General features: G+C 43.3%; 5 protein-coding genes and 1 pseudogene across 11 annotated transcripts in view; 2 read left to right on the top strand and 4 right to left on the bottom strand.

The window, feature by feature from the left end:
* Positions 1 to 19480, bottom strand: part of LACTBL1 (lactamase beta like 1) — a gene marked incomplete at its 5' end in the record, with an annotated part of 22416 nt that extends 2936 nt beyond the window's left edge. The window contains 7 exons of the mRNA XM_082378471.1: positions 1 to 833; positions 2594 to 2699; positions 7042 to 7280; positions 8294 to 8451; positions 10501 to 10610; positions 11810 to 11945; positions 19460 to 19480. The exon at positions 1 to 833 is cut by the window's left edge and continues 2936 nt beyond it. Of these exons, the coding sequence (XP_082234597.1) occupies positions 1 to 833; positions 2594 to 2699; positions 7042 to 7280; positions 8294 to 8451; positions 10501 to 10610; positions 11810 to 11945; positions 19460 to 19480 (1603 nt within the window). The remainder of the gene's footprint in view (positions 834 to 2593; positions 2700 to 7041; positions 7281 to 8293; positions 8452 to 10500; positions 10611 to 11809; positions 11946 to 19459) is intronic.
* A 10903-nt stretch (positions 19481 to 30383) lies between these two features.
* TEX46 (testis expressed 46) lies at positions 30384 to 33942 on the bottom strand. Its single transcript, XM_082372904.1, has 2 exons — positions 32075 to 33942; positions 30384 to 30588 (listed from the first exon to the last, which is right to left on the bottom strand). Exons 1-2 carry the CDS (start codon positions 32264 to 32266, stop codon positions 30391 to 30393), a joined length of 390 nt encoding a protein of 129 aa, XP_082229030.1. The 5' UTR covers positions 32267 to 33942; the 3' UTR covers positions 30384 to 30390.
* Positions 33943 to 36551: 2609 nt separating this feature from the next.
* Positions 36552 to 99744, top strand: KDM1A (lysine demethylase 1A). 4 transcript variants are annotated; one of them, XM_082372691.1, is made up of 20 exons: positions 36554 to 37068; positions 44792 to 44957; positions 58340 to 58399; positions 69728 to 69861; positions 72467 to 72545; positions 73161 to 73253; positions 74150 to 74256; positions 75842 to 75923; positions 76978 to 77072; positions 85814 to 85956; positions 86334 to 86424; positions 87630 to 87764; positions 88542 to 88615; positions 89406 to 89517; positions 92997 to 93129; positions 94696 to 94883; positions 95591 to 95705; positions 97415 to 97542; positions 98232 to 98378; positions 99240 to 99744. In XM_082372691.1, exons 1-20 carry the CDS (start codon positions 36715 to 36717, stop codon positions 99423 to 99425), a joined length of 2622 nt encoding a protein of 873 aa, XP_082228817.1. In that variant the 5' UTR covers positions 36554 to 36714; the 3' UTR covers positions 99426 to 99744. The 4 variants fall into 4 exon arrangements, 3 of the variants coding, with proteins under 3 accessions (XP_082228819.1, XP_082228817.1, XP_082228818.1); XR_014238569.1 differs by lacking the exon at positions 97415 to 97542 and having other exon boundaries at positions 36552 to 37068; positions 99240 to 99377; XM_082372692.1 differs by lacking the exon at positions 58340 to 58399 and having other exon boundaries at positions 36555 to 37068.
* A 1521-nt stretch (positions 99745 to 101265) lies between these two features.
* On the bottom strand, positions 101266 to 181195 carry LUZP1 (leucine zipper protein 1). Of its 3 annotated transcripts, XM_082372619.1 has the most exons (5): positions 181077 to 181195; positions 129307 to 129371; positions 128349 to 128454; positions 107195 to 110373; positions 101266 to 105257 (listed from the first exon to the last, which is right to left on the bottom strand). In XM_082372619.1, the coding sequence occupies exons 4-5, from the start codon at positions 110252 to 110254 to the stop codon at positions 105102 to 105104; spliced, it is 3216 nt and encodes a 1071-aa protein (XP_082228745.1). In that variant the 5' UTR covers positions 110255 to 110373; positions 128349 to 128454; positions 129307 to 129371; positions 181077 to 181195; the 3' UTR covers positions 101266 to 105101. The 3 variants fall into 3 exon arrangements, with proteins under 3 accessions (XP_082228745.1, XP_082228746.1, XP_082228747.1); XM_082372620.1 differs by lacking the exon at positions 129307 to 129371 and having other exon boundaries at positions 181077 to 181188; XM_082372621.1 differs by lacking the exons at positions 128349 to 128454; positions 129307 to 129371; positions 181077 to 181195 and adding an exon at positions 124991 to 125164.
* On the top strand, positions 130674 to 135615 carry LOC309618702 (large ribosomal subunit protein eL43 pseudogene; annotated as a pseudogene). The gene has a single exon. The product of its transcript is annotated as a large ribosomal subunit protein eL43 pseudogene (transcript).
* Positions 181196 to 202118: 20923 nt separating the features above from the next.
* Positions 202119 to 221613, bottom strand: HTR1D (5-hydroxytryptamine receptor 1D). Its single transcript, XM_082372749.1, is given in 6 exon segments — positions 202119 to 203567; positions 203569 to 205490; positions 205566 to 205724; positions 217712 to 217818; positions 218111 to 219683; positions 221474 to 221613. Coding segments are annotated over 2 exon segments (1212 nt in total). The 5' UTR covers positions 204171 to 205490; positions 205566 to 205724; positions 217712 to 217818; positions 218111 to 219683; positions 221474 to 221613; the 3' UTR covers positions 202119 to 202957.
* Between the last annotated feature and the right edge of the window lie 45514 nt (positions 221614 to 267127).

The raw sequence follows: 267127 nt of genomic DNA, 5'->3' as shown, positions 1-267127 counted from the left end.
AGTCACCCAGCGGCAGCGCGCACGGAAACTCGCGGGCCACATGCAGCTGGAAGACGCGGCCGCGCAGATGGCGCAGCGCCAACGTGCGGAACGCCGGGGGCACCAGCGCCTCCACGCGGGGCCCGAACTGGCGCAGGCGCAGCTCGCCCGCCGGCCCGGCGTGCACTTCGTAGAAAGTCAAATTGGCAAAGGTGAAGTAGCCGGCGAAGGGTCGCGCGCTGGGCGGCGGAGCTGGGCTGAGCGCGGCCTCCCGAAGGGCCCTCTCCATAGCCGGCAGGAGCACGTCGTAGGCCTGAGCCACCAGGTCAGGCCCTGGCGGCCTCGGCCCAGCCAGGAGCAGCACGAGGCCCAGGCGCAGCGGCAGCACCAGGGAGAAGGTGGCGGCGTAGCCGTCCAGGTCTCCATCTTTGCGCACCACGCGATAGCCCCGCTGCGCGTGGAACTCCCACGGTGTGCCAGTCTCGTTGGCGAAGTAGGCGCCCGGACAGGCCAGCAGCGGCGCCAGTAGTGTCTTAGCCGCGTCAGGCCGCAGAAGCCGCTGGGGCCTGCTGCCCAGGAGCACCATGGCCAGCTTGGCCAGGTCAGCGGTGGTGGAGTACATCTGGCCCGACGGGCGGTACCAGCCCAGGTCATACAGCGGCGCTGGCCGCCCGCTGCCATAAAAGCCAGCTGCCAAGCGGGCACGCACAGGAGGTGTCAGATCGAAGCCTGTGTCTTCCATCCCCAGCGGTTCCAGCACGTTCTCCAAGATCCAGTGCTGGTAGTCACCCTGGGCGGTGTGGGCTGCCAGGACATGGGCCAGAAGCGAGAAGGCCAGCGTGCTGTAATGGCATCTGGAAGAGGAGGGGTGGAAGCTAGGATGCAGCCTAGGAGGGACATCTCCAGGCCCTAAATAAGCCCTTCCCACCTGCTCAGACTGTCTGCAAAGCCATCAGAGTTTCATTGGACTGGGTGGACAGGGAAGGAACCTGCTTCACTGCATTGGAGATGGTCAGACCCAGCAGAGACTTCAGAGATCACTGAATACAACTCACTATTCTACCTCTGGAAAGAGGAAGGCTCAGAGAGGAGCAGAGAATTGCCCAGGGTCACACAGCAGGTTGGAGAAGACCTAGGCTTGGCAATGCACCTGGGAAAGTGGTAAAACAAATCTTCTTGGTCCTTTACACTTTAGTATAATTTACTTTATCAAATGGAAAACTAGAGTCTCAGACTGGTAGGGTGGGGGGGGGATAATGATAGTGATCATTTAGCCCACGGATAACAAATAGGAGGCAGGATTTCACTCCTCCCTTGCCAGACACAAATAATCAATAAGAAGTCTCCTTTCTTTCCCAGAGCAGATGCAGTTTCAGAATCTCTAAAATAGTGACTCAGGGGACTTCCCTGGTGGCTCAATGGTTAAGAATCTGCCTGCCAATGCAGGGGACACGTGTTCCAGCCCTGGTCTGGGGAGATCCCACGTGCCGAGGAGCAGCTAAGCCCGTGCGCCACAACTACTGAGCCTGCGCTCTAGAGCCCGCGAGCCACAACTACTGAGCCCGTGCACCACAACTACTGAAGCCCGCACACCTAGATCCTGTGCTCCACAACAAGAGAAGCCCACCACAATAAGTCCGTGCACCGCAAGGAAGAGTAGCCCCCTCTCGCCACAACTAGAGAAAGCCCTCACGCAGCAACGAAGACCCAACGCAACCAAAAAATAAATAAAATAAAAAATAAAAATAAAATAAAATAGTGCCTCAGGAAGGCACAAGAATGGGTGAAAATGCACAAATCCTTTTAGATATTCCTGAACTCTAGCCCAACCTCCTTTTTTTCACAGATAAGAAAGGTGAGGTTCACAGAGGCAAATGCTTCCTCCAAGGTCACTCAGGAGGTTAGTGACAAAGCTGGAAGGAGGACTCTAGCCTACAGACGCCTAAGTTTTACCTGGATCCTTTCTTCCTTAAGAGAAGTGGAGCCTGAGGTTCAGCATTTGGAGAAACAGAGTGGCAAATTTGGAAAAAGAGTACTGCCCAGGTCCTGGAAGGGGACATCTGAGGCAGGGGAATGCCACTGTCCTCTGTCCAGCTCCACAGCCCCACTGCTCCAGAAGCTGGGCTTCTCTGTTCAGTAGCTGGCTACACCAGCTATCCACTCCCTATCTCATCAGCATCCCATTTATTTCCAGGACTTGGCAAAGTCTGTATTTATCTTGTTTATCTGTTCACTGATAAGAATGTTCACTGTTCACTCAGAAGAATGCAAACTCCACGAGGAGGGACCTGGTTGGATTCGTCTGCTGCTATATCTCAGTTTAACATATTCCAAGCACAGAGTAAGTGTTCAATAAATGTTGAGTTGATTAATGGGAAGAACATGAGATTCAAACAGGACTGGATCTGGGCCCAGCTCCCTGCTGCCTTACTCTGCCATCCCTCTATGGTCCTCAGTCCCCCCAGGTGTGGAACAGGGGGTTGTCATCAGTGATCTGCAAGGTCTTTCCTGGCTCTTACCACCTAGGGTGAGGTGACATAGGTTCTCTCCCAGGAGGGGTATGTCACCTTGTGAGGTTCCTAACATTGGTAGGGCATCAGGGCTCACTCCTCACCTGGTTCCTGGGTCTGCCACCAGCACATCATCCTTGAGCAGGTTCAGGGCCTCCTGGGTGCTGCCCGTCCACAGCAGCGAAGTGGACCGGAGCCTTCGGGGCAGCCCTAGGGAGGAGCAGCGGTCAGACCTGCTGGGTCAGCTGATGGTGGGATGATGGGCCCCTGGCTGTACCCCCTCCCCCACCTTCCATGAGTTGAGAGATAAAAACAAAATCACCTTAAAAAAAAAAGCTCTAGCATGGACTCTAATCCTGCCTGTGTTTCATTGGGTAAGCCATTTAACCTCTCTGAGCCAGTGTCCCCTCATCTGTAACATGAGGGAAATAATTCCTATGTCATATGGCTGGTGTGAGGATTTGGTGAAATCAAATGCTTAGCATGGTTACTGGTCATAGTAATTGCTCAAAAAATAATTGTTATCATCAACCATACATATTTGATTCCATAAAATTCTTGAGGTCACTGCCCAAATAGGTTTTGTGGAACTGGCTCCTCTGGCCACTTGGAATTTTCTGTTTATTGGATGTGACATTAGATGTGACAAGTATTGAAAGGATCACAGGATTAGGATTCTTCCCACCCATTCACTCAACAATAGTGTTCAAGCATCTCTTTCGTGCCAAAGACTGTTCTGGGTACTGGAATTCAGTAGTGAACAAAACAAAGTCCCTGCCCATGTGGAATCTGCATTCTAGCAGAGGAGACAGACAAGAAGCAAATAAATATTCATGCTGTGGAGGGAAATAATTCCATGTATGATAGGAGGGATTGTTATTTTATACAGAGTGGTCAGAGGAAGGCCTCACAGGGTAGGTGACCCTTGAGCAGGTGAGAACTCGAGGAGGTGAGGGAGAGAGCCACACAGCTCTGTGAGGAAAGAATGTCTCAAGCAGAGGAAAGAGCAGGTGCAAAGGCCCTGAGGCAGGAATCTGTTGGCATGTTTGAGGATCAGCAGGAAAGAGCCAGTGTGGTGGCAAGGATTGAGAAAAGGAGAGACTTTGGAGGTGAGAGATATTGGGGTGCAGGCACCAGATCCTGTAGGGTGCTATAGGCTACTGCAAGGACTTGGCCTTTTCTCTGATTGGGATGGGGCCACTGTAGGGCTTTGAGAAGAGGAGTGATGTGATCTGACATATATCAGTTGCTCTGGCTGCTATGTGAAAACAGACTTTGGGGGGCAATGGCAGACACAGGGAAACCTGTAAGGAGACTTGCAAAAATCCATGTCTAAATGCTGGTGGATTGGATGAGTGAGGAGTGGTTGGATTCTGGACATATTTTGATAATGGAGCCAACAGAATTTGCTACTGGAGGGGATGTGGAGGGTGTGGGAGTGAGAGAAATCAGGGATAACTAACTCCAGGCTCTTGGCCTGAGCAGCTGGGGGATGGAGTCCCAAGCCCTGGGTTTAAATTCTGACTCTAACACTTCTTGCTGTGTGGCCCAAACCATATGCTTTACCTCTCTGAGCCTCTACTTGCTCACCTTGAAGTGGGCTGAAGCACCTGCAGTGGTTTCCCTGTGAGGTGTTACAAAACTTAACTAAGAATGGATGAAAAGCTCCAAGAATGGGAGAAAGCTCTAGATTAAGGTGAAGGTCAATCATAAAAGATACTGGGAACGTATAACAGAGTCATTCAGGCAGTTGTATGCTCAACTGGTGGGCTTTGGGACACGTAGGGTGGGCTTTTTTGTTTGTTTTTTGGGGGTTGCATTTTTCTTAATTTATTTATTTATTTTTATTTATTTTTGGCTGCATTGGGTCTTCGTTGCTGCATGCAGGCTTTCTCTAGTTGCAGCGAGCGGGGGCTACTCTTCACTGCGGTTGCGGGCTTCTCATGGCAGTTGCTTCCTCTTGTTGCAGAGCATGGGCTCGCGGTGCACAGGCTCAGTAGTTGTGGCACTTGGGCTCAGTAGTTGTGACTCACGGGCTTAGTTGTTCCGCAGCATGTGGGATCTTCCCGGACCAGGGCTCGAACCTGTGTCCCCGGCATTGGCAAGCGGATTCTTAACCACTGCGCCACCAGGGAAGCCCGTGTAGGGTGTTTTTAAACTGACCACAAACACAGAGCCCTGTGCTGGGTCCCTTGGATACAGATGAAGAAGAATCCACAGTGTACCCCTAGAGGGAGCCCTGGGGTCAGGTTATAAACAGGAGTGTATTTAATAGGAGGCTCATGGAGCAAAAGCCTCAGAGCCCCTCACCTGTATGACCCCTTCCAAGGCCTGTATCCAAGTTTGAATTTATAATATTGTATTTTTAAAGAGGACCCCCAAATTATATCTACATCAGGCCTCCATAAACCTAGGTCTACCCTTGGCTGTAATAACCAGAGCTACATTGACAAGTACCTGCTGTGTGCCAGGTACCCTCCTAAGTGCTTGACATTCATTAGCACATTTAATACAGCAAAATAGCATGAACCAGTCCTTTTACAGAGGAGTAAAACAAGGCTCAGAGAGGTTACGTGACTTACCCAAGATCACACAGCTGGAATTAATTTCAGTGCTCATGCCCTTAGCCACTAGGCCGCCCTCCCCCAAGGCTCTGATCCTGTCCTGCCTGGGCGACTTCAGGAGGTTCCATTATCTGGCAGAGCCTCAGGTTCACCATCTGCTAATGGGAGTGCTAACCAGCCATGTCCATAGACTGAGACCTCAGGCCTGAACGCACTTTGTAAAATAATGAAATAGTAGGCACTTATGATGGATTCCTACCATCTAGAGTTGATCGGTTGGTGACTGCAAATATGAACAATAGAAGGCGTTTTGGGGTGGTGCAGCTGGTGCCTGCCTTCTCCTCCTTGGCTGGGTCAGTCACCATGCAGCACAGCCTCCCTCCCACCCATTCCTGCCCAATTCCTGTTCACTGGCTTTGTCTTCCAGTATCCCAGCCTGCCCTTGCCCTTCCACCATGTAGATTTCATCTTGGCTTGTTAGCACATCTTTTATTATCATCATTATTATTATATAATTTGTTTTTAATAAGTAATTCATTTACATGATTCAAAAGTCCAAAGACACCAAAGGGTATACAATGAAAAATTTTCCTCCCACTCTTCTCCCCAGCCACCAAGTTCCCCTCCTTGGAGGCAGCCCAGTGATTCAATCCCTTTCCCTTCCAAAAATATGTGATACACATTTTTATATATATACCTGTATATATACACACACACATAATATATGTGTATATAAATATATATGTTATATAACAGGTACATTACAAATGGATTATACATATACATTCATATAGATATATACATTATATGTGTATATATTATTTATTCATATGGTAGCTACAATATATGCTGTTATGAGCTTTTTTACCCACTTAAGATTGTATGTGCATCTCAGTACACAAGGAACGTTATTACCCATTTTTTTAGGGCTACAGTAGTATCTGATTACTGTATAACTGTGTCATAGTTTATTTAGTTACTCCCCTATTTATATTTAGGTTGTTTCAATCTTTTTTTTTCACTATCACAAACAGTGCTGTAGTGAATAACTGTGTACATACCTCATACTGCACATGGGTGAATACATCTGTAAGAGAAGTTCCTAAAAGTGTAATTGCTGAGTCAAAGGATGTATACATTTTTGTGATAGGTATTACCAATTGCCCTCCACACAGGTTGCACCAATTTTTTTTCTTTTTTTCGGCCGTGCAGTGCAGTACACGGGATCCTAGTTCCCCTACCAGGGATCAAACCTGTGCCCCCTGCAGTGGAAGCACAGGGTCTTAGCCACTGGACCGCCAGGGAAGTCCCAAGTTGCACCAATTTAAATTTCCACCACTGATGTATAAGAGGGCTTATTTCACCATAACTTCACCAACTCAGTATACTCACTATTATGGCCTTTACCAATCTGATAAGAGGAAAATGTCTCTCAGGAGATTTAATTTGCATTTATTTTGTTATGAATGAGGTTGAGCATCTTTTAATATTTTTTAATATTCTTAAGAGCCATTTATATTCCTTTTCTGTGAACTGTCTGTTCTGTTTCTATCCTTTACCCATTTTTCTGTTGGGTTCTTGGTCTTTGTAATGGTTTATATATTAAGGGAAATTAACATATAATTGTAGAATATATATTATATTCAAATTATATATAAAATATATAATTTGTAGAATTGTCAACACATATTCACTTGTTGACTTGTTCTTGACCTAATAAACAGATCTTGACCTGTCAGCTTGCTTTTGACCTTCCAACAGATCCTCGTTTGTCCACTTGAACCTAAATTCCCAGGTTTCACCTCAGCTTTTATCTCACCAGATCTTTCTACCCCTGGCCCACCACCCAGGAAGGATGAGAGGGAGCTATGGCCAGTTCAGGAAGCAGAGCAGAGAGTGGGCCCAGCCTGGCTGGATGAGAACCTGCTCCTTGGTTCCCCTATCTGAAATGGTTTGGACTGAGCTACATTAAGTTCAGAGCCACTCACCTGAGAGCTGGCTGGCCATCCTTCGGAGGGTGACGGGTGAAGGCCTTGGGGCTGGGCCCACCTGCTCCAGAACATCCATCAGGTTCTTTTGTTTGGGGGCTGATGCCACGCCCAGTGGGTTGTTAATGGTGAAGGTTCTGGCGTACCGCTCCAGAGGGTCATCTAGAGAGGCCACGATGCCCTCCTCCCACAGGCGGTACAGCATCAGCACGGGAAAGATCTTGGAGATGCTGGAGATCCTGGACAATGTGGGGGGCACAAGGGTGCAGAGGGCATCCTGTTGGCTTCACAACACACCTCCACCCTGCACCCCCAGCCTCCAACTTTCTAGTATAATTAGGAAAGCACTGAGTCCACCCTTATTCAGCATCTCAGATAGAAATCCACCAGCCTCTGTAGAATGCCTTTGGGATGCTTGAGAACTTACCAGGGGCAGTGGGGCTGGGCCAGATGGACACTCTCGAGCACCTCCCCCATGCCAGGCCCTTCACCAGGCACTTCCCTCTCTGGGACAGACCTGGGTTGGGATCCTATCTCTGCCTCTCACCAGCTGAGTTGCCTTGGGCAAGTGCTAGTCCTTTCTGAGATTCAGTTTCATTGTCTGTTTTATGGGTTGTAGAAAGGATCGAACAAGATTGTGCTTGCAAAGTGCTTGGCAACACACCTGGAAGGTAGTAAGTGCTCAATAAGTGATAGCAAATATAATTGTTGCCCTGTGCCTGGCACATAGCAGGTGCAGTGTGAATGGAAGCCCTGCAATCCTCACAGTATCTCAGGGAGCAAATGTGTTCACTTGGCACTGTGAGCTTTGAGGATCCTACAGGCAGCACCCAGGAAGGGAGACTCTGGGTGTGTAGCAGATTGTCCCAAGTTGCTTCCATCTGGGCCACCGCTGCCAACTGGCAGAGACCCAGGTCGAGGGCCCAGGAACTGGTTACGGTTCTTTAGTGTCACGTGGAAGGGGTGTGGGGTGGGACATAAGGGAGCCTTTTCTAGTTTGGGAGGCATTAGGATAAGGGCTCTCCAGAAGGGATTCCTTCCTGACTTGTTACCGCTGTGGTGTGATATTAGGCACTCACTGGTCCTCTCTGGATCTCAGTCTCCTCATCTATAAAATTACCAAGACTTAATAAAGGGCCCTGGCAGCTAAGACACCCAGTCATAATTCTCTTGAGTCCCCCTACCTCCTAAGTCCCCCTTGTCCTACCACCCTTCGCCCCCTCCACAAGACCCTGGTGGTGCCCCAGCTGACCGGTACATGGTGTACTCATTGGGGGGCCCAGAAGCCGGGTCTGAACCATTCTTCCTCCCGAAGTTCCCGGTCCAGAGCACAGTGTCGTTGTGGATGACAACTGCAGACATAGCAGCCAGACCTGGGGCAGACAGTGCCTGGCGCAGAATCCCGTCCACCTTGGAAGAGAAGAGCGGGTGGCTCAGAGTACAGGTGCAGAGACAGGCCCCTCTCCCCACCCACAGGCCCCATGTGGTTCTGTACACCGTGCCATTCACATACCACACCCTCTTCCTGGCTCCCCTCCATTCTCTCCCCCTAGTGGCTGGAAGGGAGCCCAGTGAGCCTCCAGACCTCGGGTTCTCAGACCGTGTCCCATGGGGTGGGGACCCCACGTGGGGACCCCACCCAGCTGCAATCAGAGCAGATCCCCTGGAATCTGTTTTGTATGTAAGTTTTCCTCATAAGACCTTTGTTCAAAGAAACATTTCCTTGGAAATACGTAAGAAGAGGGAGGGGTTAAAACCCCTGATCTAATCAAACCTGTGTCTGATGCCCTAAAAAACCTCCAACAGGCTGAGTCTGACCCCCTAGTGTTGGAGAATTCAGTATTTATAGAGGACCCCTAACACTGTCTTTGAACATTTATTGAAAATACCTCATTATTTTCAATTATGTAGTATAATGATGGTGATTAACAGCTAACATTTACTGGACATTTACAACATGCCAGACACAGTATAAAATGATTTTCATACATTGTCTCACTTAATCCTCATAAGTCAGTGCTGATTTCTCCCCATTTTACAGGTGAGAACATTTGAGATATGAAGTGACTTGCCCTGGTGGTTAATGGCTAGTGGAATCAGGATTAGAACCCTATGCTAACTCCAGCACCTCCTTGCCAAGAGATTTTACATTCCCTGAATTGAGCTCAGTCTACCTGTAGTTTCCACCCCTGCACTAACTTGGCCTCTCTGAGCCTCAGTTTCCTCCTCTGTAGCGAGGGATTCAGGAGGTGGTAACACAGAGAAGTTAGCACAGTGCGTGGCATGTACCAGGTACTCACTAGAAGGCTGCTATGGTTATTATTGTTGCTTTATTTTTTTTTAATTACTCTGACCCCTGGGAGCCAAATAGTACGCTTCTGCTCTCTCTCCTTCACAAAAGCTTTTTGTGTATTTGCAGGCAGTGATTGTGTCTCTCTGCACTGGCCCACGCCTGCTCTTATGTGGACACATCACCCTCCTTCCCTTCAGCTGTTCCTCGGATGAAGTTTCAAACCATCTCCCATCACCACCACCAGGCTGCTGCACATACACTTCTGATCTGTGTGTCTCCTAAGGTGAGTGACCCAAGTGGGGTAGGGTCTGAATGGCAGAATGGCACAGACAAGAGCTGGCTGACAGCCCCCTCTAGTGTTAAGCCATTCTGCAATGATGAAAGTTGTGTTGTGGGGTCTTTAATCATATTTCAATGGCCTCTGTGATCCTCTCCCATCTCATCTTTCTCCACCCCCACTATGGCCCCACCAGACTGAATTTCCTTTCTGTATATGCCTCATACGGACTCTGCTGCCTCTGGGCCTTTGCACATGCTGTTCCCTCTATCTAAAGCACACCTTTCACACCCCCAAGCTCCCTCATTATACACACACATATCCTCTGGGTATCTACTCCTTGTTCACCTCTCAGTTTAGACACCACTTCCTCCAGAAGCCTTCCCTGACCCCAAGTCCAGTTCCTTTGTGTCACCATGTACCCTAAACTTTCCCTATCCTCACTCTTACCCCTGTGTTATAAGTGTTTACTATCTTGACTGTTCCCCTCATTCCAAGACTAGTAGCTTCTTGAGAGCAGGATAGTATCTTCTCCTGCCATATCCCTGGTGTGTAGCGCAGAGTAAGTGCTCAAGAATTATATGTTGGGGGGACATGCCTGGTGGTCCAGTGGCTAAGACTCTGCACTCCGAATGCAGGGGGCCTGGGTTCGATCACTGGTCAGGGAACTAGATCCCACATGCTGCAACTAAAGATCCCGCATGCATGCCACAGCGAAGATCCCGTGTGCCACAACCCAGTGCAGCCAAATAAATAAATTAATTTTTTTAAAAAAGAATTATATGTTGAATGAATGAATGAATGCCACTACTAGCGCAGAGGATATGCCCTCCCCTTCATCAACCAGGCCTAGCCCACACAGCCAGTTCTCTCCTGGGTCATCACTGACCTTTTTCAGGGCCTCCTTCAACACGGGGAGGGGGTGGGCCAGGGGCACAGGCTCAGGGTGCTGGGGACACATCCTCATGGGGGCAGAGGTCACCTCTGGTCCCAAGGAACCTGGAGGGCACATCACATGGTGAGCGAAGGACAGAGATCAGGTTAGTGGTCTAGGGGCCATCGCCCACTGGGTCTTCTCCCAGTTCTGGATGATCTCAGGAGGCAGTGGAAGGTTTAGAGAAGAGTGGTTCTTGCACTCTTGGGGGGTTCTCACACCCTTACCACCCCACACTGTCCTCAGAGGATGCAGGGAGGTCTGGAGGCCGTCGTGATGGTCTCACAGCCTGAATCCTGCCCTGCCAAGGTCCACGCCTTCCCCCTGAGGTTCCAAGGAAGCCATACACCTGGACAAAAGTAGGATGGGACTCAAACCCTAATGCCCGGATGCACAGCTCTGGGGATGAAATGAGTTGTTCCTGGCGGTTTAAGCCTGAAGCCTAAGTGGGGCCCCGAGTCCACTTCTCCACCCAAATATATAATCAGAACTGGAGAAAGGGGGACAGGAGAGATGTGGCTGAGCCTGCCCCACAGAGCTGGTACTTGTCTAAGTCTGCTGACCACGTAGAGGGAGGAAGCTCGTCATGCGAGAGAGAAGGGCTACCAACAGGCACCTGTGGCCTGATTGGTGTCTCGAAGGCCAAGCAGCAGGTAGTGAGTGTGGGACTGTGCTGTCTCCTCTTGGGCATGCTCTGCCCTTTGCCCCTGGCTGCCCATGGCTGGTATCTTGTGGTGAGGCTGTGCCAGCTGGGAGGGCTGGCCCTAGGGCATGAGCCTGGCGTTACCAGCAGTGGTGGTTCATTTGCTGAGCCTTGACCAGCCCAGGATGGAGAGACCAAGAAATGGCAGCTGCTGTCCATGGACACATGGACATGTTCCTCCCGGGGTCTTAGATATAGCTGGGGCAGTGCCTTTAAAGGGAGGTAGGGCCTGGAGATCCCACCTTGGGGGCCGATGGAAGAGCAAGAGAAACACTGTTTGCACTTTTGGGGAACCCTGAGTTTTACCCCTGGAGTCGGTGGCTTAAGGAACCCCCAGTGGTATTAGATCCTCAGTTACTACAGAAGGGCATCGAGGCGCAGAGGGATCACATGACTGGCCCGAAGATGCACAGTTAGTGAGAGCTGGAGTCAGAATGGACGCCAGAGCTTCTGAGTCTGAATCTTATGGTCCTCCCTCCTGCCTCAGATCAGGAGTGGCAGCTCCAAGCCCACGGGGACCTCCGGGGATGGGGGGAAACTCAAGGATGTTCCTGCACTCACCGGTCTTCAGCTTGGGGAGGTAATACTGCCACAGGAAGCAGCCAGTCATGAGCACAGAGAGCACGAAGAAGAAGCTGCAGGAAGCCGGGAAGAGCCACTTCTTTTTCACTTTCAGCAGGCTGAGCTGCCGGCCAGCCTGCAAGGGGAAGGACAAGGCACACCCCCAAGGGGGTCAGCAAGAGGGAGGAGAGAGGGACCCCTGCCCTGGCCCCTCCTATGCCTTAGGTTCACCCAGACATCAGGAGAGCCCACAGCTTGGGGTAAGTTTCACACCTGTAAGACCAAGGGCCTTCCCAGTATTGCCCCTTCAACAGCTCTGCCCCATATGTACCTCTGCACCTCTGTGCCTTTGCATAGCCTGTTCCCTCTGCTGGCCATGCCCTCTCTCTCCTATGTATTTAGTGAAACATCTAAGACCAGCTGAAATGCCACCTCCTCCAATAGTCCTTAGAATATTGTCCCTCACATAGATGCTGTCTATGTTTTTTGTCTCAAAACAACTTTGCAAGGTTATTACCTTTCCTACTTTACAAATGAAGAAACTGGGAGTTGCCGAAGGTTTTATGGGTCTTAGGGTGATGTATCCTGCATTTGAATGTGGGTTTTGCTTTGCAAGGGTATCTTCTGTGACTGAACATTTCAGAGGCCCGAGTTTGAGACCCAGCTCTCCAGCAGCTGGCTGTTTCTCGCTCTTCGACGATTTGTACTACTCTCACCCACTCACTCAGCAAATCCTCACCACGCCCTGAGCACAGCAGTGAGATTGTGCAGAGTTGGGCTGGCCAGGAGAGCTAGGCCTTGAACACCAGCATGCCAGCTCCCCAAGGGCAGGAATTCTGATACTAGTTCACTGCTGAGCCCCCAGGGCCTGGAACAGTGCCTCTCACCTAGTAGGTGCTCAATATAGAGTTGCTGAAAGGATGAATAAATGAAACAGAGCCCTCAATCCTGGGACAAGGGTCCTGAATCTTGAATTCCTTCCCAGCTCTCTCATTCTGCAGGCCCTCTAGGAGGGACAGAGAAGGATTAGGGGAGACCAGGGAAGAGTCCTTTCACATCACAGTTTAGGTTACAGCAGCAATGAAGATAGTTCAAAAGAGACATAAGACACATTAAGACATAAAGGTGGAGAGCCAAGCAGATTGGATCTGAATCCCAGCTTCGCCACTGCCTTGCTCTGTGACCTTGAGCAAGTCACCTAACCTCTGTGAGCCTCATTTTATCACCTCTGAAATGAAAGTTCCCAAACCAACTTCATGAACAGACTATGAAATGTGGTAAGATAATAACTGTTAAGTGAATAGCGCAGGGCCAGGCATAAAGCTGGCACTCAACATATGACGTTTATTATTTTTTAGACAAGTCCTTTCCTTCCTGTAACTTCAGTTTGCAGACCTGGAAATGAGAAAGTTCAACAAATGACTGTGAAGGCTCTTCCAGAACTTTGGTTGAACAGGCCAGAGACAGAGATCAAATGCTAGCTCTGCAACTAGCTGTGTGACCCTGGGCAAGTCACTTAACTTCTCTGAGCCTCATCTGTAACATCAGGGCACTAAGGGCGCCTACCTCACAGGGTGCCATGATATGCCTCTTAAAAGGCTTTTAGCACCATGTCTGGGACACTAACTGGAGGTGGTACTGTGTTTCCAGGATTCTAAGTTGGCTGTGAGGGAATACACGGTTCTTCCTGGGGGCCAGGTCGCCACACACACTCTCTCTTTAGATTCCTTGCCACCTCCCCACGCGGCCTCTTCCTCCTCCCCCTCTTGGACTTTAGGCCTTGGTCTCATCGTCTTATGCTCCCTGTTTCCTGCCCTCGCCCACCTCCCAAGCCACACTTGCTCAGCCCCCGCACCTGTCTGAGGGAAAGGGCCCATTTCTCTGAGCTCCACCCTTTCTTGAGCTTTCCAGGCAGGTCCCTTTTCACTGCAACGGTTTTTATACTCACTTGGCAGAGAAACATGGGGGGGCGTGGCGATGAGACCAGCCACAGCTGGGAGACACCAACCACACATTGGGAGCCTTACGCAGGCCCGCTGCAAGAACACACCATTGGTGGACGCTTGGGAAAGCAGGTGTGTGGCGAGGCATGGGGCGAAGCGAGTCTCCTGGGAAACCTTGTCCTATGTTCTCAGGACCCACACATTCCCTCCACAACATGTACCGAGCAACCAGGATAAACCAGAGGCCGTGGAGGACAGAGAGTGAGGAAGGGGCCCCTCCCTTGGAGAACTCACACTCCATGAGGTGGATCAGCTAACAGTTGTAGAACTGTTCTAAGTTCTAAGGACTTTAATGTACATTATGCACATTAAATCATTTAACTCTCATAGTATCCCATGAGATAGTATTATTATTACCACTAGTTTACAAGTGAGGAAGCTGAGTGTCACATATGCTAAGCCATTTACCCAAAATCACACAGTATTATGTGGCAGAACTGGACCTTGAACCCATACAGGGTGGCTCCAGAATCTGGCATCCTTAACCACTAGGCTATCTCTACTGACCCTGGTGAATGAGATGACATATGCTCACACAAAAATGTGTACTTAGGGCTTCCCTGGTGGCGCAGTGGTTGAGAATCTGCCTGCCAATGCAGGGAACACGGGTTCAAGCCCTGGTCTGGGAAGATCCCACATGCCGCGGAGCAACTGGGCCCGTGAGCCACAACTACTGAGCCTGCGCGTCTGGAGCCTGTGCTCCGCAACAAGAGAGGCCGCCACAGTGAGAGGCCCACGCACCACGATGAAGAGTGGCCCCCGCTCGCCACAACTAGAGAAAGCCCTCGCACAGAAACGAAGACCCAACACAGCCAAAATAAATAAATAAATAAATTTATTAAAAAAAAAAAATGTGTACTTAAATGTCCATAGCAACATTATCATAATAGCAAAAAAGTGGAAACAACCCAAATGTCTATCAAATGATGAATAGGTAATCAAAATGTGGTCTATCCAATGGAATATTATTTGGCCATAAGAAGGAATGAAGTAGTACAACATGGACGAACCTTGAAAACATGGTAAATCCAGCCACAAAAGGCCACATGTTATATAACTCCGTTTATATTAAATGTCCAGAATAGGCAAATCCATAGAGACAGAAAGTAGATTAGTGGTTGCCAGTGGCTGGAGGTACAGGGGAATGGGGAGTGAGTGCTAACGGGTAGTTTTCTTTTGGGGGGGTAATGAAAATATTCTAAAATTGACTGTGGTGCTGGTTATACAACATTGTGAATATGCTAGAAACCACAGAATTCTACACAAAATTGTTGAATGTTAATGGTATGTGAATTACATCACAATAATGATTTTTTATAATAGTACCTACTTGTATTCAGTTGTAAGGATTAAATGAGTTAATATTTATAAATCACTTAGAACAGTGCTGGACACATGGTAAACACTATATAATGCATTAGCTATAATTGAATGCCTACTATGTGCTAGGCACTGAGCCAGATATTAGAGATATACTGATAAACAGGGAAAAAAATATTTCTTACCCTATTGGGGATTACAGTTTTCGGAGGAGGTGGGTATTAACCAAATCTTGCATTCACTCTTCTTTCCCCATCTCCCTTTCCAAGGGCTCCTCCTTCACCTCTGTCCTACAAACATAGTGTACCTGGCTTCCCTCCTCCTCTTTCCTCAGTACACACACAATCCCTAGGTGACAAATTACCAAATCAGAAGTGGAAGAGGGCCACCACTACAGATCCTACAGGAAAGTATTGTGAACAATGTTATGCCAATCCATTTGACAATTTAAATGACATGGACAAATTTCTTGAAAGAAGTAATTTCCCCAGGTGATCTCATGCACAAGGATACCAGCCACGTGCTAATGATTACTGATTCTACAGCTTCTGCCCAGCCCTCTCCCCTGAACTTGAGACTACCATTTTCAACTGCCTACCAAATATTTCCACCTGGAAGTCCCCACGCCTCTGAAACCCAACATCAAGGGCAAAACTTGCTTATCTTCCCTCCTCCTCCTTCTCTAATATTTTCAACATCACTTTATGGCGCCTGCTTCCACCAAGTCACACAAGCTAGAAACTTCAGGGTCTTCCCTGGTCTCTCCTTGCCCCTCAATCCCCACCCACAGCCATTCACCAAGCCCTGCTGGCCTGTTAAGGTTATGAAATATTTCAAGCATAGAGAAGAATATATGGAGAATATAATGAACACTTGAGCACCCACCATCCAACTTTGTTAAATCTTAACATTTTACCATATTTTCCTCATATTTAAAAAATACTAGGGACTTCACTGGTGGTCCAATGATTAAGAGTCCGTGCTCCCAATGCAGGGGGCCTGGGTTCGATCCCTGGTCAGGGAACTAGATCCCACATGCCGCAACCAAAGATCCTGCATGCTGCAACCAAAAAAATATATATATATCCTGCGTGCCACAACTAAAGACCTGGTGCAGCCAAATAAATATTTTTTTAAAAAAATAATAAAAAATAAAAAATACTATGTTAGTTACTTATTTAGTCTGTTGTCTATTCATCCCATCCCATTAGAAAACAGGGACTTTTTTGTTTCGTTCACTGTAGTATTCCCAGTGACTAGAACAGTCCCTGGAACATAGCAGTCCCTAATAAATATTTGTTAAATTAATGAATGCATGAAAATAAAACATTCTAGGTAGAGTTGAAGCCCTCTGTCCCCTTTGCAGATTTCAATCTTCTCCCCCTCTCCCCACATGTGACACCCATTCTGATATTGGTGTTTATCATTATCATGCGTGTTTTTATTCCTTCACTATGTGTTTATGGATCCATAAGCAGCACATAGTATTGTTTTTCACATTTTAAAACTTATATAAATGATATCCTACTGTATTATCCTCCTTCAACTTACTTTTTTTCCAATTTGATACATGTAGTTCTGGATTATCCACTTTAACTTCTATTGAGTATGCTGCTGTATGACTATACTTCATAGTGTAATAGTTAGAGCATGGCCTCTGGGGCCAGGCTGCCTTAAAGACGTGAGTATTTTATACATTTGAGTTGGGAGTGAAATATCTGGGTGGTAAGATATGGCCATCTTCAGCTTAACCAGATACTATCCAGTTGCTCTCCAAAGTTGTTCCAATTTATACTTTCACCACCTGTGATTCTCATTGCTACTTTTAATTTGCATTTTCTTGATCACTGATAAGGTGGTGAGTGTCTCCAGCACCAAGATCCTGGCTTTGATGCCTGCAATACCTGGCACTCCACCTGGCTCTGGCAGGTTCTCAGGAAGTATGTTTTGAACTTTATGTTGTCCTGCAAGTTGAAAGACTTGGGTTCAAATCTCAGCCCTACCTCCTGAGTCAGTTATAACTCTGGACAAGTCCCTTCCCCTCTCTGAGCCTCCACTTCTTTAACTGTTGGAGAGGGCTGGGTTATTTACAAAGAGTTTACTTTTACATCTGGAAACCTCATTTGACTTCACAAGTATCTTCCAGCTCTAGAATTTAGGGTTCACATTAAAGCCATTCTTTATTCATAATTTCTAAAGATTGGAAAAGTCCCTCAGCTGGTGAATGAATAGACAAACTATGGTACAGCCACGCAATGGAATACTACTCAGCAGTGTAAAGGAACAAACTATTGATATACGCAATCATGTGGATGAATCTTAAATACATTATGCTAAGTGAAAGAAGCCAGACTCAAAAGGCTACAGACTATAGGGACTTCCCTGGTGTTCCAGTGGCTAAGACTCTGTACTCCCAATGCAGGGGGCTCAGGTCAGGGAACTAGATCCCACTTGCCGCAACTAGGAGTTCTCATACCGAAACTGAAGATCCCACATGCCTCAACTAAAGATGCCACATGCAGCAACAAAGATCTGGCACGCTGCTATGAAGATCTGGCCCGCAACAACGAAGATCCCATGTGCCGGAATTAAGACCCAGTGCAGCCAAATAGATAAACAAATAAATTTTAAAAACATTTTTTTAAAAAGGCTACAGACTATATAATTCCATTTTCATAACACTCTGGACAAGGCAAAACTGCAAGGACAGAAAACAAATCAATGGCCACCTGGGAGTAGGGATGGTGTAGACTACAACAGGGCAGAAGGGAATTTGGAAAGGTGATGAAACCGTTCTCTATCCTGATTGTGACGGTGGTTACAGGGCCATATGTATTTGTCAAAACACATGGAGCTGTACACCTCAAAGAGTGAATTGTAATGCATATAAACTGTACTTCAGGTTTTTTTAAATGAAGCCATTAAAGATCCCAAGAGCATTAGGTTGTCTCCAGCTGGGTGTCAGAGGAGTGACACCAGACACAAGTCTGTGCCTCAGCCACAGGAGTGAATGGGGAGGCTCTCTGGCATTGCCGTGGGTTTGTGTGGGAGGGGAGTCAGAAGGTGCCTCTCTTTGAGCATGAGCAAAGGGCCACTGGGGCAAGCCCTGTGAGGGTGCCCTGGTCGAGGGCAGCCTGATCTCACTTAACAAGTACCCATGGCATGGCATCATCCTCTCATTTTCAGGAGCAGAATGAAATTCACAGATATTCGATGACTCGATGAGGTCATGGGCAGTGGATGATGGAGCTGGGATTCTAGCCCTGTCTATGCATCCCCCCCACCCCAACATGTGACTGGGTTCTCTGCATCCCCAATGTGCAGCCCTCCTCTGGGGCCCAGCCTCATCTCATGTCTGTCTCCAGTCTCAGACTTTATTCCAATAGACACAAAGGTGGGGTCAGTATTGAATGACTAAGGTGCCCACCAGCTGCTCACATTGACACTTGCAGATGTCACTTGGCATCTCTCCCCTCTCTCTTCCCAGCTGGAAAATGCTGGCTGAGGGGTTGCTCAGGGAGATCCAGGCTCTCCCAAACCCCACCCATAACACGGTTCACCCAGCTCCTTCCCCTGGTGGTCTGCAGCCCAGAAACCTTCACCTTTTTTCTCCCGACTGGCCACTCTGGGACAGCACTCCTTGTCCAGTCATTCATTCAGAATACAATCTCCAGGAGCTGGCTGTGTGCTGGGCACAGTGCTACGCCCTTTGGCTAACATCTGTCCCTCATGGAGCCGGCAGGATGGTGAAGAGGTCAAACACAAGGGCTCTGGGGCCTGGGACTTGATTCTGGCTCTGCCCTCACTAGCTGTGGACCAATGACTTCCCCTCTTTGAGTCTCAGTTTCCTTGTCTGTATAATGGGAATGGCCATCATTCCTACACCTCATAGAATTTAGATGAGGGTAAATGAGAAAATGCATGCAAAGTCCTTTGAAACTAGCTACTCACAGACTGGTAGCTAGTGTGGTCGTAATAATTTCTCTGGGAGAGAGATGGAAACAGATCATGCCAGAGGGCTCTGGGGGCTCTGAGGTACCCATGAGCTCAGCCTCGGGGTGGGAGGGGGAGGAAAGCTTCATTGAACAGGTAGTTGGGGATGAGTTGGGGGCACCCCAGTCAGGGTCCTTGAGACAGGAAAAAGAAGAGGATCTGTTTCTGGTTTGTTTTGAGAATTTGATGAGTTAATACACAGCAAACACTTGAAATGGTTCCTGGCTTGCGGTACAAACTCTAGAAACGTTAGTGATGACAATGAAGGTGATATAGGGGTGAGTTATGATTTAGGTCAATGTTTGAAGCAAGCCTTTGTGGGGCTATGCCTCACCTGAGTCTTCATTCTCTCCATGGCGTGGAAGATTCCAGCCCCTTGAGGAGTCAGCTCTACAGCCCAGGAGACCCTGTGAACAGGAAACTGAGTCAGTGGAGTGAAGGCAAAGAGAGGTCCTGGAGGTTGGAAAAGAGAGGAGGGGGCTGGAGAAATGCAAGAAGACAAGGATGGGGGATATGCACCCAGAAGTCCTCGCTGTTTCCCAGGCACTAATGCATCTTCCCATGTTGTTTCCCCATCAGACTATGAGGCTTTCTAGGGTAAGGACCGTGTCTCCATTTCATGAAGCTCCACCTCAAAGGCAAGGGAAACAAACTCAAAAAAAGTGTCCAGGGGCTTCCCTGGTGGCGCAGTGGTTGAGCGTCAGCTTGCCAATGCAGGGGACTCGGGTTCGAGCCCTGCTCTGGGAAGATCCCACATGCCACGGAGCAACTAGGCCCGTGAGCCACAATTACTGAGCCTGCGCGTCTGGAGCCTGTGCTCCGCAACAAGAGAGGCCGCGATAGTGAGAGGCCCGCGCACCGCGACGAAGAGTGGCCCCCGCTTGCCGCAACTAGAGAAAGCCCTTGCACAGAAACAAAGACCCAACGCAGCTAAAAATAAATTAAAAAAAAAAAAAAAAAAGTGTCCAGGTCTGCCCAGTCTGTCCTGATTTCAGCACTGAAAGTCCCAAACCCCTCAGTCCAGGGGAAACTGGGACAATTGGTCACCCTCCCTGTCATTGCCTCTGCTTCCAGCTCCTCCTCCTTCTTCAAGCCTCAGAAACAGTCCTGTCACACCCGTGGGTGCTTGGTCCCAACTCACCCTCTTCTGGAAGGCTCAGGAAGGACGGGGCAATTCAGACCCAGCCATGGTTGGCCAGTGCCTCCGGGAGCCCCCGTGTTCCAGGGGACAGGAATGACATCCCAGGCTCTGAGGCGCAGGCTTCACCCAGGCTCCCCAGGGGCTGGCAGATGTGGCGCCTGATTTCCCAGCGCTAATCCCTCCGTGTGTCTTACGCCATGGGGATTAGTTCCTGGGGTCCCCGAGCAGCCGGGAGGGGGGCACATCTGTCAGGGGGACTGTGCGGCGCCACGTGACCCAAAATGCTCCAGGCTAGCGGGCAAAGGTATGCTCTCTCCAGGAGTGTCTGCCAAGCCCAGTGTGCGGAGGAGAGATGATGGGAACTGCCAGGAAACAGCGTCGGCCCGACCCACAGGACTCCCAGACCCGCCACCCCCCACACCAGCTCCTCAGCTACCTCTGAGGAACCCTGGGCTCCAAAGAACACAGTTTGAAGACCACTGGGGTCAGCCTAGTTGTTACATATTTGGATAACTCGGTCCAAATCCCAGTTCTGTAACTACCTGTGTAGCCTTGGGTAAGTCAGGCCCTCTTTGATTTTTCATCTATAAAATGGGGATGATATCTATGTTATTGTGAGGATTAAACTGCAATGTGTATGCAAAGCAGGTAGCCCAGGACCTGGCACCTAGTAAGGGTTCTGTTAAGGTTAGCTTCTTTTTATTTTATTTATTTATTTATTTATTGACTGCGTTGGGTCTTCGTTGCTGCACGAGCTTTCTCTGGTTGCGGCAAGCGGGGGCTACTCTTCGTTGTAGTGCACGGGCTTCTCATTGCGGTGGCTTCTCTTGTTGCGGAACATGGGCTCTAGGTGTGCGGGCTTCAGTAGCTGCAGCATGCAGGCTCAGTAGTTGTGGCTCGCAGGCTCTAGAGCACAGGCTGAGTAGCTGTGGCACACGGGCTTGGTGGCTCCGCGGCATGTGGGATCTTCCCAGACCAGGGCTCGAACCCGTGTCCCCTGTCTTGGCAGGAAGATTCTTAACCACTGCGCCACCAGGGAAGTCCCAAGGTTAGCTTCTTTTTATAACTTGGTTTTTATGCCACAACTTTAGAAAGTCACTATCCACTGATTTTAGTTGGCACAAAAGAGAAAATATATTTGCCTTCTTGGCACCAGATATGGCTGCACATTGGAATTACCTGGCGAGCTTGTAAAAACCCTAGTCTGGATCCCACCGCCCCAGAGGTCCCCATGGGTGCAGCCGGGGCATCACGATTTTTTGAAAACTCCTCAGTGTGTGGTTAAGGTTGAGAGTCATTGCCCCCAGTCCACTGTGTTTCCATCTCATTCTAAATGCATGTAGGAATAGCCTGGGGATCGAGTTAAACTGCAGGTTCTGAGTCAGTGGGTCGGGGTGGGACCTGAGAGTCCATTTCAAACAAACTCCATTCTGGTCTGTGGACCACACTTTGAGGAGCAAGCCTCCTCTGCAATTCAGGGATTGCACCAGCTTCTGCTTCATTATCTCAATAGAACATCACAACTGCCTCCCAGCCACCCCGTGGCTTGAATTATTCTATTTTGCTGATGCTCAGGGTCAAGTATGTGAATGGTGGAGGCAAGCCTTCTGGATCTTTTTTTTTTTTTTTAATTTTATTTTTGGCTGCATTGGATCTTCGTTGCTGCACGCGGGCTTTTTTTTTTTCTCTAGTTGCGGTGAGCGGGGGCTACTCTTCATTGCGGTGCACAGGCTTCTCATTGTGGTGGCTTCTCTTGCTGCGGAGCACAGGCTCTAGGCACACAGGCTTCAGAAGTTGTGGCACGCGGGCTCAGTAGTTGTGGCTCGCGGGCTCTAGAGCACAGGCTCAGTAGTTGTGGCACACGAGCTTAGTTGCTCCGTGGCATGTGGGATCTTCCCCAACCAGGGCTTGAACCCATGTCCCCTGCATTGGCAGGTGGATTCTTAACCACTGAGCCACCAGGGAAGCCCAGCCTTCTGGATCTTATTCTGTATCCCCCAAGGCCAAAAATCTGGGTTGACCCGGAAAAGGGCGTGATAAATTAGAGAGAGAAGAGATCTGAGTAATCTTGTCCAAGCTCCACATTGTATGGCTGGTGAAACAGACTGTGAGAGGGGAGATGAATTGCCAAGGTCACATAGAAAACTTAGTGACAGCAATGGAGCTGGGCCCCAGGTTTTCTTTCCCATTGAAGCTGGCTGCTTTGTTCATCTTTAGTGAGGCTCTGAGCAGGCTGGGCAGCCTGCCTCTGGGTCACAGATTGCATGCAGACAGTGTGCCCCATATAGATGCTTAGTGCCTTCTGTGTTACCCCCTGTGGTCTTCACAACAATCCCATGAGGCAGGTTTTATTCTGTCCCCATTTGACAGTGAGGAAACTGAAGCTCTGAGAAGTGAAGTCCCCCGGAAGTGGCAGGAGTGGGATTCCAACCCAGGAGTCCTCTCTGCTTCCCAGACACTAATGCATCTCCCATGTTGTTTCCCCATCAGACTATAAGGTTTTCTAGGGTAAAGACCACGTCTTATTCTGGTTTGTGCTGCCAAACCAGGGATAAATATCTGAATCAGTTAATCCACTCCAGGGGTCTGCATCTCTGCTGACAAAGACCCTCACCCCCCGGACACCAGCTCCTCTCTGGGAGTTCCTCCCTTGCCCCTTTCCCCAGCCCTAATGCAGCCATTTCTCTCCACCCAGACCAGCCCCTCCACTACCAGATTTAGCCAGACCAGAATCCATATCATGTCATAGAGGACAATGGCCACACGGTGGCACCAGATGCCTACATGTAAAATCTTCCAGCCTCCTGGAAAGGATCATTTATTTAATCACTGAATGCTTCTCTCTCTCTAGGCATTTGTCCAAGGGCTTTCCATCCATGAACCAAGATAATCCCTGCAACAGCCCCATGCATTCATTCTCTCTATAGATGAGAGATCATATTAGTCATTTGCTTAAATAACCTTCCAAGGCTGCCCACTGCTCTTTGCAAAAATCTAAATTCTTACCTGCATAGTCTAACCCTACCCGCTGGACCCTTGAGTCAGACTGCTGGGGTTCAAAACCAAGCTCCACCACTTATTATTTATGTGACCTTGGTCAGATTTCTTGGCTTCTCTTGGACCTCAATGTGCTGATCTGTAAAATAGGGTAATGAAATAGAACCTACCCCCTTGGGGTGAGAGTGAGGATTACATGAGATAAGACACCTAAAGCACACAGTAAGGGCACACAGTAACCACTCTGATTACCATTAGACTTGGAGGGCTCCCCCTCACAATCCCACAGATCTCTCCTTCTCTCTTCCCTTTTCTCCATCTCTCCTTCTCCCCACTTTTTTTTCTACTTTTACTCTCTCCCCTGCCTCTCCACCTATTCTAGCAGGGGCAGCATATTAAATAGTATATTAGAAAGCGATACATGCTATGGAAAAATAAGTAGAGCCAAGTAAGGGGAGGTAGATTATAGTATTAAACTGGGCGGTCAGGATGGCCTCCTTGAGAAAGAAATGTTTAGCAAATCACCTCAGGGAAGTAAGGGAGTTAGGTATACGGACAACAGAGGAAGAGAGTCCATGGTAGGGCCTTAGGGTGAGAGTGTACGGAAAAGTGAAGAGGCCAGTGGCTGAGCAGATTAAGTGAGGGGCAGAGTAGAGGCGAAGTGGGAAAGGTAGCTGGGGAGCCAGGTCTGGAGAACATCCCAGGCCACAGGAGGGACTATGATTCTCACTATCAGTGAGGTGGGAGCTGCTGCAGAGTCTGGAGCAGAGTGGCATGACCTGACACTTTTTTTTTTTGTTTAATAAATTTATTTATTTATTTATTTTTGACTGCGTTGGGTCTTCGTTGCTGTGCACGGGCTTTCTCTAGTTGCAGCGAGCGGGGGCCACTCTTCGTTGTGGTGTGCAGGCTTCTCATTGCGGTGGCTTCTCGTTGTGGAGCATGGGCTCTGGGCACGTGGGCTTCAGTAGTTGTGGCACACGGGCTCAGTAGTTGTGGCTCGTGGGCTCTAGAGCACAGGCTCAGTAGTTGTGGTGCACGGGCTTAGTTGCTCCATGGCATGTGGGATCTTCCCAGACCAGGGATCAAACCCGTGTCCCCTGCATTGGCAAGCAGATTCTTAACCACTGCACCACCAGGGAAGACATGACACATTTTTTTTAGGATATTCTTTTTTTTTTTTTTTTAATTTATTTATTTATTTTTGGCTGTGTTGGGTCTTTGTTTCTGTGCGAGGGCTTTCTCTAGTTGCGGCAAGTGGGGGCTACTCTTCATTGCGGTGTGCGGGCCTCTCATTATCGCGGCCTCTCTTGTTGTGGAGCACAGGCTCCAGACGCGCAGGCTCAGTAGTTGTGGCTCATGGGCCCAGTTGCTCCGTGGCATGTGGGATCTTCCCGGACCAGGGCTCGAACCCGTGTCCCCTGCATCGGCAGGCAGATTCTCAACCACTGTGCCACCAGGGAAGCCCAGACATGACACATTTTTAAAGGAGCGTTCCGGCTTCAGTGTTGAGAGCAGACTAGAGGGCAAGGGTGGGGGCAGGGAGACCAGGGCCTTGTTCAGCTGAGAGATGGTGGTGGCCTGGTGCACCCAGGCAGGGAGAATATCCAGACTCTGCATATGCTTCAAAGGAAGAGCCAATAGGACTCGCCAATAAATTAGAGCTGGATATGAGAGAAGAAGAGAGGAGTCGGGATCAGCTCCAAACTTTTTGGCCTGAGCAACTGGAAGCTGGGAATTGACTTTTACTATAAGATGGGGAAGTCTGCACGTGGGAGGGGGTTTGAGCAGAGGGACAGAGTTCAGGATTGACTGTATGGATTTTGAGATGTCCGAGTGAAGGTGTGAAAGTAGGCAGTTGCACATTTGAGTCTGGGACTTAGAGGTCTGTAACAAAGACACAATTTAGAAAACCATTGACATGTAACAGTAGATGATATTTAAAGCCATTACCAAGGGAGTGAGAAGGGGTAAAGAAGGGATCTGAGGACTGAGCCCTGAGGTCCAGGAGAGTACTGGGTGAAGTACTGAGTACTGGGTGAAGGTGAATATCACAAAGTCACGGAGCACAGGTGCAAATGGGGCTTTACCGGAAAAACTTGGAAGCAGAGGGTCAGCCATTGAATGAGGCATTGGGTTGTCCGTCCAACCTCTTGTCATCATGTGGAGAGAGATATGGGGGTCAGGGCATAGCTGGAAACATCCTGGAATGTGCTCCAGGAGAGGGACCCCTCATCCCCTTCACTACTTTTTTTTGGCAAGTGTGAGGTCAGTCTTGCAAGTAAAGAAGACGTGTTCTGAGCTCAGGTACCAGGGGAATTGTTTGCAGTGCTGAGGGCCCCTGGAGACCCCAGGGGAAGTAGAGACCATGTGGAATCATTTCTGCTTTGGAAAGGGAGGCCCCTCTGGAGCCCACCTGCTATCTCACTGCTAGGAACCTGGAGTGAGTCCCCAGGGTCTTCCAGTAAAGTCCAAATCATTTTTCCAAGGTCCACCCCCTGACCTGGGGCTCATGAAACATAAGCCTGCCAAACGGGCGTAGAAATCAACAAGGGGAAAAATCACCTGAGCTTATAAGGCACTTCCAATGGTGTTGGCAATGCTGGAGGAGACATTAATGCTAGAGGGAGGCCTGGAGTAATAGTACAAAGCCCATTGTGGAGGCCTGAGCCATCTGGCCATGAAGTCTGTGCCAAGCCTGGGGAGAGAGCCCCAGGTTCAGATGGAGGAGTAGTCTGGAGGCATTGGACTTGCTCCTACAGTAGCTGCATGAGCTTCTTGACTTGTCTGAAGGTGTTAACCCAGAAGCAGCAGGAGATATTGGCCAGTGAGTGTGGTTACTCCCTTGGTTGGCCAGCAAATAGTCCAAAGCTATGTGGTTATATCCTGAGCTAAGGATTCATGATAACCTTGACAGTGAGAACCCTGGCTGTCCCCATAGTAATTTCCTTTCTATGGTTCCACCTATCTAGGGGAGGAAAATCTGCATAAAATAGGGAAACCCATGTACTTAATACCCAGGGGTGTCTTGTCAAAGGTACCAGAGGCTGGTGCTGGGAATGTTGCCTTGCCCACAGATCTTGGGTTATTATGAAGGTTGATATGCAGGTGGCATTATGTCCAAGGAGAAAGCAAGGAAGGACCTATATTTAGAATACAAAACAGTTTGGGGGTTACAAAGCGCACTGCTCAATATTCTTCCAGCTGGCCTCAACATTATCCATGAAGAGGATGAGAACATGATTGTGAAGGCCCAAGGCACAGCAGCTGGGAGCAATGTCCTTGCCTTTGTCAGAGAGTGAGATACCAATAAGGTCTCCCATAGGTGGGCATGGTGGAAGGGGGTAGGAATGGTATATTCAGTACTGTGACAGGTTCATGCCACAGGCCCTGGCCTGAGCAGCTGCTCGAGGCTGTTTAGCATTGCCTGTTCAGATCTGGAAGAAGAGGGGAGAGGTTATTTACCCCTCCACCCCAGTCTATTTCCTGAGATTGCTTGCCTATGTTCTTGCTAGATTTGCTGGGATCTGTCGTGTGCCTGGGATGAGCTAGTTGATCTGTCCTTTCTCAGAACATTTACCTCCATAGGAACCCAGGAGTCACCATACTGCCTGACACATCAGGGGGACTTGTTCCCCTCCTAGGTGCCCACAGAGGATGAGGGAGTGGCTAAGGTAACTGCTCCTTGAGCCAACCATACCAAGGCTCATTTGTACCCACCACCTGCAGGTGGCAAGTGTGGAAGAGCAAGCGAATTCCATGTGGACAGATGGAGGGCAGTGCCGTAAAGATAATTCCATCATCATATTATATCATACCTGGGAATTCCAGCACATGAAAAAGATGCTCATCAGAGCCTTAAGAGTCTAGGTTCTACCTGCTTGGTGGAAGAGAACAGTCACCCCATGTACCTAAACCATGTTCATGGTGGTCAGAATCCATGGCAATTGTGAACTAGTCAGAGCCAAAGGTCATTGTGCCACTTTGAGCCACCTTGAGCCGCAGGCCAACGTTCCTGGCGAGTAATAAACATTCCATGAACACCAGTGACTTCACAGGTCAAATGAGTCCTCACTGGACTCCCTCAAACCGCCGTGGTAGTTTCACTGTTGTGATAGGTCCAGGCGTGCATCTAGTGCACTAAAGTGGATATGATGACCACATAGTCTTAATCAGCTTTTTCATTCCAGATGCTCTCTTCAAGATGCAGTGCCTTACTGTGGGCTCATTCATATGTCACATATAGATCGAGTTTGTGGCTGAATTGTTGTATCCATCTCCACAGCAGGGGTTACCATATGGACATTCTCCTAATGGTCCCGTTTTGGGTGGTCCAAAGGCCTGGCCATACAGCAAGACCATTAGCAATGGCCCATGAAGCTGTGTAACAGGGACTATTTACAAAGGTGTGGGCAGGCTATAGGGAACCCACAAGTGTGGTGCAGTACCCCTGGGCTGGTAACTGGGGGGATGCTACTGCCCTGGGACCAAAAGGGAACTGGAAGAAGGTCTTGTAGCGAGAGCCTCCTCTGTGATGACCCAGCCAGCCTTCAACCAGCCCAAGGCAACCCCACAAGAGGCAATAAGCATCCCAACCTCCTCCTTCCCTCTCATCCTCTGCCAGGGATCCCTGTCGGCCAAACTCAACTGGAAGCCACAGGGTAAAGGAACCTGATGATGCAGGTTGGCCCCCTGGCAGAAAAGGCAGAAGGATGGAGAGTGGGCCTGGAGGGCAAGTAGAAGATACAACACACAAGGGAGGGTTGCGATTTTAGATAGGGCAGTCACAGGAGTCCTCACTAGGAAGGGATCATTTGAGCAAAGACCTGAAGAAGTGTAGTAACTCATCGAATCCTCACAGCAATTGATAAGGCCATTTTTTTAAATTAATTAATTAATTTATTTATTTATGGCTGTGTTGGGTCTTCGTTTCTGTGCGAGGGCTTTCTCTAGTTGCGGCAAGTGGGGGCCACTCTTCATCGCGGTGCGCGGGCCTCTCATTATCGCGGCCTCTCTTGTTGCGGAGCATAGGCTCCAGACGCGCAGGCTCAGTAGTTGTGGCTCACGGGCCTAGTTGCTCCGCGGCATGTGGGATCTTCCCAGACCAGGGCTCGAACCCGTGTCCCCTGCATTGGCAGGCAGATTCTCAACCACTGCGCCACCAGGGAAGCCCCAAGGCCATTTTATAGTTGAGGAAACTGAGGTACAGCACTCAGCTTATTCATCATCCAAGATCACACAGCTAAGAGTTGATAGAATTGGGATCTAAAGCCAGAGAGTTTAGCTCCAGGTATCCTGCTCTAAACAAAATAGGATATAGAAAAATCATCATAAAATGAAAGGGCAGAGAAAATGTCAGGACATATAAGACTGTGATTGACAGTCATAGATGTTATTTATTGAGCACTGACTGTATACGATCCACTGTGTTAGGTGCTATGAGGGGGATATACAGATGAACAAGATGCTGTGCTTGGGTTTCCCTGGTGGCACAGTGGTTAAGAATCCGCCTGCCAATGCAGGGGACACGAGTTCGAGCCCTGGTCTGGGAAGATCCCACATGCCGTGGAGCAACTAACCCCATGCGCCACAGCTACTGAGGCTGTGTGCCACAACTAATGAAGCCCATGCGTGTAGAGCCCGTGCTGCACAACAAGAGAAGCCACCGCAATGAGAAGCACGTGCACTGCAACAAAGAGCAGCCCCCGCTCACCACAACTAGAGAAAGCCTGCGCGCAGCAACAAAGACCCAACGCAGCCAAAAATAAATAAATAAAATAAATAAATTTATTTATTAAAAAAAAAAAGATGCTGTGCTTGCCCTCAAAGACTCTATAATCTAGTTGGAGAGTGGGGAGGGAGTATAGAAACATTTACAAACCAAATCCCAGCAGATCATCATACATTCTATCGTAGAATTACAGATAAAATGCTGGGAGACCACTAAGGAAAGGGACTCATTAGAGCTGGGCTGAGGGAAGCTTTCTGGAGGTGGTGGCTTTGGAAGAAGCAAAGAATTTTAACAGCAGAAAGGGGAAGGTTAGGGATTCCAGGGGAAGAAACCATGTGAGCAAAGATGTGGCTGCATTTGGGGGATGGCTGACCACCTAATTTGATGAGAGCACAGGAGACTTTTGCTAAGAGAGATGATTTTAAGTGAGACACCAATAAGGCATTAAGCCACACTGGATCCCACAGCGAGGCAGAGACTTCCTTCTCAATTCTCCTTAGGAAAGTCTCAGCTGAGTGCTGGCATATCTTGCAAACGCTAACACTCACTAATCTCCCTTTTTAACCCAAATTTTACAGATTCAGGTCTTCAAATGGGCAACCAAGCTCTGGTTGGAACTTCACAACATTGTTTTGTTTTCACTGTCTTTATTTTGACCATTAGGTTCTATTTCAAACAATGATACTGGTCTTTTTTTTAATTTACAGATAAATTATTTATTTTTATTATTATTTTCCTTTACAGATAAATTTATTAAGGAAAATATAGTTGATTTAAAGGGACAATATTTAGTTACACATTCAGGTGGTTCACAGCTATGGCAAAAATCACAAAGGTGGTACACTACTGACTGATGTTTAGGATACTCTGGTATAGGGTAAAAAGCATATGAGGGAGAATAATGGGGGGAAAAGGTTGGGAAGGGGGTCAGATCATGGGGGGCCTGAACACCATGGTGAGGAGTGTGGCTTTTATTCTGTCAATCACAGCAAGGCGTTGACTCCAGAATAGGCAATGATCATGCTCAGAGCTGCGCTTGGCAGGGCTTGCTGTGGCCTCTGAGTGCAGGGGGAGGGGGAGACTGGAGGCTGGGATAGCACTGGGGAGGCTGTTGAAAGACTCAAGGTGAATAGGTAGAGGGCCCTGGACCAGGGTCAAGGTGGTCCAACTGAAAGAGAGGAAGGGCTGGGTTCAAGAGCTCCCATCAGGTTGTGTCATAGTGTGCTATGCGGCTGACCTGTTGAGTACAAACTTCTTTTCAAGAGGCAACAAATTTCAGCCTCTAATCCTCCTCTCCAGTGTGATTTACTAAGAAAATTCAATAGTCTCTGACTGGGCTTTACTGAGGAAAGGTAACAACAGAAGAGGCTAGCCCACCGCAGTCTCTGGGACCTCGTTAGGGGGAATTGGAAGTGCAGTCAGAGATGATGGAGAACATAGACTCCCGTCTCCTCATTCTGTGTTTCCCTGCTGGAAAAGTCTGCTGTCGGCTTGACCGCTTGTGGTGATTCATTCTATTCCATACGATGAACATCTGATTTTCTAAGACCTTCAGCTTCATTTCACTGAACATAAGCCGTTCAAGGATCTTGTCCTGGAGGGCAAAGCAGGTGTGCAGCCTCTCCACCTCTTTTGTGTTCAGGCAGTTGCTCTTGGGTTTGGCTTTGCAAGTCTTTGTCTTCTCTTCCTAAACTCCCCATTACCACGAAAAGAGGACAAGTTGGTTAATAGTGATAATCCTTTCCCATGCCAGCTGAGTTACAATCATCTTAATCAATTTCACGACCAGCATCTAAGGAGAGCCTCTTTGCCACATCCTGTGGGTGAGAGAATGGGGCCCAGTGAGAGAAGGTCCCTTTCTCAGCCTCACCCAGCCTGCATGAAAGCCCCCAAACTCCCAGGATCCAGAGCTGCCTTTGGTTCACAGGAATAAGTGAAATGGCCCACTAATCTGCACCCACCGAGGACTTAAAACCCTTAACCCAGATGTATGTGTCTCCAGAGCTTGTGCTTTTCTCAACATGCCTCTTTGAGAGTTTAGTCAGGCCTCATAAAATCTCCAAGTCTCAGTGGTCTCATGAAATGCTCTTATCTCTGTCATCTTTATCTGCTCCCTCCCCCACCACTGCATGCAGTTGGTAAGGACACAATTTTTTTTTTTAGGATTCAGCTACAAATTCCTAGCCTTTAAAACCATTTAAGAATTAAATATTTCAGACATGCAAAAAAAGTAAATATTACAACAAATACCCATGATCCCTAAAATATCACAACGGTAACTGAAGTCCTCTGTGTATTCTGCTCCTAGATTGTTCCCCTTCCTCCCTGAACCTTATCTCAACTGCAATACTGAATGTGGTATTTATTTTTTCCTTGCATTTCTTTATACCACTTTATACCAGTTCTCAGTGGGAGGCGATTTTGCCCTCCCCTGGGGACATTTGGCAATGTCTGGAGAAATTTTTGGTTGCCACAAGAGGGGTGAGGAGTGCTATTGGCATCTTGTGGGTAGAGGCTAGAGATGCTGCCAAAAATCTAGCATTGCACAGGACAGTCTCTCATCACAAAGACTTATCCAGCCCCAAATGTCAATCGTGCAGAGGCTGAGAAATCCTGCCTTAATGTACTTTCACTATACATAGGCATCCATAAACAAGGCAGGATATTGTTTTGCATGTTTTTTAACTTTACATAAAAGACGTCATAATCTAGGTACATTTCTGCTGTCTTCATTATTCAGTTTTAGAGATTGATCTATGTTATACATGTTTTTAAATTTATCCATTTTAATTTTTCCCACTTTAAAGCAGTTGTTACTGTTGTCAAAGCATGTTGTCATCAAACATGAAGTAGAAGAGTCTGGGATGGGCCCTATTCTTCAGCTGAGACAACTGAAACTTTGTGAAGGAAGTGCTTTGTCCTCTATCACCCAAGAGGGAACTGCAGAGCAAGGTCTTAGACCAGAGTCGGATTCCTTAGTCTTGCCGCATTGTCCTGACACCTTCCCTGTCTTCCCACCCCCCAATCTAGCTGTGACTATCCCATCACCCTCAGCTGAAGCTAAGGTCCCTCTTGCTCACCTGCTGGGGCTCTGGGGGCGTGAGCTTGAGTTCATACTTGACCAGCCAGTTGCTAAGCAACAGCAGAAGGAATAGGAACCCAAGCAAGGCTGGCTTATAGCTGATCAGCCAAGCCATCAACACTCCTATGGTGCCTGAGGAAGCAAGTGTCCCGTGGAGATTCCTAAAAAGAGACATTAGCTCCCCCAGCATTATGGCTTGGAAGCACCCAGGCCCCAAGGCCCTGCCTGTCTCCTATCTAGGACAGTTGCCCTCCATGACAGGAGTCATGGCTGCCCCCTCCTCTGAGTCATAACCGGGCCCCACCCCCAGCTGCCGCATAACAATAATATTAACTACTCCTAGATCTTCAGCAGCCACTATGTGCCAGACTTTGACAGGCAGTTCACAAGCATCATCTCATGACATCCTCACAACAGCCAAGTGATGTAGGCTTTCATGATACCTCAGTCATTCAACAGTACTTCTGGGCCTAGTCGCGGGGGATAAAATGGCCAGCAGTACAGAGCCTCAACCCTTGTAGAGAGGGAGACAGCAAAGAAAAATTATCCAAAACTTGGAAATAAGGCAAAAAGATTTCTGCAAGCTCGTTCACAGTCATATTAGGATATTGTCTAACTGGCCCACTTGTTTGTCACCTGATGCTTTAGGGGAAGGAAATTTTATTGAGTTTAATATTTAATACTGATTAGGGTCCTGACTCTGTAAAGTCAGATGGAAAAGTTGCTCCACCAATTTCACTTGGGTATATCCCCAAAATTGAAAGCAGTGTCTTGAAGAGATATTTGTACACCCACGTTCATAGCAGTATTATTCACAATAGCCAAAAGGTGGAAGCAACCCCAAAATCCATCAACAGATAAATGGATAAGCAAAATGTTGTATATACATACAGTGGGATTAGCCTTAAAAAGGAAGGACATTCTGACACGTTACAACATGGATGAACTTTGACGACATTATGCCAAGTGAAATAAGCAAAAAGCAAAAGCTATTTGATTCACTTATATAAGCTATCTAGTGTGGCCAGATTTGTAGAGACAGAAAGTAGAATGGTGGTTGGCAGGGGCTTGGAGCAGAGGCGAATGATGAGTTGTCGTCTAGTGGGTATAGAGTTTTACAAGATGAAAAGAGTTCTTGAGATTGTTTGCAGAACCATGTGAACGGACTTAACACTAGTGAACTGTACACTTAAAAATGGTTAAGATGGTAAATTTTATGCTATATGTATTTTACTACAATTTAAAAAATTAATTTAAAATGAATTAAATTAAAATTTTTTAATGAATTAGTTATTTCTGGGAAAAAAATGGATAAGTTGCAAATGATTTTTGTTTGCAAATAGATGCAAATGAATTCTGTCTGACAGAAAAGAAAACCTCAAAGTTTACGGTTTTATGGCCTTGTAGGACATTATTTTTTGTCTTATTCAACTTTGCAGTCTTATTCCAGCATTCTGTGTTCCACTGACCAGTGACTATATTATCAGTTTCTCATAGTTTCCTTTGAACCATCTTTATCATCCTGCTGTTCTCTCAAGAACGAGTTAAAGGACTTCCTTGGTGGTGCAGTAGTTAAGAATCCACCTGCCAATGCAGGGGACACGGGTTTGAGCCCTGGTCTGGGAAGATCCCACATGTCGTGGAGCAACTAAACCCGTGCGCCACAACTACTGAGCCTGCTCTCTAGAGCTCACAAGCCACAACTACTGAGCCCACGTGCCACAACTGCTGAAGCCCGGGTGCCTAGAGCCCGTGCTCCGCAACAAGAGAGGCCACCGCAATGAAGAGTAGCCCTTGCGCTGCAACTAGAGAAAGCCCGTGTGCAGCAACAACACTCAACACAGCCAAAAATAAATAAATTAATTTTTTTTTAAAGTTTAAAAAAACAAAGAATGAATTAAATAAATCTTTGACATGTGCTCACTATTTTGTATGGGAGTTCTTTATGTTCAAATGTAAATTTTAATGATTATGTTATTCTAATATATTCAATTAGTTGCCACTTGTTGGGCCTTAGGAACCTGAGATAAATACTTTTATAAAAAATAAATTTATTTATCTATTTATTTATTTATTTTTGGCTGCCTTGGGTCTTCGTCGCTGCATGAGGTCTTTCTTTTTAGTGGTAGCGAGCGGAGGAGGCTACTCTTCGTTGCGGTGCACAGGCCTCTCCTTAAGGTGGCTTCTCTTGTTGCAGAGCACAGGCTCTAGGCGTGCAGGCTTCAGTAGTTGTGGCACATGGGCTCAGTAGTTGTGGCTCGCGAGTTCTAGAGCACAAGCTCGGTAGTTGTGGCACACGGGCTTAGTTGCTCTGCGGCATGTGGGATCTTTCCACACCAGGGCTTGAACCCATGTCCCCTGCATTGGCAGGCGGATTCTTAACCACTGCACCACCAGGGAAGCCCAACACTTTAAAGTTAAATCTTTGTACACATACTTAAACTTTTCACTAGAATGTTTTCCTGAAAGTGGAATTGCTGGGTCAAAGGGTATGCATAGGGCTTCCCTGGTGGCGCAGTGGTTGAGAGTCTGCCTGCTAGTGCAGGGAACGCGGGTTCGAGCCCTGGTCTGGGAAGATCCCACATGCCGCGGAGGAACTAGGCCCGTGAGCCACAATTACTGAGCCTGCGAGTCTGGAGCCTGTGCTCCGCAACAGGAGAGGCCGCAGTAGTGAAAGGCCCGCGCACCCCGCGCACCGCGATGAGGAGTGGCCCCCGCTTGCCGCAACTAGAGAAAGCCCTCACACAGAAACAAAGACCCAATACAGCCATAAATAAATGAATAAATAAATAAATAACAAAAGTGATTGTTTAAAAAAAAAAATTCAGTCTCTATTTAAAAAAAAATAAGGATATGCATATTTTTTAAATCTAATTTTAAATTTTATCAAACTACTAAGCATGCAAGCCAGTCAGCTAGAACTACAGGGTTTAAAACAAACAAGTTTCCATCTCTTATCTCATCCCTTCCTACCCTCACATTCTACAACTCAAACAACCAATTTCAACTCTTTCAGCTATTTCTCCTGGTATTTATCTTGATATATCTGAGTAGTATGCTTATACTGTTATTTCTGAATTTCTCAGTTTTGAAATTATATACTATCTTTTCATGATGGAATCTGGGTATTTAGCTCCGATGAAGAACCGCTTCCATTCCCACTTTGTCCCCTCTTCTGTAAATCCCTCTCACGCCTCTCCTCCACAAACTTTCTCTTTCCTCCATTCTCCCCATATAATTCTAACCCTTTGGTTAAAACAATATTCATTGCTTATGTTATTATAGACATGTCAGTGTAGTTCACAGCTGAACTGTGTGCTGTATTATGATTACACTTTCTTTCTGGCATAGCTTTTAGTTTTCCTGAACTTAATTGTCTCTTTTTTTCTGTTAGCTTAGTTAAAAAAAAAAAAAAATCAACTTCTTTGATGTAAAATCGACATAAAATAAAATACACCTATTTTACGTGTGTAGTTCAATGAGTATTGGCTAATGTATACACGCCCCAGTCAAGATAGAAAACATTTCCATCACCCCCAGCAAGTCCTTTCCAGCTCTTTTGAAGTCAACCCCCACCCTCATCCCAGGCAACCACTGATTGGATTCTATCACTAGAAATTGGTTTTACCAGTTCTTGAACTTCACGTATAAATGGAAGTATTTTTTGAGAATTATACTTTGAAGACACAAACTTGTAAAAAAGCGATTACAGCTCTGTGTCCTAGAGGAAATAAGCTTGAAGAACACAAGGCCTGTTCCAGTGTTGGGTCAGTGAAGGATTCCTGGAGGTATTAAAAGAATGAACCGCCACCACCATCAGCGACATTAGAAAGAATTAACCTGGAGTGGAAAGCTGTCATGTATGTGGGGATGGGAGCATAGGAGTGGGAGGAGGTGCGAGTGAGGAAGTGCAAATGGGGAGGGGGTCCAGACAGAAGGCAGAGCATGAACAAAGCCCCGGAGGCGATGGCAATCCCGTTTGGACTCACATCTGGATTTCCTAACTTTTGTCCATTTTATTACCTCGAAACTCATTTGCTCTCCAAGATTTCCCCAGTCGAAGCAGGACAATTATGAATAGTAAATACGATGATCTACCAGTTACATATCAGTGTTTTCCCCTGTAAACTCTTTGAGAGCAAGAACTTCATAATTAAACCCTTGTCACGTAGTAAGCATTAATAAATATTGGTTGAACTGACGAATGAGTAGGTGAATGAATGAATGAGTGAATGAATGAATGCGTGAATGAACGAATGAATTTATGAATACACGCAAGTCCCTGGAGGAAATGGTTGCTCTCGGAGGTACAGTCTGGCCCAGAAGTCCTAGAATGGGGACCGTGCTGGGACCGACCCCGAAGGCTAAGGAGACGCTCTAGGAAAGCTTCGTGCAATTTGCCATGGCGCCGCTCTAGCCTCGAGGACGCCGCTCTATGGCAGCGGGGAGGGCGGGGCCGTGGGCGTCTCCGGCTTTATTGTTCGGGCGCGGCGGGAGCGCGCGGAGCGCGCTTAGCGCGTGCACACGCGGCGGCGGTTGGCAGCGCGCGGACTGTGTGAAGTGAAGCGAGGCGACTCCGGACTCACGGACCGACAGACCGAGCGGCCCTTACGGCCGTCCGCAGCCAGGCGGCCCGAGATGTTGTCTGGGAAGAAGGCAGCAGCCGCGGCGGCGGCGGCGGCGGCGGCGGCGGCGGCCGGGTCGGAGGCCGGTGCCGGGGCAGCGGGCGGCTCGGAGAACGGCTCTGAGGTGGCCGCGCCGCCCGCGGGCCTGTCCGGCCCTGCCGAAGCCGGGCCGGGGGCGGCCGGGGAGCGCACTCCCCGCAAGAAGGAGCCCCCGCGGGCCTCGCCCCCCGGGGGCCTGACTGAGCCGCCGGGGTCCGCCGGGCCTCAAGCTGGGCCTACCGTCGTGCCTGGGTCTGCGACCCCCATGGAAACGGGAATCGCAGAGACTCCGGAGGGGCGACGGACCAGTCGGCGCAAGCGAGCGAAGGTGAGGCCCGACCCCCGCCCTCGAACTGCAAATCCCGGTGCCAAGCTTCCCCGAGGTTGTCCAGCCCGCATTACCCCCCACCCCCGCGAGCCCCGGTCTTGGACCTTGAGCCCCCTGCCCCCCCGACCTCCCCAGTCACCGACCTCCACCCACCTCCCCACTAGCTGGCTGGGTGAGGTGGGAGAAGGGAAGGTCTTTGCCTGTGGTGAATGCGTCTTCATGCCGTGACCGGGCCGTCCTGGGAAAGGGGGATCTCGGGGAGGGGTATTTTACTCATTTACATCTCGTACACCTTTTCATTTTCTTGACTGGGAAAAATGGCTCCCTGACGTGGAGTTATGGTTGGCCTTGCTGGAGACATATATCATTTGTTTGTCCACAGATGTGTCTGGAAGCTGCTCAGCAATATTTATGTGTTTCGGCCGGGAGCACGTTGAAGCTGTAGGGTGATGCTAAAGAAATTGCCTTAGCCTTGAAGACCGAAAAAAAGGAACTTTTTTTTTTTTTGGAGCCCTTTGCTGTGTGCTAGAGAGTTTTACTCTTTGTCCTTTTATCTTGTCAACGATCTTTTGATGTAGAGTTTTACAAATGAGGAAGCTGATTAAGAGGGTTAATATCAATTAGTCAAGGTGTAAATATACGGCAAGAAAAGGCTTTGTCACAGGACAGTATATACAGACTCACATCTCTGGGTGCCAGATGCTGTGTTCAGAGCATCACCAACTTTTTATTTTTGCTAAACACCAACTGGCAGGTTTTGCTAGCCCCATTTCAGGAATGAGTAAGCTGAGGCACACAGTTTAAGCAACTTGCCCAGAGTCGCAAAGCTAAGTAAGTGGTGGAACTGGAATGTAAGCCCTACACTTACAATGTGATAAGGTGTCATCAGCCTCTGAAACAAAGGACCACATGTGACACCAACAGTGAGCAGGGCACTGGGGCAGTACTAGGGCACAGACTTTAGACTTGGCCCTTTTCTGGAGATTTCATTGTACAGTTGAAAAAGCTGGAAGTATATGTACATATAATTTTAAGTAACTAAATATTTTAAATTATGTAATTTATGCATATTACAAGTTTTCTATCTCTATATAATTTAAGTGGATATACCAAGTCAGTGTGTATGAGGAGCTTCTTGAGTGTTGCCCAGATTGAGAGCCCTCAGATTGAATTGCCCAGTTTTGAGAGATCTCTCTCCAAGAGTACTCTGCTCCAAGTATAAAGCAGGGAAATCTGTGGCGGGCGGGGGGGTTAACCAACGCATAGGTTGGCAACTCCCAACTCTCTGAAATGAAATAGAGGGCAGAAGCCCAGTTGGGTTTTGATTTGACTATTTCAATAGAAAATTTGGCCAGAAACCAGATGGTCAGTTTTTTGTTTTTTTTTTTAAGAGAACGAGGCGTCTGTTATTTATTTATGCATGCATACCTGCCTGCTGGGTCTCTTAGTTGCTGCACACGGGCTCCTTAGTTGTGGCTCGCCAGCTGCTTAGTTGCAGCACACAGGCTCCTTAGTTGTGGCATGCAAACTCTTAGTTGCGGCATGCATGTGGGATCTAATTCCCTGAGCAGGGATCCAACCCAGGTCCCCTGCATTGGGAGCACGGAGTCTTAACCACTGTGCCACCAGGGAAGTCCCTCATATATTTTTTTTAAAAACAGGTTTATTGAGATAATTCACATACCATAAAATTTACCATTTTTGAGTATGTAATTCAGTGATTATTAGCATATTCACAAAGTTGTACAACCAGCACAATATCCTACAGTCAATTGTAGGATATTTTCATCACCCCCAAAAGACACCTATACCATTAGCAGGCACTCTCCATTCGTCCTTGGCTCCAGCCCCTGGCATTCACTAATCTTTCTGTCACTGTGGATTTGCCTTTTTTGGACATTTTATGTAAATGGAACCATATACTATGTGGCCTTTTGTGTCTGGCTTTAGCATGTTGTCAGGGTTCATCCATGTTGTAGTACTTCCATTCAGTACTTGATAGCTCACTGGCCAACTAATATCCCAGTGTACAAATATACCACATTTTGTTTATCCATTCATCATTTTATAGACATCTCCACTTTTTGGCTATTGTGAATAATGCTGCTGTGAACATTTGTGTACAGTTTTTTGTGTGAACATGTTTTTGGTTCTCTTAGGTATGATACCTAGGAGTGGAATTGCTGGGTGGTATGGTATCTCTGTTTAACTTATAGAGGAGCTGCCAAACAGTTTTCCATAGCAGCCACATCATTTTACATTCCCACCAGCAATATTTGAGAGTTCTGATTTCTCCAATCTTATTGACACTTGATAATGTCTTTTTATTATAGCCATCCTAGTGGGTGTGAAGTGGTATCTCATTGTGGTTTTAATATGTAGGCTAAAGATGTTGAATTGAGTATCTTCTCTTGTCCTTATTGGCCATTTGTATATCTTTTTTGGTGAAATGTCTATTCATATCCTTGGCTTATCTTTAAATTGTGTTGTCTTTTTATTGTTGAGTAGTTAGAGTTCTATATATACGGTGATTACAAAAGTTTTAAATTTTGATTTCCAGTTTATTTTTTCTTTTGTCCCTTTTGCTTCTAGTGTTCCATCTAAGAAACCATTACCTAATCCAGTGTCATAAAGATGTACTCCTATGTTTTCTTCTAGGAGTTTTATAGTTTTAGCTCTTGCATTTAGGTCTATGATCATTTTGGAGTTAATTTTTGTACGTGGCATTCTTTTGCATGTGTGTATCCGCTTGTCCCAACACAATTTGTTGAAGACTATTCTCTCCCCTTTGAATGATTGACACCCTTGTTGATTGACCATAAATGTAAGGGTTTATTTTTCCACTCTCAATTCTATCCCATTGATCTATATTTCTGTTCTTATGCCAGTACCACACTGTCCTGATTACTGTAGCTTGGCAATATGTTTTGAAATTGGGAAGTGTGAGTTCTCCAGCTTTTTTCTTTTTCAAGATTGTTTTGGCTATTCTGTATCTCTTGCATTTCCATATAAATTTTAGGATCAGTTTATCAGTTTTTGCAAAAAGGCAGCTGAAATTCTGATTGGGATTGTGTTGAATCTCGATTAATTTGGGGCTTGCTATAAGATTTCTTTGTAATTCTCCTGTGTTTAATTTTCCTTTGTGATTAGCTCTGAAACTCTCAAAAGAAAAATGGGTTATGTGTTTATTTGGTGAGCAACTAGGAAGTAAAGAACTGGGGAAGCTGACCTACGTATTCATAGCTAGTCTTGGGAACCAGAGGAAACAGACCTCAAGGGATAGAGTATCCATAAAGGAGTAAAATGGAAGCTGAGTCCGCTGTAGATAGACCTTGCTTCAAGGCCTTGCCTCAAGAGTTTATGCAGGGGATATATCTATATTTTATAGCCTGGGAGCTTATTCATTTTGGGGGGGGGGGGACACTTTTTTTTTTTTTTTTGGCCACACTGTGCAGCATATGGTATCTTAGTTCCCCGACCAGGGATTGAACCCATGCCCCCTGCAGTGGAAGCAATAAGTCTTAACCACTGGACTGCCAGGGAAGTCCCTGGGGGGGACCCTCTTTTAAAAACAATTTATATATGCATAAACATGTATATAATTATATAAATAAGTAAATATATATAATTATGTAATCAAAATTAGGTTCAGGGTATTGGAAGGAGTCCATGCAATTGAGGGTCCCTGAGGCTTAAGTTTCATTAGTTTCAGAATAAATTCACCTCTGAATGTCTATGCTAACATTATGGCAAACTATTTAAGGTTTGAAATTGTTAAATTGGGCTGAGACTTTGGGAACACCACACAGCTTAAGGAATGGCAGTCTTGAGCTGGGCCTTGAAAAAGGACAGAATTTTTTAAAGTGTTCTGGAAAAGGATGGACTTCTGGCGTTAACTCATCCTCCTGTGATTCCATTTCCTCAGAAAAATAAATCCTACCTTGTAACATTATTAGGTTTAGATATAATGTAAATAAAATGCTTATTGCAGTGTCTGGCATAAGTAAGTAGGTACCCAGTGATTAAGTACTACTAGGGAAGAAAAGAAAGTGAAAAATGCTTGGAATATAATAGAAAGTGGTTTGAGAAGCAACAGGGAGTCCAGAGTGGACAACTGAATGTTGGGAACAATGGGCAAATGAATTTAATTGGAAATGAGGTTCTTCTAGGAGCAAGATAAGTTGGAGGGATCAGTAGTGTTGTAGAGTTGTATCTAGGTTGTAGAGAGCCAAATCCTAGATATGTGCTGTCCTGGATGGTAGCCACTAGCCACCTATGGCTATTGAGCACTTACCATGTGGCTAGTAGATTGAGGGAACTGAATTTTTAATTTTAATTTAATCCTAAATAGCCACATGGTAAGTGCTCAATAGCCACGGGTGGCTAGTGCTACCTTATTGGAAGCACAGATAGAGAACATTTCCATTATCACAGAAAATTCTGTCAGATAGCATTGCACTAGATTATGAAGTATAAGTGCTATGAGAATTTAGAGAAGGGAAAGATATATTTGTAAGTTTGGAAGACTTAGGGAGTAATTTGCAGAGGAGGTGGGCCTTGAATTTTAGGCATTGGATTTACAGAAAAGGTGGGAGTAGCTTTTAGGGAGTTTAGGGATGATTTTGACTAGTGTGTTAGAAAATGATTAGAGGTAAATTTGACTAGTTAGAGCTAGAGAGTTTATATGCTGGTTTGACAGTTTTGGCATTCATTTGGAAAATGAATGTATTTGGAAATACGTACAGTGTATTTGGAAAATTAATCTGGCAGTTGTGCCCTAGGTGAATTACAAGGAAGAACTGTTAAAAGACTGGAGCTTTAAGGTGGTTGGGAAGTGAATGAATCACTGTAGCAAGGGTGTGGAAGAGATAGGAGAGACTAGAGATATAAATTTGAGAGTCACGGGTGTACAGGTGAGAACAAGTACCCTACTGACTCATCTGCCTGTTGGGACACCTTTTTGTACTTGGTTATAAGTAGTTGTAGCACCTCTGAAGTCTCAGAGGATTTTAGTTAGGGATAAAAGATTCCCACTCCTTTATGTTCATAGCATCCATTCTTTTTCTCAGGGGAATAACTTTTATTTTTTATAGTTTGTATGATTCTTTCAGATGGTTTTTAAACTTTTTCATAAGTGGAGAAATCCATTTTTACAAAATATAATTTTATGCATAATCCCAAAATAAAATACTACTTGCCTGTTTTATATCAAGTTTAAATTTATAACATTTATTTTAGTTGTCAGTCTTTGAGACAATGAGGCTATTTTGGTAGAGCCAAATTTGAGAGTGGAGGTTAAGCATAATAGTTGCAGCCTCAATAATTTCTGTATTTTGTTTATGAAGTATTGTACTGATTGACAAGTAGTGGTAGTGCAGAAGGTTGTTTCCTTGTTTTTAGCTTGTCTTTCCATCTCAGGACACTCTCTCAGTTGAACAGAGATGGCAGAAGAAATTTTATTCTTCAGTCTACCCAAAATTGAGTTACCTAAGTAGTACAACTTCATGTGTTGGTGATCTCTAAAGGGTTATGGTTTGGTTTAACACATACGAGTACTCATGTTAAAAATACATTTTAAAATTAATAAATGAAATCCCAAAAAAATCCAAGGGTTCTGTGGAACACAGTTCTTTTTCTGTTGTTGTTAAATACTACTTTAGATATTCTTACTCCTATCTCTAGGTATTTTGCTGATCTCCTTTTTTTCTTGAAAGCTAAGAGCTCTAGACCAGCCTCTTCCAAGTGTATTCCTTGTTAGTAGTTATTACATCAAAACATTGGATTAAAAAATATTAAAAAAGATTGTTTTTGCTGTGAAACTTCTCAGTACTTTTAACATGTATTATGACGCTCCTAGAGGGGGCCTATAAAGAATGCAGTGCTTCCCTAACTTTAATCTTGAATTCATTTTTCCTTCAAAGGGCATGGTGTCTTAGGCAAAAGCTGAACTACTTCAGTAGAGAGGATCGCATATTATTGTTTGTGTTTGTCTCAGAATTTGCACATTGCCCAGTTCCACAGTAGGCACTTGTTAAGTGATTATTGATTGAATGGGTAGGATTGATGGGCAGGGGATTAAAGGGCTGAATCTTTGGGACAGGGAGAGATCAAGCACTGTTGAGGGGTAAAAGGTGAAAGGAAGCTGCATACTGTAAACATGTATTACATTTTCTAACCCAGCTCCCTCTTTGAAACTTTTTTCCCTCCTTGCTGCTTTACCCATTATCCTGAGGTCTGTTCCTAACAGTTTAATCTCAGTCAAGTAGGATAAAGTTTGTTATCTGCATTTTTGGGAGATTTTATTGTAAAGTCTCTGAGATGTTTACCTGATCAGGTTTTTTTGTTTGCAACTAGAGTTTCAGCTTATTAAGGGCAGAGATACTCATTCATAATCATTTTCTCCATTGTGCCATGTTCTCAGTTCAGTATTTGATAGATAAATACAGTTATTCATGTGTTAAATAAAATTCTTAGAGCACAGGTCAAAGCTATTCAATTTATCCATAATTATTTCCATTTTCTAACCCAATCCCTGTTTTCAGTAAAACTCTTAACTCCCCTAGCTACCTACTCCCCCACCACCCAAATCCTGTGGTCATGTCATTAAAAAAAAAAAGAAGACAGATAATAGCAGCCAGCCATCTGGAGCGATTTCAAAGATATTTCGAAAGTTAAAATAGATTACATTCACTGTAATCCACAGGACGATGCATTTCAGAAATCTAATATATTATATTTGGAAGCCATGTTGTCTTTGCCCTGTCTCCACCTCCAATAAATACTTTTTATTTTATTCATTTTATCTTTTCATTGAATCCAGAATAGAGAGCTGTTGTTTCTGGGGCTTCCTTGTTAGGGTGGGGGTCAAAATGATGATTTGACAGTGTTCCAAGGTTGATGACTATTTGTAATACACATTTTAACAAAGAGGTCCATAATAATCTTCCCTATCCTAAGTTGCTTTACCCCCCAATAAAACATTCATTAAGACTGCTTCCTCTTTCTACTTATTACCTGGTTTTCCCCTTTGTAACCTGTGTGAATTAGTAGTAAGGCTTGTAGTCTCCATTTCCACATGACTTATTCCTTAATTTGTTGTAATAAGGATTCTTTGCTCTCGTCATTCAACTCTCTTAGGTCACCAGTGTTTTGTTCTTGTTTTTGTTTTAAGCAAATGTACGTTTTTATTGTTTCAGTTTGACTATTGCCATTTGCAACTTTTATTCCCTGCCCACCCTCCCGACTCCTCAATTTGGTTTCTAGAATTCTTTTGCTATTTACCTGTGGAATAGTAGTTAGAAGTACAGATTGGCATTAGACAGACTTGTTATTCTAGCTAACTGTATTTTTGTCTGACTGAGGGCTAGTTTAGTCTTTTGTTGAAACTTCCAGTATGTGAACGTGATATATATATATACATATAGATGTACACACAAACACACAATTTTTATTTGTAGAGAGCCTCAGAGTCATTGATTTGAATTTCAATACTATGATGTAAAAGTTACAGTTTGGGCTAAATCTGAACTGACACAAGATTATTTCATGAGAGATTTTGTTTTTAATGGTTACCTATTATGAGCTAGCTTGTTCCTTGTTATTCGCTTATTTTCCTTAAAAATTGAAGTTAGAAAACAATTCATATTTACTGATGGTTCCAGACTGAGCTTCTGACTTTAGATGTCCATTGTATTTAGCTTTCCCTGGTATAATCTCCATATAGGTAGAGTACAGAGAGATGGATGAAAGTTTGGCCAACCTCTCAGAAGACGAGTATTATTCAGAAGAAGAGAGAAATGCTAAAGCAGAGAAGGAAAAGAAGCTTCCCCCACCACCCCCTCAAGCCCCACCTGAGGAAGAAAATGAAAGTGAGCCTGAGGAACCATCTGGTGAGTTGTAGTAACTAACCACAGTTTTGTTTTATCTTAGAAATAAGAATAAATGAATTTATTCCTATTCTGCAATGTTCTTTATGTCTTTGGTTTATACTCTTATATTGGCCATGCGTATTTTTGTGTGTGCACATGTACATGTATACACACATAAATATACATGCATATATACATAGTGGTACTGACATTCTTTTTGTGTGTGTCTGTACATATAGGAGGAAAGTAAAGAATGAGGGTAGAAGGATAATGGCTGTGTAAGGCAGCTGGAAAGTTGGAGAAAATGCACAGAAAGCCAAACCCGAAGAACCAAACCTTTCAGTGATAACTCTGATTCAGAATTTAGAGATAGAATGATTCAGAAATTATTCTGGCTAAATTATGCCATTTACTTCATGGTTAGATACTTTCAGATAAAACCTTCGTGGTGTGGATCAGTTTTGAAAAGGGTCTTTTCCTGGTGAACAAAGATAAAAATACATTCTGAAGTCAAAAAGAAAAGACTTAAGTGCCTGTTATTGTTTAGTTATTGAGCCCTCCAGTCAAAAGAATGGTATAAGAAAAGGCTATGAAGAGATTCTAAGGTCACACAATCTTACCTATGACATTGAAAGATTATTGGAGCCTATAGTACTGTTTTCAGAGGTTCAAACATCTTAAAAGAATTCTCACTAACATCCCCTCAGTGAGTCCTACTGAGGATACCCAGACCAATTAGGAATACCCTTTTGTTTTGGAGAGACCAAACAAAAGTAGAATCTTAATTAATATTTCATATCTTCTGCCATTAATGGCTACTCTTTAACTCTTCTTCGAAGAGTTTGAATTTTTACTAAGTTCTTCTCCTTAAAATACTTTCTGTATTTCCAGTAGCTCCAGGCCCATTCACCTCACCAATTCTTTTAGAGAGCATTACAAATCAGGTGTTAATTTAAACTTAGATTTAGAACTTATCAAACAGATTCTGGCTAAAACTCAAAAATAAAAATTTATAATTTACAGTAATTGTAATAAAATATAATAAAAGAATACAGTTTGAGAGCATTTAGAAAAAGATAGATTCTGGGTTTAAATCTTCTCAGGAATCAGATTTCCTAAGAATGGTTTTCCTAAAATTTTCTTAAAATAACTTATCGGACAGTTACTTACTGGGAGTGGTATATTACCTTTGGGAGTAATGTCCCTGAGGCAAACGTACCTCAACAACACCTCCTCTCTTTTTGTTGATTTTTTTTCCTCCTTTTCCTAGTCTTTTACATTTAGCTCTCTCCCCTTCTTTCTGTCCTTACTCCCAACTCTTCCCTTGACTCTCTACTCCTTTCTTCTATATTCTACTTTGATTCTTGCCTTTCTTTTTTTCTACCTTTGCTGTAGATTTGCTAATGAGATACATGGGGATAATCCTTTTGATAGCTGTTATATAGCTCCAGAGGCTGCTGATCTCTTAGTTTAAGGACTCTATTATTCAGTAGATGATCTGATATCTCAGATACTGCCTCACCCTCTTTTTTGTGTAGTTGTCAGTGTCTCCAGTAAGAAACTGATTTACCATAAGGTATCAAGTTGATATACACTTTGTCCTCTGAAAATTTTAAACCAAGTCTTGGTGTTTTCTTTTTTGTGAAAGAGGCTTTTTATTTTGTTTTCCTTCTTCCATAAATGTCAGATATTGTTCCTACAAAGAGTAAATATCTTTTTTAAAATTATTATTTACTTATTTATTTATTTGGTTGTGCTGGGTCTTAGTTGTGGCAGGCAGGCTCCTTAGTTGCAGCTCGCAGGGTCCTTAGTTGTGGCATGCATGTGGGATCTAGTTCCCTGACCAGGAATCAAACCCGGGCCTCCTGCATTGGGAGCATGGAGTCTTATCCACTGCGCCACCAGGGAAGTCCCCAAAAGTAAATATCTTAGCAAAGGGATTTAGGATCTGGGGAACTGTCTTTATGCCATTATGTTCTAATTAATTTTAATCCAGTGGTTTAGTTTAAGTTTTAAACTATTTAATATTCTGGAGAAAATTAAAGTTTTGTTTCTTAAGTTTAGGATATCTTCAGTGCTCAGAGGTGTGCTGATAACAGCCAAAACTTACCAATTATTTGTGATTATGAAAATAAAGTTATTTTTCCTCTAAAACAACTCAAAAACATTTTTTTAAACATTTGTAGGGTGAATTAGGGAATACTTACCCTGGAAAAGTAGTGGTAGCTTACTGGCCTGCAGAATTTAGAAATAGTTTGGGTCCTCATGGTGAATAAATATTATCAGGGAAGTTCAAGTATGTAGAAACTGTCCAGGGTTTCCAAAATCTCTTGTCTTATCCGAACTAGTTTTTTCACTTAAGTTTTCATTCAAAAATTGAATGGAAGCCTTTTGCCATATGCGTATCTTAAAATCTTGAGAGAAGATGTGGGTCTGGTTCTTTACCAAATCTTTTCAGTTATTTTAGGTGATAACTAGACATTAACTTACTCTCTTAAAATATATAAGGTTTGAATACATTTCATTCTTACCGGCTTTTAAACATGTTTAGAAAATTTTGCTTTGCTTTCCACAGTGTTAATCTTAAGAAGAATAAAATATTTTGTTAATTATGAAAGCACGAGGTATTCTGAAGTCAGTGGGTAAAATGATTTGACTGGAGAAGATTCCTCTAGGAGAGTTCTAAGAGGAGGCCAGAAACGAAGGTTGGAGCCTTGGTTACCAGGCTAAGGAATTTGAACTTGATGTCCTTTAAGCACTGGGAGGATCTGGTCATGGGTAACACTGAGGTTTTTTGAGTGAAGGTGCTGTACCAAAATACGTGTTTTGGAAAAATCAGTCTATGTGCTCTATAAGGGCAAAGTAAAGGAGTAAAGAGACTGGGATTGGAGAGATGATTTAGGCTATTTTGGTAATTGAGTTTACTGGATTTTGATCAATGGAAAAATGTTCTCAATATCAAAGTTGAATTTTTTGGGAAACGAGGTTTGGGTTTCAGGAATTCCCTGGTGGTCCAGTGGTTAGGACTCGGCGCTTTCACTGCCTGGGCCCGGGTTCGATCCCTGGTCTGGGAACTAAGATCCTGCAAGCCTGCACGGCGTGGCCAAAAAAAAAGGAGGTTTGGGTTTTTTTCTGTTTGGATTTATTTAATTGGGAAAAAGTTCTCTGTTCTGGGTTAAAACACTGTTTGTAGATTTGTCAGTTTTTAATTATAACAATGTGGCATTTAGTTCTGTGGTAGTCACATGGGTAAATGTATTTTTCATACTAAATATTGCTGCTTATGCTTAAAATTCACCTAATTTGTTTTCTTAAACATTTCCATTTTTATATTTTTATATTTACTATACACTTCTGAATATATTTGTTTTAACAAACGATGGTTTTATTTGGTTTTCCGGTACCTTTTCTATCAAGATAAAAGTGGCAGCTGAGCCTGAACAGGTTGTCTTTGGAATTGAGTGTTTGGTTATTAGTGGTGTCACATAATAGTGGAGCGTCTATAAAATAGAGTAAAATCTCGGTTGGAGTTTACATACTGGTTTAGAATAATTGCCGCTCTGTTAAAGTAGCTTTCTATTGGAGCAAAGCTTTCTTCCCTTCTTGACTCAGTTGTTACCCTGTATACCTTAGATTATTCCTCAGTGAGGTTTTACTAAGTTAACTAATTTGCTAGCACTTCGCTTTTTTATTTTCATACAAAACATAGTTTTTTTCCCTTCACTGCCTTTCAGCAGTTGAAATTTTGCAGAAAAATCTCACTGGTAGTTCCTGGATTTAAATTTTGTATTGGATTACTGTTTAGGAACTCTGGTTTGGGATTCCTGTTTAGGAACTCTAACATTTGGGGTTAGAAATAGCTTAGTTGTGTATAGCTTAAGATTTGTATGGAAACTTACTCTAAAATAAATAAAATGAAATTTGAAATGGGTTTTTAAGATGCCTTTCTTAAGACGTCTTCACGTTAATGGATTTCTCAATAGAGACATCAGAAGTATGGTTGAAATATATGTATGTATGTGCATGTGTCTGTATGCGTACCATTTTTCCAGGCTCAGTGCTGTGCTAATACTCTAATGAAACTCAAAGGCTTCCATTAACCATTGATTAACTCTTCAAATCAATTTTGTTAGATATTGTTAGCTGGTTGGTGACGACTTTATTATATTCCATTTTATTGAATGACTGTGGGAAGAATCACTTTATCTCCTTGTTTAAAATAAGGATTCTAGTGAGAATATAAACAAAGGAAAGTATTTGCTCTCTTCTCTGTTGCGCATGGTAATTTTGGATGTGTTTGGTGTATGTGTTTGAAAGAGATGTAGGCTTTTAAACAAATTACAAAACAATGAGATGTGAGAGATTGCTATGACAAAAAATTCTGTGTGGTTTTAATAATTTGGAGGCCTTGTTCATGTAATAGTCATGCTGTAGATTGAAAGTATTTTAAAAAATTACACAAAAGGAGATGCAACCTGACTTAGTAAAAATACTAAATTTATATAAAATATACAAAATGTACGTGTATGGGTAGAAGAATTTAGCTTAAAATTCAGTGAAATTTGATCATAAATACTGTTGACAAGAGATTGACCTAAAACTTGATGAGTTGCTTTATTTGCTGTAGCAAAAATCTAAAAGGCAGAATCTTTTGGACTATCCTTTAGAACTCAGTGTAATAGAATTTGACCAGAGGAGAGCTGAAGATGGACCTTACTTTAAAAGAAAAAAATGAGTGGTTGGTCCCAATATTTGTACAGTGGTCCTTATATTTTCATATTTCTTTGTTTATAAAGTACCCTGATCATCTCTCCTATGAGGCAGTCATACTGATTGCAGTCAGTAAAAGTGCTGGATTTGGCAGCGTGGATAGTTATGGTCAGAGTTCAGGTGAATACTTTCGTTTATCAGGCTGTAAGTACTCTCAAGTGGCACATCCCAGCCTTTTCTCTCTCCATGCCTACAAGTGCACAGCCCCCATACCCAGCAGGAGACCCTCTTTTGTAGGTTTAGTAGAAGTTGCTAGGAAATTGATCCCTGAAGAGTTGTTTATGTTGCCATTTTGGCCTGCTAGTGTCAACTAAGTGCCTGAAATCATTTGATTTTCTCATCATATGAAGTATGATGTATACATTTAAAAAACAGACCTAGGATTAATTTTCTTGCTTTTTTTAAAAAAAAAATAAATTTATTTATTTATTTATTTTTGGCTGTGTTGGGTCTTCATTGCTGCACGCGGGCTTTCTCTAGTTGCGGCAAGCGGGGGCCGCTCTTCATTGCAGTGTGCTTGCTTCTCATTGCAGTGTGCTTGCTTCTCATTGCAGTGGCTTCTCATTGTGGGGCACGAGCTCTAGGCGTGAGGGCTTCAGTAGTTGTGGCACGCGGGCTCAGTAGTTGTGGCTCGCAGCCTCTAGAGCACAGGCTCAGTAGTTGTGGCGCATGGGCTTAGTTGCTCCGCGGCATGTGGGATCTTCCCGGACCAGGACTTGAACCTGTGTCCCCTGCATTGGCAAGCAGATTCTTAACCACTGCACCACCAGGGAAGTTCCAATCTTTTTTTTTTTTTTTTTTTTTTTGGTATAGCATCATTTCAGTGTTCTGATTTGGGACTATGCTCCAGAATAACTTACTAGAGAGCTGGGGGAAAATGTCACAGGCCGAAAAGGTAACCTAGATCAATTCAACAAAATTTTTGTATTTTGAGAGATTACTAAAAATGGACCAAGGTGTATATTACTATCCAACACATGGTCCCCACTCTCAGATAATTTATAGCCTAGTATGAGATACAGATGTATACATAAATGTATAATAGAAGGCAAAATACTCGTAGATGTTACATTTCAGGGTAAAAATGTGGAGAGACTTAGAGGCAGAAAGGGTGGAAAGGAAGGAAGTCTTCAGATCCTTCTTTACTTACAGGAAGAGTTAAAAAAAAAAAAAAAAGAAACCCAACAAGGTAGGGGTTTGGTGGTGTGGAGGGGAAAATTTTTATACAGACATTTTCTACACAAAATAAGATTTTCTCAAATGTGCAGCTCCTCATTCACTTTATTCTACATACATTAATTGTAAAACTATAGTGCTTTGTTCCAGGCATGGTGTTGGATTCTGAGGGTTCAAGGCTGAAGACTAAGTCCTCCTGCAAAGAATTCACAGTCCAGTTTAGGGTTACAGATACTAATTGACAACAACAAAGAAACAATACAATAAAAGTATATACAAAGTATGGTGAGACTGCAGAAATTGTTTTTCCCAAAATTGGATTTTGGAAGTTTTACTTTAAACATGAAGGAATGAAGGTAGGCTTTTATGAAGCAGTTTGAGAGCCCTGATTTTTAACTGTTCATGCTTTTGGCTGATAAGAACCATTGAATCAGATGCTACCAAGTTATGTTTGGTCTTTAGAGATTGACCTGCTTTTCTTAATGATTTTATTTTATTGATTATTTTGCTTTATTTTTTATTAAGGCAAAATAGTAATTTGTTTAGCTGAGCAACTTTATTTTTGTAATCTCCTCGTATTCTTTTGCTACCATCCTTTATTTGGTGTGATCATGGATAATAGAAGAACAGGATACTTTGAGGATTTTCTCATCTGAAAAATGGGGCTTGATATGAGGATCATATGAGAAGATATGGGCTCCACTTTTGTGTACAGATGTCTTGCATTATTAAACACAGTTGAACCAGGAATACAGTGGGTTGGTGTTGTTTTTTTTAATTTATTTTATTGAAGTGTAGGTGATTTACAGTGTTGTGTTAATTACTGCTCCACAGCAAAGTGATTCAGTTATACGTATATATACACACACACACACACACACATTCTTTTTTAAAATATTCTTTTCCATTATGGTTTATCATAGGATTTTGAATATAGTTCTCTGTGCTGTACAGTAGGACCTTGTTTATCCATTCTGTATATAAAAGCTTACATCTGCTAACCCCAACCTCCCGCTCCATCCTTCCCCCAACCCCGTTTCCCTTGGCAACCACCAGTCTGTTCTCTATGTCCATGATTCTGTTTCTTAGATAGGTTCATTTGTGTCATATTTTAGATTCCACGTATAAGTGATATCATATGGTATTTGTCTTTCTCTTTCTGACTTCACTTAGTATGGTAATCTCTAGTTGCATCAGATCAGTGTTCTAGTCAGGAAAAAAATCAGGTAATGGACTAGGTTGACATACATACTCTGTCACTTTTGGAAACTGGGAAGTGTATGTGGTAGCCCATTTTCAATAATGTGAATAGATCATTTTTTACAAAACAGATAATTCTTTAAGCTTTTATATGTTAAATCATAGGAGGAGTGGCAAATCTTGGTACTTTATAATAAAGACTTTCTCTCCTCAGAGAATAACAGTGTAAATCCATATATCAACTATCAAGATATAACATTAAATTTTGCCATATTTGCTGATCACAGAGGTTTTAAACATTTGAAAATAGGATTATTTTTGCTTTTGCTGTTTTTTAGCATCTTCTGATATTTGAAGATAGACGAATACATATGATTAATTAAAGCCTAAGAAGTTGTATGTTTTTCATAGCATTGTAGACTCAAATCATGTTTAAGGTGGAAGGAGCCTCTAATCATAGCCCAGGAAGATATAGATAGCCAGTTCTGAAAAACTGTTACATAAGCAGGAAAAGGGGACTCTCTTGTTGGGAAATACATTCATGGTTATCAGTTGTGAAAAGTTATAATGGTTCTTTTAATAGCAGCTCCAGAATAAAGTTCCATATTGGCCTTTTTAAAAACAGGTAAATAACTAGAAAAATAAGCTTTGTTTTTAAAAAACTACCTGTACTCAAACACAGCTTAAGCTTGGCAGTTGAGCAACATAACATAGCATCTGTGGGCTTTCTTTGCAACATTTTGAAAAGTGAACTACAAACCAAGATTTTGCAACAAAATAAGTAAGGAAAGTCTATGGAATGTGGAGGGAAATAGCATGTGAAAAAGTCAGTTCATTCAGTTGGCTTACAAAACCTTTGCTTTCTTCCCTAGCTTGTAGGGCTTTTACTTTCTTTTATATAGGATCCCTGCTACTGAGCTTCTCAGTTCTGCCCCAGTGTTAAGTTCAGGAGCAAAGCAGTGCTACAGCTCCTCCAGTGGTACAGAGAGAAAATTCCAGGCAGGCTCCTACCTCAGGAAGCATTGTTTTCCTGCTTTCTAGACTTTAAGGCTATCTATTTTAGTTCTTTATTTTATTTTATTTTATTTTATTTTATTTTATTTTATTTGCTGTGTTAGGTCTTTGTTGCTGCGCATGGGCTTCTCATTGCGGTGGCTTCTTTTGTTGCAAAGCACGGGCTCTAGGCGTGCAGGCTTCAGTAGTTGTGGCACACGGGCTCAGTAGTTGTGGCTCGTGGGCTCTAGAACGCAGGCTCAGTGGTTATGGCGCACAGGCTTAGTTGCTCCGCGGCATGTAGGGTCTTCCCGGACCAGGGCTTGAACCCGTGTCCCCTGCATTGGCAGGCGGATTCTTAAACACTGCGCCACCAGGGAAGTCCCAGTTCATTATTTTAAACGACAGTGTAACCCTAGAATTGCTGCTCTAATTGGAGGTTTCGTTTTGGTTAATTTTGTTGGGGAGTATTGATCGGTGTTAGGTGTTTTAAAATGCCTCTAATGTGCTTCAGAGGAACCCCCGAGGCTCTTCCTTCAGGCTAGTTTAGTCTGCCTCTCTGAGCCCAGTTTACTTTGCTTTGCGTTTCTTTGAGCTGCTGTAGATCATTTATTCTTCTGCCAAAAATCATAGTCAAAAAGTTAGCAGGAAAGAGATGTATCAAGCAAGAGTGGTATACTTGAAGGTGTTTTTAAGCCACCTCTCACTACAGCAGGGACAGGAAGGCAGCACGACTTGGTGATGGTCACCAATAATTCATTTTTCTCCATTTTTTTTCTTATTTTTTACCTTTTTAATCATTTATGTTGACCAATTCCTCTTTGAAACTGTGACTTTCCTTATGAGATTAATCATACAGCTGCTTCAAAATTTTTTTACCTCCATGTTGATTTAAAATTTCTTATACCCATTCTCACTTGTGAGTTCTAGTCTTTAATTTCCAACCATCTTTAGAGTATTTCCATTTAATTTTACTAATCTGTCTCCCAGATTTCCCATTTTTTCCATTGTATTAGTATTCTCCTGAACTTTGGAAGCTTGGAGTCATCTTGAAAGTCCCTTATCTCTTTCATCAAATCTCTTGTAAAGTCATGTGTCTTCCTGTGCACAGCCTCTTAACCTTGTCCATTTTTACTGTCACCTTTTTATTCTGCTGGATTTCACTTCACATCTAAATTATTTCAGTAGTCTTTCGACCGGATCTCCTTTATCTAGATCACCTTTCTCCTCTAATCCATCTAGTACAAACTGATTAAAATATAACTTGTTTTGTTGCTTTCCTGGTAAAAATACTATTCTCCTGCATTACTATTAAGATCAAGTTTAAATTTTGGCCCTGAAAGTGGCCCATTTTTGCTTATCCTTTGTGTCTCCCACTGCTCTTTGAGATCATCTCCTTCATTAAGCAGGGTGCTGTGTGCGATTCTTCGTACATACCATGTCTGTGGTTTTTCTCCTTGCTTTTGTAAATGTTCTGAACCATGCTGTGGTTTCACCGTCCCCCGCACCCCCCACCCCAGTCTATCCAAATTTCTGGATTTGTTCGGAAAAGCTTCCCTGATTCCCCCAAGTGTGTGTTTCTTGTTTCCTTTAAAAAAAATTAAAAAAAAAAAAAGTTTCTTTCTGGATATTTTTCATCTTTCCCCAATTAGATTATAAGCCCTTTGAAAATAGGGACTCAGCCTTTTCTACTTTTGATTTTGTGCTTGGCAGTTTGGATGGGTGTTCAGTAAACATTAAATTTGTGAGATGATTAAGTAAGAAACTCAACTAGTGTGTTAATATAGTGCAAACTGTGTGTTCAAAGATGGTTTTAACTTTTGAGATGTTTTTTTCCTTTGCTAGTGTGTTAGGTTCGATTGAAGTCAATCCTTGGCAGTTATTTTTATTCTGTAAATTTGGTAAATTTTTGATTAAATAAATTTTGATGAATTGATTTTCTGTCTAAAGAGCATTGCTTCCTGGAAGATTTAGTAATTCCTCAAAATGTTTACAAAGTTATCAGTTAATGTGATTCCAAGAAACTAAATAGTCAAAATGTGATGAATGTGTTGTTCCGTATGTTCCTGGGAACAACACACCAATGATTCTCACCTCTGTGCCTGCCAGATAAAAGTATTTGAACATAATAGACTTCCTCTTAAGATGCTGAAAGAGTGGTCTCTTGAGAGTTTGAATCAAGATGAAAAAACAATTCAGTAGTGTGACTATAACTAAAATACCTAACTGTTCTTCAAGAATAACTTAACAGATCTGTAGAAGATTTATTAGAGGACAACTGAAAGGCTGCTATGTAAGATAAACCAAAAAGATTTTATTTTCAACTTGGAGAAGATATGCACAAATAAACTGTATTAGGGTCTCTACTTCAAACTTGAGGATTTTGTGTGTGTGTTGTCGGCGGGGGGGTGTGAAAACAAAAGGAAGTCTGCTCGCTCAGTAGTGCCAAAATCAAGGTGATAATAAAAAGTTGCTTGTGTATATTTTCATCTTCTGTTTTGAATTTGAGCTCATGGAAGATAACAACCACATTTGCCTGCTGTTCCATGTCTTTGTGCCACTGTCAGAAGCAGAGTTCTAGGCCCGAAAGACCCGAAGAGCAAATGAATATGGCATTTTATATGTTCTAATCAGAGACATTACCTGGATGGAAAGTTAGCTGCAAACATTTGTATGTGTGCTGTTCTTAATAAAATGAGTATTCTGTTAAAGAATAAAGGAAATTAATATGTAATTATAAGACTTTCTTATGCCAATTGTATTGCATGATTCTGTGCTTTAAACATTATAGCATGCTGGCAAAATAAAGAATCTGAGAGCTGGTAAAGCAAAAAAAAAAAGAGGAAGAATTGGTCTAGAATACCACTAATAAAAATGGTGCTGTTTTCCGCTGTCTTTGGAGAAGTAGGCACCCTCAAAATACTCATGAGTATATTGCGATTAGAGAGAAAATAGCAACTTTACTTTCAAGCAGATTATAAATATTCATCAATTCAAGAGACAAATATATTGTTCATTTACTTAATTGTAAGCACTTTTTGTTTTCCATCATTTCTTTCATGTTTATATCATCTTCTGCTTGGTTTTCTCCTGTTTCTCTGCTTAAGTAGTATTTTAGAGTTTCATTTCTTTTTTGACTTTCTGTTGCTATGAGAGATACCTTTTAAAAATCTTTCCAGAGTATTGAATATTTTCCATGTTTCTCCTACGTATTTTCATCAAAGGACAGTGTCTTTCTAAGAATTTTGTTAGTACCTCTTTTCAAAAGCAGACAGCAAAAAAGACTGCCTTACCTTGTTGTAAAAGAGTAGCCTGTTGACCTTTTGAGCACATAAATCAGGGGTAAGAAATCCATATTTCTATTAAGAAAAACATTGACAGGAAAAAAAATAAGTACAGTAAATAGCATATTGTATGACATGTAGTGGGAGAAGAAGGAAAATGATAGAAGTAGAAAGGGTAAAATAATTCAGTCTTAATGGCAAGCTTGAAAGTGTTTTTTGGTTTTGTTTTTACTTATTAAGAAGTGGTGAGATGCCATCATTAGAAGAGACTGTTGTTTTCATTCTTTCTTAAAGAAGCCAGAAACATAATTTGAGAAAGAAGAGCTATATTATTCCTAATGCCTAAACGTTCTTCTTGGAAACTCTTTCATTGTTTTCAGCCCCTTTCCCCCCTTCTAAAATAATAGCTTAATCTTCTGGTCTAGTTTGGTTCTATTTGGAACCAAAGAAAATAATGACAATTTTTAACTCTGAAACTTTTTAACTCTGAAAGACTTTTAAATGAATAAATCCATAAGTTATTAAGAATGAACATTTTTTAATTTAAACTTCAAAAGTAAAATTTTAAATGTACAGCCTGCATTTTCAAGATAAGTTTGCAGATTGGATTTCATAATTGGAGTTATCTCTTCATAATTATATGCCCTTTCCAAAGGCTGTAAACAACAAATCATATACCTTGTACCTTGTCTGAGAAGCATAACCTTCTAGAACCTAAAGTACCGTTTATACAGGAGCAATGTGAAATAATTTTAAGATGGGATTCTATTCTACTTTCAGCAGACCATATACCATCTAGCAACACATTATAATATTGTCAGAAATCATTTATGTATGAATACCTTCATATACTTAAAGATGAAAATGTCATTTTAAGTCTCACAGACCAGGGATCATTCTTACAGTAAGGGGGCTATGTTAGTTTTACTTTCCTGCTGCCTTTTAACTCAAATGGTGGAATAATCAATCTGCTTTCTAGTTGAGATTCTTTTAGAATAAACTGTTTAATGAAGAGTGTCCAGTTTTAGATCTTTGGGGGATGGTGTTTCATATCTTCCAAAGATCACACTGTAGTTTTCCCATAGTATATCAGGAGGTGAGAGGCTTAAGAGGATCATTGCATCTGTCTTGGTGATTGATTTTTGGAAGTCTGGAAGATGATCTATCCTAACTTTCTCAGGTTGAACTTTCAGGCTGTGATACTTTTCTTAAAGTTATTTCTGTACATTAATCAATGAGGAAAATTTCTTAGCAGGCTTATTGTGAAGCTTGAGGTAGAAGCTCCCCCACCATCTTGCCTGCTCCAGCCTTCCCCCTTGTGTTATGTCTATCTACAGTACTTGGCATATGACTGTGAGGTGTTTTATGGTGGTTTAATTAAAGTGTTACTGAGGAAGCACTGGCATGTTCAGGTCTGGCACTGTCTAGTATGTATAGTGAATGAAACTTCTTTTGGAACTGAATCTCTTAGTTATCATCCCTTCTTTGAAGTCAAGGGGAGAATTTTTCATTAAAATTATGTCTTTTGCTTGTTGTCTTATATATATTCTTTTTAGATAGAAAGGTAAAGTTTAAGAGACATTGAGCAGATGCTGAATTGTTGCAACTCCCGATCCTAGAGCCCATGTCACACCCACTCTCAGCCTAGCAACAAGTAGTAAAAGACATTTGGAATCCCTTTTCCCCCATCCAACCTTGACTATTAAGACTGACAGCAAGGATTTAGCAATTAGAAATACTACATACTTTGTTCTCCTACCTTTCAACAAGAATCAGCATGTAAAGTTGAAGTTTCCTGACCAGAATTTGGAAGACTATAATGTGATTCCCTGGGCCTTGATTCCAGAAGAAGGAGCTCTCTGAATATGCGTTTACTAGTTGGTGGTGAATTCGTGAGTCGCCAACTATTAGGCCTTTATGTCCAGATATTATCTCAATTTATGGAGTAAGGTCCCTGAGTTCTCCTCTTTCCTTCCACAGGGCAAGCAGGAGGACTTCAAGACGACAGTTCTGGAGGGTATGGAGACGGCCAAGCATCAGGTGAGGGTGGCATTAGATGCTTGCCACTTAGCAAGAGCCGCCAAGTCAGGGATTGATGCTTGCAAGTGTTTTTGGCTGTAGTACCCACATTTTAGCCAGAAGCGCAGGGGAACTTTAACCCACAGGACAGAGTAGTATAATAGGAGAAAGTGTAGCCAGAACAAAGGCAAGCAAAACCTTTTGAAGTCCTCAGGCCGATCTCAGCCCTCCACTCTTCTTCATGTTTTTGAGGAGATGGCGGGTACTTTTCTCCCCAGCAGCCTTTATAGTAAAAGTAAACATGATATAAAACATAGACTTAGAAATCATGGGACCTTTACAAAGAAAAATAACTTTATACACAGAGGGGAAGCCATAGGCTGAAAAACAGGATGGAAAGGCATTCTAGGATTAGTCAGAGGAACTATGTGGGCAAGAGAAATGGTTGTTAAGTGGTATTGGATACAGTTTTTTCAGTTAACATTACATAGTTAATCATTTTGCAGTTTAAACATTTTGTTTCTCACATGAAAATTAATCTTTGTTAAAAAGTCTGCTTGAAGTGCTGTTTCTTTTCAGACCAAACTATGAGATTTTAACTTTTGGAAAAAGTAAAGGGTTAAATGATTTATAGGGGCCCATCTGGAACAGTTAACGTTTGTTCCAAGAATCCAAAGTAGAATATCTGGATTTCATCCTTTACCTCGTAAAGGATGTTATTGTGTGCCAGTGCTCAAAACTAGTTTATATATACATTTGATAGACTTGGAATAGGTATCACTTTTGGAGTTTGTCACTTTTGAACTCTTAAGTCTACTTTTAAATTATTTGTTTATTATAGTTTGTGTACAGCAGGTCCAGGGAATATTTGTATTTTACCCTCTTGGATCAAAAATAGTTCAATGTTAATACAGAAATTAGTACTTAGGGGATCCAGAATGTTAGAAGTAGACTTCTTTAAATGCTATTCAAAGGATTGGAGGTTGATAATCAGTACATGGTTGTCTTAGAGGAGTTAAAATTCTCATTCAGAGTCTATATCTGGCAGATCAATCTTCAAGAATGCTTTTCATCAAATGATGCACAATTGGATCTTCCATGGAACTGTTGAGGGTCAGGGATAGCCTTTAGAGCTTTAATCTTGAAGAAATAAATTGAGTTTTCTTGTTTCTTTTTGTTTTGTTTTTACATGAGTAATAAATAAGTTTACTCTTTTGCTTAAGTAAACAACATGTTGTACTGCTGAAAGTAAAAGCAGACTTTCATATAGAACTGTGGTGCTACTGACTTAATATTAGTAGAACATGAGTTTTAAGTGTTTCCAGGAATGGTGGTGACTATTCTGAACCCTTCAAGATCTCTTCTTTAGATTTTCACCTTGTTCAGAAGCATGCATTTGTGAGATGATCAGTCAGAGTTAGAAACGTATGCTTGTAAGTGATCAACGTTATTCTCTTAACAAAACCAAATGACCGTCATGAGTATCTTGGGACCAGGATCACATCTTGACTTTTAAAAAATCATACCAAGTTGGTATTTACATCCTAAATCTTAAAAGTTAGAAGGGAACTTGAGGTCATCTTGCCTAGCTTTCTGCCTTCAAACAGGTGGTATTTGTATCACCCCTGTTTTATCAGGTCCTGAAACACAAAGTTAAATGACTCGACCAGGAATATACCCAACTGTGGAGGAGTGAGAACCCAGAGGTCTCGTTTATTATGCGTAGACTATTCCTTACACCCTCCCTCATAGAATCATTTAAAGTGTGCGTTTGCGCTAAAAATAAAAAAATCTAAAGCATAAGAAATCATAGGATCCTCCTCTTTTTCCTTTTTCTCTCTTCTCCCCCTATTCTTTATTCTTTTATTTTTAAACTATTATAGGACTGGATATGGTGCATCTAAACTTACTAATTTTAGTTTATATGTACGTCCTATCAGGCTCTTTAGCTAGAAATCTAATTGTAGTTAATTTTATCTACGTTAATAAAGGGGGGAAAAAGGCAAGAAACTCATGGAAGCCTTCTTTTCTGTTATATCTCTCTTACTTCATTCAAGATGCTACCTGTGTCATATCAGAATCAGGGGGGAAATGATTTCATGGAATAGCGGTCCTATATCCTCACTTCCCCCCTTCTTTTTTCTGCCTAATTGATATATCCGGAAAGGTCTAAATTAGTCCCTTAAATATTTAACTACTTTTACTGTGTTTAGAGAGAAAGCATGAGCCAATCAGACCATTAGAAAAGGCAATTATGCTTTAGCATGACTGCATTTTGAAAGGTGATGCTGGAAATTTCCTGTGTGAAGTGGTGAGAAAGAGGAATTGAACAGAGGGCAAGATTGGTATGTAGGCAGCCTTGGGGCTTTTAAAAAATTAAGGTAGCATCTTTAAAACATTCTAGATTTCCAGAATACCAGACTCTGTTAAGTACACACAAACACCAAAGTATAAAACTGTATTCCAGAGCCAAGTGTAAATACTTCTGAATTATATGTACTACTGCTACTTTTTTTTTTTTTTTTTTTTACTGCTACTTTTAATCAGGATATTATACTGAAGACAGTTGTATTCTGTAAGGTTCTTCCCTCTAAAGGAGATACTTGAGTTAGATTATCCAGAGTGGTTTGTTAGTTCATTTTGAAATATTTTATAGAAAGAATGTTTTGATTTAGCTTCTGAGCAGTTTAGGTTCCAAATTAACATTTTTTGTTTCCTTGGAAAAAAGTTAGATTTTTTAATCTTGCACACTTGTCACCTTGATTTTGATAATGGTTTCCTTCTTTGAAATAGTAATTTTCATCCCTAAAAACCAGAAGGAAGGCAATAATTACTGAGTTTTTAGGGACCATTTTTCATTTTTTTTTTTTTTATTCTTTTTATTTTATGTATGTATGTATGTATGGCTTTGTTGGGTCTTCGTTTCTGTGCCAGGGCTTTCTCTAGTTGTGGCAAGCGGGGGCCACTCTTCATCGCGGTGCGCGGGCCTCTCACTATCGCGGCCTCTCGTTGCCAAGCACAGGCTCCAGACGCGCAGGCTCAGCAATTGTGGCTCACGGGCCGAGTTGCTCCGCGGCATGTGGGATCTTCCCAGACCAGGGCTCGAACCCGTGTGCCCTGCACCGGCAGGCAGATTCTCAACCACTGCGCCACCAGGGAAGCCCCATTTTTCATTTTTTTAAAATTTATTTTTAAGAATAATTGGGGGTTTTTTTTAGATGTTATATAGAAGATAGAGATGGAGAACAGTTATTCCACATATACATTAATGTTACAACTTTTGGCTTCTTTAATTCCTTTTGTTAAACTTTTGATGTTTGATTCAAAGATAATTTAAAACTGTCATATGACTGATATAAAATTTCTTAATTGTTACCTATTTCCCAAATTAGCCAACTATATTGGAGTGATTTCTGTTGATAAGAACACTTGGAATGAGGAACCAAATATAATGTAAAATTTAGTGCTATTTCCCCACATGGTGTTTCTGGCTGTCATTGACAATAGTATTTTGCAGTAGGATTGATGTCCATTGACCACTTATTAAACATATATATAGAAGATAATATAGCTAAGAAAGAAAACTACCCTATTTTTGGGAGGGAGAAGTAGAGTTTACAGAGTTCATTGGTTGTCTTATTAATAGTATACACATGAAATATACCAAGAAGTAACCTATTAAGAGGTATTTGGTCCAAATACTCAGGATTATTGGGTAGATAATGCTTCTTATAAATGTGACATGTTTTGGGACTTGGCTTTGTTTTTTGTTTATTTATTTTGATTTGGGGGTACAGGACTGGGGACATCAAAGCTGTATAGTTGAGGCTTCCCTGGTGGCGCAGTGGTTAAGAATCTGCCTGCCAACGCAGGGGACATGGGTTTGATCCCTGGTCCGGGAAGATCCCACATGCCACGGAGCAAGCCCGCGTGCAGCAACAAAGATCCAACACAGCCAAAAAAAAAAAAAAGCTGTATAGTTTTCGAAACTTTCAAATTACTGAAATAACCTATACGTCTGATAGTCAGCATTTCTTCTTTTCATGCCTTAATTTCATGCTTCACCCCCCACAGTATGGCTGTTACTGATTATCTTTTTCCTTAAGGAGTAATTAATTCTCCTGACAGTCTTTAATTTTAGGTTGAGATTCATTAAATGTGAGGATTATTGATTTGATCTACTGTTGTGAATACAGTATTTGTGCCCTCATAATCTCCTGTGAATGGATGAATTTTTCTTCTTGTCTCCAACAACAGTATTTCTTAATGTACAGCCCACAGTAGCATTAGACATTTTTGCTTAACCTCTTGTTAACCATTATTTTTTCCTAGATAGTGTTTGGATGTCTTTGTGGAAACAACACCTCAATAGCTTAGCTATAATTTTCTAAGTTAGATCTTTACCTGCCTTGTTCGTCTTCTTTTTTTTTTTAAACATCTTTATTGGAGTATAATTGCTTTACAATGGTGTGTTAGTTTCTGCTTATAACAAAGTGAATCAGCTATACAGATACATATATCCCCATATCTCCTCCCTCTTGCATCTCCCTCCCACCCTCCCTATCCCACCCCCCCATCCCACCCCTCTAGGTGGTCACAAAGCACGGAGCTGATCTCCCTGTGCTATGTGGCTGCTTCCCACTAGCTATCTGTTTTCCATTTGATAGTATATATAAGTCCATGCCACTCTCTCACTTCGTCCCAGCTTACCCTTCCCCCTCCCCGTGTCCTCAAGTCCATTCTCTACGTCTGTGTCTTTATTCCTGTCCTGCCCTTAGGTTCTTCATAACCTTTTTTTTTTCTTTTTTAGATTCCATATATATTAGCATACAGTATTTATTTTTCTCTTTCTGACTTACTTCACTCTGTATGACAATCTCTAGGTCCATCCACCTCACTACAAATAACTCAATTTTGTTTCTTTTTATGGCTGAGTAATATTCCATTGTATATATGTGCCACATCTTCTTTATCCATTCATCTGTTGATGGACACTTGTTGCTTCCATGACCTGGCTATTGTAAATAGAGCTGCAGTGAACATTGTGGTACATGACTCTTTTTGAATTATGGTTTTCTCAGGGTATATGCCCAGTAGTGGGATTGCTGGGTCATATGGTAGTTCCATTTTTAGTTTTTTAAGGAACCTCCATCCTGTTCTCCATAGTGGCTATATCAATTTACATGCCCACCAACAGTGCAAGAGGGTTCCCTTTTCTCCACACCCTCTCCAGCATTTGTTGTTTGTATATTTTTTTGATGATGGCCATTCTGACTGGTGTGACGTGATACCTCATTGTAGTTTTGATTTGCATTTCTCTAATGATTAGTGATGTTGAGCATCCTTTCATGTGTTTGTTGGCAATCTGTATATCTTCTTTGGAGAAATGTCTATTTAGGTCTTCTCCCCATTTTTGGATTGGGTTGTTTGTTTTTTTGATATTGAGCTGCATGAGCTGCTTGTAAATTTTGGAGGTTAATCCTTTGTCGGTTGCTTCATTTGCAAATATTTTCTCCCATTCTGAGGGTTGTCTTTTCGTCTTGTTTATGGTTTCCTTTGCTGTGCAAAAGCTTTTAAGTTTCATTAGGTCCCATTTGTTTATTTTTGTTTTTATTTCCATTTCTCTAGGAGGTGGGTCAAAAAGGATCTTGCTGTGATTTATGTCATAGAGTGTTCTGCCTAGGTTTTCCTCTAAGCGTTTTATAGTGTCTGCCCTTACATTTAGGTCTTTAATCCATTTTGAGTTTATTTTTTTGTATGGTGTTAGAGGGTGTTCTAATTTCATTATTTTACATATAGCTGTCCAGTTTTCCCAGCACCACTTATTGAAGAGGCTGTCTTTTCTCCACTGTATATTCTTGCCTCCTTTATCAAAAATAAGGTAACCATATGTGCGTGGGTTTACCTCTGGGCTTTCTATCCTGTTCCATTGATCTATATTTCTGTTTTTGTGCCAGTACCATACTGTCCTGATTGCTGTAGCTTTGTAGTATAGTCTGAAGTCAGGGAGCCTGATTCCTCCAGCTCCGTTTTTCTTTCTCAAGATTGCTTTTGCTATTTGGGGTCTTTTGTGTTTCCATACAAATTGTGAAATTTTTTGTTCTAGTTCTGTGAAAAATGCCATTGGTAGTTTGATAGGGATTGCATTGAATCTGTAGATTGCTTTGGGTAGTATAGTCATTTTCACAATGTTGGTTCTTCCAATCCAAGAACATGGTATATCTCTCCATCTGTTTGTATCATCTTTAATTTCTTTCATCAGTGTCTTATAGTTTTCTGCATATAGGTCTTTTGTCTCCTTAGGTAGGTTTATTCCTCGGTATTTTATTCTTTTTGTTGCAGTGGTAAATGGGAGTGTTTCCTTAATTTCTCTTTCAGATTTTTCATCATTAGTGTATAGGAATGCAAGAGATTTCTGTGCATTAATTTTGTATCCTGCTACTTTACCACATTCATTGATTAGCTCTAGTAGTTTTCTGGTAGCATCTTTAGGATTCTCTATGTATAGTATCATGTCATCTGCAAACAGTGACAGCTTTACTTCTTCTTTTCCGATTTGGATTCCTTTTATTTCTTTTTCTTCTCTGATTGCTGTGGCTAAAACTTCCAAAACTATGTTGAATAATAGTGGTGAGAGTGGACAACCTTGTCTTGTTCCTGATCTTAGAGGAAATGGTTTCAGTTTTTCACCACTGGGAATGATGTTGGCTGTGGGTTTGTCATATATGGCCTTTATTATGTTGAGGTAAGTTCCCTCTATGCCTACTTTCTGGAGGGTTTTTATCATAAATGGGTGTTGAATTTTGTCAAAAGCTTTTTCTGCATCTATTGAGATGATCATATGGTTTTTCTCCTTCAGTTTGTTAATATGGTTTATCACATTGATTGATTTGCATATACTGAAGAATCCCTGCATTCCTGGGATAAACCCCACTTGATCATGGTGTATGATTCTTTTAATGTGTTGTTGGATTCTGTTTGCTATTATTTTGTTGAGGATTTTTGCATCGATGTTCATCAGTGATATTGGCCTGTAGTTTTCTTTCTTTGTGACATCTTTGTCTGGTTTTGGTATCAGGGTGATGGTGGCCTCGTAGAATGAGTTTGGGAGTGTTCCTCCCTCTGCTGTATTTTGGAAGAGTTTGAGAAGGATAGATGTTAGCTCTTCTCTAAATGTTTGATAGAATTCGCCTGTGAAGCCATCTGGTCCTGGGCTTTTGTTTGTTGGAAGATTTTTAATCACAGTTTCAATTTCACTGCTTACGATTGGTCTGTTTATATTTTCTATTTCTTCCTGGTTCAGTCTCAGAAGGTTGTGCTTTTCTAACAATTTGTCCATTTCTTCCAGGGTGTCCATTTTATTGGCATATAGTTGCTTGTAGTAATCTCTCATGATCCTTTGTATTTCTGCAGTGTCAGTTGTTACTTCTTTTTCATTTCTTATTCTATTGATTTGAGTCTTCTGCCTTTTTTTCTTGATGAGTCTGGCTAATGGTTTATCGATTTTGTTTATCTTCTGAAAGAACCAGCTTTTAGTTTTATTGATCTTTGCTATCATTTCCTTCATTTCTTTTTCATTTATTTCTGATCTGATCTTTATGATTTCTTTCCTTCTGCTAACTTTGGGGTTTTTTTGTTCTTCTTTCTCTAATTGCTTTAGGTGTAAGGTTAGGTTGTTTATTTGAGATGTTTCTTGTTTCTTGAAGTGGGATTGTATTGCTATACACTTCCCTCTTAGAACTGCTTTTGCTGCATCCCATAGGTTTTGGGTCATCATGTTTTCATTGTCATTTGTTTCTAGGTATTTTTTGATTTCCCATTTGATTTCTTCAGTGATCTCTTGGTTATTAAGTAGTGTATTGTTCAGCCTCCGTGTGTTTGTATTTTTTACAGATTTTCCCCTGTAATGATATCTAGTCTCATAGCACTGTGGTCGGAAAAGATACGTGATATGATTTCAATTTTCTTAAATTTACTAAGGCTTGATTTGTGACCCAAGATATGATCTTTCCTGGAGAATGTTCCATGAGCACTTGAGAAGAAAGTGTATTCTGTTGTTTTTGGATGGAATGTCCTATAAATATCAATTAAGTCCATCTTGTTTAATGTATCATTTAAAGCTTGTGTTTCCTTATTTCATTTTGGATGATCTGTCTGTTGGTGAAAATGGGGTGGTAAAGTCCCCTACTATGATTGTGTTACTGTCGATTTCCCCTTTTATGGCTGTTAGCATTTGCCTTATGTATTGAGGTGATCCTATGTTGGGTGCATAAATATTTACAATTGTTATACCTTCTTCTTGTATTGATCCCTTTATCCTTATGTAGTGTCCTTCTTTGTCTCTTGTAATAGTCTTTATTTTAAAGTCTGTTTTGTCTGATGTGAGAATAGCTACTCCAGCTTTCTTTTGATTTCCATTTGCATGGAATATCTTTTTCCATCCCCTCACTTTCAGTGTGTATGTGTCCCTAGGTGTGAAGTGGGTCTCTTGTAGACAGCATATATACGGGTCTTGTTTTTGTATCTATTCAGCCAGTCTGTGTCTTTTGGTGGGAGCATTTAATCCATTTACATTTAAGGTAATTATCGATATGTATGTTCCTATTACCATTTTCTTAATTGTTTTTGGTTTGTTATTGTAGGTCTTTTCCTCCTCTTGTGTTTCCTGCCTAGAGAAGTTCCTTTAGCATTTGTTGTAAAGCTGTTTGGTGGTGCTGAATTCTCTTAACTTTTGCTTGTCTGTAAAGGTTTTAATTTCTCCATCAAATCTGAATGAGATCCTTGCTGGGTAGAGTAATCTTGATTGTAGGTTTTTCCCTTTCATCACTTTAAATATGTCTTGCCACTCCCTTCTGGCTTGCAGAGTTTCTGCTGAAAGATCAGCTGTTAACTTTATGGGAATTCCCTTGTATGTTATTTGTTGTTTTTCCCTTGCTGCTTTTAATATTTTTTCTTTGTATTTAATTTTTGACAGTTTGATTAATATGTGTCTTGGCATGTTTCTCCTTGGATTTATCCTTTATGGGGCTCTCTGTGCTTCCTGGACTTGATTGACTATTTCCTTTCCCATATTAGGGAAGTTTTCAACTATAATCTTGTCAAATATTTTCTCAGTCCGTTTCTTTTTCTCTCCTTCTTCTGGGACCCCTATAATTTGAATGTTGGTGCGTTTAATGTTGTCCCAGAGGTCTCTAAGACTGTCCTCAATTCTTTTCATTCTTTTTTCTTTATTCTGCTCTGCAGTAGTTATTTCCACTATTTTATCTTCCAGGTCACTTATCTGTTCTTCTACCTTAGTTATTCTGCTATTGATTCATTGTAGAGAATTTTTAATTTCATTTATTGTGTTGTTTCATCATTGTTTGTTTGCTCTTTAGTTCTTCTAGGTCTTTGTGAAACGATTCTTGTATTTTCTCCATTGTATTTCCAAGATTTTGGATCATCTTTATTATCATTACTCTGAATTCTTTTTCAGGTAGACTGCCTGTTTCCTCTTCATTTGTTTGGTCTGGTGCGTTTTTACCTTGCTCCTTCATCTGCTGTGTGTTTCTCTGTCTTCTCATTTTGCTTAACTTACTGTGTTTGGGGTCTCCTTTTTGCAGGCTGCAGGTTCATAGTTCCCATTGTTTTTGGTGTCTGCCCCTAGTGGCTAAGGTTGGTTCAGTGGGTTGTGTAGGCTTCCTGGTGGATGGGACTGGTGCCTGTATTCTGGTGGATGAGGCTGGATCTTGTCTTTCTGGTTGGCAGGACCACATCCGGTGGTGTGTTTTGGGGTGTCTGTGACCTTATTATGATTTTAGGCAGCCTCTCTGCTAATGGGTGGGGTTGTGTTCCTGTCTTGCTAGTTGTTTGGCATAAGGTGTCCAGTACTGTAGATTGCTGGTTGTTGAGTGGAGCTGTGTCTTAGCGTTGAGATGGAGATCTCTGGGAGAGCTCTCGCCGTTTGATATTATGTGGAGCTGGGAGGTCTCTGGTGGACCAATGTCCTGAACTCGGCTCTCCCACCTCAGAGACACAGGCCTGACATCTGGCTGGAGCACCAAGACCCTGTCAGCCGCATGGCCAGGTACGTGGGGAGTTTCTTGCCTTTTGGGATGTCTGAGGTTTTCTGCCATCATTCAGTAGGTGTTCTGTAGGAGTTGTTCCACATGTAGATGTATTTCTGATGTATTTGTGGGGAGGAAGGTGATCTCCACGTCTCACTCCTCCGCCATATTGAAGGTCTCTGCCGTGTTCTTTTTATTCTCCAAATCTTACTAATGCCTTTCCTTTAATGTTGCTTCCATTATCAGTGTTTCCAACTTCTTGTTTTATGTGCTTTAAAATGATTGAATATAGATATCTGGTGCCTATCTTGTTACTTATATAATTACTTCAGTGGTATTGAATTTTGAAACTCTTTAAATTGTGTCTTGATATGTTCAGAAGCTGATGGTTAAGTATATATTTGTAAGATCATCTTAGATAGAGAGCGCCAAATCCTAACCACTAGACTACCAGGGACAGATCATCTTAGAAATAAAAGTAAAATATATGTGAATGTTTCTAAGGACATCTTATAAAAATGTACTTAACCATCAGCTTATACAAATATCAATTTAATACCCAATTTTAAGAATTATACTTATTATATAAGTTATATATATACTATGTATATATATTACTATATAGTATATGCAGTAAAATATTTTACTTGCAATATGTAGTAAAGCATTTCTAATGTTTCTGCCAGAAAAGGCGAATTCCTTGCTTTCTTTTCTCTCTTCATTGTAGTCTACTTAGTTTCTCTCACTGCTTGCCAGCACTGAATTATGAGAATTGATGGATGGTGCCATTGATGAGATCATGTGTTGGTTATTAAACCTTAGAGTCCTCTTCATGTTCCCTGCTGTAGTCCTAAAAGAAGGCATGTGATTGTGTTTTTCACTCCATAGCCTCTTTTGCTTTCTTGTTAGTGTATTTTCCTTTACTCTGGTTCTTTAGTTTTAAAATTTATTGTATATTATCAATAATGCTAATTTTAATTAGAGTATCCTCCAATATTTTAAAGTTTTTTTGTGGATGAAGAAAACATTCTAAATGCCTTGTGCTTTATAAGGTATATTGTTTCACTCATTAGTAAACTGATTTTTGGAATGTTAAGCTCAAAAGAATGACTAAATCCTAAGGCTGTTTCAGCTTTTGAGCAAATTGAAAGTTTTTTTAAAAAAGGAAGTGAGATCAGTCTGCAAGTAAGGCAAAGCTTTACAGAGGTTCTTCAGGCGAGAAAGGAGTTTGAGGCATAATCATTATCCCTAGTTTTGTATTCACTTGCACTTTTCCCAGAAGTCCTTTGCTTTTCTTTGTTAGGTGTGGAGGGTGCAGCTTTCCAGAGTAGACTTCCTCATGACCGGATGACTTCTCAAGAAGCAGCCTGTTTTCCAGATATCATCAGTGGACCACAGCAGACCCAGAAGGTTTTTCTGTTCATTAGAAACCGCACAGTAAGTTTCCAATCAGCTTTTTTCCACCTGAATTGTAAAAGGTACATATTACTTTTATATAGAATATGGGGGGAAAAATAGAAAGAGAGGAAAGAATTTTTAAGTTATCTGTAATACTATTATTCCGAGATAACCACTGTTAAAAATTAGGTTTTTTTTCCTCCAGGTATTTTTTTAAATGTATATTTAATTTTTGTTTTTACAAAATTGCGATCCTACTTCCATGCATTCTTTGGATCCTTTTCATTCCTCATAACCTCATAAACACACAATAAGAATCTTTATAAACTTTTTTTAAAAAATATACATTAAAAATAATCACTTTGTCTTTCCTTCCCAGGTTAAGAGAAACCCTTATTCTGTTCTACTCATCTGGTTCATCTTCCTCCTCTGGCTAAATGATTGATTTTAATGTTGGCAAAATATTTTTTTGTCTGACAGTTGGGTCATACTTTAACTGTTGGGCATTGAAATGTCCATTTTTGCTTATTATAATGAAGCTCTGAACAGCTTTATACATTCTTGACTCTTATCTCTGGTTATTTCCTTAGGATAGAGTTCTAGAAGGAAAACTACCTGGTCAAAAAGTATGAACGCTTTTAAAGATTTGATACATGTTGTCAGATTGCTTCCCAGAGAGGCTGACCCAGTTGACACCCTCATTACCCTGCCCTGTTTTTGTGATTAATATGATGATAATCTGTGCTGCTGTAGTAGACCAAAATCATTTCATTTATTTTCCATTTCTTTGATTACTTAGACTGATTGCTTTTTCACATTTATTAGTCATTTGTATTTCTTCTGTGAATTTTTCTTTAATGTCCTTTATTCATCAGAAATTCTTTATATACTGTTCAGAACATATTCATTGTACTCGGGAGTGATACAAAGTAGAAGAAATTCATGTTGTAATTTCAGTTATTTTGGATATAGCTCAGAGATGTCTTTTTAGCCACCACTAACGTCTTTATTTTGACCATTACATTGCAAAACTACTGCTAAATTTGGATTGTTAAATGCCATTCATCTAGAGTGATTGGTAGGTTTTTGTAGTACAGAATAAAAGTTCTTTTTTGTGAAGGAAAATAGGGTGATTTTTTTAAAGTGAATGGAAAATTCTTAATGTGCATTTCTGAGGCTGATTTATAATTGAATCAGCTTCTGTGTGTAGCATGTCAACATTTGTTCTAAGTGGATTTCAGACAAAATTGTCATTTTTTTGTTTCATCCTGAGGGGAGTTTTTACTTTTTACTTGAATTTGAGTGATGGATTTATAGAGATCTCTATTTTCTCTGATTCATTACCTGTGACCAGAAATCCAGATTTGGGGAAGGACTAGCCCAGGTTAGAGTTGTGGTCTCTGGCTATAAAACAGAACTTAAGTCATTCTTTCCTGTAAGAATTGTGTCAGTTCTCTTGTGTTAAACTGCATCTTTTGCTTCCAGATTTTAAAACCACAACTTTAGGATTATTCAACTAGAACCTATGACCTGACCTTTATATTATAAGATGGAAGGAGGAAGAAGGCTTGTGTTGAGGGGTGGTGGACTTGGGCCCACTGTGTGCTTGAGGAATTCCATTTTCCTTTGACAGTGGCCACAGAGAAAAGCAGAGGGTCCATATGGATTTGGTCATATCTCTTTGTAATTGAATTTATTTACACTTTAATTCCTTCTTTGAAACTTGTTTATGGAGCAGTCTTTATTAACTTTTAGCTAAGACGTAAATATGATGGTATTCAGCTGGTCTTGCATTTTGCAGATATATATTCAGTTTGAAAAGAATTCATGTTAGAGCCCGTTGATTGTACCATAATATTTTTTATTCCTCATCTTACTGCTTTTTCAGCAGTATTCAAAATAATTGACTTCTCCTTTCCTAAATACACAGCTCCCTTAGCTTAACACATTATTCTAGTTTTTCTCCTGCCTCCCTCGTTGTCTTCTCTGAATGCTTTATAGCCTTATCCTTAACAACAGGCCACTATGTGAACTGGTTAGAGTTCCTTAAGGTCCTCTCCTCTCTCCCCTGTTCTTTCCCACTAGGAGCCCTCTTCTACACACTTGGCCTCAGTTATCACCCATAAGCAAGTGGCTCTAAACCTTAACTCTCCTCTGAACCCCAGCTATGTGTCTAGATGCCAGTCTTTCACCTCCTCTTGTTGTCTTGAAACTTAACTCATTATCTCTTATTTCAGTGTCCCTCATTCAGTGAATGGCATACCAACTCATTTAGTTGTGCAAGCCCAAAACTGAGGAGTTATCCTTTGCACACACACCTCCCCACATATCTGATTGATCATTTGATTTTGTATCTACTCAGGATCTCTGGAGTTATCTAACCCAGGTTTAAATTCTTGTTGCTCCACAGCTGTATGATCTTGGCAAGTTACTAGGCAGGCTAAATATCTCCTAGCTTCTTTAATAATTCACTCATTTGACATAGTTTTGTGTTTCATTAGTTTCTTTGTCAGGAATATAACCCTTACTGTTTCACTGAAAGGAAAACCTATATTTGAGGCCTTAAAGTTAAAAAGATATTTTAAAGTGATCAAATGGTATATGTCTATTTGATTGTAATACAGTTTCTATCATTTAAATACAGTTGCAGTTGTGGTTGGATAATCCAAAGATTCAGCTGACCTTTGAGGCTACTCTCCAACAATTAGAAGCGCCTTACAACAGTAAGTAGTGTGTTCAGTAGGACTGGTTTTGAACTGGATTTGAAAATGGATACTTCCTCCCAGAAGCTCATGGTTGCTTGATAATGAATTTTCATCTTCTTGTGCTATGCAGAAATGAGCCTTGCAGCAAAACTATTTTGTGTGTTTGTAATTGTTTTTCTAACTTTTTAATTGTGTTGACAGGTGAGTGAGTTCACAGATTGCTAATAATTTCTCCAGACCTATGTTCCAGCTTTAATCCACAGAGTACTTTGGTGGCATTCAGTTGGCTGTCTGTATGGCTTTCTCATTTCCCACTTGCCACCAGCAGTCTTGTAAAGTTTTTGCCAAAGTAAATGAGCATAATACTACTTTTAAAAGGGTTGGTTTTGTCCTTCATCTCATCTGTAATGGGATGTCATTTTTAAAAATTGGAAATTATGTGATATGCATTTTGGACTACCACACAGATTAATAGTTCTAAGAATCACTTTTCTAAAGGAGTCACATGACTTGAAGCTTATAGAAAAGATGAATAGAATGACTTCATGATGGAGAAGTAGAAGAAGAGTTAAAAGAGTTTTCCATTTAAAGTGCTAAAAAGATAAACATGTTTTTAAATTCATTTTTCTGTAGGTGATACTGTGCTTGTCCACCGAGTTCACAGTTATTTAGAGCGTCATGGTCTTATCAACTTCGGCATCTATAAGAGGATAAAGCCCCTCCCAAGTAAGGACCTGGCCAATGAATTTTATGGTTTTAAATTAGGTTCCAGGAGGCTTTTTAGCATTTTATTTTGATTTCTAAATCCATATTTAGAGTCAAAATATTCCCAAGTTTATCTTCTTATAAGTCAAATTTAAAGTAAAATCTCTTTGTAAATGTGAATTTCCTATAATTTCTGGTTTGATAAATACTTGGTAAAAGATACTGAATTTCCAATTTAAGAAAAAACAATTAAAAATAAAATTTATTAAAAATGAAAAAAATCAGTTATAAAGTAGGAAGTTTGTTTTCTCTCATTAACCAGTTCTTTAATGCAATGCTAAAGGTTGCATTTTTATTTTTTAAATGCTTTTTACCCCTTTCATGGTGTCTGGATAATGTCTGCCAGGAATCAGAAGATAGGGATATTTTGAGAATTAATGCATCTATCTATCTATTTATTTATAATACATTTATATTTATGCTTTAATAATTTTTCAAAAAAGGAAACTAAAGACTGCAGAAGTAGAGCTTAAAGAAAATAGCTTTAAGGATCGATTGGTTGACTGCTCAGATTGTCCTAAGTATAATTGTGAGGTAAATGTGGGAGATTATTCATAATAAATTAACCGAGGGTCACAGATGCTGAAGCACATGGCTGAGGTAATGAGAAAGTAAATCTTAAGATAAAGGATTTCATTTATGAATTTTCAACATTGAATTAAAGTTTATAAGTTTCAGATATTTGCTAATTTGTATTCATATAGTTTTCATATTTTGAAAATAACTCTGAATTGTTTACTTTGTGAGACGTCATAACATGTTAAGAACCTAGAAATTTTCTTGATAAAAAAATGACAAATAAAAGCTCTTAAACCTACAACAAAGTATTTTAATTTTTGTTCATTTTTTAATTTTAGCTAAAAAGACGGGAAAGGTAATCATTATAGGCTCTGGGGTCTCGGGCTTGGCAGCAGCTCGTCAGTTACAAAGTTTTGGAATGGATGTCACACTTCTGGAAGCCAGGGTAAGAATTTTATTTTGGGTTTAGAAGCCCAGCCTAATGGAAATATGGTAAGGAAATTATCTGTTGCAAATTAAGGAATCATACAAATTGAACTAAACCAAACTGATTTAAATAATACTCAAGGTATTTTGATAGTGTTAACTACATTGGATAAAACATTTTTGACAGTAAAACTTTGAAAAGTGCTCAGTGAGTATTTAGAGTTTATAAATAATCCATATAGCCCTTTTATGTATATTTTCAGGTCATTGTTTCTTGCAGCTAACTTTCAATTAGGGGGCTTTCTCAGACATACCCTTTACAGGGTGCAGTTATTTTTAGTGGTGGGACAGAGTGAATTGTATTCTGTTTGATTGTAAACAGAAAGGAGTTGCTTCTCAGACAGCAGCCATCTTTTACAGCCTGGTGAAGCCAAGATACTGGCTCCTTATCATTAGTCCTAGAGAGAGAAATGGAAACTGAAAGAGGATGGGGATGATGGCACAGAGTGGAAAAAAAGAACATCCTATTAGGATGTTACTATTCAAATCATTTTCATGAGTAATTTTTGAGATTTAATTATCTTTCAGTGGCTTAAAGACCTCCCTTGACTCCTACCATTTAAAAAAAACAAAAACCAAACAACAACAAAACACTTCTCACATAACCTAAACAATCTAAAATTTTATAAAAGCTTTCAAAATGTTTTGTGCAGGGCAATCTAAATTGCTTTTTACAAATTCCTAATTTTTTAAAATGTTCTTTTCAAATAGAGTATGGGGAGATCAAAATTAAATAATTCCTGATACAGTCTTACTTTAATATTTTATTAATTAATTCAGAAAACATTTGTGTGCCCTCTGTCTCCTATGTACAAAGAATACAGCAAGGAATAAAGGGATCATTATGATTCCTACCCATGTGTGCAGGTTTTTGTTTTGTTTTGCTTTTTTTCATTTGTTTGGAGTTTACAGAGTACTCTCATGTAATCCATGACTGAAGTATCACTGCAGCTCAGTAAGATTTCCCCATACTTGAAAATCTGCAGTCAGCAAAGATAACACTTGGGCCTGTATAGAAATGAGAGGTATTGTCAACAGTTCATGCTCAGTAGACACTCTGCCCTTGGGCATGGGGCTGCACTGGAGAGGCATTTGTCAGAGAAGTCATCTATCAAATCATTCACAGCTGACTTTGACACTGTGGGGCAAGAGTCAGAACATGATGGTAGAAAAATGGCCTTTAGTGTTGAAATTTGTGAACAGATATTTTCTATGTGAGTGGCCCTTGCTCAGCCTGTACAACTGGTGTTAGAGACATTGGAGTAGGTGGCTAATAGTAGCAGTAACTAAGTATGTCTTCTGGGTGTCAAAATTGTTTCCTACCTCACATCACTTAATTCTGTTCCTTTTATATGTCATTCATTACCTACCACTCTCTCAAATAGTTAAACTTCATTTGCTCTTTGTGCTCACATCGTACTCCATGTAAACTCTAACTACACCTTTCTTTTTAAGTTATCAAGGAGCCCTGAGATGGTACCTTGCCAGGTTATTATGGTTAAACTAGAATTTATGATTTTAGCCATTTAATTTCTGAAAAACAGGATCGTGTGGGTGGACGAGTTGCTACATTTCGCAAAGGAAACTATGTAGCTGATCTTGGAGCCATGGTAGTAACAGGTCTTGGTAAGTAGTTCTTAGTTTTGTGCTGTAATACAAGGTCTGAGACTCATAAAATTGTTTAATCTTACATATATATATATATATATGTATGTATTTTTTTTTTGGCTGCGTTGGGTCTTTGTTGCTGCGCGCGGGCTTTCTCTAGTTGCTGCGAGCGGGGGCTACTCTTTGCTGCGGTGCGCGGGCTTCTCATTGCAGTGGCATCTCTTGCTGTGGAGCACGGGCTCTAGGTGCACCGGCTTCGGTAGTTGTGGCACACGGGCTCCGTAGTTGTGGCTCACGGGCTCTAGAGCGCAGGTTCAGTAGTGTGGCACACGGGCTTAGTTGCTTCGCGGCATGTGGGATCTTCCCGGACCAGGGATCAAACCCTTGTTGCTTGCATTGGCCGGCAGATTCTTAACTGCTGCGCCACCAGGGAAGTCCCTGTTTAATCTTATATTTTAAAGCCATAGATACAATTTTAAAATATATTGGTTAGGATACTGTTCTCAGTATTAGTGAGAGGTAAATTGACAAATAGTCTTCCTGAAAAGATACATCAATATGAGCATAATTTAAAATGTACATAGATTTTGACCTAGTGGATCCAGTTCTAGGAAATTATCCTAAGAAAATAGACAACTGGACAGTGACGTAGCAGAATGTTAGAAACTACAGATTAGAAGATTAAATTATTATACAATGAGACCTATACAGCCACTAAAAATTATGTAGCTCCATATTAACATGAAATTATGTCCACATTTGTTGCTAAGTTGAAAAAAGATCACAAAACAGTGCATGTGTTATGATCCTTTTGTATGTATATGTCTGTAATTTTATGCACATAAAATCTAGAAGGGTCTGTAATGTTAACTAATTTTTGGTAATAGGTAATGTTTCGCTTTCTTCTTTATGCTTAACTTAAATATTTATTTTACTTTGGGCATTTTGTTGATATATAATTCATGTACCCTAAGCTTTGATATTTTAAATTTTGAGTAAAAATATTTTTGCATTGAGGTTTTTGTTCTCTCTTCATAGGTATGTTGAATTTAATTGTTGGAGTTTTTTCTAGGAGGGAATCCCATGGCTGTGGTTAGCAAGCAAGTAAATATGGAACTGGCCAAGATCAAGCAAAAATGCCCACTTTATGAAGCTAATGGACAAGCTGTAAGTTGACAACAAACTACTTTTCACAGTTTCTTTGGTTCAGTCGAAAACAATTTTGGGGAAACATGTGAATGAATATACACACATATAAATATGAACTGAGAGTAGAAATGATGCAACATTATTGTGATTGTTTCTTAACTCTGAGCTATATAGGAAGGGGTTATACATGCCTGTTGAGGCATTTATCTTTAAATACTTAATGAAGATTAGGCTAGCTAGGCTGTTACGTTTTTTAGTTTTTGATGGGCTAATAGCGAAGTGGTGGTACTAACCTGATGCTTAGGTAGGTTAAAGTATTTGTTGATCAGAGGCATAGGAGCTTCCTATGGTTGGTATGGTAGTAGCATGGAAGTGATATTCAGTGTGGGAGAGTGAGAGTGTTTTAACAGCTGTATGATAGGTTATGTAAGTCAGTCCTAATTTTTAGGGGTCTGTGAAACTCAAAAGTTTGTATTCAGCAGAATTTTTGCCAACTCCCCTGTTAGGAGTGAGGGAGTCTACAATTCTCAGGCTATAAACACACTATCATCTTTATATTTGAAGGAAGGGAAAGTTTGCTATGTATATGGCAGTTTAGCCTACTGTTATTAAAAGTGGTAAGATTCCAACTCTAGAATTTTGTGTGATAGGTCCCATGGGACATCCTCACCTTTTCCTGTCTACCTTTAGGATTTATGCAGTTCGTATCAGAGAAGTACAAACTTTTAGGAAATGTTTTGGTTCCCATCCCCACCATTCTGGATCCATATTTCCTCCCAGGGCTTTTTTGGGGGTGAGGGGAAAGGGCGGGCAGCCTTCTGGCAAAATAAACAAAGTAGAAAGGAAAAGGATGAAGTAGAGGTTAATTCAACAATTCTGTAAACTTCTGTTTACCCTGCAAAGACCTGTAAAAGATAAAGAGATAAGACAGTCCCTGCCATGTAAGACCCCACAGTCTGGTGGTACTTGTACACAAATAATTATCTTTTCCCACCTTTTTATTATAGAAATTTTCAAACATATACAAAAGTAGAAGGAGTACTATAATGGACTCACATTTTTCCAGTCTTGTTGAGAGCAGGGGAAGTGACATGACCAGATAGGTGTTTTAGGTAGATAGACAGTAATTTAGAGAATTGCACTGAGGAAGCAGGGTCTCTGAAGTAGATATTACATTAGTCCTCAAGAAGTAATGGAATCCAAACCAAAGATTATCACTGATCTTTGAGACACTATCTTTTTCTTTAGACTTTCCTGAATGTAGAGCAGGTTCATTTAGTCTTTCTAACAGTAAAAAGTGAGGGTTTTTTTCCTAGTAGAGATATCCAAAGAAATTGTCTGCTTTCTTGGTATTAGATAAGCTGTAAAACATTTTTTAAAACACTTGTTTCTAAATAACATACCAATATTCGCTCAAGTGTGGCCTACAGCCAGCTGCCAATCCATGAACTAACTGTTGGTTACTAGTATGGGATGAGATTAATATCTTGTGCCAGAATGTAAATAAACCACATCATTTAACCACGATGTTTGTTCAGATGATGACTTTTTTTTTTTGGTAGCAAGACTTTGTCAATGGAAGAAGTGGTGCATTTAGTTTATGTTCTGGCATAAGCTCCTTATCTCACCAGGACCAGCCCTTTGAGTAACATTTTGGTACACAGTTGTTAAGCTGGTGTGTGGTTTTCAGCATTTTGTTGTCATTCAACTCTGATCTTTATAGGATTTTTCTAGGTTTGTTTGTTTGTATTTGGTGAAGCAGCCAAATGGTAAGGAGGATTCTTTAAGCATTCTCAAATTTGGGAAAAAATTCTTTGCAGCTTTGAGTTCTGCTTGCCTTAAGTTAGTTAATCAAACATAAGAAGACATATTAATATTTCTTAATCATGCTGTTCCCAGTAATCTAGCTCAGAGTAGGAATGGACAACTGGTGACCAGTAGACTGGCTTTTGGCTTATATGACAAGTACTAAGAGCTTATAGCCTGGTTAATTTATGCTTATAATCACAGATATGTGTCATGGCTTTAGAAATCTAAGGAATAACTCAGTCAGTTGCTTCATTCTCCCATTTTGCAGGGGAAGAATCTAAAGCACATGCATATGTTTCCCTGAGGTCATTATAGTCAATAAGTTGTAGAGCCAAGGTCTGTTGTCTGGTGTTCCAGCTTTAATGCCCACACTTGTTCTGTTCTGCCTGGCTGATAGTTCAGGGAAGGTGGGGGCAGGGGTGAGTGTGCAGTTCTAACTGCCAGTGTGACTGCATCAGCTGAGTCTCCTTCTCAGACAACTTTCTTTTAATAGTTATTCTAAGGAGGCCCACGTAGAGTGATGATACTCACTCAGCCATTGATTTTTCTTCAGTGAACTGTTGAACGAAATGGGATGTGTTCCTCCATTCTCTGTGGATAGCCTCAGTGGAAAAGAGGGTGATTGATTTGATGGTTCTGTTGTTAGTACATAGAAATTAATTATTTCATCCTATACAAGGCCAGCAGTTAACTCAGAGTTATTAATATCATTTGTAATATTGTCTTAAGAACATATCACCATACTCAGCCATTTTGCTGCTATAGAAAAAAAATCATGTAGTAAGTGGTTTTTGTTTTGTTACCTTATTATTGTTTTAATAACAGTCACAAGAATCCCTGAAAGAGTTTGCCTCTCTCTTCTCTCTGGTCCTGGACTGACAGCTAGGATGTTGAGCTTGTATGTTTGTTTTTGACAAAGGAAGCTTATTTTATGACTTTGGTTGACTAGAACAGGGCTTTCTAATCTGGTTCTACTATAGGATATTCTTATACATAGAAGTATCTTCCAAGCCTATAAAAATAATCAGAGCTAATAAAGCAGGTGCCCTCGGATTAACTGATGATGGAGTTATCCTCTGAATTATTCAGTTTTAAATAGATATGGGTAAGGTTGGGAAATAGGGTAATTCATATTTTAGGAGCATTTTGGGAGTCACCAGTGAGAGGACTGAAAACATGGATTGGTGGGGGAGACTGGAGAAATGACTGTCAGTGTTTTCTGCATCTCCTATACAGCTAGTAACTTGGGGGCTTTAGATTCTAGTTTTGTGTTTGACTTTTTTTGAGTAATGAAGAGGTATCTTAAGTGAGTGAGTGAGTATGTGAGAGAGAGAGACTGTGTGTGTGTGTGTGTGTGTGTGTGTGTGTGCATGCGTGCGTGCGTGCATGTGTGATTATTAAGTGAGATCCAAAGACTCAGTAACTACTTAGAGAAACAGAACCTGAGTTTTACTTGGGAATTGCTCAACGGTTATGAGGAAGAAAGATAACACTTGAAAAGTAACGCATGCCAGTTTTCTTACAAATACCATTGGTTGGATACACTTAGTACCTATCATAACTTAGCAAGTTTCCACTTTTATTCATAGAGAGTGGTGCTTAGGTGGTTATACTTTTGACAGAGGCATCTTGGCCATTTCAGTTTTCATCTTCCTTTTTGGAAACATCTTTGGTATCTTTAAGGCAGTCTTTCTCTACCCTTTAAAATCATGACTGCCGATCCCTGCTTTTTATAAATGTAGAAATCTCATGCCTTCCTTTAATGTTTTTGAGGTTGCAAAATAGATCTTTCCCTTCAAATATAGTTATAATACTGAATTTTCTTTTCCAACCTATATTAATTTATTTAACAAGAATTTACTGAGCACCTCTGCTACATGCTAGAAGTTGCTGGAGTGCACTCCTTAGACATGCCATGTGTGCCTTCTCCACATGGCTTAGTCCCTGCTCTAGGAAAGTCAGTTATTTACATCCCCTAAAAGATTCCTTATGAGGTAAAAGAAGGAGAGGGAGGCAACAGTCTCCATTTATAGAATCACGTTGAATTTTATTTAAATTAAGGATATACCTGTTGTCCTTATTCTCCCTTCAGGGTTAATAACAATATCTCATTTCCCTTAGCTATTTGGGAATCTGGGTTAGAAACTCCTCAGATGTAAATTTCTTTTTCCACGATTTACCAAAGGAGCTAATCTTTCGTCTTACTGTAATTGTAGAAGTGCATGGGGATGGGAGAGGTGCAGGTTGACTCTGGCCTCTGTTGGCCAGATTTGGCCATTACAACTTTCTTCAATGTGTAATTCTTCCTGAGGATTTCTCTGGCTAAATCTCAGAACTTTGAGTACCTGGAACCTAGGTACACTTAACTCCATTTTTGCTCTGCTGCCCGAGAACTTATGCAGACTGGAAGTATGACAGATGGGCAATGTTTTTGAAGACCTACCAAGCTTGTGATGATAGAATGCAACCAGAGGTAGAACTAAGGAGAGCTGTACTTCCTTTGAGATGACTTCTTACAGAATCAGGGACCCTGTCCAGAAAGTTGCTTGGCTCTCCCAAAATTTATTCTGCATGAGCCAGTCACACAGGCTTCCCCACCGCGACCATGTTCAGGGATGCTCCATATAATCCGTCCTCCATATACGGGTGCTCCATATAATAGGATGAAAACAGTCAGGATTATACCCCATTTAGAGGAGTGAGGCTCACCAAATGTGTAGTCTTGAAGGAACCATTTATTTGGAGCCTTTCATTGAGAAATAAATGGTTTTGAAAAATCATAAAATCTGTTTCAAGCAATAGCCTTTTTGTTTGATTCTTTGCTAGGAAACTGTATCAAAGGTCCTTTCCCGAAAGACTGCTTCTTCGTTTGTTGTTATGTTTTGTCATATGTCATATGTTTTGTTTGTCATTTGTCATATGTTTGTCATATGTCATATGTCATATGTTTTATGTGTTGTAATATAGAAATCCAGCTGCCTAAAATGTGGTGCTTAAGCCTTGGTAATCATTTGCTGAGTTCCTTTCTGAGGATGCAATTTAAGAATATAGAATAGAACAGTCAGGTTAGGGCTTCCCTGGTGGCACAGTGGTTAAGAATCCGCCTGCCAATGCAGGGGACACAGGTTCAATCCCTGGTCCAGGAAGATCCCACATGCCGCGGAGCAACTAAGCCCATGTGTCACAACTACTGAGCCTGTGCTCTAGGACCTGTGAGCCACAACTACTGAGCCCGCATGCCACAACTACTGAAGCCCACGCACCTAGAGCCCGTGCTCCACAAGAGAAGCCACCACAATGAGAAGCCTGCGCACCACAACAAAGAGTAACCCCCGCTCGCAGCAACTAGAAAAAGCCCATGCAGCAACGAAGACCCAACGCAGCCAAAAATAAAAATAAATAAATAAATTTATTTTGAAAAAAAAAGAATGAATGGTCAGGTTAAACTAAAATTATTGTGACATGTTTAGAGATTGCCAATATTTCAACATCCTTTCATAATTATTTGTGGAACTAACAGAGTCCAAGGGTTCTCACCAAAGGGAAAGAAATGACCTGAAACAGGTATGTAGTGGGTGCTTAAGGTAGTCAGCTGCTAAAGTTCTTGTCATTGTCTGAGTGTGTCAAGTAGAGTATATCTAATAGATTAATTTTAGAAACAGATTCAAGGTTTAAATACATCAAAAACACATTTTGGTTTTCTCCCAGTCAGTATTGGTGTCCTAATGGACAAGTGTTTTATTTACTATTTTCCAAATGTTTCTTTAATTTTAAAGTGGAATTTTAAAATTAATGGGAAAAAATCCAGGTTTCAAAGCTATCCCTGGTGTCACTGACAACATTTCTATAACTGCTTAGCAGACAATGGATGGGACCTGACTGCTGACTGGAGCCCCGAGTTAGAGGGGGTGTCCTGGAGATGCAGTCACGTCATTCTGGTATCGGTCAGATTCGGCAGTGGTCTTTTGGTTTGGTGTTTGTTTGTTTGGTTTGATTGTTGTTCTTTTTCTCCTGTATTGAATTTTGCTTATTCCTCTCTGCTTTCTGCACCGTCTCCCTTTACCACCCCCACCCCCACCCCCATCCAAAGTGCCTTTCTTTTGCCCATTTCTGTGCCTTGACTCTCTCATTTTAGTCTCTGTACAGTCTGTTCCTTATTTCTGTGGTAGTTGCAGCTTCTGAGCTCACAATGCTTCTGTCATGCTGTGTGTTTAAAGCCTTGATTTTACTGCCGTCTTACAAAACTAAACTTGGCTTGGCTGTTGGGCTGTTATTTACAGTTTATTTCTCTCTCTGCTGCACTGGTTAAAAGGACACTGTCAAGGTATTTTTCTTTCATAAGTTTTCAAATCATTTTCCTCACTGTTTACGGTAACCCATTAAAAGCTTGCAACTTAAATCTTTCCCTTCCAAAGATCCTGTCCATCATACATTCACACTGGTTTGTTGTTGTAGAGTTGCACCTGTATGTTGGGCTGGTGCCATTTGAGTATTTGTCATTGAAAGCGCATGTAAAAAGTCAAGTTTTTTGTGGGGGGTGTGGGTGGACTAAAGGGGAAAGTGTAACGAATCAAGTGGGCTGCTCAGCAAACAGAGGGAAGAAACAAAAGGTCAAATTTGGTCCCTCTAACCTTGACAGTGTCCCTTTAAATATTTCTGTACCACACACCCTGGACCCCAGATACTGAGCCTTTGAGTGCTGTGTACTTTTTCAATATGAACTTCCCTATGTGACTGTCACTCTAGCTGTAAAGATTAGAGCTTGTCTAAAGCAAGCCATCCAGTTGACACTGGAAGAGCTTTAATCTGTACCATTTGCAAACTTGGTGAATTGGCACTTTCTGTCCTACTGTAGAGGCATATGTGATCTGGTCCCTCTTGCTGCTACAGCATCCTCCTGCTAGGCATTTTAGAAGCCACATGTAGAAATATCACCATTTGTACTCCAGGAAAAGCAGTCATTCACATTGCATCTGTGATAGTGAAGATCTCATAGATTTCATATTGGAAATGTGATTGTTTCCTTTTTAAAGGAGCACCAAATTTAGAACCATCTTTTGTAACATCACTGCGGGAATTAACACCAAGTAAAATTTCAGCATTGCTTTGAGCTATTCTGTATGTGACTATCATATATAGAGTACATGTAACTGACGGGAAAGTAAATGAAATTCCTGACAAGAAGGTCACTTCCATCAGCTCTGATAGCTGTGTAATCAGAACAAGTAGCGATGTCACCAAGACCTCCTTCCTTTGGCCCTGGACTTGAATGGGTAGGTCAGATGTGTTTGATCCACCAAGTCCTAGGTACCACCCTGATATATAAATGGCACCAAGCATCCAAAGCCTGATTCACTGCCTTATTTCTCAACATAAACCAAAAGATTCTCAGGGGTTTCTATTTCTAAGGCTAAGGGGGATTCTCTAATTCATAAAGATTTCCTGATCTCTTCCATGTGTGATCTTTTAGAACTTGATGCTTTAAAATATTATTTTGATTGAATTAGTTATAGTGTCTTGTCATAATTTACAGTTCCAAAGGAGAGTTGCAGTCCTTTTGCCTTTGTTTTGGTGCAGATTATACTTCTCACCATATTCTTTTTTGCTATACCATGGCTCATCTGATAAGAGTTACTTGTGTGACTCATCAGTGAAGGGGCAGAGGCTAGTGCTCTGAAAGCATCCATTTAATTGGGAAGGGCAAAACTGAAGGAGTTGCAGACGAGGAGCAGAGTTTTACTGTGATGATCTTGTCCATAATAGTTACCTCTAATTGTAGATCATTCTTCCTTAGCCTTAGTGATTATTAGGACTTACTTTCATGTTTTGTTTTCTTGTTACCAATTTTAGGTTGATGGTAAAGTGAAAATCCAAATTTTGAATCCCGTTTCCCAGTTGATGCCTAGCTTTTTTTTTTTTAATGTATTTATTTGGCTGTGCCGGCTCTTAGTTGTGGCACGCGGGATCCTCGTTGCCGCGTGTGGGATCTAGTTCCCTGAACAGGGATTGAACCCAGGCCCCCTGCATTGGGAGCATGGAGTCTTAACCACTGGACCACCAGGGAAGTCCCGATGCTTAGCTTTTTATGGCAAGAGATGCTTGCCTTAGACATGCTTTTTCCTTCTCGCTATTCCCATGAATTCAGCAATAGGATTGTAGATACAGTTTACTTTGGGGCTGAATTAAGCAGTAGCAGAGGAATTTGTGTCAGCTAACTGATGGTATCACTAGGTAGGGGCACAGCAGGGATTAGGAGCATGGTCTTGCAGCTTGATGATCTGCTTTGCAATCTGTTCTCTTACTCCACAGTAGTGAGCCATACCTGGTACCTCAGTCACTCATAGTCTAAGAGCATTGGATATTCAACTCTGAACTTAATTGGTGCCATAAAACACTATTACTCTGAGAAAGAATTAAGATGCTGTTGTGTTCTTATTAATAGCCATGAATTTCACTTCTCTCTTCCCTACTCCTACCTGAAATTGTCGTCTTTGAGGGGAAGCAGATACCTTGGGCTTCTTATTTTTTCATCCTGTCCTTATTCTGGAAGGTGCTCAGGTGTGTTGACATAGTCTTTGTTCTCTGGGACTTCTCCAGTGTGTTGTCTGCATGTCAGCCCAGCTTATCTCAGTGCATGTCAACTCCAGGGCGCCTTGTGCTCCACATGACTTCACTCAGCACCAATGTGAATCCTGTGGCTGTTAATAGAGGTAGAGTCCCAGCTCTGAGGGCAAAATCATGAGAATAGGAAAATATCCGGGCTGAAACATTTCATATCTCATTTAATGGAATTGACCACTTCATGGAAAAGACAGTTTGAATCATTGTCCTCAAAGGTTTCCCCTTTGAGATACATATTTTGACCTTTTAAACTGTAGAGCATTTGTGTTTTCATGGATGGTTATGTTTAGTCGTGTAAGGACCAACTCTGCCATACTTCAAATTTTCAGGTTCCTAAAGAGAAAGATGAAATGGTAGAGCAAGAGTTTAACCGGTTGCTAGAAGCTACATCTTACCTGAGTCATCAACTAGACTTCAATGTCCTCAATAATAAGCCTGTGTCCCTTGGCCAGGCATTGGAAGTTGTCATTCAGTAAGTACTTTGATACTGCTTGTTGTATTATGGATTCCGTTTATAGATTTGCTATTTAATGTTTAAAGTTTTCATCAAATCTTATTTGAGCTAGTTTTCACTTATTTTCTTGTGAAATAGTTAAATCCAAAAGTAAAGCTATTTAAAATAATTACATGATCCATAAGGCTCTCTCCATTGTAAAATTCATGTCTTTTATGGTATTGAATTAACTGTATTTAACGTAGCCTAGAAAATAATTTGCCACCAGCCAACTTTCTTATTCCAAAGTATTAGAAATTTTAGAGGGCCTTGATGCCATCAAATGTTTCTGATGGGCACCTGTCTTATGCAGCAAGGCTGGCTGTGTGGCCAGAGCATATATATTGTCTCTTCAGGTTACAAGAAAAGCATGTCAAAGATGAGCAGATTGAACATTGGAAGAAGATAGTGAAAACTCAGGAGGAACTGAAAGAACTTCTTAATAAGGTGAAATTTTATATTTTTTTCATAGCTGAAGATGCATCAGTAGGGGGAAAAGGCCTTTAATTTAGAAAATTTAAAAGCATTTCTGATTTTTTTTCTCCATGGGAGAGAAAGTCTGCACAGCTCATTATTGTTAAGAAAATAATGACTAGCAAAAGGCTCTGTTTTATCTGTCAGTCTTTCAGTATGGCATTATTGGTAAATTGTTGCTGGGGGAAATAGATCTTTCCTGTGTCAGGTTGCTGTTGACTGTTGCAAAGCTGGCCTAATGCCCTCTGCTGAAGTCTAGGATGAGAGGGAGATCAGCTGTGCTGGGGTTAAGTTCCCACTGATGAAGACAACATGTCAGCAGCCAGTACCATAATTCATTGGCATAATTATTTCACTTGAGGTGCCAATATGGGGATATTCCCCAATGGTACCTATAAGGGGGCCCTTGTTTATGCCACCTTCCAGAGCCCTAGCTCCAGACTGGGAAACCATTTGTTTCTCCTCATCCTGCCAGCTGCAAACTTGGGGGCTTTATGATGCAAAATCTGGGTGCATCTTGTGACTGGATTCTTGCCTCATTCTCTCATTGTACCTCATTTCTTCATCTTGTCAAATGAAGAGGTCTCTGGCACACCTTCATGGATTGTGGTACGGATGAAGTGAGAAGAGTGGCTAGAATATGGCCAGCTGGTGTGAAGCTCCCAGTTTCAAGCTTTAACCTTCACCCTAGTCTTGTGTAGCACCACCAGAAATCCGAAAAAACTAACATGGGGAATGGTTCTTTAAGGTTCTTTGTGTGATGATTTGACCTTTTACATATTTAAAAAACAAATCATGACAATTTGTTTCCCAAAGCAATAAGTTTAATTGGAGACAATTTGTTTTTCCTGGTAGTTAATTTTTAATTAATTATATATTTTTATTAATGGGACATTCCTAGTTCTCCCATTTGTTTTGGAAGACAGAGCCAATCCTACTTATCTGATAGTGATGTGATACCTCTGTGTTGAGCCATATAGGATTTTTTCCTGTTTTAAAATGTCATTAAAACAATTTTTTTTTTTAATGTCATGATTTGGAAGACGTATTTAAGAATTCCATAGACCTTGCAGTATAACCCTGTTTTGGTGTAATAGCAGTTTAGGGGAGGAACCAAAGTACATGCTTTGGCAATGAATTACTGTCTGGAATGGTAAATTTGTATTTTTCCCTCTTAGATGGTAAATTTAAAAGAGAAAATTAAAGAACTCCATCAGCAATACAAAGAAGCATCTGAAGTCAAGCCACCCAGAGATATCACTGCTGAGTTCTTAGTGAAAAGCAAACACAGGGATCTAACTGCCTTATGCAAGGTATGGTATACATACATGCCTCATTGATTTTTACTTGGAATCCTAAGAAATAGTATAGATCCAGGAAACTTTGGAAAAGAGAGAGCTACTAGCCAATCACAGGTGCCTGTAGTAGGAAGAAGAGGGTTTGGTACACAGGAGCTGTGAGAACTTAATGGGTTAATTTTGTCTGCTTTTTCTGCAGAATTCCTGCCTTGTTTTCACAGTGTCATCCTTTAGCTTACCTACATCTCAGTTTAGCCCTCTGTCATAGTTTATCTCTGACAATTTAAAATAATGATAATGAACATGGATTTCAGAGTTATTGAATGGAGTCAAACTGTCTGGTTGAAATCCCTAACTTACTATCTCCTAGCCATGTGACCTTAGACTCCTTAGTCACCTCATCTGTGACATGGTGTTAGTACTACCTCACTTGTAGGGGGTCTGAAGTGCTTATTCCGTGCTAGGGACACAGTAAACGCACCGGAAGTGGTAGTCACTATTCTTTTTCATCCTTACTGTGTAGCATACTAGTATGTTTCTTTATTTCCTCCTTCTGCATCCTCCCCCACCTCCCCGCCCCCACCCCCCTCAGTCTTAATTCTAGGCTAACATTGTAACTTGTCTCCAAGAACAACCATCCCTGAGCCCTGACCCAACCTCCAGCCTTCAGCTAAGGCACACTTGTAGATTGACCTGAACAGGAATATGGTCCAGGCCTTACACTTTGTGGTATAAATAACTAGGTGGGTCTCTGACCCATCAAGATCAACCCAGTTCTCTTAATTTTATCAGGAATATGATGAATTAGCTGAAACACAAGGAAAGCTAGAAGAAAAACTTCAAGAATTAGAAGCCAATCCCCCAAGGTAAGGAAAACACAAACTCTCAGAAAGATAGCTTTTACTGTTCCTTCTGTTAGATTTAAAAGAAAAATTACAAAACACCCTGGGCTTTTATTTATGTTCAGTGAATGTATTGTAAATTGTTTAATGAATGGACGGTATCTGTGCACATAGGACTATTTGTCAGGTTCCTTAATCCTCTGCTCTTATATTTTAATGTGTAATGGTGTCCTAGATACTTGAATCTAGGTATCTTTTTTTAAAAGATAGCCTTTTCCCATAAGATTTGGTACATGAATGAAAATTGTCTTTGAGTGGCGTAGAAGGTGGTATTGCTTTAAACTCTCATAATTCTGGGGACTAGGAAAGTGTTACACTTTATTTCCATTGGGTTTTTGATAGTGAACTCTTACATGGTGACAGTGTGCTGCATGTTGCATCTGGCCTCCACATACATCTACTCTTTTCTGTAGTCAGGGATGCTACCCATTCTTGCTTAAAAAAAAAGTCCATGCTTTATTCAAAATATTAAAAAAAAAAAATTTTTAAGTAAGCTTTTATAATGCAAGGTAACAGTATAAAGAAGACTTTTTTTTTTCCCCGGAATTACAGTCAGGCCTTTGCTTTATGCAGTAAGCTTGGCCTGCTCTAGGCAGCAGGAATAAAGGGCTTAATAAGACAGATACGGTCCTGCTTTTTGACTTAGAATTTCTTCACATAAGGCATAGTCCCACTGAGATCATCCACATCAGCCCATTGAGAATCGTAGTAATGTCCTTTAATAACCTTGTGTTCCTTTGTTCTCATTCTGCAGTGATGTGTATCTCTCGTCAAGAGACAGACAAATACTTGACTGGCATTTTGCAAATCTTGAATTTGCTAATGCCACACCTCTCTCTACACTTTCCCTTAAACATTGGGATCAGGTAAAATTCCCTTACCATGTATTTTGTTGCACATGTCTTTGAGAGGGCTCCTAAGAGAAACTGTTAATTTGTTTGTATGTGTGTTTTTAAACAGCTTTATTAAGATATAATTTATATTCAATAACACTCACCTATTTTAAGTGAGCAATGTGATGTTTTGCCAGACTTACATAGTCATGAACCACCACGCCCACAATTAAGATACAGAACATTTCTGTCACCCTGAAAAGTTCTCTTGTCGCTTTGCAGTCAGGCCCCAGCCCTCCTGCTCCTGGCCCTACGCAACCACTGATTTGCTTTCTGTCACTATAGTTTTGCTTTTTCTAGAATTGCATGTAAATTGGACCATACAGTATATAATTGTACAGTATACAGCCTTTTGTGTGTGCCTTTTTTGATTTTGAGATTCATTGTTGTTGTGTATATCAATAGTTTGTTTCTTTTTGTTGTTTAGTAATATTCATATCCATTGTATGGATACGGCCACAGAATGTACCCATTCACTGATACATGGACAGACATTTAGGTTGTTTCGTTTTTGGCTATAAATGATTGAAGCTACTGTGAACGTTCATGTCTTTCTCTTGGGTAAATATCTAGAAGTAAAATTCTTGGGTCTGCGGGAAGTAGATTTTTAACTTTATAAGAAACTTCCAAACGGTTTTCCACATCTCATGCTCATCAGCAGTAGTGTACGCCAGCCCCAGTTGCTCCATAACCTCACCAACACCTGGTATCGCCAGTTTTTAACATTTTAACCATTTTAATGGTTGTATAGTAGTTTTTCATTGTGGTTTTAATTTGCATTCCTGTGATGACTAGTAACGTGAAGCATCTTTTCATGTGCTTATTGGCCATTCATATGTCAATTATTTGGTGAAAAGTCTGTTCAGAGCTTTTGCCTATTTAAAAAGGTCTACCGTCACAACATTGTTAATCAACTATACTCCAATATAAAATAAAAAGTTAAAAAAATTAAAAAACTAAATTTAAAAAAACAGTTGTTTGTCCTCTTGTAAGAGTTCATTATGGTCTGTAAATTCTGGATACAGTTCCTTTGTCAGATTTTGTTTTGAAAATACTTTCTTCCAGTCTACAACTGGCGTTTTCATTTTCTAAATGGTATCTTTCAAAGAGCAAAAGTTTTTAATTTTATGAAGTCCTGTTTATCAACTCTTTCTTTTAGGCTTTGTGCTTTTTGTGTCCTGAAAAATCTTTGTCTAAACTGGGACTGCAAAGATTATCTCCTGTTTTCTTCCTGAAGTTTTGTGAGTTTAGCTCTTATGTTAGGTCTATGACCTATTTTGAGTTAAATTTTTGTGTATAGTGAGAGGTGAGGTAGGGTTCATATTTTTCCATATGGTTATCTAGTTAACTATTCTAGCACCATCTTTTTTCTTTATTTGTTTTGGCACCTTTGTTGAAAATCAGTTCTTCCATTCAATGTCTGTCTATCCATATGCCACTGTCACACTGTCTTGATTACTGTTGCTTTATAGTACATCTTGAAATCAGGAAGTGTAAGTTCTTCATCTTTGTTCTTTTTTGAAAGTGTTTTGACTATTTTAGATCTTCTATAAAGTTTTAGAATCAGCTTATCAGTCTCTACAAAAAAAATACCTTCTGGGATTGTCATCTTAATAGTGAGTCTTGGGCTTCCCTGGTGGCGCAGTGGTTGAGAGTCTGCCTGCCAATGCAGGGCACACGGGTTCGAGCCCTGGTCTGGGAAGATCCCACATGCCGCGGAGCAACTGGGCCCGTGAGCCACAACTACTGAGCCTGCGCGTCTGGAGCCTGTGCTCCGCAACAGGAGAGGCCGCGATGGTGAGAGGCCCGCGCACCGCGATGAAGAGTGGCCCCCACTTGCCACAACTAGAGAAAGCCCTCACACAGAAACGAAGACCCAACACAGCCATAAATAAATAAATAAATAAATAAATAAATAAATAAATAAATAAATAAATAAATAAATAAATAAATAAATAAATAAATAAATAAATAAATAAATAAATAAATAAATAAATAAATAAATAAATAAATAAATAAATAAATAAATAAATAAATAAATAAATAAATAAATAAATAAATAAATAAATAAATAAATAAATAAATAAATAAATAAATAAATAAATAAATAAAAAAAAAACGACCGTGAATAATAGTGAGTCTTCTAATCCTTGAACATGGTATATCTCTCCATTTATTTAGGTTTCCTTTAATTTATCTCAGCAATACTTTATAGTTCTCAGTGTACCAGTCTTACACATCTTTTGTTAAATTATTCTTAAGTGTTTCAGTGTGATTTACTTTTGAACTGGTGAGAAATTACCAGGTTTCTTAGATGCTAAATGGACCAATCTCTAAATCTGAGACTTTGGCCAGACTTAAGATTGTATAGAAGTAAATATTATATTTTACTTACATATTTTCATTTTCATTATACATTTTCCTAGTAAAATTATTTTTACTTCTTCATCTTCAGATTATGTCCTGGTATTCTTTAGAATTTGAATTATGGGAAGGATTGCACTTGCTCGTGGTACAAATCTTGTAGAATTTCCAGTTTCTTTATGGTTTTTCATGTAAATACTAAATTACCTCTAGTCACTAATCTATCATTTGATGTTGCAATATGTATTCATTTGTAATCGTATTAAATTTTGAATGTAGGTGATGTGAACTGATCCATATGGGGAACAAATGAGTCAGTCACTAAGTAGTGAGAGTTGTGCTACCAACCCAGTATATTTTTATCTAATTCCTAAGAATCGTGGTATGTTTTCCCCAGGAGTTTCACGAAATTAGAAATATCAACTAGCCTTCAAAAGTTTCTCTATTTGGAAAATTTTTCAGTAAATTCAAAGACATGAAATCATTTTGGGAATTCTTCCAGGCCAAATCTTGACTTCTTTATGGATTATCTTGGGCGAGTCTTTATAATCCTAGATTACCTTCGTCTGGTTTGACCAACTTTAGTTTTGGAAGTCTTCCTCAACTTTAAAACCTGTAAGTTTAAGCCATAAAAACTGATTTTGCTGTTATGTAGAAGAAAATGTAATTAGGATGGTGAATCTGATATGCTACCACATCTACAGTGCATACAAAAGCCAAACAAACATTTATGGTATCATCTGAATTTACTGAATAAGCTTCCTTCCCTCTCCTGCCCGCCATGGGTAGTCTGGACTTGGTGGTGTAGGACTGTGATGATAAAAAGTCTATCACAGAAAAAAAGAAACTGCCCTAATCTCACTGCCCAGAGATAGTCATTAGCGACATTCTGGCGTTTTTTCCGTTTTCCCTTTAGTTTCCTGGGGCAGCTGTAGTGGAAGACTGCGTGATTATTCTTTAATTTCTGTCTTAGAATATTGACTTTCCACAAGCTGGTGTTTTTTCAGTGTTATTTTATAGGACTCAACATAAATGGCATAAGTTAGATTAAGAAAGTGTGAAAATATGTCCTTTTCTGTCTTCTTTAGGATGATGACTTTGAGTTCACTGGCAGCCACCTGACAGTGAGGAATGGCTACTCATGTGTGCCTGTGGCTTTAGCAGAAGGCCTGGACATTAAACTGAATACAGCAGTTCGGCAGGTTCGCTACACAGCTTCAGGTACGTCTTTACTGGTAAGATAAATCTCTTACTTTGAAACATGGTACTGATCTTTTGTTGAGTTTGACCTACAGAAAAAATTTTAGGTACATTTCCTGATAGAATGTCTCATAAACTATGATTCCTGAATTTAAAATTTTGCATTTACAAAAGTACTGAGGCTGTAGAGCCTTTAGAGGCTCTGACCCCATCATAGTATAAACCAGAAAATTGGGGCAATTTTTAGAGTCTCCAGTTTGTGCATATTAGTTTGGTATTATAGTAAACAGCCAGGGAGTTTGGATTTAATTTTGCTAAGTATGCTCTTAAATACCAGGATTTGGGCCCCTAGGACTCCAGTGGGACCCGCCCCTTGTATTTCACCATCTGCATCTTGGTCTTTGGCTTTTCCTATTCAGGTGGGCTAACTGCTTAGGCTGGTTTCTCGTTCTGGGAGCAGTTTTGCTGATAGGTTGACTTCAGAGATGGAATTGCCCTGTGATTCCTATGGCAGTAGGCTCTGTGCTGATTATTGCTGCTTTCAGGGTACATTTCATGTGGAGTGCAGAGAGCCCATCATCCACCCACCTTTGGAATTAATAGTCTTGAACTCCTTAAGGAAGCTAGTCACCCCTCCTCTCTGAGGGCTCTCATGACTAGTGGAGATGTGGCCACCAGTCTTGCCCTCCATGGCCCCTTTTCTAGAGTTGCTGAGATCACCACAGATAATTTTTTTAACAACCAGTGAAAGAGTTTTTGATTTTAGCTTTCCCTTCAGAGGCAGCTTCTAGCTGCTGGTGTTGAGAAGATCTACAGCCTTAAATAGCCATTTGCAGGCAGGTGGAGAACAGTGAGACTAGCTTTTGTGTCATTTTCCCTAGTTCTGTGGCCACAGAAAATGGGCATGTATGGAGCTCTCATACTTATTTTGAGCTTTCTCTGTATTTTTCAGAAATTATGTAAAGAGGCATTTATTGAAGAAAAAATTGAACACAAATGAGGGAAAAGTACATTAACTTACTTTCAGTACCTTTTCTGTGGTCAGCTTTGAGCTCATTCACATCCTGGCAAGCTAAGCATCACCGCGTATTCTCAAGGATAGCATGCTCTGTGGTTTTAGGCTGCATCCCTTAGATCGGCACCACAGTCTTCTGATATCATTCTTCTTTTGGTCCTTAGTGAGCGCCTAACCACAGTGGAGAGGTATTGGTTCTATCGGGATAGGCATTTTACTCTTAATTTTGGTCTAAATTTACTTAACTTTGGTAAATGATAAGGTCCTATTATTAGTCCAAAAGATCCCCAGTGTATCAGTCGGGAAGGTAGGGTAGTATGGTGGTAGAGATCGAGGACTCTGAAGTTGACTGTTGGGTTTAAATCCTGGCACTTGTTACATGTGTGGCCTTACACAGTTACTTCACCTCTGCCTCGGTTTTCTTTTGTAGAAAATGAACAGAACTGACTTCACAGACTTGTAGTAAGAACTAACTGAGATAGCGTGTAGATTCTACTGTGCGCTAAATGTTCAGTACCCTTGTCAGTATCATCCTTATCACCAATAAAGCCTTTTTCCTCTAACCTCTCTAGGATGTGAAGTGATAGCGGTGAATACCCGCTCCACGAGCCAGACGTTTATTTATAAGTGTGATGCAGTCCTCTGTACCCTTCCCTTGGGTGTGTTGAAGCAGCAGCCACCAGCTGTTCAGTTTGTGCCGCCTCTTCCTGAGTGGAAAACATCTGCAGTCCAAAGGATGGGATTTGGCAACCTTAACAAGGTAACTTGCCCTAGGTACCTCTCTACATACCCAGTGTACAAATACCAGTCTGATTGCCCTCCACTTAGAGAGGAGAGAGGTTTGCGTTTTTGAACATTTTGCTGTGCTCTCAACTCTGTGATATCAGGGTGAGGCCTGTCAGTTCATTCACTTTAGTACCTAATTATGTATAAAGTATCCATGAGGACTGTCTTCGGGGGTCACTTCTCAAACCCAAGCCTATAAAAAGAGAGTGCTAAATGTCTTCCTAAGTAGTACATTTATTTATTTATTTATTTTAGTTGTGTTGGGTCTTCGTTTCTGTGCAAGGGCTTTCTCTAGTTGTGGCAAGCGGGGGCCACTCTTCATCGCGATGCACGGGTCTCTCACCATCGCGGCCTCTCTTGTTGCGGAGCACAGGCTCCAGACGCGCAGGCTCAGCAGTTGTGGCTCACGGGCCCACTTGCTCCGTGTCATGTGGGATCTTCCCAGACCAGGGCTCGAGCCCGCGTCCCCTGCATTGGCAGGCAGACTCTCAACCACTGCGCCACCAGGGAAGCCCCTAGTACATTTATAATAGGGATTTCTAGGCTTATACTGAGAGTAGATTAGAAGGAACTTATTTAGTAAGGTCTGAGGAAGAAGTACTTCCTGTTGAGGCACAGCTGTGCTTAAAGCCATGTTCTCTGAGCGCTGTCACCAGCTTATGTGCTCCTTTTTTACAATAGGTCGTGTTGTGTTTTGACCGGGTATTCTGGGATCCAAGTGTCAATTTGTTCGGACATGTTGGCAGTACGACTGCCAGCAGGGGTGAGCTGTTCCTCTTCTGGAACCTCTATAAAGGTAACGGCTTTCTAGTTTTAATCTTTTTACATCCTTATAGGAATAGAGAGTTCGGAATATTATACCTGCCTTCAAGGAGCTAACAACCTAGTGGGGGATACAGTAAGGAGGTTGGCAGCCTCAGAACGGGGCAGGAAGTGGAGGAGTGAGAGTGAAAGCCCAGGGTGAAAGCCCAGGGCACTGCAAGAGAAAATATAGAAGAAGAAATCAACTGAGCCATGGGGTCAGGCCCAGGGAAGCTTCCTGGAAAGGGAAACTTGTATTCCTCATTCTCAGGCTTTTGTATCTGACTTGCCCCTGAATCTTTGATCACTTTCCCTAGAATGTATTTATCAAACTCCTACCTCCTGTTTTACATTCTTCTGTAATTAAGTTGCTCTTAGTTCTATATAGAGCTTTTTTTTAAAAAAGAAGTATATTTAGATCTTACCTCATTCCAAGAAAAGGATGTAAGACATTCTCCTTTGCAGCAGTATTAGGAGGCCTGGCCTTGACAATGCAGACACATCAGTTAACCAGTTTGACTGACACGTGGTTCTTTCCATCACTCCTCACTGCCTGGTACTGAACAGCCTTCACATGGCCAGGGCCACTAACTCCACAGAGGAGCCATTTGCTCCCTGAGCACATTGTTTCCAACAACTGCTGAGTGTCCTTTCTCTTTCCTGATCTAGGCCATCAAGTCCTGTCAGGGCCTCACTCTCTCTCTCAGACCTGTTTACTTCTTCCCACTGCCTACCTCCCAGTCCAGGCCACTCTTACCTCATACCTGTTCAATTGCCAGTAGCCACTGACTGCTATCCCCGCTTCTTTCTTTTGATGGCTTTCATTATCGTGGCCATCGTGAAGGCTGAATAATCTAACCCGTCTTTTCTACTCAGCTTCTTCATTGTCCATGCCCTCCCCAGCCTCCAGGCACACTTGTCTGCCCTCCTGGAATCCTAAAATGTACCATGCTGTCTTCTACTTTGGGTCCTCTGCATTGCACTGTGCCCTGGGCCTGGGGCGCTTTTATTTTTCTCCTTCTCTTCCTTCCCAACGTGGCATACTCTATGCAGCTTCAGGGCTTGGCCCAAATGTCACTATTTCAAAGAGACTTTCCAGGACACATGTATTCCCACTGCCTCAAATGAAATTATGTCCTTGTATTCTTTTCTCTATATTCTGTGTTTTCATAGCTTTTATCCCAGTTTGTAATTATCTCTATGATTATTTTTGTTGTTGTTGATCTCTGGAGTATATAGTCTAGTTTATAGTTTTTATATCCCTAGCATCTAGTACTGTGGCTATCACATAAGCCTGTTGCACACAGAGTCACGAAATGGGTGAGTAAGGGTGATGATGAGTATGGAAGGGCCTGGGATGACAGCCGAGAGGATGCAGCCCTGGTCATGGAGTTGTCTAAGAATTTGTGCCTAAATATAGGGACACTTGATAGCAAGATCTGAAGTTATATCTTCAGGACTTCTGTATTCTGCCAGGTTATAAGCAGTGAAGTACATGAGTCACACTTCACTATGGTTTGCCAGCACCCTTCTGGGGATAGGATTCAAGTTGCTGGCTCAGAAACATGTGTCTAGCATGAGTGGTGCATGTCTGTCTGTTGGTCATCAGATTTCAAACAGCCAAGAATAATGTGAGACCTGATAAGGAGGTACTTGAGAAAAGTCTGTAGGAAAACCCTGGAATTGTCCTTTCTGTTTCTCTAGCTCCAATACTATTGGCACTAGTGGCAGGAGAAGCTGCTGGCATCATGGAAAACATAAGTGATGATGTGATTGTTGGCCGATGCCTGGCCATTCTCAAAGGGATTTTTGGTAGCAGTGCAGTGCCCCAGGTAAGTAAGTAAGGGGCAGGGGCAGGCGAGGATCTGGGGTTTAGACTAAAGCAGGGTTTGATGTGTCTCGAGTTGCAGCATAGATTCTTCGTCAGGACAGTTTCAGCCAGAATTGTGTGCTGGGTTTACATTAATGCTAATGTTTAGAGTTCATGCCCTAAGTATGGGATTGAGGAAAGCCCCCAGTACATGGGCCAGGGGATTGAGAAGGCTATTTGCCGCATTTCTTTGCTTGTGTTGTCTGTTGTCTCTACGTGTGGAATCATCCCCACCCCCATTCCCCAACCACCTTTCAGACGAAGTGGCCAACTCCCCAAGGGAAGTCTCAAGAGAATCTCTTGGTACTTTTTTCTGTTATTCTTTCTTTAGGTCCATTGAACACTTTTAGTCCCTTATGATTCCTTTGAGAGAAGGCATATTAATGCTTCATGTGAATTTTAAAAGGGAATAGAGATCAATCCCTGGTAGATCTCTGGATTCATAGCTGAGAAGGCAATCTGGAGGCTTCCTTGCAGCCTGAAGGCATTTTTTTTATTTTATAGCAGCAGCATTCATCACTTGGCTAACTCTTGTGTCTGTTGCCTTTCTCTCACTTGTATCCCCACCCATCACAGCTTTTCTACCTTTCAGAAATGACCGATTTGTCCTTGGTGTCCAGTAATAACTTCCACTCATGGTTTCTCCTTTAGCCCAAGGAAACTGTGGTGTCTCGCTGGCGTGCTGATCCCTGGGCCCGGGGCTCCTATTCCTATGTAGCCGCAGGATCATCTGGAAATGACTATGACTTAATGGCTCAGCCAATCACTCCTGGCCCCTCAATTCCAGGTGCCCCACAGGTGAGAAACTGACAAACTGTACCTGGGCTTATTTGGAAACAGGCCAGTATCCCAGGATTTCAGGGTAAAAATAGTGCCACTGGTTTTCTTTTTAGATTTTAGTCAGTCTTGGACTCTTGGACCCTTTCAGATAACCAAGAGCAGAGGGAAAGGGAGGAGCAATATTATTTGTGTCTAATTTGTTACATGTTGGCCTTGTCAGTCTAGACAGTTTGTGTTCAGAATGCAAGAGTCCAGAGTAAAAACCAATTACTTTTTCCTTATTCAGATTTTTGTTCCTAAAAAACAAAAACAAAACCATCTTTAATTGTGCCCCATTTTGTACTGGCTCATAGGATTGTTGCAGGATCCCAATTACTTAGGGGCCTCCAGGACATGCCCCTGAGAAATAACCTAACGTCTTTATGAGTAAGTAGTCAGGGTTTCTCAGGACCCTGTGGTAAGTAAGGCCTGCTCTAAGCTGAGAGGCAGAAGCGTTCCAGAAGGAGAACAAGTGCTGTGTTCTCTCTGGTTCAGAGTAGTCGGGAACACCACACCTCTAGTAGGGGATACATTAGGCAAAGGAAGCTCTACAACTGGGTATCCCCCAGAATTAAACCGATAAATAAGCACAGATGCAGTTAAGCATCACCCTAGAACTAAGGCTGGGCTGAGTATTATTGCCCCATTTCTACTTTTGTTTGTTCTAGGAGAATGCCTGCTGATAAGGGAGACCCTTTTTGGGAGAATGATGGACCATTAATGGGGTGGGGAGGGCAGGTAGTGAGCCTTCAAAGGGCAATAGGAATTTGGCAGTTCAAACACAACAATAAGCCGTATTTGCAGCCTGCTGATTTTCTCTAATTTTTTTTCCTGCAATAGCCTATTCCACGACTCTTCTTTGCTGGAGAACATACAATCCGTAACTACCCAGCCACGGTCCATGGTGCTCTGCTGAGTGGGCTGAGAGAAGCAGGAAGGATTGCAGACCAGTTCTTGGGGGCCATGTATACCCTGCCTCGCCAGGCCACACCAGGCGTCCCTGCACAGCAGTCCCCGAGCATGTGAGATGGATGTGTTCTAAGGGAAGAGGCCGATGTGTTTGTGTCTTTTGCTGCATAAGCAAAGCTCTTCTAGCAATATTAGATTCCACTGAGAAACTCACCTGGCATCTGGGCTCCAGATCAACTGCTAGAGCTCCTGGTGGTCAGGTGGCCAAGGAGGTTGCCTCCTTTAAGTGACTTAGAGCTAGGGAGGCACTTGTCCATTAGTGTGGGAGTCTGTTCTTCATTAGGACTGAGGCAAGCAAGTGCTGCGAGAGAACATCTTAGTCTCTTTGTGTGTGGTGGTTTTTTATATTTTGAGAATAAAACTTCATAGAAAATTAGTCTTATCTTTTTGTTTCCCCTTAGGGTTCGAGTTATATATAAGGCAGGGTGTTACTCCTTTGAAAATGCCAGTTTTATCCATGTTTAAATAAAGAGGATGTTTATATTAAAGGAGAAAATGGTTTGGTCTGGTCAGAAGACAGGATTGAGGGGGGTTCCCATAGAAGCAAAGGGCTTCCTGGTCTGTGGGGCTAGACTTCCCCATTGGGATTGTGGGGTGACCGTGTGCCAGGGGTAGGAAGCTGCAGGTCAAGCATGTGGATATTAGGAAACAATGAATTTTCAAGATAAGACACAAGCCTTGACACAAAGTTTGGGTGGGCCTCTGGCAGACCATCCTGGCTTTATTCCCCTAGATTCCCTCCATGGGTATGTGCTAACTAACTTTCCACTTCTGTCCAAGATATTGATATAAAAGTTTAAGGAGATCAAGGGTTTAGGTAACATAGTGGAAATTTCCTGTTGCTGCTGTAACAAATTATCATAGCAGACTCTGAAGGAAGATTCCATTTCCTTGCCTCTTTCAGCTTCTAGTGACTGTATTCCTGGGCTTGTGGCCCCTTCCTCCATCTTAAAAGCACATTACTCCAATCCCTGCTTCCATTATCACCTTCTCTTGTTCTGTAGTCAGATCTTATCTTTCTCTTATAAGGATACTAGTGATTTCATTTAAGGCCCACCCAGATCTCTCTCCCACCTCAAAATCCTTAATCACATTTGCAAAGTCCTTTCTGCCATGTAAGGTTAAAACATTTTTACAAAAAGGGAACAGTGCCTGTTTCTTCCAAAGGGTTCCTAACAGACTATGTTACTGTAAGTATATGTACATAATCTGCTTCTGGAAGTTGGATTTTACTCCTGTTAGTCAATTCTTCCCTATAATTAGTTTAAATGAGGTTTTATTCTTAGTAAGATTTAAGGAACATTACATTGGTGTTCTGACTGGAAGATGAAGATGGAGAGGGCTTTTTCCCTCGTCCTGGAATGAGTGACAACCATGGGAAAACTTTGCACACCAGGATCAGGGCAAGTGGTGTAACTATGATGTAAAGGTGAGAAGAGCATGTAGGAGAAAGTATACTGACTTTGGACCACAACCTATATTTGAATCCTAGCTTTGCCATGAATATTGTTACCTCAGGAGGTTAGGGTGTCTGATCCCGTGGTCTGTGGTCTTTGAAGAGTTTTTGTTTTTTAAATAAACGACATAGGCAGCTTGGGAGATGACACAGATGATTGATTGTTTTGTGTGTGTGTGTGTGTGTGATGATAGAAGAGCCTAAAAGTAAAATGTAGCAATGAAATAACTGCTATATGATTCTAAGTCCAGTTACATGAGTCCGAGGAAATGTCCTTTCCCAAGCCTCAGCTATGTTTCCAGTCCTGAGGGCAATCAGTAATTGGCTGAGTATTTTCAGTAAATGTAAATGAAATATACTAGCTGCACCAGTGCATAGCAACAGCTGTACACAGAGATAACATCAAGAAAAATAGCATCACTGATTCACATTCACACAAAGCACATGGAAACTAGGGAGCTTTATTGGTTACATATTGTGCTGCAGAGCCAACAGACAGCATTAGAGCCAGAGGATACATGCAGACAGGCAGCTTCAACTATACACATGCACCCAAGGAGCCCTGAGTCACTGCTCATGGCTTCGCCCTGGTTTCCAGCGACAGGGTCTGGCCTCCTTGGTCCCATGCTTGGAGCAGGAATGTAGGAGAAGCTGCTGCACCTAGACTCCAAGGAGCAGGGGAGAGACCAGAGCACCTGCCTGAGCAAGTAGGTGTGGACCAACAGATACTGATGTGTCCCCTAGCAAGGGGGCCTATAATGTAATAAGAGTTTATTTGGGGGCTACTTCCCTAGCCCTCCCAATCTTTAAAATACAAAAAAAAAAATAGACTTTATTCTCTTAAAAATACATTCCATTCAGTACATGTTCTGAGCTGTGAAGCAGCAGGAAAGTAGGGCCCCTTTCCTATGATCTTGGTTGCGAGGCTTTGAGGAGAACCCTGTTGTTCCCCACCCTGGGGTGTTTAAAAGGTAATCCCTAAAAGCAGCTCTTCCAAATCAGTCTTGTCAGAGTAACGATCACCCCACACCAACAAAGGCAGCTGGGGACCCAGGGGCTGGGTCCCTGTTCCTTTACTGGGAAGTGATAGCACATGGCACTAACCCACTAAATATAAAGAACTAAAACTGCCCCAGGATGGCAAGTCCAAGACCAACACAGACGCTCCCACACCCCACGAGGGTGATGGCGTCACGTGCAGGCCTGCCTGTGGCCGAGGCTGGAATCCTTGGCCCCACTGCAAATCCCTGTGGCCCACCCGGGAACTGTTTCCTTGCTACGCAAAAGCAGAAACAGCCACAACTTCTCTGCCCACCGTCCCTGCAGCTTTCTCTGGTTGTTTCTAGTACCAGAGTGGTGAGAGACAGGCGGCGGCAGGTGGAGGAGACCAGCTCCTAGCACTGAGCCAGCTCTACTTCCTCCAAGCAAGGAGCTCTGGAGTGCCAGCTTCCCAGACCTTGCTAGGAACCCTCCCACACACCATACACCTGCCAGTAAAATTCCGAGTTAGAGCCAAGCTGCAGAAGAGGCTGGTCATAAAAGTGGGTTTGTTGGCTGGGACAGAGGGAATATTTGGCTTGATTAGACAACTATTCAACTACCAGGTCTCCCATTTGGAAGTTTCCTCCAGGACCCCTGATGGTGAGGCCTGGGTCCAGACGGTCACACCTAGATTGCTTTTCAGAAACAGGCCTTCCAACTTTGGAATTTGACAGCCAGCCTTGCCAGCCATTTGAAGCCCAGAGGAACTGAGCCTCTAGCGTTCACTTGCTATTACAAATATATTTTCTGCAATGCTGAGGACATTTAAAAATAAAATCTATTTTACAGCGGCTCTAGAAAGTGTGCAGATTAAGGAAACAAAATATTTATCCTGAAATAACTGTTACAATCAAACCCTATTGCACTCAGATTTTAAGACAGCAGCCCCAGCAAAAGGGCACCATAGCTGTCCCTCTTCCACAGAGCATTCTGGGTGGTGGCAGATGTTGGTGCTGCTAAAATGTGGAAAGATCCAGACTTTGGCACCAGAAGCTACAGCACCAGAATCCAGGGCTCCAACGCCCAAAAAGACAAGAATTACTGGCGAGATCTTTGTAGGCATCGTTTGGCGCCCTTCTGTTTCCACCAGCAACGAACCACAGACCTAATTTCCTATAGCCTCAGTTGACCGCCACAGGGGTCTGTTTCCTTTGGACTCTCAGGGTTGACAACCAGTTAAGAAGAATGGCAGGGAGGCTACAAGTGAGAGGTTGCAGCCTTGAGCCAATGACCCAGGAAAAGCAGCAGGAAAAGATTTTGAAAACAGCATCTTGAGTATCTGAGGCAGCAATGTGAAGAAAAGGCAAGCCACATGACAAATACCCTTAGATTGGCAAAACTCCAGAAAATGGAAGTATAAGCAAAACACTCCTGTCCGTGAAAGTCAGGTAGGTGCTCCCCAAGCCTCCTCCAGGATCGCCAAATCTGATGCAGACAAGGGAGGGGCGAACGCTGGTTCCCACCCTGAGCGGAGGCAGAGAAGATTCAAGAAGCACTGGAACAGGAGATACACACCTTGTGCTGTGGAAAGCACGTGGCCTGCTGTGTGGCACTGGGCAAGGTTGGTGTTGAAAAGGGCCGCAGAGACCATCTAACCTCACCCTTTCATTTTATAAACTGGAAAAGTGAGGCCAAGGGAACTTCTCCGAGTTCATCCTCATGACATTAAAACATGGGGAACTGGAAACAATAAGGCCCAGAAAAACAAAGGTGATGGGAAGGACACATGTAAACCCATTTGGACAATACCTTCCACAAGTGAGAATCACCCCCACAGGGAGGAAACAGAAAAATCTTAGAATGCCAGATTTAGGATCCTTAGAGACCATCCATTTCAAAGAATTCATTTTACAGATAAGGAAACTGAGGCCCCAAGGTCACATAGCAAGGAAGTACAAAGCCATGAAGAAAATTCAGCTTTCCTGATTTCCACTCTAATGCTCTTTCACTATGAAGGAACAGTGTCTGCTTCATAAAGGTAGCCTTTGAAAGGGGATCCCTTCTTTGAACTGAGAGAATGCTATAGAAAAAGCAGTGCCAAGAATGTACAGTTCTTTCCCCATGTGATTGGTATAAGGAATCTAATCAATTTTTCTTTATGTGGCTTCCTGAAAGGTTTGCTGCATTTTGAATTGTGTGAATCTAGGGCCCTTGATGGGCACGTATTACCTTTCCTCCAATGAAGTCATCATAATGATAGTTGGTTTGCAGAAATCATGGGCCCACTTCTGTAGGAATGCATCAGCTTGGTAAAGTGCGATACCTCCTCCACGGGGGATGAGGAGGAGGAACAAAGTCCATGCCTTTCATGGAGCCATTGCTTTGTGGAGTGACTAAGGGGAAATCGCTTCTTCCTGTCTACTTTCCCCGTGCTGGCGCTTCCTAGAAGGCAGAGTATGCTGGGTCAGGCCCAGGTTAGTCTGGGAGTATTCCAAGGGAGAAAACAACGGAGTCAGCCTGAAGTCTCCAGCCACAGGAGAGGAGCAGGCAAGGCCAGCAGCATGTTGGTGCCCAGGGAAGGAGATGCATGAGGCTCGTGCACTTCCAGGTGCCTTTGGAAGGTGAACAGAGAGCCGGGGTTGTGGGGGGGTGGGGGGGCGGCGGTGGGGGGGTGATGTCATTCCAGTAGGTGGGTACCCGTGTGCTCTGCCCCCAGGAAACAATGGTCAGCCGGGGGCCAAGTCAGAGAAACTTCAACCTAAAGGTTGAAGTTTAAACCCCTGTAAAAGTCTGAGGAACTCCACAGGGGAAGAAATGGAACCCCCTAGATGGAGCTGATGGCTGGTGGGTGCATAGGCCCCTGGGGCAAATGAGGAATGAACTGGATGTGGTGAGGAGACTAAGAAATCAGAACATTAACCACAGAAGGGGTTGCCCTATGACACAGAACCCACCAAGGAGCAGAGAAGAGATTTGGCTGCTGCTGTGTGGTGGGGATACAAGGGGTTTCTATGTCTTTCCTCATTTGGGGGCCAGAGTGGCCCATCCTACCTGGGGGATGGGGACAAGGACAAGGAGAGAAGACTCATGCATCAGGGAAGGCTGGCCCTGGGTGACCGTGTCCAGCTTGTAGTTTCTGATTCCCTCTGGCCAACTGGCAAAAAATGAGCCACAGCCTGGCTCTCTGCCAGTCTCCCAGCCAAGGCCTGGTTTCTGGCCTGGTTCCTTCACAGGGCAGGAAGGCGGAAGAGCTGAGAAGCAGGAGCAGAGGAGACGGCAGACCTCACCCAGCTGGCTCAGTCTTCCTCAGCACAGGGCCTGTTTGGCCGTAACCGTTCCTCAGCCCGGGATCGCCCAGGCTCTGGCAGCCCCGGCTTTGCAGACAGTTCAGACCTTTCGAGGGAGTTGTGCAGTCGCCTGTAGACACTGAGTGTGCAGTCGTCACCTTCCTCCTGTGCCAACAGATGACAAAAGTCAGCTGCAGAGAACAATACAGTGGATAATAAGACACCCTCACCCCCACCCCAATGGCCCTCTCTAACAGACGGAGATGGAGTGCAGACCGACCACAGCAGAACTGCAAAGGACTGGCCAATATGAAAGTTCCACCTACCAACTCCAAGCTGCTGAGAGCTCCTAGGGTAGACTGGGAGGCTCACAGCTGAACAGGAGCCCTAAAAAGGGACAGGACCGGGAACAGGGCCACTGGAGTGGGACCTCCAAGTAGGGGCCAGCATTACTGGAGTGTTGCACGTGCAGGCTGCACGCCTCTCAGGGTGAGAGCCATTTGCTCGCTGGAGAGGCAGGGAAGTATGAAAAGGAAGCTGGACAGCTCTTATCCTACTTCCCACCTACAGACTACCAAAAAGCTCACGTATACCTTTCCTACCATATCTCATCTCATGTGCCCCTCACCCTATATTTCTCAGACATCCACAGTTTCAGCTTCATCCAACTCTCTGCACTCATCTTCTACCAGAATTCTGCCTTTTTAATGTTCTTGTTGCTCCTCCCCAGCTAATGCAGATCAAAGAATATGAGTGAGAAAGTCTGGTTGGCAAGGTAAAAGAGCATTGGATTTAGAGACAAGAATCTTGGATTCAAATCTTAGCTCTTCCAGTAATTCACCTGGGTGGCCTTGGTGAAGAGACCCTTTGTGTCGCTGACCCTCAGTTACATCTAAAAAATAGGGATAATATCCCCCCACACACACCAGGGCTGTTGGAGAGACTGAATAAGAAAGCAGGTGGGGAAGTGCTTTATTTAAAGTACCCTGTAAAGACTCAGGGCTTTTCAACTTAACACACATTCACCACCTGCCTTTTAAAAGAAAGGAACAGGGACTTCCCTGGTAGTCCAGTGGTTAAGAATCCGCCTTCCAATGCAGGGGGCGCAGGTTCGATCCCTGGTTGGGGAACTAAGATCCCACATGCCACGGGGCAACTAAGCCTGCATGCTCTAGAGCCCGCGCGCCTCAACTAGAGAGAAGCCCACACGCTGCAACGAAAGATCCCGCATGCCGCAACTAAGACCCGACACAGCCAAAAATAAATATTTAAACAAATAATAAAAGAAGGGAACAATCTCTAGGTCAAAAATATCTTTCTTCATCACAGGACTCACATCTAAAAGACACTCCTGGGGGCTTCCCCTTCATATGTTGTTCTGGAACTCTGACCCTCATATAAGGAAAGATTCTAGATTTGTCTATCCAGTAACAAGCCACACTGAACCAGCCCTGCCCTCAGACTGATGACATAATGGCCTAGATAGGTGTCTGGGACAAAAAGTGATGCTCGGGCATAAAGCTTATCCAAGTAGGCCCAGTATAAGCCCCAGCTCTCCTCAGCCCCTACATGCCAGCAGCTGGCAAAGATCTGTCTAAACTGAGGCAGCCAAAGAACTCATTTCCTTGGCTCCATCTCTGCTCTACAGAAAGTCACTGTGCTTCCTCCTTTTACCCGGAACCTCCCAACAGCTGCAGCTGATTCTTGTGCTTCTAGGTACTGCTCTGTGGGGCTATAAGGGGAGCGAGCTCCTTTGGCGACCCTGGCAAACCAAGAGAACAGAGGCCACATCTCTCTCCTTTTTTGTAGCCTTCATATATGAAGGCAAAATGAAGGGGACAAATCGGGGAAAAGATTTTGGAAATTCATGCTGCTCTCTGCCAAATACCTTCTTCAAGGTACTTCATTCTTCTTTAAGGCCAAATCCACCTTATTTTCAACAGTTCTCTGAACTACCCAGTTCTATTCAGTGTTTCCCAGCCCCACAGTCTCCAATAATCCTGAGTCACACAGGCCAGGGCAGAGGGGAACAAAAAAGAAAGTAAAGGAGAAAAGGGGAAAGTGGAAGGAGAACAGGAGAGAGGGAAAGAAGTGGGACTTACCATGCCTGCCAAGTGGTTCCAGGCTTCAGCTGTGACAGCATCTCCTACCCGATTCCGACGAGTGAGCACCTCTGACACGGTGAGGCTGCTTTGGGTCCTTCTGGAGGAGAGCTCGGGGGCATCCCCTGAGTTGCCTACCCTTCGAGTGCCCTGCTCAGAAAGGTAGGAGCTGGGCTGTTCAAGGTCTGAATAGTCTGTGGAAGATCTCTGGATGTAGGTGTTGGTAGATTCCACATTTTTACCTATTCGAGTTGGGGGGTCTTCTAAAGAGTTCAAGTCTCGCCTACTCTTCCAGGCATTTCTCACAGTAACGTGTCTGGCATCTGAAGAGCCCACTTCTAAAGGGCCACTATGGCTTTTCCACCTGATTGTCTCCGCCGTGGGTGCATGGCTATTCCTCTCCACAGGATCTGATGGCTTGATTATAATGCTGCTCCGAGAGACCACCGTTTCCGGCCTGTTCTTCGGGGCCCCATCTCCCATTCTTTCAGCTTCTGTGAACTGCAGGGTGATGTCATGTTTGTGAATGGAGAGCTCAAAGGGGGAGCTGACATGGTTACTAACCGACGTGAGCTCTGGTGGCCCAACCTGGATGTTGCTGGTGGATGTGTGCCTCTCCCGCTGGGTCTCGCCTAGAGCGGCTCTCGGGCTGCTGCTGTCAGAGGGGTAGATAGTTATACTGCTTGTCACTTTGTTTGGCCCTGGTTTGGAAGGAGACTTCTGTTTTTCCAATGTGGCCTCGGTTCCAGATCCTCCCATGACTTTTTTCACATCCTTATCAATGATGACAGGTTTGATGATGGCTCTAGATCGCAAGGCCTCTCTGGGGCTAAAGGGCCGCTGGCTTTTTACCCCGGCACCATTGGCCTCTGGGAGCTCCACGGCATTGGTGGAGGCTCTGACAGGCTTCCCAGATTCATTTTCTGTTCCCACATCTTTATCATTCTCAAAGAGGGAGGTTCTAAGTCCCCCTCGGGATTTGGCCTTTTCTCTAGAGTTGGGCTGTTGCTTGGGCTCTGGAGTAATGGTTGTGTTTACCAATTTGGCAGTAACAAGAGACACCATGTCCATATCATCATCTGAGTCTGGCTTCTCTCTGCCACTGGATTTGATGACTCGACACCTCAGGGCCTCATGCTGACTACTGTCTTCCATCACAACTGCTATGGGTTGATCAACTCCTTCTTTATTTGGGGTTGAAAAGCCCTGAAGGATGTTCTCTTGGCTTCTGGAGCTATAAGGATACTTTGATAAAGGTGGAGCCTTGGAATTTGGGAAACTGGTATCAGCCTCTGAGCCGTTGGCAGCCTTTTTCCCCTTAGAGAGCCCTTCTGAGGAAGATCTTCTAGATGTTGCCAGAGCTCCCATGGCCTTAGAACTGCCAGAGTCTGCAGCCTGAGTTAATTGACTTCCATTGCCAGGCACCTGCCCCCTCTTGCCAAAGAGGGCCTCGGTGGAGGTGTCAGAAGCCTTGTCACCTCTCCCTGATGTGTCACTGGGAGCAGATCCATGGGTGGTATCACTAAATGTTCGTGTTGTCTTCTCTATTTTCCCCTTCAGCCCACTCTCAGTACCTGGCTTGGGAGTGCCCTTCCAAACTTTATTGTGCTCCTGAGCAGCTGGCGGGTAGCGGCTAAGCACTGACGGCTGCTCCCTGGACTTCTTCCCTTCACTCTGAGAGGAGCCAGATGCAAATCGATCTTCAGTTCTCTTTGTCTCCTGAGTCCCACTGTCTGCACCTGCCCCTGTGTTGGCAGCTTTGGCTGCCCTCCTGTTGGTAAAGCTGGGAGAGGAAACCTGCCTGTTGCTCAGAGGATAGTTTTCATTGTTGAGAACAAATTCCCTGTTTCGGTGCCTTTCCCGCTTATGCTGAGGGGACAGTTCCCGGGGTGTGTGCTTGGACACAGGTGCCTCATTCCCATGCCCTCTAAACTTAGTCCTCTCGTGCCTGCCTTTGCTGGACAGGAAAGCATCTTCCCCTTCTACCTCTCCATTCTCTAATTCTTTCTGTTTCTTGATTTGTAGCTTTATCTCCTCCAGCTGGCTGGCTAAGAGTTTGTTTTTATTTTGTTCACTTAGGTAATTATCCTGAAGGTCATTATTTTTGGCTCTCATTTTCTTAAGCTCTTCCTCCAAAGATTCAAAATGTTTGATTTGTGTCTTAAGTTTCTCAATCTCTTGGTTAAGGTCTTTTACTTTGTTGTCTTCCTGATTTCGGTTCTTTTCATTTTCTGATTTGTTTCTTGTTTCATTCTCTACCTGCTTTAGATAGTCCAGAGTGCCCTTCCTTCTTGATTCTTTGGATGGCAGTGTGGAAGAGATACCATCCTCAATTCGTAGGTCATTCCTTTCCAGAAGATTAGAAGCATTCCTTGTATAATCTCGGTTCATTTTTTTGTTCTGCTCCAATTTTTGAGTGAGCTCTTTTATCAGTTTCTCGTTTTCTTTCTCCTTTTCATTCAAGTATTTTCTCTCACTTACAAAGGTCAGAGTTAATGATTTCAGCTTTTCTAACTCTGACACTAAACTCTGCTCAGTTTTATCCAGCCTGTCCTCAGAAGATTCTAGTTCTTTCACTTTGACCCTGAGCATTTCCAGCTCAGAGGAGATTTTCTTTGTCAGGTTTCTCTCCTCATTCAGGCTCAAACACAGTTGGGTACAGTCATTCTTACTCCTGCTAAAGGCCTCCTCTAGCTTCTCCAGTTCAGCCATTCGTTTCTGAAGCCGCTCAATCTCAGATTTTAGCTCCCGGGTGAGGTTTTCCTCCTCTTCAAGTTTCTCCTTCATCTGCTGACAGAGATCCTCTGCTCTCTTAATTTCCTCATCTTTGCCTTCAATTCTCAGCACTCGCTGACGCAGCACTTCAATCTCAGCCAACATGCTGGAGTTGCTGCCTTCCGCCTGAATCACCTTGTCCTGGAGATCCAGGAGCTCATCCTCTGCTTTCTGGAGGTTTTTTGTGGCTTCCTCCAACTCATCAAGACGGCGGCTTAGACTCTGTAACTTAAACCGCAGGTGGCGGCTGGAAGCAGTATCCTTGTAGCTTGTAAATTCAGCCATGTCTACTGCCAGCCAATGTGGGCTCCTAGAGGCACCCAATTCCACTCGAGGGGATGAGAAACGGTTACCTTTCTCTTGGCATCCACAACCTTCTTTGGCAGCTGGAGACCATTATCAGTCTACAGAAGAAAAGCAGAAAGCATGTCAGGCAGCAAATCTAAAATCTCCACTTCAGCTCCCAGTTGTAAAGAGTTCCCATATGTAATTCTTGTGCCTAGAACATGGCAGGTGTTGAAATTTGTTGAATGACTGAATTTGACTAAACCTGCAGGAAAACACTGGTTCTTTATGGCTGATGCCTAGTTTCACCCTAATGAAGAATGCCACCAATGGCAGCATGGCAAAAAGACACAGAAAAATGCCTCATTTACATGACCAACTGTTCGATATTCAGGAAGCAAAGCCCAACCCAAGAAGGATAAAAATAAAATCTGCACCTAGAAGCATCATAAGGATACAGCAGAATACCACAAGATATTTTAAAAGCAATAAGGGTGGGGGGGAGCAAATATTCTATGAAGAAATAACAACTGAACTGGATTCTCAGCAGAAACTTTCAAGTGGATGTCAAGAAGATAAAAGACATGATAACATCTTTCAAAGTTCTAAGAGAAAATAACTGTAACCTAGAAGTAAATCTCCTATAAGTAAATACCAAGAGAAACTATGAAAGAAAGATATAATTAGTCAGAAACACTTTGAGAACAAATAAAAGGAAAATAAAAACTTAAGTGTTTATGACTGAAAAAACTATTGATAGACATACTTCAGAATACAGAAACTGATCATTTAAAGAAGGCATTAGATGCAAGAAGGAAAAGAAATTACCCAAACAAGCACTGATTCAGTTAAACAACAAAAATCAATTAGGGATTGGTTTTATCCTGCTCCTTCTCCCCAAAGTGGAACTGAAACACTAAACAATAACATGTAAATCATAAAGAGAGAAATCAGAATTCAAGTGTTCTTAGAATGTTACATTCTTTGCGAAGAGGATAGTGTTATTATAACTAACTTTAGACCTTGTTAAGAATAGATATTAATCATATATCTGATAAGGCATTAATAAGCAGAATATATAAAGAACTCCTACAACTTAACAACGAAAAAGAACCTGATTTAAAAATGGGAAAAGGACTTGAATAGACATTTCTCCAAAGATGATATCCAAGGACAACTACTATCAAAAAACAAAAAGTGTACAGATGTGGAGAACTGGAACCCTTGTACACTGTTGGTGGGAAAATGCTATAGCTACTATGGAAAAACATGATGGTGGTTCCTCAAAAAATTAAAAACCAATTACCATATGATCCAGCAATTCCACTTCTGGATATATATCCAAAAAATGAAAGAATGATCTCAGAGGGATGTTTGCACACCTGTTTTTTTTAATTTTTCTTTTGGCCACACCGTGCAACTTGCGGGATCTTACTTCCCCAACCAGGGATCAAACCCAGGCCCCTTGCAGTGGAAGCGCAGAGTCCTAACCACTGGACTGCCAGGGAAGTCCCCATACCTATGTTCATAGCAGCATTTTTCACAAGAGCCAAAAGGTGGAAGCAACCTAAATGTCCATCAGTGGATGAATGGATACACAAAATGTGGTTTATACATACAATGAAATGTTATTCAATCTTAAAAAGGAAGGAAATTCTGACGCTTCAACATGGATGCACCTTGAGGACGTTGTACTAAGTGAAATAATCCAGTCACAAAAGACAAATACTGTATGATTTCACGTATATGAGGTATCTGGAATAGTCAAATTCATAGAAACAAAGTAGAATGGTGATGGCCAGAGGCTGAGGGAAAGAGGAAATAGGGACTTGTTGTTCAATGGGTATAGAGTTTCAGTTCTGCAAGATAAAAAATGTTCCAGAGATTGGTTGGACAACAGTGTGTATATATACTTAACACTACTAAAAAAGTGTACATTTAAAAATGGTTAAGATGATACATTTTATGTTAATGCATTTTTTGCCAAAATGAAAAATAATTTTTAAAAACGTTAAGGCACAAAAGAAGTAAAATACATAGAGATGGTAGGGTAGACTTTCAGTTTCTGGTCCAGCATGTAAGGAGCTTCTAAAGTCATCACTTCTTCCTAACAAGTAAAAAGCTGAACAAACAAAGTCAACAACTCTTCTTAGATCCATCAGAGAACTGAGGTTACAGAGAAAACTGCTTCCCCCAAAGTTAAACAGACAAGTGGATACAGAGAACGCAATTTACCAGAGCAGAAATGCAGGAGTAGAAACCTCCACGGGAACTAATACCAGGGTAGGAAAACCTAAACTGCAACTGACAAACTTCTCGAGGCTCAGGGTGGACAACTCTGGGAGTCAAAAACAACAGGGGGTGTCTCAGTCTTAGGTGGGGGATGCACCACACTTTGTGAGCTTTACCTCCAGGAGCTGTACCAGGTTCCCACAGTGAAGATGGGGAAAAATCCCCTCATGTTTCCAGCTGGAGGAGGGTAAATTAACCATTTTGAAACCAGGGTCTAACCTATTAGAGTCTTATCCGAGCCTAACTAACCTGGGGGAAGGAAAATACCCAACTCCAGCTACCTCTAACTTTCTACATGGTGGAAGGAATATGCCCAACTCCAGCCATCCTGTACCACCTAGGGGATGGGGTAGGGAGAGGGGTGGCACGTAGGACCTGACACTGAGAAGCACTTGTGAAATTCATAGCCCAGGGGCCCAGGATTATTAAAAAACTGAGACCTAATCATGGGACAACAGGATACTTCCCCTTCCCCAACAGTGTACCACAACATCACTAAAGGCCTACTTACCTAAGTTATTTTTACCCAGGACATCATGTCCAGCTTTCAGCAAAAAATTAAAAGGCATACTAAAAGACAAAAACACAGTTTAAAGAAACAGAGCAAGCATCAGAACCAGACTCAGATATGGAAGACCTGTTAGAATTACCAGACAGAAATTCAAAACGACTATGATTAATATGCTAAAGGCTCTAATGGCAAAATTAGACAACATGCAACAACATATGGGTAATGTAAGAAAAGAAATAGAAATTATAGAAAAGAATCAAAAAGAAACGTTAGAGATCAAAAACACCAACAGAAATGAAAAATGCCTTTGTCTCATTAGTAAACTAGACACAGCTGGTAAAGAATCTCTGAGCTTGAGGATATGTCAGTAGCAACTTCTAAACCTGAAAAGCAAAGAGAAAGAAAGACTGCAAAAAAAATGGAACAGAATATCCAAGAAGTGTGGGATAACTACAAGAAGTGTAACACATGCGTAACAGGAATACTAGAAGAAGAAAGGAAGAGAAGAAAAATTTGAAGCAATAATGACAGAATTTCCCCAAATTAATGTCAGCACCAAACCACAGATTCAGGAAGCTCAGAACACCAAGCAGGATAAATGCTAAAAAGAAAAACAAAAACAAAAACACCGAGGCATATCATATTCACACTACAGAAAATCAAAGATAAAGGAAAAATCCTGAAAGAACCCAGAGGAAAAAACACCTTAAAAAAAAAAAAAAAAAAAAAAAAAAAAAAAAAAAAAACACCTTACCTACAGAGGAACAAAGATAAGAATTAACATCTGACTTCTCAGAAATCATGCAAGTGACAAGACAGTCGAGTGAAATATTTTAAATGTTGAGAGAAAAACACCACCAATCTAGACTGCTATACCCTACAAAATTATCCTTCAAAAGTAAAGGAGAGGGACTTCCCTGGTGGTCCAGTGGTAAAGAATCCACCTTCCAGCGCAGGACAACAACAACAACAAAATAAACACTCTTCTCAAGTTCACATGGAACATTCACCAAGACAGACTACATTCTGGGTCATAAAACACACCCAAACAAATTTAAAAGAAACTATACAGTGTCTACTCCCAGACCACAATGGAATGGAACTAGAAATCAGTACCAGAAAGATAGCTGGAATGCCAAAATATGTGGAGATTAAACAACACACTTCTAAATAACACATGGGTCAAAGAAGAAATCTCAAGAGAAATGTTTTAAGTATTTTGAAACAAATGAAAACGAAATACAACTTTATCAAAAGTTGTGGGGTGTAGCAAACGCAATGCTTAGAGGCAAATTTATAGCACTGAATGAATATATTAGTAAAGAATGAAGATCTACAATCAATAAACTCCTATTTTAGGGAACTAGAAAAAAGAAGAACAAATTAAAACCAAAGTAAGCTGAAGAAAAGAAATAATAAAAATTAGAGTAGAAATCAATAAAACCGAAAAAAGAAAATCAATAGAGAAAAAAAATCAATGAAACCAAAAGCTGGTTCTTTGAAAATATCAATAAAATCAATCAGCCTCTTGCCAGGCTAACTAAGAAAAAAAAGAGAGAAAACACAAATTACTAATAACCCAATGCAGGGGGCCCAGGTTTGATCCCTGGTCAGGGAACTACATCCCACATGCATGCCGCAACTAAGGAGCCCACCTGCCACAACTAAGGAGCCCACCTGCCGCAACTAAGACCTGGCACAACCAAATAAAGAAATAAATATTTTTTTTTAAAAAAGAAATGAAATAGGGACATCACTACAGATCCCATGGACCCTAAAAGGATAATAAAGGAATATTATGAATAACTCCATGCACACAAACTTGATAGCTTAGATGAAATCAATTTCTTGAAAGACACAATCTACCAAAACTCACACAAGAAGAAAAAGACAATCTTAACAGACCTGTATCTATTAAATAAATTGAATCAATATTTAATAACCTTGCAAAACAGAAAGCACCAGGCCCATCATTTCACTGATGAAATTATACCAATAAATTATACCAAGTATCTACAACCTCTTCCAAAAATAGAAGCAAAGGGAATACTTCCTAACTTGTCCTTTGATGCCAGCATTACATTAACAACAAAAGCAAAAACATTACAAGAAAAGAAAACTACAGCCCAATATCTCTCATGAACACAGATGCAAAAATCCTTAATGAAATATTAGTAAATGAAATCCAACACTGTATAAAAATAATTATACACCACAACTAAGCGTGATTTGTCCCAGGTATGCAGGGCTGGTTCAGTATTCAAAAATCAATAAATGAAATCCACCACACTGACAGGTTAAAGAAGAAAAATCACATGATCATATTAATAGATGCAAAAAAGCACTTGACAAAATTCAATACCCATTCATAATAAAAACTCTCAGCAAGCTAGGAACAGAGGGGGACTTCCTCAACTTGATAAAGAACATCTACAAAAAACCCTACAGATAACATCATACCTAATTGTGGGAAGTCCAAAGCTTTCTCGCTAAGATCAAGAACAAGGCAAGGATGTCCCCTCCTATCAGAGCTTCTCAAAATTTACTTAAGTCCTAGCTAACACAGTAAGACAAGAAAAGAGAAGAAAAGGTATACTGATCGGGAAAGAAGAAATAAAACTGTCTTTGTTCACAGATGACATGACTGTCTTATGTAGAAAATCTAAATGAATCAAAAAAAAAACTCCTGGAACTAATAAGCAATTATAACTATAGCAAGGTTGCAGGATATAAGGTTAACATACAAAAGTCAATCAATTTCCTGTATATACCAGCAATGAACACGTGGAATTCAAAATTAAAAACACAATACCCTTTGTATTAGCAGCTCCTAAAATGAAATACACAGGTATAAATCTCACAAAATATGTACAAGATCTATATGAAGAAAACCACAAAACTCTGATGAAGAATTTCATGAAATTCATGAAATCCATGTTCGTGGATTCTAACACTCAATATTATCCAAATTCAGTTCTTCCCAATTTGACCTCTAGATTCAATGCAATCTCAATCAAAATCCCAGCAAGTTATTTTGTGGATATAGACAAATGGATTCTAAAATTTACATGGAGAGGCAAAAGACCCAGTACAGCCAATGCTATATTGAAGGAGAACAACAGAGTTGGAGAACTGATGCTACCCAACTTCAAGACTCACTATAAAAGCTACAATATTCAAGACTGTGTGATACTGGTGAGAGAAAAGACAAATAGATTAATGGAACAGAACAGAGAGCCCAGAAATAGACCCACAGAAATATGGTCACCTGATCTTTGACAAAGAAGCAAGGGCAATACAACAGAAAGACAGTCTTTTCAACAAATGGTGCTAGAACAAATTAGACATTCACGTGCAAAACTATCAATATAGACACAGACCTTACACCCTTCACAAACACTAACTTGAAATGGGTCACAGCCCTAAATGTAATACATAAAACTATAAAACACCTGGAAGGTATCATAAGGAGAATACCTAGTGACCCTGGGTTTGGCTATGACTTCTTAGATACAACACCAAAGGTACAATTCATGAAAGGAGTAATTGATAAAATGAACTTCATTAAAATTAAAAACTGCTCTGTAAGACAATGTCAAGAGAATGAGAAGACAAGCCACAGACTGAAGGAAAAAAAACTTGCAAAGGACACATCTGATAACAATAAGAAAATCTGATTTTAAAATGGGCCAAAGACCTTAACAGACACTTCACTAAAGAAGATCTACAGGTGGCAAATAAGCATATGAAAAGATGCTCCAACATCACCTGTCATCAGGGAAATGCAAATTTAAAGTTACCACTACACCAAATGCTAGTAAGGATGTGAACAACAGGAACTCTCCTTGCTAGTGAAGATGCAAAATGGTACAGCCACTTTTAGAGGACAGTTTGGTGGTTTCTTACAAAACTAAACATACTCAGCCATATGATGCAGCAATAGCAGCACAGATAAGATGCAGAATATTATATACAGAATGGATAAACAACAAGGTCCGACTGTATAGCACAGGGAACTATATTCAATATCCTGTAGTAAACCATATATATATGTAACTGAATCACTTTGCTGTACATCAGAAACTAACACAACATTGTAAATCAACTATACTTTAATAAGACAAATTTTTAAAAATAATATTACAAAAACAACAAAAAAAGCACAGATAGTTCATCTATGGTAAGAGGCAGGAAGGCAGAGTATATGGGTACAAGTGTTAGTGGGTAGGTAGGAATTCCGGAAGGTGTGGTGGTAGTAGTCTAATAAAGTTCTCTTCTGACTGTTTTTGCTTTTTCACTGAAGTAGAAAGCAAGATCATCATCTTAAAATGATGACAAGGGCAGGGGGTAGAGTAGTACAGGTTTCAGAAATGGTCATCTAGGTGAATGGAAAACAGAATGATTGCCAGGCAACATTAAGGGCCCACTTGAAATTCATGGTTATGATTTAAAGTGAAACCAATCAGCAAGGTTGTATTTTTATATTCAGTCTTGTTCTGCTGACCACATGAAGGCACAGAGGAGAGAGAGAATTGGACTGAAAATAGGGTTGGAAGTTTGCAAATGTAACAAAGCAAGAAAAGAGTGAGGAAATTATAGGTGTGCACAAGGGAGCTTCAGTAAAGAGAAACACGAACATCAAGAACATGTGAAGAACAGTGAAAATGTAATAGGACCAATGAATTGAAGGTACCAATGAGGATTGAAGGATTGTTGGAGTCAGGGTACTAGGAGGAATGAGCTTGAAAGACAGGAGACAGTAATCAGAGAGGGATCTCAGGGAATTGAAATTATCAAGGAGTTGCAGTAATTGATAATGTCAAGAACTAAGGTATGAATAGGCAGAGCACAGAGGATTTTCAGGGCAGTAAAGCTACTCTGTATGATACTATAATGGTGGATACATGTCATTATACATTTGTCCAAACTCACAGGATGTACAACACCAAGAGTGAACCCGAATGCAAACTATGGACTTTGGGTGAACATGATGTGTGTGGAGGTTCATCAACTGTAACAAATGTACGTACATGGGAGATGTTGATAATGGGGGGGGAACCTGAGGAGGGAAGTGGACAGAGGGTATATGGGAGATTGCTGTACCTTCCCCTCAATTTTGCTGTGAATCGAAAACTGCTCCAAAAAAGTAGTCTTAACTTTTTGAAAGTTAAAAAACTAAAGCATGATTCTGGGAATGCCAGGTACAGAGAGGGGTGAGATCACTGGAAGAGAGAAATACTGAGAGGCAAAGGTGTTGCAAGGATTCCTGAATTGTACATTGAAAGCCCACAAATTAACAGGACTAGTGCTGCAAATAGTGACATTAAACAAGAAACTACATTCATCGAGAAATGAGAGGTGGTGACCCTGGGGTTCAATATGACAGCAACAATAAGGGCACTGGGTGATGTAGTCTGATATTAGATTTAAACCTAGGAGAAAGGATGGAGGGAACAAGGTCTGAGCCATAAGAGAAAAACAGCCTCCATTTGAGAGAAAAATGGACTCAACAATGATCCCATGAGAAAGCCCAGGGCAAAAGAGAAACAACCTTAAGCAGGATTTGAGGAGATGCTAAATGCCACTGCTCTCCAACCCCAAGATCTCCTCCATCAATTGCACTTAAAGCCTAGAGCCACCAGGTGGAGCCCATGCTCAGCTTTTAAAAAACACCAAGGCCGGGCTTCCCTGGTGGTGCAGTGGTTGAGAATCTGCCTGCCAATGCAGGAGACACGGGTTCGAGCCCTGGTCTGGGAAGATCCCACATGCCACGGAGCAACTAAGCCCGTGCGCCACAACTACTGAGCCTGTGCTCCGCAGCAAGAGAGGCCGCGATAGTGAGAGGCCCGCACACCGCGATGAAGAGTGGCCCCTGCTCGCCGCAACTAGAGAAAGCCCTCACACAGAAACGAAGACCCAACACAGCCATAAATAAATAAATAAATAAACAAATTTATTAAAAAAAAAAAAAAAAAAAACACCAAGGCCTCTGCGGTGTTGGAAATAACAGGGCCTGCCTCCCTCCTTCAGCCTCTCCATCGCCCAGCTCCCTGACTATTCTTCCCTCTCCACCACTCAGCTTCCCTGGGTATTGTCTTTCTCTGTCTTCTCACCTGTGCTTCCTTTGGTCTCCCCTTCTCCTCCTTTTTCCAGCTTACAGGCTTCCTCATTCCCAAAAATGGAGAAGAAAAAAAACACCTACATTTATATATTTTTTATGAGAAAGAAACCTTTTCCCTTATTCCCATCTACTTTTCCTACATACAGAAAAAAACTTGTTTTTGGCCTTTTGCCTAGTGGTACAGTAAAACAAAAAAAAATTCTTAACTACCAATTTTATACACAGGGTGGAGGGGATGGGGGATTGAACTAAGCAGGAGCCATAAACCACTTTTAAATGAGTAGATAACAAAAGATCTGTACTGGCATAGCAGTTACTGGAGGACAAATGATATATGATGCTTCTATAATACAAAGAGCTTTAAAACAGCTTATCCTCATAAGTATGCTAGACAGTCATTAAATTGTATACTTTAAAGAGAGGAACTTTATGATACATAAATTATATCTTAAGCTGTTTAAAAAAAACCCAAAAAAACAGCTTACCCCAAACTGAAACATTCTCCTCAGCAAGTCTATTTATACTACGTAAACAAATCTCTTTTTTAGAGAGGAAAATGTTAAACTTAAGTGCAGCCCCATCTATAAATTATATTTCTGAATTAGTAGAGTCCAGGAATTACACTGCTTTTTTATTCATTTGGCTCTTAGTGCCAATTTTATATGTTCTGTTCAAGACTCTGATATGAATCAACCAGGGTAGCACAAGGAATGAAAAAGCAAAACTCACTGAATATACAGCAAATACTTACTGAAACATATAGAGAAGAGAGTTATCACACGCCACTACTCAAAATCCTTTAAAGGGCCTTATTGCTCAGGACAAAGCCCGCACTCCCCACACGGCATGTGAAGTCCTCACGATCCGCCCTGGCTACCTCTTCAGCCTCGTCTTCAAACTCCGCGTAGCTCTTCACTCTCAACATTCCACAAACCTTGCACTCTCTCTCACCTCCAGGCCTTCACTAGCTTGATAATACTTCCTTCTCATTTTTTCAAATCCCACCTTAGGCAATACCTCCTCCTGGAAGCTCCTGGAGCACCTCCTTCCTGAAACCCTAGGCTAGATCAGGGAGCCTCTCTCTTGCGCTTTAGTCTGCTGTATCGGTCCCATTACAGCACTTATCACAATGTATTCAAGTTTTATTTATTCATTTTATCTCTCCAACTTGTTTTTTTTTCACCACTGTATTCTCAGCACCCAGCAGGAAGCCTAGCACATAAATTAATGCTTAAAATTTGATGAATGAATAGGGCTGAATGAGCCCCCTAATTATTAAATGGCTGGTCAGCCCTTTGGCACTAACCATGAACAGAAAATAATAAAAATGATGTCAAGGAGCTACTTACTCATGGATTACAATGGAGAAAACAACTGACAATAACAGATACAGCCAGCACAGACATCAGGTCCCGTGGTAATGCTCTGAAAGGTCTCGTCCCAAGCCCCAAGCCACTTGCACAGTGCTTCTCCCAGTTGGACAATGACCCATCTGGCTTTCAGGTCTATGCCATGGAAATATGACATAAATACCAGAAAACCACACCACTCATAGAGGTTCTAATTATTGGAGCAAGTAAGTGTTGAAGCAGAAAATATTTCTGGATCTTCTTCCACTCCTTAGAATGGGATTTCAGAGCCAAAACACAGCTAAAAGATCATTTAGTCCACTGACTTTCAAACCAGACTGAGCAAACCCCTTCCAGAGTCACCTGGGAAAAGAGAGCAGGGGCGAAGGTCTGAGCAGGCTGAGTCAGGCTCCCTCGCTCACTCAGTCAACCAAAGCAACTGATTTTAGCTTCTTAACATATTGGTCTTGCCCCAAATGACTGTCACGAAAGAGTTCTACCGCTTTTATTTAAAATAAAACTGCCTGTTTGGCCCAATCCCCTTATTTTAAAAATGAAGGAACTGAGACTCAAGATTTCTCCAGCAACTTAGCAAAGCCAAGGACTTTAGTCTCCAGACTACCCAGGACTCTTCCCATTGTGTAAAAGCACTTCCCTGCAAATTCTTGAGCATTTTTACGAAGTGAGTCATTCTGATTATACATTGACCAATAAAAACAGAAAGGTATAAAGGGAACAAATAAAGGACAACCCCAAATTGAGCATGACTATACTACAGACAATATCGTAAGGACTTCCTATACATGCTTTCTCTAGGAATCCCAGATCTATCTACTTGAACAAATTATTTCTCTGAGGTTTTCTCATCCATACAAAGACAATATGTAATCCCCTGGCACGTAAAGCACTTAGCAGAATGCCTTGCACATAAGTCACAACAAACAGTCGCTATTACTATTATTCTACTCAGCCTTCACAATAACCTTATGGGATCGGTACCCTCAAACTTGCCCAAGGTCACACAGCTAGTAAGGACAGCCAGATGGTGAACCCAAGTCTAGTTCCAAAGACCATATTCCTTTAAGAATGCTACCTGTTTGGCCAAGTCCATTGATCTTCTCCATGTCTCAGACCCTTCCTCTGAAAAAATAAAAGAATATCAACCCCACCTACCTCACAGCAAAAGTTAAAGTCAGCAAAAGCTCTTTGAAAAGTCCTATGCATACCTAAGGTAAGTTTCACTAGGCAGAATCCTCCTAAAAAGAGAGACTCACTAAAATCAGCCCTTCTACCCAGGGTAAATAAGGAAATGGATCGAAAATGAAGTTGGAGTTTCACTTATCTCTGACCTTTTGGCCCTAAGCACAGCCAGAGAAAGAAATGCTTTGCTACCTCCAGGACCATCCACAAAGGGAAGAGACAGATGCCTCTCTTTCCAGTCTTCCTGCATTCCCCATCAAGTATGTTTATCCAGGTAAAATGCATTTATTTAGTAGACATCTATAGAACATCTATAATGCACCCAGCATTTTGCCAAGTGCTAGAGAGAGATCATTAAGACCCAACCCTTGCCTTCAAGGAAACAGAAAGCTAGAACCAATTATAAAATAAGAATAAAGAGGCCTCCCTGACTTCCCTGGTGGCACAATGGTTACGAATCCGCCTGCCAATGCAGGGGACATGAGTTCGAGCCCTGGTCCGGGAGGATCCCACATGCCGCGGAGGAAATAGGCCCGTGCGCCACAACTACTGAGCCTGCGCTCTAGAGCCCGCAAGCCACAACTACTGAAGCCCGTGCACCTAGAGCCCGTGCTCCACAACAAGAGAAGCCACCACAATGAGAAGCCCGTGCACCGCAACGAAGAGCAGCCCCTGCTCACCGCAACTAGAGAAAGCCCACGCGCAGCAACGAAGACCCAATGCAGCCAAAAATAAATAAATAAAAACAAATAAATAAATACATTTATTTTAAAAATAAATAAGTGCACCTGAAAAAAAAAAAACCATTAACTATATTAGATGACATTGCTAAAATCACTTACCATTTCTAGTAACTGTTGCAGATTCCTTTCGATTTTCTACATATATGGTATGTCTTCTGCAAATAATGACTATTTAGTCTTTTCCTTTCCAAATTGTGAGACATTTATTTTCCCCAAATACAATGTTGAAGTAAAATGATGAGAGTGGACATACTGCTTTGCTATTGACCTTGGGTGGGGGAAGGATTCAGTATTTCAATGTTACTTATAATGTTTACTAGAGGTTTTCTGGTAAATGTCATTCATCAGATTGAGGACATACCTTTCCATTTCTAATTAGCTGATTTTTTTTTCTTTTTAATCATGTAGGGTGTGGAATTTTATCCAATGGTTTTCTTTTGCATCAACTTAAATGATCATGTTGATTTTCTCCTTTATTCAATTAATATTGTGAATTAAGGTGATTTTTTGAAATGTTAAACCAACCTTGCATTCACAGGATAAACCAAACTTGATTATGTGTTATTTTGTTTTTATATGTCGCTGGATTTATTTCCTAATATTTTTATTATATATGTTTTGTAACAGCTTTATTGAGGTATAAGTGAGAAATAAAAATTATATATATATATTAAAAAAAAAGAGGCCTCCCTGACCATGTCACAAAACAGCACCCACTCTTCTGCTCCCTGCCCTCTTACCCTGCTTCTTTTCACTTAGTACATTTCACCACCTGATGTATGTGCACTAGAAGCTCAGAAGAAGTGATTAATTGTGCCCAAGAGTGGGGTCTGGGAAGGAAATTGTTTATATTAAGCCTCAGAAATCATGGGAAAGTGAAGAAAGGGACGAGTAGTCCATTCTTTAATGCCAACTTCCTCCCCCCGCCCAACACACACACCAGTGTCTAACTCAGTTCCAACTCATACTAGAAAGATACACCACTGACTGTCTCTCATTCAGACCTCCTTTCTGCCAAAGGTCTTGAACTCAGTTCCAAGTGGCCCTATCCAGCATTTTGGAGGCTGGCTCTTTTTCCTGTCCTAGTGGGCCAGGAAGGTCTGAAATAGTACAGAATCAAACTTGCCCTGCCCTTTCCCCCAACACAGCTGCCATGATTCACCTTCCTGTTCCCAACAGTCATTTAAAGTAGGGGATTAGCAAACTTTTTCTGTAAAGTTTGATAGTATCCATATAAGTATACAACTTAGTTTGACAGCAAATATTTTAGGCTTTGTAAGGCCTAAGGTCTCTGTCCCAACTACTCAACTCTGCCATTGTAATGTGAAGCAGCCATACACAATACATAAGCAAATGACATGGCTGTGTTTCAACTAAACTTTATTTACAAAAATAGGCAATGGGCCTGTGGACCACAGTTTGCCAGTCCCTGACCTAAAGGAAAATGGGGAAACTATTTTAAAGCAGCTTCCTCCTGACAATTTCTAGTTACCTGTCTTAAAACCTTCAGCTGTCCACATCTCACCAGCACTTCTTGAGTGTTTCTATTTAATTTCTGGACTTAAATGATTTTTCCCAGAATCACAAATTCATGTATTTTAGATATGCAAACCTCAGGGTTAGGAGCCCAACTAGTATGTAGAGATTCTCCAGGTTGGAAAGGATTTAGAGATCATCTGATCCAACCTCCCACTCAATGAAGAAATTATCTAGCAAGTAGTCATTCAGCTCCTATTCAATGACGGGAAGGGTACTCATTTCCTCCCAAGGCAGCTCATTTCATCTTCGGACAGCTCTAAGGTAAGATATTCTACTTGTTTCTTCTTAGCACATTTTACCACTTAATTGCTTGAGAATTTATTTACCGTGTGACTCTTTTTACTAGATTGTAAGATCTATGAGATCAGAGACATGTTTTTTTGTATTTGCAGCTGTTTTTTGCTGCTGTCTCTCCAGCACTTTGAACAGTGGTACATAAAGGGTATAAAGTAATTGTTTACAGGGAGGAAGGAAGGGAGGGCAGGCAAACAAAACAATGCTGCATTTGGGGAACTTTAAGTAACTCAGCAGTACTGACATGACAGGCACAAGGGGAGGAGCAGAGCAGGTAACTGATATGGTTGAGTGCAACATAGAAGCCCTTGAAATCTCACAGCAAGTGCAGAGGCTGAGGTGGTAATGTTTGAGGACCAAGTTTAGAATTCCCCCTTTCTCCCTTTTCCTCTTCCTTCCAAGCCTCCCCTGCACCATTCTGATGGTGATCATCTGTCACTGCAATTTTCTGAAGCCTTTTCAAACAGGCCCTCCCCCAACAAAAAGTGCACAGCCCTAAAACCTCTAGATAGAGTATCCCCCCTTACCCACGGGGGATATGTTTCAAGACCCCTGGTAGATGCCTGAAAGCACACACAGTACAGAACCCTATATGTATTATGTTTTTTCCTATACAGTTAACCCTTGAACAATGTGAGGGTTAGGGGCAACGACCTTCCGAGCACTCAAAATCCATGTATAACTTACACTTGGCCCTTCATATAGGCAGTTCCTCCATACATGCAGTTCCTCTGTATCCTGAGTTCTGCATCCGTAGATTCAACCAACTGCAGATCATGTTGTACTGTAGTACTTACTATTGAAAAACATCCGCATATAAATGGACCCGCACAGTTCAAACCCGCGTTGTTCAAGGGTCAACTGGACAAAAGGACGGAGCAAGATTTCATCACGCTACTCAGAATAGCATGCAATTCAAAACTTATAAATTGTTTATTTCTGAAATTTTTTGTTTAATATTTTTGGTTGATTGGTCCATCTTAAGCTTACATTATTTACCTTTTTTTTTTTCATTTCAACTTGAAAGTTAGTTTCAATCAATAGTTTCAATTGTCTAAATATTTTCTACAACTTCCAGTTTATAAGCATTCACTCACTATTTATTAATCTAACAGGCATGTCTCTTCTGTATCTTCATCCAAATTGATTTTCAAATTGTTAAACAAAATATAACCAAGAACAGCCCTCCAGAATGCTACTAAAAACAACCCCTCTAGATAAACATCAATCCATTAATCAGTACTTGTATATCACTTGCATGCAAGCCAGCCCCAAATTTTCTTTGTCTTGGGATCACATGAGAAAATGTTAAACACCTAATTTTAACACTTAAGACATATTACCTTTGTAGCATATTCCTGATCCCCCAGCCTAGGAACCTTTTCAAAAATGAATTGCCCTAATATACACCAAAGTGCTATATATATAGTAATTACCCCTGGATGGTATGATTTTTTTTCTTTATTTTCTAATATTTCAAAAACAAACTTGTACTGATTTTACAGTTTAAGTAAAATCACGGCAAAACTTAAAGAAAAAAAAATTATCAGTTAGCTTGAGTTACTCTTAGTGACTTCTATGGTCATCCCTGTGTTCTTATCCTTTGCTCAATCAGGTTTAGAATTTTACCAGAGATCACTGTCAAGTTTCCAATGATACCCTCAGGCCTATGTGAGCTAGAGGTTAACTCCAGATAAATCAAACATCTCTACAGAGAGAATTAGAATTTGACTCTGCCTTCAAAAAAAATATGTCCAGAAACCATTCCTTTCTGGCTACACAGCACTGCCACCCTAGTCTGAGCCACCATCATCCCTGCCCTAACTACTGACAGAAGGCAAAAGCTTCCTACCTGGTCTCCCTGCTTCCACCGATGCCCACTTTTCCCCACCTTCCACAGTCTATTCCCCAAGAGCAAACAGAGTAAGCCTTTTAAAACATAAGTCAAATCATGTCTCTCCTCTGCTGTCCCCTCCCCAGTGGCTCCCATCTCGCTCAGAATAAAATGCACTCCAGGGACTTCCCTGGTGGTCCAGTGGTTAAGAATCCGTCTTGCAATACAGGGGATGCTGGTTCGATCCCTGGTCAGGGAATTAAGATCCCACATGTCGCGGGGCAACTAAGTCCACACACCACAACTACAGAGCCCATGAGCTCTGGAGCCAGCGTGTCACAACTAGAGAGAAGCCCATGCGCCACAACTGAAGAGAAGCCCGCGCACTGCAACAAAAGATCCTGTGTGCTGGAACTGAGACCCAGGGAAGGAAGGGAAAGAGGGGAAGGAAGGAAGGAAGGAAGGAAGGGAGGAAGGGAGGAAGGGAGGAAGGGAGGAAGGGAGGAAGGAAATAAATAAATAAATAAATATTTTTTTAAATAAATAAAATCCACTCCAAAGGTCTTACCCCCGCTCTCAGGCCCTAGGTGATCTGAGTCCCATTACTTCTCCGCTCTCATCCCCTACTGCTCTTTCCCGACTACTCCACTCCAGCACACTGGCGGCCCTGTCGGTCCTTGGACAGAACAAGTCACACTCATACCTCAGGGCTTTTACATTTGCTGTTCCCTCTGCCTGGGATGCTTTTCTCCCAGGTATCTCCCTGGGTGTGTTCCTCACTTCTTTCAGATCTTGGCTTAAAATATCACCTCATCAGAGGCCTTCCCTGATGACCTTATATAAAGTAACAATCTCTCAGCTCCCCATCACTCCCTATTTACCACCTTACCTTGCTTTTGTTCTTCTGAGCAACTATCACCTATGGGTGCTGTTTATTTATCTACTTATTTATTTATATCTAGCTATTCATTTTTTAAAATATTTCTACCCATTAGAATATAATCCTTGAGAACAAGGATTTTTTTCCTGTTTTGTTTAAGGCTGGACACTTAGCTCCAAGAACCGTGCTAGACACGTGGTAAATGGTACCATCAGAACATAAGTCCCAGTATATAGCAAAACACTCTATGTATAAGATGTATGTGTAATAAATTTTGTTGATGAAAATGATTACTGCCCCCTCCCTAATTCACCAAGTATATTGAAAAAACATTGGTGCTCCAATAAAGAGAGACTAAAGTACCCTCAGAAAGATCAATGAACAAATGAATACAGGCTGCCACTCCACCCAACCAAAAATGAATTTCATTACTTACCCAGTTCCCTGGGGTAGGAAAAATGCTCCAGGGAAAGGAACAGAACCAGAATCCTGAACCAATTAACAGGGCAAGAATTTGCCTCGAAGTTTCCCACTCCCTCAAGAAGAGTCTGTCCCAAACTATGCCTGTTTCCAGGAGGGGTTCCCATGAGAGTGAGAGGTCTTGCTAAGATTCCTTTCCTATGTCCAATCACTCCTATGCCTAGAACCCATTTCCCAGACTCATTCTCTGGTTGCCCCATTGCTCTTCCTTCCCAGGGAACCTTGTTCTAATTATTATACAGCTACCGCTGATGACCAAGACCACTAGGTCCTCTGGCCACTCACTGCTCCAGTTTCTTCTATTTCATTAGTACTCTCCACTGCCTCAGTCAACAACACCTATAAGATACTGGCATACACAATCCGGAAAGGGCTAGGAAAAGGAACTAGTTGTCAGTCACTGCCTCAACCAAAAAGTAACTTTCACAAAAGAGAAACATTATAGTGCAATGAAAATAACCCAGGTTTGAAATCTAGTCCTACCATCTACTACTTGTATGAACTTGGAGAAGTCATTTAACCTCTCTAAGCTCAATTCCTTGTGGTGAAAATAACAGCACTTACCTCATAGGGCTGGTGTAAATACTAAGGGAGATAATGTCTGTCGAACAGGACTATGCCTAGCATATAGTAAGTATTCAGTAAATGGTAGCTAGGCCTATTTCTGAAGGTTGGCTGGGCGGATTGAATGAGAAAACATGTGAGGTATTTAGCACAGTATTTGGTTCAGAATAGGTCATCAACAAATACTGACTTTCCTCCCTCTCTTGTAATGGTGGTAAAATTGTAGAGACTTCAGAAACCACCCAATCCTGTCAGTGTGGCTCTACAACACTGTACAACATACTTACCATTTAGGTAATTTAAGCTTTCTGTCAATGCTTCTGGCTGCTCCCCTGATGCTTGTTGTCTTGGCAACAGTCACTCACTATCTTTTAAAGGCAGTTGCCTCTTGACCTGGAGAGAATATAAACAGAAGGGAAAAGATAGGTAAAACATGAATTGCACCAAGACTGGGCTGACCCAAAGGCCTATCCCAAAGAACCTTCACATACACTGCAGTGTCAGAAAGAGATAAGGGAGAATCTGGGTGCAGATCCTGAGTCTGAAGGAAGCTGGCTAACTCTCTCCTCAGGGGAGAGAGGGAGTTTGGCTCTAGGACACTTCCCCTTTCCTACTGGATGATATGGTCCCAGGACAGACTACATTGTCGTTCCTAAAATCAACAGACCTATACATTCCCCAACAGTCTAAAAATTCATATGACAGCTTACATTCAGGAAGGATCTCAGAAATCAACTAGTTAAATGCCCTCATTTTAAGGAAGGAAACTAAAGCTTGGAAAGGGTGAGTCACACAATTGCTTAGGGCTAAAGCTGGGGTTCTACTAAAAATAAGATGTTCTGGAATATGCGTAAGGAAAAATAATAATAAAACCAAACATCTGTGAAGTATCCACCACACCCTGGGCAATATGTTTTATGTTTTACACCAGACAATAACACAATAACGTTACCCCCTTATAGATGAAGAATCTAAATTTTAACAAGTCAAGTGACTTGTCCAAGATCTCACAGCTTGTGAGTAAGTGACAGTCAGGGTTTAAACCCAAGTCTGTCCAACTACAAAAAGCCAAGTCATCATGCTGACTCTCACTTGGGTGCCTTCTAGACTTGGTCCTCAAAACAGCCCTGAACCACTCAATATCAATTAGAACAAAAACAGAGCCTGTCTGCAAACTTTACCCCTGGTTTTGTAATAAGCCTTCTCCAGGAGGGCTGAAAAGCCTCCTAACCCATTGAATCTTACCCCTAATATTAGAGAAGAGTAAATGAAGCTGGAAGATCTGGGTCAAACTTCTGTCCATCCCAGTCCTGAGGAAGAACAGAAAAATGGCTTCTAAGCTAGTGGCAAAACTAAAGCTTTTGTACATCGGCTTACACTCACACTATCCCCCTCCTTTCATCACAACTGCCCATCCCTCCCTTACATATCCCACAGACCACTCTGTGACCTCCTTCCAAGGCTGTTGGTCCCTTTAATCCAATTTCCGCACCAACCCCGTAACATACATACAGATACAGAATCTACCCCTACCTCCAGCCTCCTAGGGAGCTAGAAGGCTAGAATTAAGATGAAGTAGTAATAAAATGATAGCTTTTTAAAACTGGCTTTAAAAAAGACAAGGGCTTGAAGTCTGAAGCCAGTTAAGACCTAAGAGAGAAGAATTATTGATAAGCAATGAAAACAGCTAGAAGAGAAGTAGAAAAAAGGATCTGTACCAGGGGCAGCATCCGAGGGATGGCTTGGGTGGGCGTGGCAGAAGCTTTAGCTCTCTCTCCCCCCTACCACACACTTCAGAAAAAGAATCAGTCTAGGCAGATTAAGTGTGGTTGCTATTCAAACAGCATCAGGACTGGCCCACAGACCTTCTGTCCTGCCCCTCCACCCACCTTACACACACACACACACACACACACACACACACACCTTCCTTTGCACAGCCTAGAACCTTTCCTACGTAAAAATTCTAAACTCCTAACAGTGACAGCAGCATCTCTACTGAAAGCTGCTGCCCCATCCACCAACTGCCAAATCTGCTGGCATAGTAATAAAGCCCAGAAGCCTATTCTCTTCAAAACAGGATAGAATACATTGCCAAAAACCAAACAAACAGGAACTCCAGATGATCCTGATTTGTTTTCAACTATCATACAGCCTTTCCTTATTTCTAAGGGCAAATGATTTCTTTCCTTCGCTTCTGTCATTTACTTCTTGCATCCTCAGTGTACTGGTCCTCTGTCCCCAGAAACAAAGGATGACTGTAAACATCCTCAAACTCTGTAGTGCTGCCCCTTCAGAGCCTTTCACCCCAGTGGATCCAGCCACATCACTTCCCCAGGCATCTCCTCTGGTGCTTCTGGCTATTACTGTTGGCGGTGATAGTGAGGGTTCTGTGTGCATGTGCTCTCTGTCTAGAAGAAGAGATAATAGGACCCTTACAGATCATGGAAGAGCCCAACTGCCTCATCTTCCAGAGGAGAAAATGAGTCCCAGCAAGGAGAAGAGACTGGCCCAAGGCTGCAAAGCTGGTTGAAGTGAACCCAGTTGAGTCCACCTGAGATAGTTCACAAGCCACATTAAGGAAATGCATCAGTCCATCCTCATTTGATTGAAGATTAAAGCTCTCTTACTCTCTGGGCTCGGACCTAGGTTGCGGCGACATGGCTAAACGCACCAAGAAGTTCAGAATCGTGGGTAAATATGGGACCCATTATGGTGCCTCCCTCAGGAAAATGGTGAAGACAATTGAAATCAGCCAGCACGCCAAGTACACTTGCTCCTTCTGCGGCAAAGCCAAGATGAAGAGACGAGCTGTGGGCATTTGGCACTGTGGCTCCTGCATGAAAACAGTAGCTGGTGGTGCCTGGACCTACAACACCATTTCTGCCGCCACAGTAAAGTCTGCCATCAGAAGAGTGAAGGAATTGAAGGACCAGCAGAAGCACCACCATTTGAAACACTGCTAACCTAAATGGGTTAATTTATGTAACCAAAAAAAAAAAAAAAACTCTCTTAAATCTATGTCACTTTTGTTCCCAAAACACTTTGATAACAGATAAAAATGCTAGTGGGGAGTTCTGCTTCCAGTACACTCCTCCCACAGATAAACAACTAAACACTCTGAATAAAATATAAAACACAACTATCTGAAGTGAACAATGGCTGGCAGATTTTAGAAAAGTTAAAAACTGGAAGAACGGACTGGCAGGGAAAGAATTCCCCATTTTTGGAGCTTTGACCTGAGGGTTGTCCAGCTGAAGTTCCAATTAAAAATTAAACCCTAGGCTTTCTGTCCAGAAGACAGAGAGACCAGAGAAGCCACAGACAATAAGAAGAAAGAAGAGAGCCTGAGATGGAGAGCCTAGGTTCTGTGTGACACTCTGCCCAATCTCCAGCTGACCCCTGAACCATGTCCACACGGGGCAGAGTCCAAGGACCTCAGCTAAGGACAAAAGAATTGGACTGAGATTTGAACTGCCACCCACCACAGGTGAGACAGAACGTGCAATTTTGAGTCTAACCAACTTAACGACCTGCTAAAACAAAAACATCAACAGAAACCAGAGTCTCCACAACATAACATTCACATGCATCCATGTCCAGGACACAATCCCAAATTACACAAAGAACTAAAAGAACTAAACCCATTTGCAAGAGAAAAGACAATCAGGAGAGGGCAACTCTAAGATGACCCAGATGTTGGAATTATCAGACAAGGATGTTAAAGCAGCTATTATAACATCTATTAAAAGCAGAGAAATTGAAAAAAATTTAAGTGTAAATTTTAGAACAGAAATGCAGCATCTGAAATTTAAAAATTCTCTGAATGGGCAGGCTTAAGAACGGAATGGAGATGACAGAGAAAAGAGTCAATGAAACTTGCAGATCAAACTGAAATAACTGGGTCATCCGCAGTCTCTAGAAAAACCACCCTCAGGCCTTTCACCTAAGTGAACGCAATGATTACTTTCTGTTTTCAGAAAAATAGGTATCAGAGAGAACCAGAATGACTAGGGATCACAGAGAAACCATTACCTGCAATTCTTTTGGACCAGGCCACCCCTCATCTACTAATTAACTCTTTCAAACATAAGCAAAGAAGAAAGTATAAAGGTAGAAAATGAGAGGGCAGGATAAAAACGTACACCTGAGATAACCATAATATCCAAAGTGCTAAGAGTCAAATCTAGTGCCCCACTGTGTGTACTGAGAAGCAAGGAGATCGTCATGTTTTCCCCTATAATTGCTGAGGTAGCATTCTCAGGATTGTTGGCGAAAAAAGCCAGGAGGGATTCTAACATTTTTTTCTGCCCTATGTGGTCTCTTCAACAAAATTCCAACCTGGTAAACAGGCTGCTAGCAGGATGGGGTGGGACCAGTCGGTGGTTTGCAGCTGAAGAGTACCAGCAGCTTGGTGAGAGTCAACCTAGTGCCACCTGGATTGGCGAAAGCAGCTAACCTGGCACCACCACTGACCAGCGTCCCACACTCAGGTTACCATATTGGAGTTCAGCTGCAAAAGACACGTCCATTTCTGTAAACCCTGCCTTTTTCTCACGCCCTTCCTCCCCACCCACACACCTGCCCACAGGGAAGAGAATCCAGTGCAAGTGCTCTTTTCTCAAGTCCTGTCATTAATCCTTAAATTGTGTTAATAATAGAGGTTTCAACACTTATCTATGATGGAGGGCTACTAAAATAATGTCTTTCTTTTTTTAATTCTCCCAGGATAACTTTTTACCCCTGTACCTCTTAAGATGAGAAGAAGATACTCTTATCCCCCATATGACAGATGAGCAAACAGACTGAGAGACTTGTGACCCTTTTAGGAAAGCTAGAAACAGAGGCAGGACTGGCATCCAGTAATCCCATCTCTGAGCTTCAGGGTTTCTTCACCTCACTAAAGAAGCCTTACCCAACATAGACCCAAAAATATAAACAAAATTGCAATTGGAAAGAAAGGACTTAAGAACTTAGTATTAATAAACAATTGATAAGACTCGTTTGTGATCAGCATATCTATGTAAATGCAGGCTCTCAAGGAGGCCACCTGGCTCTGCTGTTTCCTTTCCTAACTAGTAGTTTATAATTGAGACCAGGCTTCCTTGCAATTAGCCCATGTTTGTGGGGTTTAGCAACAGAACCACATGCCTGAAATTGTTGGTTATTCACCTGCTTTAACAAAGTTGACTGAATCAGAAGAACATGCTGGCTGCCTTTAACCTCTAGAAGTCTATAATTAGGGTATCAAGGGGCCACAAGGATTACAGCAAGTAATGGCAAATGTAGTTAAACAGCAAGTCACAGAAATCACCCTAAGGAGAAAGGAACCAAAGGGCTTTTATTACCTAATTTAATCTTCATGGTAACCTATCAGGAAAATACCATCATGTTTAGTTTATAAATGAGGAAAATTTAAAGGTTCGAAGTCACATATCTGATAAGTGATTACTGATAAGTGGATTCTCACCTACGTATTTCTGCCCTGAATTTTGCTTTCTCCTCTCCATTATACCTCCTCTCTAAGGAATCGTCTCTCAGATCTCACCCTCAAAAAAGTCAGTCCTGATCCACAGTCCAAACATCACAAACCTACATGAGGTCGATGGGTAGTTTGTTCACTTTTTCTTTCATTCATTCATTCGTTCTAATATTGACTGACAGTGCATCAAGCTCTGGAACAAGCACTGGGGATAAAACAGTGAGTAGAAACAGACTGTCTTCGAGGCATTTTGTATAGTACAACAGAAAAGCACTGACTGAAGAATCATATTAAATATAAAATCTGTGAAGTACAATTAATAGAAAGTGACCCACTGGGGAAGGTCTAGGAAGGCTCCAATTCGCGGTAAGAATGTTCCAAGTAGAAGAGGGAGTACAGTGGGCTTGAAGAACTACAGTAAATCTGTGTAACCAAAGAAGGGAGAACCAATAGACACAAGAGATGAGACTGGAGAGGGCCATACCATGCAGGCCTTTGGAGCCCAAATTATTAAACTACCCAAATAATTTAAGTCATTTAAGTGTTAAAAAGATGTAACGTGTGTACATTTCAAAAAGATTACTTTGGCTTTAGTGTGGACAAGAGATGGAAGGAGGTAAGGATGATGCCAAGAGATCAGTAAGGAGGCTAGTTCTGTGGTCCAGGAGAGATAATAGCTAACAATACTGGGTGCATACAGGGCACTTACTATGCACCAGGCACTGTTCTAGGTAATTTATATGAATTAATTTAATCCTTGTAACAACTCTGTGAAACAGATACTATTATCAGTACTGAACAGATACTACTATAAGGTTAAGTAATTTAACGGAATTCCATGCCCCCACTTGGTGTCCTCACTTCCCTCATAATCAGTCCCTTGCAAACAACTTTAATTCATTTCTTCACATGCAACTAGTAAAACTTCAATCCTTGTTAAACCAAACTAACAACCTCTCCAGGTCTACACCAAAGCAGCAAAGTTATAAACTACGTTGTATCTCTAGAGAAAATATAACTACGTTGACTGGTATCATTTTAATTTACCACCACAAATTTCAAACGGGCCCCCTCAATGCTGCCAGCAATCCCGCTACATTTCCCTTAGTAGGTTCACTTTTCTATTCCCCCAAAATGACTCTTTCACATCTTTTTCCCTTTCAGTAAGCCTCCAGCTCCCATCAGCTAATGACTTTGCCACCAAGAAGCAACATCAAACCGTCATCTTCCACTCCAAATCTAACAACACACGAGCACTCTGCTTTCCCTACTGTTACAATGAAGACTCTTTGCTGGTATATGAAGTACAACCTTTCATATCTACTATGGATCCAATTCCCTCTTATCTTCATATGCAGTTATCCCCACTCTCTCTTACATCATCATTTTTCTCTTTACAGACTCATACCCATCAGCATACAAACATGCTTGAGAATGGCACTACTCTTAAGAGTGGTCCACAAACTGGCACTGGCTCACAAGCTGTTACCATTATAGGTACAGAAATTGAGAGTAAGCATATAGACATCTGTGTAGCAAGGTGACATTGCTGCAACATCCAAGCATATGATCAGTGGGCTTCTCAAATGGTAGACCAGTAAGTTGGTGAACCCAAATAGTGAGTCATGTGTGAAGTAAGCTATGTACAAATCGTACACAGTACTAGCACATGTAGATCCCGAACAGATTAGATCCAGAGGCCACATTTGAGAAGCAAGATTCTAGAATTACCCATCTTAAAAAACAAGACAGGGGCTTCCCTGGTGGCACAGTGGTTGAGAATCTGCCTGCCAATGCAGAGGACACGGGTTCGAGCCCTGGTCTGGGAAGATCCCACATGCCGCGAAGCAACTAGGCCCGTGAGCCACAATTACTGAGCCTGCGCATTTGGAGCCTGTGCTCCGCAACAAGAGAGGCCGCGATAGTGAGAGGCCCGCGCACCGCGATGAATAGTGGCCCCCGCTTGCCGCAACTAGAGAAAGCCCTCGCACAGAAACGAAGACCCAACACAGCCATAAATAAATAAATAAATAATTTTAAAAAAAAAAGACAAAAAAAAAAACTGAAATAAACTCTCTTTTGAGCTCACTTCCTCCAGCTGCTGCAGCCCCAATGTCTCTGCTTCTCTTCAAAGCAATACCTCTGGAAGAGTTGTCTACACTCTTCATTTCCTCCCCTTTCATACTCTCAGTTCACTCCAACCAGGCTTCTATCCTCAACATTTCACTAGAACTGTTCATCAGGGTCAAAGCCCTCAATATCGCCAAATTCTAAGGTCACCTCTTTGACCTCTAAATAGCATTAACACAAATAAACATTCTTTCTCCGTCAAAACACCTTCTTCCTTGCTTCCAGGATAACATACTTTCCTGATCTTCTTCCTACTCCACTGGCTCACCCTTATTCATGTTTGCTGGCTCCTTCTCCTCTTCTCGACAAGGGACAGTCCTGGACCTCTTTTCTTTATCTGTACCCTTCCTTTCTTTGGGTAATCTCATCCAGTCCCATGACTTAATATCAATGACTTCCAAAGCTTTTACCTCCAGAACTGACCCCCCTGAACTCCAAAAGCATATCCAACAAGCTACCTAACATCTCTACTTAGACGTCTAATCAACATCACAAATCCATGTATTCTCATATGCTTGATGGCCTTCACCTTTTACTCTTCTCTCCCCAAACCCATTCTCTTCAAATCTTCCCCCATCTCAGTCCACAGCCACAACATTCACCCAACTGTCCAGGCCGAACACCTGGAATCATCCTGGATTCTTCTTTCCCTCACATCTCACATGCAAATCCATCAGCAAGTCCTATCAACTCTACTTCCAAATTTTCTCGAATCTGTCCCTCTGCCCTCTACACTGCTATTAAGCACCCTAGTCCAAGCTCCTGGGCTCTCACCCTACCAATTACAATAGCCTCTCCTTAAGCCTCCCTACTACCAACTGTCCCCATTCTCCAAATAATGGCGAATTAATTTCTAAAAATTTAATCAGAACAAGACTCTATCCTGCTTAAAAACAACAAAATCTCTAATGGCTTTCCCTTTCACTTAGAATAACCCAAAGTCCTCACCATAGCCTACAAGGCCCTACATGATCTGACCCCTATCTACTTCTCCGGCCTCATTTCCTACCAGGTCCCCTCCTCACTTCCTGTTCCTTGCACACACACTGTTCATTCTTGCCTTAGGGCCTTTGCACTGTTCCCTTTTCCCTTCATACAGCTGGCTCCTTTTGTTCATTGAAGAGTCAGCTTAAATTTTACCACCTCTATAAAGACTTGACCAGCTGATATAAAGTAGCTCTCACCCTCTAACATATCACCCTGGCTTATGCTCACCTTAGCACTCAACCTTATCTGACAGTTTGTCTATTTGTTTATTGCTTGTCTCTTCCTCCACACTCCCTGTCTAGCTCATCACTATATCCCCAGGGCCTAGAACAGTGCCTGACTGACAATAAATAGATGAGTCTACAGCACAGGGGAGTGATCTAGGCTGGAGACATGCATTTATGAGTCATGTGCACAGAGGTGTGGCTACTAAAGCCAATGGGGTGGATGAGATCACCCAGGGTGAGTGTCCACTATGAGGAGAGGGGAGAGCCAGGGAGAGAAGAACACTTAATAGCTGAAGAATAGAGGGGAGCCTGCACAAACAACAGAGAACTATGAGGAAGAACAAGAGAGTGTTATGTCACTGGAGCCAAGAGAAGAGAGTGCTTCCAGAAAAAAAGGGCGGCCAACAGTGTCAACTTCACTGAGAAAATTAAAGACGAAAAATATCTGCTGAATTCAGCTTCATGGAGGACATTAGTTACCTTAGCAAGAGGTGTTGCAGTGAAATGATAAGGGCAGAAGCCAGACTAGAGCAGGCTGAGTGAGCAGAGTGAGGCAGTGAGTATAAACAGCTTTTTAGAAAAGTTTGGCTATTTGAAAGTGAAGGTGATGGATTAAGGAGAATGCAGGGCTGAGGAAGCAGAGTTGTTCTGTTTCTGTTTAATGGGGGCACTCATCCGAGTACTGCTGCACTCAAAGCTGCAAGTCCCCCAAAGGTTTCACACTCTCACACCCAACTTAGGATGCCATTTCCCTTGGACTGATTCCTAAATGCCCAGAGTATCTAGAAGTTTTTGTTTACATGTACATCTCATCTCCCTTACTACATACAATGGAAGGTAAAAACACCCTTCTATATTCGTTCACTTGGTGCTGTCAAGACAGAACACTGGGCTTTCTTACTAAAGGGCCTGAGTTTAAAAGGTTTTCTGCTGCCATTTTAACTTCAAGGCATATTTGGGGATCACTGTTATTTCTACCCCAACAAGAAGCTTTTTTTCCATTTTATAGCCCCTAGAGCACTTCCCTTTGTCTCCATTCCACACGCCCTGTCCACCCTGCCTGCTTCCCAGGCAACACAGTATAATGGCAACGGTTTTAGGAGTGAGAGAATCTGGGTTCCCACTATAATTCAGTCACATATCAGGTTAGGTGACTAAACTTCACAATCTCAGTGTTTTCAAGTGGATATAGAGATTATAATATCTAAACTTCATGGGGGTGTTGTAAGGGCTATATGAAAATATACATTAAGTGCCTAAGCACATAAGACCTAGCATAAAACACATCCTATAAATGTTAATTCAATTCTCTTCTCATTACCGTTCTGATTAAGCCTTACATCCTCTGCCAAGTTTATTTAGTTTCTTTTTTCCCTCTGTCTATGTTGTACCAGGAAAAGGAGAGGAACCTTGAGAAATTAACTTGCCCAGTTCCAACCGAAAGAGTTTTAAAGAAGTACTAAGAGAGGTGGATGGGTGGGGCCAGAGGTGTAACCAAGCAGCATCTGAAAGGGCAGGGAGGATTCCAGAAACAGTCAGGCTCCCTGCCAGGTTCTCCTGGGTCCCCCTCCAAGTTCCTTCTTGCAGCTAAGGCTGTGTCTCTGTATCATGCTCTTTTAGTAAGTCATGCTTGCCAACAAGTCTCAAGTCAATGTCTTCAGTATTAAAAAAAGCAAAACAGCACTCATACTCACACACATACTGGGCTGTACAAAGGGCAATGGAATCCTGAGTTCTAGTCTTGACTCTCCAATTTATTAGTTCTGGACCCTTGTAGGATTATTGTAATTCTCTTACTCAGAGAAACTCTTACTCAAAGTTTCCTCATTTGTAAGACAAAAATAACAATCTGTCTTCACTACAAGACTGAAAGGATCAAATGAAATAATGTATGTGAAAGTACTCTGCACACCATAAAACATGGTTATTGTTATATTATAGGTACACAAAGCAGTTACAGAGTCTACGTTTGGCCAGTTTAGGTGTAAGTTTGACTGAAAAAGTCCCCAGCTCTGGAGTACTCTATTCTATGACCCAAGGCTACCTATTTCCAACCCAAGTCCCTCTGTCCCTGGCAGCTGAAAAATTTATATTCTAATTCCACTTGATTCCCTTATCTTAGCAAGGTTTCTTGAACTTCTCTGGCTAAATGGCTCCATGTCCCCAAAATGGTAAAGACCATGACACCTGATGATCTCTAAGGGCCCTTTTGGCTTGGACATTCTAAGCCTCTCTATCCTATACTCTCAAAGCACTTCGTCTCCCTACTTGAGCAATTTCCACTCTACTTTGCATTATAGCTTTATCTTATATCATCTCCTAAGGAGAGAGCAGAAGGTTGTCTTAACTGAGTTTTATATTCCCCACAGCACTTAACATGGAGCTTTGTACACAGAAAGTACTCAAAAAGTATTGGCTGAATTGATTTATTGCTGATTTCTCATTTTTTGCACTTATTGTCCATACCACACAATAATTATAGACTATCTTCTTATCCTTTTATATTCCTTTTGTAGCTCCATAGGCCTGGCAAAATGTGAAACACATAGTCTATATTTTTTTAAGGACTGGTGACTGGTTCATTTCTTGATCAAGTGAAAAAAGCTCAGAGCCAATCAACCTATCCTACCTACGATTTTTAACAACTGCCTCTGGTTACTGACATATATAAACATGACATTTATCAGACCGTCATAGAAGGAAACGGTATAACAGTTATTACATGGATAGAGGCAAATGGAATGCAGGAGTTAAAGGCCCTTTTCTCCCCAGTGGCAGCAATAATGTGGTAAAAAGGCAAATATGTTGACAGCTAGCAGACCTGGACTCTTTAAGTTCATCTCGGGGCGGGGGGATCTTCTAAAACGGCTCCCAGTGATGTCCACCTCCTAGTATCCATGTTCTATGGGGGCTCCTCCCTTGAGTGTGGGCTGGACCTAATGACTTGCTTCTAATGAAGAGAATATGGCAAGAGTTATGAGATGTCACTTCTGAGATTAGGTATAGGAGACTGAATTTTTTCTTGTTGCCTCTCTCTTGCTCTCACCACCTCTTGCTTGCTCTGATGAAGCTAGCTGCTATGCTGGAGAGGTCCATGTGGCAAGAACTGAAGGTGGCCTCCACCCACCAACTGGCAAGGAACTGAGGGCCTCAGTCCCATGCCCTGGAGGAACTGAATCTTACCAATGACCACTGAGAGAACTCTGAAGCTGGTCCTTCCCCAGGCACACCTTGAGGTGATTGCAGCCCTGGCTGACACCCTGATTGCAGCCCTGAAACAGGGGACCCAGCTAAGCCCTGCCCAGGCTCCTAACCCACAGAAACTGTGATATAATAAATGTATATTGTTTTATGCTGCTAAATTTTGTTATGCGGCAACATATAACTAAGACACCCTGTATATTAAAAAAAGCAGGGTGGGTGGAAGGAGAGACCCTATGGGTTAAAAGATTCTTAAAAGACATATCATTCAATCACAATGTATGGACCAGATTCAAACAAACTGTAAAAAACAAAACAGAATCATTACATTGATAAAACAACTGGAATTTGAATGACTAGATATCTGATGACATTAAAGAATTCTTGTTAAATTTTTTAAAAATATTTATTTATTTGGCTGCATTGGGTCTTAGTTGTGGCACACGGGACCTTCGCTGCGGCATGCGGGATCTTTTGTTGCTGCACGCGGACTCTTTGTTACAGCAGGCAGGCTTCTCTCTAGTTGTGGCATGCGGATTCCAGAGCGCACAGGTTTAGCTGCCCCACAGCGCACAGGTTTAGCTGCCCCACAGCATGTGGGATCTTAGTTCCCCGAACAGGGATCAAACCCGTGTCCCTTGCATTGGAAGACGGATTCTTAACCACTGGACCACCAGGCAAGTCCCTCTTGTGAAATTTTTGATGTGATGTTGTGGGGTTTTTTTAATTTAAAAAGCTGTTAACTCTTAAAGATACATACCGAAATGCTTACAGATGATACGTCTGGAATTTGCTTCAAAATAATACAGGATGGGGTTAAGTGAATGAGGGTATAGATGAAACAACATCAGTCATAGTTTATAACTGCTGCAATTGTGTGTGGGTACATGGGAGTTCGTTATGAAGTTTCCTTTTGTTTAAATTTGAAATTCTCTATAACAAAAAGCCTTCTTGCGGGGAGGGATGGGTAAAATCCAAGAACCCAAGGGCCCTTCTAAGTTCCGACGATCTACGATCCCACAACACCTCAAATCCTATGCTCTGACCTTCCCTAGGTTTCCTGAACTGAATATACCATTTCAATCCATGCCAGTGACCTACATTATCACTTTCCCACAAAAACTCTGTTGAGCACCCACATCTGATAGGTTAGTTAAAATAAGATTACTTGGACAATTTGGCCCTAGTAGGTGAAGAGAATCGAGTGATATGATGGCTAATTGCTAGAAGGTACTTGGCACAAAGTAGGAGGAACCACCCTAGGGCTTCCTCATGTAGGAAACCATCACCTGTTGTACTTTATTGTGGCCACCCTTAGGACACACCAGCCTTTGGCCAGTATAGGTATTTTAACATTTCCTCCCTATGCTGTGTACAAACTTGATTTTTTAATCCCTTACAGTTTTCTTTCATTACGACTCAAGTATCTCAATAGGTATGAATGACCTATTTTCTAATTTCCAATTTTGTTCAGCTAATTAAAAAAGAAAATCTCATGGTCTACAGTTCCACAAGAAAAGAATTTCAACAGGGAAGAAATCATATCTGCTTTTTCTTGTCAGAGTCTCTGATTCTTAGGTTAGAGAATCAATCTTTGAAGTTCCTACTAAACAAGAAGATTCACACAATAAAGTAAAATGAGGATAGACAAATGCGAACTCAGTAACTAGTTCCCACACTCTTCCTTGAGGTACATCACCATTGCTACTGCCACATCCCACTTCCATTGTATAAGATGTTCATGCTCTAATCTGTCATGATAACTTCAATCACCCACACAATATTTATATTCTACCCCCTACCCTTCACCCTCTCTTTATGAATAGTCCTGAGATAATACTCTATCTGAGGGGTTTTCAACTCCAGCTAAATATTAGAAGAACCTGGGGACCTTTCAAAACTATCACTACTGTCTGATAACTGACTCAATTTCTATAAGAGGTCAATGATTCGAAAAAGGCAGGGGATGGGGGAGCAGGGGAAGAGGGACCACTCTAGATGTAAAGAAACTTAAGAAACATAACTTAATGTGTGGACTCTGGGTGGATCCTTATTCTAACAAACTAACTGCAAAGACATTTTTGAGACAATCAAGGAAATTTGATTATGACCTAGGACTTAGATATTAAGGATTTGTTAACATCATTAAATTTCATAATGGCACGGTTATGTGAGAAAATGTCCATATTTAAAGATGCATATTGAAGTATGTAGGGGTAAAATTACATGATATATGGGATTTGCTTTAAAATTCTTCAACAAATGAAAAAAAAAAGGAATGAAGCAAATGTAGCAAAATCTTGAAAATTACTGAATCTAGATAGATACATACAGGTTCACTGTATTAGCCTCTCCAGCTTTGCAAATGTTTGAAATTTTCATAATAAAAAAAATACTTTTTTTAATGCTGACACCTAGGTACAACTATAAAGCTCTTTATCAGCATCTACCAAAGCTGAGCATATGATCCAGCAATCCTATTCCTAGGTATACATCCAACAGAAATGAGTGCCTGTCTACCAGAAAGACATGTACAAGACTAAGAATGTTCATGGCAGCTTTGTCATATAGACAAAACTGTCCCAAAAGTCCCGTAACAGTAGAATAAATAAATAATTGTGGTACATCCAAACAATGAGCTATTACATACTAGATGAATGAATGCAACATGGATGAATATCCAGATATGATACTGAGCAAAAAAATCCAGACCCAAAAAGAGTGCATGCTATCTGATTCTACTTATATGAAACTCAAGAATAGACAAAACTAATCAATGGAAATAGAAGTCAGAATAAGTGATTATTTGGGCAGCCAGTAACTGATGAGGAAGAAGCATGAGGGAGGCTTCTGGAGTTTTGGAAATGTTCTATATTTTGATCCAGAGCATATCTTGATGTGAGTGGTCTTCTGGTTTTTTTGTTTTTTTTTTTTGGCTGCGTTGGGTCTTCACTGCTGTGCACAGGCTTTCTCTAGTTGTGGTGAGCGGGGGCTACTCTTTGTTGCGGTGCACAGACTTCTCATTGTGGCGGCTTCTCTTGTTGCAGAGCACGGGCTCTAGGTGCAAGGGCTTCAGTAGCTGCGGCACGTGAGCTCAGTAGTTGCCGCACGCAGGCCCTAGAGCACGCGGGCTTCAGCAGTTGAGGGACATGGGCTCAGTAGATGCGGCACATGGGCTCTAGGGCATGCAGGCTTCAGTAGTTGTGGCTCGCAGGCTCTAAAATGCAGGCTCAGTAGTTGCGGCACACAGGCTTAGTTGCTCCATGGCATGTGGGATCTTCCCGGACCTTCTCCCCTGCATTGGCAGGTGTATTCTTAACCACTGTGCCACCAGGTAAATCCCTGTGAGTAGTCATCACATGACTATTTACACATATAAAAATTCACTGAGTATTTTACTGAAAATTTTGTGTACTTTAGATATATTCAATAACAAACAAACAAATATTAGAGTAAAAATCAGAATCTTAGGTACCAGTGTTTTATAAAAGCTCTGTAAGCAATCCTAACATACAGCCAATGCTAAGAACCGTTCTTCTACCTCAACAAGCTTCTTCCTACCAAGACTCCCAGGTCTTGGACTTCCCTGGTGGGCCAGTGGCTAAGACTCCACACTCCCAATGCAGGGGACCCACGTTCCATCCCTGGTCAGGGAACCAGATCCCACATGTTGCAACTAAGGGTTCGCATGCCGCAACTAAAGACCTCACATGCCGCAACTAAAGACCCTGCCTGCCACAACCAAAAGATTCCTCATGCCGCAACTAAAGATCCCGCATGCCACAACTAAAGACCCTGCACATGGCAACGAAGATCCCGCACGGGGCAACGAAGATCCCGCATGGGGCAACTAAGACCCAGTACAGCCGAATAAATAAATAAATATTTAAAAAAAAAAAAAAAGACTCCCAGGTCTTCCTCCCTCCACTGCAATAGTAACTGTGAAACAAGGTAATAAAAACAGAAGCTTGGAAAGATGGTGGTGTGGGGAGTAAGGCGAGAGGCACCTCTTAGAAGAGTAAGAATTCAGGACAAGGGAGGAAAAATTGAGGTCAGGGCTGATGGAGCTAAGAACATAGCTGAAAGAGACAGTGAGTATGACAACTCAGATTCTAGTTCTAGCTTATTACTGGCTGGCTATGGGCTTGGCCTTAGGCAAACTGCTTCTTTTCTCCAGGCCCCACTAAGATCTATTACAGTTTTTAAACAGTCTGGAGAGGAAAGTGAGAGGAATCAAGTAAGAACAAGCCCTTTTAAAGGACCCTAGGTTTATCTCTAGCATAGCACTTATCATTCTGTACTATAATTATGTACTGGTTTATCTCTTCCCACCAAACCTAGAGCTCTTAAAAGGCCAGGATTATGTATATCATCTCTGAATCCAAGCACATGCATAGCACTTGGCACATAATAATAACTCAGTAAATGTTCAATAGCTAAATAGCTGAAAACTATGAGCGCCTATACTTATGTTCTTGTAAGTACAGATATACTTATATAGACTTATAAGAAAGAATGATTCATTTCCCACATATACCACCCCTTTCAAATAACACTGAATAATATTATTTTCCTTATTTTTTTTAATTTTATTTATTTATTTATTTATTTATGGCTGTGTTGGGTCTTCGTTTCTGTGCAAGGGCTTTCTCTAACTGCGGCAAGTGGGGACCACTCTTCATCGCGCTGCGCAGGCCTTTCCCTATCGCGGCCTCTCTTGTTGCGGAGCACAGGCTCCAGACGTGCAGGCTCAGTAATTGTGGCTCACGGGCCTAGTTGCTCCGCGGCATGTGGGGTCTTCCCAGACCAGGGCTCGAACCCGTGTCCCATGCATTGGCAGGCAGATTCTCAACCACTGCGCCACCAGGGAAGCCCTATTTTCCTTACTGATACCAACTAAAGGGAGTCCAGATTCTAAAATACCCAGAATCATCAGAAAGGCTCCCTAGTGATGTCCTACCAGAAGGCCTCAAAAGTCTATGCCTCCTCCTCCCCAAATAATATACCTCCTAATAATACCTAATGCTTATACATTATTTCATAGTTCAAAGTACTTTCAATCCCATAATCTCAATTAATCCTCATAACAAGTCTATAAGGAGGTATTATCAAATCCATTTTATATAATGAGCAAACTGAGGCTCATATTTTAAATAATTTGCCAACCTAAGGTAAACTGAAATCAACTAAAGGAGGGCTTTCAATATGTACCCTCTTTCTTCGGAGCCCAGAAGGAGGAGACACAGGAACATCACTACCTCTGCTCCCCTGGCCTCCCCAAGTGAGATGGATCAGTCCACTAGCTGCTTTTGCTTTATTGAGCTGACTACCTCTTAAATTTTCCTTGTCTCTATGAGAATCAGTTATATGATTTTTATGTTAAGCAAAAAATAAGTCCAGCCCAAGGAGAAAAATCCCAAGTCTACAAACAGCCACACTCAAAAGCTTCTAGCTGACATCCTTGTGTATAAAGCTAAAGAAATAAGAGCAAAACTTGCTCCGGCAGGGAGGTATAAACCCTACTAACCAAAGGGCCCTGCAATACTCAGGCAGTTATGCACAACTGATTTAGTTTGTACTTGTTTTTATATTTTCTTCAATAATTTGTACTGTCTATTGTTTTCTCCTCATCATTGCAAATTCTTCAAGGGCAAAGGTCACATCTTCCAGTTAAGACGGTCCATCTCCTATATAAACGAGCATACTGTACCCAAACTAAAACTGGGCCATGTTTTTCTGACCCTGTAATTTATATAAACTGTCTTTCCCAAAATTAAAAATTTAAATACTTTTTTAATTTAAGTACTTAAGGTATTAAATACTTTAAGTAATTAACAAGCTGACATTCTTCTAAAGAATAACATATAAAATCTAGAGTCTCTAAGAAACAAACACCAAAGAACACAGCATCTACAATAATGGCAGGCACACATTTGAGTGGGAACTCAACAAAGGTGAACTGAGTGAATGATAACTGAGAGCTCAAAATCCATTAAAAATCACTTAAAGCAGAATGAAATAACCAGGAACCAAGAGAAATGGATAGAGAATGCCAAATTAATTGGAAAAACAGCAAGTCAGACTCTAAGGCAGTACCACCCAAAGTCATGCTTGGGGTCCCACAAGGGAACACTGGATTTAAGCACTGCATTACACCCACAGCAGAGATCTATAGCCCAAGTGCAAGCATTAGGGTAATTACTCCCCACTACCACTGCCCTGAGGTCCAGGCACAGGACTGCAGGAGTTAAACCAGGCAATACTAAAAGTGAGGAGGAAATTAGCGTGCCACCTGACACTTTTCTGGCACAGCCTAAGCCGATTAGTTTAGGTTACAAACACAACTGCAAGATTCCACTACACTGATGAAACTACTCTTTTTCTGCAAACTAAAAATAACCTATTTATCAAATCCGGAGCATTCCTCAAGTATTTTTGCCCTGTCAGCTACCCGAAGTTCCATTTCCTCAAATCCTTCATTTAATCTACAGTGTTTTATTGGATCCAAGTCTCCCGATGTCCCCCAGCTTCCCCCTTCATCCTAATCCTGTGACTACTGCAAGAGACAAAAACCCTTTCCTAACTCAAGCTTTTTAAGTTTCTTTTCTAATAATAAGCATGTACAAAGCTTGTGGCTCCTGCCTTGTGTAGAGCCGCAAATGGACGATGGGCTGAGCTGCAGCAAAGAATAATGAAAAGCAAAGAAAAAATGAAGGACAAGACAGGGCATGATCAGGAAGTTGGCTAAATGCTTTTCATTCAGGCAGGAATAGAAGGAACCCCACCCACTTAGAAGAATAAAGCATAAGGGTGAATGGTTTCCAGTACAGAGCAGACTGTATTTTACCACCTTACAACATAACAATCAAGCCTGCTCTGGGGACAGATAAATACCCAAAGAGCTCTGAGTATCCCACAAGAATCACTAGTCTGTCCTAGGGTTGAAGTGACATTTTCAGGGGAAACAAGCTTCCATAATTTAAGCCAAACAAGTCAGGCTTAAACTGCAGATTTTCTAGTCATAAAGTGCTGAGACAGGTGCTCAAATCATCAGCAGCTCTCCTCCTCTCAGGCCCTGGGGTAAACCAACACTCCTTTTCCAAAGGTGGAAACTAACATGGACTTTGAACTTCCTTATGGCTCCTTGTTCCCTGCAATAGCCTCAGGAGAATGCCACAATACTCTGCCACCCTATATGGATGTAACAAAACATTTGCTATTGTAAAAGTTACTTGGGATATACATAAAGTACTTCCCACAGATCCAACTTTCAAGTCTTCTCTCACTCCTATTTTTATCCTTTTATCTCTTTAAAACAAAACAAAACAAAACAAAACAAAAACTGGCTTATCTATAAAATCCACACTCTCAGAAACATTCCTCCTGAAAAAAGAAAACTTTAGCCTGCGACCACCCAAGGTGCACTGTGGTAAAGTTCCAGTGCAGAATCTATGCTGTGTGTCAAAGCAAACTGCAAGTTGTGGTCCTTCCAGGATTCATGAAATCAAAGAATATCAAAGCTGGAAAAATCCTTGGGGGTCAGTTATCCAGTCCTAATTTTCATTTTATTTTTTATTTTTTTGGCCACACCACGCAGCTTATGGGATCTTAGTTCCCCGACCAGGAATCGAACCCATGCCCCCTGCAGTGGAAGTGCAGAGTCCTAACCACTGGACTGCCAGGGAATTTCCTGATTTTCATTTTAATGATGGGGAAAATATGACCAGAAGAGAGGAAATGGAAGCTTGGAGCAAAACTGAACCTAAGACCTATGTATCCAGACTCCCAACTCAGGCCTCTTATGCCACACCATACCTCTGCAGAAGACTGAGTTTATGGGAGTCAAGTAGCTAAGGAAAAGGGAGGAAAAAGAAAGGAAAAAAAGGTACCAAGCAAAGAGACCAATTCTTTGTGAATTCTCCTCCTCTGTTACTGGAGGAGGAGAATTCAGGGGACCAGTTACTGCTCCTCCAAATGCCTTAACTTTAAGAGTTTGTCTCTTAGGGACTTCCCTGGTGGCGCGGTGGCTGGGAATCAGCCTGCTAATGTCAGGGACACAGGTTCAAGCCCTGGTCCAGGAAGATCCCACATGCCGTGGAGCAACTGAGCCCGTGCACCACAACTGCCGAGCCTGCGCGCCAGAGCCCGTGAGCCACAACTACTGAGCCCACGAGCCACAACTATGAAGCCCACGTGCCTAGAGCCCATGCTCCACAACAAGAGAAGCCACTGCAATGAAAAGCCTGCACACTGCAACGAAGAGTAGCCCCTGCTCGCCGCAACTAGAGAAAGCTCGCGCGCAGCAACGAAGACCCAATGCAGCCAAAAATAAATAAATTAAATTAAATTAATTAAAGAGCTTGTTTCTTAAACATTACATAATTTTTACTAAAAGCAAGATACAAGTTGCCACTCACACCCTAATGGGGCCTCCCAATCACTGGACAGGCAAAATCAAAATCAACCAAATACTAGGATGGAACGACTACAAGAACCCCTAAATAGAAAGATGGCATCCTTTGGGGGAAGAGGGCACATTTTTAAAAGACGACTCAATTGTATGACACCACTGAAAGAAACCACATTATCAGATCATATTCTGTATCTAGGCCTTAGAGAAATTTTCAGTTCTCTGAATCTTTTTCTTTAACAGTAAAATGAAAAGTATAGACTTTCATTCATTCAAAGACCCTTTTCAAGTTCTAAAAGGCTCAACCTCTTTCCAAGAGGTCCCTACTAAAGGAAGACATTAGCCATAACAGTACCCAAAAGGCAAGGTACAAAAGTCTTAAGCCTGACCACCGGCCTGGAGATGGGTCCTGACAGATGGGCTTCCCAGCTACCAGTCTTCCCACAACCTGACAATGAACATCAGTGGTATCACTAAAATTAAACATGGGGGAAACAGTGCACACTTTCTTCTACACTGTGCCCACTAGAATGTTGGCTGTGATGCCTCTTTAGGAACTGGTTTGACCATCTACAGATGATTTAAATTTGCCATTGTTGATTGTTTCCATCCCCTCCCTTGAAATCAAACTGAATATTTACTGAGTGTCTACTATTAAACATATTAAATACTTTCTCAATATCCTCATTCTGTTTGTTTTTTCTTTCATTTAGCATCTTGCATGTTAGAGATTTAAAGACCTATGGAAGAAATAAAAAACTTTAATCACAAAAAACTAGAATTTTCAATTAACAGAAAATGAAAACACTATTGAGCGTAAGCAAGCTTTGTTCTAAATCATATCAGTCTACATAACCAGCACAGTGTTCTTGTTCAGTGGTTGCTCCTTCCCAGGGATGTGGCTGATGGTGAAAATGCAAAATAATGTAAGCAAAGAGGACAAGAGTTTCATTTTCTGCTGTCACATCAACACACCTTAATAAGGAAGCTATAGTATATCAGAGATTAAAGCCAAGAACTAAATCAGGGCAAAAGGAAATGTAAGCTCCAGCATAAATTATGAAAAGTAATGAATCTTAAAAAAGCAGGGACTTGCCTGCCCACCCACTAAGCCTGAAATGAAGATGATTTCTATCAGCAAGATAACAAACAGTAATTTTCAAACCTCAGTATGGATATGGAATTACTTGTTAAAATCACAAATTCCCAGTTACCATACACAAATATTCTGGTTAACTGGACCTGTTGTGCACATCAGTTTGCATTTGTATTCTGATACAGATGGCCCAAACACCATACTTTTAAAAATACTATAAGGGGAAAAAAATTGTTAGGTCTCCTAGACACCTAAATGTACATTTTCTGGAGCGGTGTAATCTACAGTATGTATTCCAAAGATGGCATGCAGGCTGATTTTCAACAGAACTAGACCTACTCCTTTCCCTTCAATAGACAGTTGAGAATTAATATGGGCTGATTTCAATCACTTAACAAGGTAATCCTCCCTTCCACCTTCTAAAGCAACTTCTCAAGTCAGAGCTATCTCCACTCCTTATACCAAAGAGCCTTGCTCCTTATCTTAGAGGGTCACTCGCTGGCTTCATTCTGAAACCTCTCAGATAAGTCTTCTGTGTCATCCTACCTAAAGAGAGAGCCTATCTAAAAATAGGCACCCCTTCTCTAACTTGCTACTTGTTTCTCCTGCTTTATTTCTCTTCATGGTACTTAGCATTACCTGAGATTCATTATATTTTATATTTATTAACCCTCTCCCTCACTGGAATGTAAGTTCTATTAGAAAATTGGGGGGGGGGGGTCGTGAGGAAGACTTCCCTGGTGATCCAGTAGTTAAGAGTTCACCTTCCAATGCAGGGGGTGTGGGTTCAATCCCTGGTCGGGGAGCTAAGATCCCACATGCCTGGTGGCCAAAAAACCGAAACGCAACACAGAAGCAATACTGTAACAAATTCAAAAAAGACTTTAAAAAAAATGGTCCACATCAAAAAAAAATTTTTTTTTAAAGAAAAGGGGGTCCTGAACCCTGCTACCATTGTATTCCTAGCACCATAACAGTGCCTAGCATACAGTAGGTACTCGATAAATGTTTATAAATGAATAAAGCACCATTTCAGAAAACAAAGCAGGAGCTTCCCTGGTGGCGCAGGGGCTTCCCTGGTGGCACAGTGGTTAAGGATCCGCCTGCCAATGCAAGGGACATGGGTTCGAACCCTGGTCCGGGAAGATCCCACATGCCGCGGAGCAACTAAGCCCGTGCACAACTACTGACCCTGCGCTCTAGAGCCCGCGAGCCACAACTACTGAAGCCTGTGCTCCACAACAAAAGAAGCCACTGCAATGAGAAGCCCGCGCACCGCAACGAAGAGTAGTCCCCCCTCTCTGCAAGTAGGGAAAGCCCGCGCGCAGCAACAAAGACCCAACATAGCCAAAAACATAAATAAATAAATAAATAAAATTAAAAAAAAAAAAAGAAAACGAAGCAGGCTCTTGGTCTTTCATCCTATTCAGTTTACCAGCTATACTTACTGTCATAGGACTTTACACCCTGGTTGGTAATTCTTCTTCCTTTTGATGGTTACATCATTCAGAAAATTAAATCTAGGCGTCAGCCCAGGGAGGCTCCCCGCCACGTGACTTTCACTACCCTATGGTAACGTGAGATTTTTTTCCAACTAAACTACAACAGAATTTTAAAGGTCTAGCCTACAGATGTTTCCAAATGACTTACCCTCCTTGGGAATGACTTGGCTTCTATTATATGAGAAGTCAAATGCAACGTTGGCAAACACCAATGTGAGAGCTGCAAGTTTCAACAAAAGCAGAACATAGTATGTTGGCAGCCAAAATCACCTCACTCTATTCTACATTAGGTCAGCCAAACACTTTCTGTCAAAACTCAGCTCTCACCACACACACTTGTCTATTCATTCGTTATGGGAAATAATATCCTATAAAGCACGTACTTTACATGCTTTATAAACATCACCCTAATCCTCAAAACAATCCTACAAAATAAGTATTATTATCCTCATTTTATAGATTAGGAAATTGAAACCCTGAGAAGTTAAGCAATTGCAACTAATAAATAAGCAGCAGGCTGGGATTTGAATGCAGGTCTACTTGACTTTAAATTCTTGCTTTTTTCATGATAACACTTTCATTCTTAAGGCTCCCCCCTCCGCCCCGCCCCACCCCAAACATCTCCCTCCCCCTGCACTAAGCCTGACACATAAAAGACATTTGATAAATGTTTGCTGAATCCATGAGAGTTAAATGGGATATTTTAATTCAAACTCAAGAAACCACCTAATATCAAATTCTTCAGTCCTTCAGTTTTTAAAAACAAAAAATCAAGTTCATTCTTGATTTTATTCATTTATTCATTTTATTCATTCTTATGAATAATAAAAAGTAATGGAAAATATAGCTTTTTCAGTTTAAAAAATATTGGGTTTATTCCAAAATGGAACTTATCAAAACATAATTCATTACTATGGAGACCTAAATACAAAGCAAGTGAAATCACAGAAGCAGTGTTGTTTAGCACGCTAAGAGGTGGATATGAAGGAAAATCTGAGTTCAAGTTTCAACTACAAAGTAGTGACAAATGCTCTCGTCCCTGCACCTAACAATGGTGCCCTAAAATTCAAACGTGTTAATGCCTATAGAAACACTTCAAAAACTGTAAAGTGCTATACAAAGATAATTATTAGTATAATTTGAACCTTGATGACAGAATAAACACCTAATATAAGTAAGACTCTTAATCTCTAAGGCCAGCATTATTAAAAGTCCCACTATATCTCAAGCTTGGAAAGAGGTAAATGTCCTAAACTCTAACTAATTTATCCTTAATAAAGAAAGGTTGTAGCTTACCCATTATCAATCTTTTTATGTCTAAGTCCTATCTCTCCAACTGCAATATTAAGTCTCTTGATGACAGAGAACTAGGATATAAACATCAATATCTTGCTTTGTTTGAGGACCAACCACAATGCATTGGGGTGTGGGGAGAGACAGGTCCCTTTATATCCAAATAATAATTCCCTCCTTCAGGCTAAGGAACAGCAGTTGTCAGATCTATAAAATGGGGTGAAAAAAAAGAGTGCAGATGATTTCTTCCAGTTATAAAAGCTGTAATTCTTAGGGACAGCTGATAAACACTATCAGCGTAAGCCTATATATTGGCTTCCTCCATAAGCTAAAGAGAAAATAAGCGAGTAAAGACTTTCAGTAATCTTAAATAAAAGACTACAGCAGTGGTCCTAATTAATGCCATAAAGTACATTTATCCGTGACATTGCTGAGATTGGTATGCTGAGATTGGTCAGGAATGGTAAAAATCTTTTTAAAGCCAGTGGGGCTTGGGTAGGTGATAGGGGGAGAGGGAGAAAAAGAGGGAGAGGGAGGGAGGGAGAAAGAGAGAGGGAATGAATTAGTTAAGGAGCTACTGGGATTGTGTGTATGTGTATGTGGTTGTATTTTTTTTTAAACAATCTTTATTTCCAACAATCCATTTCTTTTTTAAAATTATTTATTTATTTATTTGGTTGCCCTGGGTCTTAGTTGTGGCACGCAGGATCTTCGTTGTGGCATGTGGGATCTTCGTTGTGGCATGTGGGATCTTTAGTTGCAGCATGTGGGCTCTTAGTTGTGGCATGTGGGATCTACTTCCCTGACCAGGGATCCAACCCGGGCCACCTGCACTGGGAGCACAGAGTCTTAACCACTGGACCACCAGGGAAGTCCCCTGTAGTTGTATTTTAAATAACGAACAAGATAGGAAAATCTCATCATTAGGCTCACCATTCTCTTATTTGCAGCCCTCAGACATAAATGACCATTGCTCTATCAAGATCCAGAATATCAATATGACAATGAGACTTGGAATCTTGTAACACATTTTAACATCAGCATAGCCTTCCTACAGTTTCAACATTTCCCCCAACCCGTCTCTCAACAAAATCCTCCAACTATTCACCACCTACTAGTGATACAAATCCCACCCCGTCAAACTTGCCTAAGGAAATAAGATCACTTACAAGAATCTTTTTTCCCAGTTCATTCATTTTCTGCATGTTTTTATATCTATGTACAAGCCATGTACCAGAATCACAACTCAATTTTACATCTGCAAGTGATCAAGGCTGTTAGAATTTCAAAGAATACAAGTGCACACAGTAGACAATAAATATTAGTTGGATAAACAGTTAGCATACAAGTGACTAATGCACAAATCAGATTTGTGAGGAGCGCCCACTACAACTACAGACTACAGTCTAAATTCCTTAGTCTGTTACTCAAGGCATGCCAGCCATTACCTTTTTCCTTCCCTGGACAGACCTACTCATTATTTCCTGAGGACAAATTCCTTCACGTTTTACCTTTACTCAGATATTTCCCCTGCCTGGAATGATCTCTATCTCATCAAATCTATTCAAGAAACAAATCAATGCCATCTCCTCTTCAGTGCAGGTCTTCCACACCCACTGCATGTTAACTCCTCCCTTCTGGGGCACCTTCTGCTGTTTAGCATATACTCATATACTATATGACAGATGTATTGTCCTCTTTTTTTTTTTAATTTATTTTATTTATTTATTTATTTATTTTTGGCTGCATTGGGTCTTCATTGCTGCACCTGGGCTTTTCTCTAGTTGCAGCGAGCAGGGGCTACTCTTCGTTGTGGTGTGCAGGCTTCTCATTGCGGTTGCTTCTCTTGTTGCGGAGCACAGGCTCTAGGGCACGTGGGCTTCAGTAGTTGTGGCACGTGGGCTCAGTAGTTGTGGCTCGCAGGCTCTAGAGTGCAGGCTCAGTAGTTGTGGCGCACGGGCTTAGTTGTTCGACAGCATGTGGGATCTTCCCGGACCAGGGATTGAACCCGTGTTCCGTGCATTGGCAGGTGGATTCTTAACCACTGCGCCACCAGGGAAGTCCCGTATTGTCCTCTTATACAATGCACTCATAGACATATTTTTTGCATTTACACCATATCACTCCAACTACAATGCAAAATTCTTCAAAGATGTAGTGTGGACTTACTGTTTCTTTGTATTTCCACTAGGACAATGTTATGAATATAACAGTTTTTGAATAAAAATCTGTTTAAGGAAAACAGCAAAAAAAGGAAAGGAGAGGGCAGTATCCTCAGGATATATCAAGTTAATATTAAAATCAAGTCGTTATCAATGACCTGAATCCTTCAATTGTTTTATATAGTACAATTTGTATTTCTCAATGGTTGCCCATCACTTAAAATAAAAAGCCTGGGACTTCCCTGGTGGTACAGTGGTTAAGAATCCGCCTGCTAATGCAGGGGACACGGGTTCGATCCCTCGTCCAGGAAGATCCCACATGCCGCGGAGCAACTAAGCCCGCACACCACAACTACTGAGCCTGCGCTCTAGAGCCCACGAGCCACAACTACTGAGCCCACGCACCGCAAATACTGAAGCCCGTGCACCTAGAGCCCATGCTCTGCAACAAGAGAAGCCACCGCAATGAGAAGCCTGCGCACCACAACGAAGAGTAGCCCCCACTCACTGCAACTAGAGAAAGGCCACACGGAGCAACGAAGACCCAACGCAACCAAAAAATAAATAAATAAATAATTAAAAAAATAAAAACCTTACAAAATCTGGTCACTGCCTTCCTCTCCTACTTCATCTCCTATCATATTCTCTTACCACTCTCTCTGATCCCTCTCTTTGCTCCATACACACTGGCCTCCTTGAGTTGTCACAAAGGCCAGCTCAATCACAACCTTAGGATCTTTGTACCTGCAGCTTCCTCTGCCTTCTCCCAGATCTTCCCATGGCTGCTGCCTCCTCGTAATTCTAGTCACAGTTCAAATGTCACTTCCTCAGGATGCCTTCCTGACAATCCCAGCTAAAGGTATACTCCTCTCCTCCCATTACTCCCTACTGTATCAAACTGTTTTATTTTCCTTTATAGCTATCTGAAATTATTTTGTTGATATAGGTCTACTGCTTATTTCTTCCAACTAGTCTGTAAGCTCCATGAAGGCAAGAATTTTGTTCACCACTGTATCCCAGTGCCTAAAACACTACCTGGCATGTAGGAAACAGTCAATAAATATTTATCAGGACAGCAATGGGGACTTCCCTGGTGGTCTAGTGGGTAAGACTCCACACTCCCAATACAAGGGGCCCGGGTTCAATCCCTGGTTGGGGAACTAGATCCTGCATGCATGCTGCAACCAAGAGTCCACATGCTACAACTAAGAAGTCCGCATGCCACAACTAAAGATCCCACATGCCGCAACTAAGACCTGGTGCAGCCAAATAATAAATAAATAAATAAATATATTTTTTTAATGAGTTTGTTTCCTCTCAGCTAATGCTGTAGGTTCTCCTCAAGAGCATAAATACTGTTTTCTACCTCTTTACCTCCTGCAGCACCTAGCAGACTAAATGCACTAAATCACTCAATAAATCCTCAAGTATAGTCTTTTCTGGCACACCCTTCCAGTTACATCTTTAATTAAGTCAACAAATATTAAGTACCTATTATGAGCGAGGCACTAGACTAGGCATCATTCTAATTTCTTACTTTTTTTATTTATCATGTTCATCATTGATATTCTGAAAGGTCCAACACTTGATCATAAGCTAAGGAAGGCCTGAACCCCCTCTGCATAGTCAGGTGACCTCATTTTATTGACCAATGAAATGCAACTAATTGCAGCTACCTGCAGGGCACCATACAAACTTAGTACAGTCATTCCAAGACCATCACCCACCCTGTGGATACCAAAATCTGCCGGTGCTCAAGTCTCTTATATAAAAGGCATAGTATTTGCATATAATCTACACACATCCTCCCATATACTTTTTTTTTTAATTTATTTATTTGGCTGCGCCAGGTCTTAGTTGCAGCATGCAGGATCTTTCATTGCAGGGCGCGGGCTTCTCTCTAGCTGTGGTGCTCAGGCTCCAAGAGCGCGCGGGCTCAGTAGTTGTGGCCTGTGGGCTTAGTTGCCCCGAGGCATGTGGGATCTTAGTTCCCCGACCTGGGATCAAACCCATGTCCCCTGCATTGAAAGATGGATTCTTAACCACTGGACCACCAGAGAAGTCTCCCATATACTTTAAATCATCTCTAGATCACTTATAATCCCTAATACAGTGTAAATGCTATGTAAACACAATGTAAATGCTATGTAGATAGTTGCCTCATGCATGGCAAATTCAAGTTTTGTTTTTTGGAACTTTCTGGAATTTTTTTCCCCAAATATTTTCCACTTGTGGTTGATTGAATCTGCAGATGCAGAAGGCCAATTGTAGTTATTTTTTATGTCAGAGACCACATATTATTCAATTATATATCAATCTCTCATCTATTACTGTTCTTCAAGACAATATCTCTCAAAAAACAACTGTACTGGGACTTCCCTGGTGGTCCATGGGTTAAAACTCCATGCTTCCAAGGCAGGGAGTGTGGGTTAGATCTCTGGCTGGAGAACTAAGATCCCACATGCCGCATGGCACAGCCAAACAAACAAACAAACAAACAAAAAAAAAAAACTATACTGTTGGAGAGGATGTAGAGAAAAGGGAACCCTTGTACACTGTTGATGGGAATGTAAATTGGTGCAACCACTATGGAAAACAGTATGGAGGTTCCTTTAAAAATAAAAATAGAACTACCACATGATCCAGCAATTCCACTTCTGGGTGTGTATCTGGAAAAAACAAAAATACTGAAAGGATACATGCACCCCAATGTTTTTGTTTGTTTGTTTTGTAATTAGTGGTTTAGTATTTTTTTTTAATAAATTTATTTATTTATTTATTTCTGGCTGCGTTGGGTCTTCGTTGCTGCGCGCGGGCTTTTCTCTAGTTGCGGCGAGTGGGGGCTACACTTTGTTGCGGTGGGCGGGCTTCTCATTGCAGTGGCTTCTCATTGCGGTGGCTTCTCTTATTGCGAAGCACGGGCTCTAGGCGTGCAGGCTTCAGTAGTTGTGGCACACGGGCTCAGTAGTTGTGGCTCATGGGCTCTAGAGCGCAGGCTCAGCAGTTGTGGTGCACGGGCTTAGTTGCTCCGCGGCATGTGGGATCTTCCTGGACCAGAGCTCAAACCCGTGTCCCCTGCATTGGCAGACAGATTCTTAACCTCTGTGCCACCAGGGAAGCCCCCTATCTTGCACTTTGAATGGATCTTTTACCCAAGCATGATCTTATAAAACCATGCATTGGTCATTTGGAAAATACTGGTTCACTAAGTTGACAGATGTGCAGATCTTTTAAATGCTGACACATTTCATTGTACAATATCAAAAAATCACTTTTGTTAATATCATCATCAATCTCATCAAAAAAGACTAAGTATTGGGAAGCTGCCAAGCTCACAGTGGCAAATAAAATTATGCAAATTCTAATTTTTGCTTGAAAGTTCTAATCGTATCATTGGCAACAGATACTGTCAGTTGTTCTCCCTGAAGTAACAAGCTTCATTTCATTCATTTCCAAGAAAATGTCTGCCAAATACCCAAATCCGCATAACCAGTTTATCTGTCGTTCATTATTTCAAGTAAAAAATGATGATTCATGAAAAGAGAGGTTAGCTTAGCTTGCAACTCAAACACTCATACTAGTGTTTTTCCTCAAATAACCACTCTACCTTGATATGCAAAGAAGTACTTCATAGAACTTCCTATTTCATCACACAGAATATTGAAAGATGTGTACTCAAGATTCAAGATTTAATAAAATTAATAATTTTTACTGCTTTATCAAGGACATTCTTAAGTAAAACTGGCATTTCTGTTTTACTGCAAGTGTGTTGCAAACACAATTATTACTAATGCAATTTGATACCGTTACGTTGATTTGTGCTAATACACCAGCAGCTTTATCCACCATTGATTGCTTTTATACCATCAGCACAAATGTCACCACAGTGAAAAAGGCAAATGATGTCTTAGTATTATTATGAAAATAGTTTCACTTTGCAAATCCCCTTAAAGGGTCTTGGGTACCCCTGGAAATCTGTTAATAACCCTTTGAGAACCACTGATGTAGGTGAAAGATATATGAGTACTCATAATACTATTTACTCAACTGTTCAGTAGGTTTAGAATTTCAAAAAAATAATAACTCAAGAAGAAAAAAAGAAACCATAAAAATTCTCAACTATTTTAAAGAGCAAAAGAAAATACCTACCCCAATAATAATGAATACTCGGCACTGCAGTGTTCCTTTGAAAAACAAAGAACGGTAGTGGAAATTAGCTGTCAGGCTTTATTAACAAATGAAGGCCCAATATAAAATTTCGACTTCCTGGGTTTATTTCAAAAGAATCCATGTAACAAGGAACTATCACCGACAAAACAAATACAGATCCATGTTTTGGGCTAAATATATTTTGGAATTCAGAATTTTTTAGATTTTGGAAAGATAATACAATAGGGACCAGGGCAGCACCCAGTAGGTAGACACACTAATATTTTTACAGTTAAATAGTCATACTAAGTAGGATAAATAAAATTATAAATAGCCTCACTTTAGTTCAGGTCAGGTTTTGCCATGAAGTGGATTATGTTTTTCATTTTTAGTTACTTTTTGGTTTTTGAAATTGCATATTTCAAAGGAACTGTGGGCTCCTTGGGAATATGCTACACTTCTATTCAAATAATTTCATCAGCCTATCCTCATACCCATTTATTGGAGAGGGGCGTTAGGTAGAGACTTTTGAGATTTTCAAGAAAGTTTTATTTGTGATTCTAATGTAGCTGCATATTCCATTGAAGATCTGGAAAAATCACATTAACAGGAACAGGTGGTCAGGAAGAGGCACACTGCCAATATAAAATCATTTTCATCAGGAGTGAAAGTAACCAGAAAGAACATAGCTTTGGAAATTGTAACCAGTGGTCTTGGATTGGAATTGTTATAATAAATCACAGGTAGCCACTTCAAGACCTCAGAGCCATAAGTTACTCTCTAAGGCTGAAAACAGGCCCTTGAAGGAAGGAAAGATGATTAAAAATTAAAACTATGCATCAATTTACACCTAAAGTATGTAACAAATATGCTAGTTCTACTTGATGCTACACATTAATTAGGAATCAGAATTTGGAGACAAATTATTGTTGGCCTTAGTTGAAACACTAGCAAATTCCTGATACTACACCTCAATTCTCATCTCAATTCTGCCACTAACTAGTTACACAGCCTGAGCCAGGATCATAGTAAATACCCAGCAAATGGGATGTTAAATCCATGAACCTAACTTTTTTGAACCTCTAATTCATCTGTTATAGAGAACACTGGATTAAAAGATCTCTGACAGTCTCTTTTAAGCTATAAATTCTTTAACAAAACCCAGGTTTATTAATATGACTGGAGGTGGTCAGAATTAATTATGACTAGTTTTAAAAAAAGAGAGGGTCCTTGATCAAAGAGAAAAAAAAAACACAAAGTTTCCCCCAAAGGTAAGAGCATGCAGAAGGGTTCTGTGTTAACAAATAAGATAGAGGGGAGATCAAGATGGTGGAGTAGGAGGCTCACCTCCCCCAGTGAAAACATCAAAAATACACCCACATGTGGAGCAAGTCTCACTGAAAACAAACTGGAAACTGGCAGGAAGCAACTATTACCACAATAAACAGTGAAGGGATAAACATGAAGATATAAAATATGATGGCAAAAACACAAAACATGGGGACTTCCCTGGCGGTTCAGTGGTTAAGACCTGCACTTCCAACACAGAGGGCACAGGTTCGATCCCTGGTTGGGGAATTAAGATCCCACATGCCGTGTGGTGCAGCCAAAAGACAAATTAAAAAAAACAAAACAAAAAACACACAAACCACGTGGGAAGGGAGTAAAAAAATGTAGATCTTTTTAAGAACAAGTGAGATGGAGTATAATCTGACTTATAATGCACGTGCCCCCAACAAGGTCCTAATGTAGAGCACAGGGAACTATACTCAATATCTTGTGATAAACCATAATGGAAATGAATGTAAAAAAAGAATGTCTGTGTATAACTGAGTCACTTCGCTGTACAGCAGAGATTGGCACAGCACTGTAAATCAACTATACTTCAATAAAAATAAAAATAGGTAACCAACAAGGACATACTGTATAGCACAGGGAACTCTACTCAGTATTATGTAACAACCTAAATAGGGAAAGAATTTGAAAAACAATAGATACATGTATATGTATAACTGAAACACTTTGCTGTACACCTGAAACTACACAACACTGCTAATCAACTATTCTCCAATATAAAATAAAAATAAGAATAAAAAAAATACATGTGGGGCTTCCCTGGTGGCGCAGTGGTTGAGAATCTGCCTGCTAATGCAGGGGACATGGGTTCGAGCTCTGGTCTGGGAAGATCCCACATGCCGCGGAGTAACTAGGCCCGTGAGCCACAATTGCTGGGCCTGCGCGTCTGGAGCTTGTGCTCCGCAACAAGAGAGGCCACGATAAGTGAGAGGCCCGCGCACCGCGATGAAGAGTGGCCCCTGCTTGCCACAACTAGAGAAAGCCCTCGCACAGAAACGAAGACCCAACACAGCCAAAAATAAAATAAATAAATAAATTAAAAAAAAAAAAAAAACATGTGCCCCCAAGGAACTTACCAACTCAAACAACTTTAGTGGTGACCTTAAAGACTATCCAGTCCAAATCACTTTACAGAAGAGAAAACTGAGACCCTGAAAAATTACATGATATGCTCAAGGTCATACTACCTGGGTGTGGCAATGCTAGGACTAAAACCCAAAATTCCCCAGTTCCCAGTCAAATGTTTGCTACCTTTCCTGTAACCCAAGGCTTCTAGAACTGCCTAACTGCAGTGCTACCTGTAGTCTAGCAATCACTTCAATCAATATATGCCCTTTCAGGACCTCTAGTTCTACTATATCATATATATGTATTGAGGTGGGCAACGAATTCTAGGCAAATAGGTCCAAAAACTCACAGAAAATATTTGCAAATCATACATCTGATAAGAGACTAGTATCCAAAATATAGAGAGAACTCTTATAATTCAACAATTGAAAGACAACCTATTGGAATTCCCTGGCAGTCCAGTGGTTAGGACTCGGCGCTCTCACTGCCAAGAGCCCGGGTTCAATCCCTGGTTCAGGAACTAAAATCCCACAAGCCGTGTGGGGTGGCCAAAAAAAAAGAAAAAAGAAAAAAAGGACAACCTATTAAAAAATTGGCAAAGGATTTGCACAGGCATTGCTCCAAAGAAGATATACAAAATGGCCAATAAGTACATGAAACGATGCTCCAACATCATTAGTCCTTAGGGAAATGCAAATCAAAACCATGAGCTACCACTTCACACCCACCCTTATAGCTATAATCAAAAAGAAGCACAATAACAAGTCTTGTGAGAATGTGGAGAAACTGGAGCCCTTGTACATTTTGCATTCCCCTTCTTTGTGGGAATGCAAAATGGTGCAGGTGCCATGAAAAACAATTTGGTAGCTCTGCAAAAAGTTAACCACATTTATCATATGATCCAGCAATTCTACTCTAGGTATATACTGAAGAGAAAAGAAAACTTATATCCATACAAAAACTTGTACAGCAATCTTTATTCATAATAGCCAAAAATTAAAACAACGCAAATGTCTATTAACTGATGAAAAGATAAACAAAATATGGTATATTCATACAATGGGATACTATTCAGCTCTAAAAATGAATGAAGCACTGATACATGCCATAATACGGATGAACCTTGAAAACACTGTGGCAAGTGAGAGAAGCCAGACAAAAAAGTCTACATATTGTATGATTTCATTTGTATGAAATGTCCAGAAGAGATAAATCCATAGAGATATAAAGCAGATCATGGGCGCCAGAGACTGCAGGCAGGGGAGAATGGACAGTGGCTGCTAATGGGCATGGGGTTTCTTTCTGGGGTGATGAAAATGCTCTGAAATTAGATAGTGATGATGATTGCACAAACCCTGTAAATATACTTTTTAAAAAAGTGAACTGCACACCTTCAAACTGTGAATCTTATAGTATGTGAATTACATAATACATATTTTTGTTTGTGTTGTTTTAAAACACACAGAGAGACACCAAAGTGAACTTCCCACTCATTCCCTCTCGGGTTGGAAAAAGAAAAATACCAACACAAGGTTAATGCATCAGTCTCAATATTTATTGAGCAAGGCATACGCTACAAAGTGGGAATTCAGAGATACTCTGTTCTTATGATATTCATAAGATTATAAGTATACAAAGGTAAACAAACAATTATAACACAATGTGATACATCCATAACAAAAGGTGTACAAAGTACAGAAGATGATTTATTATGGAGTCAGGAAAGGTTTCATAGAAGATGTCTAAACTAGATTATCTCCAGGCAGATAATGGGAGCAAAAATGCTATACATATCGGTCCAACCTGTGTCATAATGGCATTTAGAAGTGGGACAAATCATTTCTCTGGAGTGATCTAAAAGAGCTTCACGGTGAAACTTAAGCTTATCTTTGAGAATGAGTAGAATATGATTATGTATAAAAAAGAAGGGACTGGACTCTGAGATAAACTGAGAAAACAATGAATCAAGGGCAAAATACAATTAGAAATGCACATATTTAGCTCAGCACAGCAAAAGTAACCTAGATAGACCGCCAAAGTAGCACTGTCTAGGTGCTGGTGTTGGTATGACCTGGGCAGCATTTTAATTTGTTTCTTCCAAAGAAATACTGCCTGTAGTATTTCAGTTGCCTCAGATGTTTCTTGCACATGTAAAATTTATGTGCCAGATATCTATCTTTCTATCCTCATTTAATCTTTACAACATACCTGAGCTAAGTACTAATACCAATTTTAACAAGGAACTCAATTTCAGAAAGGTTAGTAACAGCTCACAGGACTATACCTATGCATTCTATTCAGTATCATAAATTCATTCTCTCAATTAATCCTTAAAACAACCCTAAGAACCAGGTATTATTAGTACATCTATTCTGTAGATGGGAAAACAGAGATTCGGGGAATTTAAGCAATTTGCCCAGGATCACACTGGCAATAAAAGGCAGAACTGGGAATTAAGCCCAGGCCTGCCTGATCCTAAAGTTTTCTACTACTAGACATATTGCTTCATCTATCCTTAATCATTATTCAGTCTAATTCAATATCCTTCAATGTTCATACTCTGCATTTCCTGTGACTAGGAATAGTGGTCTCTTACGTGAACAGGCACAATATACATCTGCTGAAGACACTGTTTCTATGTATTAGACCTAAGGGAAGGCTAACAGGAGAAATCCTAGCCAAGAGACAACCCCAAACAAGGTGACTTCTCAAAAATTCTTTTGTCTTCCGATTTTTCCAAGGGGTAGGGAAGAGCCTCCAAAGCTACAGCACACTACAGCAGACCCCTGAGGGAGAGATGCAAAGAAATCTTTTCATCAAAAAGATGGAAAGGGCAAGTCTGACCACGATCTGGTTACAGCAATGCAGAGATCATGCAGTACATACTGCAGCAAAATCAGGTGCTGACAGCTAAGAGATAACAAGCTGTGCAAGGAAAGAAAACACACACACACACACACACACACACACACAGAGAAGCACTTAGATCTAAACAAGTGCAGGAAACTGACACAGGACAAAAGAGTGGGATGTGGTATTAAGCTGAAGCAGTTCAAGAGTTAAATCCATGAAAACTACTCACATGACAGCAACAGCTCACACTGGTAACTCACGTCTCCCACTCATTTTACCTTGTTTTCCAACATAGAAAGGGTAAGCTCTTTTCTCAGTTCACAGCAAACCCGATACCCTTCAAATGCTCTCAGCTCGCTAGGTGGCTAGACTAGGACACAGGAATGACGCAGCAACATCCTCCCCAGCTCCCTTCTAACAGCAGGAAGAGAATCAGGGACCAGAAGAAAAGAGTAGCTGGGTATGATTTTCCTTCTCATTCCAAACACCTCAGGTTTGTCCTCCTTCTGTAAGAGAGGTGACTCTTATGACACTCATCCCAAACCATTTTTTTTCTCTTTCAGATTGGGGTTAGATAATCTTTTAAATTTTATTCCATTTAATTTTGTTCTGGTATCCTTACACAAGTTTCTTCATGGATTTCTTCTTGGTAAAATGGGACTAAATACGCTAACTCTAGACCTTACCTTCCTCATAGGAATGTTACTTGAAGGAAATGTTATTTAAAGTACTTGGAAAAGTTAAAAGCGTAATATAATAACAATAGCTAGCACTGATTATATGTTTACTTCGTGTCAGTCTAAATCCTTCGTGTGAACTCCTTTATTTCTCACAACGCCATGAGGCAGATACAATTAACCTCATTTTTCAGATGAGTAAACTGAGGCACAAAGAGATAGAGTTTCTTTCCAAGTTTACACAAATATCACATGGTAGAGCTGAAATTCAAACCCAGGCATATTGGTTAATAATTGTGAGTATGTATTTCTATACTAATGTAATGTGTAATGAAAATTATGTTAGGATATTAATAGCACATGGCTTAAGGAAACAACACAATAAATAACCTAGTCAAACATTCAACAAATATTTGAATTCTACTTTGTTCCCACCACCATATGCCATCATTTGTACGCATTCTGAGATTAACATGTAACAGATACACTTATGTGGGACAGAAGAGCTGGAGTCACAGACAATACGTCACTTTTAATAGGAGCACAGACAAGTTACTTAACTGTGCCTCAGTGTCCTCATGTGTAAAACAGTGACAATACCTACCACAAAGAATACAAGCTACATTGTATTTCTTACATGTCAAATGACACATTGCAAAACCCCTCAAATTAAAATGGTAGTGTCTTCTTAGAAATTAATTACTCCACCTTCTCATTTGACAAATCTGAAGTCCAAACTGTAAAGTAATTTGCTCAAGTTTGTATAGCTAGGTAATGACAAAGACTCAACCAGAACCTCCAGACCCAGTCCAAAGCTCTTTATCATCTCTCTAGGCTGAATAATTCCATTTCCTGACAGGGCAATGTGACAAATATCAGAGGACAGAGAATGACTCAAAACCTCTAAGGATTAAAAAAAAATTCAGGATGCAAGGCTTCAATGTTCGTTTAACACAGCACAAGACTGTGTTACAACAAAAAAAGTGGCATTACTCAGTACTGTTTCCTTCTCAAAAAATCATGTCATTTCAAAAATTTGCTCTACTGCATTTGTATTAGGCTAACCCACATTTGCTCACGCTATGCCTTCCCAGCTATCTCTGCAACTTTCTGAAACTGTCTTGGCAAACTCAGGTCAAAATCCTAATAAACTCCTGGCAACTGTCACAGCGCAGCGTTATTATAACAAATACTCCTGAAGGTAAGTAGGGCTTAGAAATTCTATTATATTGAGATTCTCAGTCTAGTTATTTTTGCTGTGATAGAAGCCGATCTGTTTTTTCAGAAATAACTTTCCATGCAAATCATACTGAAAGAAGAGAGAAGACATAAAATTTTTCTCATTAAGGTCACTAATTGATATTCATTAAACTTTCCCAAATTTTTTGGAGCATTTCAAATCTCACATGAGTTTACCAAAGAACTCAATTCATATCACTCTTTCCACAAGTCTGCTCTAAAAAGGACATGTTTGTTTTTAGGTGTTATAAGTATTTAACCAGAGTCAAGACTAGAATCCATTTTACACACAAGCCACAGAAGGATCAGGGAGAGAGAAAGAGAAAGAAAAGGAAGACTTGCAAGTCAAATCAATTATTTCTTATAAGTCCACAGGGGTACAGAGCCCTATAAAATGCACAGGGCCAATCTGCTCCACCCCTTCTCTGCTAGTCAGTACAGGCTACAAGATGAACACCAGAGTCCAACAACAAGCCAAGTTCCAGGCAAAATGGCCTTACTAGGCTAGATGGAGCCAAACACACACATTTTTAACCCCTAATCAAAGAACAGAGCTTCAAGGAGGAAGATGATCAATAGCTTAAACATTGCAGAGAGATTAGGGATTAAGAGATTAAGGCTATGAAAATGCCTGAATATAAGGACAATGGATCTTCTGAAAGGGCCTTTACAGTAAAGTGTTAGGGACAGAAACAAGACAGGAAAGGTATTAAAGCGTGAACAAGTGAGCATAAAAGAAAAGGCTGCATACAAAATGCCCTTTTTTAAAGATGTTTCAGAGTGAAAGAAAAAAAAATAGAAATAACTCTGAGATATAGAAAGGCAGAGGGATTTTATTTCTTTGTTTTAGGATGGAAAAGACCTCAGTGTATTTATAATCTGAAAGGAAAGACTCAATAAAGAGTGAAGCTAAAAATACAAGAGAAAGATAATAACTGGTAAGAGGGAGGTACTAAACAAAGGGGATACTAGGGAATGGGATGGAGAGGAATAGTGATCCATGTAGATCCTAAAAGTCACCAGACAAATGCAATGGAAATGGAGAGAGCAGATGGTAGGGGCTTTGAAAAATCAAAAGCCACACAAAAACAGCAAAACAGTGGTCTGCAAGCGACAGTGAAGAATCAGAAAAACGTACACTGATTGATTCCCGCTGCCCAAGGAGTTTAAGAGTATTCAACCAGCAAAAACAGGAATAACAGTATTCATTAGAGAGAAGAGTTGTTTTCAGTTATAGGTTAAGAGATGGAGGAAATATTGGGAGAAAAGATTAAAAACCTAGGACTTGACTCACATTTGTGCACAGGTTCTATCAGACCCAGTAGAAGCAGCTGGTAAAGGATCATGAATGAGGCGGAAAGGGATGGGGCTTAGATTTATAATGTTGAGGAGATAGTAAAAATAGAACTTTGAAGTAATTATCAATGGCAAACATGAAGAGTAAGCTAAAGAATTTTATGGCTGCAGATGATAGAGGAATGAAGAGAGAGGAACAGTCCAAAAAATTGCTAAGTATCACTGACAGTGAGTCTCCAGTACTAACTACAGTTTCAAGTAGAATGATCTTCAGTCCCACTTTCCCAGAAGCTGGACTCTGAAACTTCCTTTAATTTCATTTGCCAAGATTAGCAATTTGCTGAACTGTGTCAAAATTGGGGATTTTTTTTGTTTTCTGAATCAAACATTTGTTTTTAATAAGGATTTGTTGAGAGCTCTACAAAAGGATAAGAGAGACATTATCCAAAACATAAGTGAATGTAATTGACTAGAACTAGGGCTACAGATCCTATTTGGTCTTTTAAGCTGACTCCACCCCACCCCCACCTACACAGACAGGATGGAAAAGGATAGATAACACCAGTTAAATTTGGGTAGCACTTCACTGATTTGAATTACTGCCTAATCAATTATCTCAACTGACCCACACTTCATTCCTATTCTTACAAGGTCTAACCCAAAAACAGAGTAGTATAAAGAACACAGGTTTTGTGTCACGGTAATCTAGAGTCCTAACGCTACCAGTCCCCCAGGGATATTTCTTAAGCCCCTATGAGCTTCAGTTTCCTCATCTATAAAGTAGGAATAATAGTACCTATTTAATGAGGTAGTTGTAAAGATTAAAGAGTTAACAGACATCAGGTATCTGATACAGAGCAGATGCTAAAGAAATGGCAGGTAATATATTCTACTAAAACATGCTGCAATAACAGAAATTGGAAGACTATTTTACCTAATATCATTACAAACTAAGCCATCCAAGGTGAACCAGTTTATTGCTACACTGCTGTTAATTTATCTAGGACAAATTCTGTTTTAAAAAATCCTGAAGTAAAAAAAGCATTCCAAAAATTCTGTTGCACTTGATAATCTAACTAATGATGATGTTTTTTATTGGGGTATAATTTCCATAACTAAGAACTTAGTGGTTTGAAACATACTTTTTTTTTTCCAAATAAGCACTACTTCCAAAATAGAGGAAATCTTTTAACTTCCAATTAAATCCCAGGGCAATATTAGAGACTCTCAACATATCTCAAATAAATGGAATTGTAAAAACACATGGATGTAAAGTAGTTAGCAGAGAATTCAAGGCAAAAGGCTATGTCTTTCTCCTTTTCCCAACTTCAGTTAACTAATATCACAAATGCTCCTCAGTTTTACCAATCCTATAATCTTAGAGTTATCATTTCTTTCTTTCTCTACGTCATTATTAAATCCTATCTCTTCCTTATTCAAATCTTCTCTCCAACATATCCCTCTTTTTTTTTTTTTTACTCCCTAAATTCAGGTCTCAATAGTGTTCACACCTGAATTTCTACTATTCTTTTTTTTTTTTTTTTTTTGGCTGCATTGCGTCTTTCATTGCTACACGTGGGCTTTCTCTAGTTGCAGCGAGCGGGTGCTATGCTTCGTTGTGTTGCGCAGGCTTCTCATTGCGGTGGCTTCTCTTGTTGCAGAGCACAGGCTCTAGGCGCGCAGGCTTCAGTAGCTGCAGCACGCGGGCCCAGTCATTGTGGCTCACGGGCTCTAGAGCACAGGCTCTGTAGTTGTGGCGCACGGGCTTAGCTGCTCCGCGACATATGAGATCTTCCCGGACCAGGGCTCAAACTCATGTCCACTGCATTGGCAGGCAGATTCTTAACCACTGTGCCACCAAGGAAGCCCCCCTCTACAACAATTGTTAACTGGCCTCCTTTCTAATAACCTACATAATATCTCCTGATTAATCACTCTACAATTCCAAGTTTATCAAGTCATGTCCCTATTTATAATCCTTCAATGATTGCCAAATGTTGGCAAGATCAAGTCCAAATTCCTCCGTATAACTTTCAAGACTGTTCATAATCTGACCGAGCATTACCTCACTAATCTTATCTCCTCCTAGTCCATAATCTAAACTCTATTATAGGATCAGACAAGTATTCTCAGGTCCAATCAATAATACAAGTTTGCTCCAATCTCAGTGTCTTTTCTCTTGCTCTGCCCAGGTCTGGAAAACTATCCCCTTCCTTTCCACCCATTCAAATCCTAACCATCCATCACTGTAAACTCTAGTCTAACTGCCTCCATGAAGCCCTCACAGATCACTTCAGCCCAGACTAATCTCAGTAAACTATGATCTGTCATTTTGACATAAATTAGCAGCATAACAACAGACCTCCTAGAGCAGTCACCATTATACCATAGATTCAATGGCATTTTCACACACACACACAAAAACTTAAGTAAACTTTTCATAAGGCTGAATTATTCAGTATAAAAAACTCCTTCCATCTGAGATGATGCCCTTTCATTTCTCTGTTTTAAAATGTTCCATCTTTAACCCTCTTGCACTGTTGGTGGGAATGTAAATTGATAGAGCCACTATGGAGAACAGTATGGAGGTTCCTTAAAAAACTAAAAATAGAATTACCATATGACCCAGCAATCCCACTGCTGGGCATATACCCTGAGAAAACCATAATTCAAAAAGACACATGCACCCCAATGTTCATTGCAGCACTATTTACAATAGCCAGGTCATGGAAGCAACCTAAGTGTCCATCAACAGACGAATGGATAAAGAAGACGTGGTACGTATAAACAACAGAATATTACTCAGCCATAAAAAGGAACGAAACTGGGTCATTTGTAGAGACATGGATGGACCTAGAGACTGTCATACAGAGCGAAGTAAGTCAGAAAGAGAAAAACAAGTATCGTATATTAACACATATATGTGGAATCTAGGAAAATGGTACAGACGAACCTGTTGCAAGGCAGAAATAGAGACAAAGACGTAGAGAACAAATGTATGGACACCAAGGGGGGAAAGGGGGGGTGGGATGAACTAGGAGATTAGGATTGACATATATACACTAATTAATATGTATAAAATAGATAACTCTTGAGAACCTGCTGTATAGCACAGGGAACTCCACTCTTCTGTACAGTAGAAACTAACACAACATTGTGAAACAAATATACCCCAATTAAAAAAAAATAAAAATAAATGTTACATCTTTTACAAAATGGTGGTATTAGATGAAAAGACTGCTTTTCGTTTTCATGTCCTTACTTGGAAAACAAAAATCTCTTTTTAAATATGACTGGTTTTATGAAACCCAAGCTCTGGAACCACAAGTCTACATCCCCCATTTTGGCATTTATATATGGCCCAAGACTGTTACGGAACTATTTTAAAAACTAGGTACTGTCTCCCCAATGAGAATTTTAAATTCCTTAAGAACAAGGGCTATATACTGCACTTCTTTTGCCTTTTTCTTTTCTCCACATTAATTAGGCCTGGATCAAATATATAACAAGTACTGTAAACTGAATAAAATTAACAAAGTTCCTGCTTTTTTTTTTTTTAGAGGGTTTTTTTTTAATATAAATTTATTTGTTTTATTTATTTATTTTTGGCTGCATTGGGTCTTCATTTCTACGCTCGGGCTTTCTCTAGCTGCAGCGAGCGGGGGCTACTCTTCATTGCAGTGCAGGCTTCTTATTGTGGTGGCTTCTCTTGTTGCGGAGCACGGGCTCTAGGTGCGCAGGCTTCAGTAGTTGTGGCTCACGGGCTCTACAGAGCAGGCTCAGCAGTTGTGGCACACACAGGCTTAGTTGCTCCGCGGCATGTGGGATCTCCCCAGACCAGGGATTGAACCCGTGTCCCCTGCATTGGCAGGAGGATTCTTAACCACTGCGCCACTGGGGAAGCCCTACAGGGTTTTTTTAATTTTATTTATTTTTGGCTGCATTGGGTCTTTGTTGCTGCGTGCAGGCTTTCTCTAGTTGCAGCAAGTAGGGGCTACTCTTCATTGTGGTGCGCAGGGTTCTCTCATTGCAGTGGCTTCTCTTGTTGTGGAGCAAGGGCTCTAGGCGCCTGGGCTCAGTAGTTGCGGCACACAGGCTCTAGGGCACGCGGGCTTCAGTAGTTTTGGCACATGGGCTCAGTAGTTGTCGCGTGCAGGCTCAGTAGTTGTGGTGCATGGGCTTAGTCGCCCCGCGGCATGTGGGATCTTCCCCGACCAGGGATCAAACCTGTGTCCCTTACATTAGCAGGCGGATTCTTAACCACTAGGCCACCAGGGAAGTCCCAAAATTCCTGGCTTTTACATTTGATGTGAAACTGACCAAAAATGTAACTAAAACCTGTGTTTGCCTCCTCTCCACTCCTCTTCCCTAAAGATTCTCTGCATCTCTGTGGATTGTACCTATTTAGTGAACAACCACTACCTTCTAATATTTCTGCTCAAATCCCACTCCTCTTGCCTCTCTTTATGATCTGAAATTTTATACCTCAGTTACCTTATTATTTCTCCCTGTTCCATTAACTGCCTCACTACCCACCCACCTAGTTTTCCATCATACTACTTTAAGATCCTGATAGTCTCTTTCAAACTGTCTTGGGATCTAGTCTTAAAACAAAAGTCTAACATAATCACCAGTCCTCAAGGTTCCTACCGAAAAAAAATTTAGCTTATGTTGGGAAGTATATAATTTTATCAAATTATATTAAGACTATCTCATATTGCACTCCAGTACAGCTGTGGCAAAAAGCATTAAAACTGGTATTCCTGATATAAACCTACCAGGGACCATTACTTTGTTACACAAACAGCGTAACTACATTTGTAATATCGTCTATGCTCAACCAGCTTCTGTGTATTCTGTAACAGTATTCCATTTTAAAGACATTTACTATATCTTCAAGTTTATCATGACCTAAAAATGGTATTCTTTCTATCCTAAGAAACATAAGCCAACGTTGACTTCATTTACTCAAGGAATAATGACCTTAAATGCACACAGTTCATAAAATCATTTTGTGTTCTGGTTTGAGCAATGTAATTTTCAAGAACAAGCTCAGAGTCAAATCCTAGCTTGGCATCCACCAATTGTGTTGACTGTGGGCAAACTGAACTCATATCTTAAGGATTTTTCATCTGTTAAATGGGGATAATTAACAGTATCTACCCCAAAAGGTTAAGAGAAAGATTAAATAAAGACATGAAAAGCACTGTGGCTGGCACACAGTCAATAAATGTTAGGTTTTATTATTAGTCCTCAATAAGAAAGAATCCTTAGAAAAAGTTTCAAGTACTGATATAAGACTTAAATGAGCTGTTTATTCACTGATATTAGATATAAATCACTCAGATGGCCTAAACCAGATAAATTACCCCAGGTAATTAGAAAGACAGCACATTTATGATAAAGCTGTTTCAGGATTTAAAGAGCCAAAAAATTACTTCTATTATCTTGTTCGGCATTTAACTTTTCCAGTTAAATGCTTGAAACTGGATAAAAGCAGAGTTTTACACTTAGAAACAGGAAAATACTGTCATTTTTCTATCTAAACTCTTTAGCCTCTGCAGAAAACCTATACAAATAATGTCTTGGTAAGTGGGAAAGGAAAATACCTTTTAACTGTAATTAACTTCAAATCTGTTCCCATACAGATGTGCCTCTCAGCAAACTAAAAATGTTCCTTTCTCCCCCCCCCTTTTTTTTTTTATTATTTTTTTTTTATTTTATTTTTTTTTAAATTTATGGCTGTGTTGGGTCTTCGTTTCTGTGCGAAGGCTTTCTCTAGTTGTGGCAAGTGGGGGCCACTCTTCATCGCGGTGCGCAGGCCCCTCACTATCGCGGCCTCTCTTGTTGCGGAGCACAGGCTGCAGACGCGCAGGCTCAGTAATTGTGGCTCACGGGCCCAGCCGCTCCGCGGCATGTGGGATCTTCCCAGACCAGGGCCCGAACCCGTGTCCCCTGCATTGGCAGGCAGATTCCCAACCACTGCGCCACCAGGGAAGCCCCTCTCCCCCTTTTTAAAAACATCTTTTTTAGACAAAAAAAGGACTAATTTTTAAAAGGCTACAAATAAAACCATGTTGATATTAATACAAGATAATGCTTTATTAGAGAGAATTTCAGTTCAATCATAATACAAGTTAAACAAGTTATAGTCAAGCAATTATTTTTATTTATAGAGGTTCAAAATGAGTGCTGTTATTCAAGCCATCTTGGGAAGCAAGACTCGTTTTCAACAATGCCACCAAGGCTCAAAACCTTTTTGAAACTCCATTTGTAAGAGTCTCAAAGACAAGCCTCATACACAAAAAAAATCCTAGTCTCCACCTTTTAGAATTACATCTCATTTATGACCAAAAACAATGTTGATTACTCACTTCATTCACCAGACTTATCTCCAAAAGTTAAATATAACTCCCCCCAAATGAACACTTATCAGCATTAAGAACATGAAATACGCTCTACAGACAAGTTCAAAAGAAGTATACCAAATATTTCAGTTTGGAAATCTCACTAAAATAAATATATAACTACTCATTTTGTAAACTTCTAATATTTGTTTTTAAAAAGCAGTCATGGAACTTCCCCGGTGGTCCAGTGGTAAAGAATCCACCTTCCAATGCAGGGGATGCGGGTGTGATCCCTGGTCAGGGAACTAAGATCCCATAATCCACATGGCCAAAAAACAAAGAAACTTAAAATACACAGTAGGGGGCTTCCCTGGTGGCGCAGTGGTTGAGAATCTGCCTGCCAATGCAGGGCACACGGGTTCGAGCCCTGGTCTGGGAAGATCCCACATGCCACGGAGCAGCTGGGCCCATGAGCCACAACTACTGAGCATGCGCGTCTGGAGCCTGTGCCCCGCAACGGGAGGGGCCGCGATAGTGAAAGGCCCGCGCACCGCGATGAAGAGCGGTCCCCGCACCGCGATGAAGAGTGGTCCCCACTTGCCGCAACTAGAGAAAGCCCTCGCACGAACCGAAGACCCAACACAGCCAAAAATAAATAAATAAATAAATAAATAAAGTAGCTATTAAAAAAAAAAAAAAAATACACAGTAGGCATCTCTTAAAAAATAGGTTTACATTTATCACTCAATTGTGTTACACGTATATTAAGTTAAACCATCCCAGTTACTACTAATTCAAATTTGCACTTAAATTGGCTCAAAGTACATAAGAAATTAGTACATACATTCTTCTACCATTAATCAAAGAGAAAAAATAACTACTGAGAGAGCTTATTGGCAAGTCAGAGAAGGTAGCTTGAAGCAGATTTAACTGGCTTAAATTTTTCATTGTTGATATCAAAATAAAATGTTACTCAACAGAGTAATTCAAATGAGGTAGTACCTAGTATCTCATTTCAGTTAATAGCTCCAATCTGAGAGCATTAGACAAACATTTGATTAAGCATCATTCCAAGAAGAAACTGTGCATAGTTCTTTTCCAGTGACAGATTCCAGAGAGGTATCTGCAGCAGGACTAGACTCCTGTACTTTCACACCCTAAGCACCTAAAGCAGTTGGGGCACTCTCAGCCTTTTGATTAGAGAAAACACTAAGCAGAATTCTAATTAAAATGTTAATAAGCCTGAGAAATTAAATTATTACTTATACATAAGCATCGTTATGATCAATCATCTAAAACTGTACCGAGGGCCTACTATGTGCAAAGTTCAGTGAAAGGAACTGAGGGGGGTACCAGCTAAGACAAACTTAGCTTCTAATCAAAACGCTTCTGATAAAATTAGGTAATTAAGATACAAGCTAATAAAGTTAATCAAGAACATGAGGGGTACTAGCGTAACAAGCCGCAAGATTTTTGAGAAAGTGAGAAGCTTCTGACCCAACTAAGGACATAAGATACATGCTAGTGTGACTTAACCAAGAACATGAGGCGTATCGGCAATAAATGTCACAAAATTTTAGAGAAGAGAGACTTACTATTGCAAAGTCAGGACAGACTTCAAAGATGGGGAATTGAGCTGAGTCTTAAAAGGATGGAAAAAATGAAATAATTAAACAGCATAAGAGAAGAAAAGGACAGAAGATAATGGAAATAAAGGTGCTGAATTGGGAATGTGGTCATTAAATATTTATTAAATACCTACTACATGTCACTCACTGTGTTAGGTACTAGGTATACACTGGTGAACAAAGCAGATGAGTTTCCTGTTCCCATGAAGTCTAGTTGCGAAGACAGATAATAATCAGGCAAGCAGATACATCATTATAATTGTAATAGGTGTTATAAAGGGAGGCAACAGATGCCAGTAATAGGGAATAACAGGAAAGGATTAGCAAGATAAAATTATGAGGGAAAGGGACTTCCCTGGTGGCGCAGTGGTTAAGAATCCACCTGCCAATGCAGGGGACACGGGTTCGATCCCTGGTCTGGGAAGATTCCACATGCCACTAGAGCAACTAAGCCCGTAAGCCACAACTACTGAGCCTGAGCTCTAGAGCCTGTGAGCCACAACTACTGAGCCCGCGTGCCGCAACTACTGAAGCCTGAGCACCTAGAGCCCGTGCTCCACAACAAGAGAAGCCACCGCAATGAGAAGCCCACGTGCCACAACAAAGAGTAGCAACCAGAGAAAGCCCACGCTCAGCAACGAAGACCCAACGCGGCCAAAAATAAATAAATAAATCTATTTTTTTAAAAAGAAAAGTGATGAGGGAAAGTATCTCTGCATCATAAGCTGAAGCTTGAAGGAGGAAGCCAAAGAGCAGGGGAGAGAGTATTCAAGAAAGAGAGAGCCACATGTACAAAGGCCCTGAGGTAGGAAAGAACTTGTGTTTAAAAATAAATAAGCAGCTAGGGTGACTGAAGCATAATGGACCGTGAAACTAACATAAGATGACGTTGGTACATAGGGGCCAGGTTATACAAGGCATTACAGGCCAAGATAGAGTTTGAATTTTATTCCAAGCCCCAAAGAAAACCATTAAAAGTTTCTGCATACTCACATACTGTTGAATAAAAGAAGCCAGACCCAAGAGTATATGCTGCATGATTCCATTTTTACAAAAGTACAAAAACTGTTTGTAAAAACATTGTTTTTACAATGTTTTGTACTTTTGTAAAAATGTTTTACAAACATTTTTACAAAAGTACAAAAACTGATCTATGCTGTTAGAAGTCAGGATGGTGATTACCCTGGGTGGGTGGAAAGGCAGCAAGAACCCGAAGGGAACTCAACAGGGGCTTCTAGGTCCTGGCAATGCTGTTTCTTGATCTGGGTGCTGGTTACATGAGTATATTCAGTTTGTGAAAAAAGTCATCAAGTTGTACACTTATGTGTACTTTTCTACATATAAATATTATATACTTCAATTAAAAGTTGTAAAAATTTTTTAAATTTTTTGCAAGTTTTTAGTAACATATGGTTTAAAAATATTACTCTGTCCAGATAAAATGGGAACAGAGGAGCACATGCAAATATGGAAGGACCTGATTCACATATTAACCTGGTGGAAGCTTTCAGATCCATATAAAACAGGAGGAGCTTTTTCATAAAATAAGTCAAGCAGCCAGTGAATACAAAGTACCATGTTTATAAAGAATAAATGCTGGGTCTAGAAAGGGAGTTATACAATAAAGGATGAGCTATAAATTCCTTTGAATGTGAGAAGGTATCTCTAGAAATTAAAAAAGGAATAGATGAAAACAGCAATGCCTAAAAAGGTGAGCCATGCTCGTTATCTTTTAGCTTATATTTTAATATGGTATTTAAGGTGAGCCATGCTCATTATCTTTTAGCTTATATTTTAATATGGTATTTTCAAGCTCTTCCCTTGACACCCTAACTCCAATACAACAGTGTAATGAAACAGAAAGATCCTAAGCTTGAGCATCAATCACATCTGAGCTGAAACCAATGGTCTGACCCTCACAGCTCCGACAGTAACTGCTCTGAGCCCAGCTCCCTCATGTATAAAGAAGATAATGACTACCTCATAGCTGTTATTTTCTCTCTATCACCACCCAAAATGTTGAATTGGTAGACTGGTATTTTAATTTAATTATCATTTCCTAATGGTATATGGAGGGCCGATGGTTGATGGGTTTCCGTTCTCAAGATTCATAGGTGGGACAAGAGGATTATGTAAGAGTCAACATATAGATATAGAATGAATAAAGAAAAACGAGAAAGGGACTTCCCTGGCAGTGCAGTGGTTAAGACTCTGAGCTTCTATTGCAGGGGGCACAGGTTTTGGTCCCTGATCGGGGAACTAAGATCCTGCATGCCACATGGCACGGCCAAAAAAAAGAAAAATGAGGAGTCAAAGATAAAACTGGGGCTTCTTCTAGCAGGTCAGATACAGCAATTTCAAGCATTTTCTAAGACAGGGACTTGAGCTGAAGCAGATTGGGACAGGTTCAGTGACTTCAGAAATTATGAGAAGGAAAAAATAATCTCTGTTTTCCCAGCAAGACACAATTCCTACCTAATGTATTCCCTTTGTGGAATATTAGCTAAAACAAGTTAGAGATTAACACTAAGGATATTCTGTCATAGGTGGAAGGGCAAGCCTTTAATCATTTTATAGCATCCCCACCCTAAAGAATTATTTGAACAACCATATTGTGTAAAGCACTTAAGTATAGCCAAAGATGTTAAGTTTTATATTTCAAGAGCTACTATTTCAAAAAAGAAACAAAAATAGAAATTCAAGTTGTTAATAAATCTTCGGGTAATTTTTATTTTCCCCACAGTGTATCCCCTATCCTAAAAAGTAATGAAAACCCGGTTCCTCACGAATTTATCTTTCTGCTGATCTGACAAGTGTCCTCATCTCTACCTCTCTTACTCTTCTCATGCACCTCACCATTAGATACCTAAGGTTTCCCTGTTTCCTACAAAGTTGGCACACTGACTCTCTAGTATTCACTCTGATCTCACCAGTATTGATTCCGAACATAGAAAACTTCACAACATTCCCAACGATCACTCTGCTAACCAACACCTAAGAGATAACACACAGTTTAAACAAATGAGGGCAGTTGTGGTGATCACACAACTGTATGCATTTGTCAAAACTCATTAAACTGTACACTTCAGGTTGGTGAATCTTATCGTATGTAAATTATACCTCAATAAAGCTGATTTTTTTAAAGAGAATGAATGCATTCATTCATCCAGCAATATTTACTGAGCATCTATTATGCGCATCAAAGTTTATACCAAATCTTTCAGCTTGACTACTTGGGTCCTACCTGTATTAAATGTGTGTGCTCTACTCATAAACTAACACTGTCCCAAAAAGCCATGTTCCATGAAAAATGGTTCCATTTCTGATTATGAATGTCTCCTTAATGATGCCCTCTACAGCAGAAGGACCATTAGCTATCCATCATCTTCCATTACATAAATGAAATCTATGCTCTTTATTGTAATACAAATGCTTCCATCATAAGAAAAAAATTAAGCACCTAAGCATATAGAACATACCTCTACCACAGCCTTATATGTTTGTCTTTCTATCAAAAAAATTAGAATATCTCAAAAGCTTACTGATAACATTGCTGGAAGAAAAGGTAATATTATTGGGGAACAGACTTAATTGACTCATTTTAGCATCCATAGTGACCCAGTGGCTGAGTCAAAGGCCTGGAAACTAGGCCTCCTGGCTCCCAACCCAATATGCAGAGTGGACCTTAGAAACAGACTTGGGTTTGAATTCCAGCTCCACTTCTTACTAGTTGTATGCATACACTTAGGAAAGTCACCCTCAGTTTGCTCATCTGTGAAACAGGGATGCCAACCACCACCTCACAACATTGTTGTGAAGACTACATGAGAACTATACCATGTAGCACAATTACTGGGCACAGAGTAGGCAACTCAACAATATTAGTTCCCTTTCTTGGTCTTAAATATTTAAGAGTAAGAAAATATCTATTAATCAAGGCTAATTCACAATCCCTATTAGTAATCACAGGACAACAATGAACCTGTATTTGCTCCTTGTTCATACTCTAGATCAACTCCCTTCCCATCCCACCGTTTCCAGTTTTTCAAACTTCAGTTACTATGTTTAGAAGTGATTTAATTTTAGAAACCTGGAAAATTCTTCTGAGTAAATTGAGCAAAACCTTCATCTGCCCCAAGGGGAATTCTGAGCAAAATAATTATTTCTAACAAGAAAAGAATTTTTTTCTATGGGAGTTATTCAATTTAACCACATGAATGCCGCCAAAGCTGCACGCAAAGTAACAGAAAGCCGTCTGGAACACACCGTATAGATTCTCCGAATGGAAACGTCCCCCTAAAATCCAAACACCTCCCTCCCTAATCTTAGGTAGTAAAATCTTAATAGGTGATCTGAATTCCCCCGCCTCTGACACCAGTCCAACTCCTTAGGCCAGAACTGCAGCAGTCCGTAAAACGCCCTGAACAAACCCCACCTCTCAAAATACCCGCAAAAGGCAGGCAGGTCCAGATAGTATTTTCTCCTTAATGGACAGATTAAACACTAGAAGCACAATTCCCTTCCCAAGGTCATCCAAGTCAGTGAAGGTGCGACGGAGAATTTGCAGGCAGTCTCTTGGGCTTTCTGGAGATCATACTGCAGGGATTTTCTTTTTTTTTTTTTTTTTTTTTGAAGTGGGGGCTGCCTATTCTCTTCCCCTCTCCCACCCTCAAGTGTGAGCACTGGTCTCGGCATTTCCGAAACAAGCCACAACAAGCTCTGCAGTGTTAGGAAAGGGGCTGACGCGATGAAGAAACAGATGCTCCAAAGCAAGATGGTCTTTCTCGGCTCGCAAAGCCTCCTCCAAGGTTATTAACAGAAACCGCAGGCACCCCAGGGAGCTCTACAGCGGGTTCCGAACCCCCAGCCCGGTCGCTCCGGGACGCCAGGTTCCCCTCAGCAGCCCTCGCAGCCCGAGGCCACCGGCCCCAGAAACCGCACTTCATTCCAGCGCTCCGGGAAGCCATGGCTCTTTCCCCGCCCGGGCAGGGGTGGGGGCGCGCAGGGAGGCGGGCCGCTCGCGCTGCGGAAAGTTCACCGCGGCTGCGGGCGGGGGCGGCCCCGACCCGGCTCGTCCGCGTCCCCCAGCAGATTCCACCATTAATTAGTCCTAAGGACTGTCTACTGGCAACTTAAACAAAGCGAATGCCTCGAATTCCTTCCCGGCCCAGCGGTCTGGCTGCGAGACCAGCATCGGCCGGGACGCGGGCTGGCGCTGCGGGCGGACAGCTGCGGCGGCCGCGGCGGGACCCCCTCCTCGCCCATCCCGCGTCCTCGCCGCCGGGCCCCGCAGCCCGGCCCGCACGCCAGCCTGAGCGCTCCCAAACCTCCCTCCTCCTCCTCCTTCTCCACCTCTCCTCCTCCTCCTCCTCGGGAGCTCCCGGGCTCTTCCTGTAAGATCACTTCCTTCCTCCCCGGGTGCCCACGGGCCCCGCGCAGCCCCCTCCCCGGCGGTCCCGGCCCCCCGCCCGGCCGCACCGCTCCCCGCCCCCACCGGGCCCCGCGCGCCTCCCCACCCCCCAACTCCCAAACTCGACCCTAAAACTCTCCTCCGCTCAGCTCTTGGCCCCAAACATTTCTCCTCAGATTCTCGCTCCCACCAAGAAGTCTCTCAGAACCTTCCCTCCCCCTTCAAAGGAAAAATCTCCAACTCCAAAAGAATTCTCAAGGTCTCTCTCCAAAGATCTCCCTTTCCGAGCTCCTTCTCCGAAATTCCGCTCAAACTCTACCCCCACCTCAACTCCACACCCCTCCAGCCCTCGCCGGGGTGCGCCCTCCGGTTCTGCCCGGTCACCCCTGGGTGCCCCGACCCCCTGGCGGGGCAGGCCGCCTCCTCCGGGCGCCCTCCTCTCTCCGCCCGCCCGCCCGGCCTCCCGCGCCGCGCTCCCGCCACCTCCCCGCAGACTCCTCACCTCGGCGGCTACGGCCCGCGCTCCCGCCCGCCAAGGGCTCCGGCGCTCGGCTCCCAGCGGCCGGCGCCTCCTCCGGCTCCCAAGACTGACAATGAGGGGCGGAGCCAGAATGTGACGTCAGCGGCATGGGAGGCGGGGTCTTTGTGGGGGCGGAGCTGATAGACGGTCCCGCCCCCTTTGTCTTCTCCCCCTTCCCGGGACTTGGACTTTTCCAAGTTTTTATCGCCTATCTAGCTAGGTGCCCAGGTCCTGTGCTACGCGCGGTGGAAAATCGAAATGGAAGACAAGACGTCCTGCTTTCAAAAGAGGCACTCTCAGGGGATTGTGGGATTAAATGAGATAATCCATGTAAAGGTATTTAGCCCAAGGCCTAGTATGGAGTAATCTCTCAAAAAATACTATTTCTATTACTCAGCAAAGTGTGGAAAAGGAACTCAGCTTGAACTCAGGAGGCATGAGTTCCAGTCCCCAGCTCTGCTATTAATTCCATGTGTGATCCTAGATAAGTCCTTTGCCATCTATGTTCCCTCCTTTTGCCTTCTTTAAAATGGGAAGCGGCGGGCCTCCCTGGTGGCACAGTGGTTGGGAATCTGCCTGCCAATGCAGGGGACACGGGTTCGATCCCTGGTCCTGGAAGATCCCACATGCCGCGGAGCAGCTAAGCCCGTGCGCCACAACTGCTGAGCCTGCGGTCTAGAGCCCGTGCTCTGCAGCAAGAGTAGCCACCGCAGTGAAGAGTAGACCCTGCTCACCGCAATTGGAGAGAGCCCGCGCGCAGCAACGAAGACCCAACGCAGCCAAAAATAAATAAATGAAATAAATAAATTTATTAAAATGGGAAGGGGCAATGACCAGATGATCTCAAAGGGCCCGCCAATAACTCTGTGGACCTACTATGTGCAAGGTACCTAGAGCCCAGAGAAGGGAGAGGGGGGCCTTTGAAGAGAGCCCAAGACCCAGATCCAGCATGGTACAGAACACAGCTCTAGACACTCTCCCCTCAGATGCCCTCCCACATACTGACACAGGGTTGCATTCACAAGCCCGGACACAGATGCTCTGAGGGCTGCTTCCTCTTTGACTGCAGCAGCATAGCTGGTCTCTTGAGACATCTCTTGTGTAAGCTCCTTATTGCCTATGGAATAAAGGCCAAATGCCTGGCCTGGTGTGATCTCTTCCTACCTTTACACACACACACACACACACACACAAAGTTTATCCAAACTTCCCCTAGCACACCCACTGCTTTCCCACATCTGCGCATTGCTCATGCTCTTCCCTTGCTGTCTCTTCTCAGTTTACAACTCTTCCTAGTTTCCCCCAGCCAGAAGCTGACTCTCCCTGCTCTGAATACCCATGGCATTGTGTTAACTCTCATGTGGGCATGAACACATTTTAACTTGTGTCAAACTGACCTCCCCTTTGTTTCTTAGCACTTCCTCACTTCCTTGAGGTCAGAGCCCACACATGTTTGTGGAGCTCAGGTTCTGATGCCAGAAAACCCTGGGATTATATACCCGTGTTCTGGCCTGTACTAGCTCTCTTTGAGCCTCATTCTCCTCATCTGTAAAATGGGCATATTAATACAGTCCTTGTGGTGTTCGGTTTAAAATTACATAAGACACTGTGTAGAAAGCACCAGGCACAGTTTTCCACAAACGATGTAGCTGTCATTCTTCTTTTCATTCTTTTTTTTTTAATTTTTTTTATTTATTTATTTTTGGCTGCGTTGGGTCTTCATTGCTGGGTGCAGGCTTTCTCTAGTTGTGGCGAGCGGGGGCTACTCTTCCTTGCGGTGCGCAGGCTTCTCACTGCGGTGGCTCCTCTTGTTGCGGAGCACAGACTCTAGGCATGCGGGCTTCAGTAGTTGTGGCATGTGGGCTCAGTAGTTGTGGCTCACGGGCTCTAGAGCACAGGCTCAGTAGTTGTGGAGCACAGGCTTAGTTGCTCCGCGGCATGTGGGAACTTCCCGGACCAGGGCTTGAACCCATGTCCCCTCCATTGGCAGGCGGATTCTTAACCACTGAGCCACCAGGGAAGCCCTTCATTCTTCTTATTGTTATTATCATCAATATTATTTCTAGTTCCTAACACCAGATAGCATCCCTAGTGATAATCCACCTAATCATTTCATAGTGGAAGACTTTGAGGTGCTGAGAGAGGAAGAGGCTCACTGAAAGGGGCCCTGCAGAGCATTGCCATTGGAATAGAAACTGCAGTTTCTAGACCCCAGGTGGATTCTGCAGAGTCACAGCTGATACCCCAGAGTGTCTCTGTCACTCAGCACCCCTCCAGGTTGGGGATGCCTTTGAGTTCTCATCCTTTTCAGCAGAGCTGACCCGGTTCTCCCTTGTGCCTCTCTCCTCTCGTTTTCCTTACAGAGAGATGGATCTGTGTTAAACTGCCCTTGGCAACTCCGCAGTCTTCTAGCAGAACTGCAGCAAGGCACTGGGCGTTTCCAGAGTGCTGGCCTGTGGGGAGAGGGAAAGGGCTTTGGGGTTCTGATTAATTTCCTGCGAGGGGGGACAGGCAAATGGCTGTTCTGAATTGCCTGGGCTGGTCCTCAAGAACCCCTAACAAATCGCAGCTTATTTCTAGAATAAGAGATTCAAAAATTCAACTTCCCATGAAAGGAAGGCATGGCCACAGGATTGCTGCAGGCAAAGAAAGGGCCTTTACTGAGTCCCTGCTATATGCTGATTCCAAGCATTGCAGACACTTGGAAGAGAGAACCCAGGACATACAGGGGAGGTTCTGAAGACAGAAGCTTCTCTCTGGGACCCATGAACCGATCAGCCACTTATTCATTCATTCAGAGCAAAAGCTTTGGCACAGGACAGATCAGGATTCAAATCTCAGCTCCATTACTTACCAGCTGTGCGACCTTGGGCTTTCAAGTCTCTGCACCTCAGTTTCTCATCTGAAAAATGTGAATAACAATAGTACTTATTTCATTCAGGGGCTGTGAGGATCAAATGAAATAACATGTGAAAGAGCTTAGTTCAGAGCCTGGCACCTAGTTCATGCCAGGATATGGTGGCTGCTGTTACTATTCCAACATGGACTCCCAGTAAGGCCTCTCATGTGCTGGCCTCTGGACTGGAGGTAATAGTCCCAACCATAAGAAGCTCATTTGGTAAAAGGAATGGAATAGATTTTCATGAATAGGCAAGAAAAGGTGTCTACTGGGTACTGTTAAATTAAAAAAAGAGTAAGAGTAAGTTGCAGAATTACAGAAGTAGTAGGATCCCATAATTATAACTTATATGCTTAATATATGCATTACAAAATGGAGAATATAGGAAACTAAATACGATGCCTTCACCTTTATTCCTTTCTTTTTGTTTTGCTTTTCTTTGTGTGTGTGTATAGCAGGAATTTTCAAAAAAGACTCTACTGAATGCTAAGAGGGAGAAAGAGGATGAAGACACAGCTACAAGGTGTATCAGCAATGGGCATCTGAACCAACTGTTCATACGCCATGGAAAATTCTACAGGTTCCATCTCATTCTTCATGGCATTCCAGGGAAAGCCCCAGCCCAGACAATTCTCATCTTCTCCCGCCTCCCCAGCCCTTAGCTGCACTTGAACTTTCAATGGTATAGCCAGAGGCAAGACTCTGAACAGAACTCCCAGGAACCATAGCAAGGCCAGTAGGAGAGACCTTTAAACAGGAAGAATCTTTTTTTGCTCCCTGTCCTGTGCCCCATCCCCACCTCCCAAGGAGTAACAATCTGAGAGCATCTTGTGGCTACAGTGCCTAAAACTGCCTGCACTTTCATTTCTCCTCATTATATCTTTCTGCAATTTAAATTTTTTTACAAGGAGGATGTATTACTTGGTCATCAGAAAAAAGGCAGTAAAGATGTAAATAATAAGAAAGCTAACCAAGCCCGCGTTGGTTCACTTTTGTTGGTTTCCAAACAATAAATTAGAACAATGTGGTTGAGGCCAATGCTTAAGTCTCACAGGAATCATAGAAAGTAAGAGTGGGAAGGGATAGAATCACCCTCAATTTCTCCTACCACCCCCCAAATGGCCTAATTTTAAGTCCTCTCACATTTCAGACCACCCACCAACACATGTATTTCATTCATTCATTCAACAAACACTTATGGATCCTTTACTATAAACCAAGCATCATATAGGTTATGAAGGTCATTATTCCTATCTTGCAGATTAGAAAAACAAGGCTCAAGGAGGTAAAGTAAACTGCCCAAAGTCTCACATCTATTGGGATCTAAACCAAGACCTTCACAGCATCAAAACTCAATTCCTAAAGGGTGAGGGCTAAATTCCAAAGTGAGTGTGCTGTGCACTTAGGACGCCATGATTGCTGGGTGGCCTCGGGCAAGTCACTGAACTCTTCCCAGCAGCAGTTTCCCCATCTCTGTGGAGTAAGGACATACCTGGATATTTTACGTAAGTTAAGCACTTTGTAAGTTGTAACACATAATTCAAAGGGAAGTCATTATATTAGCTCTTCTGAGACTGATTCTCACTCATCTTTGGATCTCTTGGTGCTTTCCCCATTACTGTTTATCCCCATTAATGTTTATCCCCCATTAACACATTTAGGACAGTCTTCCTTGCACAAACTCATATTATACCCCCCACTAGCCTCGGACCTCCTCGAGGAGTGGAACAATGCTTATTCATTTCTAATGCCTTTCCGCCCCTAGTGCAGTGAATGGCAGTCCCTCCATTCCTTCACTCTTTTTTTTATTTCATAACAAATGACTGAGAGCCTACCATGTGTAAGACAGCAAAGGTCCCTGCCTTCTTAGACCTTAAGACTGGTGGGGTGGAGAGACAAGAAAATATTAAGCACAGTTAATTACTTCATTAATTAACTGCATTAACTCTCACAAAGTGGGACTTCCCTGGTGGCGCAGTGGTTAAGAATCGGCTTGCCAATGCAGGGGTCACGGGTTCAAACCCTGGTCCGGGAAGATCCCACATGCCATGGAGCAGCTAAGCCCGTGCGCCACAGCTACTGAGCCTGCGCTCTGGAGCCCGCGAGCCACAACTACTGAGCCCGCGAGCCACAACTACTGAAGCCCGGCGCCTAGAGCCCGTGCTCTGCAACAAGAGAAGCCACCGCAATGAGAAGCCTGCACACCGCCACGAAGAGTAGCTCCCACTCACCGCAAGTAGAGAAACCCCACACACAGCAACGAAGACCCAACGCAGCCAAAAATAAATTTAAAAAAAAAATAAAAATCTCACAAAGTATCAGCCCAGGTGCAATGAGAGCTTGGGGGATGTGTTGTGGGGACCTAAGTGAATCCAGGATATAGGGAAGGCTTCCTAGAGGAGGTGGCCTTGAGGCTCAGAGACGTTAAGAAATTTGTTTAATGTCACACAGCTGTTGAGTGGAAAAGCTGGGATTTTAACCCAGAACACCTGACTCCACACCCATATTCTTCTACTAGACAACACTGTCTTTTATCTCCTCCCTCCTATTCTTCCCTGGCTCTTATTGGTGAAAGGGAGCAAGGTCTGTCTAACACGGGATGCTCAAAAGCAATGTTTTTCCCAGATTGGGGGATCAGGGCCCCCTTTGAGAATCTGGTGAAATCCATGAAACATCTCCCATGTATACATGTATACAGACAGACCCACAAAGTTTTGCCTGCAATTTCAGGGTTCATAGGCATCCTGAGGCCCAGGTTTAGAACTCACACCATGCGGACCATAGGACTTTATAGTGAGATGCTCAGAGCCTCAGAAAGAGATACCAGGGCCCCATGGGGACCTCAAATTCAGAGACAGACCCCAGGATTCTATAAAAAGATTCTCAAGATCCAGGTGAAAGATCCTGGGATCCTGTAGAGAACCCAAGTCCTTCCCCTGCAGAGACTTTAAGATGCCACATAGATTGCAGAGGAGGCTCAGGCCTGGACAAAGCTGGTGTCCCCACAGGGGAACCCATGGGCCTTGGAAAGCTATGGTAAGACCTTTTTTGGGTCACTGACACCTTTGAAACTGAGGAAAAATGCAACACACAAGATGCTGTACACAAAATCAAGGCGTTCACAGACCCCTAGGAGGCCATCAGTAACCCCCAGAATCCGGCCTCCTGTTCTTGGGCCTCCGCAAGAACCTGAAGCCCCTCAAGAACCTGGACCAGGACCACAGACTCAAGGCACAAACTCTAGAGTCAAACAGACCACGGGTCGAATTCTGGCCCTGCTGTTTACTAGCCATGACCTTGGGCCACTCACCTACAAACCCTCAGGCCTCAGCGTCTCACCTCCCAAAAGAAAGGGTCGGACACCTCTCCCTCCCCAGTCCAGGCCCCGCGGCGTGGGCTCCGGGCCCGGTGGGGCGTAGGCGCCTGCGGGACCCAGCCTCTCCGCTCCGGCGCCCGGGAGGGACCGGGGCTGCAGCACTTTCCTGCAATGCTAATGGGCCGACTGCAGCGGGAGTGCGGGCGGCGCGGGAGGCGGCGCGCTTGCCGCAGTGACAGCGCCGCGCCGCGCCCCCGCGGGCCTGGGAAGCCGGCGGAGCCGTTCCCACCCGCCGGGCAGGGCGTTCCCGCCGGCCGGCTTCCTGCAGTCGGGGGCAGCGGAGGGGGGAGGCGCGGAGGGGCCGCGGGGCCCGGCAGGCCTGGTTCCTGGCTTTCTCTCCACGTTTCCTGAGCAGGACCGGCCGGGGGATGGGACCCAGCACAAACGTCCTTCCTGGGAGCGCAGCCAGGAAATCGCGTCCTGGTTCGCTCAGGTTCCTCCTCTGTCCGGGACGGTGCCGATTGCGGTCCGTAATCTTCTCGTACTTACCCACGGGGTGTGATGCGACCCGCTTACCGCTTCGGGAAGCTGAGAGATGAAAAGGCAGACCCCAGACCCTACAACACAGCAAGATTCCAACCCCGTGATGGAAGTTAATTCCATCCTACGGATGAGAAAACTGAGGCTTGAAAAATTGAAGTGACTTACCCAAGGCCTTCATAAAAACATTACTGTAGGGGCTTCCCTGGTGGCGCAGTGGTTGAGAATCTGCCTGCCAATACAGGGGACACGGGTTCGAGCCCTGGTCTGGGAGGATCCCACATGCTGCAGAGCAACTGGGCCCGTGAGCCACAACTACTGAGCCTGCGCGTCTGGAGCCTGTGCTCCGCAACAAGAGAGGCCGCGATAGTGGGAGGCCCGCGCACCGCGATGAAGAGTGGCCCCCGCTCGCCGCAACTAGAGAAAGCCCTGGCACAGAAACGAAGACCCAACGCAGCCAAAAATTAATTAATTAATTAATTAAAAAACAAAAACATTACTGTAAATAAAATAAAGTGTTCACTACCTACCAGGCGCTGTGCTACAAATGCTCTAAATGTAATTGTACCATTGAGTCCTCAGAACCTATGAGGATAACTATTGTCCCTATTTTATAAATGAGGAGACTGAGAACCAGAGAAGCCAAGTGGCTTCTCCGATGTCTCACAGCTAGGAATTAAACGCGAATCTCCTGTTTCCAGAGCTCAGGCCATTCCACTATCCTGCGTCCCAGATGTCCTATTTCAACTCATTACAGTGAGTAACCTGAGAATCAGAACCCTGTCTCCTTTGTCTTTGGGTCCCCCAAACCCCACTTGGAACTTGACACAAAATAGGCACTCGGAGATGACTCTGGAGCCTAGCACAGAAGCTCAAAATTAGAAGGACTAGTAGGAGGCATCTAGCCTGACTCCTTCTAGAGCCTTCAGCCAAGTGAGAATTCAGCTTCTGCTTCAATACTTCCTGTCATGATGAACTCTCTCTCTCCCATCATAATCCATTCCCCTGTTGGACAAATACGTTTGGTCTAAAATGTAAATACTTCATTTTGCTCGTGGTTCCTTGTAAACAGAGGAAGAACATTTCCCTCCTCTTGGGCATAATACACACCGCATGGTATCCTTAGCCATTTTATAAGGGTTCAATAATTTTAAGTCCTTGTGAACTGGAACAATGCCAGCTATTTACCAGAGCTGTTCCCCTTTCATGTGTAGAGTTGTTTCAGAGCAAAGCAGCCAGCCCAGACTACATTTTCCAGCACCTCTTGCAACTAAGCACGTGACAGTGGGATATGGGCAGAGACAATGTGTGCCGTGTCCAGGGCAAATCCAAGTTAAGAACTATGTATGCTTTCTCAAAGCTCTCTCATTTCTCTCCCATCTGCCAACTGGATGCCAACACCACGTGAACCTGGGAAACCACATGTTGAACACAGCAGAGCCTTGGTCAGGCTGGGTTTCACTCAAGTCGCTTGGCTGAATGGTACCCACATTGAACCAACTTCTATTTAGTGTTTAGGCATTGAGATCTCAGGATTTCTCTATTACGACAGTTAGCATAACTTAACTAACACTGGGACCAACTTGGGTTCATTGTTATGTCCTCCACCTCACAAAGCATGATGTTGGTCACAGAAAAGTTGCTCAAAAGACATCCATCGGGCTTCCCTGGTGGCGCAGTGGTTGAGAATCTGCCTGCCAATGCAGGGGACGTGGGTTCGAGCCCTGGTCTGGGAAGATCCCACATGCTGTGGAGTAACTGAGCCCGTGAGCCACAACTACTGAGCCTGCGTGTCTGGAGCCTGTGCTCCGCAACAAGAGAGGCCGCGATAGTGAGAGGCCCGCGCACCGCGATGAAGAGTGGCCCCCGCTCACCACAACTAGAGAAAGCCCTCGCACAGAAACGAAGACACAAAACAGCCAAAAATAAATAACTAAATAAATAAATTAAAAAAAAAAAAGACATCCATCTAGCACCGACTGTGTCCACTTGGTTCAGCTAGGCAGAAATAGTCTGTTCATCTCACTGATGCATTATGTCCTGTCTATTCCAAAAAGGGTTTTGCGTTGCAGCTGCAAGCCTATTTGATGGATAATTAAAGAGCAAGAATCAGGGAGTAATGAAAGCCTGGACCGAAGGACAGTGGAGAAGGAGGGAAGAAAGGTGAAAAATTGACCAATAATAGCAGAAATGCTAGGTCAAGTTTTCTAAGGACAGCAACTGTGACAGAACAAAAACCATGGCTCTGAGTTTCCTGGCAGTCAAAGCAAAGAGGGAAACCGGATGAGTTACAAATTATATGGGAAGTAGTAAGCATGTGATTAAGCACACAAACCCCAGAGCCAGACTGTGCTGTTCTGAAGCCCAACTCTACCACTTACGTAGGCAGTTATTTAACTTCTCTGTGCTTCTGTTTTTCATCTGAAAAATGGGGATGATATAATAATAATACCCCTCTCTTAGGGTCATTGGGAGGATTAAATGAGCCAAGGCATATTCAGTTCTTATAACAGGCCTGTCACGTGGTGAATTCTATATAAGAATTAGCTATTGCTACAGTCTGATTGGAAGAATCAGGCCAGTGATTTGGAAGAGACAATTTTTTCCCTGTACTAAACTCTCAGAGGTATGTATTATATAAGGGACCCCAACTAATACAATGGACTGTGCCTCAATCAAACTTATGACGACTGCTGGGCCCTGTATCCCATGGTCATTTCTCTTATTGGCTTTTGGTCCAGACAAGTCTTGGCATTCTACTCACTAGGTAACTCTGGGGGCAGATTGTTCGGGTGCCCTAAGTGCCTTTCTGATGACCTGTGCACAAGGCAGGTAAGTGTCGTGGGGACAAGCAAAGGGGCTGGTGTCAGACCCAGGTACATTTGTTAACCTCTTCAAGCCTCAGTTTCTTCATCCATACAGTGAAGACAATAACAAATAGTACCTACCTAAGAGAGTTGCTATAAAGATTACATGAAAGAATAGATACAAAACCCTTACCACAATGACCGGAACTATGGGAAGATTGTACTACACCAGCACTCACAAAATAAGGGAGAAACTGACAAAATTAAAATAAGGAATCTCACCTGAGACCCCTGGAGTACGGAGAATCATTTTTAATGCTTTAAAAATTGGAACAGATAAGACTCCGTGCTTCCACTGCAGGGGGCATGGGTTTGATCCCTGGTCAGGGAACTAAGATCCTGCATGCTGCGTGACTAAAATAAATAAATAAATAAAGATAAAATTTTTTCAAAAAGTGGAACAGAAATGGTAATTTCCCCCAGAATGTGGCCCTGGGCTGACCAAAGCATCATTTCTTTGCTTCTGGCTAGAATTCCCTTGGCTTAATTCAGTGTGGTGTGCAGCCCAGGCTGGCCTGTTTTTGGAGCCACCCTGGCCTGATGAGGTGCTGCAGAGCCAAAATGACCACCGTGCCACAGCAAAAGACTGTTTTTGAGGGGAGTTGAGAACCGGAAGCTCCCCCTTGGGCTTCCATGTGTTGGGTGCTTCCTCGGTACCCAGCACTGCACTGAGCTTCACATATTACCTTGCCCTGACAACAGCTTCAAGGGGTGAGCCCTACTGGCAATCACATTTTATGGATGAGTAAACTGAATATCAGAGAAGCAAAGTGACCTGTCTAGGGTCACACAGCTAAGAACTGGCAAGGCTGGGACACGAGAGAGATGTATGTTTCTAACCATTAGACCACACTGCATCTCCTCTGCACCCTGGCCCAGGATCTTGTCTCTCTCATTAGCCTAGGCTGTCTGTTTTCCTCAAGGATCTTCTAGGAAACGCCCACTGTAGGGACCACCTTCTCCTCCTGTCTGGGCAGCCCCTTACCCTCTGAGAACTATCTCCTGGACAAGACAGACAAGTGTTAATGGTGTGCCTTAAGCTGGTCAGAAGCTCTGAGTGGATGGAAAACCCGCCACCATCGCCATCACCGAGTCCAGTCTCAGCTCTCATTTGCTCAGCCTCCTGGTTGGTCTCTCTCTCTGCCTCCAGGCTCCCCCACCTCCATTCCTCCCTTCACCTGCAGTCAGGGTGATGGCTCTCAACACTTACCTAACCAAGTCATCCCCCTTCTGAGTAACCTTCAGTAGCTCCCTATTGCTCCCAGGATAAAGTTCAAAGTCAATCGTTTGGTATAGCCCTCAAGGCCCAGCCTACTTCTCCAACCCTCTCTTTGCTCTCAGGCATCCTTGGCCCCCATGGCCCCAAACATTCATAGTTCCCAGCCCCAGAGCCTTTGCACATGTGGTTCCTGTGTGATGTGAGGTGAACGAGCTGCCAGGCCTAAGCTGTGCTGTGAGACTGTCAGATTCCATTAACCTCATCTTCTCCCTGCCCTCTAACTGAGACGTCTCTGCCAGCAGGAATTGCCCACCATCCACCTGGAAAAGGGACCAGTCAGGAAGAGGTCATAAGCAACTCGGGCTCTGTGTAGAGCCCTGGGAAATGAGGACCTTATCTTGCATCCACTCTATGTGTTGGAAGCTAGGTGTCAAGAGGTGACATGATAAAGCAGCAATGGGGAGCTAGATTTCCTATCAAGTCTGCATGACGCCTGTATCCAAGTTTTTAACAATTCCCCAAGGCAATCTCCTTATTTGAGGCAGAATTCACCTCTGTATATGTATACAATGTATACAGTTGCCTGAGTGCTGTCCCAGAGCAGGCAGTCTTCCCACCTCATTATTCCCACTTGCTAGGAATAATTGCTCTGAATGAGGAAGGCACCCACTCATCGTTGATTCCTGTGCCTTTCTCTGGTGCCCCTGTGCCACCTGGTGGGCATACCTGGAATAGACCAGGATTTCTGCCGACAGCTCTGAGGAAGGAGGCCTAGGGTAGGTGCCCTTAGCCAAATTCTCCAGGGTGGCATTTTCATCTCAGTCTACATTCCCCTCTGAGACCCCAGGGCTCACCTGTGCCTGAGGTCCTGAAAAAGGCAGAAGCTGATTCTGTCTCACTGTGGAATCTTGGGTCTGTCACGGCCCCTCTCTGGGCTCAGGTTCCTCATCTATAAAAAAGGACCTGAAGAAATTGGGCCCTACCAGCTCTGACATTCTAGGATCTGTGTCTAAAGTTCATTAAGTGGGAACTTCCCTGGTGGTACAGTGGATAAGAATCCGCCTTCCAATGCAGGGGACGCGGGTTCAATCCCTGGTCAGGGAACTAAGATCCCACATGCCGCAGGGCAACTAAGCCCACGCACAACTACTGAGCTCGCACGCCTCAACAAGAGAGCCGGCGTGCAGCAAACTACAGAGCCCACGTGCTCTGGAGCCCGCATGCCACAACTAGAGAGAGGAAAAAAAAAAAAAAAAACCCACGCGCCGCAACTAGAGAGAAGCCTGTGCACAGCAATGAAGACCTGACGCAGCCAAAAAACTGAAAAAGAAAAAGAAAATAAAATTTAAAATAATAATAATAATAAATAAAGTTCACTTAAGTGACCTGTGGCTCTGCCTCCTTCCTTAGCTCAACGGGAAGGATGTAAATTCTAGGAGAACAGGGAAGTTGCTAGCTTATTCACTCTCTATCACAAGTGTATGGGGCAGTGCTTCAAACATAGATGCTTTACTGGGTTTGAGGCTGTATTAATAGAAGCACTGTATGTACAATGAAGGAGGTGATACTCCTGTCCATGTCTGGAGTTCCAAGTTCCATTTGGGGTCAGAACTTTGAAAGGGACATGGAGAAAGTGTAACTCATTCATAGAAGGATGAAGAAAATAATAGCTGAAAGGGGGACCACAAAACTACACAGTATGGGGGAACAGTTGAAGGAGCCAGAATATTGAGTCTGGTATAAAAAAGACTCAGGGGGTACATGCATCTTCCTTCAAATATCTGAAGAGGGCATCTGGGGAAAAGAAACGGGAGAACTAGGAATTAGGGTTGTTACTTTAAGGGAACAGATATTTCTTTCCCCAAAACCAAAAGAAGTTTTCAGTCTGAGCTACATAACGAACCGACCTGAATTTGAATCCCAGTCTGTCCCTAACTAGTTTTGTAACCTTGGGCAAGTTTCTTTATCACGTTAAGCCTTGGTTCTCTCATCTGTAAAATGGGTATAACGTGGAGCACACAGGACTGTTGCGAGGATAGAATGATACAAAACATTTTTAAAGTGCCTAGTGTGAGGTCTAGTGCCTGGTTAGTGCTGGAGGAGTGTTGCTGTGGTTAAAAATATAGAGAGGGAGTGAGTACCCTGCCACTGGAAGTGTAAGCAGAGGCTCGAGGATAACTTGGTAGGAATGGGAAGGAGTCAAGCAGCTAGTGGGACTGTGGCTCAGGGAAGTGGTGCAGGCTGGTAGCTAGTAGTACTGGCTTTTGGTCACAATGATTAGATGTTTATCTTGGCTTTGCAATTTAATTGCTGTGCAAATTACTTAACCATTCTGAGCCTCAGTCTCCCCAGCTGCAAAATGGGGATAAGTGGTTCCCACCTCACTGAGTTGCTGGGGGATGAAGCAATCAAAATGTGAGCTGCTTCTCTGATGTTAGTGATCTGATTGGGATTGTCCTGGATGACCTTGAAGGTCCCCTCCCATCTGATATTCTCCAGGTCTGGAATCCTGGCTCTTGCCCTTGGGAGCAGACTGCAGAAGGCCCTGGGGAAGCAGGTAAATGCACTGTCCTAAGACTCCCAGATGCAGAGGACTTCTTGCATCTGCTCCTTGCCAGGAGCAGTGTAAACAGGGCACTGTCCCTTTCCCTCCCCCACAAGCCAGCCCTTCCTGTGACAGGAAGGTGGCTAGGATGGCATCTGAGGAAGTTGAGGGGGTAGGACACAGGATGGGGTACGGGACAGGACAGTGGTGGACAGGCTGTCTGGTTTTCTAATCTGCTTATGCACTTTGGTCCCCAGATAAACTGTGAGCTCTGTGAGGGATTCAACTGCAGTACAGGGTACAGAAATTAGCCAATAGCCTGGGGAGGATCAGAAGTTGCCAAATGGCAGCCCAGGGGCCAGATTTGGCTCACAGGTTTGTTTTGTTGTCTGCATAGTTGCACAGTGGTTTGTTTTTCAAATTAGTTGTCAACATTTAAAAATAAGGGTATTGCATTAAAAATCCCAATTCCTTACTCTCTTCAAAGTCAGCAGAGTTGACACATTTCTGTATGGCACGAGTTAGTGAGAGATGAGTAGTAGCTGCCGCCTTTAGTTAGGGCGTATGAGCTCCAGTCACCAGAGTCCCCACACCTCCCAGTTGTATCACACCAGTCAGCTTCACTCACTTATGAATGTGCAAATTACTTAACCATTCTGAGCCTTAGTCCCTTGAGTTTATGATCCCTGGGATAGAGGGATATCTAAGCAATATTTAAGGACAATGGGACAAATCCCAGCCTGGTTATGTGATTCATGAGTGCTCTGAACTCCATTTCCGCATCTGTAAAAGGGGGATAAGGACACAGATCCCTCCCAGAGCTGATATGAAGATTACTTAAGAAAATGTCTGTAAAGCACCTGGAATATAGTAGGTGCTCAACAAAAATTCCCTGTGAGTATACCACGGCCCAGGCTCATTCAATACTCTCCCTGGTTTTGAATGCTACAGTCCTGGGCACAGTGCCAGGTCCCAATCACCCTATGAGGCTAGTGTTATTGTTATACACACCATACAGAAGAGCAAACTGAGGCACAGAGAGATATTAAGCAAGTAAATGGAAGAGCTGGCATGCATAGCCCAGTTTGTCTGATTCCCAAACTTGTGCTTTTCCCTCACAGCCCCATGTCATTTTGGCCCTGACCACATCCACTGGGGTTGAGTGTGAATTCTGAGGTATAACTAACTATAGGGCTAGAATTCTAGCTCTACTAGCATTTACTAGCAGTGTGACACTGGGCAAATTATCTAATTTCTTGGGACTTCCAGTATTTTATCTGGAGGATAGGAAAAGGACCATCTTCATGTGGGTTAAATGAGTTAAATGCTCATAAAATACTTAGGGCAGTACCTGGGCTCACAGTAAGAGCTCAATAAATGCTAGTTATTGTTATCATTAATTGAGCACTGGCTGCGTGCCAGGTACTAAGAGTACGAAGATCAGTGAGCATCCCTGTGGGGCTCAAGATGAGAGATCATAGGCCAGAGGGATGTACTGTCAGGGAGCCTGGCTGTGGAAGCAAGAGGGGGGTGGTGGTTAACTTTGTCAGTTTGTCAGGACCACAGTGCCCAGACATTTGGTCAAAAATTATTCTGAATGTTTCTGTGAGGGTGTTTTTGAATAAGATGGACATTTAAGCCAGTGGACTTTGAGTAAAGCAGATTGCTCTCCATAATGTGGGTGGGCCTCATCCAATCAGTTGAAGGCCTGCATAGAACAAAATGGCTGATGTCCCCTAAGCAAGAGAGACTTCTCCCAGAAGATGGCCTTTGGGCTTCACCAGCAACATTGGCTCTTCTGCACCAGACTGCTTTTGGACTCAAGGTGGAACCCTTTTGTCTGAGTCTCCAGTCTGTCATCCTCCCCGTCAGATTTTGGACTCATCAAGCCTCCACAATTGTGTAAGTCAATTCCTTGAAATAATTCTCTTTCTATATAAATGCACATCCTATTTGTTCTATGTCTCTGGAGAACCCTGACTAAAAGAGGGCGGGTAGTACCAATACCTTTGGCAGTGCTAGCCTGGAGAAGGTTGTCCAAGGGCCCTGACCCTCTCCCTTATAGATGTAACTGTCTTTAATATTTGGGATGCATTTACTACGAGGATCCCACAAAGCTGGGAGAGACAGCACATATAGAGGCTGACAGAATCAGGATTCAAAACCCACTTAATCTTCAGAATGATGTGTAGGAAACTACAAGAAGAAATGTAACATGGATCAATGAAAAGTCCTCCCTTTGGGCTCAACTGTGCAGAGATAGAATCAAGGACCAGGGGGCGGGAGAATGTAGCCAGCTGAAAAGCACTAGGTGTGTATAAGACTTGGCACTTTAACTTGACAACAAGTGCAATATGGGCCAATTCCTTCCTGGGTTACGTTAAGTTCTGATGAGGCATGAGGCTGATCAGCCTGAGGAGACACAGCCCTGGCCTCCAGGTTTCAAAAAGGCAGGATAGGGACGGGCAGATGGAAGTTACTGGAAATCAGATTTGGGCCCAGTGGGAAGAACAGTCAGTGCTGACCAAGATGGCCTGGGTGTCTCATGGGCACTGATCTCCCTGTCACCAAGAATGTTCTAGGAGTTATCCCTTCTTCACGATGTAACAAAGACAGTGCTGTGAAGAGAAAGAGCATGCACTTTGGATGGGATGGACCTAGATTCAAACTAGTTAGTGTGAGTGTGACCTCAGATGAGTCACCCTGAACCCATGGACCTCAGGGAGTACGCGTGCTGCACTGGAAATCCCTGGGTTGCCTCTTAAAGCAGCCAATGAATATAACCTGTTTACCACACTGGCTGGCTCACACTGAGAAACATCCTCTGGCTGTCCTCACTTCCCTGCCCAAGGCGCCAAGCCCGTGCCAACCCGAGAGTGCCTCGTGCTGCCCAGACTTGCTGCCATCCAACCCATGAGAGGACCGGGTAGCAAGAGAGACGTGTGTCCTCCTGGTACCTGTCTCGATGCATTCAGTAGCAAGTAACAGAAAAATCCAGCGAACAGCGTTTAAATCATAAGGATGGTTACTGCTCACTTAACAAGTAATCTGAGACAGGCAGTCCCAGGGAAGCTTTGGTGCCTCAGTGATGCAGTCAAGGAAGTGGGCTTGCTTTTTCTCCTCTGCCATCCTCAGGGCATCCACAATGTTTTCCTGCAGGATCACAGGATGGCTGCCCAAGCTTCCCATCCTCACCGGACAGCTCCCAAGAAGGAAGAACTTTTTTTTCCTCGCATGTCTCCCTTTTCCTGCAAGGAGTATCTTTCTAAAGGCCCTAGCAACTTTCCCTTATATCTTTTTATTTTATTTATTTATTTTTTAAAATTGAAGTATAGTTGATTTACAGTGTTGTGTTTCCCCTTATATCTTGAATAACCAGCTTCTCCGGGTTGGCAAGGTACTTCTCCATTTTGTACCTAAATTCGCAGATCCTGAGAACCCCCTTGGTCCCTGGCAGATCTGACCAGTTGGTTTCCCTACTTATATCCCATTGGCCAAAACTGGGTCACATAGCCATCCCTTGACCAATCACTAGTAAAGGGAATGGAAGTATTCCAACTGGTTTAAACCAATCAGGATTCACCTCCTGGGGGAACTGGCATGTTGCCGTTTGACCTGATTGATGGCAGGAAGCAGGATTGGCTGCTAGACGGGAATCCTGCAGTGTCTGCCACACTTGCGTAAGTCAGAAATTAGCAAATTCCTGTCCTAGACAAGGCTCTGATCTCCTCCAGCATCATCACCATCATGCTGTGCGTGTGTTTGTGACTAATTGTGAAAGAATTAGGAGCATGACAAGGATGTTGGCAGAGGGGGAAGGAGTAAAGCCCCAAATACCGGCTTCCTCTGTGGTCATGGGAAATAAGTTTATTTTTAATCTGATCTTCATGTGGCCTAATTAGTGTGCGGTTCTCCAGGCATGGGCAGCTTTCAGGTAATAATAAGAAAGAGCAGAAAACAGCTGATCTTTCTCCTAAGCTGGCCTATCCTTTGACGGTCCCTGGGTAGAAACTGTGGAGGAGGGGGCATCTGAACAGAAGGACAGAGGGCCTGGGCTGAGTGCAGGCTAAGGGGTCAGCCCAGCCCTGGCTCCTTGGGGACACTGGGGTCACCCAGCCTCCTCATTCACCTCTTGCCTCAGCTATACTCAGGACAGAACTGTCCTGAGTCTGACCTAGGTCTACCTGACACCAAATCTCATGACATGTGAGGTTCCAGCCACAGGAACAAGTCACCTTCTCTTAAAACTTTAAAGACAAAGACATTGAGAATAAGTCATTTATAAACCTGGAAATGGTGTTTCATTCATTCATTCAAACAAATACTTATTGAGTATCTACCATGTCTAGGCACTGAAGTGTGTTGGAGATCAAACAATGATACACGATAAGTAAGATCCCCACCCTTAAGAAGCTGACACCCTAGAGGTGGCAGACAGACAATAAGCAAGAACTAATATATATCATCATCAGTAATAAATATAATAAAGTCAGAGAAGGGGATAGAGATGGCTGGGTAGATGGAGGGGAGGGGTGCCTGCTCTTCTGGATCAGAGGTCTTCGACTACAGCCTGTGAGCTGCCACCTAGTCCAGTAAATAACATTCTATTGGAATAGAGCCAAGCTCATTGATTTATGTATTGTCTATGGCTGCTTTCATGCTACAGTGGCAGAGCTGAATAATTATAACACAGATTCTATGACCTGTGAAGCTGAAAATATTTACTATCTGGCCCTTAAAAAAAAAGTTTGCCATCACAAGGAGATACCATTTCACACCCACTAGAATGGCTATAATCAAAGACAGACAATAACAAGTAAGAGTGAGGATGTGAACAAACTGGAACCCTCACGCACTGATAATGGGAATGTAAAATGGTGCAGCCACTTTGGAAAAGTCTGGCAGTTCCTCAACAGGGTAGACATAGAGTTACCATAGGACCCAGCAACTCCACTCCTAGTTATATACCTAAGAGAAATGAAAGCATATGTCCACACAAAAACTTATACCACAAAATTCAGAGCAGCAGTATCCATAGTAGCCAAAAAGTGGAAACAACCCAAATGTCCATCAATAGATACATGAATAAATAAAATGTGGTCTAGTCATACAATGGAATATTATCTGACAATAAAAGGAAATGTAGGGACTTCCCTGGTGGTCCAGTGGGTAAGACTCCACGCTCCCAATGCAGGGGGTCCGGGTTCGCTCCCTGGTCAGGGAACTAGGTCCCGCATGCATGCTGCAACTGAGAAGCCCACGTGCCACAACTAAGACCTGGCGCAACCTAAATAAATAAACAAATATTAAAGAAAAATAAAAGAAATGTAATAGTGATATATGCTTCAATATGGATCAACTGTAAAAAGAAAGAAGCCAGTCACAAAGTACCACGTATTGTATGATTCCATTTGTATGAAATATCCACAAGAGTCCATCTACAGTGACAGAAAATAGATTACTGATTGCCTAGGGAGAGAGAGGTTGGGCAATGATGGCTAAAGGGTGCACGGTTTCTTTTTGGGGTGATGAAAACTGATTGTGGTGATGGTTCCACAACTCTGTGAAAATACTAAAAGGCATGGAATTGTACCGTTTAAATGGGTGAATTTATGGTATATGAATTATATCCCAATAAAGCTGTTTTTAAAAGGTTTACCAACCTTTGTTCTAGACAGTTAGGGAAGGCCTCGAGGTGGTGGCCTTTGAGCCTCTTTTGTAATTGGCTCAAAGTTCTCAAATAGTAACAGGTGGCATTTTACTGAGCACTTACGTGCCAGGCACTGTGTGAAGCATTTTGCAAATCACTGCCTCATTTAATCCTCACAAAGATCCTATGGCTTAAATACTGACAACTCCATGTAACAGATGAAGAAACCGGAGCGCAGAGAGATTAGGGGACTTGCCCCAGGTCACACAGTTGATAAATGGCAGAACCGGGATCCAACCCCATGTATTTCTGACCTCAAAGCCTGTGCCTTTAACCACTAGACACACTGTATGTACATAGTTCCCTGTCCCGTCTCTGGATTCCTGATCTTTCCCAGATCAGATCAGGCAGATGGCCCAAAGCGAGATGGAGGAGGTGGGGAAGAGCACAGCCTTAAAGGAAAGTAGGGAAGGGCACGCGGGGAGCACAGGGGAGCAGTGAGTGTGCTGAGACGTGTCTCTGGGCTCAGGGAGGCCCCCACGGGGTGAGCAAGTCACTAACACTGTGGTTTTAGAAATTTTGGAGATTTGGGAACAATCTAGTGCCTAGAAATCACCTAGTGCAAGAAGTGGAGAGAGGTTTATTTAAAAGATTCCTGGGGGCTTCCCTGGTGGCACAGTGGTTAAGAATCCGCCTGCCAATGCAGGGGACGCGGGTTCGAGCCCTGGTCCGGGAAGATCCCACATGCCGCGGAGCAACTAAGCCCGTGCGTCACAACCACTGAGCCTGCGCTCTAGAGCCCGCGAGCCACGACTACTGAGCCTGCGTGCCACAACTACTGGAGCCCACGCACCTAAAGCCCGCGCTCCACAAGAGAAGCCGCCACAGTGAGAATCCCACGCACCAAAACGAAGAGTAGCCCCCGCTCTCTGCAACTAGAGAAAAGCCCGCGTGCAGCAACAAAGACCCAACACAGCCAAAAATAAATAAATAAATAATTAAATTAATTAATTAATTAAAAAAAAAAAAGATTCCTGGGTTTCACTGCCAGAGATTCTGATGTAGTGGGTCTGAGTTGGGGACCAGAAATTCAATGTTGACAATGTCTCCCTGGGGGATTCTGATGCAGATGGTCCAGGGACCACACGGTGAGATGTCCAGCAGAAACTTCAAGGTCAGCACAAGACTCCTCTGGGTGCTCCCCTACCCTTATCTTGGCATCCCTCCTTTCCTCTCCCTTCCTGATAGTCCATATTCCTGACTCTCCTTCTCCCTGTGCCCAGAGACCCCACGGAGCGTTACAGGCCTCCCAGGCTCTGTTCCTGCTCTTTTCTCCACCTGGCGTGACCTTCCCTACCTTCCTTTGCTCTGCCCCATCTCCCCCACGAGGCTTCATCACACCTCCCCTTCCTTAGTCTCCCATCCCAAAAAGGCTCATCTTTTGGGAGTCTGCTGAGGTGTCACCTCTTTATGAAATCTCCCCTAACCATAGGCAAGTTTCTCTATTGCAAAATGAGGATGAAAAGCAAACCAGAAATTGTACGTAAGGAGCATTGCAGGCACTCAATACACAGCAGCTGTTATTTTTATATTGCTTGACCTCGGGCAGGTGAGTTTCTGTATCTCTAAAATGATAAGAGCTCTTAGGCCAAGCACTGTATTAAAATATACAATAATATACCTATTATTTTCCTCATTTTACATTTGAGGAAAGTGAGGCAAAGAGGGATTAAGAAACCTGTCCAAGGTCACCCAGCTAGAAATTGGTAGTACTTGGATTTGAACTGAGGCATTAGGTCCTCAGCTCTAATCATCATGTTACATTGACTTCCATTGTTATGAGGCTCCAATGAAATAATAACTACCAGGACTCTGGCACAGGGCCTGGCATGTGGTAGGTGCTCAATAAATGCTAGAGACTGAATTGAATTGAAAGGTTTCTATGTCCAGGGAGAGGGGGAAAAATTACCCCTTTGAGGCTTTGCTGATCATGATGTCTCATGCTTTTTATTTGACAATACGCAACAGCTTAAGATCTCTAAAGAGAATGGGATATAAAAAAATAATTCAGGAAAAAAATTCAGAATGGTATTCCAAGCTTGGTAGGTGCAAATGCTGTCAATCTACTTCAATGGGGCTAACTGTGGGTTTTAACTTCAGAACATTAAGATGGTGCAGAGAAACTGGGGAAGGAGGATAGGCACAGGGTAGCTATCTGGTTCCAACCATCCCACTCCCCTGCCCCTGGCTTCTGATTCTCTGTCACTCTGTATCATTGGCACCTTCAATGCTGAATCTCTCCCCAGGAACAACTAAGGAAGATTCAATCTAAGAAGGACTCAGTGGAAGAAATATTGATACTTGGGTGTCAATTTCCAATTAAGGTGCCACATGGAATGGAAACCCATCCACCTGACTCCAAATTCTCTTTCAACTCAGGTCATTAATCTCATCTACCCTCTTTTAAGCTCCATACAAAACTTACGTAGACCAGAAAACCTCCCCCTTTGAGCCTGGGTTCTTCCTACAGAGTCAGGCAGCTTTCTGCCTGAATTGCATCAATGGGGAAACCTGTGGTCACATTCTTTCCAACATGGATGAACTGTGAAAATATTATACTAAGTGAAGTCTTGTCCCATTTTACACAGCTGCCCAGATTTTGGTGGCTCAGAGGTCAAGAAAACAACAGCAAAAAAGAACGCTGAACAATTCTATTGATTGAACCAAAACCCAAGATATCAGGACTAACCCAACTCTCAGGAAAAATAAAAGACAATTCCAGTTGGGTTACAGGACATAAAAGATAACGAGTCGCCACCAAACAAGACTAAGAGGCTTTCCTGAAATGGACGACTTTCTGAAATGCTTGCCGAAACTCTTCGTTAAACACAGTATAGATTATTGGATTGATGAGGGAGTTTAGATAGCCTAGCCAGGTGAAAAAATCAAAAAGGGCCGGGTGGATCCAGCACGAGTCCCGGCAGATGGGGAGGACCACAGATGCAACAAAGAAGGGCAGCCAGCAGATGATAAAGGCCCCCAGAATGATCCCTAGGGTTTTAGTGGCTTTCCTCTCTCGGGCAGCAGAAATCCTCTTGCGCTCCAGGACACTATCTGCAAGCTTGATCTTCACGTGGTTAAAAAAGAGAGGGGAACCGGCGGAATGAGAGTGTCCCTCGTGAAGGCTGGGAATGAGCGAGCAGAGCGAGGACCCCGCAGAGCCTGTGACGAGACGGGCTGTGGTAAAGCGCTTCCCGTAGAGGGATGGCGGATTCAGGATGCGGTTCCGGGCGGCCGTGTAGATCCGGCCATAGAGGATGACGAGCAACACAGACGGGATGTAGAAGGCCCCACAGGTGGAGGAGATGGTGTAGGAGATCTGAGAAGTGTTCACCAGGCAGTCCGACATCTCTTCATGAGCTTTGGCCTGCCGCCAAGAGTGGTGGGATGGAGATGCAGATGGAGATGGCCCAGACGATGGCAATCATGGCGGCCACATGGCCTGCTGTCCGGCGTTTACTATACTCCAGGGCATCAGTGATGGCCCAGTACCTGTCCAGAGCAATGACACAGAGATGCAGGATGGAGGCTGTGCAGCACGTGATGTCAGAAGACAGCCAGATGTCACACAGGAGTTGGCCAAAGCTCCAGGTGTGGGTGGTGGTATATGCGATGCTGATAGGCATGACCAAGATGGAAACTAAGAGGTCAGTCATGGCCAGGGAGCCAATGAGATAGTTGGCCGGGGTGTGGAGCTTCCTGGTCAGGAAGATGGTGGTAAGCACAAAGGCGCTGGAAAGGACTGTGGCCAGTGTGATGATGGAAAGGACCACAGCAAGAGAAATCTTGAGGGCTTGGAGGGTCCCTGGATCCCAAGCCCCTGGAGTTTCTGTGGCATTCAGGGATCTGTTGGGAGCTCCCTGCAGAAGGCCTTCCACTGACTGGTTTGGTGGGGACATTGTAGGTGGCTCTCTCTTCCCACAGACTTTCACACACACAGCTCCTTCCTTCACAGTTGTCCTCTCACAGAATAAGGTCATCCTTCTGTTTCACACTAGTGGGAGGCAGCCACCAGAACAGACCCCAGTGAAGAGACCTCCAAACTTGACTTTTTTTTTTTAAGTAGAGGGAAGGATTATTTATTTATTTATTTATTTATTTATTTATTTATTTATTTTTGGCTGTGTTGGGTCTTCGTTTCGTGCGAGGGCTTTCTCTAGTTGCGGCAAGTGGGGGCCACTCTTCATCGTGGTGTGCGGGCCTCTCACTATCGCGGCCTCTCTTGTTGCAGAGCACAGGCTCCAGACGCGCAGGCTCAGTAAATTGTGGCTCATGGGCCTAGTTGCTCCACGGCATGTGGGATCTTCCCAGACCAAGGCTCGAACCCGTGTCCCCTGCATTGGCAGGCAGATTCTCAACCACTGCGCCACCAGGGAAGCCCCAAACTTGACTATTTAAAGAACATTGAGGTGACTACCACCTGGTAGTTAAAGGTCTTTCCTAAACCAGATGAATCCCAAGATGTCTCACTGTTCTGGAACTTTGCCCAGCAACTGGTCAGGCCTAGAGGACACATGCTGGATTTGTTAGACATTTATCAGGATATCAAAACAGTGTAGGCAGTGCTCTGGAATTCTTGCCTTTGGCATTTTGGCTCCTTCCAAAGCTTGAGAGATAAATGTGTTTAATGAGAACTTCAGAATAATTTCCTCCATCCTACTCTGAGAAGATTCTGGATTTCAGGTCGCCTCTGGGGAGCTTTTTTTTTTTTTAACTAATTAATTAATTAATTAATTTTTGGCTGTGTTTGGGTCTTCGTTGCTGCACCTGGGCTTTCTCTAGTTGTGCGAGCGGGGGCTACTCTTCGTTGCGGTGTGTGGGCTTCTCATTGCGGTGGCTTCTCTTGTTGCGGAGCACGGGCTCTAGGCGCGCAGGCTTCAGTACTTGTGGCTCGTGGGCTCCAGAGCGCAGGCTCAGTAGTTGTGGCACACGGGCTTAGTTGCTCCACTGCATGTGGGATCTTCCCAGACCAGGGATCGAACTTGTATCCCCTGCATTGGCAGGTGGATTCTTAACCACTGTGCCACCAGGGAAGTCCCCTCTGGGGAGCTTTTAAAACTAGAGACAAAAAGGAGTACCAGCTGATTCAGAGAGGCAGTGCAGTCAACAGCTCACAATTTTCTCAGGTTCGTCTGGACTTGTCATGAGGTACTTAACTTTGGTTCCTGTCCCACTGAATGTTTGGAGCCCAAACAGACAAAACATTCTGGTTACCAAGACTCGAAGAATGCATGAGCTGGGAGAAGGCAAAACAAAAAGATCACTGTGGGTTCATCGAGAAGGGCATGTGTTCAGAAGTTCTGCGGGTTAAGGAAAAAAAAAAGTAGAGTTAGGTTCTAGAAGGACAATTTAGACACTTGAGATTAAAAGTATACTGTTTAGTGCTGGCAGCGGTGCAGCGTAACTGGCGCTCTCACAAGTGTCAGGAGAATACAGGGGAGGGCCACGTGCCCACCCCCACAATCCCCAGAGGGGGCAAAGTGTCACAGCTGTTGGAAGCATCACAGGCTTGCTACAAGGACATGAAACCACCTCTGTAAATTGTGAATCAGAAATCATACTATTTATTCAGCAACAATGGAAACTAAACAAAATTACACACACACACACACACACACACACACACAGAGGCCACTTGGAAAGATACCAAATTGTTACAATTTATTTCTCTATGAATTGGGGAGGGGGCAGTGAACTTTCTTCTATTCATATGAATTTTCCAAATTTCCTAGAGTGAGCATGCATGACTCAAAACAAAATAAAACAAAACCACCTTTTCGTTAAGCAAAGAAATTAACTGCCAAAATAAAAACCCCAGAGCATTTTTCATGGTGAAAGTCCAAATCCAGAAAATACATTTGGCTTTCCAAATGAAAACCGGAAATTTAGTCACAAAAAAAATCTTAAAGAATCATTTTCTTTTCTCCTCTGTGTCTCGGGACTTGAATCTGGGTTTCAGTATTTGGGACAGGGGCAAGTCCTGGGGTCTGAAGTCCATGGGGCCTGGCAGGCAGCCCCTGGGTATATGGGGTTGGCAAGAAGAATGCCAAGACCCCTTAGCCTCGTCCACAGCCCCACTGTGTCTCCCCCTGCCTTGTGTGGAATGCTACAACTCCACCAGGAATCCCTATGATTCATTTTATCTCTTCCAGGTCAGCTTAGCAAACAGGTCTTGCCCTAAAAGCATTCACAGCCCAGCAAGGGAAGCAGACATGTAGCTTCAAGGACCCTGGGATGGAGCTGGCAAGGTAGAATATATATATACACACGCACTTTTTAAAAATGTGATCATAATTATTATGTAAGAATTTGTTTCATAGTTTGTATGTTTTTTGATTGATTGATTCATTCATTATTATTATTTATTAGGCCACACTGTGGGGCATGCGGGATCTTAGTTCCCCAACCAGGGATCGAATCCATGCTCCTGCACTGGGAGCGCGGAATCTTAACCACTGGACCGCCAGGGAAGTCCCCTGTTTTTCTTTTTTTAAATAATTTTATTCATTTTTATTTATTTATTTATTGACTGTGTTGGGTCTTTGTTGCTGCGTGTGGGCTTTCTCTAGTTGCGGCGAGCGGGGGCTACTCTCCATTGGGGTGTGCAGGCTTCTCATTGCAGTGGCTTCTCTTGTTGTGGAGTGTGGGCTCTGGGCACACGGGCTTCAGTAGTTGTGGCTCGCAGGCTCAGTAGTTGTGGCTCGCAGGCTCTAGAGCGCAGGCTCAGTATTTGTGGCGCGTGGGCTTAGTTGCTCTGCAGCATGTGGGATCTTCCCAGACCAGGAATCGAACCCATGTCCCCTGCATTGGCAGGCGGATTCTTAACCACTGTGCCAGCAGGGAAGTCCCCACAATATCATTCTTAAGGCCTGTGTATTGTTCTACTGGTTGCCTACATTAAGGAGAAGGGTTTTAGTAGTCAAGGTCGGGAGGGATGGCATTCCTGGTGGCTGGAAAGGCAAGAGTAAAGGCCCAGAGGCTGGAGTGCAGAGAGCAGAGGTGGGTAGGGGACAGTGCTCAGGAGGTGGCTGGCACCGGGCATGGGAGGCAGCAGGGCACAGGGGAGGGTTTGGCTTGGACTGGGGCAATCTGGGCTCTAATCCTTATTCTACCCCAGCCTTCCTGTATGACCTTGGGCAAGTCCTTAGGTCTCAGATTCTTCCCCAAACAGGAGCCACCCCATATGCCACCCAGGGCTGCTGTGGAGCTTTCATTGCTCTGGGCAAGGTCGGCCTTTGAAACCCACTAAAAGGCTGAGAAGTGTCAAGAATCATTATCATCCTACTTCCTTCATTCTGCTTGGCTCAGGGCTTTGTTGGGAAGGTTCAGTCTATGTCTATTGATTGACTGATTTTAAAACATTAAAAAGCTAAATGTGGAACGTGGTAGTTTCCCTCCAACTTCCCAAAATCATGCTTCATCTTTAAAAAATATCTGCCTAGAGGAGGGGAAACAGCTTCAGTTTAAGAAAACTCATCTTAAGCCACCTGCTCTAAAACATTCCCAAAGTTTGAGGAATACTATCATACTATCTTTCATGGGGCTCTTGGTATGTTCCAGGCACTGAGTTAGCCCTGGGGCCAACTCCACCTAGGACCCCTAACCTAAAAATAAACCAATCAGTGCTCAGAAAGGTGAAGTCACCTGCCCAAGGTTGTCCATGTGCAAGTGGAAAAACCAGGTCCAGGGCCAGCTCTGAAATTTCCACTCTTCTCCACACTGCCTCAATTCAGGAAGCAAAGCCTTAAGGCACGTTTGCTTCTAGGAGAGAAGCTGGTTTAGGATCTCATGGTGATAAGTGAAAACGGTGATTCCCTCCTGCCACCCCAGCCCTCTCCTTGCCCCGTGCTCCTCCCCAAAGGCCTCTGGCTGAAGATTTCCTCCCACTTCGGTTCACAGGGAAAATGTGAAGTCGGGCTGGACTGCTTGGAATTTTCTTCCCTCCAGACGGTCTGGGTGAGCGAGGTGCCGTCATTTCTCACGGAAGGCTGGTGTGCTTGCCCCACAAACCCTGGCGGTCACTCCTTGGGTTCCAGGGATTCCAATGACCTCATTCCAGTGAAAGGCGTGGGCTCAGAAAGGCCTGAGAGGCTGGTGGGTGACATCTTGGGAAGAACGACAGGGTGGATTGCCTCGGTCAGGAATGCTGGGCTGGAGCTTTGCAGGAATTCACATGATTCTGAGGCTATCTCCTGACTGCCATCTTTCTCCAACTGGAACAAATTTGGGGGGAATTTCCCACAATCCAGCTACCTTTGGAGATACAGACTATGGCTCTAGAGTCAACCACCTCTTTCCCATCACACTTCAAATAATAAGATAAAAAATAAAAATTCAAACAACAATGAGATACTATCTTCATCCAGCAGATAAGTAAAAAATTTTAATCCGATCACGTCATGTCAGTTTGGTAAAGATGTGGAGCAACAGGAATTGTCACCTCCCACTAGCAGAGTATAAATTAGAGGACCCTTGTTAGCAAACAATTTGGCCTTATGTCGTAAATCTAAAAATGTAATGACTACCTCATGACCCAGTAATTTCACTCCCAGGTATATAAGACAGAGAAACTCTTTGATGTGTTCCCCAGCAGAGAGGAACGAGAATAGTTACGGTGGTACTGACTGTAACAGCAAACAACTGGAAACCACTCAATCGTCCATCAGCAGCAGAATGGCAGAATGTGGCATATTCCTATGACGGGTGCTACAGAGAAGCAAGACTGAGCAAACCAAAGCACACGCATCAAAGTGGATGATTCTCTCAAACATAACAGTGCCAACGTCAAAAACATGCCAGAAGAAACAAACTGTTTAAGGATATAAACATATGTGGCAAAGCCATAAGGAAAAGCAAGGAAATGTTAAATATAAAATTCAGGGGTATTCCTTGGTGGTCCAGTGGTTAAGACTCAGAGCTTTCACTGCAGGGGGCCCGAGTTTGATCCCTGGTCGGGGAACTAAGATCCTGCAAGCCGCGTGGTGCGGCCAAAAATAAATAAATAAATAAAAAATAAAGGGACTTCCCTGGTGGCGCAGTGGTTAAGAATCTGTCTGCCAATGCAAGGGACACAGGTTTAATCCCTGGTCCTGGAAGATCTCACATACCACGGAGCAACTAAGCCCGTGTGCCACAACTACTGAGCCTGTGTGCTGCAACCACTGAAGCCCGCATGCCTAGAGTCCGTGCTCTGCAACAAGAGAAGCCACCACGATGAGAAGCCTGCGCAACGCAATGAAGAGTAGCCCCCACTTCCTGCAACTAGAGAAAGCCTGCGTGCAGCAAAGAAGACCCAACGTAGCCAAAAATAAATAAAATAATTAAAAATAATAATAATAAAATAAAATTCAGGATAGTGGTTACCACTAGAGGGGAAAGGAAGAGGGGATGTAATCATCGTGGAAGGGTTCTAAAGGTATCAATGATGTTCTCGTTTTTAAGGTGGTGGTGAGTACATGGATGTTTATTGTTAGTCTTTAATCTGTAAGTATGTTTTATATAGATTTATATACACTCTTTTGTAGGGAATGAAATATTTGTAATTTTTCTTAATTTTGTACATTATAAAAAAAGAGAACCACACTACCAGCATTGGTAGTATTGGAACCACACTACCAGCACTGATACATTGATTTTGATACATTAATACCTATCCATACATCCTGGTCCCAAAGATCTGGGTTCTGATCCCATCTCTGCCACTGACCAGCAGGGTAATCATGGGCAAGACATGATTTCTCTTTGACCCTCAGTTTCTTCGTTGGTAAAATGGGAACATTAGCATGGCTATGCTGCCCCAAAGGGGTGTTTAGTAGTTCCAGTAAGATCATGTATGTGATGTGCTGTAACTGTAGCATCCTGAACAAATGTAACCATGGTAACAGAGCTGGAGGGGAGTGGCTAAAAGCATACATTTTAGGTCAGGCAGGCTCAGATCCCAATCCCCGTTTCTCCACTTCCTCGCTGTGGCCATTGGGTAAGTCACTTAAGCACTCCGAGCCTCAGTGATGGAGGTGATACTTCACACCTCACCGGAGTTTGGGGAGAACTGGTAAGAACATGGATCCAAATGCCCAACATAGGAAATGATGACTTCTCTGGTTTCTCTACGATGTATCCAACCATGTTCAGGTCTCCAGGCAACAAGGTCTCTTCCCTCACTAGAAACAAGGCATCACTGTCCATTTTAGTGAGTGACGTCTGCCATTGTCAGAACTACCAGCCATACCAGGGAGCTTCTCCCCTGCCCACCACACTTCTGAGAGCCATCACAGCAGCAGCAAGGACCCTCCTCAGCCTCTCCAGAGCCCAGCAGCATCTTCCCTGGAATCCGGATCACACAGATTCTAGCCATACCATGCATCCTCCAGCTCCAGCATCTCTGCAGAGGGGTGGAGGGGAAAAAGCAGGCAGACAGACCTGGGTCCCAGTCCCAACTTGGTCCACAGACCACCTCTGACCACAGCTGACTGGACCACGGTGGACATGTGAGTCAAAACAAGCCAGCAGATTCTCTCTGGGGAATTTAGATTGGAGATTGTAAGCAGCTGGGTGGATAGATGATGGAGGGGAAGCAACTTGAAAGCTAAGGATGCTGGGGCGAGAGTCGGGTCACAGCCATGACCAAAGCCAGGGCAAGCGGCGGTGGGGAGCAGAAAAGCCGTAAGTAAACAAACCAAACCAAACCAAACAAAAACAGGTCTGCAGAGAGAGGCAGGAGAACAGAGCAGACAGAGAAAGGAGCAGAGAGAGGGGAGCCACCTGCCCTAGGAGAGGAGGAAGAAGCCTTCCATGCCCAGTGATACTCCTTATCCTTAGATGTCCCTGAGCAGCCCCTAGACCCAGGAAACTTCATTTGTAGCAACTTGCACTTTTCCTAGTTGAGCCAGTTCAAATGGACACACCAGGCCCTGAGAAAGAAATCAGAGGATTTTCAGCGCCTTCCCACCAAACAATCCCTACCGTGGGATGGAGGCAAGTCGTTTCACCTCCTGTGCTTTTCTTCCCATCTGTAAATGGGGGTCCCAGAACCTTTTTCCCAGAACTGCTATGTGGATTCCAGGAAGGCACAGTGGCTGCCATACCACAGGTGTCCTTTTTATCACTCTTAACTAAGGCTTCCTCCAGCCTACAGGGAGATCAGTCACCTCCCCTTTCGGAAGGATCTTTATTTTAACTAAGCGAGTCATAAAACCTTGCCAGAAACAAACAGGATGTATGGGTTTCATGTATTCTCAGAAGCCAGTCCCATCCTTTTGGAGGAAAAAACAAAAAAAACAAGGCTGTGATAAAGATTTGTTGCAGTAGAATCAATCTCCCACAGAGGAATTCATGCCTGTTCTTTCTCTGGAAGCTGTGTGGTACGGATGAGTGAGTCCTGGACGGGCAAATCATTCTCCACAAATCTGAGAATGATTTCCACAAAGTACATCCACAGCAGCTGTTATTTCATCTCATTCTCTCTATCTCATGGGACCTCCCACAGTCTGGGTCTTCTCTGTAAAATCAGGGTATCAAGTCTATCTCCCGGGAGTGTCATGCAGGTGAAATAAATAAGAGAGGAAGACTGAGAAGTTTTCATGTGAGTGTGTGTCTATCAATCAATCAGTCTATCTATCTGTAAATGAATGCAAGTTTTGAAATTTAATCAGTTTCTTGAGCAAGTCAACCTTTCACCTCAGTTTCTCCAATTATAAAATCTGGGAAATGTCAAAAAATAAAAAGTAGCCAAGGGACTTCCCTGGCAGTCCAGTGGTTGGGACTCCATGCTTCCAGTGCAGGGGGAACGGGTTCAATCTCTGGTCGGGGAACTAGGATCCCACATGCCTCATGGTTAAAAAAAAACAAACAAACAAGTAGCCAAACCTCTGGCCCAGAACTTCTACTCCCAGTTATATACCCAATAAAAACATGTACAGCTGTTCACCAAAAGCCATATGCAAGAATTGTTCATAACAGGAACTTCCCTGGTGGCGCAGTGGTTAAGAATCCGCCTGCCAGAAAGAGAAAAACAAATATCGTATATTAACGCATGTATGTGGAACCTAGAAAAATGGTACAGATGAGCCGGTTTGCAGGGCAGAAGTTGAGACACAGATGTAGAGAACAGACATATGGACACCAAGGGGGGAAAACTGCAGTGGGGTGGGGATGGTGGTGTGCTGAATTGGGCGATTGGGATTGACATGTATACACTGATGTGTATGAAATTGATGACTAATAAGAACCTGCAGTATAAAAAAACAAACAAACAAAACAACTAACACTAAACTTTCATTGGGTTATTTGTATGGAAATATGTTAATATAAATGTTTCAGACATTAAAAAAAAAAAAAAAATAGAATCCGCCTGCCAATGCAGGGGACACGGGCTCGATTCCTGGTCTAGGAAGATCCCACGTGCCGCGGAGCAACTGAGCCTGTGCGCCACAACTACTGAGCCTGTGCGCCACAACTACTGAAGCCCACGTGCCTAGAGCCTGTGCTCCACAACTGGAGAAGCCACCGCAATGAGAAGCCCGCGCACCGCAGGGAAGAGTAGCCCCCTCTTGCCGCAACTAGAGAAAGCCCATGTGCAGCAACGAAGACCCAACACAGCCAAAAATTAAAAATAATTAATTAATTAATTAATTAATTTTAAAAAATGATATAATCCAATCTAATCAGCTGAGATTGCTAAGGCCTAGAGAGGTGGGTGTCTTGCCCAAGATCACAAAGTTCCACCTTCCTCCCAGCTCAGCTCAATGCTTCCACTACCCCATGCTGCCTCCATCTTACCCTGTCAAGACGAGGTGTGTATTTCCTTGCTCCTGGATTCTGGGCTCAGCATGGACTTGCTATGGCCAACAGAGTGAGGCAGAGGTGACAGTGAACCGATTCGAAATCTAGTCAAGACACTGTGCATGTTTCCGCTTGCACTCTGCCATCTCCATGAGAAGAAAGTGTGTGGGCTAGCCACCAGTCCCAAGAGGAGGAGACAAACATGTGGAGCAGAGCTGCTCACACTAAAGGCCCCAGCAAATCCCCACAGAGAACAGAGCTCCTCAGCTGATGGGTAGATGCATGTGTGAGCCCAGCTAAAATAGCAAAAATGCCCAGCCCATTTCAGATTAAGTCAGTCAATCTCCAGATGCATGAGTTGTAGTAATAAATGTTATTGTTTTAATCCACTGAGTTTGAGGGTGGCTTGTTACACAGCCATAGCTGACTGATATAGTCCCCTCTTTCACTGAATTACTAAACTCTTCCCCTCTTTCACTGAATTACTAAACTCTATCAGTTCCACTGCTGAAAGCTAACTCTGCCTTGGCTCTTTTCCTTCTTCTCTATCCCTGTTGCCACTGTCTTGTTTCAGGCCAAAATTTTCTCTGGCTTAAATGGTCTCCCTGCCTCAACTCCTTTCCATTCTGTTACCACATCACACCCAGAATCCTCCTTTTAACTAAAACTCTGACCATGTCACTCCCTTAAAATCCTCCAGTGGCTCCCACTGCACCCGGGATTAAGTCTCAGCTCCATGGCTTGGTTTAAGAGACCCTTCATGAACTGGTCTTTAATTACATTTCCAGCATCACCTCTGAACCTAGCTGGCTGTGACCTTCACACCCTAGCAGCACAGATCTGCTTGTTTTTCTGCCAGCATCCTGCTGCCATACCCATGTCCCAGTGCTATTTCCTGCTCTACACCTTTGTCTCTGTCTGGAAATTAAGTCACCCTTCAGGACTAAGCTCTGGCATCTCCCCATGAAGCCTTATTGAAGCTTTCCCCAGGACAGCTTCCCCAGGGTTAGATACCCCTCTTCTGGATGCCCACAGCCGCACAGGACTGTCTCCATCCCTGGACATCGAGTGCCGGGACCATATCTTATTTAGCTCCTATAGTCCTGACAGCTGGCCCAGAGCAAGAGGTCAATAAGTGTTTATAAAAGGCTCCATGAACTGGTGAGGAATGGGCCCTGAGACATGGACTGAGAGACGGGAGTCCTGGGCTTTAGCTTGGTTCTGCCACTAATTCTCTGTGACCTTACAAAAGACAGTTCCTCGTCTGGGCCTCAGTTTCTCTATCTTGAAAATGAGAGGGTTGGACCAGATCAGGGAGTCTCTTGCTGTGCATCAGAATCACCTGGGGGAACTTTAAAAAAATACAAATGCTGTTAAACAAACAAACAAACAAACAGATGTCCAGGCTTCAACCCCTGAGGGGTAGAGCCCAGACACTGTAATTATTCAAAGCTCCCCACATGTTTCTAGGGTGTAGCCAGGTTTGGAAGCCACTGGTCTGGATGATCTCTGGTTATCTTCATCACTGGCAAGCTTGTTATCTTTAAAAAGTCAAAGACAGGTAAAGCTTGTTTCCAAAGCCTTGCACTGGGTCAATTACCAGCCTTCAACAGGGAAGGGACCACCTTGAATGACTAAATGCATTGTACAAAGGCTCTCACTGAATTCTCCCATGCTTGTGAGAAAGAGGTCAAAGAAGTTTTAAACTCTCACCATCTGCCCCTAAGACTACTCCTTGGGGCAGAGTTGTTTTCCCCACTTTACAGATGAAGAAACTGAGATCCACAGAGGTGAAATGACTAGCCCAAGGCCACACAGGCAATACGTGGCACAGCTGGGATTCAGAGCCAGCACTGAGAAACTCTAGAATAGTCACTATTGGCCACATGTGGGCATTGAGAGCTTGAAATGTGGCCACTGAGATGTGCTGCTTTAAGTGTAAAACACCCTGGGTTTCAAAGACTTAGTTCAAAAAAGAATGTAAAATATCTCATTAATAATTTTTATATCAGTTACATGATAATACTTTGGATATATTGAGTAAGTAAAATATACAATTGAAATTAATTTCACTTTTTTTTAAACGCAGCTACCTCTAAATTTTCTAGATCTAAAATTACATTTGTGGCCTGAATTGTATTTCTATTGGATAGCACCGGTCTAGAACCGGTCTTTACAACATGGGTGATATCGCCCCCTAGGGGTCATTTTGGGACTCTGTTCTCATGAAACTTAATGCAATCCCAGGAAGGGGTTGGGACAGTACCCGGTGCTGTGTGGGCAAGGGCTGGAATAGCAGTAGTAGTAAATTAATGGCCAACATTATTAAGAGCTTACTATGTGCCAGGCAGGGTTTTAAAAAAATATTTATTTATTTATTTGGCTGTGCTGGGTATTAGTTGCAGTGTGTGGGATCTTTTTAGTTGTGGCATGTGGGCTCTTAGTTGTGGCATGCAGGATCTAGTTCCCTGATCAGGGATCTAACCCGGGCCCCCTGCGTTGGGAGCGCGGAGTCTTAGCCGCTGGACCACCAGGGAAGTCCCAGGCACTGTTCTAAGCACTTCCCCTATGTCAACTCATTTAAGTCCGACCACAGCCCTCTGAAGTTGGTGCTATTATAGTAATTTCCCAGGGAAGGAATCTGAAGCTCAGAGAAATGGCTTGCCTAAGACCCCAAAGCTAGGACACTATAGATCTAGAATTGGAACCTGGCTTGCTCAATTCCGAGCTCCATCACTCATAAAAGGTGCCGAGTCAAATCAGTTCCACTCCCTTCTGCATTCACAAATATTTAACCATATGTGCCGGCACACATTCAAAAAATCTCTGCTGGGTCCCTGTTATGAGCTGGGCTCCATCACTCTCACCTGAATGGGGTCTCTCTCTGCCAGGTCCAGTGATGGGAGGGTGCACAGACACCTTCATCCCGCACTCAGCACGCAATCCTCTGCCTGCTTTTCCAGCACGGCCCAAAGAGAAGGGTGGGAAGGTGGTTAAGAATGTGCACATGCATTACCTAAGATCTTATTTAAAATGCAGATTCTGGGCTTTCCTTGGTGGCGCAGTGGTTAAGAATCCGCCTGCAGGGGACACGGGTTTAAGCCCTGGTCCGGGAAGATCCCACATGCCACGGAGCAACTAAGCCCGTGTGCCACAACTACCGAGCCTGCGCTCTGGAGCCCGCGATCCACAACTACTGAAGCCCACGTGCCACAACTACTGAAGCCCGCGTGCCTAGAGCCCGTGCTCCACAAGAGAAGCCATCGCAATGAGAAACCCGCGCACCGCAACGAAGAGTAGCCCCCGCTCGCCGCAACTAGAGAAAGCCTGCGCGCAGCAACAAAGACCCAACGCAGCCAAAAATAAAAATAAATAAATTTATAAAATGCAGATCCTGATTCTGGGGGTCTGGAGCAGGACCTGAGACTCTGCATTTCAGAGAGGCTCCCAGGTGATGCTGCCGCTCCACTGGCCACACTGAGTTATGTGAGGGGTGATAGTAATGTCAGCCCTGGGATTCAAGAAGGATCTGAGTGTCACAGCAGGAAGGGCTCTTAGGAATCATCCACTCCAACTCCCTGATGGTGCTGATAGGGAGAGAAAGGGTAAGACACTTGCCCAAGGTCACACCGTGAATTACAGGCAGAGACCAAGTCTTCAGACTCCCATCCATGCTCCTTTCCATCCACTGTCTCCCGTTTGCAGCAGCATCCAGGACAGGAGTATCCAGACGCTCTCATGCCCATTTCACACCGTACGCTTTTGGCATTTTCAAATCCTCTCCCCGCCTCCCATCTGAGTTTCCATCCTAGGGGAATAATCCTGGGAGCAGAGTGGCAGGACAGACCACACTCTGCAAGAAACTTTTAGGGCTGCATCCCCTGGTCCTGGAGCTCAACCTGCCCCTCCCTGCCAGATGCTACACATCTGGGTCCCCAGAAAGCACTTGAGCCGATGGAGTGAAACTGTTTTTAGGACGGAGGAGAGGCTGTCTTCTACAGACTGGATGAGCTGGGTACTAACAACAGGAATTCATTTCCTAGAAATTAAACACTGAATTTGTTGGTGTTTACAGGATTCACCATCTGCTTTCCCTGCTGGGGGGCACAATACAGCCGTGATTAGAACATACGCTTTGGAGTCAGGTAGTGCTTTGGAGTTAGGTAGACTGAATTTGTTTCCCAGCTCTGTCATTTATTAGCTCTGTGACCTTGGGCAAGTTACTCAACCTGTCTGACCCTGTTTCCTCATCCGTTCAATAGCTAATTACTTAAAGCCTTTCACAGGAATTCCCTGGTTGTCCAGTGATTAGGACTCCGCGCTTCCATTGCAGGAGGCATGGGTTCATCAATCCCTGATTGGGGAAGTAAGATCCCACAAGCTGCGCTGTGCGGCCAAAAAAAAAAAAAGGCTTATCACATGTTGCCAAGAGCAACACAGATGTGGACCCTGCTCTTAGGGAGACACCATGGCCCTGGGGAAACCCTCCTGGGACCTGGGACCACAGAGGATGACAGTGGTGCATGCAGGGAACCACGGTAAAATAGGGGGGGACACGTAACCTGCGGCAACCCTAAGATCCCCAGGTGAAAGTGGCTTTGAAGCTGAGCACTAGAGGACAAATAGAATTAGCAAGTGAAGAGGACCTGGGGCCAATGACACCTATCCACAGGACTGCAGCTTGGGAAAACCTTCCCTGCCATGCACCCCAAATCCTTTTTCTTCATTTCCTATTGCTTACCTGTCCAGAGGTTGCACAGGCCAGGCCTCTCCTCTCATCCTCCTGTTGACCTGCGCTCAGCAAGAGACCCCACCTCCAGTTTGACTGAGACCTCCTCCTGCAAAACACTGTGCTTCTCTCACTCCTCTGAGCCTTTGCACGGGCTATTCCCTCTATTTGCAATGCCCTTCCTCTTGTCTCCTCCACCCTCTCTGGAGGTTCCTCTGGACCCCAGCGATGGAATTGACCATCCCTCCTCCCTGTCCCACTGGTCTCATTACACATCACACTGGACTGCCCTAGACTGGGCTCACTTGCTGACTGCCTGTCTCCCTGTTGGACTTGAGTTCCGGAAAAGAGGGGGGCACGTGTGTCACGAAGCCCAGGGACCTGTGTGGGGTACCCTTCCGCCTCATTCACCCATCCAACTCTGATATCACCCTCGGGATCAAATTCAACTGTCTTCTCTTTGCGGAAACGTGTCCACTCCTTCCACTGAAGTGGGGTTGGCCTCTCTCCTCTGTGCCAGCCGGTGCCTCATGACATTGTTCATACTGTACAATTCTCATCATCCTGTAATCAGTGCTTGTGGGTCTCTCTCCCCACAAGATGGTAACTTCCTGGAGCAGAGTCCGGTTTTGTTCACAGCTGTATGTTTTGGTCTCAATACTTATAGTGGTTCTGTAGTGATTTACTCAAAGAATGAATGAAAGAAGCACACTGACAATTTTACCTTTGTTCCCCAACCCCGTGCTTTGTGCCTCTGGCCACAAATGTCCTTTGTTCATCCCTCCTGGATGTCTCATAGGGAACCCAAACTCAGCTGAGCCACTATCTTCCCCCCTACCCCAGCCCCTCCCGACTGTTTTCTTCCTTTGTAGGCATTATCCTCGTCTTACTCACCCATCCCCAACACTTGGAATCCTCCCTCCTTCCCTCTCTCCCCCAGCATTTAACCATTTATTTCCCTTTTAGGAATGAGGAAGCTGAGGCTCAGAAATGTAATGCAACTGGCTCAAGGTCACACAGCAAATAAATGGCCAGGTCCAGGGCCTTGCTCTGAAGAGCACGGACTCCCTACTTACCTAGCCGGACTCTCACTCCCCCCACGGGTTCTGTCTCCTTTCCCCTGACTTCTCTACACACATTTGGGGCATTTGTGTCTTGGTTCAGGCTGTTCCTCTGCCTGGAAGAGCAATGTTTCCCATTCCCCTTCCTACATATCTATTATAATCTGCTCTCTGAGGCCCTTCTCAAAGCTACTTCCTCCAGGAAGCCTTCCTTGGTCAACTGGATGCAAAATCTCCATCCTTTGAACCCTCTCCTGACTCCAGGTTTGTTTGTGCCTCTTATGCCTGTGCCTGGAAGCTCCTTGAAGACCTACCTATTTCCTCCCCACTCCAGTGACCAGAGCACAATAGGCTCACAATCAATATAGAGTAACTCTTCATGTAAGGCTCAAATGAGCCGAGGAGAAATAACAGCATTCCCTCTCTTCTGTTTAAAACTCTCCAGTGGCTCCCATCTCAGAATATAATCCAAAATCCTCACCATGGCCTGTAAGGCCCTACATGATTCACCCACTGCCCCCTCCAGCTACCTCTCTGACCTCATCTTTTACCAGCCCTCCCCTTAAATATCACCTCCTTGGCAAAGCTTTGACCAGACAACATAAAGTATCTCATCCTTTACTATATCACCCTGCTTCATGCTCATTTTAGCACTTTACCATATCTGATATTTTCTGCTTGTTTGTTTATTGCTTGTTTCCCCTGCCCCTCCCCACCCAAGCACCTTCTGTCAGCTCATCACTATAACCCCAGGGCCTAGAACAGTGCCTGGCTGACAACAAACATGCATTTATGAGCCATGTGCACAGAGGGGGGAACTAGAGCCAATGCGGTAGATGAGATCATCCAGGAAGAGCATCTACTATGAGAGAGGAGGGCCTGGGAGAGCAGAGCAGCTAATGGCTGTAGAAAGGAGGCTGAATCTGCAAAAACAACAGAGACCAAGAAGAAAAATATGACAGTGTTAAGTCACAGGAGCCAGGAGAAGAGAGTGTTTCGAGGGAAAGGAGTGATCAGCAGATAAAGTCAAAGACTGAACAGTGTCTGCTGAATTCAGCTTCCTGGTGGACACTGATGACCTTGGCAAGCCCCTGACCCTCTGTGGGCCTCAGATGGGAGCCATCTGTGCAAAGAGAGGGACCTCTCAGGTCCTGGGAACTCCCAGCTTTGAGAATCTGTATTTCTGCTCACATTCATATCACTCTTGCCAAAAAGAACAATCATCTACCTGCGGTCTAGGAGGGAAGGGATGACCCGGGGTATCCACCCTCATTATTTATCCATCAGGTAACTGACCAACTGAGGAGGCATCTCTGTATTTCTGGGCCTGTCCTAGGCACCATTAGGAGGGGAAGAGGCCCTAGGGCCTGCCAGTCACGTCCAGGTAGCCAGCCCCCTCCCTCCCATGCCATCCTCTAGTTCCTGGCTTCCCGATGCCTCCATGACAAAGGCCACCCACTTCTCCCCACCAGCTGGACAGACCAAAGGCTGTAGAAGGCCCAGCTGCCCAAATGGTTTTGCTGGCTGCTATTGGTGAAGAGTTCCTTGATGTCCTTGTGAGGAAGGCTTAGACCCTGGCTGTGGCTGCGCCACCCAGAGGACAGCAAAGACCCACGCGGTGTGGCCGATTAGAAAACCCTGGAAGCTGACTCCAAGGAAGAGAGTGAGAGGTTGCTCCTACCAACCAGAGCCATGATGGCCACCAATGCCAGGTGCTGTGCTGAGCAATGACCCTATTTGATTTGCACAGCAACCCTGTGAGGTGGCCATTCTAATCCCTATTTCACATGGGAGGAAACCAAGGCTCAGAAGAGGTTAAGGGCTTTCCCAAGGTCACATGGCTAGTAAACAGCCAAGCCCTGTTTGCTAATGCAGCCAGTCTGACTGAGAGCCCCTGCTCTTAATCCTTGAATCTCACCAGAGCTAGTGAGGCAAGGGGCTTTAGTCTTATATTCTTTTACAAGCAGTTTGACCTTGGGCAAGATTTATTTCCCACTCTCTGCATCTGCAATAAAGCAGATTTCTTAGTGCCCTTCCATTTCTGACATTATGTAATTAACTGGGATTTGTACAGAACTCTACAGTTTATAAAAAGGCATTCATAAGGCATCTCATTTTTTACCACAGATCCTGCAGTGGGGGACAATTATCCTCTCCATATTATAGATGTGCAAACTGAGGCTCGAAGAGACGCAGTGACCCGCCCAAGGTCACAAAGCAAGTCAGGGCCGCCGGGCTCCGGGTCTGGAAGCCGAGGCTCCACACTAGACGCTCCTCCAACTCCGCTCCAGAAAGGGGCGACCCTGCGGCGTCCGGACCTGGCCGGCAGGGGGCGGCGCCCGGCTTCCCTCGGCCGCCCGGGGCCACGTGGAGGAGTCGCAGCCCCCCGCCCGAGGGCCGCCTCCCGCCCAGCCAGATCCCCCAGAACGCGCGCCAGGGATCCCGCAGCCGACCCCGGGTGCTGCCTCGGCCTGGGGCTCCGGGACGCGCGCCCCGACGCGCCCTTTCGGCTGGGCAGGTCCTCCGGGACCCCCTTACGGCGAGTGCCCCCACCCCGTCTGAAGGCGCCGAGAGGCGGGACGCCCGGGCCAGCGGGGCGCCGACGAGGGCGCCGCCTCCCCTCCCAGCTCCACCGGGACGGCCGGACTACGAGCAGCCGGGGCCCCGGCGCCCCCCACCCCCCACCGGGAGGCGCCGGGCTCCGAGCGCTTACCCCCTCCCGGACACGCAGGTGCGGACCGCGGGCTCGCCCTCCCGGGTCCTCTTCCTCGCGCAGCGCCTCGTCTCCCCGCCGGCGACTGCCTCATCTCCGCCGTGACCCCCAGCCCAGCTCCGGGCGCCGCCCGCCCCGCCGCCCCGCCGCCCCGCCGCCCCGCCGCCCCGCCGCCCCGCCGCCCCGGGGACTCTTCCCTGGCCCGCGCCCTCTCGAGCCCCACCTCCCTGCGCCCTGCGGCTCCTGCTCCCCGCTCCCCTTCCCGCGCCCGCCGCTCCTCCTCGCTCCCCTCCTCCAGCTCCTCCCCACACCGCGAGGCTCCCTCCCTACTCTGCCCCCCGCCCGCCAGGAGGGAGGCTCGGCCCCTTCCTGTCCCTGCGGGGCGGCCGGGAGCTCCGAACCCCCGCCTCCGCCGTCGCCGCAGGCCCAGGCCCAGGGGTGGGTAGGCGCTGAGGAAGGGAGGCGAGGAAGTTCGCAGCTCGGTGCTCCCCGGTTCCCACCTGCAGGAGAGAGGCTGTGTCCGGAGTAGGGGGTGGTGAGAGGTGGGCCCTGCCCAGATACCCTTGCTGAAAGCCTAGCCTCCCCCATCTATCCCTGTCCCCTGTGTTTATCCCTAGTTAGGTTTTTTTCCCTTCATTTAACAAATATTTATTGATCTGTGGGTCAGGCATGCTCTAGGCACTGGGGACATAACAGTGAACAAAACGGATGTGGACCCGATGGAGCTTACATGAATGTTGTAAGTAAAACATACGAAGTGTTTATAGAGGTAAATAGTGTGGAGGAAAATGAAGCCGGGAAAGGAGATAGTGAGGTGCAGGCTTTGAACAGGGAGGTCAGGGGAGGCCTCCCTGGGAAAGTGGCATCTGAGCAAAGACAGGAAGTGAGGGAGTGAGCCCTGCAGAAATACGGGGAAACCACACTCCAAGTGAGGGCAGCGAGGCAAGGGCAGTGAGTAGCAGGAGTTGCGGTCAGAGAGGCAGGGGAAGGGGCAGCTGCCTCCCTCATTCAAACAGCAGATCCTGAGCAGGGGACCCAACCCCCAGGTTGCAGCAGGTGATGGGGGTGTGGAGAAGAGTCTGCCTGCTTCTAAGAACCAGGGTTGAGAGAAGACTTGAGCACAAAGAGGAACAACGGAGGAGAAAGGTTCAGGAAGAGGCTCAGGGCTGGGCATGGCCAAGTTTCATGTCCTCAGGGGGAGCTGGCCTTCTGTCTCCTTATGGGCTTTTTTTAAAAAAAATAAATTTATTTATTTTGTTTTTGGCTGTGTTGGGTCTTCGTTGCTGTATGCGGGCTTTTCTCTAGTTGTGGCGAGCGGGGGCTACTCTTCGTTGCGGTGCGCAGGCTTCTCATTGCGGTGGCTTCTCTTGTTGTGGAGCACGGGCTCTAGGCGCGAGGGCTTCAGTAGTTGTGGCACATGGGCTCAGTAGTTGTGGCTCACGGGCTCTAGAACGCAGGCTCAGTAGTTGTGGCGCACGGGCTTAGTTGCCCCACGGCATGTGGTATCCTCCCGGACCAGGGCTTGAACCCGTGTCCCGTGCATTGGCAGGCGGACTCTTAACCACTGTGCCACCAGAGAAGCCCTCCTTATGGGCTTTTTGTCTCCTTGTTCTTCATGTATTTCCAAGCCTTGTTATTAGGTGCATCCGCTGCTAGGATTGTTATATCATCTTCATGAACTGACTCTTCTATCATTATGAAGTGACCCTCTGTCCCTGGCAACAGCTCTTGTCGTGAAGTCTCCTTAACTGGGTGTAGGGAGAGGCCAGCAGCAGCCCCTGCTGCTGGTTTATTTCCAGCCCACACAGCTGTTTGACATCTGGTACACCCCAAACTCAGCAGCTTCTCCAGACTTTCTTTCCAGTGTCTTTCTGTGTCCTTCTGTTCCATGAGTTCTCTACCCACCTGGACCTCCCCTCCTTTCTCCACTCCTCACCCTCCTGGTTTACCATTTGATGATTGGCCTAGAACCTTCATCTCTCTCTCAATCTCTCTCTTTTTTGGAAGGCTCTGATCAATGATCATCAATAATGCAAAAGTTCTTTTTGTCTTAGCGCAAATCCCAGGCAAATAAACCACTGGCAAAAAGACAGGAGTTATTGGCAGCCACACCTCGGCCTTCTCCCCTCTACTCAGGCCCTGGGCTCTTCTCCCAAAAAGGAAGTAGGAAGATTGACCAATGCCAAATGTAGGCATTGCCCAAAATAGGTACTGCTGCTGATGCCCCAAGTTGAAGCTTCATAGAGGAGGAAGGGGCCCTGTCTACACAGCCCAAGCATCTGTAGCTGCTGCCAAGGTACCAGCCTGAGATCTGCTGTCAGAAATCACATGGCAGAGAAAATATAGACATGCCCGGGCTGTGTGTCCTCACTGAAAAGACCCTGATAGCCCCAGAGGCTGCCTTGACCAGTGATGAGAAACAGAAGGGACAAGGACGTGCAGCATCTCAGCACACTCTAACAGCTGACATCATTTAACAATGAAAGCAGCCGGAGATGCACAGTGCCACTGGACAGCTGGTTTAAGGAAAAGGCTGAGTCTGCAGGAGAGGGTTCGCTTCAGCTTCTCAGACCTCACCCTGGGCCAGCGGATGTGCTAAGTACAGTCCCTACTCTCGGGAAGCTCAGAGTCCAGGAGAGAAAACCCACATGCCCTTAAGCACAGCGCAGTGTGGGGGAAGGGAGAGAGGTGGGGGCGGGTAAGGAACAGAGGCAAAGGACAGCATGCCCTCCCTGGGAGGTGAACAAGGGCCACCCCTGTGCTGAGCCTTGAAGGGCGAGTAAGAGGCATCTGAGCAAAGAAGGGGGAAGGAAAGCAGAGAAGTTCCCCGGTAGAAGGAACAGCATGTGCAAAGGCACAGGGGCTAAAAGAGGGAATTTGGTTAGGGAAACTGCAAGTCTGTAGATATTGCTAGTGTGGGGAGAAGCAGTCAAGATGCAGCTGGAGAGGCAGGAAGGGGCCAGCTTATGAAGAGCCTTGAATGCCAGGTAAAGGAGCCTGTGCTTTATCCTGAGAGCCATGGGAGCCAGGGAAGGGCTTTGAGCAAGGGAGTGGCATGATTGGACAGGGTAGGTTGGCAATCCATGGTACCCTGAACTGTGAAACTCACATGGAAATCATCACAATCCCTACTGCTGCCATGATGAAAAAACCTGGGGCAATTCCTGATCAGCTTCCTGACCCCTCCAAACCATCCTCCATGCTTCATGAGAGCAGGTTTCCTAAAACACATGGATCCCTTGCCCAGACAGCTCCAGGCCCTCCCCATTCTCTCCTGAAGAGGTTCTGACTCCCTTGTTCTGGCATTCCAGGCTCTTCCCAGTCTGTTCCCACTCTGTACCCTGCCTTCTCAAAGCTGGCTCATGCTTTTCCTCCCACGTGGAAAGTTCTGACCTTCATTTCCATTGATCAGAATCCTCCCTCATTTCCAGAATCTCCTGCCTCCTTGGCTTACCATGACTCATCCCTCAAGGCCCAACTCCAAAACCCCTTCTCTGCAGCGTCCCTCTCCTTCCCCCTGAACAGAAATGGTGGTTCCCTCTGTGGAGGTCCAAGGGCCGAGTGGGGGGTAAAAGTGTTGACTCAGTGATCAGACTGAGTTTGAATCTTGATTTCGCTGCTCAGTAGCTGTGCAACCCTGGGCAGGTTATGGCAAGTCCCCTACATACGAACGAGTTCAGTTCCAAGAGCCCGTTCATAAGTCCAATTTATTGGGAAGTCCAACAAAGTTAGCCTAGGTACCCAACTAACACAACCAGCTATATAGTACTGTACTGTAATAGGTTTATAATACTTTTCACACAAAAAATACATACAAAACAAACACAAGAAATAAATAAAACATTTTTAATCTTGCAGTACAGTACCTTGAAGAGTACAGTAGTACCAGCTACCTCACCGCTGCTTTTACACTGGCTTCAGGACATCCTGGGCTTGAAATAAAGATACTGTACTACTGTACCCTATACAGTACTTATGTGGTTGGACATGTGAATGCACGTTCCCATCTTTGAAAGTTTGCAACTCGAAGGTTCGTATGTAGGGGACCTACTGTATATAAATTCTGTGAGCCTGTTTGCTCATGTGTAAAATGATCACAATAACAGTACCTACTTCGTGGGGTTATGATGGCCAACTTAAAATTGTGCATCTAAGTACATAGCCCAGTGCCTGGCACACAGTAAGCCCTCCATGAGTGTTCCCTATCACTGTAATTGTAATTGGAATGCCACACCTTTCACAATTATTTTACATCCATCTCCCCCAACATCATGGGTTTCTGAAGGGTAGAGGTTATTCACCTAGCCATGCCCCATGCACAGCACTGACTCTGGCACACTGTAGGCATTCAACCATCGATGGATGGATGAATGGATAGATGCATGAAAGAAGCCACCCAGACACTCCTGCTCCCATAGAGTCCACCTTGCTTGGGTGGTGGGAGCCAGGCTTGCCGTCTACTGAGGAGGGTTGAACGAATTGTGTGTCAGGGGACTACTGTCTGGGGCAAGCTTTGTCATCAGACAGTCTGCGGTTTGCAATTTCTTCAGGGGAGAGCAGTCTAGACAGAGGTGACAGCTGCACCAGGGAGGAGCAGGCACTGCATGGGAATCAGAATCCAGGGGAGGGCTTTTCAGGAAACCGGAAGCCCAGCCTTCTCCCTGTTTTCTTCCCTCCTCACCACTCAGGAGCTGGCTAAGCAAGTTTGCTACCAGTCTCCAGCAGTGGAAATTCGTTCTCAGCTTCGACCAGGGGACAACAAAGAGGGGTGCAGCATGGCCCCTTGCCAGCTGGTGTGAAGGGTAAAGGGAAGGATGGAGAATCTGTCAAGGAAAGGAACCAATATTTATTGAACCGTTCTTATGTGCCAAGCACGACGCTAAGTGCTTAACGTGCATTCCCCGCTCCGTAACCCTGCCAGGAAGGTACCATTGTGGATTGCTGCTGGATGAAGAACCAGACACGGAAGTTAGGGGACTTTCTCTTGCAAGGGTAGTAACAGAATGGGACCTCGATTATATCTAAGTCGCGAAGCCCGTGCTCCCCCCATGAATCATGCATCTAATCAACAAATATTTCGAGCACCTTTGCTCTGCACAGTGCTAAGGTAAATGGTGCAGGGCAGCAAGGATAATTCAGATGTGATTTCTACTCTCAAGGTGTTTATAACCTGAGGACAGAGGTTAAGCCTCACTAATCTTTGTATTCTCAGCCCAGAGAATTCCCAGTGAATGTTGAATACAGCACACAGATTGTCAGAGCTGAAAGGGTCTTTGCAGTGCAAGTACACCAATCCCGTTAATTTACAGATGGGGAAACTGAGACCTAGAATGAGGAACTAACTAGAGGATGTGGTCAGGAGCTTGAGCTCTGGAGACAGACTATTTGGTTTGAATCTCTGCTCTACCACTTACCAGCTGTGTGACTTTGGGTTGGTCACTTAACCTTTCTGAGACTCAGTTTCTTTGAAAAAAAAAAAGGGGGGGTGGCTAAAATTATAAGAATGAAGTAAGATCATCCATGCATGGGATTTAGCATAACACTTAAGTAATCCCACAACACATTGTGCTTTGATTACGATTAACCAGTCACACAGTGAGTTAGTAACAGATCTGGACTAGACCCCAGGCTCCCTGACTCACAATCCAGTGCTCTTTCCAGCTCTCCATGGTTCCTTGTGTCCATTCGAGTAGTGGTCGGAGGAGAATGGAGGTCACCTAGGGAGGGGGGATGCGTGTGCTCAGGTATCTGCTGTCCTTGGGGAGAAGTGCCCAGATGTCCCTGAGTCCCTGTCTCAGTGTTTCCTGCCACTGCCCCTCCCCATCTTTGAAACCTTCCCACCCCCACCCTCCCCGCTTGACTGCAGTCCAGAGACTCACTCCTAACTGGAACATGCAGGAGACTCTTGATAACATCCCACACCTCCCATTGCAATTTCCTCTGGGCCAGATGGGGTGGGGCTGCGCGGGGGAAGGAGCCAACAGGAAATGCCCCGGGAGCAGTGAGGGATGGCTGTCCAGAGAGCAGTCAGAGATAGTATCTCCAGCATCAAACCTCTGTGCAAGGAGGAGACAGGTCCCACAGGAGAGGTTTTTCTGTTTGTTTTCCTCCGGATTGACTTCGAACCAGAGAATTTAATTAAGAGCTTGATTGCTTTGCCCAGGGAATAGAAATCTGAGGGGACAGCGAGGCTGAGGCTCGTGGTGGCCAGGAAGGGAGGGAGGGCCTCTCTTGACTCAGATCAACCCGTGATGGGTTTAAGTTGCAGCAGAGAAGTTCAGCTCAAGGAGGACATTTGGTGTGACCCCTAAGACAAGAATCTTTCCCTACAGGATCTTGGGAAATTTTAGATTCTGTGATACAATTTGTAAGAAGTTTAAACCAGCCAAAGAAATAGGCAAAGTTTGATATTTCCCATTGTCCCCATTCATATCACTCTGATTGTCTTCCCTGGGGCTGTTGGCGTATAGTGGAAAGCCAGTGGGCCTGGGTTCAAATTCTGATACTTTAGCTCCCTGAGCTTCAGTATCCTCATCTGTAAAATGGGGACAACTCCAGCAACCCATTCACCTGATCTACCTATAAAATGAGAATAATAACATCTTTCTTGCAGAGTTGGGGGCAAGGAATAAACAAGACAGAACCTGGTAAATAGAAGGGAGGTAAGTGTCAGAGAGAAAAGAGAATGGACTTGAAAGTTAGGCCTGGGAGAAAATTCCAGCTCTGCTACTCTCTTATTGAATGAACTTGGGCAGGTACAGTACTTCTCTGAGCCACAGTTTTCTCACCTGTAAAATGGGGATGTTAGTGCCTACTTCCCTGGGTCATTGTGAGAATTAACTGAAACAGGATATGGAAATACCTACCACTTGGCCTGGCCCATAGTAGGCACTCATTTAGTGTTTGTTAAATTTGAACACCCCTCACCCCCTCTATCACCACCAGCTCCCCAGGATTTTTCATGGAGGGAAGGAATTTCTGAGGAAGGATTGTTTGTGGTTTGGGATAACTTCCTACCTCTCTGCTCTCTGAATCTTCTCCAGGCTGGGTTGGAGAGTTAGTAATTTGCAAAGAAGAAGACACATTTTCCTGACTTCCAGCAGGGCCGACTTGGGGCTGGGGCCAGATTAGTCATTTTAACAAAATTCACTGATCAATTCTGTTTAAAAAAGAAAAAAAGCAACATTCAACTTAGTCTAACGGGTCAATTATTTGTGGATGGAGGTATGTCCCCCAAGAGGAGCAGATTTTCTGGTATCTTGGTTTAATTCATGACAAAGCCATGTGAGAAGGGCTTTGATGCTTCTGCCCCCCAAATGGTCAAGAAGAAGCTTCTACCTCGATGTCCCAGCTTCAGGCAGTCTTAGGGATGTCTTAGGAGGAAAAGAGGCAGCGAGAAGCAGAGAAAAGCACAGGGACCTGTTTTTGAGTCCCATTCACTTGACCGTTAGTTCTTGCCAGGTGACCTGGGCAGGACCCATCATCTTTCCAAGGCCCCATTTCCTCTCTCCTCCACCTTCTTTCCGGTTTTCTCTCCTCCTGGAGGAGGTCTCCCCAGCACCCCCTCTCAATCATGCTCTTTCCCCTTACCCTGTTGCAGTATGTTTTTTTCTTAGCACTTACCTGACGTTATATTTTCATTGTTTACCGTCCATCTCTTCCACTACTGTCTATCCTGTTTGTCAATCTACCCAAGGCCCTAGATTAATGCCTGCACATGCTAGATGCACAGTACGTATTTCCCAAATGAATAAAATAATGCAAAAGGGCTATTACTTACCTTACAGGACTGTGGTGAGGATTTTAGTGTGTTTTCACCTCACTCCTCCACTTACCAGCTATGTGACCTTAGATGAGTTACTTCCCTGCTCATCTGTTAAATGGGCATAGTAAAAGCATCGCCCTGTATTGTGAGCGGCACATGAAATGATGCCTATAAAGTATTTAGCACATTGCTGGGTACATAGTAAGTGCTCAGTGAAAGTCAGGTATTTGAACAGACAATAGTTGAATTGAAAGGTTTACTACAAATGTAATGGAGCAGGACCCTATAGGGCCTTCCTGGGACAGGACCCACCCCTCCCCTACCCCGCAAGTGCCCTCCACCTGCCTCTTATTTGTAGAGAAACTTTAGCCTCCTAGGCCTTCCCCGAGTTCCAAAGAATAAATTTAATCAGAGAAGTGAGAAAAAGTCAAGCAAGACAAAATAATAATAGTTTAGCCATTAAACAAAGTCAAGGACATTCAGTTCCTTCTCAAGGGCTATAGATAATATTCTGAGCCACGTCCTTTGAGCTGCTTTGCAGATACTGAAACCCCCACCATGTGGAAGAAGTTAAGTGCATGCTGCCCACAAGCACGTAGACCCCAGAAGCTTGGAACCAGAAGGTTGATGATGTTGACTCTCGATTACCTCACCACCAACCAATCAGAAGAATGTCCACGAGCTGATCATACACCCCACAACCTCCCTCCCTCACCCTGTCTTTAAAAACCTTTCCCTGAAAGCCATCAGGGGGTTCAGGTCTTTTGAGCATCAGCTGCCTGGACTCCTTGCTTGGTGCCCTGCAATAAATGCTGCACTTTCCTTCACTACAACCCAGTGTCACTAAATTGGCTTTACTGCGTGGGCGAGTGGACTGGAGTTTGGTTTGGTAATCCAAACTTGGTATGTGATATGGAGAAAACTCCAGAACTAGGGTAAAGGATGCGTGAAGACTAGGGTCTGCAATGGGGAATACCAGGCAGAAGGAAGTATGGGGCCTGACTCCAGCAGTGGCTGTGGGGAAGATGAGGGGAGAAAAATTAGGACCATTTTTGAGAAGCCCAGTAGGTTGTCACAGACCAATTTCAGACTCAGGGAGAGACACAGAGAGCACCCTCAGTCAACCCTGCCGCCCTCCACGATCTTGTAGTTCCCAGAGGATTCCAGGACGGCACCCCTCCGAACATGTCAATCAATGAGAGAAAGGCCTGAGGCCAAGAGGGTGACAAGGCACTGGGCAGAGGATGCAAATAATTCCTTAATTAATCTTCACAACAGCCTTTGAGGAGGGGATTATCCTCCTCATTTTATGGATGAACTATCTGAGGCTCAGAGGGCTGAAATAACTCCCCAGGCCTCCTTAGGGAGAGCTGGAAAAAACAGGAGCCATCTGCTGAAAGTTCACTGAATGCCAGGCACTGCCTTGAGGAACACTTTTTTTTTTTTTGGCTGCGCTGCCCTCTGGCAGGATCTTAGTTCCCCCCACCAGGGATCGAACCCATGCCCCCTGAAGTGGAAGGGCGGAGTCTTAATCACTGGCCCGCCAGGGAAGTCCCAAGGAACACTTTCCATACAGTAGCTCCCAACTGATCATGAGGTCTGTGCTTTATTATCCCCATTTTACAGATGAGGAAACTGCACAGAGTGGGTTGTAATTTGCCTAAGGACTCACAGCTAGTAAATGTCTGCACCAGGATTCCAATGCAGGCAACTGGCTCTGGGGCCCATGCCACTCAGCCTGAGTCTATTTCTCCAACTATGAACTAGGATTCATACCATCTACTCTTAAAGGACTGGGGGGGACAAAGGAGATCCTAATGCACAGGGGAGCATTATGAAAAGTATAAAGTATGAGGTGAGGGATTGCTATTCTGGAACCGAGATTAAAGGAGATTAGGGAGAGTAGCCAGCACTGTGCCTGCCCCCGCGGACAGCTCCGCAAAGCTGCTTCCCTGCCTCTCTCCCCCTTGTATCCCTAAAGCTCACGAGCCCCTGGTTCCTGGAGTGTTCTTTCACCCTGTGGCTGTGTGCATGTTACAGAGAGGAATCCAGTAAGTATTGGGTTCTTTCTCAAAGATGAATTGAGCAGAGAGAAATAGGGCTGATGCTGTAAACCCACACATCTACCAGTCTCATTACTTTATAATCCCATCATACCACGCCCGCCAGGGTCCAGCCAAGCTGAAAGGCAGAATTTAATTCTAAAACATGGCTTGGAAAAAAAAACCAAAAACGTGGATGCTTCCAAATTTAACCCTCAAGTATCGTGGAAAGATCAGCTCTCATCGCTCCAAAAAAAGTTTGACAGTTTCTGAAATTCAAGGGAAACTCCTGGCATGGAAAATTAATTGACAGATACATTTGAGATTCCTAAGCATCTTTTTAAAATCTCATGTGTTCCCTTCAAAACATAAAAAACCTCTGAATTCCATGTAGATATAAACATTCATTTGAAACGCAATTTTGAAAAATTAGAGCTGATTTTTCACCCATCAGAGAATAAATTTTAAAAGATTGGTAATACCCAGCATTGGCTAGGATGTGAGGAAATGGGACCCTCATTCACTACTGGGAGAAGTGCATATGAGGATGGTCTTTTTGGAAGAAAATTTAGCATCAGCTGTCAAAAGTTCGAGTAAGCATACTTTTGACAATTCCATTGCTAAATATCATCCTAAAAATATACTCTCCCACACGCATACAGATGTATGTTTATCACTGTAAAAAAAAATGAAGATGACTTCTATGCCTTTGTATTCTTTTTAGTTAAATAAATGATATTATACCTACATTATGAGGTACCATAAAGCAATTAAAAATAGTTTGGCAGATCTCCGTGTATTGGTGTGATAAGCTCTCTGAGTGAAAAAAGCTGAAGTGAAAAAAGCAAGTTACAGAACAGCGTATGCTGTGATCCCATTCAGGTACCAAAGCTACATTTGTGTATATGTACAACTATAAAAATGCACATAAATGCTAGAAAAGTGACCTGGAAGGAATCACACCAAGCTGTTAACAGTGGTCAGCTGAGGCGGGAGGGCGATAGGGTGAGTGCAAGGGACTTTCACCTTTTACTCTCTTATACGTTGGCATTTTCCTCTTATTGTTGGCATTTTTTCAAGCATATAACTTATGTGACTTCAAAATACATATATATATATGAGAAAAATTAATTATGAAGCTTCTGAGCAAGCTACATTACATCAGCAAAATTCATGCTCCACACGATGTAAGAGGAGCTACTAAGGTAACTTCTGGCTAAAATTCTACAAATACTAAAAAATAAAATAAAATAAAAGCATTTTTAAAAAAGATTTAATTTTATTTATTTTTGGCTGCGTTGGGTCTTTGTTGCTGTGCGCGGACTTTCTCTAGTTTCAGAGAGCGGGGGCTAATCTTTGTTGCGGTGCGCTGGCTTCTTGCAGTGGCTTCTCGTTGCAGAACATGCGCTCTAGGCGCGCGGGCTTCAGTAGTTGTGGCGCAGGCTCAGTAGACGTGGCTCGCAGGCTCTAGAGCACAGGCTCAGTAGTTGTGGCGCATGGGCTTAGTTGCTCTGCTGCATGTGAGATCTTCCCGGACCAGGGGTCGAACCCATGTCCCCTGCATTGGCAGAGCGGATTCTTATCCACTGTGCCACCAGGGAAGTCCCTAAAAGCATTTTCAATAAAGCAAAGAATACAGTTGGCTCTTCATATCTGGCGGGTTCCACATCCACAGATAATGCAGGGCCAACTGTAAGGAACTTGAGCATCCATGGATTTTGGTATCCACGGGGTTGGGGGTTCCTGTAACCAATCCCCCAAGGATACTGTACTTCTAAACCAAAGGTTTCCCTGCCTGGCTTGAGTCAGGATCACTTGTGAAACTTGTTAAGTATCTCCAGGGATTCTGAATCAGTAAGGCTACTCTCAGAACTATTGCTGAGGGTTTTTTTGTTTGTTTGTTTGTTTTTACCTTATTAAAAAAACAAATGTGGTAACAGGCTCAGAAAAGGAAAGAGGTCTTCTCAAACTCACACAGCAAGTTCCATGCCCCCTCCCCTACGCTCGTGTCCCCTCCCCTCGTGCCCCAGGCCCTAGGCAAAAGAATGCTCCTCCCTCCGCCCCTCTAGATTGCACCAGCTGTGAGCACCACAGAATTAATCCTCAAACATTTTAACGCAGCTCCAAAGACATTTCCTCCCATGTGAGGAAGAGTATCCTTTGAGGAAGATGCTAAATTGCCTTAATTATGTTTCTTTCGAAGGCACAGAGTGCCCATCTGCTTTCATGGTGGGGGGGTGTGGATACGTGCTGAGCACAAATACAAATCAACCCCAATACAAGCACAATTAGCAGGTTCATGCAGCTCTGTAATCTAAAGACAGGGGGACAGTGGTGCCTGTGGAGTGGGCAGCAGGTCAGCTCAGCTCCAGGGCTCCCCTTGAATCTGGGTTCCGGTTGGAGCATGCAGGGACTGCAGCCGGCACCAGCTCTTGACACTGGGGTGCAGGGTGGAGGGCACAGTGCTGTACAAGGGAGAGGCTGCAGGATTGGGGGCCCCCAACAGGGGCAGTGCTGACCCCATGCAACAGCACGACTGTAAAGTCACAGTGTCATTGGAACTCGGTAAACATGAGAAGCAGAAGAGGCTTTGGAATGTCATCAGGGGAAGAGCACAGGTGCTGCATCAGACAGCTCAGGATTCAAACCCTGGCCCTGCCACTTACTAGCTATGTGACCTTGGACAAGATACATAGCCCTCTCTGGGGTTTCCTCTTCTGTAAGATGGCGATAGTAATACCTGCTTCCTAGGTTGGAGTGAGGAGGTGTGAGGGGATGTCTGTCCAGCTCTTAACACAAGGCCAGGCATGATTAAGTGCTTGAGAGTTAGCTCTTTTATTATTTCTCATTGTTATTCACCTACACTTTCCTGAAAGGCCTAGGGTTGACCCTCCTTGTTCTCTTTCTCAGGGAGGAAGGATGCAGAGAAAAGATGAAACAATTTTTAGAAAGGACAGCAACTTAATCTATGTTCCTGAAAGAAATCTGCACAACCTTGAGTAAGTCTCCTTACCCTCCTGTGACTCAGGTTCCCCATTTATAGCACAAGGTCCAGAGGACATTTCAGCTCTGACTACCTAGTATTTTATGCATGAGGACAGCACCAGCCTGCCTCCAGAGCTATCCTGAGGCGGTGACTGGGGGAAAAGCTAAATCAGGGAAGAGAAATTCCCATATACTTACTCACCACTTGGAAGAGTGTGACTGGGACCGTTAAGGGGTGAGCTGAGGATGAGGATGGTTCTCTGGCAAAGCAAGGACGACTTGGGAATGTGCTAGGCGGTGTCCAGCTTTTTTTTCGGACAGGAACTGATGGGACTGTTGGTGATGAGAGCAGCTTCTAGTTTTTGGAATCTCCTCTGCTCCAGGCACTATGCAGGGCATTTTACAGATGTAAAAGCTTTCATGCTTGTAACACGGCCGGGGAAAAATGGCCCGATTCAAAGATGAGGAAACAGCTTTAGGGAGCTAAGATCGCACAGCTAATAAAACAGCAGAAGTGGGACTTGAACCCGGGAAGCTCTGGCGTCAATTCCCTGTGCCTTATGCTGCTTCACCAGTTGGGAACTGCTTGAAATGAAGAAAGGGAAATAAACATGCCCAGATTTCCTCGTATATATTAAGCAGTGGGCTAGATACTATGTTTATGTCATTTAAGCATTACAGTAGTCTTGCAATATAGGTATTAATGTTCCCGTTTATAGATAGGTCCATTGAGGTCCACTGAGGCTAAGAACTGGATTCAGGGTATAACAATACAAAAGGACTAGTTCTGGGACTCTTAGCCTGTTTTTGTGCTTCAGACCTCTTTGACAATCTGGCAAAACCTATGGACTCCTCCTCAGAACATGTTTTTAAATGCCTAAAATAAAATACATAGAATTGCAAAGAAAACAAATGATAATGAAATACAGTTGTCAAAATGCTTTTTAAAAACCCCATTATAGGCTTCCCTGGTGGCACAGTGGTTAAGAATCCTCCTGCCTAATGCAGGGGACACAGGTTCGAGCCCTGGCCCGGGAAGATCCCACATGCCGCGGAGCAACTAAGCCCGTGTGCCACGACTACTGAGCCTGCACTCTAGAGCTCACGTGCCACAACTACTGAAGCCCGCACGCCTAGAGCCCGTGCTCCGCAACAAGAGAAGCCACTGCAATGAGAAGCCTGAGCACTGCAACGAAGAGTAGCCCCTGTTCGCTGCAACCAGAGAAAGCCCGCGCACACCAATAAAGACCCAACACAGCCAAAAATAAATAAATAATTTTTAAAAAATGTTTTCAATTAAAAAAACAAACAAACAAACCCCATTACAGGGACTTCCCTGGTGGCTCAGTGGTTAAGAATCTGCCTGCCAGTGGAGGGGACACGGGTTCGCTCCCTGGTCCAGGAAGATCCTACACCACAACAGAGAGTAGCCCATGCTCTCTACAACTAGAGAAAGCCCACGCACAGCAATGAAGACCCAGTGCAGCCAAAAAATAAATGAATAAAAAATTTTTAAAAAACACATGATATAATAATGAATGCTTTTTTTCTTTTTTTTTTTGGTTGCCTTGGGTCTTCGTTGCTGCACACGGGCTTTCTCTAGCTGTGTCGAGCGGGGGCTACTCTCCGTTGTGGTGCATGGGCTTCTCATTGCAGTGTCTTCTCTTGTCATGGAGCATGGGCTCTAGGCACGCAGGCTTCAGTAGTTGTGGCACGTGGGCTCAGTAGTTGTGGCTTGCGGGCTCTAGAGCGCAGGCTCAGTAGTCGTGGTGCATGGGCTTATTTGCTCCGTGGCATGTGGGATCTTCCCGGACTAGGGATCGAACCCGTGTCCCCAGCATTGGCAGGCAGATTCTTAACCACTGCACCACCAGGGAAGTCCCAAGAGTGCTTTTTTATTAACACATTAAATAACAAGATCTAGCAGCTGGTGTAATAACTATGTACTCTAATTTCAAAGTCATGGTGACCATAAACAATATTTCAAGATATCTGCAATAACCATAATGTGATGCCAAAATATCTATGATTTTTAGGAACCAGAGCCACAGGAATTGCTAATAATATGTAGTTTATTGCCTCGATCCATTCTAACTTTGGGTTAAAAGATAGTAAAAACGCAGATATAATTTTCCACTATCCAAGTCCATGTCCTGCCTGAATTCTGTCCATGGACCCTGGTTAACATCCCCTGCATATACTGTAACTATGGTCACTGGATTGAGCTATACTAGAATAAGACATAGTTGTGCTTTGGTAACCTGTCAATGGCTTGTTTCATGGAAGACCTAATATTTGGCCAAGTATATGATGCTCTCCAACCCCATTATAAACACCTGGGGAAAAAAGCCTTTTGTTTGGATGACCCATCCAAGGGAACAGGACCACCAAGAGATGCATGCATGATACTGACACAGGGAGTTCCTCCCAGGCAGACCAGCCCTTTCTGGTTCTTGGCGGCTTCAGCGGGTGGCCTGAGTACATGAAAATACACAGCCCCGAAAATTTCACACCATCTTAGATTTCTTATCTTAGTCCTTGCTCTGTTTCCAACAGATAAGGTTTCTTCTCTCTTAAATGGGTGATTTCATTTGATACAGATTAAGACCTACCATATGCCAAGGAGTGTAGCAAGCACTGAGAATGCATTTATTCATTCAATTTATATTTATGGAGTGTATTTTTAGTCACAACTTTTGAGGTAAGCAAAAAAGAAAGGGGGGAGGGTACTTATTAACTCACATAACTGAGAATATCTAAGAACAGCACCACCTCAGGTATAGCTGGATCCAGGCTATATTTTCCACTATAACAGCTTCATTCTCAGACAGGCTCCCCATGAGCGCAATAAAGCAGCCACCAATAACTTCTGTTGATTATCTTACTTGATTAACCACCTCAGAAGAAAGAAAGTGCCTCTTTCTCAACAGTTCCAGAAAAAGTCCTGGAATTGACTCTCAGTATATCAAGCTGGGTCATGTGTCTGTCTTTGAACCAATCACTGTGGCAAAATGGATGTAATATGTTAATGAGCCAGTCCTACCTGAACCACAAGGTCTGAGTGGCAGGTGGGGTGGGGGGGACGTCCGCAAGGGAAAATCAGATCGCTGACACCAGAAAAATTATTCAGGGAAAGGGCGGTGGATACCTCTGTTCCGATTGCTTCCTATTCATCTGGTTGGTGAGGGAGGAACCCCGCCCTGAATAGTACAGATAGCCAAACACATGACACTTGACAATGGACAGATGAACTCAAAGAGAAGGTAATATTAATCAAACATACGCACAGCCCCAGAAGCGTACATGGCCTGCCACACAGGGCCACATGGGGGTTGCACTCAGGAACAAAGTGAGCCAGCAGGGGCTTTGGGAGGGTGGGCTTTGTAGTAAACGAGAGGATGGGGTGACCCCTGTTTTCCTCAGGAGGAGGTGATTGGCTTGTTTGAATAATTTCTCAGGCTGGCAGGGAGTTGAAATAGGTTAGGTTAAGGACCAGGTTGGGCAGCTGGTCTGGCCAATAGGGGAACTAGCAGGGTGGAGAGCCTTTCCTGATGGGTGGGGGAATACCCGGAGCAGGGGAACTGGCCTTTGGGGCCCTGTGAGGCTCATAGATGCCAGGGCAGCACGTGACACTTTAGACCTTACAATACACCTTCTGAAGGGCCTGCTGTATGCCAGGTGTGCTCTTAGACATGGGAGCTGAGATGGGAGATGTCTCATAGGTCTGGTGCTCCTGACTTTGAACTGGAGTCTCGGCTCCAGTAGGTCTATTCTGGACCCAACCCTTTAAAACTGTTTCTACTTTCCTGGCCTCTGCTTGAATACCTCCCTGGAATCTTGACCCACTTTTGGGCATTTAGAAATTTCTTTGTCATATGGAGTTATCCTTGGTTTGCTCTAAATTCTGTGAAAAGAATACTTACTTACTGAGTGACTCACAAAGTCTGAAATATTTACGATCTGGCTCTTTAAAGAAAAAGTTTGCTGATCCCTGGTCTAGAATAGTGGATCTCAGTTAGGAAGATGCCATCCCAGGCAATGGAGCTTAGGTTCAAATCCAGACCCAGCTGTGTGGTCTTGGCCAAGTTACATCACCTCTGTGAGCTTGTTTCCTCATCTGTAAAGTGGAGATGAGAACAGTTTACCATGGGTATTTTTGTGGTGTTGGGGGATGATTAAAATGTTCTAGATTTAGATAGTGGTGATGGTTACCCCACTTGTGAATAGACTAAAAATCGCTGAATTGTACACTTTAAAGGGGTGAATGTTATGATCTGTGAATTCTATTTCAAGAGAAAAAAAAAACCTACCTCCAAAAGCTGTTTTAAGGATTAAATGAGATAGTGCAGAGTAGAGCATAAGGAAGAGTGTAGCATAGCACCTGACACAGAGTAGGTGCTTTGTCATCAGCATCTTCAGCAGCAGCAGCATCTTCATCATCTGGAGGGGGGGAATTATCTAGAACAAAGCAGAGCAAAAAGACTTGTTGTATCCAATGACCTCTATTGTTTTCTCTTTCACAATACCTAGAATAGTAAAGCATCTGGCAATCAAGCCAAATCAGCATTCACGCTGAAATTACACTATCTAAATTAAAAACGTTTATCTTTTAAGATAAAAATAAATTTATTTTCCTTAAAATATTATCATGCTTGACAGATTTGACAACAAACAAAAATAAACTTTTCTCTTTGGCACATGACACTACACACAAAGTCAAAATAACAAATTAGGGGGAAATATTTCCACATAAAACAAAGGGTTAATACAAAAATGGTCCTCCCAGGACCAGATGGCTTCACAGGTGAATTCTATCAAACATTTAGAGAAGAGCTAACACCTATCCTTCTCAAACTCTTCCAAAATATAGCAGAGGGAGGAACACTCCCAAACTCATTCTACGAGGCCACCATCACCCTGATACCAAAACCAGACAAAGATGTCACAAAGAAAGAAAACTACAGGCCAATATCACTGATGAACATAGATACAAAAATCCTCAACAAAATACTAGCAAACAGAATCCAATAACACATTAAAAGGATCATACACCATGATCAAGTGGGGTTTATCCCAGGAATGCAAGGATTCTTCAACATATGCAAATAAATCAATGTGATAAACCATATTAACAAATTGAAGGAGAAAAACCATATGATCATCTCAATAGATGCAGAAAAAGCTTTTGACAAAATTCAACACCCATTTATGATAAAAACCCTCCAGAAAGTAGGCATAGAGGGAACTTACCTCAACATAATAAAGGCCATATATGACAAACCCACAGCCAACATCGTTCCCAGTGGTGAAAAACTGAAACCATTTCCTCTAAGATCAGGAACAAGACAAGGTTGTCCACTCTCACCACTGTTATTCAACATAGTTTTGGAAGTTCTAGCCACAGCAATCAGAGAAGAAAAAGAAATAAAAGGAATCCAAATTGGAAAAGAAGAAGTAAAGCTGTCACTGTTTGCAGATGACATGATACTATACATAGAGAATCCTAAAGATGCTACCAGAAAACTACTAGAGCTAATCAATGAATTTGGTAAAGTAGCAGGATACAAAATTAATGCACAGAAATCTCTTGCATTCCTATACACTAATGATGAAAAATCTGAAAGAGAAATTAAGGAAACACTCCCATTTACCACTGCAACAAAAAGAATAAAATACCTAGGAATACACCTACCTAAGGAGACAAAAGACCTATATGCAGAAAACTATAAGACACTGATGAAAGAAATTAAAGATGATACAAACAGATGGAGAGATATACCATGTTCCTGGATTGGAAGAATCAACATTGTGAAAATGACTCTACTACCCAAAGCAATCTACAGATTCAATGCAATCCCTATCAAACTACCAATGGCATTTTTCACAGAACTAGAACAAAAAATTTGACAATTTGTATGGAAACACAAAAGACCCTGAATAGCTAAAGCAATCTTCAGAAAGAAAAACGGAGCTGGAGGAATCAGGCTCCTGGACTTCAGACTATACTACAAAGCTACAGTAATCAAGACAATATGGTACTGACACAAAAACAGAAATATAGATCAATGGAACAGGATAGAAAGCCCAGAGATAAACCCACGCAAAGATGGTCACCTTATTTTTGATAAAGGAGGCAAGAACATACAATAGAGAAAAGACAGCCTCTTCAATAAGTGGTGCTGGGAAAACTGGACAGCTACATGTAAAAGAATGAAATTAGAACATGCCCTAACATCATAAACAAAAATAAACTCAAAATGGATTAAAGACCTAAATGTAAGGCCAGACACTATAAAACGCTTAGAGGAAAACCTAGGCAAAACACTCTATGATATAAATCACAGCAAGATTCTTTTTGACCCACCTCCTAGAGAAATGGAAATAAAAACAAAAATAAACAAATGGGACCTAATGAAACTTAAAAGCTTTTGCACAGCAAAGGAAAACATAAACAAGACAAAAAGACAACCCTCAGAATGGGAGAAAATATTTTGCAAATGAAGCAACTGACAAAGGATTAATCTCCAAAATTTACAAGAAGCTCTTGCAGCTCAATATCAAAAAAACAAACAACCCAATCCAGAAATGGGCAGAAGACCTAAATACACATTTCTCCAAAGAAGATATACAGATTGCCAACAAACACATGAAAGGATGCTCAACCTCACTAATCATTAGAGAAATGCAAATCAAAACTACAATGAGGTATCACCTCACACCAGTCAGAATGGCCAGCATCAAAAAATCTACAAACAATAAATGTTGGAGAGGGTGTGGAGAAAAGGGAACCCTCTTGCACTGTTGGTGGGAATGTAAACTGATACAGCCATTATGGAGAAGAGTATGGAGGTTCCTTAAAAAACTAAACATAGAACTACCATATGACCCAGCAGTCCCACTACTGGGCATATACCCTGAGAAAACCGTAATTCAAAAAGAGTCATGTCCCACAGTGTTCACTGCAGCTCTATTTACGATAGACAGGACATGGAAGCAACCTAAGTGTCCATCAACAGATGAATGGACAAAGAAGATGTGATATATATACAATGGAATATTACTCAGCCATAAAAAGAAATGAAATTGAGTTATTTGTAGTCAGGTGGATGGACTTAGAGTCTGTCATTCAGAGTGAAGTAAGTCAGAAAGAGAAAAACAAATACCGTATGCTAACACATATATATGGAATCTAAAAAAAAAAAAAAATGGTTCTGAAGAACCTAGGGGCAGGACAGGCATAAAGACGCAGACATAGAGAATGGACCTGAGGACACAGGGAGGGGGAAGGGTAAGCTGGGACTAAGTGAGAGAGTGGCATGGACATATACACACTACCAAATGTAAAATAGATAGCTAGTGGGAAGCAACCACGTAGTACAGGGAGATCAGCTTGGTGCTTTGTGACCACCTAGAGGGGTGGGATAGGGAGGGTGGGAGAGAGACGCAAGAGGCAGGAGATATGGGGATACATGTATATGTATAGCTGATTCACTTTGTTATAAAGCAGAAACTAACACACCATTGTAATACTCTAATAAAGATGTTTAAAAAAAAAATAGTCCTAAGAAGTAAATAGGAAGAAGACAAAGAACTCACTAGAAAAATGGGCTAAGGACATGGACAATCATAGAAATTGACTGCAAATAGCCAAAATGCTTATGAAAAGATGCTCATCCCCACAGAGAAGTCAGGGAAATGTACATTATGAATCAGGAGATGCTATTTTCTCTCATCAGATTGGCAAAAATGTAAACAACTAATAAAATATGGAGAAATGTTTGTGAGCTCACAAATTGCTACAACCTTTGGGAAAATAATCTGGCACTATTTACTAAAATTTAAAGCCTGCATACTTTTTGACCCAGCAATTCCACTTCTAGGAATCTGTCAGGTAGAAATAAAAGCATGACCACATAGGGATAGGCGTACAGGAGATTCACTGAAGCACTCTGCATAATAGCAAAAAGCAAGAAACGGGAAGCAACCTAAAGGTCCATCAGTGGAAGGACTGAGTAAATTAGTCTACCTACCTCCCATGGAATGTTATTAACTACCAAAAAGAATGAAATGTTGCATATGGATATGACCGACTTCTAGACATGGTATTAATTTAAAAAGGCAAGGGGCAGAACAGAATACATTATATGTGCAATATATATTGATATGTAAACTGGTAGGGACAATGGATGTACACATTTGCTTGTCCATGCTTAACAGATCTGGAAGGATACACAAGAAAGGTAATGCTCATTGCTTCTAGGGAGCTAGCCAGGCGCCTGAAGGGGAGGGGTGGGGGGAAGCTCATCTTTGAATACTGTTGTGTACCTTTGGAATTTTGAACCACGTGAATGTATTACTTATTAAAATTTTAGATTAATTAAAAGAATACACAGATCTAAAAATATTGGAAAGATGTCCACAGTATATTGTTAAATGAAAAATGTATGTTCTAGTATAATAAAAAATGATTTTTTTGTTGGTAGAAAAATAAAGCAAAAGAAACAAACAAGAAGCCCTAACACTATACACCCAAACACACACATATATTTGTTTAGGCATTAAAAAAAGAAATTTTTTCTTTACACATGAGCATGCATAACATTTCTACTTAAAAAAAAAAAAACTGCCATTGCTTTGATTTGTTCTTTTTTTTTTTTTTTGTCACGATGCTTAATTAATTTTGAGCAGAGGACTCTGGTCTGGAAGATCTTCATGCAAACCTTTGGTGCCTCAGAAGTGGTACAAAGAGCTTCTCTTGGCTTCCTGAGCCTATTCTGGCAGGATGTATGTTGCTTTCCTTGTCCTCAGAAGTTTCAGGTTCTGTGTTTTTAACCCAACAGCCTTGGCCCTCCAAGTACCTCCTTTGCCCCGCACAAGAGAAACATGCAGACTCTCCAGTATGTTAGTGGGATTTGAGGGGCACATTTCAGGCACAGAATAGGGAGACACAAACAGAGTGAGGAGCAGGGGCTCCTGGGACCCAGTGCCAGCCTCTGCCCTCAAGGAGGCTGAATGGGCTGGTCTCTTCCAGCTGCCCAGGGCTGCCGGGGTGTATGGTCCCTAGAGAGCTGCTTGGACCCCTAAGAGTTGCACTTTTATTATTTTTGGAAGGAGATAGTTGGTTGCTTTGTTCCCCAGTGACACCCCTGAGACACTTTGCTCAAATGGTCAGTCCCTGTGAGATTTCCATCCAGCCTGGTTTCCACTGACCTGCTGGCTCTCCCAGATTAATTTACTGGTTAAGAGCTCCAGGGTCCAACAGATCGGGTCTTCCAATCCACCTCTGCCATATACTACCCATGGGATTCTGGGTGGGTGACTTACCCTCTCTAAGCCTCAGTTTCCCCAACTGGAAAATGGAGGTGAGGGTGATAAAACTCCTCTCCAGGAAGATGTCGTAAGAGGAAATGTTGCTGCTAGAGAGCCTGGCACATGGGAGATGTGACATCTAAGCCACTGGCCTTCAGCACAGTGGGGTTACAGCATGCCTCTGGCTCTCACTGTACTGTGACCCTCGGTGTGACCTCAGGGGTGTGGCTGGTGGGGACAGTGCACAAGTGCTTGTGTGTGGAGCTGCGTGGGCCTGAGTGTGAGGAAAGCGTGTCTAGAGTTGTCTCCGGGTGGGCGGGGTTTCGGCCAGAACATCTGCCATCTTGAAGCAGCCGAGCAGGGAAGGAGGGGCTGTCACAGCAAAGGCTCTGAGGTCCAATTTACAAAAATAACCCTCCAAGTCCCTCGTGGGGCAGAAGCAGCGGCCCCCCCTTTCCCTGCTCCTGACACCTGAAGTGAGATTAGACAAGCACAGTCATTAATTATTTCAGAAAGAACCCAGGCAGCAATTGCTACCCCAAAAGCCGAGGCTGCAAATGTCCAGTGGGTTTTAATTATTTATCAGGAAAATGGTTGTATCCATCAGTCACAGACCCATTGCACTGAGTGCTCAGTGGTGGGTCGGGCTGGGTGAAGGGCTGTACATCACTGGGCTCTCAGGGAGCTCTTGGGGTGGCAGGAGGGGGAGGGAGAAGGTGGTGTGCGATGGGACTGATTTAGGGAAACCACCTGAAAGCAAACTGGTCCTCTGCTTCGGCGGGCTGACTCAGTGCGGGAACTGGGCCTCTGAGTGTGGGAAGGACTGTGACGGGTGGGGAGGAGAGCTGGGTCTGCATCCAGGCTCCTCATTTCTTAGCCTTGACCTTGAGTAAGGTCACACACCTTGCCTCTATTTCCTCATTCTAGGCTATCAGTCAGGAATTTGGAAACATTATACTGTGGAAGCAGTGGGAATAGTGGGAAGAAGAAACCAAGGCCCAGGGAGGTATAATGGCTGCCCAAGGCCACCCAGTGGTCATTGGTGAGTGGGACCCTCAAGGGTCCCAACCCAGGCTTGTCACCTCCATGCCTCTCAGGGCCTCCCGTGGTTCCCTCCTTTTCCAGGTCCATTTCCAGGGGACACACGTGCTTGATGGCTTCTCTCTTCCGGCGATCCTAGGAACAGGCCTGGCGCATGCCCAGCTAATCCGGGTGTCCCATGACCCTCTTTCCTCTCCAGCTTTTGTTAAATACTCTCTGCTTTTCAGCATTCTCAGAGCAGGACCAGGTGGTGCCTTGCCCGAAAAGTGAGGAGGAAGGAGCAGATGCGCTCCAACACTGGGGAATGGAAGGGAGTCTCTTTTTACCCAGGAGCCCCTCTGAATCCTGGGGATTTCTGTCCTGACCTCTGGCTATTCCCACCATTTCCACTGTATGACTTTTCCAAATTCCTGACTAATATCCTCTGTCCAAAATAGGTTCAAATAGCTGCTCACATAACGTGATTAGCAGCAGACAGTGGCCAGGCAGCTAAGTCCTGGAAACCCAGTGCCTGGGTTCAAATTCCCACTCCAACACTTCCTAGTTGTGTGACCTTGAGCAAGTTGCTTCACCACCCTGTGACTCAGTTTCCCCATATGAAAAATGAGGATAATAATAGCACCGACATGACGATGTTGTTGTGAAGACTAAATGAGATAACACACGTCAGCACTTAGCCTCATGCCAGGCCCATAACAAGGGCTCAAGAACAGTGTGCTAATAGCAGAACTACAATAGGTAATTTTCACATATCTGTCTCCCCACGTACAGTGCAAGCTCGTGGAGGACAAGGATCACGTCTGTTTTATACCTTGTACATAATGGATACTAAAAAAAAAAAATTAAATTTGCTGAATCCAGAAAGCACATGAGTAGGATTCTAGCTCTTGGCGTTCATGCTTGAGAGTTCTGGAGGTCATGTTCTGCATGAGTGACGTTTTAGTACTTAATTTTAGGCTCATACTTCCCATATTCTGCTGGCACAAAACTGCACATCTTCAGACTTGTCCTGCAACTATAAGGCAATTCTGTAATTTTTCTTGAATTTTACCTCCCTTCCTAGGCTATAAAATCTATGAGGGAAGTGACCCTGCTTACTTTGATTACCTCCGAATGTACCCATAGGCCTAGCTCAGGGTCTGGCAAACATTAGACACTCAGTAAATATTTGTCAACTGGCTGATCACTCAGACGTTTAGCAGAAGGAGTGGTTAGTGAATAGAGAAAACTTGCTTTTTAAAAAGACCAATGAAACACTAGCAAAATGTTAATGTTCTATATAATAATATATTGTATTAAAATATATGCAATTAGAACAAGAATTAGATTAAAACAAGTAGCCAGGTATCACTAATTCTTAACTATTATTTATTACTGTTAGGTTTAACACTGACTTAGGGCTCTGGCTAGAACAGAAGATATCTTTAATTTACTCTTCATCTCTTAACAGTCTAAAACTTCCTGTGATATATATCTAAATATCTCTGTGGGGCTTGAAAACTCCTTAACTACAAAAGGCTGTACATGTGGCTTTTCTTACTTGCCAGTGGTGTTCTCATAGCTGTAAAGACTACACACTTTTAGTTGGGAGTGCTATTTAACTTTACTGTTTTCCCTTCTTTCTCTATTCCTATTTCTGCCCCTGTATCTCAATCCATAGACAGAAGGAAACACAAGAAAGCCAGCTCCATGTGGCCTCTGCCCTCACCAGAAGCATGAACATTTTAACTACATTTTCCCTGAGCAGAAAAGGATTACTCTGCACCCATCAGCCTTTTCCTAGTTATTATTTCTCTTCTTTTTTGGAGGACATTGCTTCTAGCTTCTCCCCTCCTCTTCCATTCCCGACCAATTACTTAGATGGGCGTGCTGTAAAATAAAGTTTACATTAAATTGTTTCCATGGCAACCTCACACATGGGCTCTCTGGTTCTAAAGCAATCATATCCCTTTTCTAGTTACAAATTCAAGCTTGCCAAAAAGTAACTTGTCTTTAAAATACACAGAACCTAACAATGTTTGTAAGGAGAGATAAAGTGGTTGCACAAGATAGGAGTCCCTTGATAGAAAGCATGAGATGAATTCCTGAAAAAATCCTCTGTAAATCATGGTTATTTACACTGTGCTAAAGCCATTTTAAGTCTGCATAAGAAAGTTTGTTGAATTATAAATATTAGGGAGACCTCTCATTTCTGGAGCACCACCTGCTACGTGCTAGACGTTGGACAAAGCACTCTGCATACATGAATTGTTTCGTTTAATTTTTAGGCTTGTTTAAGTTTCAGGCTTCGTTTAATTTTTAGACTTTGCATCCTGCAGAGATTTTTTTTTTTTTCCCTGCAGAGACTTTTGCCCATAGATTGTCATTAGAGCCAGTGGGCATCTGCTCCATGGAAAATGTTTCCGCCCCTGAAATTAACTAGTTGGAATTGAAGCAGTCATCCATGCACCTCCTAAGAAGAATAACAGCTGCTGTTTACTGTGCCAGGGCGGTGCCAGGAGGTTTGGCCACATCCTCTTGGTTTTTCATTATTAGAACAGGCTGCAGGGTGTTAGCCCCCTATCATAGGTGGGGAAACAGAGGCTCAGGGAGGGAGAGCTACTTGCTCACAGCTAGGAAGTTACCAGGTTGGGATTTGAACCAAGGTGGGTTTAGTCCCAAACATGTGCTCTTGTCACTCTACCTCCTAGAAATGCTTCCAGCCAGAGAGGTAAGGGAGAGACCAATATCGCTGCTAAGAAGACACAGGCTTCCAGGTGGGTATGAATATCCTGGGCAGGTTCTGTACTGGGGTAGGTAACTCTGGGGCATGGGAGGTGGAGAGGGAGTAAAAGGAAGCACTCACCCTCCCCGTTCCTTGAAATTGCTGAGCTTTAGTTGGTTCCTACCAACTGAAATGCTGTCTTCCTCTCCCACCCCTCTCAACTTTTCCTCCTGGCCATCTCCTACTCCCCCTCCAAGTCTCATTAAAAGCTGCCTCCTCTGTGAAGCCTCCCTGACTTCTCAGGCAGATTTGAGTCTGACAGATCTGACTCAAGCACTTATGAGCTGTGGGACCTTTCAGATTGCTTTACCTCTCTGAGCCTTGATTTGTTCATCTGTAAAATGAGCGTCTCACAGGATCATCATGAAGTCCCAATGTGATAAGTTGTAATGGAAGCACATAGCAGAGCTCCAGACCATAGTAAGCGCTCAGTAAATGTCAGCTCCTATTATTGGCCTCCTTTAGTACTTTGTTCCCATTTCCAATATTGCAATGATCTTATTTGTAATTTGCATGTCTCCCCAATAATTGGTGAGGCCTTGAGGGCAGGATCCTTATTTTCTTCACTGTATCCCAGGTCCTGGCACAAGTGAATGTTTGTTGATTGAATGTACAAAAGGTGATCTGGGACCATCTCCCAGAACCCTGGCTCCTGGGAACTGTGGCCGGAAGAAGCAGGCTGCTGGGGCTTCCCGTGCTTCTCAAATGCAAATACCCCAGAGAAAGGTCATTGACCAGTCAAGCTTCAGCTGGGCTTGGGTGACATGCAGCTGGGAAGGACCACAATATTGGGACCTGGTGTAGGAAAGTGCATGTCCTGGGGGCAAGAAGAGGGAAACACGACTTTGCTCAGTGCCAGCCCAGGCTAGGTCACTCTGAACGACCTCATGGTCCTTCAAATCTATTTTTGGGAGAAAACAGAGTATACAAAATAAACCTTATAGGCCACCCAAGTTATGGGTTCTTCATCCATTGATGTCATAAGTTCCAAAACTGGTCCATCATGGCGAGAGAAAAAAAAAAAAGGTGACAGCCTGTGGGCAAATGTGTGCGTGTGGTGGGGGGGGCAGGATGGTGGGGAACTGCTCCCTCACAGCTGACTCAAGGCCTCCCTGCAAAGTTGCAGGTGCTTTCTGGCCCAGCCTCCTCCTCCCGTGTTACTCAGCGCTGTGGTCACCTGAGGACATTGAGGAACAGGACTCTTCCGGGCTGGTCAGCCAATGACCTGCTCAGCTCATGACAGCTTTCAGACAAGTGGTTCCTCAGAGAGCATCCACAGGGCCGGCTGAGACTGAAAAGAGAAACAGAAGAGGCTGAATCCTGTCTGGGAAGGACTGGGATCACAGATGAAATGCTCGGCTGAACTTCCCCCAGACTCCGCGCCTGGATGTGCCCAAGTCACGGTGCATTTTTCACTGTGGCTCCTCCTTGGCCTCTCCTGCTCCAGCTTGTCACTGACACAAAGTTGGAAAATAGGGAGAACCGGAGAGGACTTGGAAAACACCTGGTTCCACTCAACACTTCCAGGATTGCCCACTGTGTGTCAGAGCCTGAGGCTACAGAGACTGCTAAGGACGGTAATCAGCAGTGAATGTGTGCCGACCTCACGCCAGGCTCTGCACTTGACAGATAATAGCTCACTGAATTATCACAATCATGCTAGATGATAGACGCTGTTATTATTATTCCCATTTTACAAATGGGGAAACTGGAGGCACAGCAATGGTAAGTAACCTGCTCGAGGCTGCAGAGACAGTAAATGGCAGAGCCTGGATTTGACGCCAGGAAGTCAGGCTCCAGGCTCTTGGTCACCCTGGTGTTCCTTGCAGTGGCCACAGTCTGGTGCGTTTGTGTGAACGATAGACAAGAAAACGGGCCATTTCAGGGGTACAGAGGAGGGGGCTGCTAGCCCCATCCTGGGAGCTAAGAAAAGGGTTTCTGGAAGAGGTATTTAAGCTGATATTTGAGATAGGGGAGAGAGGGTGGAAAAGAGATCTGAGCAGAGAGAATAGCATGAGAAAGGCACTTAGGCAGAGTGAGGCTCATGGGCAGCGTCTCGCTCAAAGTCCTGCAGAGAGCCACGCAGCGCAGCCGACCTAGAACCAGGGCCCAGGCCCCAGACCTACAGCACACCATCTATTAGGATTCCCGGCAGCAGGAGGCCAAACCAGGAAGAATTGTAACACTGCTGCTGCGCCCTGTGGGGCCTGAGAAGGACAGAATCTGGACACTTCACCTGGGAGTGTCGTACAAATCTGTACAGACTCACTAAGGAACCAGACAGGGCAGTCGAGGGCAATTATTAGGCATTTTGGCACAGACGAGGGGCTTGAAAATCACCGCTTGTGGACACCCCTCCCCATCTTCATTTGTTCCTCCACTCCTCTTACCCTGGTTGAAAATGGTCCCCAAAGGTAGGTTCATATCCTAATTCCCAGAACCTGTGAATGTTACCTTATTTTGAAAAAGGGTTGTTACAGATATAATTAAATTTAGGATTTTGAGATTGAGAAGATTATCCTGGATTATCCCGGTGAGCCCTAAATACAATCACAAGTGACCTTGTCGCGGAGCGTTACTCACAATAGCTAAAGTATGGAAGCAACCCAAGTGTCCTTCAAAGGATGAATGGATAAGCAAAATGCGGTATAAACATGCAATGGAATATTTTTCAGGCTTAAAAAGGAAGGAAGTTCTGACATATGCTACAACATGGAGAAAACTTTGAGGACATTATGTTAAGTGAAACAAGCCAGTCACAAAAAGACAAATACTCTGTTTCCACTTACATGAGGTACGTAGAATAGTCAGATACATAGGGTGGAAAGTAGAATGGTGGTTGCCAGGGGCTAGGGGGAGGGGGGATTGAGGAGTCATTGTTTAATGGGTACAGTTTTTGTTTTACAAGATGAAAAGATTTATGGAAAAAAAAAGAAAAGAGTTATGGAGATGGATAGTGGCGATGATTGCATGACACCATGAATATTTAATGCTACTGAACTTAAAATGGCTAAGATATGAGACTTCCCTGGTCCCAGATCCTGGGGTCCTGGTCCAGTAGTTAAGACTCTGTGCTCCCAATGCAGGGGGCCTGCATTCGATCCCTGGTCAGGGAAGTAGATCCCACATGGTGCAACTAAGAGTCCACATGGCACACTAAGAATCCGCATGACGCAACTAAAAAAAGATCTGGTGTGCTGCAACTAAGACCCAGGACAGCCTAAATAAATAAATATATTTTTTAAAAAATGGCTAAGATAGTGAATTTTGTTTTATGTGTATTGTATCACAATAAAAAAATGGGGAAAATGTATCCATACGCAAAATGTATAGCAATAGAATTAATAATAAAGTCACAAGTCACCTGTTTAAAAAATGTATATATATATATATAGAGAGAGAGAGAGAGAAAGGCAGAGGGAGATTAGACACACACACAGAGGAGAAGGCGATGTGAAAATGCAGCAGAGAGAGATGCAGCCACAAGCCAAGGGATGCTGAAAGCCACCAAAGCTGGAGGAGACAAGGAACTATTCTTCCCTGGAGCCTCCTGAAGGAGTACTACCCTGCTGACACCATGATTTAGGATTTCTGGCCTCTGGAATCGTGAGAGAATAAATTTCTCGCATCACGTTTGTGGTAATCTGTTACAGCAGTGACAGGAAACTCATGCACATGCCTCCCTTTCCCATCATTCCTTTTCCTGGTCTTTCTCCTCTGGGAAGAAATGAGGAGACTGGGATAAGGGGCTTCTCTGACTTAAGCCGTGGGGCATCTCCACCCTGGAGTCTTCTGTCCTCCTTGGGAGTCTGAGCAACTGAATCATCTCCTTCTTTGCTCCTTGTCAGGCCCTCATATCCTTCTCCCACATCACTGGACATGTCCTGGCCACAACTGGGAGAACACGCAACCTTTCATTTACAGATGGGACTCAGGGGCCCAGAGAGGGGCCTTGACTTGCCTGAGGCCACACAGTGAATTAGTGACAGTTCCAGAGCAAAGACAGGTGTGTCCCGCCTGACAGCACTTCCACAACTTCTCTCTCTTACTTTGTGTCTCCCCAGCTGCTCCTAGCACACAGCTGGGCACACAGAGGCCCCTTGGTAACTTACCTAGAGAGGTAATACGGGGTGATGGTGAACAACGTGGGCTTTGAAAACACATCAACCCGGGATTGAATCCTGGTTCTGTCACTTAAATGCTATGCAGCCTTAGGTAATTGACCTCTCTGAGCCTCAGTTTCATCATCCATAAAATGGAAATAATAATAGCACCTCCTTCAGAACAATCCTGAAAGACAGCAGAGTGCAGAAGTGAAGGGTATAGCAGTTAACTTAGCTGAAAAACGGGTTTAATCATAACATTTACCTTACAGTGTGATTGTAAGGATTCATGATAATGCACATAAACTATTTAGAATGGTAGGTAGCATGTAAGCACTCAAAAACGTTAGCTGTCATTATTATTTTACCTTTACAATTACATTGTTTGTGTCCTCTTGTGAAGTAAGAATTTGCTATCTCTTTAGAATCAGTTATTTTAGGATAAAGTGAATCTGTAATAATTGCTATCAAAACTGTCTGTGTTGGGAATTCCCTGGTGGTCCAGTGGTTAGGATTCCAGGCTTTCACTGCCACGGCCCGGGTTGAATCCCTGGTCGGGGAACTGAGATCCTGCAAGCTGCACAGCGTGGACCCCAAAAAAGTTAAAGGTATAGAAGTTAAGATCAAGAGCATGGATTCCGGAGCCAGACTACTCGTTTCAGGTCCTAGCTCCATTTACATTTGACTTGGGCAACTGTGCCTAAGTTTCTCCATTTGTAATTTGGGGATAATAATAGTATCTACCTCTTAGAGGTGTGAGGACATAGATTGTTTACAACAAATGCTCAGGATGGAGCCTGGCACAACTACATTCTCAATAAATGATATTCGTCATTAGACCATAGGGTTGTCAGGAGCAGCACATGAGATAATGCACAAAGGCAGTTGGTGCAGTAGGGGGCACAGCAAGTGTCCTCTAAGTGGCACATGTTGTCTCTGTTGTCACTTCTCGCTGACAGGCTGTGGAGGACTTGGCTGCCATTCTCAGGGCCCACAGTTTCCCGAGCCAGGCTGACATTCTCTCCATTGCCCGTAGGCCCCCTACTTCACTCTCTGAAAGCCCAACTTTCTAGAGCAGCATCTGATGCCCATTATAGATTGAGTTCTCCTAATCCACCCCAAACGCATTTACCAGTTGTCAGCCATTTATTAGCAATTAAGCTTCCATTTTAGATGTCAAGACAGAAATACATTTTGCTGCTGAGCGGGGAGGTGTTCAGACAGGCTGTCAGACTCAAGTTCTTAATGTTCTTTTCCATTTGGCAAAGAGTTTCATAGACTTATATACACAGTTAAAACCAGAAGGGAGTCCAGAGAGCCCATTTTACATGAGTGGAAACTGAGGCCCAGGAGATTATGGTGAACCAGGGGCAGAGGCAAGGGAGAACCATGCTGCATATATTTGGTTCTCAAGCTTAAATAAAAGTGCAAAACACACCATATGAACAAAAGAAGTGTATATAATGTATCTTACTGTGTAAAGAATCATAACAGGGAATTCCCTGGTGGCCCAGTGGTTAGGACTCGCGCTTTCACTGCCGTGGCCCTGGGTTCAATCCCTGGTTGGGGAACTAGGATCCTGAAAAAAAAAAAAAAAAGAATCATAATAAATCCCTGAACCCACCATCCAGTTTCAGAAATAGAATTAATACCAATACCTATCAAGGCCCTGCGTTGGGTCTTCGTTGCTGCGTGCGGGCTTTCTCTAGTTGCAGCGAGTGGGGGCTTCTCATTGCAGTGGCTTCTCTTGTTGCAGACCATGGCTCTAGGCATGCGGCTTCAGTAGTTGTGGCTCGCAGGCTCTAGAGCGCAGGCTCAGTAGTTGTGGCGCACGGGCTTAGTTGCTCTGTGGCATGTGGGATCTTCCCAGACCAGGGCTTAAACCCATGTCCCCTGCATTGGCAGGCAGATTCTTAACCACTGAGCCACCAGTGAAGTCCCTGCTGCATCTATTTAAACAGGGGGTCTGCAGAGAGTCAATTGCCCACAGAACACTGAGGGGATCCATCCAAAGAGAAGCTCCTCCTAATAAGATGCCCGCGAAGGTAGTTCTGGGTCCTCTGTTCTCTGTAATTCTCTGTGGTGGAGACCAGACTATAAGCTTGAATACCCCATCATTGTTTTGAAAACCAGACATTTTCCCTGGTGACGTTCTAGCCAAAGATTTTAGCCCCTCAGTGTCATCTTGGTCTCCCACCTTCGGGAAGCTGGTGGTCCTTCCCCCAAGTCAAGTGGTCCATTTGATTTCCACCCGTAGAGAAAACATCACTGCCCCCTTCATAATAGTCACCATTTTTTGAGTGCTTGGTTGTCCTGTGCAGGGGGCTAAGCAGTTTACATGAATTCCCTCACTTAGTTTTCACAGGAATCTTAAGAGGAGTCACCATGGAGAATTCCCTGGCAGTCCAGTGGTTAGGAGTCCGCGCTTTCACTGCTGGGGGCCCAGGTTTGATCCCTGGTCAGGGAACTAAGATCCTGCAAGCCAAGCAGCACGACCCAAAAAAAAGGAGTCACCATCAATAAACCCCCATTTTTCTAATGCAGAAACTGAGACTCAAAGAGATTTTAAAATCTTGAATAAGTTAGGGTCGGGTAGAGCCAAGATTTGAACCCAAGGTTGTCCAACTCCAGGGTCAGATAGATCTGGGTTTTATGGGACCTGAAGCTTAGGCTATTTTGGGAGTGTGTGGAGGGGGAAAATGTTTCCTCAACCCTTTTAGAATCCCTGGCTGGGTCTAAAAATTAAGCTGACAAAGACAGATTAACAGAAGAAAAGCATACGAGTTTATTGAATGTAAGTTTACGTGATATGAGGGAGTCTTCATAAGGAAAGAAGGATGCGAGGAAAGGATGCTCAGTGCCGGGTACAGAGAGGGCACCTCTTACTTGAGGGCTTTGCGGGAAGAATGTTTCAGGGAAGAAGGCCAAGGGAAGGAGGTCAGAATGACCTTCCTGATTCTGTGTTTTCTCAAATCCTTCAGCTTAAAATACTCAATATGCCAAGGTGCCATATTTTGGAGTAGTGTGTCCTGAACCCCATCCGGGGACCATTTTTAAGAGAAGGATGAAATAAATAAGCAACACAGGGACAGCACAGAGAAATATAGCCACATTCTGTAATAACTTATTTATTTATTTATGGCCGCACCACGTGGATTGTGGGATTTTAGTTCCCTGACCAGGGATTGAACCCTGGTCATTGGCAGTGAGAGTGTGGAGTCCTAACCACTGGACCGCCAGGGAATTCCCTGTAATAACTTTATAAATTTATTTACTTTTTATGTATTTACTTTTGGCTGCTTTGGGTCTTCATTGCTACGCAGGGGATTTCTCTAGTTACAGGGAGCGGGGGCTACTCTTCGTTGTGGTGCGCGGGCTTCTCATTGCGGTGGCTTCTCTTGTTGTGGAGCACAGGCTCTAGGCGCGTGGGCTTCAGTAGTTGTGGCTCGTGGGCTCAGTAGTTGTGGTGCACAGGCTTAGTTGCTCTGTGGCATGTGGGATCTTCCCGGACCAGGACTCAAACCTGTGTCCCCTGGTTTGGCAGGAGATTCTTGACCAGGGAAGCCCCTAAATGGAGTATAAATCTATAAAAATATTGAACCCACATACCTATGATCATTTAATCTATGACAAATGAGGCAAGAATATACAATGGAGAAAAGACAGTCTCTTCAACAAGTGGTGCTGGGAAAACTGGACAGCCACTTGTTAAACAATGAGATGAGAACATTTCCTTGCAGTGTATACAAAAAACCTCGAAGTGGGTTTAAAGACCTAAATGTAAGGCCTGAAACCCTAAAACTCCTAGAAGAGAATATAGATGGAACACTCTTTGACATAAATTGTAGCAATATTATCTTGGATCAGTCTCCAAAGGCAAAAGAAATAAAAGCAAATGTAAACAAACAGGACCTAATTAAACTTAAAAAGCTCTTGCATAGCAAAAGAAACCATCAACAAAATGAAAAGACAACCTACGGAATGGGAGAAAGTATTTGCAAATGATGTGACTGACAAGCAGTTAATATCCAAAATGTTACAAACAACCCATACAACTCAGTATCAAAAACAGAACCCAATCAAAAAATGGGCACAAGACCTGAATAAACATTCTCCCAAAGAAGACATACAGATGGTGGGACTTCCCTGGTGGTGCAATGGTTAAGAATTCGCCTGCCACAGTGGTTAAGAATCCGCCTGCCAATCCAGGGGACACAGGTTTGAGCCCTGGTCTGGGAAGATTCCACATGCGGCAGAGCAACTAAGCCCGCGAGCCACAACTACTGAGCCCGCGTGCCACAACTACTGAAGCCCGTGCGCCTAGAGCCAGCCTGTGCTCTGCAACAAAAGAAGCCACCGCAATGAGAAGGACGTGCACCACAACAGAGAGTAACCCCTTTTGCTACAACTAGAGAAAGACCACACGTGGCAACGAAGACCCAACACAGCCAAAAGTTTAAAAAAAAGAAGACATACAGATGCCTAACTGGCACATGAAAAGATGTTCAACACTGCTAATTATTAGAGAAATGCAAATCGAAACCACAATGAGGTATCACCTCACACCTGTCAAAATGGCTATCATCAAAAAGAACACAGATAACAAACGTTGGTGAGGATGTGGAGAACCTCATACACTGTTGGTGGGAATGTAAATTGGTACAGTCACTATGGAAAACAGTATGGAGGTTCCTTAAAAAACTAAAAATAGAACTACCATATGATCCAGCAATTCCACTCCTAGGTATATATCCTTAAAAAATGAAAACACTAATTCGAAAAGATACATGCACCCCAATGTTCATAGCAGCAATATTTACAACAGCCAAGACATGGAAACAACCCAGGTGCCCATCAACAGACAATTGGATTAAGAAGATGTATTGTACATTTACATACATACAATAGAATATTACTCAGGCATAAAATAGAATGAAATACTGCCATTTGCAACATGGATGGACCTAGAGAATATTATGCTTAGTGAAATAAGTTAGAGAAAGAAAAGTACTGTAAGATATCACTTATATGTAGAATCTAAAAAATAATACAAATGGATGTATATGCCAAACAGAAACAGACTCACAGGTGTAGAAAACAAGCTTGTGGTTACCAGAGGGGAGAGGGAAAGAGGGAGAGACAAATTAAGGGTATGGGATTAACAGATACAAACTACTGTATATAAAATAGATAAGCAACAAGGATATACCGTATAGCAAGGGTCCCCAACACCCCCGTCCGTGGCCTGTTAGGAGCCAGGCCGCATAGCAGGAGGTGAGCGGCGGGGCGGGGCAGGGTGGGAGGTGTGAGCGAGTGAAGCTTCATCTGACGCTCCCCATCGCTCGCATTACTGCCTGAACCATCCCCCCCTCTGTCGCCCCCATCCGTGGAAAAATTGTCTTCCATGAAACCTGTCCCTGGTGCCAAAAATGTTGGGGACCGCTGCTGTATAGCACAGGGAATTATACTTATTTTCTTGTGATAACCTATAATGGAGTATAATCTGCAAAAATACTGAATCACTATTTTGTACACCTCCAACTAATATAATATTGTAAATCAACTATACTTCAATTTTTTAAAAAAGGATAAAACCTTAGAAGCATAAATTTTGGTATGAAAGTGTCGGAGTAAAAGGAGGAGTGAGTGGTCTCAAGTCATTGCAAGTAAAACTATCTTGTGTTTGCAAATTTTGCAAAAATGTTTACTCTCTGAACTCATTGTTAGGGCCTCTCCTAGGACTTTGGAAGGTGCTGGTGCAAATGAAGGGCTCTGAGACCACAGCTTCACTAGCAACCCAATAAATCCACCTGTGCCTCTACCAGAGCAGTGGTTTTCAGGAAGGAATTTTGCAGCCCAAAATGTCAGTAGTGCCTCAGCTGAGAAAACTTGTGCTGGAGAGAGGAAACCTGGAGAAAGAGGTTGGCAGACTCTTCTTGGGTGGTCATGGATGACACCTGAAGAGCATTTTGTACCCGACTTTCACATCAGTTATCTCTCTTGCCCCTGGGAAGATGGTAGAAAGGGGGAATGGATTGTTCAGCTTTTAGCATTACAAATGTTACCTGGGAGGTGAAGAGAGGATGTCCTGCACAGACACTCCTGTGCTCCCAGACTCTCTTCTCTCATTTTCAGTTCTCTTTAGGCCATCCTTGTCCAGGGCAAGGGGTGAGCCCTTGTTCCACGGATGGGGAAGAGAGCGGTGGGTGCTTCCACTCCAGGCTGAATCTCTAGTTTGATAAATATCTGAGAGCAAACACCCCTCCACTAAGAACTGATTTCCCCCTGGAGATCATACCTTTCTAATCTGAATGAGAAATTGGTATTCTCCTATCACCATTGTTTTCATCCTGTTTGCTGTGAAACAATAACTCCATTCTTGCTCTCCTTGTGCCAAAGGAGCCTTTCCCCCTCCTTGCCTGGATTTGCATTACAAAACTTCCTCGAATTAGGAAACACAGATGGAGCCCTGCCCCAAGCTTCCCGCCTCACCTTAAAGAGGGAAGAGGGAGATGGTTCAGTTCACCTTAAGGCTGCCTTATTCCTTACCTTGTCTCCCCAGCACAACACTATGATGGAGCTTTTATTTAGTCTTTGCCGCACTTAGGATGAATGAAGCATGGAGCCCCCAAAGACCGATCTGGAGAGAAGCTATACTAGGCCAGTTTCGAGGATGGATCCTGCCTCAACCTATGTCCTTCTGCAGGAGGTGGCTGAGGAACGCCAGAAACACTGAAAGTCACACCCATTTCTCCCTTGAGTGAAGCTTACAGACAAATTAGGGAAGAAGAACGCGTGAAAGATTTGGTAACACCTCTCAGACTTCTACCAACATGTGCAAATTAACCTAATTCCCAAGCCACCACCAAAGCCACAATCAAAGTAGCAATGATGTACTTGACATAGTTAAGTGGCAATGGTGATACCTCCTTAATCTGTGTGTTTATAGAGTTGCCCAGATGGGGAATTATCCAGATAACTCAATCTTTTTTTTCTCTCCAGTTAGAAAAATTATAGTAAAATACACATAACAGGGCTTCCCTGGGGGTGCAGTGGTTAAGAATCCGCCTGCCAATGGAGGGGACACAGGTTCGAGCCCTGGTCCCGGAAGATCCCACATGCTGCGGAGCAACTAAGCCTGTGCGCCACAACTACTGAGCCTGCACCACAACTACTGAAGCCTGCGTGCCTAGAGCCCGTGCTCCGCAACAAGAGAAGCCACCACAATGAGAAGCCCGCGCACCACAACGAAGAGTAGTCCCTGCTCGCCGCAACTAGAGAAAGCCTGTGCGCAGCAACGAAGACCCAGTGCAGCCAAAAATAAATAAAATAAAATAAATAAATTTATTTTAAAAATACACATATAAAATTTACCATCTTAATCACTTTTACGTGTACATTCATAATGTTGGTATTAAATACATTCACTATGTTGTACAACCATCACCACCATCCATTTCCATAGCTCTTTCATCTTGTAAAACTGAAACTCTGTACCCATTAAACAAGATGTAACTCCCCATTCCCTCTCTCCTCCTAGTCCCTGGCAACCACCATTCTACTCTCTCTATGATATTGACGACTCTACCTCATATAAGTGGAATCATAGAGTATTTGTCTTTTTGTGACTGGCTTATTTCATTTAGCATAATGTCCTTAAGTTTCCTCCATGTGGTAGCATATGTCAGAATTTCCTTCCTTTTTAAGGATTCATAATATTCCATTGTATGTATACACTACATTTTGCTTATCCATTCATCCATCGATGGACACTTGGGTTGCTTTCACAAAGGTAACTTTATTAAATTCTTTAAAACAATTTCCATTTTAGATGGAAATCTTCCTTAAAAAGTTCATGGGCCCCAGTTCTACTGAAAGAGGAAGAAGCTGGGTATGGAGTGGAAAGCTCTAGACTTTTAGGCTTTGAGCTAAGAATCAGAAGTCTTGTAGGCTTTATTAGCTTTGAGCTAAGAATCAAAAGTCTCAAATTCAAGTCCTAGTTTTGCTATCAAGGTAATTTTAACCTTCCTAGGTCTCAATTTCCTCACTTGTAAAGTGAGTGGTGGTACTTCATCCATGGGCTCATATTTTATTCCATTCACACACCCATTATGTGCTAGGCACCATCCTAATTCTAAAATTTCGATTTGGAATGAAGTCCTATCCTTATGATTTACTTGGCCTGCCCACAGACCTCCTTCTCTGAATCTGTTTCTTTATCTGCTAAATGGGCTCAAAGAATTGAAATGAGGTCACGGATGAGAGCATGACTTGCAAATGGACGTATGTACAAATGTGAGCAGCTATCATGATCATCCTGAGTACAATTCAATGTCTGCTTTGCTGCTGTGGAACTCTCTTTGCTAAGAGGAGAGGATGGCCTGAGGCAAGGAGATGTGACGCCACCCTTTTGCAGTGACACAGGAAAGACAGGACCATGTGTGGGACAAAGAGAGTGGGAAGAACAGATGGAATTTAAGATTTTTCAGAGCAAGGATCTGAGCTGGAGGCAGATTAGATGTTGAAGGTATGAGTGTAAAGATAAGATAGCTCTCAAGATGTGTTAAGTGAGGGGCCCTTGGTGAGGTAGCCTTAGGGGGCTGAGCTTTCCTGGTGGCTGGGATGGAAGGGGAAGCCCCCTCCCTTCTCCCTGAACCTCCCCCTGGTGACTTCCCTTCCCCCGCCTCCACCGCCCCCCCCCCACACCCCGCCTCAGGGCTCTGGCCTTTTTACAGTCACAGTTGGTAGTGAGAATTGATTTCTCTTCTAATGTTACTGGCATAGGGGCTTTCTGGTTTTCACATGCCAGTGCATGTGCCAGAATCCTCACATAGGGGGGCCCTCTCCAGGATGTCCCAATACATCTACTTACATTCCAGAAATATCAGGCAATAATCTAGTTCCAGTCCTACAGGTTTTTTCCCCTTTTCAACACTCAAGCCTCAAATCATATCTTTGAGATCATTTGGGGGCACATTCAAAAGGAACACACTCAAAAAGCTGGATGGATTTCTCTCCTTCATTCACTCAGCAAACATCCACGGAGCCCCTCCTTTGGGCTGGGTTTTGTGCTAGGCCAGGGTTTCTCTACCTGTGCACTATTAACAGTTTGGGCAGAATCATTCTTTGTTGTAGGAGGTTGTCCTATGCATCATAGGATGTTTAGCAGTATCTGGGCCTCAGACGCTAGTAGCAATCCCCCAGTCTTGATAAACAAAAATGTTTCCAGACATTGCCAAATGTCCCCTAGGGGCAAAATTGGCCCCCTGTTGTAAGGCACTGAGCTGGGCGTTAAAGCTGTGAAGATGAGGGAATTCCCTGGTGGTCCAGTGGTTAGGATTCAGTGCTTTCACTGCTGAGAGCCCGGGTTCGATCCCCGGTCGGTTGGGGAACTAAGATCCAAAAAGCTGTGCGGTGAGACCAAAAAAAAAAAAGCTGTGAAGATGAGCAGAATCAAACCAGTCCCAACCCCCTTGGAGCTTACAGTCTAGTTGGGGAAGAGGATATTGATTAAGCAATCACAGAGATCAATGTAAAGTTATAGGGTGATAAATGCTATATAGGAGAGGTACTTGGTGTTACACAGGGGAATTGGTCATCTCAGGCTCCAAGAAGTCAGGGAAGAGCTAAGACCTGAAAGAGAAGTAGGAATTAACAAAGTAAAGAACCAGGGGGCTTTAAAAAAAAAAAGTTATTTATTTGGCTGTGTTTGGTCTTAGTTGAGGCACACGGGATCTTCGCTGTGGTGCACGGGCTTCTCTCTAGTTGTGGCATGCGGGCTCCAGAGTGCGCGGGCTCAGTAGTTGCAGTGCATAGTCTTAGTTGCCCCGAGGAATGTGGGATCTCAGTTCCCCAGCCAGGGATTGAACACCCGTCCCTTGCATTGGAAGGCGGATTCTTAACCCCTGGACCACCAGGGAAGTCCCCCAGGGGGCTTTAATGGGAGTGAGAAAAAGCATTTCAGGCAGAAAGAATAGCATGTGCAAACACCCTGTGGTTTGGGGGAGCACAGGCTTGAGAGAGACCAGAGGGGCTGGAGTTCAGAAAGCAAGAAGGGGGTGGAGCAAGGGGAGGTAAGAGCCAGGCCAGGCAGGGCTTCATAAATCAAGGTAGAATTTTTTCCTTTGACCTAAGCAGCAATGGGAAACCACTGATGTGTGTCAAGCAAGACATGGGTTTTTTAGTGCTATGTGCCATGCCAAAGACTTCTCCCCCGAATGCCAATAGTCTGGGAGCACTCCAGTTTGGCAGAGTCTCAGACTGTGAGGCCCAAAAGAATCTTCAAGACCATCTAAAACAACCCTTTCCTCTTATATCTTTAGAGATCAAGGCCCAAACAGGGGCCCAGATGGATTGGGATTCATAAGTATTGAAGCGTATACAATTTGGAGGGCCCTATTTAAGTAAAGGATGAAAAATTACAAATACGGAATTTGGTACAAGGTCTTGAACAGCCTGTGCAAATGAGGGCCCTGGAGTTGAGGCTTCATGAACTTTGTGGGAATCTGACTCTGGAAGGAGCACTGACTTGCCCACTTCTACCCAGGGAAGAGGTGGCAGAATCTAGAACAGAACTTAGGGTCCTATCACAGTAATCAGACTGTAGAATCCTGACTGCTACAGAGGTTGCCTTTGAGGAATACCTGCAATGTCCTATTTTTGGTTCCTTCATTCATCCCTTCAAATGTTCCAGGGCACAGGGGCAGGTGTTATGGGTATGGGCAGGACCCATGGGCAGGACTGCATTTGGGACCAACCCCTCCTCTTCAGGAAAGGTCCCTGCTCCTCCTCTTAGACTTTTCTGGTCAAGCAAATAAAGTGACTCCTCGCGGGCAGAGCAAGGATGTGGAGGAAGGAACTGCAGACCCCGGTGCTTTGGGAGAGGACCATTGTTATGTAAATTAGACTTCAGACATATTAATGCATGTTGTTCATTTGGTTGGTGGGCCAAAGGTTAAACCCACGGAAGAGAACTCTTGGTTGCAAGTGACCCATTAACTTAAGCTAAAAAGAGAAAGGTTGGGGTTGCTTGGCCCAGCTGTGGAAAGGACAGGGGTTGATGGGCTGGCTCTGAACCTCAGGTACCAGCAGGACTCTCGTATTTCTGCCTCATGTTGGGGAATATGGCCACAAGCAACTCCACCTCTACCCTTTACTTTTTTTTTTTTTTTTTTGGCCATACCACGCAGCTTTTGGGATCTTAGTCCCCCGACCAGGGATTGAACCTGGGCCCCGGCAGTGAAAGCACTGAGTCCTAACCACTGGACCGCCAGGGAACTCCCTCTACCCTTGACTTTAGTACTCAGGAGGAAAGAAAACTTCTCTTCCAAGCTTCAGCTTCAAAAAAATCTGGGGAGGAATACTGATGGACCTGGACTGGTCCACTGTGGCCAGCGGTGCAGTGATGAGTGGCCTGGCCTTTATGATGGAGGAGGGGGTGAAATGAAATCTGTTTTGGAAAGAAGGGGACATTGCAGGCATGGCTGCACGGGGACATGTGAAATGGGGATGCCCCTCCTCCCATCTGTACCTACCGTAAGAGAGAACAAAGACAGGAACATAAAACTGGGACACTTTTTAGGGACCACATGGATTAGAAGGCTTCTGAGAGGCAAAGAACGACTCAGATTATGGGAGAGTACAGGGCCTGAGGAGATCAATGACAAAGTCGGGAAGAAACAGGGATCCAGAATTTGAATGGAAAGAAATCTAGAGGTCATCTAGTCCAAACTCCTATATAGCCTATAAATCCCATCTTCAGTGTTATCCAAAACTTGTTGCTTGAACACTGTAATAGGGAATTCATTGCCTCAGTCCATTAATCCTTTCCATTGTGCAACAGCTTCAGACATTCAAAACTCTTTCCCTAAACCAAACCCTTGTCTGTCTGAAACTTCCACCAACTGGGGTTAGTTCAGACTTTAGGGCAGTCAGAGTAATTCAGCTCCCTTTCTCCCCATGGCAGTACTTCAGTAATAAACTATGCTCTATAATAGTAGTGCCTACTTCCTTGAGGTACTGTGAGAACTAAAGGAGCACCTTCCCCATAGTAAAGACCGAGAGAATGGTAGCAATGTTTATTGCCATCTTTGGAAGATGGCATTCATGTGCCCATCAACGTTAGCTACTTGCTACCCCCGCTGGTGATAGTATTTATTGAAGCCTACCACGTGAGAGGCCTTGGACCAAGTGCAGTTTCTTTATATAGTTCTCACAACAACTCTGTAAGTAATCTGTATTATGCCCACTTTATACAGAAGGAGTGGGATCAGAGAAGATCATGTCACTTGTCTAAGATCACATTATGGCAGAACTAGGACAGGAACGAGGTAGGCTGTCTGACTCCAAAGGCCATCTGTTCTGCTACCATGCAAAATGCCTCCTTGTAGTCTCATCTTTTTTTTTTTTTTAATTTGTTTATTTTATTTATTTTATTTTTGGCTGCGTTGGGTCTTTGTTGCTGCACGCAGGCTTTCTCTGGTTGCGGCGAGCGGGGGCTACTCTTCGTTGGCGGTGCACGGGCTTCTCATTGTGGTGGCTTCTCTTGTTGCAGAGCACGGGCTCTAGGTGTGCAGGCTTCAGTAGTTGTGGCTCGCGGCCTCTAGAGCACAGGCTCAGTAGTTGTGGCGCAGGGGCTTAGTTGCTCCGTGGCATGTGGGATCTTCCTGGACCAGGGCTCGAACCCATGTCCCCTGCATTGGCAGGTGGATTCTTAACCACTGCACCACCAGGGAAGCCCTAGTCTCATCTTTTGTGCACTTGGATCCCCAGACTATTGCTATTCACCTCTGGACAGGTTCTAGTCTGTCCATGTTCCTCTGTGTGCCTCCCTTGTACAGGCCCTTGAGTCCTGGTGTTGGCTATATCACTAAATAGGCCCAATAGCAGAATGATTTCTGTGGTATCTCTGGAAGCTTTGGAAATTTTAGGGCCAAAGCAGGGGCCGGGCAGAGGCTGGATTTGGAGGGGCTGAGGCTGGGTCTCATGCATCTTTGCATCTCTCACTGAATAGCCCATGTTAAAGGACCATTTTCAAAAAAGGGTAGAATCATGATTTGCATTCAGGTATAAAATGAACACATATTAAAGATTTCATTTAACACATTGTCAGTGAAGGAACTGGTAAGATGTTACAACCAGTTCAAAGGAGAATCCAAGGAACAGACACATTTATTGATCAGGAATATTGACATAAATGTCCAAATGGAAGAAAAACCAGATTCTTCCACAGTGAAGGAGTAAAATCCCTGGAACGTCTGCCAGACAGAATGTGCATGTGGATAGATGAGAATTATTTTACTTTGCTATCAGTTCTCTACAATTCACAGAGTTATAAAGTAGTTCAAAGGCAATGAAAAGCTGGAATCAGATAACCTGGAAAGGTGTGTGCCAGACCAGGGTCAGCTTTTACTGTTAAGAGCCAGGTAGTAAATATCTTAGGCTTTGTGGGCCATATGGTCTTGTTTCAACTATTCAACTCTGTCCCTTAGGTATGAAGGTAGCCATAGATAATACACAAGTGCACCTGGCCGAGTTCCAATACAACTTTACTTAAGGCAGTAAAATTTGAATTTTATATAATTTTCACATGTCGCAAAATATTATTCTTAATTTTTTTCAACACTTTAGAAGTGTAAAATCCACTCAAGGGATATAAAAACAAGTGGCTATTGGATTTGCTCCATATACAGTAGTTTGCCAACTCCTGCTCTAAACAATGCAGTTCTCTGCTGAAGCATAAATTTTTCTCTATAGTCTCTCAATTTGGTAGGCAGAATAATGCCCCCTCATATATGTCTATGTCCTAATCCCTGGAACCTGTGAATAGATATGTTATGTAACACAGCAGAGGGGAATTAAGGTTGCTAATCAGATGATTTTGAGATGGGAAGATTACCCTGGATTATGTGGGTGAGCCCAGTGTAATCCCAAGGGTTTTTTTTAAAAATATCTATCTATCTATCTATTTATTTCTTTTGCCTGCGCTGGGTCTTAGTTGCAGCATGTGGGATTTTTTTTTTTTAGTTGCGGCATGCAGACTCTTAGTTGTGGTATGCAAACTCTTAGTTGCGGCATGCATGCGGGATCTAGTCCCCCGACCAGGGATTGGACCCGGGCCCCTGTATTGGGAGTGTGGAGTCTCACCCACTGGACCACCAGGGAAGTCCCCCAAGGGTTCCCTGGGAAGAGGTAGGCAAAAGAGTCAGAACAGAGAGCTGGCATCATGAGAAAGACTTGACAACCATTGCTGGCTTTGAAGATGGAAGGGGGCCATGAGCCAAGGAACGCAGGCAGCCTCTAGAAGCTGGAAAAGGCAAGGAAATGGCTTGTCCCGTAGTGTTTCCAGAAGAAACACAGCTCTATCAACAACTTGATTTTAGTCTAGTGAGAGACCCATTTTGGACTTCTGACCTCCAGAGCTGTAGGGTAACACATTTATATTGTTTTAAGCTACCAAGTTTGTGATAATTTGTTACAGCAGCAATAGGAAACTAATATACCCCCTTTTACCAAAAAATAATCTCAAAGAAAGATTATTCTTGATCACAGAATAAGATTGGTCTCATTTGGTTTGGCCTGCTTATGTACATAGGTGCAGTGAGAATGTTAACTTTCCAGATAGACCTTATGAATTTGTTGCAAATTTTCATAAGGAATCTCAGATTGGACTTCAAGTTTAGGTAAATTCCTCTCCTCTTGAATCCTCCAAATATCTAAGATTTGGGGGCTTGCCAGGCAGTGGCCTTCCTTATTCACCTGTGAGGCTGGGAACGCTGTTCACTGTGTGCCAGGTCAGTTTTCCTGGGAGGGCTGTGAAAGCCATTGGCTTCTATTTCCTTAAAAGTGTTAGTCATATCAAAAGCGGTAATTAAATAAGCATCACTTTCAAATATGACAAGGCAAGCCTTTGACTGCAAAATGAATTTTTCAAATTATAGAATGGCAAAAGGGAGGATATAGGGGAATTCCCTGGCAGTCCAGTGGTTAGGACTCCTCGCTTCCACTGCAGGGGGCACAGGTTCGATCTCTGGTCGGGGAACTAAGATCCCGAATGCCATGTGGCACGGCCAAAAAAAAGGAGGATATATTGTTAACAAACCCATGCAAATAACTATACTGCCGTGAAAAGCAGAAAGACTCAGTAAGAGTTTCTGGGGGAGGGGGGAATAGGGAAGAGCCAATGAGAATAAGATCCTTTTTTGGAGTTTCATCTCAGCTTGCAAAAGCAGAGTCTACTAAATTGTCATGGGTTACACATAGCTTATGAAGAAAGTAAAAGGCTTCCTTATATACAGAAAATAAAACATTAAAAAACACCTGTAATATTTCAAACTATAATCATCTCTCATCAATTCATTCAGTCCTGTGTAATCTAGATCTTGGGTGCAATTTCATGAAGCCACCTGCTTCTTGTCTAAAAAGAGTTCTGGAAATCCTAACTTGGCCCACTGTTATAGTCTGAAAGTTGTCTAAGCAATGACACCAGAAGCCTGTAACTATTCTTTAACATGTTAACGGTTTGAAGTAACTAGCACAGTTCTTTTCCAGTGGGTAGGGAAAGGGAGATTCTGAGATGGTCCTTCTTTGTTGAAGACATAAACTCTTGGCTGATAGCTGATTGTTGAACCTTCAGAGAAGCATCAG

The sequence above is a fragment of the Balaenoptera borealis genome (genome assembly GCF_965194805.1).
Source record: "Balaenoptera borealis genome assembly, chromosome: 1".
NCBI classification, from domain to species: domain Eukaryota; kingdom Metazoa; phylum Chordata; class Mammalia; order Artiodactyla; family Balaenopteridae; genus Balaenoptera; species Balaenoptera borealis.
The sequence above is the reverse complement of the archived record's forward strand: the minus strand, read 5'-3'. Positions and strand labels throughout refer to the sequence as shown.

Coding starts and splice junctions, on each gene's coding strand:
- KDM1A (XM_082372691.1), top strand. CDS start 36,715: ATGTTGTCTGGGAAGAAGGCAGCAGCCGCGGCGGCGGCGGCGGCGGCG. Junction 69,862..72,466: donor TGTTCATTAGAAACCGCACA/GTAAGTTTCCAA, acceptor ATTTAAATACAG/TTGCAGTTGTGGTTGGATAA. Junction 72,546..73,160: donor ATTAGAAGCGCCTTACAACA/GTAAGTAGTGTG, acceptor ATTTTTCTGTAG/GTGATACTGTGCTTGTCCAC.
- LUZP1 (XM_082372619.1), bottom strand. CDS start 110,254: ATGGCTGAATTTACAAGCTACAAGGATACTGCTTCCAGCCGCCACCTG. Junction 105,258..107,194: donor GGAACCACTTGGCAGGCATG/GTAAGTCCCACT, acceptor CTGTTGGCACAG/GAGGAAGGTGACGACTGCAC.
- TEX46 (XM_082372904.1), bottom strand. CDS start 32,266: ATGCTGGGGGAGCTAATGTCTCTTTTTAGGAATCTCCACGGGACACTT. Junction 30,589..32,074: donor CGCCCCCAGAGCCCCAGCAG/GTGAGCAAGAGG, acceptor TTTGCCCTCCAG/GACAAGATCCTTGAACGGCT.